At 39.5% G+C, this 288,358-nt stretch overlaps 1 protein-coding gene and 1 pseudogene across 3 annotated transcripts; one reads left to right on the top strand and one right to left on the bottom strand.

Moving 5' to 3' along the window:
- Window positions 1-29,480: 29,480 nt before the first annotated feature.
- Window positions 29,481-31,025, bottom strand: LOC308615576 (ras-related protein Rab-5A-like; annotated as a pseudogene). The gene has a single exon. The product of its transcript is annotated as a ras-related protein Rab-5A-like (transcript).
- Window positions 31,026-63,646: 32,621 nt separating this feature from the next.
- Window positions 63,647-241,596, top strand: STIM2 (stromal interaction molecule 2). Of its 2 annotated transcripts, XM_081244656.1 has the most exons (13): window positions 63,647-64,309; window positions 127,897-128,027; window positions 177,748-177,862; window positions 207,593-207,704; window positions 211,680-211,795; window positions 214,676-214,853; window positions 215,376-215,553; window positions 220,646-220,813; window positions 221,068-221,091; window positions 221,498-221,598; window positions 221,839-222,077; window positions 235,004-235,277; window positions 239,926-241,596. In XM_081244656.1, exons 1-13 carry the CDS (start codon window positions 63,904-63,906, stop codon window positions 240,401-240,403), a joined length of 2,520 nt encoding a protein of 839 aa, XP_081100782.1. In that variant the 5' UTR covers window positions 63,647-63,903; the 3' UTR covers window positions 240,404-241,596. The 2 variants fall into 2 exon arrangements, with proteins under 2 accessions (XP_081100782.1, XP_081100783.1); XM_081244657.1 differs by lacking the exon at window positions 221,068-221,091 and having other exon boundaries at window positions 63,649-64,309.
- Window positions 241,597-288,358: the final 46,762 nt, after the last annotated feature.

Genomic DNA, 288,358 nt, shown 5'->3' with positions numbered 1-288,358 from the left:
AATTAAATGAAAAAATTAAAAAAAAAACTAATGTGTTCTTTCTTTGGGCAATAAGCACTTGAAAAACAAAATGGGGAAAAATGTTTCATTCACAATAAAGTCAAAACTTTTCTAGAAATAAATTTAATAACAAGGACACAACCATAAATCAAAGTATCTAAGCCAAAATCTTAACAAACAGAAAAATATTTCATAGTCTTGGTTGAGAGAGGACAACGTAATTTAAAAATCCACTCTCCCACAGGAATAAATTTGCAGACGTAGAGAATGGACTTGAGGACACGGGGAGGGGGAAGGGTAAGCTGGGACGAAGTGAGAGAGTGGCATGGACATAATATATACACTACCAAACGTAAAATAGATAGCTAGTGGGAAGCAGCCGCATAGCGAAGGGAGATCAGCTCGGTGCTTTGTGACCACCTAGAGGGGTGGGATAGGGAGGGTGGGAGGGAGACACAAGAGGGAAGAGATATGGGGATATATGTATATGTATAGTTGATTCACTTTGTTATACAGCAGAAACTAACACACCATTGTAAAGCAATTATACTCCAATAAAGATGTAAAATAAGTAAATAAAATTCTTTTAAAAAAAAAGAAGAAAGAAACATCTATATAAACCCAGCCCAGCCAGGCCCACAGCCGTCAATCAGCAGTGCAGGAATCAGCCTTAATCTGTCTAAGAGCACACATTTTTATCGCCATAAATTTCCATTAGTAAAAATAGAAAAATCAACCCTCCTTTTCTTCTAAAGGACTGATAAATTTGGAGGAAGGAATTATATGTCTGGTGAAACACTGTATTAAACATAAAAATCCAGTCTCCCAAAATTAAGATATGTCTAATGTGATTACAGTTGGAATGCATGCAGTGTTAGGAAGGTGAGGAATGGCTAAAATTATCTTAAAATTTGTATGGAAGGATAAGTGCCTGAGAATAGCTCACAGAAAATTTTGAATAGGCAAAAATATTAATTAAAGTTAAGGGAAAAATTATACAGTGAAAACTTTTTTCCATCCTTGTCCCACATTTGCCCAGGTCCCTCTCACCCCCCCACAATATCCTTCCAGAATTTCTTTGTATAGGTATAAGCAGATACAAATACAGAATCTTGTTTTTTCCACACTTTTTACATAAAGCGTTGCATATTATCAATTCTGAATCTTGTTTTTTTGTTTACTAAGTCTCCAAGGTATTTGTAGAATAAAAAGAGCTTTTCTGTCCTTTACTATATAGCTCTTCATGTTCTATTGCATAAATATACCATAATTATTTAACTATTCCTCTGCTATTGAAGGTTGAGGTTGTTTCTAATATTTTGTTACTACAAACAATGTTGCAACTGTGTGTGTCACACCTTTTCTCCTTAATGAAAATGTATCTGTAGAATAATTTCCCAAAAGCACAGTTGCGGGGAAGATGTATTTGACATATCGCCCGATTGCCTTACCTAGGGGTTATGCTCTTATCAGAAATGAGTAAGAATATGTTTGCCCATAGCCTCACCAACACAGCAAACTTTTGGATTATTGCCAATTTAAGGGGTAAAAATGGTATATTGGCACAGTACGTTAGGAGTGAGATTGAGCATCTTTTAAAAGATATTTGTATTTTCTTTTCAAAAACTCTTCGTATCCTTTGCTCATATTTCTACTGGGTTGAATGATAGACAAATAAATCAGTGGAACAAAGCAGGGTCCTGAATGGATCTAACCACATACTTATAGTTTCTGGTAGGACCAAAGTGAGTTTTCACCTATAGAAAAGGCACATTTATAAACACAGAAAGCAGATCTGTGGTTGCCTAGGCTGGAGGGTAAACAGGCATTAAGAAAACTTGTTGGGGTGATGGAAATGTTCTGAAACTAGATTGTGATGATGGTTGCCAAACTCTCTAAACTTACTAAAAATCACTTAATGATGGGTGAATTTTATATGGTGTGTAAATTATACCTCAGTAAAGCTGTTCTTAAAAGTCATTTTTCAATCCAGTAGGGAAGGATTAGATATTAAATAAGGTTGCTAAAACAACTGAATATCCAGCCAGAAGAAAATAAAAATGAACTCCTCTTTTATCCCATATGCAAAAATAAATTCTGGTTGGATTAAAGACCTAAATGTAAAAAAATAAATAGGATAAATAATACTAGAACATCACATGTAAAATCAAGGATGGGTGAAAGCTTTTTAATCAAGACTGGAAACTCGGAAGCTATACAAGGACATATATACATATTTGGTAAAATGAAAATCAGAAATATTTGGAAAAGATACCATGAACTAAGTCAACAGATAAACACTAGATTGGGGAGCAGGGGAGGACTGGCAACCCAGAGATCAGACAGAGGGTAAATGGCTATAATATACAAAGAATTCTTACAAAACAAATAAGTAAGACAGGGATAAACACCACAACAGATAATTGAGCTAAGGATATGAATAGGCAATTCACAAAAAAGCAGTTCCAGGTAGCCAACAAATACGTGAAAAGAGACTCAAACTCACACGCAATCAAGGAGATGTGAATAAAGCCACAATGAGACATCAGTTTGCACGGGTCAGATGGAAAAATTAGACAGCAACAATCCTTATTGCTAAAGGGGATATGGGGACTTTCGTAGTACATTTCTGGTTGGAAATATGTATTAATGCAGTCTTTTTGGAAAGCAATATGGCAACATCTGTTATGATTAAAAATGCATTCATCTTTGACCAGAAATCCCACTCCTGAGAATCTGTCTCTTAGGAATGAAAGCTTCCAAACCGAAGGACATATTTACATGGAAGTGGACTGCATATGATAGAAACAAACAAACAAAAACCAAAAACTGGAAACAAAGTGAGTATCGTCCATATGGGAATGGTTGAATAAATTATAGTTCTGTCACCCCATAAAGTTATATGTGGTCATTAAAAAGAATAAGTTGGAGCTAAATTGAGTGAATTAAGAGAGATTCCATGAGGTGTTAGAGATTTTTTAAAAAGCAAGATACAGAAAAATATAAAAATAATAAAACAATGGTAAACAACTTAAACTGTATAGATGTACATGGATGTTTACAGATGATTATATGAACATGGAGAAAAAATAATGGAAGGATAAGGTCTTATTCAGCCTAGGGCTGCTGTAACAAAATACCATAGCTTCATTATCAGACATTTACTTCTTACAGTCCTAAAGGCTAAAGTGCAAGATCAAGAAATTCAATTCTTGGTAATTGCCCTCATCTCACCCTAATTACCTCCCAGAGACTCCACCTCCTAATACCATCGCATTCGGAGTTAGGACTTCAACATATGGATTTGGAAGGACAGACACATCCAGTCCATAACAGATATGTCCTAAGTTGTCTATACAGGTTGCCTGGGGTACCAACAATGCACTGGGGGTGCTACAGTACAACTAAAAAAAAGAAGAATGGAAAAAGAAGAAAATAAATCACAAGATTTACCTGTTAAAATAAGGATTTATCTTGTTCCAACAGATTTCAGGGCACCTGACTAATAGTTGCAGCCCGTAAGGTTTCTCCCTGTTTTCAACATGGAGAAAGGCTGGCTCAGAGAGGATTATTTCCTGAGCCAGGGCCTCACAGCAGGGCAATTACTGAACCATAAATACCACCCAAGCCTCTTGACTTTCCCATGGCTTGAATCGGAACTATTCCCAGATAAATATAACCAAGTCATTAGCATGAAATCGATGAACACAAACATATAAATGACAAAGGCTTGGCTTCACAGCCTGGGGGTTTGGAATTGGCCCTGTGACTTCAGAGAGTATCCAGTGTCGCTTTGCGGGGTGGAGGTGAAAGTGGCTGCCTCTCTGTGTGTTTCCGAAAGAAACAGAACAAATGTGGTTGTGGCTGGAGCCGCGCGAGTCAGCTCTGTGGTCCGGCTCCCAGTTGTCTCCAGCGCATTTGTGGCAAACGGTGCATCTGGAGGGATTAACAGGGAGTAGGAGTGGGTGAACAGATGCAACAGATCAGAGGAAATCTGTTCCTGGGTGGCTCTTGGCAAGCTGGAGGGGGTTCTGGCAGAACAGCAGGGAGAGAGAGAGAGGCTGGGGAAAGGAGGAGATGGAAATGTCTCTTTCATTTTTGATTTTGCAGGGCCCTCTGAACAAGAATTTTTACTGCTTGCATGCCCTCTGTAAACTGCAGCTACATTATAAATAAAGGGGAAGGGGGGAGTTGATTTAGGAAGGGTGAATTTTCCGGAATTCAATGGATTCAAATGAATTCAGATGGAATTCAACGGGCAGCCTCAATCTCTCTTTCAGTGGACTTGTCTCAGAGGGCCCAGGGATCTAACTCCTACAAAAAAAAAAAAAAAAGCAAGTAGCTAGCTGCCTTTTTCTGGGTTATTAAAAAGTTGACAACTGGTTATCTCTGCCAGCAGATCATGGGCATTTACCCTGGCATCTGAAAGTCTACCTGGGACGTGACTCCCTCCCCAGCCTTTCACTTGGGTCGGGGTGGGGGGCAGTTGGCGGACCTCAGCTAAACAAGAGCACCCTGAAAGAGCAGGGAAGCAACCTCGTCCCACTAAAAGGGGGGCTGGTTCTGATGGGCCAAGACGACCAGGCACGGCCACAGGACTGAGCCGGCTTTGCCTGAGCAGCTGCAGGAGAGGCCAGCCCAGGCTTGAGGGCCCCTCTCCCCTTCCATGCGTGCAGCCATCCACTTCACTAGCACTTGCGACGTGTGCGGTAAATGGAGCTCTTAAACGGGAAGCAGCAGACACAGTCCAGAGGGCAAGGTTTATTTTTATTTAGAAACGTTGAAGAGGAAAAATTTAAACCTGATTTATATATTTACTCAGAGAGGCGGACAGCTGAAGCATTCTAACCTAGACTCTGGATGAGAAGTTGAAGATTGCCTTTCTGCAGTCAGCCACCGGCCACAGAGAAACCCCCTGCATGAAAGAAAGAGGGCGCGAAGATTCAGGAGAGTCGGGAAATCAGTTTACAGTTTGAGGTCACGTGGCCCAGCCCCTCATCGCACAGATGCTTGATTGGACTTGCCATGAGACTCTGGGCGAATTACTTAGCTGCGCTCAGCCCTGGTGTTTGCGTCTGTTACAGTTGGAGGGGAAAATACCTAGCTCATAAAGCTCTTATGAGATTAAAAAAAAAGGGAATGTAAAGTGCTGGCACATAGGAAGTGCTTAATAAAAGTGAGCTATTATTCCCTAACTCTACGTTAGGCCTAGGAAACTACAGTTTCCTGGGCCCTCTTATATGAAGATTCAGTGGGTCTGAGAAAAGGCCCAGGGATCTGTATTTTGAATATGCTCTCCAAGGGTTTCTACTGGGCAACCAGGTTTGGAGACCAGCGTCTCACGACCTCATGCAGAAGTGTCCCCAGCCCCTACAGTGGATGCCAGTAAGATTCTCAATCCAGAGGTCCTCATTAGGATTCGGATGAGGTGCATAACAGACCAATGGATGCCTAACAGAAGTACAGAGCTGAGTACTTCCCCCCGACTGCTCCTACCTCGCCCACACCTCCCAGATCGCAGCCTTAGCCACACAGTCGCTCAGGTCTCGAGCTTGAGCTTTCTCTCCCCTTCCCCGTCTCCTACCCCAACAAGTCCTGTCACAGCCTCTCCTCCTGACCTCCCCCTTACCTGATCTGTCTCCCGTCTTTCCCTTGTGCTCCACTGCTAACGCCCATGCACAGGCAGAGAGAGCTCTATAAAGATTAAATCAGGCCCCCGGGCCCCCTGCTCCCAAGGCCTGCATCTCTCCTCTCTCCTTGCTGCCCCACTCTAGACTTCAGCCACAGCCTCCCCTCTCTCCTGTGCACATGCTAAACTTGTGCCTCACTCCCGGCCTTGGCACTGGCTCTTGCCTGTGCCTGGAACACCTGTGCTCCCCCCCACTCACCCCCCGGCCTTCCCGCTGCTGCTGCTTTCTCCTCATCCAAGTCTCTGCTTGCAGGCCACCTCTTCAGAGAGGTTTGCTCTGACTGTCACAGCCAAAGGGACTAACTCTGTGAGGTTTGGCAGGTCACTCAGCTTTTCCAGAATTCAGTTTCCTCATCTGTAAAATGGGGATAATATTAGCACCTGCCCCTTAGGGTCGCTATGAAGATTCTATGAGTTTAAATGTAAAATTAATTAAATTTTTTTCCTGTTTTATTAAGATATAGTTGACATATAACATGGTATTAGTTTAAGGTGTACAACATAATGATCTGATATATGTATATATTGCAAAATGTTTACCACAGTAAGTTTAGTTCACATCCATCACCTCACATTGTTACAATTTTTTGCTTGTGATAAGAACTTTTACAGTGTACTCTCTCAGCAACTTTCAAATGTACAGTACAGTGTTGTTAACTATAGTCACCGTGCTGTATATTCCCTCCCCAGAACTTATTTATCTTTTAACTGTAATTTTATACCTTTTGACCACCTTTACCCATTCCCTCCACTCCCGCACACCCCACTGCTGGCAACCACCAATCTGTTCTCTGTAGTTATTTATTTATTTATTTATATTGATGTATATAGTTGATTTACAATATTGTGTTAGTTTCAGGTGTACAGCGGAATGATCCAGTTATACATATACATGTACATGTCTATACTGTACATATCTATATTCTTTTTAAAAATTCTTTTCCATTATACTTTATTACAAGATATTGAATACAGTTCCCTGTGCTATACATAATAGATAAATCCTTGTTTATTTTATATTTATTTTATATATAGTAGTGTGCATCTGTCAATCCCATACTCCCAATTTATCCCTCCCCCTGCTTCGCCTTTGGTAACCATAATTATTTTCTATGTCTGTGAACCTCTTTCTGTTTTGTAAATAAGTTCATTTGTACTATTTTTTAGATTCCACATATAAGTGAGATCATACAGTATCTGTCTGTCTCTGTCTGATTTATTTCATTTAGCATAATGCCTTCAAGTTCCATCCATGTTGTCACAAATGACAGAATTCTCCTCTTTTTTATGGCTCAATATTATATATAATAATATAATATTTTATATAAATAAATAAAATAATATATAATAATATTTTATAGAAATATGTTATATAAATAAATAAATATTATATATCTTACATTTTCTTTATCTATTCATCCATCTATGGAAAATGTACATTGTTTAAAACAGTGCCAGGCACTTAGTGCTCAAGATGTTAGATCATATTTGTCTCATTGAATTACAATAATTTACTTATGTGCCTACTTCATCTGCAGATTGTGAGAATATGGGGGATCTTACTCATCTTAATATTCAGGCCAACTGGCAGGGTGTCTGGCATAAAGAAGACATCTCTACTGGGGTGAATAATAGACCCCAAAATTCATGTCCACACAGAACCTCAGAACGTGACCTTATTTGGAAACAGTCTTTGCAGGTGCAATTAGGTGAGGTCATACTGGATTAGGGCAGGCCCTAAAGCCAATGACTTATAAGTTCACATGGTCCTTATAAGAGGCCATGTGAAGATACATACAGGCACAGACACAGACACAGAGGGAAGAAAGCCACGTGATGACAGAGGCAGAGGTTGTACTGATGCAACTTGAAGCCAAGGATCATCAGAGATTGCCAGCAAGTTCCAGAAACCAGGAGGAGGCAAGGAAGGATCGTCCCCCAGAGCCGTTGGAGAGAGCGTGGCCCTGCTGACACCTGGATTTCGGACTTCTATCTTCCAGAATTGTGAGAGAAATTTCTGTTGTTTTAAGCCACCCAATTTGTACTTTGTTATGGCAAAGTACAAATGAATACAACAGCCAGTACCTGCTGTCAGAGAGAGAGAATAATTCAAAGAGCACACTGTTCAGATTCTCCCAGCACACTGACTTCCAAGAGAAGGCAAACACTACTCTTCTCCTTTTCCCTCTAACATTACCAGGGAGCTCTTCGGGGTGCTGGCAGACAGGGTCCCCTCGGGATATACAGTTGGGGACCCAGAGTCCTTCCCACCTTCGATTTGGAGGTGGGGAGACCAGTAACGGGCTTGCATCAGCCAAGGTCAGCCCAACATAAACCAAGCCGCCATCTGTCATCAAGACAATGGCCTCTGTTAAAGGTGGGAGGAAGGTTTTCCACAGCAAAAGCAGCTAAAACCCATCCATTGGTTTGGTGACACCTAGTGAGTACCCACCCACCGACGCGTGCCAGGTACTGAGCCTGACTCTGGGCTCCCACAATCACTGCTCTGCCCTCTCTTGGGAAACCTCTCACTTCCTCTCTGAATCTTGGCTATTTATATACACTGAGCTGCCTCATTTTTCCCAAGGGGGTCATTTGGCAAAGATAAAAATGGCTCGGCAAAACCACAGACCAAAATACGTTTCTGATGAGAACCGCCCACCCATCAATGTGCCACTTGCGGGTTGAGTTCATTCTCTCCCATCCACGGGGAGCATTATCAGTTCGCCCAGGACACAAGAGAACGTATTCCCGGTCAGCTTCTCTCTCTCTGGATCTTTGGCCTTTTAAGGTCAATCCCTATATTCTCTAGGCCAGGTCATAGGTTGAGACATAATTACAGACTATATCAGGCTGACAGGACAATGGAGACTAATTAAAATAATGACAACTGGTCCTACTGAGGGCTTACTCTGTACCAGGCACCGTGAACTCTATGTAATGTTTATCACACCCCACAGGGGTAAGGGACTACTATTAACCCTGCTTTGGTGATGGGGAAATTGAGGCATGAGGAGGTTGAATAACTTATCCAGAGTTACACAGTGAATAAGGGACAAGTGACAAGCCAGAGTGTGATGATGGTGGTCTGGCCCCAGAGCCCAGGCTCCCAGCCACTGCTGATAGCAGAGCTGAAGGACCCATTTTTGCAAGAAGCATATTATGCTATCATTGAGGACCCAAAAATGATTTCTCTGAGGACTTACCTTGTTTGTGTTTCTAAACGTAACCAGTATCGACTTTCTTAGCAATAATCCACTAGAAACCTTTATTGAAGCATAGAAGAATGTCGAATTTGGAGTCAGTGAGACATAGACTTCATTCCTGGCTCTGGCCTCACTAGATATGTAACCTTGAGCAAGTCACTCAGTCTCTCTGGATCCTGGTTTCTCCACCTGTAAAGTGGTGGCATTTACAGGTTGCCTGGCACATGGTAGGTATTCAGCATTTTAGGTCTGCCAGCTCCCTCTGCCTAAGTGGATTTTACATGAAATTCCACAGTTAAGGAGGTATGATATACCCACTGTCTTAGTTCTTTCCAGCCTCTATAACAGAATACCATAGACTGAGTGGCTTAATAACAGCAGAAATTTATTTCTCACAGGAGGCTGGGAAGTTCATGATCAAGGTGCTGGCAGATTGGGTGTCTAGTGTGAGGCTGCTTCCTGGCCCTGTATGCTCACACGGCAGAAAGGAGAACCCCAGTCTCTTCAGACCCTTATAAGGGCACTATTCCCATTCTTGAGGGCTCTGCCCTCATGACCTCATCACCTCCCAGAAGCCCCACCTCCTAACACCATCTCCTTAAGGGTTAGAATTTCAGCACATGAATTTGGTGGGGGGAGGCAAACATCCCATCTATAGAACTACCTTAGGTCACATCTAATCTAAGCGAGATCATTATTAAACTAAGATATTTGAAGCTAAAAGGGACCTCCAGGAATCAAGAAGTTTGGTTACTGATTCTAAGCACCAACCAAACAATTATAGAAGTGTTTAGTAAACACTCAGAATATGGTCATTGCAGAGCAACAATAACCTTATTTTCTGGGAGGACATAGTGTACTGGGGTGAATGCTGGACTCTGAAGCAAAAGAGAAGATTTAGATTCCTGGCTCAATAGGGAATGAGTGTTGATACCTGCTCTGCCTAGCTGACCCAGTTATTTTGAGACAAAAGGAATCTGGGGTCAGTGTAAGGTAACTGTAACCATAAAGAGCTCACAAATATAAGGCATTGCTGGGTAAAGCTGTGTTTGTCATGAAATGGTGAGTTTTCCAGCAGCATGGACGCTTTCTGAACAGTGCAGGTTACATGCTACATCCTGGTGGGATACAGGTGTGCTGGATGTTCTCTATTTGCCCCGCACCCGGACTGTGCCCTCCTCTTTTCTCCTTGCTCTGTGCTCCTGGAGACCCTTCCTCTGGGACCTACCACATCACTGGGGCTTCCTTGTCCTCTGGCTGGAGGACTGGGCAAGAGAGGGGCCACGGAGCTTCGGCCTTCAGCTCCCTGCCTAGCAAGCAGGGCAGGGCTGCAATTCTCTACGGAAGACCACACTCCCCTTGGACAACCACTTTTCCCTGGGCTCTAGCTCTCCATGTCTCCCACCAAGAAGATTCTTGGGTTAAGAAGGACTGTTTAGGGGAGTAGGGAGATGCGCCAGGAAAGGGAAGGCGGCGATACGGGGAGCATTACTGAGCTGCTCGGCTCAGACCTCGGCGAAACAGTGTCTACGCACTCCGCGTTGTCCGCCTGAAGGGTGGGGAGGCCAGGGTCCCCCTTCCGGTCCCGGAGCGCTAACCGGCTGCCCACGGACGCTGGCCTCGCCCGCCCACACCTCCGCCCCCATCGTCCCTCCATGCAGTTCTCTTCGCTTACCCCCTGGGCGTGCCTTCTCTTCCCTGCCTGACTCCAAAACTCACCATGTTTTTCCAAATCGTTCTATCTGAATAACCAGAGGGCGCGGATGCTCGGGTCCCGCCCCCAACCTATCCCTCAGGTTCCGAGGACAGCTTCTTCGCACGCCTGCGGCTCTGCCTGCGGGCTTCTCAGGCTGCAGGCTCCGCTGGCGCTCGTGCCGGGAGCCACAGTGTCGCGAGCCAAAGCCCCTGGGAGCTGCCCTCCAGCAATGACGCGGGAGCCCATGGACAGTCCCCCCCCCCGCCCCGCACCGGCGTCCTCGCCCCTGGAGTGGAATAACTCCGAAGCACGCTCCGCAGTTTTCCAGGGGTCTGAGCCGGGCTGATCAGGGCAGTAACTGCTCATCGGGGCCGCCTTCCCTTTCCCGACCCACTTTCCCAACCTTTAACAGTCTTTCTTGGGATCGTCGCCCAGCGAAGCCGCTGGCACTTGAACCTTTGCCTCAGAGTCTGCTTCTGTGAGAACTCAGCCTAGGACCCCAGGTAATCAGGCGTCCTGATTAATCCTGACCTCTGGCATCATCGAGAGCCTTCTCTATCCAGGTCACTTACCAGCCACTATGGACCGAACTGTCTAAATTCCATAGGGAGGTTGATAAGATCCTCTACGATCAGGCCCCTGCTGGCTGTCCAGCTTCACCTTTCCCCAATCCCTTCTCCACCCCACCCTCCTCCCACATACCAGCTACCGTCAGTTATGTGTGGCTCTTGGAATATATTCCAATCCTCAAGCCTCTGGCCCGGTGCCATGCTGGTCTCTCTGCCAGGGATGTCCTTCGCTACCGTTCATTTGTCTCCCTCCCACTTGGCTGCGAGGTTGCCGGCTTCCTTGGCCACCCTGACAAGCAAGCACCTAAGCTGGGTGACCTGTCCCTCTTCTGTGCTCCCAGACCACTCCGTCCTCATACTGCCTGTTTTTTTTTTTCACTAGACTGTAAGCTCCAGCACGCAGGAACTCTATCTTATGTATCTCCAAATTCTCAAGCCTAGCACCATACCTAGGCAGAATAGGTTTTGAAAAAATGCTTGATGACTTAATGGGGGAAAAAAAGTACTAAATGAACAAAGCTTTTAATTTTGAAAAGGGAATAAGACAATTCTTCCAATACAAGGTGGGATATGGTGAGAATCATGAGGAAAGTCTAAACCACTTTGTGGGCAGCCAGTGTAGAGGCAAGGCAGCCATGACTTCCTTGTAAAAGAGATGCACTTTGGCTTTGAAAGTCATCAAGGATGGTTATAGTTGGGCAGAGGAGGTGTTCTAGAGAGAGAGAACCGTGAGCACAAATGTCCTGAGGAATGATCCAGGCCAGCAGAGTGCAGAGCATCCAGGAGGGCTTTTGGGGGGAGGCAGTGAGGAAGGGGCCGATGGGGGTGCTTCCTCTGACCATGTAGACACCATCGCAAAACGTGTGACTTTACTTATTGTTTTATATACAGACCCTCCCCCAGCACTGCCATCTTTCCTTCCTTCCTTAGCTTCCTCTGTCAGTGGGTGAGGCTTCCTGTTAAGTTGTTCTGAGAACTGTGGTTTTCAGAGCTTCAGAGACCAGGAATGCCTGCCAGCAAAATTACCACTAAGGATCCCCACTGAATTCCAAGAAATGATTCCTCACCCTGCTAACCTGGGCACTTCAGGGTGTGCCAGCCATCCAGGGGGATAAGCTGTCCTCCTCACTGTGGGGTCCCATCCTTGACAGAGGATTCAAGGCCACTCAGGAAGAGTCCTGCACCACCCCACTTCTTGCCACAAAGCCAATTTGTAATGACCAGGATTCTTGCTATGTAAAGGAATCCTGCTGTGAATCATTTCCAGGACAGAGACTCTCTTGTGAAGTGGATCACCATTCTCTTCTATTTTTTAATTAATAATTTGAAAAACCTATATAAGGTAAATTTCCATTTTTCTAGAGTCCAGACAATATATGTATATATAAATAACTACACAGTAAAAGAAAGACTATAAAGGACAACCGATCAGCATTCATAATAATGACAAGAAAATGCTACCAACACCTAGGCTGACTTCTGAAAATTTAACTACTGGTTAATAATTTCTTACCGACAGTTCCAAAAATCATTTGATAGCAAAAATGGACCTGAACTAATGAGAAGTTATTTATATTCATTTATCTCACTTAAAGTAAATATTCATGCCTTTTGCTTCAGACACACGAATATATTTTATTACAGGGTGCTGCCCTAGACCCTGCTGGGGGCTTTATATAATATATAGTTCATGAGAGTAAAAATATTCTCAATTCCGGAACACCTCTGGCCCAAAGGGTTTCAGATAAGGGATTATGAGCCTGAGCTCATGTAAATTGTATTCATCTTTATTTTAGTGTTAGTGAGAAATGGAATATTTCCTGCCATATCAGTAAACAAAGGATGTAACAGTCATCAGCAATTGCAGCCAGTGGTGAGCTGGTGAGCCCTGAGGGAACTCAGGAAGGAAAGAATACCTGCCATCTAGCAGCCATCAGACTGCAGCCACTCCCTACAGTGAGGCCTAAGGAAACTCAGGATATGAAAACACAGGATACTGGCCCCAGATAGGTGAGATGCATATCAAAGAAATGATTTCAGTGAGCCCAGACTCTTTCATCTTCCCATACATAGAAAAGCACTAAATTCCTTAACTTGGGATATCTGGTTTTCTTTAATTAACAATACTCCTTTGACATTCAGAATACCTGCCCTTTGTTGCAAAACTTCTATATAACCTGGCTTCCTCCCTCACCTCCTCTGAGCAGATGTCCTAGGGTTACTTGACATGCTGCCTCCCGGGCTTGAAGTCCTAAAAACTCCTGCCAAATAAAACATAATTCTCAACTGTTAGGTTGTGAGTATGTTTTTATTTGACATTAGACACTTTTTAGGGTATTTCAACTTCGTGACGTTGAAGCGCTGGCTATTCCCTTTTCATTGCCTGCCGCCCTCCTGTCGCCTCCTGGATCCATACTTCACGCCCGGCTCTCTGTCCCAGGTGGCCACCCACATGGACGGCCTCATTCTGGCTGACCCTCTGGGTGGCCAGTGTCAGGGGCTGGCTGGAGAACCAGATGAGAGGGAAGTTGGGGTGTCTCCTCCCTACTGGACCCCGCTTCAGTGCCCGTTGCTGGCACTACCTGCCTCCTTCCCCATGTCAGCTCCCGCCAGGCAGCCCAATTCACATTCACAGCTCCAACCACTAAATCCCTCCCTCCTTCAACTCTTAAGGGTAGTATCTGCTCCCCAATCTTGCAGGAGGTGGATGTACCCACCTCCATGTTTGTTCTCTGTATCCTGCCCACACCGCGTAAGCGGCTCATTTGTTAGAGTCTCTCCATTTGAACCATCTGGAGTGAACGCTGTTCCCTGCTGTACCCCAACCAATACGCTGACAAATCAGAGTCCCTGTAATGCCCTGTAAAATGCACTGAGCTTGAATCAAGAGGCTTGAGTTTCAGGATTGGCTGATTTTGGGCAAGTCACTTCACTCTTCTCCTCCTTAGTTTTCCTACCTTAAAAGGGAACTGATATGCCTATTTCAGAGTGTGCCTTGATAATAAAACAAAGCAATGTATGTAGAAATATCCAGGAAACTACAGAAATACTAAGAATTTGAGAACACTTAGAAAACTAGAATATTCAATTATTCCGAATAGCCTATACTCCCAAATCTTCTGGAGAAGAATATTTGCTTTGTGCCTTAGTCAGTTCAGGCTGCTATAACAAAAACAACATGGTTGTCTTAACCAGCAAACATCTTGGGACGTCCAAGATCAAGTCTCAGGCAGACTTAGTGTCTGGTGAGGAGGCCCTTCCTGGTTTGCAGATGGAGATGGCTGTCTTCTCCTTGTATCCCCACCTGGTGGAAGAGAGATCCCGTATCTCCTCCTCTTTCCATAAAGGCACTAATCCCATCATGAGGGCCCCTCCCTCATGATCTCATCTTACTCCAAGTATCCTCCAAGGCCCCACCACCTACCACCATCCCATTGGGGTTAGGGTTTCAAAATATAAATTCTGGGGGGACTCAAACATTTAATTCATGACACTTTGTTAAAGCAAAGTATACCGATGCTGAGACCAGAGGTGACTAGAAAAAGGAAAGCCCCCAGCCTTCCCTCTCTCTTCCCTAGGTGTCCACATTCTTTGCTGCCTGAACTTAATTTCTGTCATCCAACTTCAGTGAGTGTCTTAGCCAGAAGCTTGTGTGTTTTAACCTGACCGGGCTCAATCTATGTTTTCTTTTCCATCTTCTGCCATTTTGTAATTGTCTGGGCTCCATTTTTATGATCTTCAATATTCTGTCCTGTTTTCAGGGCTTCTCTATCTGCTTTAAAGTCACATATTTCCATAGAGTGTAAAGTAATAATTTTTAGTAAGGACTCTATCATTCACTGAAATTCTCTTCACCGCCTCAAGCTAACACTATCTCAGAAAAGAATCTCCTGTGGATGGTTTTTATCAATAAGAAATTGTTGCTTTGGCTTTAGAAAAATCTAGATCAGTTTTCTTGTGTGGCCAAAATTCAACAGAAAGTTATTCTACTCTCTATTTTACTTTAATCATATAGACGTGGCCTAAAAATTTGATCTTTTCCAGTAGCTGGTCATTCCAACACTACATGGGTGTTCCCCATAAAAGGGAACAATCAACAAGATTAAGTTACTTTGAGTTCTTAATTGGTTTGCCGGAACTTCCTCTTCCTATCACAAAATGCAGCCTGAGCAGCACATTTAATTTTGCCTAATTCTGCCTGGAGCTTTAGCAAACAAGATGCATTCTGGAAATAAAAGAAACTTCACATGTAAATGACCAGTTGATACTTTTAACCTCCCAATAACCCTTATTATTTATCTTTACCAAATCTACTGCCAAAACAGCTTTGAGAATTGTTCAAATTCGTTTGATCCCTGGAGTTTTGTTGTACCAAATATTTGCTAGAAATAAAGAGGACATTCTTACAGGACTTGGCAATACTTTGAGATGCAAAGATTTTGATCATGCTAATTATGATAATCGTATTTAATTGCTGTGACTTGGTATAATTTTCCTTCTTGATAATTTATAGTTATACTCAAAAAACAAACAAATGAAAAACCAGAATTACTCTCTTTTAGGTAAGACATTGCATGACACCTCTATAGTGTGTGTTGTAGCCCAAATGGGGAAGCCCTACACATTCCTAGGTTCTGGGGCAGGAATGCATGTGACTTGCTGTACCCTGATCCCCCCACACCTGCTGTACCCCTCAGGGCCTACAGAGTAGATGAATGTTGCCTATGTATGACTTAAACAGAAGTCCAGTTCAGCAGAGCTCTCCCCATGGGCCTTTTTATCAAGGGTCAGCAAACTTTTTCTATAAAGGCAGGGTAGCAAATATGGTAGGCTTTGAGGGCTATGCAGTCTCTGCTGCATCTTCTCAATTCTGCCATTATAGTGTGAAAATAGTCAGAAATAATAGGCAAGCAAATAAGTATAGCTGTTTTATTTACAAAAATAGGTGTTCAGCTAGATTTGACCCAGGGGCTTGTAGCTTGCCATCTCCTGCTTTACTTTACCTCAGAGTATTTGCTATATTATACTGTAATTTCCTGAAACTTGTCTGTCTCCTCCATAAACCCATGCACTTCTAATGCAGATCCTCCCCTGTTAAACATTTTCAAAAATAAAGACTAATTATTGCGCAACCCATCATAAAAATAATTGATTCAGGCAAGAATCATCAGTGGGTACTAAAATGAGTGAGAGAGTTTAATGAGAAACAAGATATTTACATAGTCTTTAAGTAGCTCTCCACAACATACTTATTAATTACAAAGGAGAAAATAATAATTTTACAGTGGAGAAACTGGGCAAAAACCCCCTCAATCAAGTGATAAAAGTTAAGGTACCTTGTCATGGGGTAAATCAACACCATACGTCTCAGTTCTGTGGGATTCCTGCCAAAAATAAATAATCCAAGTCCAGTTGTGTGAAAACATCAAAGAAACCCATACTGAGGGACATTCTGCACAATATTTGGACTATACTCTTCTAAATATCAGTGCCACGAAAGACAAAGACTGAGGAACTTGTCCAGATTGAAGAATCGAAAAGAAACATGACAAGTGAAGGCACCATATGATCCAGGATTTTCTTTTTATAAAGAAAAATTGGGCATTATTGGGAAGATTGACAAAATCTGAAAAAGGTCTGCAGATTGAATAGTATTTTGCATCAAAATTGATTTCCAGATTTTGATAATTGTACAGTGGTTATGTCTTTGATTTTCATAAATACACACTGAAGTATTTACAGGTAAAAGGGCATCACAGCTGTAACTAGAGTGACCAGTTGTCCCAGTTTGCCTGGTACTGAAGGAGCTCTCAGATGTAGGGCTTTTAATATTAAAATCAGCAAAGGCCCAGGCAAGCTGGGAGGATTTGGTCACCCCAGCTGCAATTGACTCTCAAAAGGTTCAGAACAAAAATGTGTATGTGTGTGTGTCTTGGTGTCTGGTTGTGTCTATGTGTATGTGTCTGTGTGTATGTACATATGTAAGACAAATGTGGTAAATGTTAACATTTGGGGGATGTGAGTGAAGAATCTTTGTACTATTCTTGCCACTTTTCTATGTCTGAAATTATAGCAAAATAAAAAAGTTGAAAGGAAATAAAGTCCAACTCAGTTTGAAGAAATGTCCCCCTAGGAAGATTCAAATGTGTCTTTGGTGTCATAGTAATAAGTACAGTGGCCCAACGTAGGAACCACAGTGATCTGAGTCTCTGGGTTGTAGGGTGTTACTCAAAGAGCGGCCCCCTTGACTTCAGGTGAGGGGAAGCCCTGCAGCACCCCAGCTGGATCACTGGAAGCCCGTGTTAGACACCATGCTTTTAGACCCAAGAGTTAGAGGCGAGTCGGAAAATAACTGAAAGTCAGTTATTGTTTCATCATCGATTCTATGCTGAGCACGACGTTACGGACTTTCTTTCAGGTACACTCTCTCAGTCCGCAGAACAACCTTGGGGGAGACTGTTAGAAACCTCATTCTACAGGCGAAGGGAACTTGATTAATGGAACACAGCTACAAGTGGCCAAGGAGGGATCCAAAATCAGGTCCAAATAATGGAAGACAACACAAATGCCTAACAGTGGGGGTGGGAGAATGGGGGTGGCAGTTAAACACTGTATGCTGATCCCTACTGGGGAATAGGAGGTGAGTGTTTAAAAATATGGGTTATTGGGCTTCCCTGGTGGCGCAGTGGTTGAGAGTCCGCCTGCCGATGCAGGGGACGCAGGTTCGTGCCCCGGTCCGGGAGGATCCCGCATGCCATGGAATGGCTGGGCCCGTGAGCCGTGGCCGCTGGGCCTGCGCCTCCGGGGCCTGTGCTCCGCAATGGGAGAGGCCGCAGCAGTGAGAGGCCCGCGTACCGCAAAAAAATATATATATATATATGGGTTATTGCTGCATATACTGATACATGTGTTATTGAGTCAGATTAGCCCAGCCACATTCAGTTTGTGTTATATGAATCCCTTTGTGCAGGCAGGTATGTGTTTAATCTGCGTGTGTGTGTGTGTGTGTGTGTGCTTGTGTAAAACTATATGTACACATGCACATTTTGTGTTAATAGAAAGGTCAAGGACAATTGACTTCTCAAATTTTAGAGCCGCTAAGAACCGCCTGATGAACTTGTTAAAATGTATGTAGCAGCACGTTCTGCTTCTACTAAAGAGGTGGGGACCCACGAATCTGCATTTCCAACAAGCTTCTAGAATCTGGAAGGCCTCCAATCTAGCTGTTTCCAATGGTTTCACCTAGAGAGTAAGAATTTTTATTTTTTACTTTTAAAAATATTGTATTGTGTGAATATCTTTAAACAGGCATATACCACTTTTATAATTTTAAAATTTATTTTTCACCCCTGCCTGGATCCCAGTCCACTTATCAAACTCCACAGCCACCTGACAGCTACTGGACTCAAGACCAGCCCGTTACTGGCAGCTGAGACCCAGGCCCCAGGGGAAGCAGAGAGCTGTGAGGCCATCCTGTAAAAGTGAGTCTGTCCAGATGCCAGGCTTAAAGTAAGCCCAGAGGCTAGCTCATATATAGAAAACTCATCTGAGCTTCTGCAAACAGCAGCTGTGCATCTCCAAAGAAATGGATGCCAGGGAGGCCAACGCCCAACAAAGGCAGGCTGTGACGTCCCAGGGCAGCTGCTGGGAACAAGGATAAAAGAAATTCCCAGCGACTAACTGGTTCCTAGAAGAAAAGAGTAACTAGATTTTTTTTCTTTAGTGTTTGTGAGCAACTTGTTCTATACTTGGGCATCTGTTTTCTCTCCCAGTGTAGCCGCCCGCAGAGGTTCTAGGAACCAGAGATGGTGCATGGAGATCGAGGTGCCTGGGATGGAATCTCTGTCACTGAGAATGACTGGGATGGAAGGGGTGTTGGGTCTTCTGGGTCACCTATTCCTGCTCTGTTTTGCTTCTGCTTCCCCTGAACAGAGTGGGGGATGCTGGAGAGAGGAGGGAAACACCCACACAGAGAAAAAGGAAAAATATAAAGTCTAAATGGATCCAGCATCTTATCATTTCTCATAATTTCCATCACACTCACACTGGTCCAAGCCGCCCACATCTCTCATCTAGATGACTGTGAGAACCATAGACTTGGCCATAGCAACAGCAAACCTCATGATCGTCCTGCTTCTGCTTTAGTCACTTTCAGTCTGTGCTCAACGCTGCAGCCATGGTCATCTTGTCAATACTATGTAAATCAGATTGTGGCACACTGTTGCCTCCAGTGGCTTCCCATCTCACTCAGAATAAAGTCTAAACTCCTTACGATGACTCATGAGGCCCTTCCCAGTCTGGTACTCAGATGCCTCTCTGACCTTATCAACTACTAGTCCCTGCCTTGATTACTTCTCTGTAACTGTGCTGACCGCCCGCTCTTCCTCAAGCTACCCAAACATTTCATGCCTCTGGGCATCTGTGCTTGCCCCTCCCTCAGCCTGGAATGCTTTTCCTTCAGATATCTGCCTGACTTTCTTCTTCACCAGTTTCAGCTCTTTGCTCAGATAACCCCTTCTCAATGAGGCCTTCCCTTGCCACTATGTCTATCTAGAACTGCAACCTTCAGTGCACTTCCTCTGCTTTACTTTCTCCTTAGCACTTACTGCCACCTAACATATTATACCTTTAACTTATGTGGTGATAGTCTTTGGCCCCATTAGACTGAAAGTTCCATCAGTACAGGGACTTGTTCTCATGGCTGTATTCTGAGAGCCCAGAATATCTCCTGGAATATAGTAGAATATAGCACATAAACGTCTGTTGACTGGTTACTAAACGGACAGGAATCACTCTACTCAGGTTTTCATATGCCCTGATCCTTGTGCTGAATTTGGTGTAGGGATGCATAGGTCCTAATGTGATGCATGGAAGAGAGGACCTTTGGACTTAAGCATGCACGTGAGTAAATACTCAGTAGCTTCAGACTGTTCGAAAGGTCTTCCAGTCCTAGTCTCCCTTTCTCTTGAAGATCCCACATCTTGGAAAATCCTTACATCTTAGAAAATCTATTTAAACGCACCTACCTTTCACATTAAACATAATTTTAGCTTAAATTTTTTTAAAGGACTGTTATGATTTTGCTTTTGAAATCATTTGGCAATGAGTGACAAAGTTAATTTACAACTGGCTCTGACTTTCAGCAGTCATGCTCTTGGGATTTCTTTTGAAGTGAAATCAAATCTAACTTTCAAATGGTCTCCAAATGTAATGAAATTTTTCTGAATAATCAATTCAACAGTTAATGAAATGGGGATAATGCTGTGCTTTGTGAGCACTTATGTAAGCCCCTGTGAATTCGGGTTTTGCAATGCTCCTTGTGTCTATGAGAACCGATCATTGTTTTCTTACTCAGGGACTCAGCCATGTTCATGGGCCCCTGGAATCTCATTGCACCAGGTCTGGGACCTAGAAAATCCAATGGATAAAATAGTCATGGCAGAAGTCAGAGATTAGTAAATGGAAGTGTCCCTTTACTGCCTGATAATGTAGGTCCTTGGCAATGAGAGATGTTCCATGGGTGTGGTGGGGAGGCCGGAACTGTGGCGGGCCTCACTGTGGTTGGGCTATGAGTATCTGTCCTAGGCTGCTGGCATGTATGAGCCGGGTACCCATTCTTGATGTGTGGTAGACCTCTGGTGGTCAGGCAGACCACTTCCCTTCGTGACCTTCATCATCTCGTAGATCCTAGTGAAAGAACTGTTTTCACTGACATTTTATGACACTTTTGCAGAATTCCGTTGACTCATGCGAGACAAGATGGGGGATTTTTCTGCAGCAGTTGCCACCTGGGAAAACAGATCCGTTAGTAACATCATACGCCAAGCCCGGCTGCTGTCTATGCAGAGCATTTTTAATCACGTAACTTTCAAAGCTGTCCCTCAGCTACAATGACATTAGCCTGGGTGAATTTCTTCCCCAACTTAAGCTGTCAGTGGCTGAGCTTTTCTTGCTGCTCTCTCTGGCAGAGGCACATTTATTTATCACAGAAGAGCCTCGCTCTGAAAGGACCCATGCAAGCTTCCTTCTGGAGCCGAAAAGAAAACCTCTCATCCCTAGCCTGTGCCATCCACTGAAAACCTTTCCAAACCAAAAGCTAGTGATTGTCCTAGGGGACAGATGTCATCCAAAGCAGGCATGGATCATTTTGCTTGTTTTTCTTGCTAACCCTGCACAACTTTGAACCCACTCTGTAAATAAAAGAGACAGGAGCACAAAACTCCTTACACTTCCTGCTTTCCTCCCAGTGTGCTGACATTTCAAAGCCCCATATGTTTCCCTAAACAAAGTTTCATGAAAATATGTATTCAATAATAATACAATGGTTTTTAGGTTATTACAACCCAAGAGGAGTGATGCTGCCTGCCTGTGGCTGTGTAGGGCAGTTTACAGGGTGCTCTGATCGCTTCTACCTCTCTTGTTAAACAGGAGGCATGTTGGAAAGGCTTAAAATGGAGATATGGTTGAAGACCTGTGATATGTGTATGCTTCTTCATTTAGCCATGTAAGTTAGCAATATTCTGCAACGAAGCCGCAGGCAAGATATAGTCTTAATAAATATTTCCTGTTTAGAAATGGACATCTAGACAGTGTTTAAACACATCAGACTCCTAAAGAGTTGTTATAGACATTTGCTAGTCACCCCTCCAGCATGAACTCTTCCCTTTCCCGTGTTGACATTCCTTGGGAATACACACCTCTTCCACCTTCACTGGTGGTCCAGATGGGATTGACCTTGGCCCCAGCTTCAGGAATGAACTATAATTGGCTCAATCATTGTATCCCATCCCTCAGGCCATATGAATTGGTCGGGGATGAGTTCATGATTCAATTTAAGCCAATGATTCATAGCAATAAACACCTACATTAAGAAAAAAGAAAGAGCGCAAATAAACATCCAAACTTTACAACGCAAGGTACTAGAGAAAGGAGAACAAACTAAGCTCAAGTTAGTAGGAAAAAGGAAATAACAAAGATCAGAGCAGAAATTTTCAATGAAATAGAGACTATAAAGGCAACAGAAAAAAAGGACAATGAAAACATCAATGAAACTAAGAGCTGTTTTTTGGAAAAGATAAACAAAATAGACAAACCTTTAACTAGATTACCAAGAAAAAAAGAGGGAGGACTCAAATAAATAAAAATAGACGTGAAAGAGGATTCCAATAAAAATTTTAAATTTTTAAATTAAAAAAATGTGAAAGAGGAAACATTACAAGTAATACCACAGAAATACAAAGGATTATAACAGACTACTGTGAATAATCATATGCCAACAAATTGGACAACCTAGAAGAAATGGATAAATTCCTTAAGCATAAAACCCACCAAAGGTGAATCATGAAGTAATAGAAAATCTGAGCAGACTGATTACTAGTAAGGAGCTTGAATCAGTAATCAAAAACTCCACAACAAAAAAATGTCCAGGACCAAATGACTTCATTGGTGAATTCTACCAAACATTTAAAGAAGAATGAATACTAATCCTTCTCAAACTCTTTCCATTTGGGCCAGTGAGAGAGGTGACAATCACAGGCCTTGCTTGAAAAATACTAAAAGAGATTCTCTGTCCCTAGGTCACACCTGGTGGGTGGTGAGGATGAGTAATTCGCTACCCTGGAGAGAGAGCCCAGAGTTGCCAGGAGCCTTTGTATAGAATCTGGAGCTGAAACTGTCACCACTGGAGAGACTGAAAGAGCCAGATCCTTGGGTAGCTTAGCCTTACTGAAGCCAGCCCAGATTTTTCAGTTATGTAAACCAATAAATTCTCTTTGTTGTTTAATCCAAATCTAAGTGGATTCTCTGTCACTTGCAACCACAAGAAATCTAAATGATTCAAGGCTGCTAATGCTACTCCTAGCCATGCCTAACCAGCCTCTAAAGAAACTGCAATCTTGTGGTGAATGTGTCTTTGTTTTTGTGGCTTTTACCTCACCACGTATTCCACTCTTCTTTTTTCACATGGAACCAACCCCACTGTCTCTTAGGGAAAACACCTTCCCCATCTCTCACTCCAGCCATCCTAGCTAACCACACCTCCTGGCTCCAGCACTGGGCATGTGACCCAGACATAACCAATCACGGCATTCCATTCACAGAACTGATAGGATCACAGATGGGTACACTATCCTCAGATGGCCAATGAAAATAAGATTCAGGACTTTTAAGTCTTATTGAAAAGGCAATTGGTAGATTTGCTGAGAGAGGAGGATATAAATAGATTTGTGAACACGTGTACCACCACATGGAGAGAACATTCCTAAAAACGAAGCAATAGAAAGAAAAGAAAGGCAAGAGATAAAGAGATGGTGAGAGGTCTGAGACCTGGTCCAACCATGCCTGACGCATGTTCAGGAATAACTTCCTTCTTGTTAAGACAGTTTGAACTGGGTTTTCTGTCGCTCAAAGTTTAGCATATTGATTAATATAGACCTGAAATTTTTTCCACATTAAAATAAATATTTTTATTTATTATAATATGCTTATTTTCCCCTAGTACAAAAGTAATACGTGATTAATGAAGAAAATCTGGAAAACACAAAGAAAATATAGCAAAATTTACTTTTAGTACTACAACTCTGCTGTTATGACTGCTAACCTCTTAGTGTATGTTCTTTGAGTCTTTTTCATACGCATATTTATGGACTTCTACAACATAATTTCCAAATTATGCAGGTGCATTGTAATTTCTTTAATTTCTCCTTTTTAACAAATGAAGTCATTTTCTTTCCTTCTTTCTTTTCTTTTTCTTTCCTTTTCCTATTATTTACTATTTACTATCATGAACATCTGTTTTGGTAAATCTTTGCTCACATCCATGTCCATTTCCTTAGAAAAAAATTGAATTGCCATATGCATAATAAATTTCTCATGAGGTTGCTCCCAAGTTTTTATTATAAATAATGTTTAAATAAACACATTTATGCATTCTTTTGTATAGAATTAATTCCTAAAAGTGGAATGGCCAGGTAGAGGGCATGCTTGTTGAAGGTTTTTTCAAATTTTTTTAAATTTATTTAATTTATTTCTTTTGGCTATGTTGGGTGTTCGTTACTGCGCAGGCTTTCTCTAGTTGTGGAGAGCGGGGGCTAATCTTCGTTGCAGTGTGTGTGCTTCTCATTGCAGTGGCTTCTCTTTCTGCGGAGCATGGGCTATAGGAGTGCGGGCTTCAGTAGTTGTGGCACGCAGGCTCAGTGGTTGTGGCGCATGGGCTTAGTTGCTCCAGAGCGTGTGGGATCTTCCTGGACCAGGGATCGAACCCATGTTCCCTGCGTTGGCAGGCAGATTCTTAACCACTGCGCCACCAGGGAAGTCCCCTTGTTGAAGGTTTTTGATACTCTGTCAAGCTGCCCTGTGAAAGGTTATTTGACCCTGAACCTCTGCTGCTCCTCCCCATGACCACATACACTGCGTGTTACTATTACCATATTACTATCAAGATGAACATTTTCTTCATATGTCATTTGGCTGTTTGTATTGATTTTTTTTAACTTTTTATTTTATATTGGAGTATAGTTGATTAACAATGTTGTGTTAGTTTTGGATGTACAGCAAAGTGATTCATGTATAACTGAGCAGAGTTTCCTGTGCTATACAGTAGGTCCTTGTTGGTTATCCATTTTAAATATAACAGTGTGTACATGTCAATCCCAAGCTCCCAATCTATTCCTCCCCTCCGACCCTTCCCACCCTGGTAATTATAAGTTCACTCTCTAAGTCTGTGAGTCTATTTGTTTTGTAAATAAGTTCATGTATTGATGTTCATGTATTGACTTGCCTCTTCAAGACCAAAAATTTGGAATTCTTTTACTTTTCTTTCAGGAGTGATGGGTAGATAAGGCAACACCTCATTTTCAGTTATTTTAGTTATTTTTCCAAAGACATTTTCTGTAGGTGAGAGAAACAAAAACAAAAAAACAAAAAACAAAAAACCCTCTAGGCTCTAATGGATGTATTTTGGTTAGAAACACCCATTGCCCATGGCTTCAAATTTTTGCTGACAATTTTCCGTATCATTGACCTGCCATGAGTTAAGTACAATGACTTGAGAATTACTTTTTTTTTTTTTTTTTTTTTTGTGGTACGTGGGCCTCTCACTGTTGTGGCCTCTCCCGTTGTGGAGCACAGGCTCTGGATGCGCAGGCTCAGCAGCCATGGCTCAAGGGCCCAGCCGCTCCGTGGCATATGGGATCTACCCGGACCAAGGCACGAACCCATGTCCCCTGCATTGGCAGGCGGACTCTCAATCACTGCGCCACCAGGGAAGCCCGAGAATTACTAATGTCTAGTCACACTACTTACGTAAAAGAGATTTGGATCCAGACTTTCTGGGTTCAAATCCTAGCCCTCTCACTTAGTGATTTTGTGACATTGGAAACATTGCTCAAAATCTTTGTGCCACATTTTCCTTATCTATAAAACTACCTACTTCATAAGATTGTTATATCATTAAGGTAAGATGAGTAAAATATTTGTAACAAAGCTTCCTGGTACAAGTTCAGCCGTCAATAAGCATTAACTATTAGTAATGGAATATAAAATAGCTAAACCATATTGAATGTTCACTGAGATACAAAAGACAAAAACATCTCACTTGATCTTCATCAACTCTCTGAATCAGCTTCTTTTGTTACATTCATTTTATAAATGAACCAAGATACAGAGGGGTTAACTAACTTAGCCAAAATCTCCTTGTTAATATGTGGGACTGGGACTAAAGTCCAACTATATTGCCTCTGGAAGAATATAGAGGACAGATTGTTCACATTTAAAAATTGTTTTGGGGGGCTTCCCTGGTGGCGCAGTGGTTGGGAGTCTGCCTGCCGATGCAGGGGACACGGGTTCGTGCCCCAGTCCGGGAGGATCCCACATGCCGCAGAGCGTCTGGGCCCGTGAGCCACGGCCGCTGAGCCTGCGCGTCCGGAGCCTATGCTCCGCAACGGGAGAGGCCACAACAGTGAGAGGCCCGCGTAATGCAAAAAAAAACAAAAACAAAAACAAACAAAAAAAATTGTTTTGGTTTTTTTTTTAACATCTTTACTGGAGTATAACTGCTTTACAATGTTGTATTAGTTTCTGTTGTATAACAAAGTGAATCAGCTATATGTATACATATATCCCCATATCCCCTCCCTCCTGCATCTCCCTCCCACCCTCCCTATCCCACCCCTCTAGGTGGTCACAAAGCACCTAGCTGACCTCCCTGTGCTATGCAGCTGCTTCTCACCAGCTATCTATTTTACATTTGTTAGTGTATATATGTCAATGCTACTCTCTCACTTCGTCCCAGCTTACCCTTCCCCCTCCCCGTGTCCTCAAGTCCATTCTCTACGTCTGTGTCTTTATTCCTGTCCTGTCCCTAGGTTCATGAGAACCATTTTTGTTTTAGATTCCATATATATGTGTTAGCATATGGTATTTGTTTTTCTCTTTCTGACTTACTTTACTCTGCATGACAGACTCTCGGTCCATCCACCTCACTACAAATAACTCAGTTTCATTTCTTTTTATGGCTGAGTAATATTCCATTGTACATATGTGCCACGTCTTCTTTATCCATTCATCTGTCAATGGACACTTAGGTTGCTTCCATGTCCTGGCTATTGTAAATAGTGCTGTAATGAACATTGTGGTACATGACTCTTTTTGAATTATGGTTTTCTCTGGGTATATGCCCAGTAGGGGGATTGCTGGGTCATATGGTAGTTCTATTTTTAGTTTTTTAAGGAACCTCCATACTGTTCTCCATTGTGGCTGTATTAATTTATATTCCCACCAACAGTGCAAGAGGTTTCCCTTTTCTCCACACCCTCTCCAGCATTTACTGTTTGTAGATCTTTTGATGATGGCCATTCTGACCAGCGTGTGGTGATACCTCATTGTGGTTTTGATTTGCATTTCTCTAATGATTAGTGATGTTGAGCATCTTTTCATGTATTTGAAGGCCATAATTTTGTTTAAAAAGTTTAATTGAATTCCCACTGTAGGTAGAACTTCACATTCTGTCTCCTACCACAAATCTAGCACTAGAGCATTTTTACCCAGCAACCTAATACATATTTAATGATGACAAGTATCACAAAATGCAGAATATTTTTAAACAATTTAAAGTTGATATATATATCAGCTCCCTTACTGTCTGGTTATAGTAGATGAACATTTTTCAGAAAAAAAATATATGAATGACATTACTACTAACCATGTATAAATGCTTAACAGACTCTCCTTATTAAGGTAGCAGGGCTGTTACAATCCTAAACACTTCTTGTGGCTCTTCAATATACCTTTGAGTGTCATTGTTTTAATTGATGTCCACATGTATTTTGTTAGTTTGGGTTTAAATAGATATTCAAGCACCCTAACCACAAGTCCAATAAAGCTTGGCCCAATGACAGTTCAAGGATTATAACCCTGTTGGTAGGCAGAAAAGACGGTGCTGCTTTTACTTAATAAAGATTAGTACTCTGATGTTGGGTAGATGTTTATATTGGTTCAGGGTGTGGGTGGTGACGTAGATTGAGAGGACAGAGCAGAGAAAGTGGAGAGTAAAGTGTTATTAGCAATAAAAGATAAACACTTCCGGAGAAATAATAATAGTTTTGAAATAGGAATGAACCTCCCAGTCAGGCAGTTCAACCCCCTACTGTGAGGTGGAGTCAGGCAAGTCTCTCCCCTAAACTGGTTACATAATATTTTTTTTTCCCCTTAGGAGGTTTCACAACCTCTTTTATAAACTGTTAATGTGCTTATTCAATCGTATCATGGGGAAAGGTAACTAATTTTTAACTTTAACCAGGATGGCTTGACCTTCCCATGCTAAGTCTGGTGAACAAATGCAGGCTGCTGTTCCATAACCTTTCTTTGACTCCTCATCACAAATTCCTCACAATAAATGATAAATACAAAGATTGAAAACGCTTTGTTTTCTCTTTCACTTGATTGAAATACTCAGCTTTAAATGTATTGCTATTTAAATGATCTCTCATCTTGGTCACCAAATCCATCATTTGGATCAAAAACATTAGGCTGGCACCCACCTACCCAGCCCTAAATCCAAGCAAATGTTTTCGAGAAAGGGACCATTTCACTGGGCTTTGAGATGGATAGAGGCCATCCAACAAATCCATATCGAAGGTTCTTAAAACAAAGAACTTTGAAATGGTTCCTCCAAGAACGAGTTTGGCAGATGTTTTTTTCTTTCTTTTTTTTTTTTGGTACGCGGGCCTCTCACTGCTGTGGCCTCTCCCGCTGTGGAGCACAGGCTCCGGACGCGCAGGCCCAGCGGCCATGGCTCACGGGCCCAGCCGCTCTGCAGCATGTGGCATCTTCCCGGACCAGGGCATGAACCCGCAACCAGGCATCGGCAGGCAGACTCCCAACCACTGCGCCACCAGGGACGTCCTGGCAGATGTTTTGGTGCCTATATGTTTAAAGGGTGGGATGGAAATTGCCCAGCGCTGCAAGTCCGAATACCTCAGCTCTGGCTCTCATTGTGTGCTGTCCCAGGAGAAATGTCAAGTACTCTGAGCCTCAGTCTCCTCTTCTCTAAAATAAGTTTGTCAGAGGATCCATGGGCTACATGTGTGAACACAAGGGATGCCTGTTATGATTATTACTTCCAGGTAGACCTAACATACGTCACCTGGGGAAATTAACTTCAGCCTCCAAGACTGTAGCTTCAACTGCCTTAAATGGAAGGACCTGACCTGTGAACCCTAACTTCGTTTATTTTTTCTAATTAAAAAAATTTTGTTTTGTTTTTTATACTACTGTATTCCAACCTGAGCACCTCAATATAAAACTAAACCCTGGTGAAATGTTTTCCTTACTAATTTTGAATTACTGTGAATGTACAAGTTCTGCTAGCGGTTCAACACTTAAATAGATTAAATCATCTCTGACACATGGTAGATTTCATATAATGAAAATACCTAAAACAATTAGTGCAATATACTGACCTGATCAAAATAAAATGAACTTTGGACAACAAGGCTTCAAGATTGTTACTAACATATCCAATACTTATGTTACAAATTACTGGTACATTATTATGGTTCTAGCCAGGTAGGAACAATTGAAGTCCCTTCCTTTCAAAGGGGGAGAGATGGAAAAAAGTAGCTGTTTTAGTAACTGTACATTTGGTATACTTTTAAGCAACTCTTAAATATTATAGAAAAGTAATAAACATATATGGAGACTGCAATGCAGTACCCTATTTACAGTACAGCTGAAGATCAAATTTAAAATAATCAAGTTTGAAAGTACACAATTGTTAGTGCATTGACTACGTTTATGTCCAAAGGGCACAAAAGCCCCCTCCCTACTCCTAAACAACAAAAGCTATGTAATGGCCAGCAGTGATTAAACAGAAATCACAGACACCTGGTTTGTTTCATTTTTGTTGAAGAACTTACATGTTTGAAGGGAACACTATCCTTTAAGGTGCATTTTATTAGTTTTCATACTCCTAAAATAAGACGGGGTTACATTTGATTTTTTTTTTACCCCATTTAAAAAATAACAGGACTAGCTATAATCTAGATGCCACTAATGTTCATTTTCTTCCCCCTGAAGATGTGGGACTGTTTCCTTGTGGCTAATTTGTTAAAATGTGGAATGTATACTTTAAATAAGGATACTAAGAGAAATTACAGGTTGCCTGAATATGGTAGCTAAGCATAAATATCTTTAGAACCTCCTTCCAAAGAAAGAATTTTTTTGGAAAAGTCCAAATGAGTAAGTTCCAAATCTTTTTCACAGAACTGGCTGGTTAACTGTGGGTTCAGAGTCATTTGTTTATATCACTGGTGAAGAGAAATGAGTCCCGCTAACCTTCCAAGGAAACAAGTGTACACACAGCTTTCATTTCCCCCTTCCACTGCTAAAACATTAGTCAGAGGGTGACATGCATGTTATTAAAAATTAAGTTCAAAATACTTAAAATAATTCTGTATTAGAAACTTGGCTATTGTAAGTCTCTTCTTTTTGGAAGTCATACTGGGCTGGTTAAATGCTCCAATTCCACTGTTATTAACAATTAGAAAGCAGAAGAACATTCCAGTTAGTTTAAACAGGAGGTTTAGTTACTACAGCACTGACTCTTGGTTGGCTGCGTGGGTTCAGTAAGGTCTACTCCTCTTCCTCTGGCAGAATGTGCTCCTGGATTCTGCGGTTCATTCTTTGGCAACTTTTGAGCTATTGCCGTGAATATTTCATTTACATTCATTGATGTTTTAGCTGATGTCTCCATAAATAATAAACTGTTGTCATCTGCATAGGACTGTGCTTCCTGGAAATTGACAGCTGTTTTATGGCGAGGTCAGCCTTGTTTCCTGATAAAGCTATTACAATGTTAGGATTGGCTTGCCTCCGAAGTTCTGTAACCCAGTTTTTGGCTCTGACAAAGGACTCCTCGTTTGTGACATCATATACAACTATGGCTGCTTGAGCTCCTCTGTAGTACATTGGTGCTGGGCTATGGTATTGTTCTTCACCAGCTGTCTCCCATATTTCAAACTTTACTGTTGTGTCATCCAGACACACAGTTTGGGCTAGAAAAGCAGCCCCCATGGTACTCTCTTGAAATTCATGAAAGTGGCCCTTCACAAGACGAAGCACTAGGCTCGAATTGCCAAAAGCAGACTCTCCCAGAAGTACTAGTTTGAACTGGCATATTTTATTTCCAGTATTTGGCCTGTTGGGTCTTGTTGCTCCTCGATTAGCCATGTCCAAATTTGAAAGAAGTCTCTAATTTCAGTCTCTTAAATGAACCTCCAGGATGCAAGGTGTCAGTTGTTTTCTTTCTGGAGGTAAAGAAACCTGAGACCGCAGCGCCTGGGGCCGCGGCTCTGAAGCTTCCGGCTGCAGGTCCCGGATGGAGCCTGAGAGGCTAAGGCTGAGGCTCCCTAACTTGGTTTAAAATAGACTCCTTCTGGCAGCTTTTTCAGAAATTCACTATGGGAGCAGAGATAAAAAGAAAGTACTGAAACATCTTTGGCTGTTCCATAAAATCTTGGAGCTGTTGCTTTTATGCTGATTATTATCAGCATAAAAGATTACTCAGTGGAAAGATTATTAGATGGAAATCATTTTGTCATTCCAAATCATCTCTAGATTAGCCTTTGCTTGGATAATAAAATACTAGATGAAATGACATTTAAAAAACTTCTGTTATAAAACATTGCTTTCTGAATTCATGCATGCCTGAGTATAATGCACTATGGTAAAGTAGTTGAGAGTCTGGAGCCCTACCACCTTCAAATTTTGCTTTTGCCACTTACTAGCTGTGTGACCTTGGACAAGTTACTTAAGCTGTCGGTGCCTTAGTTTCCTCATTGTTAAATAGGGATAATAAAAGTACCTACCTTATAGGACTATAGGGAGAACTTGCTAAATTAACAAATGTAAGACTTGGAATATTGTGAGTGCTATGCTTAGTGTTAGCCCTTAGAACAGTGTTTGGCAATTAGGCACTGGGTAAATGTTACCTTTTACATTACTGTTTTAAATGATAGAGGCTGTGATGCAGGAGAGTGGGAAGAACTCAGGAAGGGAGATTAGGACAAAATCCATTTAGTTTATATGCTTTAGTCATTGTATCTACAGTGTTTATCAAACCAATTATCTTTCTTTCTTTCAGCTACAATTTCCTGGGCATCTGCAGATGCCCAGAACTCAAGATTGGAAGGAAAGATGAAGCTCTAATAGCTGGTAATTAGAAGGAGTTCACTCTAAAAAGTATGTTTGTTTTTTAAATAAATTTATTTATGTATTTATTTATTTTTGTATTTCTGTATTTATTTATGGCTATGTTGGGTCTTCCTTGCTGCGTGCGAGCTTTCTCTAGTTGCGGTGAGTGGAGGGCTACCCTTCCTTGCAGTGCGTGGGTTTCTCATTGCGGTGGCTTCTTGCGGAGCACGGGATCTAGGCGCACAAGCTTCAGTAGTTGTGGCACGCAGGCTCAGTAGTTGTGGCTCACAGGCTCAGTAGTTGTGGCACGCAAGCTCAGTAGTTGTGGTTCGCAGGCTTCAGTAGTTATGGCACGTAGGCTCAGTAGTTGCGACTCGCGGGCTCTAGAACGCAGGCTCAGTAGTTGTGGCACACGGGCTTAGTTGTTCCGTGGCACGTGGGATCTTCCTGGACCAGGGCTCGAACCCACGTCCCCTGCACTGACAGGTGGATTCTCAACCACTGCACTACCAGGGAAGTCCGAAAATATGTTTTTTTTTTTTTTTTTTTTTTTTTCTGTACGCGGGCCTCTCACTACTGTGGCCTCTCCCGTTGCGGAGCACAGGCTCCGGACACACAGGCTCCGTGGCCATGGCTCGCGGGCCCAGCCGCTGCGCGGCATGTGGGATCTTCCGGGATAGGGGCACGAACCCGTGTCCCCTGCATCGGCAGGCGGACTCTCAACCACTGCGCCACCAGGGAAGCCCATATGTTTGTTTTTTAATGGCGCTTTAAATGAGTTCCTGGGAAGTTTATTATAAAATGCTTGCCTGCACCAAATGCCTTAATGGGAGAAGCCTTATTGAAATTCCATTGTTTAAATAATATACAGGCCATGTCCCTCCTGGAACTCTGTTCCCTCTGTGGGATTCAAAGATTCTTTGAATGTCCCAAGGTATTCCAAAGCAATCACAAAATCACATTTCAGAGCTAGAAGGGGATTTAGAAACAATCTCCTCCTAAGCTCTCTTTTTACAGCTGAAGAAACAAACCCCATAGGGTTAAAGGATTTGCCTGAGGCAACTCAGCAACCTTGAAGCTAAAGTCGACCCCCAGTTTCTTTAACTCTTAGTCCAGCCCCTTGCTACTAACCTGTCCCCAATCTTAGAGAGAGAGGGAGAGGGAGGGCCAGAGGGGAAAGGACCCTGCTACGTGCAGACTTGCAGATGGGGAGTGCCCCAGTTTTTTCCCTTTCGCACTGAAAAAAGAATAAACTGATCACATACTTGTAGAAACAGTTATAATTTAGCAGAGAAAATATCAAGGCTAAGCAATGAATCACCAAGCATTCAAGGCGAAAGTTTATTACCTTTCTTGTTTATTTTTACTTCATCAGGACTAAAACCTGTTGCTGTGTTGGGTCTGGGCAGCATTTTGTGATGCCTGCAGACAAACAGAGTGGCTAACTATCCAGGTGGTGAGGCTTTGCTCTCCCGGAATATTCTAGCAAACAATGTAACCTGACACGGGTGTGACAGGGCTCTCCGGGTGGTTATAGTTTATCTTTGGCAATTCCTTCTGCACCGCTTCCACACCCATAAACCATACAGGAACCATCCAGGACCTGGGCTCGGGGAACAGGTACTCTGTGATGTGGGCCATTCCATCCCAAGGAAGTTATGGCTCCCCAGTCTAGGGTGCCCACTGTCCACAAAATAGATTTCTGTAAGAAGTGGACCCTACCAGAGGAGCACCCAATCGCACATATTGAATTTGGAGGGAAGAACACATAACTGTTTACTCAACTTAGCAGGTACTTGCAAATCACCAGCTCTCTTCCGCTGGTGAATAAACAAAGCTTATATGCAAATGATGAACACCAGTTTTAGTGAGGACTCCTGAGCAGTGTGGGTTGGCATGCCAGTGGAGACTTCACCGGAGGGTTCCTGTCTCCCATCTTTAACTTGGTGGGTTATCATTTAGTTATCCAGTTACTTTTTTAAAATTTTTATTTATTTTTTATTTTTTAAATTTTTGGCCGTGTTGGATCTCTGTTGCTGCACGCAGGCCTTCTCTAGTTGCGGCGAGTGGGGGCTACTCTTGGTTGCGGTGCACGAGCTTCTCATCGTGGTGGCTTCTCTCGTTGTGGAGCATGGGCTCTAGGCGCATGGGCTTCAATAGTTGTGGCACGAGGGCTCAGTAGTCGTAGCTCACGGGCTCTAGAGCACAGGCTCAGTAGTCGTGGCACACGGGCTTAGTTGCTCCATGGCATGTGGGATCTTCCTGGACTAGGGCTCGAACCCATGTCCCCTGAATTGGCAGGCGGATTCTTAACCACTGAGCCACAAGGGAAGCCCCTATTCCAGTTGCTGTAAATGTATGTGACATCCTACCTCTGCAGAGATATTTCTGCAAACCTGACTTGCACTGTATACTAATGGGTAGAAAAAACTGAAAGAGGTAAGAGGTAAGTCCTTGCAATTAAGTGTGGGGCCCATACAGAACTCTCAGAGCTGTGCAGTGTTTGCATATTTCTGGGACATTTATCACCTGGCCTCTGCAGTTGCCTTCTATTACCGGAGATTCCCTAACCACCAGATTGCAGCTTCTGCAATTCAGAGGCTCACAAAGGTTTTTGTTTGTACCTCAGATCATGTAGAGCCAGCATCCAAACACTAGTGTCTGCAGCCTAAATACCCTTTAAGGCTTTACTTTTATAAAACAAAGAGGCTGCCTCTGAGGTGTGATTTTCCATGGATGCTGGGACTGCCCAGCATCCGTGGATGCTGGGACCCTCCGCATCCCCCTCCTCGGACCAGCTCGTGCCTGGAGAGACTCATCGGTCAGTAAAAGAGTAATTTACCTGGACTGTACAGGTAGGCTTCAGACCTCTGTGAACGCTTGAAATTATGCATAGAGTTTGAGTGCATTTGCCCATTTTTAGCCCTAAGGGAGACTCTTTAGGCCTTTGCTGGTAACCAAAAGAGTCGGTAACCACCAAAAGTTTAAGAATGATTGCTTTTTCTCATAAGATGTTTTAAGTTATTTGCTATTGAATGTGCCTGAAAACACATAAACACATGACCATAAATTTTATGTCACAAAGAGGACCAGATGGAAACTTTGCCTAAGATATTTTCTAGGAAAACAAACAATTTTATTAGCTTTCTTCCTATTCTTTATTCAAAACAAAATATCTGTACTCTTGAGAGAGATGTTCACAACACAGATGCTACCTTTTCATTCTTCACTTCAAAAGTAAGGCCCGAGTGCAGGACTAATGGGGATTCTGAAACTGACTATGGAAGATGTTACCTCTTAGAGGAGAGATGGTCAAACTTCTGTAAACAGTCAGTAGTAAATATTTTCAGCTTTTTGGGCCATGTGGTCTCTGCTGCGACTTCACAGTTCTGCTGTTGTGTGGAAAGCAGTCATAGACAATATGTAAACAAATGGAAGTGGTGATGTTTCAATAAAACTTTATTTACAAAAACAAGTGGCAGGCCAGATTGTCCCATAACAGCAGTTTTTCACCCCTGTCTTAAAGGTTTAAAGATGCTATTGAATGAAAATAACAAGGCTCACATATTTGCCAGGTTTATGATGTATACCAAATTCAATCTACTTTGCAAAATATGAAATGCCAGATTATATTATTCTATTGATTGTTGTGTTGGAATGAAAACATTGAATAATTTCAGCAAGTTATTCTACAGGCTGGGCAAGCTATGGGTGACATTAAACACCTGACAATTAAAATCAATAACTCCACATGCCACCATCAACAAAACGAAAAGAAAACCTACTGAATGGGAGAAAATATTTGCAAATGATCTGACCAATAATGGGTTAATATCCAAAATATATAAACAATTCATACAGCTCAATATAAAAAAAAAAGATTAAAAAATTGGCAAAATGGGCTTCTCTGGTAGCACAGTGGTTAAGAATCCACTTGCCAGTGCAGGGGACACGGGTTCAAGCCCTGGTCCAGGAAGATCCCACATGCCATAGAGCAACTAAGCCTGTGTGCCACAGCTACTGAGACTGTGAGCCACAACTACCAAGCCCACATGCCACAACTACTGAAGCCCATGTGCCTAAAGCCCATGCTCTGCAACAAGAGAAGCCACTGCATCACAACCAAGAGTAGCCCCTGCTTGCCGCAACTAGAGAAAGCCTGCACGCAGCAACGAAGACCCAACACAGCCAAAAATTTAAATTAAAAAATCAATAAATTTTTTTAAAAAGATCAAAAGACCTGAATAGACATTTTTCCAAAGAAGAAATGCAGATGGCACAGGCACATGAAAAGATGCTCAACATCATTAATCATCAGAGAAATGCAAATCAGAACCACAATGAGATATCACCTCACACCTGCCAGAATGGCTATCATCAAAAAGAACAAGAATAACAAGTGTTGGTGAGGATGTAGAGAAAAGGGAACCCTCATACACTGTTGGTGGGAATGTAAACTGGTGCAGCCACCGTGGAAAACAGTATGGAAGTCCCTCAAAAAACTAAAAATAGAACTACAATATGACCCAACAATCCCACTCCTGGGTATATATCCAAAGAAAACAAAAACATTAATTCAAAAAGATACTTGCACCCCAATGTTCATAGCATTATTTACAATTGCTAAGATAAAGAGGATATACATACATACACACACAATGGAATATTACTCAGAAAGAAAAAAGAATGAAATTTTGCCATTTGCAACAACGCAGATGGACCTGGAGGGTACTATGCTAAGTGAAATAAGTCAGACAGAGAAAGACAAATACTGTATGATATCACCTATGTGTGGAGTCTAACAAATAAAAGAAATGAATGAATATAACAATAGAGAAACAGACTTCCAGATATAGAAAACAAACTAATGGTTACCAGTGAGTGGGCAGTGGGAAGGGGGAAGGGGCAAGATAGCAGTAGGGGATTAAAAGGTACAAACTACTGTGTATAAAATAAATAAGCTACAAGGATATATGTGTGGTAGAGGGAATAGAGCCAATATTTTATTAAAATTTTAAATGGGACTTCCCTGGTGGCGCAGTGGTTAAGAATCTGCCTGCCAGAGCAGGGGACACGAGTTCAAGCCCTGCTCTGGGAAGATCCCACATGCCGGGGAGCAACTAAGCCCGTGTGCCACAACTACTGAGCCTGTGCTCTAGAGCCCACGTGCCACAACTACTGAGCCCACGTGCCTAGAGCCCGTGCTCCACAACAAAGACAAGGCACCAAAATGAGAAGCCCGCACACCTCAACGAAGACCAAAAGCAGCCAAAAATAAATAAATAAATTTATATTAAAAAAAACTTTAAATGGAGTAGAATCTATAAAACTATTGAATCACCATGTTGGACACCTGAAACTAATATAATATTGTACCTCAACTATACTTCAGTAAAAAAATTAAATAAGTAAAAGACATAGCTTTAAAAAAGAACTCCACATGTCAGATTTTTCCAGGGCATAAGACAAAAATAAAACCAGATTCTTTAAACTGATTTGTCTCCATGCAACTCAAGGAAATCATATTTTTGGCAAATGACAATGGTAAAATAATCCTTTTACCCTCAAGCCTCACTCCGGGTGGGAAATCCCTCCCCGATCCTCCACAGGTAGACTTCTGTTTTTTCTAGAAACCTGATATGCTTTAGAATCACAGGCTTTTGGCAGCGCAAACACAAGCAGGCAGCACCTGCCAGGCTTCAGGCTGCTGCTTGTCCAACTGGGGAGAAAAAGTCATCTTTGTGATGCTCCCAAAGTCTGCAGTTTCCTTCATTTCCAAGGAAGAATAGAGAAACTCTGGTCTTCTTTTTACTTTCTGCATTCAAAATAAGAGTCATTTTATCTTCCTGTTTAATATTTAGTTTTGCATGCTGTCTGGTTAGAACCTTCATATCCGCACAGTATCGAGGTTTGAACAAATGAACTAAGAGGAAAAGGGAAAGGGCTGGAATCGGCACCCTATGAACCAGAGGTAAGTCAATCAAAAGATGATCAAAGAGCCCATCAAAATTGAAATCACTCCTCTGGAAAATAGACACCCTCAGAATGAGTGAGTGCTGAGTGCTGACTTACCGACAGGAAAAACAATCAAAATGTGTGTAAGCTCTGCCCACTGTCCACAGGAGCAAACAGCAGTTGCAAAAACACAGAGAGACAAACCAGGAAAGATTTTACACTGCCGGTAACAGATTTAAGTCGACACGAGTAGCCAGACTTCATACATGCCAAGGTAGGAGGTGGTACAAGAGAGGAATCAGGGGTGCAATGCAGGTGCAAGAGTCAGTAGGATGGAAAGATTTTTTTTTTAAGTTAAGCTTACTGAAGCATAATTTACAAGCAGTTAAATCACCCTCTTGAGTGTATAGTTCTATGAGTTTTGACAAACACATACAATCATGAAAAAATATTTCCATCACCACAAAAAATTCCCTTGTCCCCCTTTGTAGTCAACCCCTCTGGCAAATCCCAGCCCCTCCCAACCACTGATTTGATTTGTGTCCCCACATATGTATTTCTGTCTTTGCCTTTTCCAGAATATCAGATAAATGAAATTATACAGTGGGTAGCAGAAAAAGTGGGATTTTAATCTCAAGCAAAGAGGAGTGTTTTAGAGATCAAATGTCTCTAAAGCATCTTAAGACAGATGAGGCAGTTGGTAAAGGTGGCCTGTGCTATAAAAACTGCCATGGATAGTGGAACTTCTGCAGGTATGTTATTTCCACACAAACTTCCTAAAATGAATACCTGATCGTGCCACCTCCCTACTGGAAACCTTCAATGGGTTCCCATTTTCTTTAGGATAAAATCCAAACTGTTTCATGTTGGCTCGCCAGGCCTTTCTTTTTTGTTTTTAAAGAAGATGTTAGGGGTTGGAGTTTATTAATTTATTTATTTATTTTTGCTGTGTTGGTCTTCGTTTCTGTGCGAGGGCTTTCTCTAGTTGCCACAAGCGGGGGCCACTCTTCATCGCGGTGTGCGGGCCTCTCCTTATCGCGGCCTCTCTTGTTGCGGAGCACAGGCTCCAGACACGCAGGCTCAGTAGTTGTGGCTCACGGGCCCAGCTGCTCCGCGGCATGTGGGATCCTCCCAGACCAGGGCTCGAACCCACGTCCCCTGCATTAGCTGGCAGATTCTCAACCACTGCACCAGGGGAGCCCAGGCCTTTCTTGATATGATGTCTTTTGCCTCCTCCAGCCCCATCTCTCCTCATTCTCCTCTTTTCCATTCTCCACTTCAGAATTTCTGTGCCTGCCACTCCGCCCACACCTGGTTTTTCCTCCTGAAGTGCATTCTCTTTCACCTCTGGGCCTTTGTATGTGGGTTTCTCTCTATCAAGTGCATTTTCCCATGACCGCTACCTCTTTGGCTTCAGACTTTAGCTTCCTCTAGAAGCACTTCCTGACCCTCCCAGTTTACTTTAAACACCATTCTTGTGTGGGCTCCCACACATGTACTTCCCCTATCTTAGTGCTCATCAAGCTACATTGTAATTGCAGGTTTAACGGTGTGTTTCCCCAACGAGACTTTAAATTCCATGAAGCTCCAAGGGAACAGAAGCCTAGCCTGTCCTACTCATAGTTGTATTTTCAGCACCTAGCATGGTGCCTGGAACCAAGCGGATTCTCAATAAATATACTTTAAATTGAGTCAAACAGACAAACAAAATTTAGACAAAATTCAGAAGAGGGAGCGTTTCTTTTAGCTAGGGGTGGTGGAGGGGCCGGGAGGTAAGGAATCAAGAACTCCTTTAGGAAATGCATGCTATTTGAATGGGGCTCTTGTCGAGTTAATGCCTGTTGTCTCACAGCCCCACCTGCCATTCTGTGCTATGCCTCGAAGAGGTAAGGCTGAGTGTCTGAAAACTACATTTCCTAGACTCTCTTATGTGCTGGGCCCAGAAGGGAATCCAAAGGCAGCAGAGAGAGGAGTCCTGCTCTGGCTCTGAGAGTTAGGTGGCTGCTGGAGCTGCAGCAGGGGTGGGGATCCAGACTGTAGCCGCCCAGGCCGTGGCAGCATCATTTCAGAAGTTCCAGCCTGGTCCAGGCAGCACCCCTTTGGCACATCCAGAACTGACAAGCAGTACAGTAGCAGGCGTGGACTGAGAGGCTTTAGACCAAGGGTGCTTAGCTGTGCCTTCTCTTTTACTCCTTCAGCTCCCCCCGCCTCACCTTTTGCTATTCCAACACTTCCAGCATCTTTACAACCAATTCCCTGTATTAAATTCCCTGTGTTTGAAACGCCAAGAGTGGTTTCCATTCTCCTGCCTGGACCCAGACCAATACTGCCTTGAAGTCAGGATGGGGGTAAAGACAGAAAGGGAGAGACCGCCATGAGCAAAAGTCCAGAGTTGGAAGAGTTTGCAGGGACTTTTGGAGAGCAGAAAATAGTCCAGTTTGGCTGGGGTGTAGTGATTGAATAGGGGAGTGGCAGAAAGAAAAGCCACAGAGGCATAATAGGCTAGCTTTCCCACTATACTGCTTGTTGACCTTGGTCTACAACTTGACAAAGATGTTAGGTTTATGTGACATGATTTGGTAGTCATCGGCACAGAAGTGAGAATCAAAAACATAATGCTGGATGACATCACTAAGGGCGAGAGTAGAGAAGCCAGTCCCACAAGGATGCACGTGGGAGGTGGGTGGGAGGATGAAGTGTTGGAGGTGAGAGAAAGGATATGGAGAAGTAGTGGGAACATAGGTAGCAGGAGGACCAAGGCTGTTCTGCGCCACAGAAGTCAAGGAAGAAGAAGACTTGATGAAAGGTGGGACTTGCCAAGACTGTCACTTCCTGCAAAGCGTTAAAAAGAATAAAAGTTGAAGAAAAATCCATGGGGTTTGCACATGTCAGTCTTAGTGATGTAGCAGGCACAGAATTAAGATTTCTAATGGCTAGAGTGGTTGGATAATGAGGAAGTAAGACAGTGAGAATGGCCTCTTGGCCCCTTCTGCACCCATTTTCTCTGCCTACCACAAAGCCCTTCCCTCCCCACACCCTCAGCCCCTTACCCACAGCTCCCCACACCGCCTTCATCCAAGTCTAGGATGGGTCAACTGTTGGGATTATGTATACAAAGCCAGCTTGCTGACTTGCAACTTTGGACTTCAGGTAGAGAGTATCAGCTTATTGTGGAGGCCAAAGCTATTCAATAGCATCAAAGAATGGTGCTCAAAGTTGCAGACTAAATGCCCTTAACATTATGCTTTCAGTTTTCCTTAAAGATGTCTAGCAATTTATTGAATAAAGGCTGGTTGCTATCTACAACTTCATTAAAAACAAACATATAAGAATTATACAGTTCTCCCCTCCCCTCCTTTTTTTAAATAAAGTGTAGCTTGTCTCATGTACTTGACATCCGCTCAAAGTCACAAAATCTCATCGACACACATCATTGTGTTGAAAGCTGCATATCTTACAAGACCCTGGTGAACTCTGCAGACCACACTCTAAACAGTTGGTGAGGGGAGGCCACAGAGGGAGTGAGCAGGCTTCCTGTATTTTGATAGACTAGCGGAAACCAAGGTTAAAATCTGATTACTTTGCAAGGATTCCAAAACTTGACCTGAATCACCTCGCAGAAGTCCGTTAACAAATCAGAGCATCTCCAGTAGCACCGAGCAAGAGGCATTCAATCCTCACAATTCTGGTAAGTTCCACTTTGGGGGTAGGGTATACTTGCCCAAGTCAGACCTTTAATAAAATGTAGAACCTACTAAATCCAGAGCTAACTAGTTCATGATCAAATATCAGCCTCTAAATCACATTCTGTATGGAAAAACAAGCCTGCAAAACATCCAAACAATGGTGCAGTAGGTGGAAACAGATGTCACCATTTATTTTAAGATTAGTTTATTCAACAATTGAAAGGGAGAATGTTGCTTATTCTACACAGCTTAGGATTTGAGTCGTTTACCTGTTATTTTTTAAAAATACAGGGCTATCAGATAGTTTTCTAGATGTTTTAAGCAGAGCCTAAATGTTTAACTCTGTGTTGTGCTGCTATATTAAAAGAAAAAAACAAACAAAAAAACAGGTTAAATATTTTAAAGTAACCTTAAAAAAAAAAACCTCTGAATTAGTCTCAAATGGCGTAATTTTATTTTTTCTAACTGCCAATAAGAAGCAATAAATACTCATGATTGGTATCTTTGAGGATGACACTTTAACAGGGAGCAGTAAAATCTCAGTTAATTTCCACTTCTGGTCTTGAACTAATTTTTTTTTCCCAAAGTGTAAAATTTCGAGCAGAGATGTTGCTTTATGTCATCTTGCTTTCTTTCTTTATTTAGTTATAGAGAGTGTGTGGGAAGGAGAAAGAGGGAGGAATAGGGATAGCTGGGTGGGTTCAAACTACTTTTCCATCACCCTCCTTTATGACAAAAAAAAGAAAAATGCATGAAAAATGAGTCTTTACCTTTGCTGCCTCAACTTCATCACCTCCCATTCACTTCACAGCCCACTGCCATCTGGCTCCCATCCCATTTGCTCCATTCAGACTGTTCTAACGAAGATGTCAACAGTGTTTTCCTACTTGCCGAATCCAATGACCTATTTTTAGGCCCTCTTCTACTTGACCTTCCTGCAGCATTGGACAGGCTGTGGGACCCAAGTTTCTGATCTCGGCACCCACGGTAATCGGCCTGGGGGAAGCGGGGCCCGGGTGGCCGCACAGGCAGAGCCCAGTGAGTCCTGGGAGGCTAGTCCAGCAGCAGCGATGCGGCCCTTGCGGGGGTTGATTTTTGCCATCGCAGAGTGTAGACACGGTGTTGTTAAATCTCTTAATTTTTTTAAAGAAAAGCTTGTTTTATGAGAATGTTTCTCATTTCTAAATATTGGCTCAAAGTTTTAAAATGCTTGTGGAACAAGTAACCATATCTGTAGAGCTCCCAGGAGAAGCCTTGGCTGGAGGTGGTTCCCCCCTTCTCTTGGCTTCTGCACTTACCTCTCTCTCCCTGTTCATCTCTGCCTTATTTTTTTTTAAACATCTTTATTGGAGTATAATTGCTTTACAATGGTGTGTTAGTTCCTGCTTTATAGCAAAGTGAATCAGCTATACATATACATACATCCCCATATCTCCTCCCTCTTGCGTCTCCCTCCCTCCCACCCTCCCTATCCCACCCCTCTAGGTGGTCACAAAGCACTGAGCTGATCTCCCCGTGCTATGCGGCTGCTTCCCACTAGCTATCTATTTTACATTTGGTAGTGTATATGAGTCCATGCCACTCTCTGACTTCGTCCCACCTTATACTTCCCCCTCCCCGTGTCCTCAAATCTGCCTTATTATTTTTTTAATTTATTAATTTATTATATTTATTTTTGGCTTCATTTGGTCTTTGTTGCTGCACGCAGGCTTTCTCTAGTTTCAGTGAGCGCGGGGCTACTCTTTGTTGCAGAACACAGGCTCTAGGCGCACGGGCTTCAGTGGTTGCGGCACGTGGGCTCAGTAGTTGTGGCTTGCGGGCTCTAGAGCATAGGCTTAGTAGTTGTGGTGCACAGGCTTAGTTGCTCCGTGGCATGTGGGGTCTTCCTGGACCAGGGCTTGAACCCATGTCCCCTGCATTGGCAGGCAGATTCTTAACCACTGCGCCACCAGGGAAGTCCCAAGTCTGCCTTATTTTTGTTCTTGCTTTTTTTTTTTCTTCCATCTACCTCTCTCATGTTGGAGCTCCCCAGTCTTCCTTCTTGGCCCTCATCTATTTTCTTATCCTCTTGGGCAATTTCACAGGCCTAGGGCTGGTTGCATGTGTTTGCGATTAGTACAGTCGCAAAGAGTCCCACGCTTGGGGTTTCATGCTGCTGTCCTGAGATTCTTATGCTGTCCTTGAATTTGTGTTTGGGAGTGAAGGCTGATGGTCAGTGGGAGCATGTGCTGAGGGCTTGGCATCTCAGTGTACGTGCTATCTTTCCTCCTGTGCCTCCCTGGGAAGTGTTCTTGGCCACCAGCTCTCTGACTCTTGTCCCCTGGGTCCTGCCTGCTCTCCCTTACTCCCCCTTTCCCCAAACTGCTGCCGCCCTCTGCCCTGGCAGGGATCTGAGTGCAGGTGTGAGGAAGTTTGGGGTCACAACCAGTGGTATATCAAGGGCAAGGCCCGGCAGTGGTGGCTGTCCCCACCCTAGGCTGGCAACACTGCAGCTCCTTCAGTGGGCGATTGGCTGGGGCCAGCCACTCCTTGATCCAAATACCCGGCACATCCTGGCACAGAGGTTGTGGTACTCTTGGGGTCGCCTATCTGCTGTGGATTGGGACAGATGGAAATGGGAGATGCCTGACTTGACTTCCCAGATCCCTCTTGAGGCATGGCACATTGGTCTGGGGGATGGTGGGAGGGGAACACAGCATCTATCAGGTCCAAGTGCATGCAGATCTTGCCAGTCCCAAGGTGGAATCCCCAGCACCTTCAAGGCTCTGAACTTACCCTGCAAGTATCCCCAGATCCTTTGGGCTCACACCGTGCCTGGGGAAACCTTTTCTTCCTCCTAACTTCTCTGAATCTGGCTAGTATTCTTTTCGTCGGAGCAGCTTTGAGGCACCTTCCAGAGTCCAGCCGGAAATATGAATTGCATAATTTGAGTGATTCCATCTACACAGAACAGTTGAGCATTCTGATATCTACATTTAGAAGTGGCATTGCACAATATAAAGATGAATGGTAAAATTCATGCCAATAATTTAAAATTTTTATTTACTTAGAAGAACATTAAACAGCAAATAAAAACCACCATGACATGCTGAGAGACTGTGGAAGAAAGGAAAATGCTTTGTATTTTAGTACAAGTTTATTTAATAGCTTTAATGGCACCCTATTCCTGCTTTGTGAACAAGGGGGACGACATTTTCTTTTTCGCCAGGCCCCACAAATTGTGTGTCTGGTCCTGTCCAGGCCATCATTTGCTGATGGCTCTCACCCTTCTTCAGTCGGGACCTCCCTCCTCCTCTCAGACCCACATTTCTGAGGGCACACTGGGCCAGTGTACCTGGAGACTTTGCAGGCAACTCAAATTCAACATATTCTCGTCTCATCTCACCCCTCTAAACTGCTTCTACCCTTATATTTCCTTTTTCTGTCATTGGAATGTCATCCACTCACTCTCTTGTAGCAGAGTAGGTAATAAAATTGTTGAATGAGTAAAATCTTGGAAACGTTTTCAATTCTCTCCTTTCTCTCAATTTCCAACATCCAATTGGTCATCAGGTTCTATCAGTTCTACCAAATATTCCATGCCCTCTCCTATCTCTATGCCTATATATGATACATGCTGCCTGCAATACCCCTTTAATGCCCACTCAAAACCCAGATCACATACTACCTTGTCTAAGAAGCCTTTTCATAATTGCCCAGGAAGAATTAGTCATCCCTTTTTCTGTGATCCTATAGCCTGCTTTTACATTTATTATGCTGTATTGTGATTATTCATTTATATGTCTGTCTCCCTTACTAGCCTGGGAGCAAATCAAAGGCAGGGTATATTTATTTATCTCTATATTTTTTGTGTCTGGCATAGTATACTGGAGACTCTCAGTAAATGATTAGATGGTACAGGGAAAATAAGACAGAATTTACGGGCACCAGAAAAAGCAGACTCTTATACAGAATAAACCTATTTTCTAGGAATACCTGGGACCAGGGGGACTGAAAATGGAGGCAGACCCCACATCTGTGTAGCTAAAGGTTCATTTCAAGCACAGACATATCATGAAAAAGAAACACAGAAAGAGAAGAAGCAGGAAAAAAAAATTTTTTGCCACTTGCAAAAACATTATATAATGCAAATTAATGAGTAATGAAATAATTCCTCTATTATTTTTTTTGGAAAGCATTAACATGACATTTTTTATTTTAAAAAACGTTTTGACATGGGCTTCCCAGGTGGCGCAGTGGTTGAGAGTCTGCCTGCCGATGCAGGGGACACGGTTTCGTGCCCCGGTCTGGGAAGATCCCACATGCCGCGGAGCGGCTGGGCCCGTGAGCCATGGCCGCTGAGCCTGCGCATCCGGAGCCTGTGCTCCGCAATGGGAGAGGCCACAACAGTGAGAGGCTCGCGTACCACAAAAAAAAAAAAAAAAAAAAAAAAAAAAAAAAGTTTTGACATACAAAAAGCTATACATAATTAATGTATACAACTTGATGAGTTTGTAGATAAGTATATATCTGTGAAACCATCACTGTGACCTGTGCCATAAACTTGTCCATTACCTCCGAAAGTTTTCTCCCAACCTCATATTTATTATTATTGTTGTTGTTATTATTGCTATTATTATGTGATAAGAACACTTCACATAAGATCTATCTTCTCAGCAAAATTTTAAGTATTCAATATAGTACTGTCAACCACAGGTGCTGTGCTTTACAGCAGATCTCTAGGACTTATTCATCTTGTATAACTAAACTTTATACCCTTTGGCTAATACCTCCCTGTTTCTCTGGCAACCTTCATTCTACTCTTTATTTCCAAGAGTCTGACTATTTTATAATTACCTTGTAACTAGTATCATGACACTTAAAGCTTCACGCTTATTTGAAGTCCACCCAAGGAAAAACTATCAAGGCCGTGTCCAAGTAAATTCATGTCTCCCCAAACTTTTTAGTCATAGCATACATTTGATCAAGAATTCTCTATGTTCATTACATGTTTTTCCCCAGTGTCTTACAAATCCAGATACCAGATGTTAGGATTAAACATCTTAAGGAATCAGAGAAAGTCGATATGGTGCCAAAGCACTCTGGTGAAAGCACTATGATAAAATGTTCTACTGATCCCAAAGACCATTAATAACATATATTACATTTTTATCAACATTAACTAAGAACTTCAGGACAAGGTCTATTGTAACCCAAAGTTTAAACTTTAGTAATAGCAGAGACAGAGAGTTCTTTAAAGTTAAAAAGAGAGCTTCCCTCATGGCGCAGTGGTTAAGAACTGCCGGCCAATGCAGGGGACACGGGGTCGAGCCCTGGTCCGGGAAGATCCCACATGCCGCAGAGCAACTAAGCCCGTGCGCCACAACTGCTGAGCCTGCACTCTAGAGCCTGTGAGCCACAACTACTGAAGCCTGCGCACCTATAGCCCGTGCTCCACAAGAGAAGCCACCGCAATGAGAAACCTGCGCACTGCAATGAAGAGTAGCCCCTGCTCGCTGCAACTAGAGAAAACCCACGCACGGCAACGAAGACCCAATGATGCCAAAAATAAATAAATAAAATAAATAAATTTATTTTAAAAATAAATAAATAAATAAAGTTAAAAAGAAAATCATATGCTCAACATCCCTAATCATCAGGGAAATGCAAATCAAAACCACAATGAGATATTACCTCACACCTGTCAGAGTGGCTATCACCAAAAAGAACACAAATAACAAATTTTGGCGAGGTTGTGGAGAAAAGGGAACCCTCTCACACTGTTCATGGGAATGTAAATTGGTGCAGCCATTGTGGAAAGTAGTATGGAGGTTTCTCAAAAAAACAAAAATAGAACTACCGTTTGACCCAGCAATTCCACTCCTGGGTATATATTTGAAAAAAAAACAAAAACATTAATTCAAAAAGATACATGTACATTAATGTTCACAGCAGCATTATTTACAATGGTCAAGATAGGAAGCAACCTTAGTGTCCATCAATTGATGAATGGCTAAAGAAGATGTGGTATATATATATATAATGGAATACTACTTGGCCATAAAAAAGAAGGAAATTTTGCCATTTGCAGCAACATGCATGAACTTGGAAGGTGTTATCCTAAGTGAAATAAGTCAGAGAAAGACAAATACTATGTGACATCACATATGTAGAATCTAAAAAATACAACAAACTAGAGAATAAAACAAAAAAGAAGCAGACTCACAGATATAGAGAACAAATTAGTAGTTACCAGTGGGGAGAGGAGAGGGGGGAAGGGCAATATAGGGTAGGGGATTAAGAAGTACAAACTATCATGTATAAAATAAGCTACAAGAATATTTTGTACAACACGGGAATATAGCTAATATTTTACAAATGGAGTATAACCTTTAAAAATTATGAATCACCATATGGTACACTTGTAACTTATATAATATTGTACATCAACTACATCAACTATACTTCAATTAAAAAAAAAACAGAATTGGGGTTTCCCTGGCAGCCCAGTCATTAAGACTTCGCCTTCCAATGCAGGGGGTGTGGGTTTGATCCCTGGTTGGGGAGCTAAGATTACACATGCCTCACAGCCAAAAAACCTAAACATAGAACAGGAGCAATGTTGTAACAAATTCAGTAAAGACTTTAAAAATATTCCACATCAAAAGAACCCAAAAAACAAAAAAACAGAATCATAAAACCTTAACTAAAGTCAGTACAGGTGTGATCCTCAACTGCCTTAAAAATGCAGCAGGTTATTTTGGGTAGGTTAGTATTGATACTTTCTTTTAATCTAACAAGTGAGGCTATCTACCTCTTCTTGTGCAGAGTAGCAAGCATTAATATGTTCTGAGTTGGAGACCTGATAAAGCAGAGAACTCACTAGTAATTCCTAAATTATGTCTCCATAGCTTGCTCCCACTGTTTCAGAATATCCAGAACACATCATCTGGGGTGTCTGTTAAAAATGCCAGTACTGAAGCGCCATCCCAGACCCACTAAATTAGGATCTTTTGAGGAAGGACTGAGGACACTGCATTTTTAATAAGCCCTCCACCCTATCCCAAGTGATCAGTAGGCACTCCAGATTTTAGGAAAACCCGATTTCCAACATAAACACAAGAATTTTAGATTGTCAAATAAAATAACTTTTAATTTCTCTTTAACAATATTGGGAAAATGAGGAGTTCTAGCTAAGTGAGTTTCCCAGAAGCATTTAATTTCAGTTTACCCCCGGAAGTCCTGGAACTTCTCAGTGTTTTAAACATTTTAATGAAAATCCTTCTAAACTGTGTTATATAATGCACCACCTTCTCAAATAGAATATATTACACACATTGGGCATCGTTATAGGTGACTCAGGCTCATTATTACAAATATCCATTATTATAAGAGTAGCTTAAAAAGTTATGAAGTCTATAAAACTGTATGATCCTACCCTAAATTCTACAGCCAGCTGTGTTTTTATGGTACTACAGCTGCTTTTTTGTGTTTTGTTTAGATTATTTTCCTGTTTTCTCCCTTGCTGGTAGGTAACTTTTATTAATGGAACCATTACTTTTTCTACTTTCCACATTTCTCTTTAATAAGCTCTGGGAAAGCATGAGGAATTCTAGATGAGAAAGTTCTTGTGTGGGTGTAAGGATCTGTTGGAATGCTTTCAGGTGTCATAAAGAGCCCCAAGTCAGACTGGCTTAAATAATAAAGGATTTCATAATCTCACATAACAAGAATCCTTGTTTTTGCATAGTAGTCGAAATCAAATTGTATATACAAGTTTTATTCTGCTTTTTTCACTTATTATATCAAACTATTTCTTATTTCATTAAAATCCTTAATAAATATTCTTATACGTAACATTTCATCATACTAATTAATTCAGTGGAGCTGTGTTGGGTAGCTTCTAGGTGCCAAGCACAGGAAGGGGGGTGGAGATGAAGAGCAGTAGCAGACATGGTTCCCACTGTTCTGCACTTCCACTTTGCTAGGAATGTGCCATTATTTACTTTACCATTATTTTGTTTCCAAAGAATTGTTTTACAATTATAAATAACATTCTGATAAACATTTTGCTTAAATTTGAGTTTATTTCTGCATGAGTAATTTCTAAAAGTGAAATCACTGGGTCATTTTAAGGCTCAATATATATACACACATGTATATATATATATATATATATACATGTGTGTATATATACGTTTTAAGTTTGTTTGTGGTAAAATACATATAAGTAAAACTTACAATTTTAACTATTTTTTAAATTAATTAATTAATTTATTTATTTTTGCCTGAGTTGGGTCTTCATTGCTGTGCACGGCTTTCTCAAGTTGTGGCGAGCGGGGACTACTCTTTGCTGTGGTGCGCAGGCTTCTCATTGTGGTGGATTCTCTCGTTGCGGAGCCCAGGCCCTAGGCATGCAGGCTTCAGTAGTTGTGGCTCACGGGCTCTAGAGCTCAGGCTCAGTAGTTGTGGCACATGGGCTCAGCTGCTCCGTGGCATGTGGCATCTTCCCAGACCAGGGCTCGAACCCATGTCCCCTTCATTGACAGGCGGATTCTTAACCACTGCGCCACCAGGGAAGCCCCCATTTTAACTATTTTTAAATGTGCAATTCAGTGGCATTAGATATACTCACAATGTTGTACAATCATCATCAATAACCATCTCCAGATCTTTTCAACATCCCAAATTGAAACTCCACCCATGAAACGACAACCTTCCACTCCTCCCTCCCCAGACCCTGGTAACCTCCATTCTGCTTTCTTCCTCTATGGATGTGATCATTCTAGGTACCTCATACAAGTGGAATCACACAATATTTACCCTTTCGTGTCTAGCTTATTTCACTTCACATAATGTTTTCAAAGTTCATTCACAATGCAGCATGTATCAAATTTCATTCCTTTTTAAGGCTAAATAATATTTTATTGTGTATATATACCATATTTTGTTTATTCCTTCATCTGTTGATGGACATTTGGATTGTTTCCACCTTTTGGCTATTGTGCATATCTCATTCTATTTTTAAATTTCTTTCTGAAATAAATTGTACCCGCTTAGGTCTCCTGACAGTATATAAGTATTTTTTTTCATAGTTTGTTTCCCATAAAATTTTTAAACTTTGTTAATTAATAGAAGAAAAATATCTTAGCATTGTTTTAATTGATATTTCTCCACATGTTAGTCAAGTAGATCATTTTCAACTGTTTATATTTCCACTTTTGTGAAATGTCTATTCATGTTTCTCATCCCTATATATATTAGAGTCTTAAGATTTTTCTTATTGTAAGAGTTTTTTCAATTTAAAAATATTTCCCCATTGTCAAATTTACTGCACATGTTTTCCCAGTTTATCTTAGCCTTTAGTTTTGATTAGGCTTCTTCTCGATGCAGAGAATATTTTTCATTTTAATGGAGTCAAATTTATCATTTAGTGCATTTGTAAATTATATAATTTATTTTAAGCTTAGAAAAGTCTTTCCCATCAAGAGCATATTTCTTCACTGATTCTTTTCACTCAACACTTTATCCATCTGGAATTGGATATATTGGCGTAAGATGATCTAAGCAATTTTTATGGACACTTTTTATTGCCAGTCTTAATCTTTCTGCTGCATTGGCTCCTAACCACTCTTTCTGGAAGTATGTCTACAATTTTGCTGCTCACTCTTCCCTGGTTCTTCCATATTCTTGCTATTGGTTTTCAGGCTCTTTTCTTGCACCTATTTTTCTACTTGTTCCTAAAATTGATTTCAATCATTTATTCTTCTCATGTTGTACATACTCGCTGACTAATCAGCCCCTTGGACCCATATGTGACTGACACCCTCCCCCCTTCTTTTAATCTTTGGCAGAAAATCCTACCTGGACCTATATGTTCAGTCATTAATTCATTTAATATTCACCAAATATTACTTGAACATTTACTCTACCAGGCACTTTTTTAGGCTCAGGAGATAAAATGCCTACTCTCATGGAACTTACATGGGGGAGACTGACAATATTCTAAATACATACAATATTTAGTATTTAAGGGCTATAGAGAAGTAATGCAGGCAAGGAAGTTAAAAAGTATCTATGGGTGGAAATGAGGGTGCGATTTTAAATTGAGTGGTCCAGGAAGGACTGCTGAGAAGGGGACATTTATGCAAAGAGCTGAAGGAGATAGATGAGGGAACAACCATTGTGAACATCTGTTAGAAGAACATTCCAGGCAGAAGGAAAACCAAAAGCAAAAGCCTGAGGCAATGTTGTACCTAGTTTCTTTCAGAAGGAGTAAGGGAACTGAAAGGCTTATGCAGATTGAATCAGGAGGAGAGCAATAGGAAATGTGGTCAGAGGTGCAACTGCGGCCAGATCAGCCATTTATTGCTTTTACCCCAAGCAAAATGGGCTGTTCGAGAGTTTTAAGGAGGGAAATAAAATGATCTCTGGCAGATGTGCCAAGAATAGCCTTTGGGAGAGCATGGGCAAAACAGGGAAACCAGTTAAGAGGTGCTTGCAATAATCCAGGCAAGAGGTGATGGTTGCTTGGACCAAAGTGCTAGCTGTAGAGTCGATGAGAAATGGGTGGAGTCAACAGGATTTGCTGAGCGATTACATGTGGGAGCGTGAGGAAGGATCTCAGTCACTGACTGAGTTCACTGAGAGAGAAGCAGGTTTGGGGAGAATATCAGGAATATGGGTTTTGAACATGTGAACTGGAGATGCTAATTAGATATCCAAGTGGAGATGTCAGTGTGAGTCTGGAGTTCACAAGACAGCTCTGAGCTGGAGAAATTAATTTGGGAGTCATTAAACTATGATGGCATCTAAAGCTATGAGATTGGCTGAAATTATCAAAGAATGAGTGTAGCCAGAGAAGAGTTCTACACACTGAGCTCTGGGCACTCTGTATATGTATAAAACCACCATTTTGATAGGACAGAGGAATAAAAACTGAGAGGAAAGAGTAAGTTCTTATATAGGTTTAAGCTCTTATATGATTATTAAAATCTCAGAGCAAATTTAGCTTTGAGCTTCCTGGAAGCCAAAGAACAACTACTGCTCATCAAATTCTCAGAAGCCTTATTACCATTATTACTTCTTTCTTTACTTTGCAATGATAAGCCACTAGCTTTTCTAAAGATCTTCTCCCACCCATTTCTGCTCCAGTGGGTGTACACGACTGTGGTTTTCTTCCATCTGTCCCACCATATTGTTTATTAGGTAGAAATAAGCTTTTTGGTTTAGATCTTTCAACTCATAATGTAGTATTCTAAGAACTTCCCAAAAGGTTCAATGTTGAAATGTGCACGCACACCCACACACAAACACACATACACCATCATGAATTTGAGGCCTCATGATGTCAAGATCTATTATTCAATTATCTACATGCTAATGTTGAGTGAAATATGGTTCTCCAAAGAGTGCATATTTACTTTTTTATAAGAAAGTTGGTTTTTTTAAAAAAATTATTTATTTATTTACTTTTGGCTGCTTTGGTTCTTCATTGGTGTGCGCAGGCTTTCTCTAGTTACGGTAAGAGGGGGCTACTTTTGTTGTGGTGTGCGGGCTTCTCATTGCAGTGGCTTCTCTTGTTATGGAGCACGGGCTCTAGGCACACGGGCTTCAGTAGTTGTGGCATGCGGGCTCTAGAGCACAGGCTCAGCAGTTGTGGCGCACGGGCTTAGTTGCTCCGCAACATGTGGGATCTTCCCAGACCAGGGCTTGAATCCGTGTCCCCTGCATTGGCAGGCGGATTCTTAACCACTGTGCCACCAGAGAAGCCCTATAAGACAGTTTTTACTTTCTTTTTTCAGCTGCTAGTACTTCCAACTAGACTATCTTCCCCTTTCTCTTTGTCTTGTTACCCTTTAACTGGTAACAGCTTCTTAACCTTCAAAGCCATCTTAATTATTATCTTCTCTAAGACAGTGGTCTCCTCTATTGTCTTCCCCAGCGCCCAAGTAGGACTGTGATTATACAGCGTTCTCTTTTTACCCTTACTACTATATTTTTACCCCATTATGACATTTTTACTGTAAATCCTTATTCATATGTCTCCATCACTAGGTAGAGTTTCTTGGGAGCAGGCAATCTGTCTTTTTAACTTCTGATGCTCAGCAAGTAGCACAGTGACTGGCATTAGTAATCAATTGATACATATATGGTGAAAAAATTAATGCCCTTTGCAAATGAAAGAGCTTTAATGAACACAGAAAATTAAGGTTCTCTTGTTGTTGGGTGGGCTTCTAATCCACATCACATTAACTTTAATTTCTAAATTATTTTCCAAGTTTTAGAATAACCCAATACACTATTATATGCAACTTTTGGTTGGCTCTGAGGGAGAGTGTAATTTTCATTATTTTTACAGCCAGCTCATGTCTAGTACCATGTTAATAGAAGGTTTTTTTAAGGGATTATACTTAGATCACTATTGTTTGCCAAACCGTATTTTCTGTTACCCTACAAAATCTGATTGCCTACTATATGCCAGGTACTGTATTAGATACTGGATTTATTTAAGCTTCAGGATAGTCTTGAAACCTAGGTTTATTATTTTCATAGGCACTGCATTGGGTTGAATTGTGTCCTCTTCCTAATTCATATGTTGAAGCCCTAACCCCTAGTACCTGAGAATGTGACCCAATTTGGAGATAAAGTCTTTGCAGAGGTCATCAAGTTAAAGTGAGGTCATTAGGGTGGGCTCTAATCCAATATGATTAGTCCTCATAAAATGAGAAAATTTGGAGACAGACGTGCGTAGACAGATGGGAATATGAAGAAACACAGGGAGAAGATGTCCATCTACAAGCCAAGGAGAGAAGCCTAGGCAGATCTTTCTCTCACAGCCCTCAGAATGAACCAGCCCTGCTGACACCTTGGTTTTGGACTTCTAGCATCCAGAACTGTGAGAAAATATGTTTCTGTTGTTTAAGCCAGTTTGTGGTACTTTGTCATGGTAGCCCAAGCAAATGAAAACGGACATGTATTAATTTTCTCAATGACAAACAGAGTAGGCTGATCCCAGGGTTGATTGGTGTCAAAGACTTTTTGTTGTATTGTGAAATACACTCCTTGACATTTCAAACTTTGGGTGAGGGGTACAAGAATATAAACCTAAGCTACAGAATTTACTTTAATAAACTCACTTTGGATCATTTGGCCATTAATTTAACAAAGACTTTGCAGTTATTTAAATACTTATTTTATTCTACTTCTAAGGTTAGTACAGTCTATAAATGAGTTCCTTGCTGTAATAAGTACTTTTTCTTTTTTTGCACCTGTTTAGTGCACAAAGGACAAGATAGGATGGGTATATTTTGGTAAAGTGTGGATAATCTCATGGTTTTATAGTCAATCTATATGCTGATGACTTCTACATGTATACCTCCAGCCTGGGCTTTTCCTCTGAACTCTAGACCTGTATATCCAACTACTCATTGATGTTTCCACTGAGATGGCTAATAGCATCTCAGATTGAACCTATCCAAAACAGGCTTTTAATCTGCTCCACCATCCACCCCTACCCCTGCCCTGCTCTTCTCATAGTCTTTGCCATCTTAGTTGCTGACAACTTCACTCTTACAGTCGCTTAAGGCAAAAATGTCAGTGCTATCCTTGACTTTGTTCTCACACATTGTTTTCAGTTGGCTCAATAAAGCCAGTTTGTTCTACTTTCAAAATTCACCAAGAATTTTACTATTTTTACCATCACTTCTGCCTCTATTCTGGTCCAAACTGCCATCACCTCTTGTCTTGGTTTTTACAGGAGACTCCAAACTATTGTCCCTGCTCCTGCCCTGAAGCAACTGGAGTGATCCTATAAAAACTTACATCAGATCTCATCGTGCTATTCAAAACCTTCCACTGCTTTTTTTTTTCTTTTTTTTCAGATTTTTTTTATGTGGCCCATTTTTAAAGTCTTTATTGAATTTGTTACAACACTGATCTTGTTCTATGTTTTGGTTTTCTGGCCACGAGGCATGTGGGATCTTAGCTCCCCGACCAGGGATCGAACCTGCACCTGCTGCATCGGAAGGCAAAGTCATAACCACTGGACTTCCAGGGAAGTCCTCTTCCACTAGTTTCTGACCTCATTCAAAAGAAAAAGCTAAAATTCTTACTATGACCTGGGAGACCCTGCACTTTCTGGCTCCTATTTCTAGACTCCTATTGCATCTACTATTCTCTCCCTATGTCGACTCTAGCCATACTTACCCCCTTGTCATTCCTGGAACAGGCCATACGTATTGATTCACCCAAATCTTCCTGCTTCTGGGATCCTCTCTCCCCAGATATCTGCGTGATCATCTCACCCTGTTCAAGTCTTTACTCAAAAATCACCTTCCTTCACCTTGCTTTTTTTCCTCCTTTATTACTTATCAGCATCTGACACTTGACACATATTTATCTTACATATTGTCAGCTTCCCCAGCTAGAATGTAATTCCCATGAGGTGTGTTTTTCTTTTCTTTTTATATTTCCCCATAGTCAAGGGCCCAATAAATTTTGGACAAATAGCACTAATTTGTTGTGCTTAGAGAGAGAACACTGAACTGTCATCTTCTTCCTTCTGGATTTGCAGTAATGCTACAAGAATGTGCTCCTCCATAATCTGAACCTCCACGTCTCCAGGCTGTTTTCCTTCTTTTCCATGTCAGAAGTCTTGTTCCCAAACAAGCCTTTAATCATTCCACTCCTCCAAACACATTCTGGAACACCTTTGTGTAAATATTAAAACATTCAGACAAATGCCTAATTTTCCAGTTCCTGGCAGCTGCATTATGTGAAGTATGAGATCATTCATAAACTCAGTTGATATTAATTTTTTGAGGGAAGAACTTGAAAAATGAACTGTTTTCTTGGAAGTTTTAACCACACCAGAGATTGTAGAACCATCATTTAATGATAGCAGATATTATTAAACAAAGCACAAACAAATGAATGAAATATCTATTTTTTTTATTGCTGTTATGTGACTGTGAGCTCCTGAAGTCCTGAACGTAAGGATTGTTTTTTTTCATCTTTGATCCTAGCACCTAATATATTACCTGACACTTAAATTCAATGTCTGATGCATGAATCATGAAGGGCTTCTCTTAGTTCATAATGCCTTTTATGCCTTGGTCCTCCTATATCTCTGCCATTACTGTTAGGTCGAACCCAAGTTATGTGTCTCCCTGAGTTTGCTTGGTCATAGTCTTCTGTTTGATGCTACATTTGCCATCCAGGAACGTTACTGCACTGCAACAGCACCCTTCTAGGTTGCAAAAAGGATGCTTCAATCTTCCTTGGAAGGAGGCTTGTTGAAATCTGTGGCTGCCTTGGTGATAGTGGCCAAGACATTGTGATGCTCTGCTTGCTCAGGTCCCTCATGCTGCTTTGGGGACTGACTCAGTAATGTTTTGCTTAATACCTTGAATCCCCAGCCTTTTTTTCCTGGAGCCTCTCTGTTGCTACAGAGGTGGTAGGCACTGCTGGAAGCTGCAGGCTGCGGGTGGACAGTTGGGGAGTGCTGTTGGCTCCCATTCACTTGCCGGCTCAGCTCATGCATGGATAATGCCACTGCTGCTGAGAGTGTGGCTTCCCTGGCAGCTGCCTGAGGAGGCAGGAGCCATGATTCAGAAGTATGGCGGGCTCACAGCTGCTGCAGGAACCTTTGCCTGAAGGGAGCCCGGAGCTCCATTGTTCTACCTTCCTCTGTTCCAAAACACTGTGGTCTCCCAAGCCTGCTACGGAGAAATCACACGAGACCCAGCAGCCAGTTCAGGAGTTCATCCCCTTGATTTTTTTCTACTTCCTTCCTTGCCTCATTTCCCCTTTCCCCTGACTCTTGGCATTGCACTCCCCAAAGAATTGTTGTTATATAAGCCTTTACCTCAGATTCTGTTTTCTAGAGAACTGGGATTCAAATACTATCATTGATCATCCCCTCAGGCATAGGCCCTGTAAAGATTTTTATGTGCTTACTTTTGTGGTATGTGCTCTTATGTTTTTCTTGTGTTCTTTCTTTCCATGTTCCTCTTTTGCACAACTTAAGTGAGAACAAGCTCTTGTCCTTAACACCCTTATGAACTTAGATACTAACAGCTATTTATGCACCAGGTACCTTTACAACCATTTTTACCTCACAACAACCCTGTCTATGTACTATTATTATGAACTTTTTACAGAAGAAACTGAAGTTAAAATGTCTAGTGACTTGGCCAAAGTTACACAGTTAGTAAATGGCTATGTGAACTCCAGAATCCATATTCTTTTTTTTTTTTAATTTATTTTATTTTTATTTATTTTTGGTTGCATTGGGTCTTCGTTGCTGTGCGCGGGCTTTCTCTAGTTGCGGTGAGCGGGGGCTACTCTTCGTTGTGGTGCGCGGGCTTCTCACTGCGGTGGCTTCTCTTGTTGCGGAGCACGGGCTCTAGGTGCGCCGCCTTCAGTAGTTGTGGCACACGGGCTCAGTAGTTGTGGCTCGCGGGCTCTAGAGCGCAGGCTCAGTAGTTGTGGTGCACGGGATTAGTTGCTCCGTGGCATGTGGGATCTCCTGGACCAGGGCTCGAACCCGTGTCCCCTGCGCTGGCAGGCGGATTCTTAACAACTGTACTACCAGGGAAGCCCACCCCCCTTTTTAAATAAATTTACTTATTTATTTATTTTTGGCGGCGTTGGGTCTTCGTTGCTGTGTGTGGGCTTTCCTAGTTGCGGTGAGCGTGGGCTACTCTTTATTGCAGTGCACAGGCTCCTCATTGCAGTGGCTTCTCTTGTTGCGGAGCACGGGCTCTAGGCGGGTGGGTTTCAGTAGTTGTGGCAGGCAGGCTCAGTAATTTTGGCTCGTGGGCTCTAGAGCGCAGGCTCAGTAGTGTGGCGCACGTGCTTAGTTGCTCTGCATCATGTGGGATCTTCCCAGACCAGGGCGCAAACCCGTGTCCCCTGCACTGGCAGGCAGATTCTCAACCACTGCGCCACCAGGGAAGCCCCAGAATCCATATTCTTAAAGACATCATTGCTCAAATAAGCCTCCAGCAAGGACCTGGCTTTCCTGGAACCAAGATACAGGAGCGTCTCTCCTTACAAAGCGTTTAGATTCCAAATGGCTGTACTCATGGCCATGTTTTTATTCATTCAAACTTAATGAGAAGGGGTTTAAATTTGCAGTCTCCAGATGAATTTTCCACAAAAGGAAAGGGAGATGGGTAACCCTTTGAAACTTTAAAACTTTAAAACCCTTTGAAACTTTGAAATGTCCTTGCTCATATATGTTGTATGGCATCTTTTCCTAAAATAGACATGTTTTGTATATAGTAAGTCCCCTTCATATGAGCGAGTTCCATTCTGAGAGCACGTTCATAAGCCCAATTTGTAAGTCCAACAAAATTAGCCTAGGTACCCAATTAACACAATCAACTATATAGTACTGTACTGTAATAGGTTTATAATACTTTTCACACAAATAATACATAAAAAACAAACACAAAAATAAAGAAAACATTTAAAATCCTACAGTACCTTGAAAAGTACGGTAGTACAGTACAACTGATGGCATACAGGGGCTGGCATCGAGTGAACAGGAAAGAAGAGTTACTGACTGGTGGAAGGAGAGGAGGTGGGAGATGGTAGAGCTGAAGGATCATCAGCAATAGGAGACGGAGGGCAAGCTGCAATTTCACTCACGCCTGACGTTGATGGAACGTGAGTTCGCATCATCGAAAGTTCGCAACTTGAAGGCTCGTATGTAGGGGACTTACTGTACTTTGAAATTGAGGGTAGATAATTTCCTCCTAGATAATCTCTTCAAGTATTGAAAGGAACACTTTAGCATATTTGTGCCCTGTAACTCACAGGTGTTATGAACATTTGATTAGTGCTTTGAGCCCATGGAACCCCACTTTGCTGGAAAACAAAAAATTTACCATCCTAAGCTTTAGTTCTAGAACAAATACTTGGTCTTAACTGACTTCAGATTAGGTTAGTAGGCATCTGACTTAGAAGCTTATCTCTTGCATCAAATTCCAAGGTTTTTCCATTCCATCAATCACTTTTCCAGTCTCTTGCTGTCAAGAGCATAGGTGTATCATGTTTTACCTGTTGCATAATTTGCCTTTTTATCTTCAGAATTGTCAGTACTATCCAAGGAAGTCATCTGTGTGCAAATGAAGCAATTCTCATTCTCTCATCATTTTCAGTTATGAATATCTCTTCTTTTATCTCCAACAAAATTCCACTCTTTTTTTTTTTACAGGAACTGTCAACTCCTACTGCTTTTGCACTTAGCAGATACTACATGATCATTATTATTCATGTAACACCTCAGATTAAGCAGTACCAGAGCCAACATGTTTAATAATAGAAATGACCCCAGAGTCTGCTGACTCCCATAGCTTTGGTGGGCAGAGTTGACTTGCTTTTGCTCTGATGGGTGGCTTTTTAAAAAAGTTATGTTAATACATTAAAAATTCTTAGTTTTTTATTTCCTACTCTGGATGCACGACACCTTTTAGGATACTTCCTTTCTCCACTCAAGCAGAAAGATGGTATGAGGTTTACCACCTTCCCTGGATTAGGTGAGTAATATTCCATGCCTTATTGGCTTTAGGAAGAAGGAATCTTGCTAATGAGTTACTCCCAATGTGTCACTTTTTTTTTAGTGCTTTAATTTATTCAACAATTTGAGGGCCATATTTATACGCGGAGGCTTCACTGATCAGATACTGGAACCATCATATAAGCAGTATCACTTTGGACGTGTTTCCAAAGTTCTCGGGGCCTCGATTCCCTTGCAAGCTAGTGTGGGGAGTCAGTGGGAAAACATAGAAGGGCTGGTACGCAACGGTGCTTCCACCAAAGGGAGCTCTTTGCATTTCTCCAAGGGGCTTAACCAGGATGAGCAAATGAAGCGGGCTCTCGGATGGATGATGTTCAGTCAGCCCCCGATATTCCAGGAATACGAAGTCTAAGGTGAGAAATCCTACTCGCTACCGCCCTCCAGGTCACAAGCGGACCGGAGAAATTCCGTGGGTGGTGCGAGTCGCAAGACAAAGCCTCTCTCGGTTAACCACAGGCTGGAGCTCCCCACTTCTCCACCCCCATCCCTGCTCTCGCTCCACGCCCACCCACGGCCCGCCCGCATCACAACGTCATCGCCTGGCTGCCGGGTGCAAGGACGCGCCGCCCACGGAGGGGGAGCCGGAAGCCGGGAGGGCAGCCGCGCGCGGCGTCCCGGAACCGCGGGAGTCTGAGAGCTCGCGCACCTGGGGAAAGCGGCAGGAGACAGCGGGCATGCGCGAGGCTGCCGGGCGGCGCAGGCGCGCTGCTGGCCTCACTCGAGGGACCAGATCCGGTTCTCCGGGTTGGAGCGGGTGGGGTGTTGCGGGTTGTGCTTGCTGCCGGGGAGAAGAGGGGGAAAAAGATGATGCGGAAGGAGGCAGACTCTTCAGAAGGGCGGATTTGCCTCTGGGATGGAGAGGGCCCGGGTGGACGGATCCTAGTGTGCGTCTGTGCTGGGCGCCCCACAGAGTTAGGGATTTCTCGGAAGATGAAATCAATCCACCGCGCAAAGTGCGATGCAATTTTCCTAAGCCAGGAACACGCTTAGAATACACGCCCAGAGCCTGGGACCAGTTCTCCCTTGGGATGACTACGTATCTGTGTGCCGGGCATCGCTCAATGGCTGACCTGTTATTTCAGTCTCCCGCCGCCACCAACAACCCTGTGAGGCGGGTTTATTACGTGGTCCCCAGTTTCTCCTTTGGAAACCTAGGACAGATTAGCTTGTCTACAGGTCGCGCAGCTGAAATATCGTGGAGTTGCTCTTGCCACCAGGTTTGTCTGATTCCAAAACTCACTGCTGCCTATCAGACGCTTGAAGTCATGAATGGGTGAAAATTAGACAAAGACATTCTGTAAACAAATGGTAAATCGTGAGGTTTAGACGTTAAAAGGTATAAATCAGGCTATAGGAGTAGATAGGTGTCAGGGAAAAGGGGTCAAAGTGGATTTTGAATAGGATTTGGCTGGAGGTAAGAAAAGGGAAAGCAAAAGCTTGGAGGTGGAACAGGAAACCTGAGAAGAAAAGGAAGCGATTGCTTCAACTGGAACCTTGTCTTTACGTTTGGCTTGCAAATTGTAGCATCTGTAATTCTAGAGATAGGCTTGTATTCCAAAGCAAGGGACTTTCTCTTTTCTGCACCTAGATTTCTGCTCGATGCACAGTGATAACTATTCCTCTGTTCAGCAAGAAGATGCATTCTGGCCACCCATTTAACAGCCGGAAACTTTGGTACCCGTGACAAAGATGATAGGAGATGGAGGATGTCTTGCTGAACCCTGGCCTGCCTGAGAGAGGTCTCTTTAGTGCTTGCAGGTTCTTCTACCTCTGTAACTCCTTTGTGGCTCCAGTAGTGAGAAGAATAAACAATCATAAGCCCCAATCCAGTACCATCTCAGTGCCAATATCTATCTTTAAAAGAAAGAAAGAAAAAAAGCCCATATCATCTTTGTTTAAAGAAGCTTGGACCCAGTGATTTGTTAATTTGTTCGTGGTTTCATACTGCTATTGAAACAGCAGTAACAGCTTGCTCTGCCCAATTTAACAACTGATTAACTACTACCTTGTATTAGCCTCTAATTGTTTAATGGGTGTAACTTTTATCTGCTAAGCAAGATTGTAAGATTCCCCAGGCAGGGATGGTGTTCTCTGTCTTATATCTCTGAACTGACTTGACTTTTGCAAGTGTCTCTCTTATACCCCCTTGAATCCCCACTGCTAAGTACTCTTCCTGGCACATGCTAGGCACTCAGTTAATGTTGAATGAAATGTTGCCTTCTGGAGAGAGCAGAAAACAAGCCTGCTATTTCTTTATATTTTTCTGGCCCTCTAGCACAATTATCTCCTTTTGGAGGACATTCAGCAAATATATGACTTGATTGCTGTGCCTTTCAGCAGGGGAAATATAATCTCCCTGATGCCTTATAAAGAATTGCCACCTAAACACCGTGTCCCCAAGAAGTCTGTCAAGAAATCATTGTTGATAGATTGATTAGCCTCAAAGAAATTCTTAGTTCTTTTCTGAAGTGTGCATCTGTCCTTCCACAGTCAGTGACATTCATGGTTATGTTGGTCAGACTGCCTAAGAACTTATTTGGGAGATTGTGTAATTTGAGTATCTTCTTGACTTGAGAAAACAAACCAATAAAAAACCAAATCAAAACCCTAACCCAACAACAGAAACCCAATAACAAACAGGACCTTTGTGCTTAACCCTATCTGCAAAACAACTTTGTGCCTCTGGAGAGAGTGTGTGTGTGTGTGTGTGTGTGTGTGTGTGTGTGTGTGGAGTGCTTCTTCTGAGGTACGTGAAGCCAAATGAAATCTGAAACACCGTTTTTCTGTCAACCTATTCAGCTGACAGCAAAGACTCCTTGGGGTGGGGTGTGGTTAGGGAGGTGATGAGTTCAGGTAATGTTTGAACAAAGGAGAGTAGAGGCTAGACCAAATCCTTTTCAATATTTACGTTCAGTGGCGCTAAATCTGGCACCGTCTCCCATTTTTTAGCTGTGGAAACTGGGGGCAAATAACAACGTTTCTCAGCCTTAGTTTCCTCTTTTGTAAAATGGGGATGAAAACGATATCACCACCTAACTTTTAGAGTTACAATATGTAAATCTGTAAAGCGCTTAGGACATTGCCTGGCACACTGGCACTTAGCAAGAGCTTTAAGTCTTTGGTAAGTAAGTAAAACGCTATGACCTCCACTTCCAAACTGCTAGCCTCTTGTAAGCCCCACCTATACCGAAATTCTGGAGACGCCGCTGTTTCCGATTACAAGGTTTGACCCATGCAATTATTTTTGCTGCCATCTGCACGGTTAAAAGTCGCCCAAACGATTTCGGATGTCCGTACTCTTCTCCCCGTCCCCTTGGTTCCGGTTCCCGCTCCCCCTCCCCCACCGCCTCAATCGCGGTGGGGGCGTGAATGGGGGAGGGGGATGTGAATGGGGGAAGGGGGCACGTCCGCCTTCCTCCCCACCCCCTATCTTCGCCGCTCAGCGAAAGCCTTGGAAACCACCCCACGGCTCTCGTCCTACCCGGAACGCCCCCGGGGGCGGGGCTCGGGTGCCGCGCAGGCCCAATGCAGCCCCGTCGCGCCTGCGCAGTGGAGGGGCTGAAGGAGGCGGGGGATTGGTATGCGAGCGAATGTGTGAGGGGAGGAGGCGTCCGGGCCGAGCGTGGTACTACGACGGGCGCGGGCCGGAGGGGGCGGGGGGATGCGCCGCGGCGGCGGCGGCGGCGGCGGCGGCGGCGGCGGCGCGGGCGCTGGGACTGGTGTTTGGAGGCGCCAGAGCAGCGGATCCCAGTCTTGCTGCCGCAGCAGCGCGAGTGTCGCGCGCGGCCTGAAGACGACGTACCTTTTTGCTCCTCACCTTTTTTTTTTTTTAAATAACCGAAACCAATGAACGCAGCCGGGACCCGAGCTCCAGAGGCCGCCGGTGCCGACGGGACCAGGCTGGAGCCCGACAGGAGCTCGCGTCTGAGGCGGCGGGGGCGGCCCGAGGAGTCACAGGAGGCGGCGGCGCCTCGCGAAGCGGGCGAGTGGCTGGCGGCCGGGGCGCCGCCGCGCTTTCCCCCTGCTCCTCCTCCGCGTCCTCATCCCGCCACGACGCCCGGCCCGGCCTCGGGCTGGCTGCGGCGGCGGCGCTGGGCTGCGCTGCTGGTCCTCGGGCTGCTGGTGGCAGGCGCGGCGGACGGATGCGAGCTGGTGCCCAGGCACCTCCGCGGACGGCGGGCGGCGGGCTCTGCCGCGGCGGCCGCCTCCTCTCCCGCCGCGGCGGGGGGCGACAGCCCGGCGCTCATGACAGGTGAGGGCCGGGAGGGCGGCGGGCGGGGCTCGGCCGGGCGCTGCGGGACCCCCATCCCCGGGAGGGACCCGCGCCCCCTGCCCGGCGCCTGCTATTCGACGGCCCTCGTCAGTGCGTGATGCCCAGCCGGGTGCCCAGACGCCAGCGCCCTGGCAGCTGCTTGGGCGCTGCACTCCGGACGCCTTCCCTCTCCCCCTTGATACCCCGCCCTCGTCAAAGCCTCTCGACGGCAGTCGCTTCCCCGCCCTTAAATCTGCTCTCCGGTGTTCCACGCTTAGCAATGCGGTGGTTTCTCTTCCGTGCTGCAGAAGAGCCAGCAGGGTCTGCAGGGTACTGGACTGATTTTTTTTTTTTTTTTTGAAGCTGCTAGAAGAAGTCAGCAGCAGCAATGCGGTATTGAGTCCGCCTTCGGTGCTGCTGTTGCAAAGGCAGCTGGCAGCGAGTCTCACAGGTTCAGAGACCCGCTAGCGAGCACAGTGTCCCAGGGGAGGCTGCTGGAGAGGATTCTTTGAGAGTCATAATACCTAGTGGTATTTAGTGGTTCCTTATTAGTATGCGGAAACCTCTAAGTCTAATGTGGACTTTTTGAGGAGTGGGGAGAAGACCGTTTTAAAGGATGGATAGATAGTATTTGCTGGTGGGAGCATCACTGGGTGCAAAGGGTGCAGAAAGCTGAGCAGGTTACCAGGAATATACCGAAAATTTACCAAGTGCAGGATATTCGGTGCTCGTATTTGAGCAGCACAGTTCTGATAGACTGCAACAGCACTTTTAAAAAATATGGAACGTTCTTGAAATTATTGAAAACTGGCGAACATATGTGGTAAGGTGAGGTAGAAAATTGAATCCTTTTAAAGCTTTCCATTGTCATGTACTACTGATAGGTTTTGGTTTAAGTAATGATGTAAGGATCTTGAAATGATTTCTTTTGGAAAAGTAGTGGAGTTTAAAGTAAGCTTTTTTTTGGTACTTTATTTTTAAAAGTACTTTGTAGATTTTCTGCATAATTGCAAGACTAAAAAGGGAAGAGTAAAGTGGAACAAGATGACCCATCATTAATTTAACCAAAGTGATAGTCCAACAGGCGTTTCAAAGTTGCTAACAGCTGCTGTGAGTGGAGCTCAGGAGGTCTGTTCTTTAGAGCAAAGCAACTATTCACTGGGTTCTATGACAGGATGTTTACTATTGTAGAGAGGAGGGTGTTGGTAAACTTAACCAAGTTCTTTGGAAGTTGTAGTGTATGGAATATTTAACTTGCTTTACCCTGAAGTATATTAAGCCCTTTAAGTGGAAATTGAAACATCAGACTTAGCACTGGGTAATTTTGATAAAACGATTACAGAATGATCAGTATTAGGAGTGTAATAGAGTTTGAGTGAGAGGATAGATTGGATAGCTTTATGCTTGAATAGTCTTACAGTGATTATTGGAAAAGTAGCAAGATAAAACTATAATGTGAAGGTTTAATGCCTCATGCACGAAGGGAAGGAGCAGAATTACTTGGGTTTCTAGAAGCTGTAGGAGTGTGGCTCTTGGTTTCTTGAGCAGAAAAGTTTGGTTAATAAATAATTGGCTAGTGTTTTATCAATATGTAGTTGCTAAAAGGGCACATGATTCGAGAAATGTAGTATTCATCACTAACAGTATGTTGTATATCATGTAGATTAGGTCAAGAAAATTACTTAAGATAGAATTTTATTTTAATAAACTGTTTATAATCCTTCCTTTTGAAGATTTAAATTCCTCTGAGTTATTTATGGTATTGTGAAAAAGGAAAGGTGATTCTTACTGGATGAAAAGTCTGATATATCACACAAAATTAGTTTGTGCTGTAGTGCTTTAAAGTAAGTTTACTAAAATAATATTGACCCTGGAATTTATTTTTAATATTCTTTCCCTTTGTTAGAATCTTGATTTTTTAAAATAAATTTATTTATTTTTATTTTTGGCTGCGTTGGGTCTTCTTTGTGCTCACGGGCTTTTCTTTAGTTGCGGTGAGTTGCCGTGCGCGGGCTTCTCATTGTGGTGGCTTCTCTTGTTGTGGAGCACGGGCTCTAGGTGCATGGGCTTCAGTAGTTGTGGCTCGCGGGCTCTAGAGCACAGGCTCAGTAGTTGTGGCGCATGGGCTTAGTTGCTCCGTGGCATGTGGGATCTTCCCGGACCAGGGCTCGCACCCATGTCCCTTGCTTTGGCAGGCGGATTCTTAACCACTGTGCCACCAGGGAAGCCTGAATATTGATTTTTTGAATTATGTAAATCACTTGAAATTTAAGATAATCAGATTACACAGTATACAAGTTAAATTGGGTCATTTAAATAAGTTTATGTAAATACAGTCAACAGTTAGAGCATACTGAAAATTTCTTTGAATTATATGGTCAGTATGGGGCTCCTTCCTATTCTGATTGTATGAATAGTACTTTCTTTTGTGGTTTCCATTTGTAAATGTTGTGCTAAACCCAGAACGTAATTAATTATTGCTGTTGTACACTTCAGGAAGTAGAACCATAGACTGAACTTAAAAAATACTGTGTTATCATAATCTAGGCAGTGTTAATGGATAGAAATGGAATAGAGAGTTTCAGTAATGAAACTGAGCTTCATGTGAATGTTGAAAATGGAAAATTCTTGTAAGAATTTTGAGAGAATTGTTCTCTCTGGCTCTGTATTAAAGATGTCATTTAACTGTGAATTCTTAATAGCTCTGAAAATGGCAACCAGAGTCATTTTATCTTCTCTTTTTCTCTTCAGATTAGTATTTTAAATACTTACCTTTAGGAACTTCATAAGAGTTTGCCTCTTACTAGTAAAATCTAGAAAACAGTCTTTTCCACTGAAGTTTGCCTCTCAAGAGTTTTACTTTAGAGGTTTAGTGTATTTTAAGAATAAATTGCCTTTAAATCATCTATTACATGCTTAGTTTTGAGCAAGCAGGTGTTCTTTTAAAGAGAGAGACTATGTCACATCAAAATAAACAGGCCCATTGTCATAAGAATATTGGTTTATATTTCCTTTTCTTTTTTTATATTACCTTTTCAGGATTCAGTGTGTGCAAATGTTTTGATAAGGTGAAACCATTAACTATTTACAATGCTGTGTAGTAAGGGCTTAAGTTATATATATATGTGTGTGTATATATTGATATATAAAATTTTAATAATAATTTAATAATTTAATTTAATAATAACAATACATTTATATTTAGGGTTCTTACTTTCAAAGTGATTGAAATTTAAAGCAAGTTAGGGATTGGTGATTGAGTACTTGTTGATTATAATCTAAAGCAGTGTTTGAATAATTCAAAACATCACTTTTTTTTTCTTTTTTGCCTAACAGATTCAGAGTCAATGAATTGATCCCAGTAGGCAGTGATTGATCTCATCCAGATATGGTCCCTGAGAAATAGCTTATGAAAGGGCACACATATATGCAATAGACATACACACATACATAAATATATCGCATGTTTGTAGAACACAATTATTTATTCTGACAAAATATGTATATTTTGTCATATATATGTTATATATATACATATATATGTTACTTTGAGTAATATTTTGTGAATTTGCACGTGTTAATGTTTTCATTGTGACAATAGTTAAATTCATAGTGTACTTCACATAGTGTTAGAAAATGTTTTTCCACCTTTTGTGAAGTTACTCTTTTGAATTTAGCTTAGGATTTCCTGAAGCTGCCTTTTGATGGCTAGGTCTTCTGCTGTATTCCTTTTTTTCCCTTTCCCATAGTTATCATTTACCAGTCCCTTTCTTTTAAAAAAAAAAAAAAATTTTTTTTTTTTGATGTGGACCATTTTGAAAGTCTTTATTGAATTTGTTACAACATTGCTTCTGTTTTAGTTTTTTGGCCGTGAGGCATGTGGGATTTTAGCTCCCTGACCAGGGATCGAACCTGCACCCCCTGTACTGGAAAGCAAAGTCTTAACCACTAGACTGACAGGGAAGTCCCATACCAGTCCCTTTCTTTACTAGTCTTTGGTCATTGCTCTAGGTTGTTTTTTCTTTTTCCTGTTGCTGACTACAGAATTAAAGAATATACTCGTATCCCTTTTGATCTAGTCTATTCTGACCATTTAAGAATTGGTAGTAGTCTTATTGGTCTGGAAACATTGCATCCCTTGGTCCTCTTTTTGAGAATGCTATGGCAGAACTGAGTGGTCTCTGTTGGGAATCTCCTGACACAGGAAAAACTCAGAGGGCCAACTGGAAGACTGGGTTCAGGATTTAGTTTAATTTTAACAATAGGATCCACACAGGAATTCTTTAATTTGCTAAAGGCTTGCTTTGTGATTGGATACATGCTAATGTTTTTAGATTAATTTAGACTTTTGAGTAACTGTATCAAGTATTTTGGATATTGCCCTACTCATTGATAATAATGCAGTGTGGAACATTTTCGGAATGATGCATGGAGATCTATGTTTGTGTATAAGGTAGCTAAAGTTTGAACTCATTAAGCTAATGTTAAAATTAACAGCTAATAATATGATTAGCAAGCCATTTTTTGATATTCGCCAGAATTTGGACCTTACCTTATTAAGACCTACCTAGGAGATTACTTCTGAATTGATCAGATTTCATCAACCAAGCAATTATTAAGCATATGCCGAATACCATGTAGTACAAATGGGAAAAAATACAAAAGAGACTAAGACATGGGTCTGCCTATTGGGAATAATAGGTATATTTATTAAACTATTACTGGCAGTCAGTATTGTGCTAAGTGCTTTATATACATCACTGTTTTTGATTGTGAGATTAATTCTGTTAGATAGTTGCTTTTTTCATGTAAGAGATGAGGAAACTGATGCAGGATGATCTTAAGTAACTTGTCCAAGGTTACATTTAGTAAGTAGCAGAGTCGGATATTGACCTGTGTTTCTCTGATTCCAAAGCTTTGATTCTTAGCTGGTATGTTGTATGCTTCCTTATACACACAACTAGACATAATAATGAGATAGACTGTGATTAACAATAACAGACCTAAAAATGTTGGAGAAAGAAAGGCTACTAGAGACTATTACTTGGAGGAGGGTTGGGTTTGAGCTGGACCTTGATGTATAGATAGGACTTGTTGTGGAGATGAGTGAAAAGGCTTTCAAGGAGGAAGCATATGCAAGAATAAGGAATAAGTTAATAATTTTCTTTAGAGTTAAGCATAGGTTGTATGTAGAGTGGCAGAAATGCAAGGAGAAAGAAGGTTTGGCCAAATTATCAAAAGCTTTAATATTCCCTAGTTTATTCCCTGTGTATCAAAATGTCAGCACATCTAAAACTGGGGTACTCGGACATGTGCTGGGGAGTATGGAAAGCCACAGGAAAGTTGTGATACATTTTCTTGGCATATTCATTTTACTAGATTATTTTGAAAGCAAACATTAAATATTTAATAGATAGTAATTTAAAACATTTAACAATACTAAACATGCACAAGTTATGGAAAATGTAAGTTTACTTTAAATTTTAAGGTCAAATGAAAGGCTTAAAAAGGTATTTTGACCTTTCAGAATGTTTTGTTCATGAACTTAGAGTTCTAAATCTATTATCCTGTCAGGGGTTGAGAAGCCCTGTGGTTTTTAAACATGGGAGTGACTGTGACCTCAGTGTTTGAAAAGCTAAGTCTAGGTGGGTGGAAGTGAGGAGATAAGAGAGATAAATAAAGAGGCCAATTAGTAAGCTGTATAGAAGTGGAGGTCTTGAAAGTTTAAAAGATACATTGGCTATGAAAATGTTTAGAGGAAATTTTATAAAATTTCCTTTATGGTTAGATTAGAAAGGAATCTCTTTATATAAAGTCTAAGAAATAAAAATTGCCTTTAAACCTTTAAACTCCTAGAGTTTGTAAAATGACTTAAATTGGTACAAGTCCTTGAAAATAGGCAAGAAGGAATACTTTGTTGTAGAGCGTCTTTATTTCAAATGTGCTTATTTAATTAAAAATTACTATTTTTTATATGATTGGACTTATGTGATGATTTACAAACTGTTTATATGAAACTTTTTAGTATTCCATATTTAAAAATGCATGTTTATTCCTTAACAAAGGATAACTGTTTCCAGATTGAACTAACATTACAATGTCTCAGGGTTGAACTCCCCCCCCAGCCGCCATTTGAATAACGGTGTCTCAGAGTACTGATGTATTATTTGTTTCAAAATTAACTTTTGAATTTCATTGTGTGAATTTCACACTTGATCTGTAGATGATTTCAAATGCCAAATCTAAATGATTTGTTCCTTTCCTTATCCTTCTAGATCTTTATATTAGTAGATATTAGATATTCAGTCCATCTTGACACTTTCTAATCCTACCATCAGTAACTATTCTCCTTGACTGGTTTCATTGTTGCAGATTTAAGGTTGATTCTCCCCTAAGCCTGTGTCCTCAGTCTGTGTTCCTCTAGTCTACCTGAACATTTCCTCCTCAGAGAACTTCATTACTAGGAAAGTTCTGAATTGGGGGTGGGGAACCCCAAGCCAAAGATTGATTTGACTTTTGGCTTTATTTCATTTGGCCCTTGAGGTGATACTGCACAACCATCATGGCTGCAGTCCTGAGAGTAATTTCCTTTCTGTTAGGCTTTATCAGCCATCTCGTCTAAAGTGAAACAACTTTAGGATTAAGGCTAAGATTAGCTTTAGAATGTTTAATAGTGACTTTTCAGTGTTTTCTTAAGATAGTGCTAACCACCCCCACCCCCCACCCCAGGACCAGGGAACCAGAGTATGACAAACACAGTTTACTTGGACTAGTTCATTTCAGAACTCAAGTGCCTGTATCTGTCCCAGTGTTCTTGCAAATGAATTTATCTTTTTGTGTGCCTGGATCTTGGCCTCTGTAACTTACTATTTTTCCTCTAGTCATTTTCACTTTCTCTACCTCTCTTTGATTTTCCTAAACTTGACATTATATGGAACTGAAAATGTCAAAGAAGATTTTACTGAATTAAGTAAAAACTGGTTTTTAAATTTCGAAAATATTTGAAGTGAGTATCTTATTTAGGTAATTAAAAAATAGTAAGAAACCTCATCACAAACCCCCAGAGTAATGAAAGTGATTCATAATTGTTTAAGTGATTCTCAATAAGTGAAAAAGTTTTTAAAATCCTTACTTGAAATTTTTTCCTGCTGTTCAGCACAGTGTACGGGTCCATGTTATTGCACTCACGTTTTCTTTGCACTATTGTTTTTCTTTCCTTTCAAAAATATATGATGTTGAGTAATAGATAATCTTAGTTCCCCTTCTTCTTTATTCCCAGTCTCCAGCAATAAATCTTTTAATTTTTCCATTAATGACAAGTATGTAATTTTTCCTCTTTTCCTGCTCTGTCATCTTCATCTGTTCTTTCTACTTTGTCACAAACATTCAGACTGTGTTAATCCTTGATATTTCTTTCTTCTGTATTTCTGTGTACCAAATTTAAAAAAAAGCTACTCCAGATCTTTGTCCAGCTGTGGTACAGGTATCCTTTGCTGTTTCTTGAATTTGCTTTTTTAAGTATACCTTGCAGTGTGCATCCAGTATTTGGTTCTAGGTCGGTCGAAATGGATCCTAAAAACCCCAGAGGCTAAAAGTGAGAAAGTCAGAGTTCAGTGAATGTGTGTGTATGCATATAGTTTTGAACATTTTTTAATGACTGTTTTGTGTCAGAATGATGCAAAGAACTGCGAATATAAAAATTGACCATTTTTACTGTAGCAAGAACAATATAAACTTGAAAATTGCTAGAGAGTGGATTACATAATTTTAAAAATGTATAAATATCATTGAAAAAAATTGAGGTATAGATGATATACAATATTATATATGTTTCAGGTGTACAACAGTGATTCACAATTTTCAAAGGTTATACTCCATTTATAGTTATTATAAAATAGTGGCTGTATTCCCTGTGTATCCTTGTAGCTTATTTTATACATAATAGTTTGTACCTCTTAATTACCCACCCCTATCTTGCCCCTTCCCCCTTCCATCTCCCCACTGGTAACCACTAGTTCTCTATCTGTGAGTCTTTCTTGTTTTGTTATATTCACTAATTTTGTTTTTTAAAATTCCACATATAAGTGATATCATACAGTATTTGTCCTTCTCTGACTTACTTCACTTAGCATAATACCCTCCAAGTCCATTCATGTTGTTACAAATGGCAAAATTTCATTCTTTTTTTATGGCTGAGTGGTATTCCATTGCATGTGTGTTTGTGTGTGTGTGTGTGTACACACGCATACATACACACCACATCTTCTTTATCCATTCATCTGTTGATGGACACTTAGATTCCTTCCATATCTTTCTTGGCAATTGTAAATAATGCTGCTGTGAACATTGGGGCACATGTACCTTTTCAAATTAGTGTTCTCCTTTTTTGGGGATATATACCCAGGAGTGGAATTTCTGGGTCATACGGTAGTTCTGTTTTCAGTTTTTTTGAGAAATCTCCATACTGTTTTCCACAGTGGCTGCATCAGTTTGCATTCCTACCAACAGTGTGCGAGGGTTCCCTTTTCTCTATGTCCTCACCAACATTTGTTATTTGTGTTCTTCTTGATGATAGCCTTTTTTTTTTAACATCTTTATTGAAATATAATTGCTTTACAATGCTGTGTTAGTTTCTGCTTTATAACAAAGTGAATCAGTTATACATATACATATGTTGCTATATCTCTTACCTCTTGCATCTCCCTCCTTCCCACCCTCTGTATCCCACCCGTCTAGGTGGTCACAAAGCACCGAGCTGATCTCCCTGTGCTATGTGGCTGCTTCCCACTAGCTATCTATGTTACGTTTGGTAGTGTATATATGTCCATGCCACTCTCTCACTTTGTCACAGCTTACCCTTCCCCCTCCCCATATCCTCAAGTCCATTCTCTAGTAGGTCTGTGTCTTTATTCCTGTCTTACCCCTAGGTTTTTCATGACATTTTTTTCCCCTAGATTCCATATTTATGTGTTAGCATACGGTATTTGTCTTTCTCTTTCTGACTTACTTCACTCTGTGTGACAGACTCTAGGTCCATCCACCTCACTACAAATAACTCAATTTTGTTTCTTTTTATGGCTGAGTAATATTCCATTGTATATATGTGCCACATCTTCTTTATCCATTCATCCGATGATGGACACTTAGGTTGTTTCCATCTCCTGGCTATTGTAAATAGAGCTGCAGTGAACATTTTGGTACATGACACTTTTTTTTTTTTTTTTTTTTTTGGTACGCGGGCCTCTCACCGTTGTGGTCTCTCCCGTTGTGGAACACAGGCTCCGGACGCGCAGGCTCAGCAGCCGTGGCTCACGGGCCCAGCCGCTCCACGGCATGTGGGATCTTCCCGGACTGGGGCACGAACCCGTGTCCCCTGCATCGGCAGGCGGACTCTCAACCACTGCACCACCAGAGAAGCCCCATGACTCTTTCTGAATTATGGTTTTCTCAGGGTATATGCCCAGTAGTGGGATTGCTGGGTCATATGGTAGTTCTATTTGTAGTTTTTTAAGGAACCTCCATACTCTTCTCCATAGTGGCTGTACCAATTCACATTCCCACTAGCAGTGCAAGGGTGTTCCCTTTTCTTCGCACCCTCTCCAGCATTTATTGTTTCTAGATTTTTTGATGATGGCCATTCTGACCAGTGTGAGATGATATCTCATTGTAGCTTTGATTTGCATTTCTCTAATGATTAATGATGTTGAGCATTCTTTCATGTGTTTGTTGGCAGTCTGTCCATCTTCTTTGGATAAATGTCTATTTAGGTCTCCTGCCCATTTTTGGATTGAGTTGTTTGATTTTTTGTTATTGAGCAGCTACATGAGCTGCTTGTAAACTTTGGAGATTAATCCTTTGTCAGTTGCTTCATATGCAAATATTTTCTCCCATTCTGAGGGTTGTCTTTTTGTCTTGTTTATGGTTTCCTTTGCTGTGAAAAAGCTTTGAAGTTTCATTAGGTCCCATGTGTTTATTTTTGTCTTTATTTCCATTTCTCTAGGAGGTGGGTCAAAAAGGATCTTGCTGTGATTTATGTCATAGAGTGTTCTGCCTATGTTTTTCTCTAAGAGTTTGATAGTTTCTGGCCTTACATTTAGGTCTTTAATCCATTTTGAGCTTATTTTTGTGTATGGTGTTAGGGAGTGTTCTAATCTCATACTTTTACATGTACCTGTCCAGTTTGCCCAGCACCACTTATTGAAGAGGCTGTCCTTTCTCCACTGTACATTCCTGCCTCCTTTATCAAAGATAAGGTGACCATATGTGCATGGGTTTATCTCTGGGCTTTCTATCCTGTTCCATTGATCTATCTTTCTGTTTTTGTGCCAGTACCATACTGTCTTGATTACTGTAGCTTTGTAGTATAATCTGAAGTCAGGGAGCCTGATTCCTCCAGCTCCGTTTTTCTTCCTCAAGATTGCTTTGTCTATTCAGGGTCTTTTGTGTTTCCATACAAATTGTGAAATTTTTTGTTCTAGTTCTGTGAAAAATGCCAGTGGTAGTTTGATAGGGATTGCATTGTATCTGTAGACTGCTTTGGGTAGTATATTCATTTTCACAATGTTGATTCTTCCTATCCAAGAACATGGTATATCTCTCCATCTATTTGTATCATCTTTAATTTCTTTCATCAGTGTCTTACAATTTTCTGCATACAGGTCTTTTGTCTCCTTAGGTAGGTTTATTCCTAGATATTTTATTCTTTTTGTTGCAATGGAAATGGGAGTGCTTTCTTGATTTCACTTTCAGATTTTTCATCATTAGTGTATAGGAATGCTAGAGATTTTTGTGCATTAATTTTGTATCCTGGTACTTTACCAAATTCATTGATTAGCTCTAGTAGTTTTCTGGTAGCATCTTTAGGATTCTCTGTGTAGAGTATCTTGTCATCTGCAAACAGTGGCAGCTTTACTTCTTCTTTCCTGATTTGGATTCATTTTATTTCCTTTTCTTCTCTGATTGCTGTGGCTAAATCTTCCAAAACTATGTTGAATAAGAGTGGTGAGAGTGGGCAACCTTGTCTTGTTCCTGATCTTAGTGGAAATGCTTTCAGTTTTTCACCATTGAGGACGATATTGGCTGTGGGTTTGACATATATGGCCTTTATTATGTTGAGGAAATTTCCCTCTATGCCTACTTTCTGGAGGGTTTTTATCATAAATGGGTGTTGAATTTTGTCAAAAGCTTTCTATACATCTATTGAGATGACCATATGGTTTTTCTCCTTCAGTTTGTTAATATGGTGTATCACACTGATTGATTTGCGTATCTTGAGGAATCCTTGCATTCCTGGAATAAACCCCACTTGATCATGGTGTATGATCCTTTTAATACGCTGTTGGATTCTGTTTGCTAGTATTTTGTTGAGGATTTTTGCATCTATGTTCATCAGTGATATTGGCCTGTAGTTTTCTTTCTTTGTGACATCCTTGTCTGGTTTTGGTATCAAGGTGATGGTGGCCTCGTAGAATGAGTTTGGGAGTCTTCCTCCCTCTGCTATATTTTGGAAGAGTTTCAGAAGGATAGGTGTTAGCTCTTCTCTAAATGCTTGATAGAATTCCCCTGTGAAGCCATCTGGTCCTGGGCTTTTGTTTGTTGGAAGATTTTTTATCACAGTTTCAATTTCAGTGCTTGTGATTGGTCTGTTCATATTTTCTATTTCTTCCTGATTCAGTCTTGGCAGGTTGTGCATTTCTAAGAATTTGTCCATTTCTTCCAGGTTGTCCATTTTATTGGCATAGAGTTGCTTATAGTAATCTCTCATGATCTTTTGTATTTCTGCAGTGTCAGTTGTTACTTCTCCTTTTTCATTTCTAATTCTGCTGATTTGAGTCTTCTCCCTTTTTTTCTTGAGGCGTCTGGCTAATGGTTTATCAATTTTGTTTATCTTCTTAAAGAACCATCTTTTAGTTTTATTGAACTTTGCTATCGTTTCCTTCATTTCTTTTTCATTTATTTCTGATCTGATCTTTATGATTTCTTTCCTTCTGCTAACTTTGGGGTTTTTTTGTTTTTCTTTCTCTAATTGCTTTAGGTGCAAGGTTAGGTTGTTTATTCAAGATGTTTCCTGTTTCTTAAGGTAGGATTGTATTGCTATAAACTTCCCTCTTAGAACTGCTTTTGCTGCATCCCACAGGTTTTGGGTCGTCGTGTCTCCATTGTCATTTGTTTCTAGGTATTTTTTGATTTCCTCTTTGATTTCTTCAGTGATCACTTAGTTTTTAGGTCGTGTATTGTTTAGCCTCCATGTGTTTGTATTTTTTACAGATCTTTTCCTGTAATTTATATCTAGTCTCATAGCGTTGTGGTTGGAAAAGATACTTGATACAACTTCAATTTTCTTAAATTTACCAAGGCTTGATTTGTGACTCAAGATAGGATCTATCCTGGAGAATGTTCCATGAGCACTTGAGAAAAATGTGTATTCTGTTGTTTTTGGAAGGAATGTCCTATAAATATCAATTAAGTCCATCTTGTTTAATGTATCATTTAAAGCTTGTGTTTCCTTATTTATTTTCGTTTTGGATGATCTGTCCATTGGTGAAAGTGGGGTGTTAAAGTCCCCTACTATGAGTGTGTTACTGTCGATTTCTCCTTTTATGGCTGTTAGTATTTGCCTTATGTATTGAGGTGCTCCTTTGTTGGGTGCATAAATATTTACAATATTTACAATTGTTATATCTTCTTCTTGGATGGATCCCTTCATCATTATGTAGTGTCCTCCTTTGTCTCTTCTAATAGTCTTTATTTTAAAGTCTATTTTGTCTGATATGAGAATTGCTACTCCAGCTTTCTTTTGGTTTCCATTTGCATGGAATATCTTTTTCCATCCCCTCACTTTCAGTGTGTATGTTTCTCTGGGTCTGAAGTGGGTCTCTTGTAGACAGCATATCTATGCATCTTGTTTTTGTATCCATTCAGCCAGTCTGTGTCTTTTGGTGGGAGCATTTAGTCCATTTACATTTAAGGTAATTATCGGTATGTATGTTCCTATTCCCATTTTCTTAATTGTTTTGGGTTTGTTATTGTACGTCTTTTCCTTCTCTTGTGTTTCTTGCCTAGAGAAGATCCTTTAGCATTTGTTGTAAAGCTGGTTTGGTGGTGCTGAACTCTCTCAGCTTTTGCTTGTCTGTAAACGTTTTAATTTCTCCATCAAATCTGAATGAGATCCTTGCTGGGTAGAATAATCTTGGTTGTAGGTTTTTCTCCTTCATCTCTTTAAATATGTTCTGCCACTCCCTTCTGGCTTTCAGAGTTTCTCCTGAAAGATCAGCTGTTAACCTTATGGGGATTCCCTTGTGTGTTATTTGTTGTTTTTCCCTTGCTGCTTTTAACATGTTTTCTTTGTATTTAATTTTTGACAGTTTGATTAATATGTGTCTTGGCGTGTTTCCCCTTGGATTTATCCTGTATGGGAGTCTCTGTGCTTCCTGGACTTGATTAACTATTTCCTTTCCTATATTAGGGAAGTTTTCAACTATAATCTCTTCAAATATTTTCTCAGTCCCTTTCTTTTTCTCGTCTTCTTCTGGAACCCCTATAATTCGAGTGTTGGTGCATTTCATGTTGTCCCAGAGGTCTCTGAGACTGTTGTCAGTTCTTTTCATTGTTTCTTCTTTATTCTGCTCTGCAGTAGTTATTTCCACTATTTTATCTTCCAGGTCACTTATGCGTTCTTCTGCCTTAGTTATTCTGCTATTGATCCCTTCTAGAGTATTTTTAATTTCATTTATTGTGTTGTTCATTGTTGCTTGTTTCATCTTTATTTCTTCTAGGTCCTTGTTAACTGTTTCTTGCATTTTATCTATTCTATTTCCAAGATTTTGGATCATCTTTACTATCATTATTCTGAATTCTTTTTCAGGTAGATTGCCTATTTCCTCTTCATTTGTAAGGTCTGGTGGGTTTTTATCTTGCTCCTTCATCTGCTGTGTGTTTTTCTGTCTTCTCATTTTGCTTATCCTACTGTGTTTGGGGTCTCCTTTTTGCAGGCTGCAGGTTCGTAGTTCCCGTTATTTTTGGTGTGTGTCCCCAGTGGCTAAAGTTGGTTCAGTGGGTTGTGTAGGCTTCCTGGTGGAGGGGACTAGTGCCTGTGTTCTGGTGCGTGAGGCTGGATCTTGTCTTTCTGGTGGGCAGGTCCATGTCTGGTGGTGTGTTTTGGGGTGTTTATGGACTTATTATGATTTTAGGCAGCTTCTCTGCTAATGGGTGGGGTTGTGTTCCTGTCTTGCTAGTTGCTTGGCAAAGGGTGTCCAGCACTGTAGCTTGCTGGTTGTTGAGTGAAGCTGGGTGTTGGTGTTGAGATGGAGATCTCTGGGAGATTTTTGTTGTTTGACATTACGTGGAGCTGGGAGTTCTCTTGTGAACCAGTGTCCTGAAGTTGGCTCTCCCACCTCACAGGCACAACACTGACTCCTGGCTGCAGCACCAAGAGCCTTTCAGCCACGTGGCTCAGAATAAAAGGGAGAAAAAGAAGAAAGAAAGAAAGACAGAAAGAGAGAAAGAGAGAAAGAAAGAGAGAAAGGAAGGAAGGAAGGGGAAAATAAAGTTATTAAAATACAAAATAATTATTAAGAAAAAAATTTTTTTTAAGTAAAAACAAACAAACAAACAAACAAAAAATCCTGGACGTGTAGAACCCTAGGACAAATGGTGAAAGCAAAGCTATTATAGAGACAAAATCTCACACAGAAGCATATACATACACACTCACAAAAAGAGGAAAAGGGAAAAAATAATAAATCTTGCTCTCAAAGTCCACCTCCTCAATTTGGGATGATTCGTTCTCTATTCAGGTATTCCACAGATGCAGGTATATCAAGCTGATTGTGGAGATTTAATCCGCTGCTCCTGAGGCTGCTAGGAGAGATTTCCCTTTCTCTTCTTTGTTCGCATAGCTCCCGGGGCTCAGCTTTGGATTTGGACCCGCCTCTGCGTGTAGGTCGCCTTAGGGCGTCTGTTCTTTGCTCAGACAGGACGGGGTTAAAGGAGCCGCTGATCCAGGGGCTCTGGCTCACTCAGGCCGGGGGCGGGGAGGCAGGGTTACGGCGGGTGGGGTGAGCCTGCGGCGGCAGAGACCAGCGTGACATTGCACCAGCCTGAGGCGTGCCGTGCATTCTCCCGGGGAAGTTGTCCCTGGATCCCGGGACCCTGGCAGTGGTGGGCTGCACAGGCTCCCGGGAGGGGCGGTGTGGATAGTGACCTGTGCTCGCACACAGGCTTCTTGGTGGCGGCAGCAGCAGCCTTAGCATCTCATGCCTGTCTCTCGAGTCCACGCTGTTAGCCGCGGATGGATAGCCATTCTTAATAGATACCTCATTTACAATGAGGTGATATCTCATTATAGTTTTAATTTGTATTTCTCTGATGATTCATGATGTTGAGCATCTTTTCATATGCCTGTTGGCCATCTGCATGTCTTCTCTGGAAAAATGTCTGTTCAGGTCTTCTGCACATTTTTTAATTCGGTTGTTTGCTTTTTTCATGTTGAATTGTATGAGCTGTTAATATATGTTGGGTATTAACCACTTATTGGTCATATCTTTTGCAAATATTTTCTCCCATTCAGTAGGTTATCTGTTTGTTTTGTCAGTGCTTTCCTTTGCTGGGCAAAAGCTTTTTAGTTTGATTTGGTCCCATTTGATTATTTTTGGTTTTATTTCCTTTGCTTTAGGATACAGAGCCAAAAATTATTGCTACGATTTATGTCCAAGAGTTTTCTACCTATGTTTTCTTGTAGAATTTTTGTGGTTTCTGGTCTTACACTTAGGTATTTAATCCATTTTGAGCTTATTTTTGTATATGGATTTAGAGAATGTTCTAATTTCATTTTTTACATGTAGCTGTCTAGTTTTCCCAGCACTACTTATTGGAGAGACTGTCTTTTCTTCATTGCATGTTCTTGCCTCCTTTGTCGTAGATTAATTGACCATAAGTGCATGGATTTATTTCCAGGCTTTCTGTTCCGTTGATCTATGTGTCTGTTCTTATGTCAGTACCATACTGTCTTAATTACTGTGGCTTTGTAGTAGAGTCTGAAGTCAGGTAGCATGATTCCTCCAGCTCTGTTCTTTCTCAAGATTGTTTTGGCTCTGTGTGTTTCCATACACATATAAAAAAATATATATTTTTTTAAAATTTATTTTGCCATGTTGGGTCTTAGTTGCGGCACATGGGATCTTTCATTGTGGCGCGTCGGCTCTTCGTGGTGGTGCACGGGCTTGTCTCTAGTTGTGGTGCACGGGCTCTCTAGTTGTGGCGTGCAGGCTCTAGAGCGCATGGGCTCAGTAGTTGCAGTACATGGGCTTAGTTGCCTCGCGGCATGTGGGATCATAGTTCCCTGACCAGGGATCAAACCTGTGTCCCCTGCATTGGAAGGTGGATTTCTAACCTCTGGACCACCAGGGAAGTCCCTCCATACACATATTAAAACTATTTGTTCTAATTCTGTGAAAAATGCCCATGGTTTTTTTTTGTTTGTTTGTTTTGTTTTTAAAGTTGGGGGTAGGAGTTTTAGTAATTTATTTATTTATTTTTGCTGTGTTGGGTGTTCGTTTCTGTGCGAGAGCTTTCTCTAATTGTGGCAAGTGGGGGCCACTCTTCATTGCGGTGCGCGGGCTTCTCACTATCGCGGCCTCTCTTGTTGTGGAGCACAGGCTCCAGACGCGCAGGCTCAGTAGTTGTGGCTCACGGGCCTAGTTACTCCGCTGCATGTGGGATCCTCCCAGACCAGGGCTCGGACCCGTGTCCCCTGCATTAGCAGGCAGATTCTCAACCACTGCACCACCAGGGAAGCCCTGCCCTTGGTTTTGATAGAGATTGCAATGAATCTGTAGATTGCCTTGGGTAGTATGGTCATTTTAACAATGTTAATTCTTTCAGTCCATGAACACAGTATACCTTTCCATCTGTTTTTATTGTCTTCAGTTTCTTTCATCAGTGTCTTACAGTTTTTCGAGTACAAATCTTTTACCTTCTTAGGTAGATTTATTCCTAGGTATTTTATTCTTTTTGATGCAATTGTAAATGGGAATGGTTCCTTAATTTTTCTTTCTGATAGTTTGTTGTTAGTCTGTAGAACTGCCTCAGATTTCTGTGTATTTTTTTTTAAATGGAAATGACTATGGTAGCTTATCTAGGAGCGTTCCTGCATTTACTAAAAATATCTTTTAGAATTTTTATTACAAGTGCTTGTTATACATTTGCAGTATTGAAAATAAGTCTCCTTTTCCCTTTCTTTGGAAAAAGGTATAATGTAAACAAACATTCTTTTTTGTTCACCCCTTTGTATTACTTTTATTCTTCATTTACAAACAAACCAAAAACTACAAGCAAACAAACCAAAACCTTCAGTGACTTTTATATGCCAGTCACCAAATCAGGTGTTTGGAATTCCAGGATTAATAAGCTATTGACTGTGCTTTGTTTTCCAGGAGGAGATATAACCACTTAAAGGGTGATGATACATTGTGATGAGGGTATATGGACATTAGGACATGTGCTGTATTTAGTAAAATTAAATACAAAGTTGGGAGTCCCTAACTCTGATGTGAGGAGGTGGGTTATTAATGAAGATGTCCCCCCTTCCTCACAGTAGGGGTATTCACTGAGACTATATAAGAGTTTGTCAGATAGGGAAAATTATAATGGTATCAGTGAAGTAAGCTGAATGGGAACTGACATTGATCATACACACTGGCATTTGAGAATGCTGGATGGTGATTGTGAATTACCAAATACCCAGATGGCAGAGTCAGTGGTCAGCCTGCTTGTCGTGTACGAACATTTGCGTGTGGGATTCAAATTTACGCCTGGCATTTGTATGTTTTATCTCATTTAGTCCTTACAGAAGCCTTGTGAAATTATCATCTCCATGATAAATTATTCCGTATAATGGAGATTTAGGATTGCTTTCAAATAGTTTATGCCTTAAAAATCCTCCAGTGCCAAGGAGTGTTACGACAAAGCCCAGGGTGTGATTAGAAGTAAATTAGGAAATGAGGCTGGAGAAGTAGCAGAATTAAACTTTTTGATTAATGTTAAATTCTGTATCTTTATTGTCCAAGGAACTTTATGAGTTCTTTCTTCATTTATCTTTGGTAAATAAACAGTTTTTCATTTTTTAAAATTTTGCTATTAAATATTCTGAACTCTTAAAAAATACATATTTAAAATGTATGATTTCTGGGGCTTAAGACAAAGGACTTTTTAAAAAAAAATTGGTATTCTCAATAAGTGGGTAATTCCTATTTGTGCTTTGTTTTCATGAATATTCCTTAAGGATGGAATGTAATTTTTAAGAAACATAGCATTTTATGTCTTGAATTTTTATTTGGGCCATAAGTCTGTTCCAACTAGTGTGGTTAAGAGCATCACCTCTCAACTAGAGCATGATTTCCTGGGCTTGAGGCCCAGTCTGACAGTGCTTTTGTAATTTAGGGTAGGTAATTTAACCTATTAGTACCTAAACTTCCTTATCTCTAAAATGGGTTTAAAGTAAAAATGAGTTAATCTATGTATATTGCTTAGAGTGTGGCAAGTGTAAGTGTTCAATTACCGTTGACTTTTTTTTAAATCTGTAGATATAGATGTAGGAAAGTTGTAGAAATGTGCTGTGATATATTGAGTATTATTAAAATGTTTTATATGCATTTAGAAAAGTAAGTAGGCATAGTTTGAGTCACTTCTGTGATCTAAACAACCATTAATGGTCTGATATTAGTTAAAACTTTGTAGAAATACAAAACTTAAGTATAGGCAGAGATTGAGGAGTACTGTGGTGTTTTTAAGAAGTTGGTTGTATCATTATCTTGTTTTGTACCTTTATTATTTTATATAATTAAAAGATCTGAAGCATTTAGAAGTTGAAATATCAGTCTAAAAATCTTTAATTTCTGACTATAAAGATTTATTATAGGAAAGTTAGAGCATATCGAAAAGTATAAAGTCAACATGTCTACCTCAATAACTAGAAATAATAGTTGTCACATCAGTCTTTTAAAGATCTGTATGTATATTTATATATATTTAATAACAGGCTTATAGAATGGTTTTTTCTTAATGTGAAATTACTCAATAAATATTTGAATGTTAAGTATATAACAGGCATTTGATAAGTATTCGGGACATAATGATGAACAGATTGATGAGGTTCTTGTCCCTGTGGAGCTTGCATTTTGTTTGGGAAGATAGGGGAAAAAAATAGTATTTTAATTTGTGAGAAATGCTACCAAGGAACAGAAGAGACATAATATAGAAAAGAATGTGGATGGTTTGGGGACACCTGTTAGTTTAGGTAGCCTGGTTAGGGAAGGCTTCTGAGAAGGTCACATTTAAGGTGATATGTGAAGGATAATAAAGGGCCAAGTCTGTGAAGAATTAGGGAGGAGCATTCCACACAGGGGTGATGGAATGGACAGAGACCTTGAGGCAGGAAAGAATTTGAATTGTTTGAGGAAGTGAGAGAGTATCATTTTGACTGAGCATCTTGAAGGAGGAGAGTAGCATGTGATCTGGCTATACAGGCAGGAAGGACCAGATGGTTCAGAGCCTCATGGACCTTGTTTGGAGTTTATCAGTGGGTGATAGGAAGCAGCTGAAGAATTTTAAGGAGGGGAGTGAAGTGATATGATTTACTTTTTTTTTTTTTTCCTTTGGCCTGCTGTGTATGTATGTTATGAAAAAAACATAACATAAAATTTATCATCTTAACCATTTTTAAGTGTACAGTTCAGTAGTGTTAAGTATATCACTACTATCTACTTTCTGTTTCTATGAATTTGACTATTTTAGATACCTCATATAAGTGGAATTATTCAGTATTTACTTACTGTGACTAGCTTATGTCACTTAGCATAAGGTCCTCAAAGTTCATCCTTGTTGTATATGACAGGATTTCCTTCTATCTTAAGGCTGAATAATATTCCATTGTATGTTTATACCGCATTTTTTTAATATCCATTCATCTGTCGAAGGACACTTGCGTTGCTTTTACCTCGGCTGTAGCGAATAGTGCTGCTATGAACGTGGGTGTGCAAATATCTCTTTGAGACTCTGCTTTCAATTTTTTGGTGTATATATACTCAGTGGTGGGGTTGCTGGAGCATATGGTTGCTTTTTTTTAAAAAAATTAAAAAAAAAAACTGTACTGTTTTCCATGGTGGTCGTACCATTTTACAGTCCCACCAACAGAACACATGGGTTCTAGTTGCTCCATGATTTATATTTTAAAGATTTCTTTGGCTGCTGTTTGGGGAATGAATTGTTGGGAGCAAGAGTGACCACAGGGAGATTGCCTAGGAGAGTAATTGTTAAGAGTCCAGTTGAGAGTTAAATAATGGCTTGGATTAGGATGATAGGAGAAAAGGAAGGGTTAACAAGATGTTTTGGAATTATTGAACAGAATCAATTTGACTTGCTGATGGATTGGGAAACAAGAGTGAAGGAAAGGGAGGAATCAAGGGTAATTCTTAGATTGGTGGTTTCAAGGTTCCTAATGACATCCATGATACTAATGCAGGTAAGAAAGTTTCCCAGAGCCCTCAACATATTTCTTCTCATGTCTCATAGGTCAGGCCTGGGTTATTGGATAATGGAAATAGGATTTCCCTTGTTTAGAACAATCAAGTTTCATTGTCCCAGGCCTAGGGGAGTGGTCCACCTTCCTGAGCACATTGCTGGCCCATATTTGAACAAAATGGAGGTTCCCTTAGGAAGAAAGAATAGAGGGAGTGACACATAACTAATTAACTTTGTGAGCTTTGGGGAAGCATCTTGACTTCTTTGCTTCATTTGTAAAATGGGAGTATAACTACCTCACAGAGTTGTTGTGAAGACTAAATAAAACAGTGTATTTGAAATGCTTAGGAAGGAATAAACGCTCAACAAATGTCATTTTCTTTACATCATTCTCCCTCCACCCCATCTTTTTTTTGACTTTGTATTTCTTTTAATTATGCCACTGTTTTCTGATCAACCAAACTCACAGTCTTGGAATTATATTTGACCTTTTCCCCACTCTTTTCATTCTTATTGCTGCCATATTTGTTCTGAACTAAATCATTTGTGTTAGAGGAGGCAATAATCTTATAACTCATCTTGCATTCTCTTATATTCTAGTTTCATTAATAAAGCTTTTATTATTTTCCACTTATACCAAATTAAATTTAAATGTGTTATGAAGTTCATAGTGGACACAAACTCCTGCTGATCTTCTGCATGTCATAAATATACTCCAGCAAAATTAGGCTACTCCGTGTTCTTTGAACACACCTTATTTCCTCCTTTATTCTTTTCGTTACGTGTTTCCCTCATGCTAGAGTGTCCTCTCAATCTCTCAGGGTCCATTCTAAACGTTTGTTTATTCAGTCAGTAAATATTGATAATATTCTGTGTTCAGCGCACTGTTGTAAGAGTTGGAGATGTCATAGTTGGCAAAAATTGAGATGGCTCCTGCTCTTCCGTGTTTCTGTTGTCATAAAGTCTTTCCAGAGTCATCTTTAATTTGAGGGTATGACTTCTTCCACCTTGGAACTTTCTTAACGGATTTTTTATACCCTTACTTACTGCAATTCTGTCTACTTATGTTGTATTATAGTGGTTCTTCTTTATTTTTTACTCAATTGAAGTTCTTTCTCTTAAAAGTTGTACCATAGTCTTGTAGATACTTTTTGACTTGAAGCTTTGTCTTTGATTGTAATCTGTTATAGTTGATGATACCTTACATTTATACAGTGATTAATCATTTACAAATATCACTTTGATTCAGTGTGTCCAGCACTTTAAAATAAGTTAGTCTGGAATATTGCATGATTTAATCATTGACATCTGTTCTGATCTAATATGTCTTTGTTGGTATTGAAAAATTTTGTGTGTTAGGTATTTTTGAGAAGAACTGTAGCACATCTTCATCTGTGACTGCTAACTTCTAATGGAAAAATGTTACAGGATTAACTTTGCTTTTCACTTTTATAGACTGAGCAGTTATAATTAATATGTTACTCAGTTGGCTTAAGTCATGAACTCTTCTTTAATTGATAATTTCACATCTTTTTGAAAGAGTTTAGGGAAATTTAAAATGATGTGATTATTAAAAAGGATGGAATTTTATTCAACCTGTAATCTTACAGACTTTAAAAACATTTAAAAAGTGCTGATTAATGTGAAATTAAGAGTAGTAGAATCAGTAAGTATTAGGCAGGGACTGTGAGATTACAGTGTGTTATTTAGTTGGGGAGTATATTCAACAGATGTTTGAATGCCTACTTCAAACTACTAGACACTTTTTAGGTGCTGGAGAAATATAGAAAACTAAACAAATGAAGTCTCTGCTCTCATTTCACTTTTAATGCTCTGGTTACTTGTCATGCAGTTGTAGTTTTGCCGTATACAGTATCTCATCTTTGAACAAATTGACAACTTCCTCATTTTATGGTTGCCACTGATCCCAGTGTTCACTAGTTCCCAGACTCCTTTGTAGTTGAAGCTAAGTGGCACATTGATTTTATTTATCAATCTTTTTACTCATTTATAATATCAGTTATACAAGTCACGATAAATCTCTGAGTTTTATACAATGCATATACAAATACATGTTTTCTAAAATCAACTTTAGTACAATATGGTAGACCTAGAACTAGAATCCAGAATCTATTAACTCCTGGTCCTGTGTTGTTTTTGCCATATGCTATATAATATTTCTTTGTGGGACCTATTTTTTTCTCACTGTCCCTCCCCCCATCCCTCCATCCCTCCCCTGTCCCCCACTGCTTCCTCCTCCCACAGTCCACCCATAGCTTGATGCAGCTGCCTCTGCCTGACATGCCCCCATCTGCTCTCCTCTTGTGTGTGCTTCTGCCCTCAGCTAGCTTCTGCCTTGTTAAAGGTGTGTGGTTAGCTTCACGTTTGATGTCTCCTTGGAAGCCTCTTTCTGGGTAGTGTGGCTGTGTGCAAGCATTAGGGTATCCATTTTTCTGAGCCTGTATCTTTGTCAATTTTTATACTTTTATTTGCAGCTCTTGTAGTTTACTTATGTATCTTCTTTTTTTTAGCTTTTATTCAAAATTTTTTTCTATAGTCATATGTTTGTTACCATTTGTAGAATCTTAAAAAGAAACCAAAGTTCATATTTTGTGTCTTAACATATATATATATATTTTTGTGGTACGTGGGCCTCCCACTGCTGTGGCCTCTCTGGTTGTGGAGCACAGGCTCCGGATGTGCAGGCTCAGTGGCCATGGCTCACAGGCCCAGCCGCTCCGCGGCATGTGGGATCCTCCCGGACCAGGGCATGAACCCATGTCCCCCTGCATTGGCAGGCAGACTCTCAACCACTGCGCCACCAGGGAAGCCCTTAACATATATTTTAAAAATTTTACTGTTTTTACCTTTTGACTTTTTGGGGGTCTATTTTAAAATGTCATAGAAACATACAGATATGTTGGCCCTCTGAATTTAGTCAAAACACATATGAAAATCTCTGATAAATTGTTTAAACTTGTTTATAAAATTATCAACTAGTTTTTATGGTGTACTGAAAATTTAGGTTTACATTTTGAAGTCTTTAAAAATTTGTTTTCAGGTACATGGTGATAGTCATGACATATTCATTATAAGCCTTGAATACTGAACTGTTAATAATTAGGACTGTTTTTTTCATATTCTAGGTTAGTTAAAGGAGTAAAAAATTGCTACGATATTGTAGGACCTCTAATTTATAATGAAACAACATGGGAATAGACTCTGCTTAGGAAATAAAAGATAATAAGATAAGTCTTTTTTTGTATTCAGTCATTTTTTCCACATTTCTAGATAAACAGCAGCTGTACTTGTTAAATAGAAATTCCAAAGTAAGACATGGTATGTTTATAGATAATTCCTTTCTAATCATGCTGAAGATGTTTCTGAAAAATCTTAACCCTACCACAATTTGAAATTGAAGAACTAAGATCCTGTGGGAAAAATGGGCTTTGAAGTGAGAATCAACAGACACATGAAAGTCTATTTTTTTAAAATAAATAAATAAATTTATTTATTTATTTATTTATGGCTGTGTTGGGTCTTTATGGCTGCGCGCGGGCTTTCTCTAGTTGCAGAGAGGGGGGGCTACTCTTTGTTGCGGTGCGCGGGCTTCTCATTGTGATGGCTTCTCTTGTTGCGGAGCATGGGCTTTAGGCACACGGGCTTCAGTATTTGTGGCACGTGGGCTCAGTAGTTGTGGCTCGCAGGCTGTAGAGAGCAGGCTCAGTAGTTGTGGCACACGGGCTTAGTTGCTCTGCGGCATGTGGGATCTTCCCTGGCCAGGGCTTGAACCTGTGTCCCCTGCATTGGCAGGAGGATTCTTAACCACTGTGCCACCAGGGAAGTCCTCTAGTTCATTTTTATGTGGAGATAGTAAATAATATGTCGTATTTTTATGGGTAATAGAAAATATTTTTACAATATCTGCTAAATACATACTCCTCAGTAGCTTATTATTTCAAGCTATATCTTTATTGAAACCTTTTAAACTTGCTTGATATAAAATAATGATAACTTCACAATTTTAAGAGTTTTCTGACCTCCTTGGGTCTGTGATTTATTGTCTTTAGTTAATTTTGGAAAATGTCAACTGTTATCTTTTGAGATAATTCTGTTCTATTTTTCTTCATTGGGACTCCAATTAAGTGTATGTTAGACCATTTGATATTGTCCCACAATCATTGGGTGCTTCCTTCTGGTTTCTTTTTTTTTTTTTAAACACCCTTGTTTTCTCTCTATGTTTCACCTATAGTTTCCATGTCTCTGCTGAAATCCCCCATCTGTTCATACATATTATCCAGATCCTTTTACATACTAATCTTTTCCTCTAGGTCTTTTAACATGTTAATCATAGTTATTCTGGCATTCCTGTCTGACAGTTCTAACATCAGGGTCATCTCTGTGTTTGGTCCTGTTGTTTGCTTTATCTCTTGACAGTGAATTTGTTTTTCCTTTTTTATGTGTCTCATAATTTTTGATTGGATGACAGAACAGTTGAGACTGAGGACATAACTGTTGCATATGTCCAGAAAGGGGTATGTTTCTTCTATTAGACAGTTAGTATGGTAGTTTGAGTTAGTTTTGTCACTAGTTGAGCTGGGTATGGCTCTGTTGTTACTGTTGTCATGTTCAGTGCACCACAGACCTGAAATTTCCCCAGTGGAGTATTGCTTTTACTTGGTGTTTTGTGTGGCCTGAGTATTGTTCCTGCTCCACTGGCAACTATCCACAGCATGGCTGTGCTACAGAGGGGCCCTCTTTGTGTGTGCTACTGTGGGAGTGGCGGAGTCCTTGGTTCTCCTGATTTGCCTTCAGCTTTAGGTAGAGCTTTTGAGCTTGGACCTTGGCAGTGGGGCAGCTAAACTCTGCCTTGTATCTGAGGGAGGACTTAGGCTTGAGAGAGTTTCCTGTCTTTTGCCCAGGGGTAGCTAACTGCTTAGCTGCGGTATGGGATCCTGGGCCAAGTGGGTTTCTTGTCTTTCTCCGGAGGCAGTGGGATTTTACTTCTGCCTCTCCTTTAGGAGCAGTGGATCTTTGCCTGGGCCCTGGGGATAGGAGAATTTCTCAACTTTATCCCAGAGGTAAATACCTGCTTCTTCTGGTCTGTGCTTCTCTCTCAGACTCTAATACTGGTTTTTGGTATATGTCTCTTTGCTAATGCTTTCCTTCCAGGTTTGGATTCTGTTCTCTTATCCTGGTACTCACTTGTATTCCCTGTCTAGGTCTTGACTTCCTGTTGATAATTCTTTGCTGCCCAGACCCCCATGGTCTAACTAAATTCCTAGTCTTGTGCTCCCTCTGCATTCTGTTCCGGTTGAGTCATCAACATTACTGAAGTAGGGTACTTACTGAAAAGACAGTAATGTTTTCAGTTAATTCTGTGATTCAGAAATTGCCAATTATTCTAGTTAATCTACTTGACTGTGTATTATTACTTAACCCTCTGGACCTTGGATTGTTGTGTAATTTGTACCAAAAAGTTTCTAGTGAGGATTCCATCTTCTCCTTGGTTGATTTCACAATCTAACGGTTGTTACAGTTTTTATTCTTCATTGTTCACCTGTGGTGTAGAGTGTATGGTTTTGTAGAGATTGAGTCAGATGACCTGGGTTTAAATTCCTGTTTCACCATTTCTTTTATCTGCCTGTCTAATAATCCATAAAATATTTATTGACTAACTTTTCTATTCTGGTTGCAGAGTCATTACTATGACTTCTGGCAGATTTAATTTATTGAGCACAGTCATTATGTTAAATAAGTGTTTTTCATAGGTTCACATTTAATTCTTCCAACAGCTCTGTAAGAGCAGTAGGTGTTTTTGTTTTTGTTTTGTTTTGTAGTAATTATATGAGGAAATATTGAGTAATTATTTTAGGAAACTGAAGACCTGATCAGTTAAGAATCATGTCCACTGCCTCCAGATAGTAAGAGAAGCAAACCTTCCACAAGCATTAGTAACGTTTATCTGATGGATACTTCAGAATATACTTAACTCCTCCTCTGTTAGAAACACACTTTAAGTTTTGTAAGTAATGATTCAGCCAGACTCCTAGGAGCTATACTTGATTGTTCTGAGTTCTCATTTCCCACATCCTGACCATCTGTCAGTAAATACTATGGGTTCTAACTACCCACATATGTTTTGAGTTTCTCTACTTTTCTCTATTCCCATTGCCATCACTCCTAGTCCAGGCCACCGTTACCCCCAACTGAGATTCCTGCAGTAGCTTCCTAACTTCTTGTTATTGCTTTTGACGTTTGACAGTCTGTCCTCTCAGAAGCCTCTAAAAATGCACATAAGATCATTTTCTTCCCCATTCAGTGGCTTTACTTTGTAAGTATAATAAAATAGCAACTTTTTACCTTGGTCTGCGAATCCCTGCTTGTTCTGGCCCCTACCTACCTCTCCACATCTCTTTTTGCCACTTTATCCCACACTGAGTTCCTTTCTGCTGCTAGAATATGCCAAACTCTTTCCCTGTTTCTAAGTCTTAGCACTTGAGGTTTTCTGTGTTTACTGTTCCTCTGTTCCTCATCAGCTTTTTTTCATGGCTGACTTCAGTGTTTGGTTTTGCATCTTTTTCAGAAAGATGTTTTTTGGTGATCACCTATAGGGGCAGTCTCCTTCCTATCTTCAATAAATTTACAAATCACTTTTAATACTTAGATACACTTATAAACTAGAAATTATATTTTGATATATTTATTAACTTGCTATCTGTACTTGCCCATAGAAATGTAAGCTCCTAAAAATTGGACCCCTGTCTGTCTTGCTTGTATATTACCTAAATAGTGTCTAATATGTCATAGGTAATCCATGAAACTTTTTGGATGATGAATGTCTTGATTCATGCTTTTTGTGCATAAGCCTTTTTCTGTATTTTGATCTTTTCTCCCCTGAAGCTAGAAAGCCAAAGTAGAATTAAGCTAAAGGAAATGTTTACTGTATTTTTAACCATATGTGGTAATTTAAACTTTTCAGAAATGATTTCCTCTCTTTTTATTTAGATCTTATGATACTTAAAATGAGTGCTGGGCCATCTCAATTTTCATTCTTCTTTTATATAGTTTTTTTAATTATGAACTTGGAAAATACAGACAAGTGTAGCAAAGAGAATAAAACAAATTTCACCCTCAGAACCACTTTGGTATTGTTCTTTTTTATATACAGTATTATTGTATGTATATAGTTGCAGTCCTCTTAGATGCAGTTTTGCACCTTGCTTTTAAAAATCTAACATTCTGAGCTTTTTCCTAACTGTTAAATGGAATAAAAAACATATTTACTTGTTCTTATTGTTGGATAGATTCCCATTGTTAAATAGATTGTCTTCAGTTTTTCCACTAAAAATATTGTTTTTTAGTGGAATTTATGTGCAGAAACCTTTCTGGCATTTTGGATTTTAAGGGTACCTTCCCAAAAGCATACTATTAGATTAAAGGGTATGAATATTTTTTTGTTTGTTTTTTGTTTTGTTTTGTTTTGTGGTACACGGGCCTCTCACTGCTGTGGCCTCTCCCATTACGGAGCACAGGCTCCGGACGTGCAGGCCCAGCGGCCATGGCTCACGGGCCCAGCTGCTCCGCGGCATGTGGGATCCTCCCGGACCGGGGCACAAACCTGTGTCTCCTGCATCAGCAGGCAGACTCTCAGCCACTGCGCCACCAGGGAAGCCCCAAGGGTATGAATATTTTAAGATTTAAATAATACGTATTACTGGCAGTGTATGTATATTTTGCCTAATTCATATATTACTGCCAAATTGCTTTCTGGAAGGATTGTGTTTTTGAGTGCCCATTGGTGTTTTCATTGAAAAAGAATCTTTGTTATTTTGGGTGAAATATCATGTTTCATTTCTTTAATTATTATAGTTGGAATGTTTTCTCCTTTGTGTATTGTTAAATACATTGTCCCTTGTGATCAGTGGTCCTGACAACAGATCTCTTAAACTAATGAGAGGATGAAGCCTGATTCTTTCCTGACATTCCATTATTGTGACTCTTGTAGAAGTGTGATATTAAAAGGGTTGCACTTTCTGATCGATTATTTATGCTTCCATTTTTTTCCAATTTTGTTACAGTTTTAGCTATTGATAGTTTCCCCCCCTCCTTTTAATTCTGATTTAATCCAGAACCTAGTTTCTTGAATTTCTTGAATTGAGCAACTCAAATTTCTGACCAGTAAGTTACCATGAATATTACAAATGTTGGTTGCCTTTATTTTCTGTTGTAAGTTCCTCTTGACTATTCACTACTCTCTATGGTGATGTCCATGACACCTAATTGCATAGTTAGTCTGAAGTTTGTGTTATTCATCTCTTTTTATGACTTGAACTATAATATGTAAGTCTAGGAACTAACTGTGTGTCTCTTCCACCATGGGGACTGGTGATCAGAGAAAACTGCAGAGTGAGAAAAAAGAAGGGTAGGGAGTAAAGACAGGCTTGGAATAAAGGAAAAACTAGGCTTTAGAGTGGAAAAACTAGCCTTTAGAGTAATGTAAACCTGCATTTTAATTGTGTATCATTTACTAACTTAAAGTTTCTGTGCCTCAGTTTCTTTCTTGGGGAAAAAAGGAGATGATAATTCCTATCTTTCAAGGTCACAGTAAGGATCAAATTATACACACACATAGTATGTATATACCTGTGCTGTGTAATATATTATATGGTGTTCAGTAAATAGCTGTTTTTTCCCTTTGGAAATAGAGGGATTGTCACGATGTCTGGGAGGACCATATTGTATAAACACAGGTGTGAGTTGTACGAGCATATGTTAGGACATTGTCTGAGATGCCAGACATATACAGTAAGTTACGTTGTGGTGAGCAAAACACTTCAACAGATTTGTTCTCTGTAACCAAGCTGTAGTGGAAATAGAATTGTATAATTAAAATAAAGTATGAAAAAACTCTTTGAAGTTTAATTAAAAATGAAAACTTCCTGCTACATTTATTAATTTTTTGGAAGGAGACTTAATGCTATATCAAATAATGCTGCTTTGGTAATTGAAGGGAAAAAAGCAACATGTAGGATACTGGAGCACTGTTGCTGTACTGTGAGGCATGTAAATCTGCAAGATTGTGTCCTTTGATAGGATGTTGATAACTTAATTTCACATTAGATGCCCATCCAATGGATCCTCAGCATTTATCATATTCTCTGAAAAGTACTGATGAAATATCCCCTGGATTAACACCTGGCAAATGGATAACCTCTCAGCAAACCAAGCAAGTTACCTCAAATGGGACTGGAATAATGGGATTAGATGCTTGAGTTCTTTACGTTCCTCTTCTGGAAGTTAGAAGATGCTTGCTCTAGAATTCACTCAAACGCAGCTGGGCTTAGTTACAACTTTTTTTTTTTCTTAATATTTATTTATTTGGCTGTGCTGGGTTTTAGTTGCGGCACGCAGGATCTTCGTTGCGGCAGTGTGCAGGATCTTTTAGTTGCAGCATGCGGGATCTAGTTCCCTGACCAGGGGTCGAACTCAGGCCCCCTGCATTGGGAGCGCAGAGTCTTAACCACTGGACCACCAGGGAAGTCCCAAGAGTTACAACTTTTTAATGAGCCAGTTCCTGGAGAACATTCCTGAGTCCCTTCTTTGTGCTGTACTCTGTGCCAGTTCTGGGAAAGGGGAGTTGAGGTATTTATAACCTAGGGAGGAAGAGCAGGTATAACTACAAAACACTGTGATAACTGAGATGTATATAAAGACTGAGAGAAAAAAATTGTGAGAGAATAAGGTGAAGGAGATAAAAAGTGGGCTCTGAAGTAAAATGGACTTACGCCATTTTAGTTAGGGTGAACAATATATAATACCTATTTAATAGGGTTGTTGTGAATAAATAAGATCAGTAGAGGAAAAATGTTTGGCACAATGTTTGCCACATAGTAACTCTTACAAAGTGTTAAATACTAGTATTACTTTAAATTCTTACAGTTTCTTTCTGTGATGATGCAGTGCTCTAAGCAGTTATTTATTTAATTCTTAAAGCTATTTGGAGTAAAGGATTAAAAAATACCCAGAATGGGACTGGAGTATGATTTGTTGCTACTATCCCAACTTCTTTAGGTAATTCAAATATAAGGAAAGCTAATAGTTAATGATCCTGTTTGATAGAAAGAGTGTGGTACATGTTATTTTAAGAAGGAGCTTTTTGTTGCATTCTGGTGCCCATCTGTCAGTTGGCTATGGTGGAAACACCCCACCGTGTTTATTTAGCATCATTGGGAGATAAAGTATGTTACGTGAGTGAAAAGCCAGCACTTATCTGAATACTTACTTTGTGTCAGATGCAGTTCTAAATGCTGTACACAGAGTAATTCATTTAGTCCTCACCACAGGCTTATGCGGTAGATCTCCATTTCACAGGTGAGGTAATGGTGGCCCAGAGAAGTTAAGGACACATTCACAGGGCTGGCAAGTGGTAGAGGCGGGATTCTACCAACAGCTCTCGTATCCTTAACCAGTACTCTTTTGATTCTTGAATAATTGCAGCTTAACTCTTTTGAATTATAAACTTCTTTTATTTTAAACATTTTGGAATCAAATTATTTCTAAAATTTGTTACTTACTTCCCTGCCTGGTACTGAGTGCAAGTTAACAGGCACATTGTTACTGCTGGTGCTCATGCAAAAGCACAGGTATTTTTCAGGACTGTTGATTCATGTAGAGTTGTTCAACCTTATCTCTCATGGCCTTGAACAGCTGGAGTATTTATTTCTTCATAAACTTTTTACTTAAGTAGAACAGTACAGAAAATGGCATGAAATCTTTAGACAGCTCAGCTGTTTTTCACAAAGTGAATGCTCACATATTACTAGCACCCAGCTCAAGAAACATAATATTGCCCTCACCCCTGATGTCCCTCATGCCCCCTTATCATCACTGCCTGCCTCTGCCCAGGGTTAACCGCCACTGTCCTTACTTCAAATACTGTAGGATCACTTTCCTGTTTTTGAATGTAATATAAATGTAGAATCATCAACATACGATTACATCACAGTTTATTCATCAGACAGCTGTATTTTAAAAAAAATTTTTGGTATCTGCTAAGGCTGGAAGATGGGTGTCAAGGCTTGAGTTGTCATACCTATTGGTAGTGTAAGGGGTCCTCCTTTGAGTAAAGCATGTAGAGTTTTTATGTGTGATATTTGTGATATCTTTTTCATTTCTGAGGATGTATTTGTAGTTTTTCAGGTTTATCTGTGTTCTGCCTAGGTGAATTCAGAAGGAGCTTTCAGATAAATGAAGTTTATCTGAGTTTAACTCTGATTATCAGACAAGGAGTTTAGGAGCAGAGAAACTCAAAGTGTGAGGTTTAGTGTTACTTGCGTTTTAATTAATTATTTTAAATTTAAATATTAAAAAATAATTATAGGGGCTTCCCTGGTGGCGCAGTGGTTGAGAGTCTGCCTGCCGATGCAGGGGACACGGGTTCGTGCCCCGGTCCGGGAAGATCCCACATGCCGCGGAGCGGCTGGGCGCGTGAGCCATGGCTGCTGAGCCTGCGTGTCCGGAGCCTGTGCTCTGCAACGGGAGAGGCCACAGCAGTGAGAGGCCCGCGTACCGCAAAAAAAACCCACAAAAAAACCCACAAAAAAACTATATACATATTGAAATAGATTAATTTCAGGGAACTACTTGTAACAATTCCAGTTTTTCTGTAACTGGTCACATGGTCGTAGTTGGTATTTCTGCTACCTTCTTCTACTACCCATTCCATATTCTGTTTGTTCTCAGCACCTTAGCTGGTTGTGGTTCTTTGCTTGGTGAGGTGACCCAAAACTTTATTCCTGAAGGATCTGGGCCATTAGTAGTCCTGCCTGGATTGGGTTGTTGTAGTTTTCTATTGACTTCAATAACAGGGCATGGTAGTACTACTATGAGTTACCTTAAGGGATTGCCTGTATTTCAGACTTATTCTTTCTTACCATCCTTGTTTAATACCAATCCAGTCTCCTCTTGGTAATCAGGATTCCTCACACCAGTCAGTAAAGTAGCTCTCTTCTTTGCCTGTTGATGTAGAGGGAGGAAGCGCCTAAAGTGGCCGGTGGCAATTTTAACTTCCAGTTCAGTGTAATCGTTGTGTCTCCCAGTGGCAGCATCTTCCCTTTGGAACTAAGACCTCTAGACAATCAGAACATAAAGTCTTGGGGACAGGGAGCAAAAATTTTGCTAGTGGATCTCTAGGGGCAGCAGTGAGTGGTGTCACTCTCATTTCTGCTCTTAGATTCTAGGATCTGTGAATCCTAGCTGTCAGAGAAAGGACACTATATATTGGATGCTGATTTAGAACATATACAACCTCCTGGAGGACATTGCCCCAACCCTGCAAGATATTGCCGCCTAAGTAGCACCGTAACTGAGTCTTCAAAAGGCCATTCTGTTGTTCTGTCAGCCAGCTGCTTAGGATGATGGGGAACATGGTAAGACAAGTGCTCTTACCAAGTGAATTCCATGAGCATGAGCCCATTGCTGCACTTCTTCTGCTGTGAACTGAGTTCTTTGATCAGAGGTAATTTTGTGTCTAATATCGTGATGGTGGATAAGCCTTCTGTAAGTCCATGGATGGTAGGTTTAGCAGAAACATTAGATGCAGTGAAGGCAAATCTGTATCCAGAATGTCTGTTTCAGTAAGGACAAAACTTCCCCTTCTGTGATGGAAGCAGTCCGGTGTAATCAACATGCCACCAGCTAGCTGGCTGATCACCCTGGGGAATGGTGCCATATTGGGGACTCAGTGTTGATCTCTGCTGTTGGCATATTGGGCATTCAGCAGTGGCTCTAGCCAGGTCAGTCATCATGGGTTGAAACTCATGTTGCTGAGCCCATGCCTAACCTTCCTTCCTCCCATGACTACTTGGTTCATGAGTCCATTGGGCAGTGATAGTAGTGGCTGGGAAGAGAGGCTGACTTGTATATACAGAACAGGTCATCTTATCCACTTGATTATTAAAATCATCCTCTGCTGAAGTGACCCTTTGGTGAATAATCACATGGACACAGATATTTTCATGTTTTTTGTCCATTCAGAGAGGTTTATCCTTATGTCTCCTCTCCAGACCACCTTGTCACCAGTTTCCCAATCATGTCCTTCCAGGTCCCTGATCATCTAGATAAACCATTTGCTACATCCTATGAACTGGTATGCAGTGGCACCTCTGACCATTTCTGCTAAGCAAAATGATCAACCACATGCACTGCTTGAAGTTCTGTCCACTGGGAGGATTTCCTTAACCACTATCCTTTAGGGATGTCCTGGAAAGGGGCTGCAGTGCTGCAGCCATCCACTTTTGGGTGGTGCCTGCATATTTTGCAGAATGATTTGTAAATGAGGCCCAAGTTTTCTCTTCTTCATTCAACTGATGGTAGGAAATGTTGCATGAGGTCATAAATGTAGGCTGGGAGAGAGAAAATAATGTAGCAGGAATGGAGACCATGGGCATTTGGGTCACCTCTTCATATCTTACTTGTGTATGTGTAATCTCCATCTTGTATATACTATTTACTTCCATTTGATGCTGGAGTACTGATGTGCATGCTTAATCTTATGGCTTGATGGGTCAGATAATACCCAGTTCATGATGGGCAGCTCAGTTCGCATGGTAACTTAGTGGCCCATTGTTAAGCATCAGTCTCTGCTGAAGGCCCAGTAGCATGCCAGAATCTGTTTCTTAAAAGAGAGTAGTCGTTTTCAGAGGGTGGCAGGGCTTTGGTCCAAAATCCTAAGGGTCTGTACTGTGTTTAACCTATATAGGCCTGTCAGAGGCTCTAAACAGCATCTCTGTCTGCTCTCACACTTCAGGCATCATTAGGTGTGTTGGATCACATGGGCCAGAAGCTTGCAGGGCAGCCTGAATTGTCTCAGAGCCTTCTTTTCTTCTGGGCAATACTCAAAACTAGTAGCTTTTTAGGTTACTTGGTATGATGGATAAGTTTTATGTTTCAGCTTGGCTAGGCTGTGGTGCCCAGTTGTTTCATCAAACACTGCTGTAGATGTTGCTGTGAAGGTAATGTGTACATGTGATTAACATTTACAATCAGTTGACTCCCTAAGTAAAGGAGATTCTTTGATAATGTGGGTGGGCCTCATTCAATCAGTTGAAGGCCTTAAGAGCAAAAACTGAGATTTCCCAGAAAAGAAGAAATTGCACCTCTAGATTGTATCTAGAAATCTTGCCTGAGTTTCTGGTCTGCTGGCCTGCTCTACAGATTTTGGACTCAAGACTGTAACATTGACTCCTGTCTGAGTTTCTTGCCAAATGGTCCATACTACAGACTTCAAGTTTGCCAGACCCCACAATCGTGTGAGCCCATTCCTTAAAATAAGCATATATTCTCAGTGTGTATTCTCTCTCTTTCTCACTGTGGATGTGTGTGTGTGTGTTTGTGTGTGTGTGTGTGTGCATGCATGAGTATATACATGTTTATATCTCCCATTACTTCTGTATATTTGGAAAACCCTGACTGATGCACTTGGTTAATGGGCTGGAGTAGTACACCCAAATGAGGAGTATGTTGCCTCTCAAATCCAAAGAGGCCCGCTAGGTGTTCTCTTTGTGTTTGTAGGAGGGATCAGATGCAACTTACCCTTTACCTTAGAAGGGATATCTTGACATGCCCCATACCACTAGACTTCTAGAAATTTTACTTAGGTGGAAGGCCCCTGAATATTTGTCCAATTTATTTCCCACCCTCTGACATGCAGTTGTCTTTACCAATAAGTCTAGAGTAGTTGCAACTTCTTCCTCACTAGGTCCAATTTGTAGACTATCATGAATGTAATGGACGTGATATCTTGTGTAAGAGAAAGTCTGTCAAGATCCCTGAGAACTAAGTTATGACCCCCATCAAAGGGCTGGAGAGTCAGTATACCCCTGAGTGAAGATGTAGTGTTGGCCTTGCCAGCTGAAAACAAACTGCTTCTGGTAGTCTTTATTTTTTTTATTTTTTTTGCATTTCAATATTTTATTTTAGTTTTTATTTTATTTTTTTAACACCTTTATTGGAGTATAATTGCTTTACATTGTTGTGTTAGTTTCTAGTATATAACAAAGTAAATCAGCTATATGTATACTTATATCCCCATATCCCCTCCCTCTTGCGTCTGCCTCCCACCCTCCCTATCCCACCCCTCTACGTGGACACAAGGCACCGAGCTGATCTCCCTTATGCAGCTGCTTCCCGCTAGCTATCTCTTTTACATTTGGTAGTGTGTATATGTCAATGCCACTCTCTCACTTCATCTCAGCTTACCCTTCCCCCTTCCATGTCCTCAAGTCCATTCTTTATGTCTGTGTCTTTATTCCTGTCCTACCCCTAGGTTCTTCAGAACCCTTTTTTTTTTTTTTTTTTTTTAGATTTCATATATATGTGTTAGCATATGGTATTTGTTTTTCTTTTTCTGACTTACTTCACTCTGTATGATAGACTCTAGGTCCATCCACCTCACTACAGATAACTCAATTTCATTTCTTTTTATGGCTGAGTAATACTCCATTGTATATATGTGCCACATCTTTATCCATTCATCTGCTGATGGACACTTAGGTTGCTTCCATGTCCTGGCTATTGTAAATAGTGCTGCAGTGAATATTGTGGTACATTACTCTTGTTGAGTTGTGGTTTTCTCAGGGTATATGCCCAGTAGTGGGATTGCTGGGTCATATGGTAGTTCTAGTTTTAGTTTTCTAAGGAACCTCCATACTGTTCTCCATAGTGGCTGTATCAATTTACATTCCCACCAACAGTGATAAAAGAAACTGAAGAAGACATAAACAGATGATCTATTTTTCTGTTTTTGTGCCAGTATCTGGTAGTCTTTATTAGTAAGTATTGTGAAGAAAGCATTTGCCAATCTATATCTGTATACTGGGTACCAAGAGATCTGTTAATTTCCTCTCACAGTGAAACCACATCTGGAATAGCAGCTACTGTTGGAGTCACCACCTGGTTAAGTTTATGATAATCCACTGTCATTCTCCATCTGTTTTCTGCATAGGCCAAATAGGTGAGTTGAATGGCGATGTGTTGAGAATCACCAGCCCTACCTTTAAGTTGGTGGTGTCACAAATCTGTGTAGTCCCTCCATGAATGCAGTATTGCTTTTGGCTTAATATTTTCCTAGATAGAGGCAGTTCTAGTGGCCTCCACATGCCCTTTCCTATCCTAATAGCCCTTACTCCACAAGTCTGGGAACCAGTGTGGGGATTCTGCTAGTTGCTGAGTATGTCTTTTTTAGTTACGAATTTTGGAACTGGGGAAATAACCACAGGAGAATTCAGGGGACCTAATGGATCTATTGTAATATGGACCTGAGCTAAAGCTCCATCAATTACCTGGCCTCCATAGTCGCCTACTGTGACACATGAACACAGTGACATTTTGGGTCTCTTGGAATTAGTGTCAGTTCAGATCCAGTGTCCAATTGTCCCTGAAAAGTCTAATTATTTATTTTTCCCAGTACATAGTCACCTTGGTAAAAGGCTGTAGATCCACTTGGGAAAGGCTGGGACAAAGATTAACAAAATGAAATTTTTGCTGTGTAGGAGGGTCTTTCCTCAAGGGGGCCTATTCCCCCCTTCACCCAAGGAGTTCTGAGTCTGTAAACTGGCTTAAGTTTGGGAGGGCCTTGACTGTGTTTTGGTTTTTCAAGTTAGTCTTGTGTTCACCTGACCTAGAACTCTTTTGCCCATATAGATCAAATAAGAATTTAGTAGACAGCCCATCTGTTTCTTTTAGAGGCACCATGATCAACTAGAGAATGCCACACACAGGTCTCTGAGTCAGACTTTTCTGATATCCGTTTTTGCCCTGCTGTCCATTGTGGTAACAAAGTCCACCTTGTATTTGGTGATTAAATACTGCCACTTGGCCCCTACCTCCCAGGATGCAGTTTTCCCCATTGCATTTAAGGATCCCAGTTCACTGGTATCAGTTCCCACTGTAATTTCTGATCTGCAGAGAAGAGCAACCATGGAGTTCTTCAGCGATGCACACGTTTATTTCTGACAGTTGTGGTGAAAGGTAGGTCTTCTGGACCATTCTGGCGTGGGTGAGCAGGTTATACATGATAAAACCGTTTTTTACATTTCATTTTCTCAAAGCCTTTGGATACCACCTTCTACATTATACCAAGGCAGTCCTGGTATTTCAAGTTCATTTAATGTAGGCCACCTTTTGGGGCATGTTTTATGCAACTCACCAAACTGCTAGAGCCTTTTCTAACCCCTTGAGCTACAACATTGACTCTAGAATATCTGTTTAATTAGTCTCATAACAATAAATTCGGCCTCATCCAACTTTATGTTTTGTCCATATTATCCCACATCCATAATATTAAATCCCATACATCTTCCTCAGGTTTCTATCTATATAAATTGGAAAAATCATGCTGCTCTTTTGAGTTGTAGTACATCTCTTAGAGGTCACACTTTGTATCACACCTTTCGGGGCCAGTGGGACTTGAGTCTAGTTGTAGGTCTAGAAGCAAAGGGTCAGTGTAGGTCCCGAGGATAATCAGCTGTGTCTGGCAAGGCAGCTACCTAAGGGGAGGTCATTATAGATTCTTCATGCATAGCATAGTTCACCTCTGTCAAGGGTAGAAGGTCTGCTTCTCCTAGCAAAGAAGACCCAGCAAAATGTAAGGCTTCAGTGTCCCCAGCTTCATTGAGATCTGCCCACATGTGCCCATTCCAGTTTGCAGGATCCCATTTCTTCCTAATCAGTGCCCTTACTTTAACAGAGTATCCTGTGAGGTCGCAAATTCAATGTGTGTTGGAATTTAGCCACTCACAGGATGACACTCTGGGTTTGGTTTTCAGAAATCTCAGCTCTGAGGCTTCAGTAGATAAGGGTTTCTCTCAGGGAAGACAAAAGCTTTCAGGTCATTTGCATAGCATATGAGCTAGGCATATGAAGGTGCTGAGCTTATACTTTTACTTCCCCACTTTACCCAGCACAGTTAGGAGTCACCAGCTAATGTTATTGTAATTAATAATTTGACAGATGTTTGACAGATGTTCTAAGGTGTCAATTGCATGTTCAACTAGAGCCTTGGTTTTTGTAAGTATTTGATTAGGAGTATCCAGTGGTTATATTTTGTATATCCCTTTTGCTGTATCATGCCATGGATCACCAGTGCCTACTTTGCCTCTTTAGTGGAAATGGAGTCATTAGTGCCTTTAAATCTACTCACAGTAGAGAACCAATTTCATAAACCCCAGAACCAATTCAGAAAACTCATCCATAAGTTTCTGTTCCTCTAGAACTACTCTTAGCACCCAAGTCAGTAGTCAGTATCAGTCAGGGTTCTTCAGAGAAACAGAACAAGTATATATGTGCACACAGATGTACACATTACTTCTGTGGTAATAATTTTCTTTTGTTTTTTACTTTTACCATTTGTATATGTATACCTAAACAATATTGCTTAGTTTTGTCTTGAAGAATATATTAATAGAATCCTTGTATGTACTTTTCTTTCTCACTTATGCTCAAGAAAAGTATGAGTTTTGTTCATTTTATTGTATGTAACTTCATTTTATTGCTGTATTATATTCCAGTTTTGAATACTCCACAGTTTAATACATTTTTTTTATTGTTTCTAGTTTTGGCCTTTTGTGAATAATGCTTCTGTGAATATCCTCTTATTGTACATCTATGTGAGTTTATCAAGGAGATGTAATCAAGGAGGTTGCTGGGTCAGATGATATCATCTTTACTTAGTAATGCCTAATTTTTTGCCAAAAGAGGTGTATCAGTTTATTTTCCAGTATCACCAATATTGGTATTATACACTAAAAAAAATTTCTGTGGTGGATGTGAAAACGGTATTTTTTTGTGCATTTAATTTGCTCTTTACTATTGAAATTGAGCATTATTTCATATTGGTTATTTGGATTTCTTCTTTTGGAGATTGTCTTTCAGGGCTTCTGTCCATTTTTCTATTGGGTTAGTTCTTTTTTTTTTTTCCTTATAGTGTTTTTGGAATTCTTTATATTTCTATTCTTTGTTACAAAGTATTTTTGGAATTCTTTATATTTCTATCCTTTGGTTACAGTTGCCATATCTTTATTCAATTTATGGCTTCTCTCTATTTACTTTATGGTGTGTTAATGTTAGTATTATCAAATTAACTGGGCTTTTTATCGTTAAATGCTTTTGGTGTCTTAGTTAAGAAATTCTTTCATACCCTGATGATATTATCGTACATTATCTTAAAGCGGTATAATTTGTATTTCAAATTTAGGTTTTTAGGGCTTCGCTGGTGGCACAGTGGTTGAGAGTCTGCCTGCCAATGCAGGGGACACGGGTTCATGCCCCGGTCCGGGAAGATCCCACATGCCGTGGAGCAGCTGGGCCCATGAGCCATGGCTGCTGAGCCTGCGCATCCGGAGCCTGTGCTCCGCAACGGGGAGAGGCCACAACAGTGAGAGGCCCGCGTACCGCAAAAAGAAAAAAAGAAAAAAAAATTTAGGTTTCTAATTTGCTAGTAATTGATTTTTGTGTGTTTTGTGAGAATTGGGTCTGATTTCCTTTTTTTTTTTCTATATGTGGATGCTCAGCCAGTTCCAGAACCATTTATTTTATAAGTGAATTTTCCTTACCGATTTGCATTGCTCCTTCTGTCATATATCAAGTGCCTGTATATGTGTGGATCTGCTTTTGAGTTCTTTATTTCTTCCACTGATTTGTCTGTTACTTTGACAATACTCACAATTTTTAAAGTTACTGTTGTCTTATAAGTCTTAGTATTTGGTATAGAAGGTTTTCTTGTTTTTTTCAAAACTGTCTGGCTGTTCTTTGCCCTTTGCATATTCATGTATATTTTATAATCAGTTTGTCCAGCTCTAGGGGAAAAAGAAACCTATTGGGTTTTGACTGGAATTGCATTGATTCTTTCAAATTGATTTGGAGACAGTTGACATCTTTATAACATTGAATCTTTCAGTCTAAAAATTTGGTGTATATCTCTATTGATTTGAATTTATTTTAGTGGTTCTCATAAAGTTTTATAATTTCTTTCCTTAGAGGTCTTGCACATGGTTGTATTTATTCCTAGGTACTTTATGTTTCGATCTCCCCTTCTGTCTGAAAAAATAGTATCTTTATTTTAAAAATGGAATTGTCAGTTCTCATGCTTTAGGATAACAAGTATTATAGATTCATGATTGTCTTGATTGTCTTTGTACTTCAAGAAACATGAACTTGTAAATATTCTCTTTTCCTGAAATTTTTTAGCATGGGTAGGGAAAGGCAGGAGTTGGGGCTTAAGGTGGGTTTTGGAAACCCTCTATGGATGAGAAATGTGAAAAAGAGGAATTTGGGTCTAACCAAATTTCATCAGTTTTAAGTCTCCGTCTTGCTCTGTTGTTTATGAGTTGTAATCCCAACCATGGAACTCTTTGGATAGTTTGTTCATATGAAACTTTCAGCCAGAACATGAGGGCCTAAGGTTCAGACAAATTTTGAATTAGTTTGAGAAAGTAAATGAATCTATTTTTGGCTTTATCCACTCCTCAAAGTCATAGTCTTTGCATGTTTGAGGAATAATTGTCAGACTCAGTGTATTAGTTATCTGTATTGCTGCATAATACATTACCACAAACTCAGCTGCTTAAAACAACATGAATGTATTTTATCTTGGAGTTTCTGTTGATCAGGTGTCTTGGCGTGGCTTAACTGGGGTCTCTGCTCGGAGTCTCTCAAGGCTGAAGTCAAGGTATTGGTTGGGCCACATTCTCATCTGGAGCGTAGTGTCCTCTTCCAAGCTCGTTCAGAGTGTTAGCAGAATTCAGTTCCTTGTGGTTATAGTACCAAGGACCTTGATCTCTTGAAGTCTTTTGGCCAGTTGCTTTCTTCACAGCATGATGGTTTGCTACTTCTAGGCCAGCAGGTGAATCTCTCTTACATGTTGTGTCTTTTTGACCTTTTTTATTGGCCTTTTTAATGGATGAGGTAGGTATTCCCACCCAGGATAAATTCTCTTTTGAAGTGAAGTCAGAGTCAACTGATTGACGTAACCTTAATGACATCTACAAAGTCTTTTCTGCCATGTAATATAACATAATCACAATAGTGATATCCTATTCACAACTCCTCACATTCAAGAGAAGTGGATTGTACAGGATGTATACACCAGGGAGCAGGAATCTTGGGAGACATCTTAGAATTCTGCCTATCACACTCTGATCCATACGTGAATATTCCAGTTTCTCATATCAAATGATACCTTGATTCTTCTTCACACCTGGATTGCTTTTATTTTGAACTAATTGTAGACTCAAGAAGTTGCAAAACTTTTACAGAGAGGTTCTTTATATCCACCCTGATACTGAATCTTCCAATCTAAAAATTGGAAGTTTTCCCCAATGGTGACATCGTACATAAATGTAGTACATTATCAAAACCAGGAAATTGATATCAGCATACTATGATTAAGTAGACTACACACTTTACTCCAGTTTCACCAGTTTTGTATCATTAATTTTTAAATTTTGGTATGTCTATGTGTATAATTCTATGTATAGATTCATATAACCTCCACATTTAAGACACAGAACTGCTCTGTCATCACAAAGAAATTTCCTTATGCTCCCCCCATATAGTAACACCCTACTTCTGAATCCCTGGCAGCCACTGTTCTATTCTCCACTTCTATACTTTTGTCATTACAAGAATGTTATATAAATGGAATTTTAGATTATGTAACTTTCTGAGATTGACCCTTTTCACTCAGCATAATGCCCTTAAAATTCATTCAAATTGCTGAATGTATCAGTAGTTGGTTTCTTTTTATTGCTGAGTAGTATTCCATTGTATGGATGTACCACAGTTTGTTTAGCCATTCACCCATTGAAGGAAATTTGGGTTGTCTCCAGTTTGGGCCTGTTAACAAAGTTCCTGCAAGTATTTCTGTTCAGGATTTTGTGTGAATGTGTCTCTCTTTTTCTAGAATAAGTGTCCAGGAATGTAATTGATGGGCCATATGGCAAGTGTATGTTTAACTTTTTAAGAAACTGCCAGACTGATTTCCAGAGTGGGTGTACAATTTTACATTCTCATCAGCAAAGGATGAGTGATACAGTTTCTCTGCATCCTTGCCAGCATTTGGTTCTATTGGTACTTTTTATTTTGACCATCCTAATAGATGTGTGGTAGTATCTCATTATGATTTCAATTTGAATTTTTCTAATTGCTAGTAGTATTCAGCATCTTTTTATGTGTTTATCTGCCACCTCTATATCTTCTGTTCATGCCTTTGCCCATTTTCTAACTGGATTTTGATTAGTTTTTACTGTGGCCATTTTCAAATAAATATTGAAGTTGAGACAGTGGTATAATGAACCCCTATTATCAAGTTTCAGCAGTTACATTTTACCCTTTTGTTTGCTTTGAATATTTTAAAGCAAATCAGATACATAGACTTCATGACATTTCACTTGTAACTACTTAATTTAATGATAATTCCTTAATATCTAATACTAATACCTAATGGTATTAGTATATGCTTAGTATATATTAGTACTAGTATATGTTAGTAGCTAGTATATCCTTAGGATATGTCACTAATAGATAATAGATACCTAATAGCTAATACTTAGTTCATGTATAGATTTTTCTGTTTTAAACATGTATTTTTAAAAGCGGTTGGTCTGAATCAGAATTCAGATAAGACCACTTAGTTATGTATTCTTTTTTCATAGCACTCCCTCCTTTTTTTTCCCCCTCAGACAATTGATTTCGTTGGAGAAGTTGGGTCATTGGTCTTCTAGACAAATTTGGATTTGGCTGATTCCTTTCTCTTTGTGTCAGTTAACTTGTTCTATGCCCTGTTTCCTCTAAACTAATAGAAAGATTTAGTGGCTCAGTTAGATATGGGTTCAAATTTTTAGACAGGAGTACTTCACAGGGGTACTGTGTACTCCCTGTTGCATCACATCATGAGACACATGATGTTTGATTGTTCTGCTTTTTGGACTACTAAGTTCAATCAGTTGGTTCAGGTATTGTCAGCCCCATCCCTACATTTAAGCATTTTTCATTTATCTTTCACCTAATGGTTATGGCTTCTATTGATGATTGTTGCCTAGGTCCAGTATTTCATTTGGGGTTGCAGAATGATGATTTTCCAATTTAGTTATTTCTGCGTTTATTTGCGGGACTGTTGAGAACTTTCATCAACTTTTTGGTTTTCATTAAATACACTCATACAGGAAAGGTAGGAAAAAATGCTCAATTCCCCCCACTCCCCTTTAATTATCAGTTCTCAGAGTAATGACTTGCTGCCCAGGTCATCTACAGAAGACACCAGTGAGGTGTTTTTCCCCCATCATTTTCTCCGTGTATTATTTTGCATTTGTAGATTTTTTAAAAAGGTATTTGATGCTTTTCAATGACAACATTTTTAAAAGTATTGGATGCTTTTAAAATGTCACTTTCTAACCATAGGTGTTTAGAAGTACAATTGATTTTTGTACATTGATCTTTTTAATCCATCAACCGTTAAATTCTTGTTCATTTAAATTTATTTTTAGATTTTTATCATTGCAGATAGCAGTTTTTTATTCTGCTTTTCAAGTCTTTATACCTTTCATTCTTTCTTTGTTCCTTACTGTGGTAGTACAGTACTCGAGTACTATTTGAATAGAAATGGATAATGCAACCCCTTTGTTATTCCTTACCTCAGGGGCAACACTGTCAATATTTCACTATTAATAATGTGTTTTACTCTAGGTTCTCTATCTGATTAAGGATGTTCCCTTATATACCTATATATTTTATCAAGTATTAATGTCTAATTTTATGAAATGCTTTTCTGTATCTGTTTCTATGATTATATGAGTTCTCTGCCTTTAATCTGTTAATGTGAATTATGTTAATTGATTTTCTAATGTTAAACCAATCTTTCATCCCTGGGATAAACTCAGCTTTATCATGACGTATTATTATCCTTTTTGTAGTTTGTTAAATTTAATTTGCTAATATTTTCAGATTTTTACATTTATGTTCACAAGTGAGGCTGGATTTGTAATTTTCATTTTTAGTACTTCTTTCTTGGTTTTGGTACTACTGTTAAGCTATCCTCATAAAATGAGTTAAGGAAGTTTCTATTCTCTTTGTGTTAAAGGTAGAATTCCCTTTTCCTTGATTATTGTTAGAACTCACAAATGAAAACATCTGGGCTTGGAATTTTCTTTGTGGGAAAAATTTCCAGGTGGTTTAGTTTTTAGTTCTTTGAAGAATATAAGGTAAAAGTAGTATCTTCCTGTGGTGACAAACTAGTAGTTATAAGTGAAAAATTCATTTTTTTTTTAGGATCCTGTAAACTGTTTTAAAAAAATTAAAAAAAAAAGTTCACAGGAGTTCTTAGTTTTCAATTTATGTATGTATGTATTTATTTAAATTGAAGTATAGTTGATTTATAGTGTTTGTTAGTTTCAGGTGTAGAGCAAAGTGATTCAGTTATATATATATAGTTAGTTATATATATATGTACTTTTCCAGATTCTTTGCCCTTATAGATTATTACAAAATATTGATTATAGTTCCCTGTGCTATACAGTAGGTCCTTGATGGTTATCTATTTTTTTTTTTTTTTTGCGGTACGCGGGCCTCTCACTGTTGCGGCCTCTCCCGTTGCGGAGCACAGGCTCCGGACGCGCCGGCTCAGCGGCCACGGCTCACGGGCCCAGCCGCTCCGCAGCATGTGGGATCTTCCCGGACCGGGGCACAAACCCGTGTCCCCTGCCTCGGCAGGCGGACTCTCAACCACTGCGCCACCAGGGAAGCCCAGATGGTTATCTATTTTATGTATAGTAATGTGTATATGTTAATCTCAGACTCCTAATTTATTCCTCCCTGCTTTCCCCTTTGTTACCCATAAGTTTGTTTTCTATATTTGTGGGTCTATTTGTTTTGCAAATAAGTTCATTTGTTTCTTTTTTTTAAGATTTTTTAAAGGTTTTTTTTTTTTTAGATTCCACATTCTTTGATTAATAATTTTTACTGAATGGTTTGAGTTGAGCTATTTTGTCTCCGTTTGTTGAGGTATTGCCTACGTGCTTTTTGTCTGTAAGTAACTCTTATATTAAATACAGTTACATTAAAAAATAGGTTATCTACTATATTGCTTTACTACCATTTAGATTTGTGTTTTAAGCTTCTTAAGTTTGTTAAGATTTCTAAATAACGAATCTTTAAGGAATCTTTAGAGGACTTTGATCTAGATACCTAAGTTCAGCTTCTTGCTCTGCCAGTTACTATCATGAGTATGTCCCTTACTTTTGGGGCTTCAAATTCCTCATTTGTAAAGCACATATCTACTTCACATAGTTTTCATGAGGATAAACTGTGAAGTGCTTTATAACCGTAAACTATACATAAATGAAAGGTTTTAAAGGTAGTGAATATAGATAAAATGTTCCAAGAAAGAAAGAGGTTAGAAGGAAACAATATTATATGTTATAGGTATGCAGCATAGTGATTCACAATTTTTAAAGGTTCTAGTCCATTTATAGTTATTATAAAATATTGTCTATATTCCCTGTGTTGTACAGTATATCCTTATAGCTTATTTATTTTATACATAATACTTTGTACTTCTTAATCCCCTACCCCTATTGTGCCCTTACCCCCTTCCTCTCCCCAGTGGTAACCACTAGTTTGTTGTTTATGTCTGTGAGTTTGTTTCTTTTTTGTTATATTTAGTAGTTTGTTGTATTTTTTAGATTCCACATATAAGTGATATCATACAGTATTTGTCTTTCTCTATCCAACTTAAGTTCACTCAGCTTAATACTCTCCAAGTCCATCCATGTTGTTGCAAATGGCAAAATTTCATTATTTTTTATAGCTGAGTAGTATTCCATTGAATATATATATCATAATCTTCATCCGTTGATGGACACTTAGGTTACTTCCATATCTTGGCAATTGTAAATAATGCTGCTACGAATATTGGGGTGCATGTATCTTTTTGAATTAGTGTTCTCATTTTTTTTGTTGTTTGTTTGTGGATATATACACAAGAGTGGAATTGCTGGGTCAAATGGTAGTTCTATTTTTAGTTTTTTGAGAAACCTCCATACTGTTTTCCACAGTGGCTGCTCCAATTTACTTTCCCACCAACAGCGTAGGAGGGTTCCCTTTTCTCCACATCCTCATCAATGTTTGTTATTTTGTTTGTTCTTTTTAATGATAGCTATTCTGACAGGTGCGAGGTGGTACCTCATGATTTTAATTTGTATTTCTCTGATGGTTAATGATGGTGAACATCTTTTCATGTGCTTGTTGGCCATCTTCATTTCCTCTTTGGAAAAATGTCTATTCAGTTCTTCTGCCCATTTTTCAATTGGGTTGTTTGTTTTTTTGATGTTGAGTTGTATGAGCTGTTTATACATTTTGACTATTAACCACTTATTGGTAATATCATTTGCAAATATTTTCTCCCGTTCACTAGGTTGTCTTTTTGTTTTGTCAATGCTTTCCCTTGCTGGGCAAAAGCTTTTAAGTTTAATTAGGTCCCATTTGATTATTTTTGGTTCTATTTCTTTTGCTTTAGGAGACAGAGCCAAAAATTATCGCTATGATTTGTGTCAAGAGTGTTCCTCCTGTGTTTTCTTCTAGGAGTTTTATGGTTTCTGGTCTTACACTTAGGTCTTTAATCCATTTTGAACTTATTTTTGTATATGGTGTTAGAGAATGTTCTAATTTCATTCTTTTACATGTAGCTGTCTAGTTTTCCTAGCACCACTTACTGGAGAAACTGTCTTTTCTCCATTGTATATTCTTGCCTCCTTTGTTGTAGATTAATTGACCATAAGTGTGTGGGTTCTGGGCTCGCTATTCTGTTCCACTGATCGTCTATGTGTCTGTTTTTCAGCCATTACCATACTGTTTTGATTATTGTAGCTTTGTAGTATAGTCTGATTAAGGGAGCATGATTTCTCCAGGTCTCTTCTTTCTCAAGATTGTTTTGGCTATTTGGGGTCTTTTGTCTGTCCACATAGATTTTAAAATTATTTGTTCTAGTTCTGTGAAAAACGCCCATGTTATTTTTAAATTTTTATTTATTTTTAAAATTTAATTAATTAATTTATTCTTGGCTGTATTGGGTCTTCGTTGCTGCATGTGGGCTTTCTCTAGTTGAGGTGAACAGGGGCTACTCTTTGTTGTGGTGCGTGGGCTTCTCATTGTGGTGGCTTCTCGTTGTGGAGCACAGGCTCTAGGCGTGTGGGCTTCAGTAGTTGTGGCTCGCGGTCTCTAGAGCACAGGCTCAGTAGTTCTGGCACACAGTCTTAGTGACTCCGCGGCACGTGGGATCTTCCCGGACCAGGGCTTGAACCTTTGTCCCCTGCATTGACAGGCGGATTCTTTTTTTTTTTTTTTTTTTTTTTTGCTGTACGCGGGCCTCTCACTGCTGTGGCCTCTCCCGTTGCGGAGCACAGGCTCCGGACACACAGGCTCCGCGGCCATGGCTCGCGGGCCCAGCCGCTGCGCGGCATGTGGGATCTTCCGGGATAGGGGCACGAACCCGTGTCCCCTGCATCGGCAGGCGGACTCTCAACCACTGCGCCACCAGGGAAGCCCGACAGGCGGATTCTTAACCACTGCGCCACCAGGGAAGTCCGCCTTTGTTATTTTGATAGGGATTACATCGAATCTGTAGATTACCTTGGATAGTATTGTCATTTCAACAACATTAATTCTTTCAGTCCATGAACACGATATATTTTTCCTTCTGTTTGTGTTGTTTTCAATTTCTTTCATCAGTGTCTTACAGTTTTCTGAGTACAAGTCTTTTACAAACTCCTTAGGTAGGTTTATTTGTAGATATTTTATTTTTTTTGATGTGATGGTAAATGGAATTGTTTCCTTAATTTCTCTTTCTGATACTGTTTTGTGAGTGTTTTGAAATGTAACAGATTTCTGTGTATTAATTTTGTACCCTGCCACTTTACTGAATTCATTGAAGAGCTGTGGTAGTTTCTGGTGGCATCTTAAGGATTTTCTCTTTGTAGTATCATGTCATCTGCACACAGTGACAATTTTACTTCTTTCTAATTTGGATTCCTTTTATTTCTTTTTCTTGTCTGACTGCTGTGGCTAGGACTTCCAATATTATGTTGAATAAAAGTGATGAGCATGGGCATCCTTGTCTTTTTCCCAGTCTTAGAGGAAATGTTTTCAGCTTTTCACCATTGAGTATGATGTTAGCTGCGAGTTTGTCATATATGGCTTTGATTATGGTGAGGTATGTTCCTTCTGTGCCTACTTCCTGGACAGTTTCTGTGTAAATGAATGTTGAATTTTGTCAAAAGCCTTTTCTGTGTCTATTGAGATGATCATGTGGTTTTTATTCTTCAGTTTGTTAATGTGGTGTATCACATTGATTATTTGCAAATATTGAAAAATCCTTGCATCTCTGGGATAAATCCCACTTGATAACAGTGTATGATCCTTTTAATGTGCTGTTGGATTCAGTTTGCGAGCATTCTGTTGAGGATTTTTGCATCTATGTTCATCAGTGATATTGGCCTGTAATTTTCTTTTTTTGTGGTATCTTTGTGTGGTTTTGCTTAGAAGTAACCTATGAGATCTGGTTGAGTCCCTCTGGTTTATAGGAAATAGAAGCTACTACTGTATGTATAGAGCTGTCTGCACAACCCAGGCTTCCTGTTTTCTAAATCATTGGTTTTTCCTAGTTTGTCTTCCTTCAAATTAAACACTGGATGCTTGAGAGAAACTTTGACTTCTTTAGGCACATAGTTGAGTGTGTCATTCCCAAGAGGTTAGGTAGAAAAGTACATGTGATATTAGGGAGAAAAAGGAATTTTAAGACTTTAGTTTCTTAAGTTACCAGTAATTAAAACTGCTGTCAAAGTAGTTATTGATTTTTTTTTTCCCCACCAGAGTTTAAACAAAGAGAACCTTGTTATACTTTTCAGGGATTAAAATTCATGTAATGCAGTAAGAAGTAAGGCTCTGTGTGGTTGCTGCATAACTTTATACTTGAAATTCAGTTGAAATTTTACTTAAAAAAATTACTTCAGTATAATTTTAGTAAAATTTTACCTTATATTTAACATGAAAACTTTCAAACCAATTGTGTTTGTAAGAGTTAGTTCCTTGAAATCTAATTTGTCTGCTTAATTCCTTATTGTCACTAAATATAGTCTTGAAGAAAATTGTTTCCTTCAGATTTAAGTTCATACTCATAGTGGGAAGGGTTGTTTTTATTTGAGCTTTGAAGATTCAGTATACAGTAAGTCCCCTACATACGAATGAGTTCTGTCCGAGAGTTCTGTTCGTAAGTCCAACAAAGTTAACCTAGGTACCCAACTAACACAATCGGCTATATAGTACTGTACTGTACTGTAATAGGTTTAAATATATTGTCTTGTATTTGTGGTGTCTTATCCCCGGGACGGGCTTTTTCCTCCCTCTCTCTCACTGCTGCAGTAACTGGAGACCCCAGACTGCTGCTCTCCTTCCCTCCAGCTTAGCCTTCTCTCCGCCTTCTTCTTCATTAGAACAGCACATACTTCAATTGCTAATCCCTATCTCCAGTTCCTGTTGTCTGCTCTCATTTAAGAATTTCCTCTTTCCTTCCTTTCTTACCCTTTCTTTCCCAGGAAGTTTATTCCTTATGAACTGATGAGACACACAGGGACATATTAAAAGGGAGGAGGCCAGGTTTGCTGAGGCAACTTTAAAATACCAAATGTCTTTGTAGAAAATATGTGTCCCATATTTTAAATTAATCTTTAAAAATTTTACTTAAGTCATTTTCATCATGCTTGCATATTTTTTAAAGGTAATACCGTTACATGCTAGATTTGTGAATAGTTATTTTGAATAAAAAGTTTCTAGGAACTGAGTCTGTGTTGTTTTTGTTTGAATACTAATTTCTCTGAAGATTTAATAAGCATTTATATAAAGCTAATTGTAATTTTGTTGATTTAAAGTTGAAGGTCACATTTAACGTGGCTTGTTACTTCTTTGCTCTGAAAAGCAGGACATTTTACTTAAATAAAACTCATTACATATATCCTCGTCACAAAAGTAGGGCATAATTATACCTTCCATGGAGAAGGTTTAGTTCCTTTGTATAATACATGTTAGTTTCTTTTTAGGTTTTATGGGTGTTGTTAGCTGCACTATAGTTCTCTAGGTTTACCAAAAGCATGTATTATTTTTTACTTATACTTTTCAGTGCTACTCATAAGAAGTTATGAGGGTGAATATTTTGCAGGTGAGGAAGTTAAGAACCAAAGATGTTAAGAGGTTTGCTGAAGGTTACATGGTTACTGCAGTGAAATTGAGATTAGAGCTCATGTCTGTTGCCAGAGTTGATGGTATTATGATTATTTAGGGAATATATGAGCTGATAGGTAGACAGTTACATGTGATTATAATAGTTATGCATAAAAGTGCTGTGAAAGTGGAGAATAGGAAATATCTGTTAAGCAGTCAGGAAGGCTTTATAGAGGGGGTTAATCACTGGTGAAGTGATTCTTCAGGGATCAGAATGTGCTTTGTATTTCATGCTGGGGTGATTGGGCTTTATTCTTTAGGGGATTGGGAAGTACTGAAGGATTTCAGCAGGAGGGGTGATGTGACCATCTTCATATTCTAAAGATATGGTGGCCGTAAAAGGGGATACATTTGTAGCGTGGTGGTACTAGAGATGGGGAGAACATTACAGGAAAGCTGTGGGGGAAGTGATGAGGTTATCTCTGATGGCAGTGGTGGAGAGGAGGAGAGGAGGGAACTGGATTTGAGCTTTTTTTGTGTGTGTGGTATGTGGGCCTCTCACTGTTGTGGCCTCTCCCGTTGCGGAGCACAGGCTCCAGACGCGCAGGCTCAATGGCCATGGCTCACGGGCCCAGCCGCTCCGCGGCATGTGGGATCTTCCCGGACTGGGGCACGAACCTGTGTCCCCTGCATCGGCAGGCGGACTCTCAGCCACTGCGCCACCAGGGAAGCCCTGAGCTTTTAATAGTCAGACAACATACAGATGTTGTTCTCACTTCTTCCATCCCCCACCCACCCCGCCCCCATCAGAAAAAGAGCTAAAAGTTTGCGTTTAGAAAACTGACCCAGTTCTGATCATCTTCAGATTGCTGATCTGCAAAGAGCTTTGCTCTTAATTGTTAAGGGTATAGCTACATTTAGGATAGAAATCATGTCTTTTAGCAACAAAGCTCTTTCTCTGGATGGAAGCTAAATTTATGCCTGGATTATGGTAATAGTGTAAATAAGACTTTTCAATATAGGATCTACACAGTCACATCATTTCAGGAAGCAAAGCTAACATTACTTAAAATGATCAGTACTATTTTATGAATGACTTCTTTCATTCCATTCTAGATCATTCTAAACCATTTCTTAGAAATTTCTGATTGAGTTCTGTAGGCAGGAAGAATGCTGTAATTATCAGTCTCTTTGATATCATGTCCTTCTAGGCCAGATTCTACCTATTTGATGCCACCCTGTATCTTGTCCTTTCCTCATATCCTGAAATGGAAGGGACCTGTTGCAATGTTCCCATCTGTCATGTGGTAGGTGGAGTGTTCTTGGATTGTCTGTAAGAACAGTCTTCCTATTGCTAATTGGGCCAAAAAAGAAAAACAGGGTTATAATAATATGAGTTTAGTTTTTAGTATCTAATCATTCAGAGATTTAGTTTATATATATTTCTCTAAAATTATGAAATACAAAGGAAAATGATGCATATCTATCTATCTATCTATATATATATATATATTTTTGGCCGTACTCGGGCCTCTCACTGCTGTGGCCTCTCCTGTTGTGGAGCATAGGCTCCGGACGCACAGGCTCAGCGGCCTTGGCTCACGGGCCCAGCTGCTCCACGGCATGTGGGATCTTCCCAGACCAGGACACGAATCCGTGTCCCCTGCATTGGCAGGCGGACTCTCAACCACTGCGCCACCAGGGAAGCCTGGCAGGTAGATTCTTAAACACTGCTTCACAAGGGAGGTCCCTGGAGTGTATTTTAACAAAGAAAAGGAGGAGGGAAATTCAAGATGTTAAGTTAGCAATGTTTTCGAGGAGATTTTCTGCAAAGGGGAGTAGTAAAGTGGAATTGAGAGTGTTTTGCCTTTTTTTTTTTTAAAGGATGGGAGAAAAGCCTGTTTATATTCTGATGCCAGTGATCCACTGAGAACAAAATGTTAAGGATGAATACATGGAGTAGTGCTTTTGAGGAGCTTCATTGGATAAGATTTAGTTCACGAGTGTAGGGATGGGCATTATATAGAAACTTGGATAATTCCTCTGTGTTAATAGGCCAGACACACAGTATGGGTGTAGACACTGGGAGGTAGTTTGATGGGTCATGAGAGTTTGTGGAACATCTCTTCTAATTGCTTCATTAAATTTTTTTTTTTCTTTCAGTGAAGCATAGGAAGCAGTCATTGCCATGAGTAAGGGTGGGGAGAAGACATTGAGGGTTGAGGATCAGGAAGATGTGAAATAGAGTGGGAGAGTGAATAGACCAGGGAGTTGCAGTATGATTGCCTGGCAACATTAAGGGTGCCGTTGAAGTCTGTGGCTATGGATTTAAGGCATCATGATGAGCTGTGTTTAGATGCATGGGTATAGATGCACAGTAGGTGGAGAATTAGGTTTTTATCTAATTGTTGTGGCTTTGCTAACCAAGAATGATGAAGTGAGAGAATGGCAAGGGAGTTGAGGGTGTTTGCAGAGGAGTGATTATTATGGGTGGCCATGGATTTAGCTATAAAAGGAAGGGAGAGAAATCATTAAAGATGAGGGACAGTAATCCATGCGAGAGATGATGACTCTGAATAGTGTCTAGGTAATAGGTCTTCATAATGTTTCACAGGTAGAACCAACAGGTTTCCTGAGGTTGGATGTGATGTGTGTGAGTGTCGTCAAGAATGACCTTAGAGTTTTTGACCCTTAGCACTTATAAGAATGGAGTTGTTGTCAGCTAAAGTGCTTGGTACTTTATCACATTTGGTGGTTTGGTTATATTTTGTTGATTTGATTGTTCCATATAAACAGAGAACGTTTTCTAGTGTAATTAAAGGTAGGCAAATATAAATATAAACCAGCTTTAACCCATGACCACTGATCAAGTTTCTATATTGATTCACTCATTCGGTTCATACTTATTGAGTACTTGTTATGTTTCAGGTGATGTTCTAGGTGATGGGAATATAGCACAAAATATTCTTTTTGGGTATTTTTAAAACTAAGAAGTCTTTTTCTTTTGACAGATTGTGGGATATAGGGAAAAATAAAGTTCTTTGGATTTGGACAGACATAGGTTGAATTTCAACAAAATGATTAAAGCCTTTCACTGTGGGTAAATTACTTTACATATGAGAATCTTGGCTAATTCATTGTGAGAAGCGGTAGCATGATTCCAACTTGGTAAGGTTGTTGAGAGAAGTAGAATTAGATAACCAAGTAAAGCACCTGGCATATAAGTTACCCAACAAATACTCTGCTCCCTCTTTATCTTCTCTCTTTGTATTTTAGGGTGTATTTGATTTTGGGATCGACCAAAAGATATTTAGAGTTAAGTCTAATTAAAAACTAATGTTTTTGATATCTGTTAAGGTAATAGTAATATTGATATTATAGGAAGAGTACACTTGGATTGCAGGAGACTTTGCATTGAATTCCTACTGTGCTGTTTAATTTCAATAGGCACCTTACCTTTCTGGATAATAATAAAAAGTATCTATTGAGTGTTGTCTATGAAGTTCCAAGTATGTGCTGCACACTGTGTTAGGTGTTTTATATATAGACGTCTCATTTAATTCTAACAGCAACCTTGCAAATTTACTATTATTCCCATTTTACAGATGAAGAAGTTAAGGCAAATAAGTTAAATAAGTTTCCTGAGGTTATATAATAAGAGGCAGAATGAGAATGAATTAAAAGTTTTTACCTCCTACAGAGTGCTCAACATTTCTCATCTGAAAAATTGGGATACTGATTTTATTTTTGACTGTTGTTAAGTTCTCTCACTAAGAGAGAAGTGAAACAGAGAAGTGAAACAGTTGGATCAATGCCTGGCAGTAACAACAACATTCTCTTTATTTCCTGAGGTGTTGATATAGGTAGAATGGTTTTAATGGTCTTTGTTCTCCATAGCTTATGTTTTGCTTATAGCTTTTTAAAAAATTGTGGTAAAATATATATAACATAAAATTTACCATTTAAACCATTTTAAGTATATAATTCAGTGCCATTAAGTACATGCACAGTGTTCTGGTTGTAACTTTGAATTATCATTTTCTTCCCTCCAAAACAAATAAAAATAAGCAAAGCTATTTCACTACTCTGTGCACATAATGTTGCGAATCAAAATGTTAGTGTTTAGGGCTTCCCTGGTGGCGCGGTGGTTAAGAATCCACCTGCCAATGAGGGGACATGGGTTCGAGCCCTGGGCTGGGAAGATCCCACATGCCGTGGAGCAACTAAGCCCTCATGCCACAACTGCTGAGCGTGTGCTCTAGAGCTTGCAAGCCGCAACTACTGAGCCCACGTGCCACAATTACTGAAGCCCACGCGCCTAGAGCCCGTGCTGTGCAACAAGAGAAACCACCGCAATAAGCCTGCGCACCGCAACAGAGTAGCCCCCGCTCACTGCTACTAGAGGAAGCCCGTGCACAACAATGAAGACCCAATGCAGCCATAAATAAATAAATAAATAGATAGATAGATAAATAAATAAACTTAGTGTTTATAGCATCCTGGGAAATTAGGAGTCAGTAAATAAGTGTATGCATGCATCTGTTTTGTTTTTTGCACCTAGTCAGCAGTATTTTCCTGCCTATGACAGATACAGCAAAGTTATACTCAGATATAGTATTGCTTTCTAGGAGGTTATAGTATAAAACACAGTGGGAAAAATTAGGCAGCTGTCAATGAATCTAGAGATAAATACAGCTGCATAAATACTTCTCATTTATTTACATACATTAAAGGAACATATTGGTTAACCACAAATGTAAGTGTAGATATTTTTGGGTTGAGGAATGTGTTGGTAAATGAATTGCATATTAAGATAGTTTTGAGGCAGAGGCATCACCTTGTCTCCTACCTTTAGAGAGGCTCTTTGAGAAGATTAGCAGGAACTTTTCGAGGTGGCAAGGACAAGATGCTTTGTGAGGGTGGGGGAATAAGTGGGAGTGAAATAATCAGAAGATGGTAAGTTGAAAAATATCCCTGGAAAGTGGGAAAGGACCTAAGTAACTGAGTTTGTATCAGATAGTCTGTTTAAAACATTTGGAAGGTATAATTGCACTTAGCAATTTTTAAGGGAAATTTTTAGCTAACAGATGAGGGGAAAGTTCTTTCTTTTTACAAGAGTCAGACTAATTAATGAGGACTTTGTAAACAAAGTCAGTGATTCAGAGCTCCAAGAGGCAGTCATCAATCAGAAAGGGTTTCAAAATAAAGGCTCTTTATTCTCTTTTCAGTATAATACTTAAGCCATAATTTGATATATCAGCAGTGGTTTCTCAGCCCTGTTGTTGGTGAGGTCTGTTTCCTTTGTTGAACTTTTCAAAAATCTGAGTTAAACATTTGAGATTCAGAATCCACCTGCATTTTTATAGCCTCCTGGTATAGCGTTGTGTATACGAGTTACAATTTTCCTTTTCTCATTTGTTGTTCTGGCATGTAATATACTTTCAGTAAGTATTAGCATAGTTCGAATATCTATGAAATTATACTTCCTGGTACCGTATATCGGGAAATATAATAGATTACGGATTGAAACTTCTCTTTAAAAAAGTATTTGGCAGCCTTTATTATTTATTTATTAGACTTTTTGAGAAACATCCATTAATCCTCCTGTATGCCAGGTGTTGGTGATGTGCTAGACATTGGGATAATAAGAGAAATAAGGCAGACTCTGCCTTAAAGAGGATATCAAAAAAGAAAGAAGACATTATTCACTTTCTTTTTGAGTTTGAATCAGATTGTTGGTTTATTGAAAAATGACACCAGACGGTTATTTCTGAAGATTTTAGAGAAAATTTGCTCTCAAAATATTCAGATTGAAGTGTTTGATTTGATAAATGCTTGGACTATTAATGGAAGTACTAAGTATGAACAATATTTATTTAAAATTTTCTCTCAGTGGTAGTAATTAAGAAAATTCTAGTCATGAGACTCATAAATAGTTGCCAGCGTGGTAAGCCACGTTCTTGGCAGTATATGATGTTGCACATTGTTAATGGGCTACAGTCCTTGGTTTGTGATGAAAAGTCGACTGGCTCTCCTTCTTAGTTCTCTTCTGCATGAAATTTGCTGACCTTGAAGGTATTATAGGAGGGAAACTAGCTTTAAAGGCTGGATTTACTTTTTCAGTTTCATTTATTTCTTAAGCTCTTATTTTCTTACATTGCTGAACTGTATTCCTTGCCTATATCAATTGACTGGGACAACAAAATATAGAATATGGCATAAATATTTATGCCTCTAGTAAAGGCTTAATGGAATCACATTTGGTGCATTTTGTAACTATGTTGTTTGGTTTCACTCAGCCAAATAGAAGTGTACCTTTGTTTTACCTAGACTTTATTAGTTCATTCTAAAAATGTCAGTCATATTTGTCTCCTTTCTCTCAGTACACTCAGTTGTCACTTCAGTCTGACCTCTTCCATCTATCCTCACTGCTGTGGTTGTAGTTTATGTTGTTACTTCCTGCCTGTACTGTTGGAATAGGCATTCACTGGTAACAAGCATGTAAACTGAGACTATAGTTTTTTCTCTAGATTAAAATAAAACTGACTATATGGGAAAGCATTTTTTGAACTTGAAAGCACTACACAAAATATAAGTTGTGATTTCTGTTATATTTGCCATCAAGTCACAGTTCACTTAAAAATGATCAGTGGCTTCTTTTAGTCTCTTCTTTCTTGGTTCATTGTCATTCACTGACTGATAACCCCAAGCCATCTTTCCAGATTCACATCCTACTGCTCCTCCACCCATGCTTGCTAGTGCCCATCCTCCCTCTGGGTAGTACTGTTAGCTAGCAGAGGACAGTTCCTTGTTACGTGGGACTGGCCTCCCCACCCCTCCGCTGAAGGCCTGCAGCAGCAGCTGGAGGAGAGGTGAGCAGCGAGGAGCCCTGAGTAGCACTCTCAGTAGAGAGCCAGTCTGCTAGCCAGACTGCTCTTTGTGGGTCCCAGATGTCATCTTATTTCCTCTTTGGGTTTGTTCTTGTTTTCTCTTTTTCTAACCCCACTTATTAAAATCCAACTTCTCTTTCCTAATACCACGAAAAATGCAATTGCTTGCATGTAAAAGCCAGTCAGCCATAATTATTTATTAGGAATAGTACTGTATAATAATAATGTACATGTATTCTAACATATATAATAATAGTAATAATATATAGTAATGAATAAGACAAGCTTAGTCCTTGCCTTCATGAAATTTTATGTTTGCTGCTAAACTATAAGGGCCTTGAATCTTAAATATTTTAAAGTTCCCCTCCATTATTTTTTTATAATGTGTTGTATATTTTGTTCATTAAGTATTTGACAGCAGTATTTGACAGTGAAAAAATAGACTTTATACTTTAGGCTCTTGGGGGCCACTGAATAGTTTTAATTGGAGCAGGAGTAATAGTAGTAGATTTCTACTAACACTTAGAGTTAACTTTAGTACTATTAAGAGGTGAGGGGTTTTACTGTCACTTTCTGCATCTTAGTTTTCTAATCAGCCAAGTAATTTCGTGAAAAGTTTTTCTCTTCCAAACATTTATATTGGAAACCAGTTAGGTAAGTACTGTAGTAAACATATTTTTTGAGCGCTTACTATGTGCCAGACACTGTTCTAGGCACTCAGAAAAGAGCAACAATCAAAACAAAGCCTTTCATCTCATGATTGCATTATAGTGGAGGATTGGACAGTAAGAAAATAAATACATAATATGCACACTGTGATTAAGTGCTGTGAAGAAAAATATAACAAATAGAAAAGGGGAAGGCTATTTTAGATAGAGAAATATGTTTCTGAGGAGAAACATTTGTGCTGGAATGAACCAACAGTGGGTGTACTTGGGAGAAAGAGCTTTGCAGGTCAAGGAAACTGCAAGTAGAGGGAGGGTTTCAGTGAATAATTTATTAACATTTTCCCCCTTTATTGTCACTTTAGAATAATCTGTAGATCCCTCCATAATCTGACCCTCAATAATATTGTCAGTCTTTGCTCTTAATTACCTAGTCAAATGGTAATAATAATGCCTATTTTATAAACAAAGTGAAATATATAATTTATATATACATTTATGTAATGTTATAGACACTCTGTAATTGATAGTTATTGTCATCATTATTTTGTTAGTATAATAACTATTAGCAGCTTATGTTCTTGCCTATTCATGTCTTCCTAGAGAACACTTGCTCATCTTTCAAGAATCAATGTGTAAATATCACTTTCTCCTCAAATCTTCTTCTTGCTATACAGGACTACTCCCTTAGTTTTACTGCCATTATATACTTATTGCACGTCTGTCATTGTACTTGCCATATTTAAGTTTATTTGTTTTTACCCTTTGTATACCTGGCTTCTAACTTGAAGTCTGACATTTATGTATTTTGCTAGATAAGTAACAAATTCAGAAGTTTATTTAGTTGGCTTCTAATATTTATATATGTTTAAACTTTCGACATATGTCTGTTACTGTGGTAATATACTTATTGTAAAGGTTTGTTCAAGGGGAGTGTGAATTAAAGGTACGTTATTATCAAAAGGAGAAGTAATCTAAGTATAGGTCTGTATTTTAGATTATGTCTGTCATTTATGAGGTATCTAGTGATCCCCTTCCTTGGGACACATTTATTCTTCTTGGTTCTCTCTGCTTCTCAGCCAGGTTCTGGAAGTATCTATGATAGCAATCCTTTATTCTTCTCTGACACTGGTGACACTGATGCATTTATGTTCATTATACTGACACTCGAACATGAATTGGAGTCTTGAAGACTGTTGTGAATCCCAGGTCTGTCATTTCTAGGGGTGTGATCTTAAGAAAGTAACTCATTAGTCTCATTTCCTCATCTGAAAAATGGAGATAATATATTCCTCACACAGGATTGTAGGGATTACATTATGTACATAAAAGAGCATTGGCTTCTAGAATATAGCAGATGTTTCTTATTAGGTGAAATCATTTTAATTTGGTAACTCTGTTTCTGCAGAATCAGATTGAGCGTTTGTTTGGCTTTGGGTAGAGGAAAACAAGGTGGAATTTAACAACAGTGTTGATTACTGACTTTGGTCAAGTCTTACTCTGTTTCAGCTGATTCCTTTTTTTCTCAGTGGAATGTGCTGGTCTTGATCCAGAGAAAAGAAAGGAATGCTCAGCATAATAATGCTAGAAAGATACATCACACCATGTTCCATTTAACACAAGGTGAGGGCACCAAGGGGAGGAAATTTGTCTTAGTTGGGTGTCCAGCACCAAGTACAGGGCCTGGCACATGACAGGCACTCCATATCATGTTTAAATGAACAAGTGAATTCTGTTTAGATGAGAAACCTGTTCTGGCTGTGGAGTACATAGTGCATTTTGGGTAGCTAAGGTAGATGTCTTTAAGATGTCGGCAAAGGAGACTGATTTTGGTATTTTATCAGGTGTCTTTGAAACCATCATACCTGATTCATTATATGTACAGTTCTTTTATATCATTTTGTATATTTTAAAAGAAATTTAGGTCAGTTAAAAATGATGACTTGTGCTAAAGTAACCTAGAACGGAAACAACTGAGAAAAAGTGAAAAAGACCTTAGAACAGGTAATGGAGTTCAGAATTCACAACTATTCTAAGTTAGACTTCTAGGCCTTAAGTCACTGTACCAAAAGGAAATAAAATTTTATGTGGAGAAATGGATCACTCTTGCCGTATCCTCAACCCCTGTCTTTCCTTTCCTTCTGCTGTTCCAACTTGGCAAAACACCAAGCCTTAGAGCAGCCTTCATCATTTACCTCCTCCATTCCTTGGTGGCATGGACTGTTGAATGTGGCCAGGATTCCTGAGGCACTTCCCGACAGCTGTGGCTCCCAGTCTTGCTTCCATCTTGTCTATTTTCCACTGTCACCAGAATGGTCTTTGTATAATGAATCTGGTTGTGTTGGTTCTCTCCTTGAAATCCCTTATGGGCTTCTCAGTTTTCAGGATAAAAATCCAAATTCCTTAGTATGGAAAACCACTTTTAGAGATTTGACCCCTTCTTACCAATCTCCTCTTTTTTTTTTTTTCCACCCACATATTATCTGTACCAGACATATTAACCAGTTGCATTTCTCTGAGTGTTTCATGTTCTTTTCATGCCACTGAACGTATGATGTTTCTTTTTCCAGGCATGCTTTTCTCTCCTTCCCAAGGTCATCAACTACAGGTCCTTTAAAACTCCCCACGGTTACCTCTAGAAAACTTCTGACTTTTCCTTTCTCAATCTGGATTAGGTGCCCTTTCTTCATGCTCTCATAACGCCCTACAATTAAGGTTCTCAGTGGTACCTAACTCAATAACATGCCTTCTTCCTCCCTAGACTGTGAGCTTTTTCGAGTACAGGATACTCTTTTATCTCTTTAATTTCTAATGCCTGTCACTGGTTAGCACAGTATAGAAGCCTAGAGCTTTGTGATTTAGTTAATGTATGAAGTAACAAGAATTTATCAGAGGTCCAGATTGTGCCCAGCTAAGTCCTAGGTATTATGAGCATGTGAGAAATGGAATAACATGGTCCCTGCCCTTTTCATAAGCTTAGTTGTATGGACAAAATGACATTAAGCAATTAAAGGTTAATTAAAAGTACAACATTAAAAGATGATTTGAGAATAAAGATACAGTTGAAAAGTTCAAATCCCTTGGCACTTCATTGTCTGCCTTTTGCTCTGTTTTTCCTTAATATTTACCACTACTAATATGCTATGCCTTTTATTTATCTTATTATGCTCATCTCCTCCACTAGAATGTAAGTTTTATGAGGAATTCTTATCTCTTTTGTTTATTATGGTATTTATAATGCCTGACACATGGTAGGTGCTCAGTAGATATTTGTTGAATGGATGGAATGGTGTTCGGAGAAACATGTACTCACTAGGAGTTAGTATTTATGAAATACTTCATGGAGAAGTTACATCCAGAAGTAGACCCTAAAAGATAGTGTTTTATTAACTAAGTTAATTTAAGTAAAAAACTACCCATTTTGTTTATATATGAGTTTTTTCCAGATCATATGTTCCTCCTAATTTTCTCTTAAGCTTTTTAATGTTTCTGCTGTCCTCACTGTTGACTTTGCTTAGAGAAGTTGACAACAAAGCCTATTTAATCAGAGTAAGCCTTTCCTTATTGTACTAGTTGTAATAACTTTCACTTCATATGTTTGTTAGCAAAATAAATATGTGTTAAAAATATGTCTGCTGGAGGCAGTAACATGTTGTATACACATCTTCTTCATACCATGTGTTGTTGTGATACCTGAGAGCTTATATTTTATTTTGCATCCATTCAGAATAACTTGTGGGCATATCAAGGTTCTAGATGTCTTGTGAATTAGGGACCATAATTGACCATTATGCCTGTAAGTTCTTAGATTTTAGCAAATCTTAATCAGAGTTTTGAATATTTATACACATATTTATGCCACATAGCTTATATTTCATTTTTAGAGTTTCCTTTTCTGTTTCCTTCCCTTCTAAGATTAAAGGAATCAAAATTAAGTTTCAGATTAAAAATTTAAAACTATTAGAAATGTTAAATTGCCAAAATGGTCTATAAGTAGAACATGCAGGTAATATAGGCTTAAATTTTTTTTTTTTTAGAAAATTATTAGTTGGTCTCCAGGACTGGCTTCTTTTCTTGTAATTTTTTTTCCTAAGTGCAGAATTAGATATTCTTAGGCCATTATGGCTGCAATAGAGCTTAGTAAACATCTAGTCTACTTGCTTTACTTTAGAGAGGTAACTAAGATACAAGGACAAGTGATTTGTCCACAGTCAGTTAATTCATAACAGGACCAGATGATAAACTAGATTTTTAACTATTGTTGAGGAGGTAGCCAAACTGTGGCTAACCCTTCTGTTATGCTAATAACCACTTTAAACTTTAAGACCATACTGTTCCTAGAAATACATGTGGATCTGATGGTGTTTTAAAAGGCTATTATTTTAGTGACCTGGTAGAAGTCAGTTCCTGGAATTTGTCAGTCCAGCAGTCAGCCAGATTGGGTGTGAGTGAAGTTTTGGCAGTACTTTTCCATTTTGGTATGTAGACTGTTTACTAATTGAGTCAACAGGAGGTAATTTTTATTAATCTCATTTTAAGCCATGAAAAACCCCACATTCTCTTTGAATTGTTAGTTTTTGACAACCTAAATGTGAGGATTCACTCATTTTCCATAGGAAAAGGTTTAGCCAATAAATGTATATTAAGAAAAACATGAAGAACAAGATTTTTAACAATTCAGTTTTTCCTTGTTGAATCTAAGAAGTTATACATTTTATTTTAAAAAGTCATATGATGGACTCTTAGATTCTGTTAGATAGAAAAATGATTAAAAAATGTCGAAGGATCATGTGAATACTCTGCATTTCTTTTTCTTGTATTCTTTGTGATGTTTCCCTAGAACTTACATTTTAAACTGGACTATACAAAAATAGCACCTTGTGCTCTGTGATTTTTAGTTTTTTTTTTTTTTTTTAAGGAGGGAGTTTATCTGTTTTGGGGGAGGAATAATTTATAAATATAATGAGCTGGATAAGAAGAAAATGGTTAAAGATGTGGAAGAATGTAGACAACCTGAACTTAGTACTGGTTTTAGTTGACTAATATCAATTAAATTGAATTATTTATTTTTAGTCAGTGTGTTCATATATTATACTTTTGATGTGAAGAATACCCTGCTAGACTTCTTAAAGCCTCTTAGTTTGACTTAGTCTGAAATTTAATTTGTTGGTTTTGTTTTAAATTACATTCTCTTGACTATAGCTTGTGTTTGGGGATTGCAAGTTAGTAATTGCCCTTTGTTCTATTTCAGATCCCTGCATGTCATTGAGTCCACCGTGCTTCACAGAAGAAGATAGATTTAGTCTGGAAGCTCTTCAAACAATACATAAACAAATGGATGATGACAAAGATGGTGGAATTGAAGTAGATGAAAGTGATGAAGTAGGTGGAAACCCTTTTTCCCTGGTATTCTCTTAAAACAGAATGACCAAGTTTTTAGTCTTAAATTTTCCCATTATTCCTTGTATGACTCAACTCCTTCATCTTCATCATCTTTAGTTTTTCTCTTTACATTTTAACTTTACCCTTTGTATTTACATGGTTTTTCTTTTTTCTTTTTTTTCACATCTATACACGTCTTCTCAGTTTTATAAGAATTCCCAGTCTTGTGTACTTGGGTTTCTCAAACATATATCCTATTCTGACTATGTCAGTTATCTATTGCTGCTTTACAAACCACCACAAAATTTAGTGGCCTAAAACAACAACATTTTGTTATTTCTCCTGATCCTCTGGGTTGACTGGGCTTTGCTGAGCACTTTTTCTGTTCCTGTAGTTATGGCCCGAGGTCACTGTGGCAGTTGCATTCAGTTGCCAGCTCTGCTGGGCTGGAATATCTCAGATGACCTCTTTTCCATCAGAGTCTCTCTCCATCCAGTCTCTCATCATTCAGGAGTCTAGCTCAAGCTTCCTTACAGCATGGCAGCCAGCTTCCAGGTAGCAGTGTTCTAAGAAAACAAGTTCCCATGTGAAAGTGCTTATCATGCCCCTGCTTGCCAATGCCTGTTAATATCAAATTGGCTTAAAGCAAGTTATTTGGCTGAGCTCAGAGTCTGTGTGGGAAGGGATTATACAAAGATATGAATACCTGGAGATGTGGTTTACTGGGGGTCACCAATGTCCTAATCTACTGTACTCACCGTACAAATAAATAGTACTTTATTTCTTAAGCATTCTCATCTTACCCCTGTCTCTAGTGTCCCTTTTAGTTTTCTTCTTAGAGGTTGTTTTCTTTATTTGACTATGGTCTCATTCTAACCAAATTCCCCAGTCATTTTTTAGTTCTTTTCACCCTTTTTGTTGTATTTGTCACTGTTGAGATGCTTCTCTTTTAGTTTACATAATACTAAATTACACTATTTTCTACATTATTATCTAATGTTGTATAACAGTGACATCCTCTTATCCCATTTTTATCTAATCACATTGTTATGTAATAAAAACATTCTCTAAAGATCGATTTTTGACCTGCTGTATAAAACATTTACCTTGAGAATGCTCATCCATTTTTAGGTTACTCCTGATTCCTCCATCTCTAAGCCAGTCCAGATTCTGACCTACATATATTGCTTTCTGCCTGACATCTTTTTTTTTTTTTTTTTTTTTTCCCGTATGCGGGCCTCTCACTGTTGTGGCCTCTTCCATTGCGGAGCACAGGTTCCGGACGCGCAGGCTCAGCGGCCATGGCTCACGGGCCCAGCCGCTCCGTGGCATGTGGGATCCTCCCGGACCGGGGCATGAACCCGTGTCCCCTGCATCGGCAGGTGGACTCTCAACCACTGCGCCACCAGGGAAGCCCTCTGCCTGACATCTTCTGAGGGCTCTTTTGTTTTCAGCTTAGTTTATCTAGAGCAAAATCCCAGATCTTCTCTTTGAAATCCCTCACTGTTCAATGGCAATTTTGGACCTACTTCTCCTCAGTTTTTACTCTTTTATCTAATTTTTTTAAAGTTTATTTATTTATTTTTAATTTTTGGCTGCGTTGGGTCTTTGTTGCTATGTGCAGGCTTTCTCTAGTTGTGGCGAGCGGGGCTACTCTTCATTGCAGTGCGCGGGCTTCTCATTGCAGTGGCTTCTGTTGTTGCGGAGCACGGACTCTAGGTGCACGGGCTTCAGTAGTTGTGGCACATGGGCTCAGTAATTGTGGCTCGTGGCTCACGGGCTCTAGAGCGCAGGCTTAGTAGTTGTGGTGCATGGACTTCGTTGCTGTGTGGCATGTGGTATCTTCCTGGACCAGGGCTTGAACTGTGTCCCCTGCGTTGGCAGGTGGATTCTTAACTGCTGTGCCACTAAGGATGTACCAGTTCTTACTCTTTTAAATTAGGAGTTGGCAGACTTTTTCTCTAAGGGGCCAAATTATGGGTTGAAATATGTTCCCCCCCAAAAAAAATACTTTGAAGTCCTAACCCCCAGTACCTCGTAATGTGACCTTATTTGGAAATAGGTTCATTTCAGATGTAGTTATTTAAGAGGAGTGTATATTGGAGTAACATGGGCTCTTAATCCAATATGACTGGTGTCCTTGTAAGAGAGGAGAACACCATGTGGACAGACAGACACAGGGGAGAAGATGATCATGTGACAGTGGATGCAGAGATTGGAGTTATGCAGCTACAAGTCAAGGAATGACAAGGATTGCTGGTGACACCAAAAGCCAAGAGAAAGGCATGAAATAGATTCTCCCTTAGAGCCTTTCAGAGAGCATGGCCCTGCTGACACTTTATTTAGATTTATAGCCTCCAGACCTGTGAAAGAATAAATTTCTGTTATTTTAAGCCACTCAGTTTATGGTACTTTGTTACAGCAGCCATAGGAAATGAATATAGGCCAGCTAGTAAATAGTTTAGATTTGTGTGAGCTGCATGATCTCTGTTGGATCTACTTAACTCTCCCATTGTAGTGCCAAGCAGCCATAGACAGTATATGAACTAATGGTCATGGCTGTGTTCCAATAAAACTTTGTTTGCAAAGACAGGCATCAGACTGTAGTGTGCCAAGCCCTGCTATAAATAAAATTTTGTGTTCTTAGAATTTATTCCTTTTTTTTCCTTTTTCATTTACCTGTTTTAGTTATTTACTTATTCCATTTTAATCTAGGTATTTATTATCTTATGCCTAGATTATTCTAAATTTTTCCTCTCTAATCATCATGCATATCACTTTGAGAGTGTCTTTCTCTAGCTAAGAATTTTTTTTTTTTTTAAAGAAGATGTTGGGGGTAGGAGTTTATTAATTTATTTTTGCTGTGTTGGGTCTTTGTTTCTGTGTGAGGGCTTTCTCTAGTTGTGGCAAGTGGGGGCCACTCTTCATCACGGTGCGCGGGCCTCTCACTATCGCGGCCTCTCTTGTTGCGGAGCACAGGCTCCAGACGCGCAGGCTCAGTAGTTGTGGCTCACGGGCCTAGTTGCTCCGCGCCATGTGGGATCCTCCCAGACCAGGGCTCGAACCCGTGTTCCCTGCATTAGCAGGCAGATTCTCAACCACTGTGCCACCAGGGAAGCCCTAGATAAGAAATTTAACAGTGATTTCTTAGTACTTATTAGATCAGATATTAACTCTTTAGTCTTTTTTTTTTTTTTACTATCTCTGCATCAGCTGATTCATGCTTACTGAGATAATCTCTTCTCATTGTGGTTAAATCATTTTAATTAGAGTTCAGTTCTATTAATACCAAAATCATGGCTTTCAGTTCAAAGTAGTCAAATTTATTTCTTGCATTTTTGGAGCTGCAGATGACAGGATAGTCCTATTTTATATTGTTTCCAACTTAAAAAGTATTTGAAGTATGTAAATGTATTCTGTTGGTCGTAAAGTAGAGTAAATGAAATGAAGTTGATGATTATTAGGAGTTTTACTTACTGGAATATAACAAAGTAGTTGTCATTTATTGAGGGTCAGTTTATTATACTGAGTAATTCATTCTCTCAACATCATCACCCATTCCTTCTCTTTCTTCCAGTACAGACACACACATACACACAACAAAATAAAGCTCTAAAACTACTTTTTAGAAGTAATACTCTGAATTATTAGTGATGAATTGTTCTTTCTAATCCTTCCAAGATTGTCTAAATTGTTTACTTAGTTGCTAATATAGTTGCTTAAGATTTTGATTATCAAATATTCTAACATAAATTCCATTTACTCCATAAATTATTACTATCCATATGAATTATGGAGTCAGTAGAATTTTATGTTCATATATTTGATACTCTTTGTAGAGGAAATTATTTTCTAGACTAAATAGATTTCCTGAAATTGCTGTACATTTTCTTAGTCATTTACAGTATTAGTTTGATCAAATTTCATTTCAACTCGGAGTGTAGTCTTTAGTAGATGAGTACTCTGTGCAGTTTCATAATTCTGTCCATCAATCCAATTGGAGATAATTTACAACACTAATTCTTGTACTGTGTTGAAAGGTTATAATTTTAAGTTATTACACTGATGGTGCTAAGTTTTCCTTTGATTTTGGATTTCTGAGGAACTAATCATTGCTTAGCATTGTTTTAGGTTAAGAAATAAATTAATTCAGAGGGATTATTTTTTTTATATAATTCAATTTATTTTTTTTGGCTGTGGTGGGTCTTTGTTGCTGAACGCAGGCTTTCTCTAGTTGTGGCGAGTGGGGACTACTCTTTGTTGCAGCGTGGGGGCTTCTCATTGCTGTGGCTTCTCTTGTTGTGGAGCACGGGCTCTAGGCACACAGGCTTCAGTAGTTGTGGCTTGTGGGCTCTAGAGCGCAGGCTCAGTAGTTGTGGTGCACGGGTTTAGTTGCTCCGCCACATGTGGGATCTTCCTGGACCAGGGCTCGAACCCGTGTCCCCTGCATTGGCAGGCGGATATTGTTAATTTGAAGAGTTTTAGTATTATAAAATGTTTGAAAAGATCGGTGTGCACTTTCACTTTTTAAAGCTGGAATAGTTTTACGTAGCCACATTTCAGAAGTTACAAATTAACTTATTAAGATTGGTTAATTCTGAGCCTAGAATAAGGCTAGATTCTGTATATTAAAAATCTACATAATAAAATTACTTTTGTTATTAATTGATATATCAAATTATAAATATTACTACTCTGGGGTGTTTTTTGACACCAACCAGTTCTTCAGTTTTCCAGCACCAACTGCACTTCCAACAATTCAATTCAATTCTGATGCTCTCTCCCTGATCCCACAAGTTAAAGGGCTCAGTCTCATAATACTGCCCTCACCTCAGATCCCAGTCACAAGTCTCTGGTTATGTTTTTGAATTTCTGACTGACTGGCGATAAATCTGGGCTTCCCATAGCTCCTTCCTCAGGTTTGAACATTTGCTGGGTGTGTATCTGAAAAAAACAAAAAAACACGAATTCAAAAAGGTACATGCACCCCAGTGTTCATAGCAGCATTGTTTACAATTGCCAAGATATGGAAGCAACCTAAGCATCCATCAGCAGATGAGTGGGTAAAGAAGATGTGGTACATAAATACAGTGGAATACTACTCAGCCATAAAAAGAATGAAATTTTGCAATTTGCAGCAACATGGATAGACTTGGAGGGGTCTTAGGCTAAGTGAAATAAGCCAGACAGAGAAAGAAAAATACTGTTTGGTAGCACTTATATGTGGAATCTAAAAAATAAACTAGTGAATGATACAAAAAAGAAGCAGACTCACAGATATAGAGAAAACACTAGTGGTTACCAGTGGGGAGAGGGAAGAGGGGAGGGGCAATATAGGGGTAGGAGATTAAGAGGTACAAGCTATTATATATAAAATAAATAAGCTACTGTACAACACAGGGAATATAGCCAATATTTCATACTAACTATAAATAGAGTATAACCTTTACAAATTGCAAATCACCATATTGTACACCTGTAACTTATATAATATTGTACATCAACTGTACTTCAGTAAAAAAAAAAGAAAATTTGCTGGAATGGCTCACAGAACTCAGGAGAACACTTTACTTATGTTTACTGGTTTATTAAAAAGGATATAACTCTGGAACAGCCAAGTGCTGTATATGTATAGGACAAGGTATGGTAGAAGGTGCATGGAGCTTCCATGCCCTCTCTGGGCATGCTGCCCTCCCAGCACCTCCCACACCTTGATATATTCACCAACCTAGAAGCTCTCTGAATCTCTAAGTTCAAGAGTTTTTACAGAACTCAGTTTTCCCAGAGGTCAGGTAGCTGGGACTGAAATTTCCAATTCTCTGATCACTTGGTCTTTCTGGTGATCAGCCCCATCCTGAGGCTATCTAGGCGCCCCACCCTTAGTCATCTCATTAGCATGAACTCAGGGGTGATTAAAGGAGGAAAGGACACTCTATCACTGAGGAAATTCCAAGACTTTTAAGAGCTCTGTGCTAGGAACCAGGGATAAAGACCAAATATATTTCTTATTATATCACAATTTAAAAAAATATTTAAATATGGAAAAAATAGCAAAAATTCATTTTTTTTTTTTTTTTCTTTTTGCGGTATGCGGGCCTCTCACTGTTGTGGCCTCTCCCGTTGCGGAGCACAGGCTCCGGACGCGCAGGCCCAGCGGCCATGGCTCACGGGCCCAGCCGCTCCGCGGCATATGGGATCCTCCCAGACCGGGGCACGAACCCGTATCCCCTGCATCGGCAGGCGGACTCTCAACCACTGCGCCACCAGGGAGGCCCTATATTTTTTAATTATTAAAAATACCTTCAAGAGAAGGATCTGTTGCAATTGTGTATAATATATAGACAGAGAGGTATAAGTAAGCTTATGCAGATATTTGACAGCCTATTTGGATGTATTTGATTGCATAATAATTCCTAGAATTACAAGTTATTTTAATCTTTTTACCTCATCATCAGATAGTAAATGTTCAAATGTGTGAAATATTATCATTATCACTGTGCCAAACAAAGTAAGCACGCATGGCTGTATAATTTATACTTCAATGGAATTCTTATTGAGTCTTTTAAATTTTAGTGGAATTCCAAATATTTTGTAATAAAAAAATAATAACTTTATGTTAAAAAGTAAAACTTATGTTAAAAGAACTTAGAATTCTATCAGTATAATAGGTGAACTTTAATGTTTAAAAACAGAAGATATCTTTCTCTCTGTATTTCTTTTTATATGAATATTTACAAGCAAATATAGTATGCTTCTATATTTTATTAGTACCCCCCAAAATCTAGAAATCCATTGTACAGTATGGTAGCTACTAGCTATATTTGTCTGTTGAGCACTTAAAATTGAGGTGTGTTATATGTGTAAAATGCACTTCAAATTTTGAAGATATACATAAATATTGAAATATTGATTACATGTTGGAAATGATTATATTATGGGCATACTGGGTTACATGAAATATAATATAAAATTAATTTCACTTGTTTCTTTTTACTTTTTAATGTGACTCCTAGGAAATTTTTAATCACATATGTAGATCACTATTTATATTGGACAGGACTGATCTTAGAGACTATAGTGTGTTGCAGGCTTTAAGAGAGTGGGTTTTTAATTCTGTAGTTCTTGGACCAGTTTGGTGCCTTCAGTTCATTATTGCTACATCTTGATTTGTATTTCTTGTTAAAGTGTCTCTTTTTTAAAGAAGTGAATATTAATACTGTTATAGGTCTCTAGTAGCCATCATTAGGAAACTTCATGAATTTAATAGGAAACCTTAGAAATTTAAAAATACTTAATTTCTTGTGATTTTTGAATGGAAATATTGCTTTTTAAAAAATTTAGCAAAATATTTAGCATTTGAAAATGCTGGTTGGAAGCTTAAGTTTTTTCTCTTTAGTACCTATTGTTTTTGGTCATATGAGAAAACATTTACTTTTCTAGTTTATTCATTCATTTGATATTGAGCTAATATTTGAGGATCTATTCCATGCCAGATACTCAAATAGATCTTGAAACATATCAGGAAAAAAACAGACAAAATCTCATATAAATCTTCAAGCCCTTAGGCTGACATTCCCATGGGGCTTGTGACTAAACAAAACAAAACTAAACAAGACTAAACAAAACAAGACTAAACAAAACAAGACTAGACAAAAAACTAAATAAGCAGGGGATCAGGACAGGTAGATAATGGATGGCTGTAATTTTAAATAGGATGGTCATGGTAGGCCTCATTAAGAAGGTAGCAAAGTGTGTACTGTTTGCAGTGCTTGGACAAGTAAGAGAATAAATATCTGGCAATTTTCCAGAGCTATTCTACAATTGAAATTGGAGGACTAGGGGTGTTTCAGATTAGGAACAGGATATGCAGCTTTTGCTCTCTAGGTCATTGTCTTCTGACGCAAGATCTATAAGATTAGATGTCAATGTATGCTGAATTTGTGACCTGCTTAGATTGAGTTGTGGATTACAGTTAAGTTTGCCTGTTCTGTCAATATTGAAGATATTTTGGACAGTGTAGGTACTTGATTAGCAAATAATTTAAATGAGAGTATTGAATGGTTTTGTGGCCCTGAGCACAGCAGTAGGAGGCAGTGAGAATTGACATTGTTATTGCCTACTTCGTGACTGGAAGTTTTATTATAGTTCCTAGTGTGTATGAACTTTGTTTTCTGTTTTTATTTTTCCCCCTTTTTCTTTTATATTTTAAAAGGTTTCTTCTCCTTTTTCTCCTTTTTCTTCCTTTTTATCCATTCTTCCTGTTCATTTATGTGATTCCAAATAGTTTTAGAGCTTTTGTTATCAGTTGGTTTTGTATACATATGTATATAAAACCAACTTTAAGGCCAACTTATGTGAAAAATCTGGTTGTACCTGGTATTTATTTTTCTTATATTAGCTATTCTGCCTGAAAAACACCTTTGTCATCATTTCTCTGTACACTTCTCAGAAAACTTAGTTTTAACCACACAGATAAATCTGTCTGAAACAAGGAGAGTCACTTAAGAAAATAGACAAAAGTAGGGTTAGAAAAAAATAGTAGAAAATACTTTTTTTTTTTTTTTTTTTGGTGGTACGCGGGCCTCTCACTGTTGTGGCCTCTCCTGTTGCGGAGCACAGGCTCCGGATGCGCAGGCTCAGCGGCCATGGCTCACGGGCCCAGCCGCTCCGCGGCATGTGGGATCTTCCCGGACCTGGGCAAGAACCCGTGTCCCCTGCATCGGCAGGCAGACTCTCAACCACTGCGCCACCAGGGAAGCCCCCAGAAAATACATTTTAAAAAAGGATCACTGAGTTTTGAATTACATGGAGTATTGTTTCTAAAGGAATAACTGCATCTGTTCTTTACTGAAGTTTTCTAAGTTAAAATTTCAACTTAGGTATTAGTTATCTATTATTGTGTAACAAATTCTTCCCAACTTAGTGTTTTACTAAGCCACTCACGGTTTTATCATCTCATGGTTTCCGTGGGTTCGAAATCCAGGAGCAGCTTAGTGGGTTCTTCTGGTTCTGGGCCTCTCAGTAGCTGCGGTTAAGATGTCAGCTGGTATTGCAGTCATCTCAAGGCCTGATTTGGGGAGGATCCACTTGAAGGCCTACTCATGTGGTTGTTGGCTTCACAGGTCCTCACTGGTTGCTGCTTGCAGATGTCGGTCCCCTGCCATATGCCCCTGTCCATAGGGCAGTGTTCTTCCCTGAGTGAGAGGGGCTGAAGGGGGTGGGGGGAGCATGGGGGGAGGGGGAGAGAGAGAGAGAGGGAAAGGACAACATGGAAGTCAAAGTCTTTTTGTAACCTCATCTTGGCAGTGATGTTTCATCACTTTTTGCCATATTCTGTTTGTTGGAAGTGAGTTGCTAGGTCCAGCTGATACTCAAGGGGAGGCAGTTACACAGGAGCACAAATAAGAGGATGTGGGGATCATTATGAGCCATTTCATTTTATTTTATTTATTTATTTATTTCTGTCTTGTTATCTCATTTTATTTACCTTTTAGAACTCTTCCAATGAGCCATTTTAAAGGCTGCTTACCATGGTTTGTTTTTGTACTCTGCTAGAGAGATTTGATGGGAACTTTTCAAGCCATGGAATTATAAAGTATAAAAGCAGTAAAGTTATATAACTTCCTTCAAAAGGCTTTGCTTTGGAAGTGACCCACAATAAGACTTTTCATGTTTATCTTTGTATTAGGATATGTCTAACATTTTAAAGCAAGTTAAATTTGATTAAAATTATCTACTGAGTAGTACTTTACATGCACAAATGTACCAGTACAACTTATTTGACTGAAGGATCACTTGGCATTCACCTGAAAGGACAGGCAGGGCAAAGGTAAGGTGAAGAGAGTAGGTGCTAAAGAATTCTTGCTGTTAAATTATAATTATTGAGGTATTTTCCTGTATACTGAAATTTTCATAGTTTCATAGTTCAATTAGTTAAAAACTTGATGCCATAAAAACAGGCTTTAATTCTTTCTGGAAAATAATACCAATAAGCATACAACTAGAATAGCAGAGAATGTTAATAGTTATTCCATAGAAAAAAGGGTTAGATGGCCAAAACTGGGAAATGCTGAATTAATTTAGTTTTGTTACTGGAGGACTTCTCAAACTTGTATTTATGGATTTATATACTAAAATAACAGAAAATATTTATTTAGCATTTACCGTTTGTTCCACACTGTAAGCACTTTGCATACACTGTGGAATGGACTCCTCATAGCAACCCTGTGAACTAAGAATATACCATAATTATCTATTTGCTGATAAGGAATAGGCTTAGAGAGATGAGGCAAATGCCCAGGGTCACCAGCTTATAAATGATAGAACAGACTGAACCCATGTTCTTGATTTCTAGTCTGTGTTGCTTTTCTATGTTAATATATATCATTAGGCCAGTACATTTATAAAAGTATGACCTAACACAATTATTCAGGGAAGTTTAAATAAAGCAACACTGAAATGCTGATTTTAATCACTTGGATATTAAAATATTAATTACAGAAAATAAATGTTACTGTATTATTAATAATATAATAAAGTGGAACAGCCCATTTAGTGAACAATTTAGCAGTATTTAGCAAATTTAATATGTTGAAATACATTGACCTAGAAATTCTATTTCTAGGTATCCTATAAAATTTCTGTTCTCTATGTAAAACTACATAGAGCAAAATTTTAAGTCTTGAGACATGTGAAAATAACTGTAAAGGAGCTATATTTCCATCATCAGTATGTGGTTAAATAAATTATAGTGCACCTATACAATAGCAGAACAAGATTGACCTCTATGTACTGACCTGGAATGAAGTCCAAGGTATATTGATGAGAAAGACAGCAAATAAAAGAACAATATGTAAGACATATATTCATTTATGTTAAATAAAACAAACTTAAAAACAAACAAACAAAAAATATATATCATTAATCTCCATCATTATGCCCTCCCTGATACAATTTATAAATAAATAGCTGTATGTAAGTAGTATGTGTATATAAAAATATTTTTATTATATATACATTCTGTTATACCAGTGCTATATCTTTTTTAAATGTTCATGAAAATATAAATTAAAAATGAGATAAAATTAAATATAAATGGAAGTTCTAATGTTTTCTCCCTCTAAAGTGAGTTAGATTGTACATCCCTATGGGGTCTGGGCAACCGAATTTGGAGACCACTGCTGTAATGAATTGTAAAGCAAGGTCTATTATTAGACACATAGGCTTCATTCCATTTTTATAAGAACAAACAACTGTGACAATTTTTCAAAAAAGCAATTTCCAGAAACACTGATCATGTTAATATTCTTCTCTAATTTCCACATTCATTGTATACAGGTCTCTACTATACAGCACATCAATTACTGATATTCTTATGATGACCACTGCCTTTCATGACTGAAATTAGCTCTGATACTGTGATATCTAGAAGAAATGATATTGTAAGAATGGAGGAAAGGTCACACTCATTTATACTAATTTAGAAAAAAAGGTAGGGAATGACTGAGGCAGAAAATTTAGATATCATTTTGATGAGAGAAGAAATGATTAAAATCTACACTTTATTTCCTTTGTTTGAAAAATACCTTTTTCTGTACATTTGCCTATGATTTTTTATTTTAGCTGCAAATTCTAAATTTAAAAATATACTTTTTAAATTATTTTTTATTTGGAATGTGTCTAATTATTGATCTGTAGAGCTCATAAAAGAAGTAATGATTTTGAACACCTTTAAATAGGAGTCTGTTCAAGAAACATCCTTCTCAGGCTTCCCCGGTGGTGCAGTGGTTAAGAATCCACCTGCCAGTGCGCAGGGGACACAGGTTCGAGCCCTGGTCTGGGAAGATCCCACAGGCCGCGGAGCAACTAAGCCCGTGTACCACAACTACTGAGCCTGCGCTGTAGAGCCTACAAGCCACAACTACTGAAACCTGCGTGCCTAGAGCCTGTGCTCTGTAACAAGATAAGCCACTGCAATGAGAAACCTGCGCACGAAGAGTAGCCCCCACTCACCGCAGCTAGAGAAAGCCCGCGCATAGCAACGAAGACCCAACGCAGCCAAAGTTAAAAAAAAAAAAAAAGAAAAGAAACATCCTTCTCTTACCTAGGAGGAAGTCATCTCCTGGGGTTTGCGTACAGTATTTTGATACTCTACAGCACATCAAAATCTGTTAAGAACCTAATATCTGTTAGTCACTTTGCTTATTACCTCTTCTCTGTTTGCATCTTCTTAACTATGGCTGGAGCTATTCAAAATAATGTGGAGGCTGTATACATGTTTTGGAAGTAGGGCAGAAATAAGGTTGGGGCACTCTTCCATTCAATACTTTGTTTGCATTTAGCTTACAGAATGAGGAAAGAAAGGCAGTAAACCCGTAAGACAGAGTGGATTACTGCAGCCAAATCTTTGGGCCTCAAGGGAGAGAAGTGGATGAAAAAGAAGTTGGTATAGTTTTGAAAGATTGCTCTAAGGAATAAATCAAAGTGTGCTTCTGGGACAAGCAGCAACTTGTTAGAACTGCAAATTTTCAGGCCCCCTCCCAGCCCTACTGAATCAGAAACTTGGGGGTGGGGCCCAGAAATCTGTCTTAACAAGTCCTTCCATGATTCTGATGCCTGCTTCATACTTTAATAAATTTTAACAGCTGTTTTTGCACTATACTTTTGTAACAGTTTTTATAATCTCAGGCATTATATTTGGCTACTGTGATGGTCTTGCAAAAGACATTTTTTCCTGCCCCTGTACTTTGCGATTTCACATTGGCCAAGTTCCACCTTAAAGAGGTCATGGACTTGCAGTTACTATAAAGCAGGGCTATATGTGTATTTTTCTGGGTAGAAGATTCTTTGCTTTTGTTAAAGTAAGATGGTTCTGTAGCCTAGAATGTTAAGAACCACTGTATAAATTAATGGGATGTATCTTAAGAAAATATCTCATTTTATAGTTATATAAGCATAACTAGAATATTTCTTAAGTTCTAAATTTTCTATTCTGCCTCAGCATTTATTTAATTGAGTACCTGGGCTCTTATGTCTTCCCTTGACAATTATAGTACCTATTTACTAGACTTCCTCCTCTATCTCTTTCTTTTCCAATTCATTTACCACCTGCTGTTGTTATCTTTCTCTTTATAGATATTTGATAGGAACTAATTCTCCTAGAGTATTTCAATTCATATACCTCCGTCTCCTTCAAAGCAACCACCGTAGTAACCAGAAGACTTCCTCTTTTCTTACCATCCAGACTGTCTCACTTCTACCTCTTCAATCTCTTCTTGATGATTCCTTAGTCATGGGTCATTCGAGAGTACCATTGGTACTATATAGTTCAGTTATATATAGATTAAATATTAGGCTTTTGTTGTAGGAACTTAAATACCACAACAGTTTTTGTAGAAAGATGTGTTTCAAATGGCAAATAAATGTTCTTAAACGCAACTGGCTTAACTGGGAATGAATAGTCTATGGTTATGAGTTCTGTCTATAAAGAGCCAAAAACTTCTGAGTTATTTTATGGCCATGAAACATTCAACCCAGGACCTTTTGCCTCTTTCTGGGAATTACCACAACCCCTGCTTCAACTGGTACATATTTTAGCCCCTTCTTCCAAATTATATCTGCTTTTCTTAGTCATACCAAATAATAATCATTAAAAAATACCATTTCCCATTCCTGTTCCATTAATCTTTAATTTATCTTACAAAGAGTTTCGTATTAAATAGTGTTACAGGCTGGAGGGGGGCAGAGGCGTGGGAGTGTGCATCAGGACCTGCATGTGTACTCCTTCAGTTCCAGCCCGACTGGACTGCCAGTCCTGCTGTTTCCTCCCCCTCCTTTCCTGGGCATTTTTAGGATCACAGTATGGCATTGCATTTATGTAATTCTTTTTTTTTTTTTTGAGAGCTTAGCACGCTTCACATATTGTTTCATATTGTAAAAGGTCTCTCAGTTCGGGTGGGTACAGAACCTATTTATTCCCATTTCACAAATGAATTAAATAAAATGGTATCTTTACTATAACATTAACTCCATCTGCCTTATATTGTTATTATAAATAAGATGACCATATAGTTCATCATCCAAACTGGAATACTTTTGAGAGTGAAAGAGGGTGCTATTAGTAATTATACCAGGGCAACAGATGTAAATGAGGAGTAACCCTGGCAAGTGGAGCTGTATAATTACCTTGCTATGTGTCTATCACAGTCTGCTTTCTATTGTACTGCTTATTATCTTTATCCTTGTTTTGCTGCTTTACTAAGTTGTTATTAAATTGATCTAAGTTTATGCCAAGATTTGTTCTGTTAGTAAAGCTTGGCTGGATCTATTTCACTTTAGTTTATCGTCTTAGTCTTTTTACATGGTATAGTTTGTTTTCTAGTAACATGACAGAGATTCGGGCATTTTTCTATTCCTTTTTCTTAGAGTTAAGTGATTTTGTCCTGTCTCTCTTTTCTTTAGAAATACTATAACTTAACAATATTTCTTTATTAACTTAAAATAATACTCATTGACCCTTTCATTGATTTTTACAATTACTTTTTTTTAGTAGTAAGTTTTCTGGCTTTCCCTAATTTTCGTATCTGAAGAATTTAGTCTGACTTTTCCTGTGGACCTATTCAGTGTTCATACTGCTAGGCAGAAGGGAGCAGAAGAAAGAAGCAGATTGGTTGTGTCAAAGGTAACCTTCCTTTAGGGGACAGTTGTGGGTCTGTGGGGCAGCTTACCTCAGTAGTGCTGACCAAGTGATTTCTGATTGACTGGTTTAAGGTTCCATTCTTGGGAGAGGCCAAAACTGTAATTAAATTAAGTATTGTCTTGGTTTGGTGATGTGGGGCTTACTGTAAGTGACTCCATTATGGGCCTGTTGTCCTGTTTTTAACAGTTCCCCCCTTTTGATCATGACTCTCAGCCTGAGAGGTATGATCAAAATTTAAGGCATTAGTGCCACTGCCAGCTACTGCTCTGAAGTTCTTGCAGTTTTTACTGATCCTTTGTGTGGTATTCACAGGTCATGACTTCAGGTTCACGTTTTTTAAGCTGGTCATTCTCTTCATTCCGTTTTGATGTTCCAGTCTTAGGGAGATCATTTGTTTGGTGGTTAGGGGCTGCAAACATGCACTTAAAGCTTTTGAGAGAATACAGCATACCAGGGAGACTATTGTGGTTATTATAAGCAGGAAAATTCTTAATATCTGGAGTGCATTTTGGAGCCATGGTCCCCAAGACCAAAACCACTCAAATTCAAATAAGTCAAAGAAAGACCCTGTTGAAGGAGTCACTTTCTTAAGCCAAGTGGCTTGTTCAGTGATCTTACATAACTGAGTTTTAGCTTCCTCAGAAGTGTTAATCCAGGTGCAGCAGGTGGTGTTGGCCACAGCACAGGCACCTTCTTGCTCAGCTAAAAGATAATCAAGGGCTATCCCATTACCAAGAACAAGTTTGGCCAGAGAGTTGAGGACTTTTGTTGGACAACTATTGCTTTTGCAGCAGATTCTGTAATATCTTCAAGAATTAAGGAGAGGTTCCTGATCATAACCTCATTTGTACTCACTCCTAACCAGGGAAGTAGGGACCTGCCAAAGGAAGCAAATCCTGAATCATGAATGCCTCCTGTTAGGTCCCTTCTAACTTGTTGATATAAATTCAGGAGAGTTGACCAATGAGGTGTCTCACTTTGTGGACAGTTAGGAATGCAGTTAGATCACCTAAGAGGCATTGCTCAGTTATGTGCCAGCCATCTAGGCATAAATAGGTCCAAGGAGAATGATAACCACCATAGACAAAGATAAATCCTGTCAGGGCACAATCTATTCCCACTAAGCTGGTACTGTTAATGGGTTCATTCCCAGGGATGGTTGGATTTGCCTCTTCCAAGCCATGGGTCAGTTAGGTTTTCAGTGCATTTGGAAAGTAAATCTCCTAGCCTGAAATTTAAAAAAAAAAAAAAAAAGTCCTAAATTCCTTGCAAAGATGGGTGCTGCTGGTGAGATCTTTTCATGATTGGGGGCAGATCCAATTTAGATATAATCATAAGAATGTGGGGTACAAATGTACCATGATTTATGTAGGCATTTGTGTCTAATTGGGAAAGTACAGTTATAATTGGAGAAAGGTTAAAACAAGGCAATGGATGTTCTGGCTGTAAAAGCCGGGGGACTCTGTAAGTGACTTCCAACGGAGTTTGAATGTAGTTCATTTGTTCGTTTGTTCTTCCCTCCCTCCCTTCCTTCCTCTTTTATAGTTTATGGTGACATCGGGAATAGAAGAACAGTTGGTCACAGGGAGGACCAGGGGGTCTCTAGCATCATGGATAAATTGGAGTATTTGATAAGAAATCCTGCAGTTTGAAAGGTTACCTCTCTTAGCAGTGGCTTGGGAGATACAGATGAGGCATTATCTTCCCAGGCCAATGCCAGAGTAAAGGAAAGAAAGAGAAGAAGAAAGTGTTTCATGTTTAGCTAAAGCATGAAGTGTTGACCCAGCATCTTGGGTGGAAGCAGTCTACTTGGATGTTGGCTACTTCTCTTCCTAGTCAGTTTGATTTGGAGGTTTCTAGTGTTCGTACAGGACCAGATGTCAGATGGAGCCTTCTTCAGCTGTGAAATGTGTACCCAAGTTTTAATGCCTTCTAGTTTCATAGTAGTGTCTGTGGTCAGAAGCACTTGGTAAGATCCATTCCAATGGGGCTCAAGGGTTGATGACATTTCCAGAATACCCGATCACCAGGCTTCAGACTGTGACCAACAGGATCCTTTGAATTGGGATCTGGGAAAGCTTTTTTAACCTATTGATAATAGGCTTTAGCATAAGACATTAAAGACTTACAGTAGGTAGTCATATTAGCATGTGATAACAAGGGATCAAAAAGTTGTATACCAGTAGCTCATGTGGAGTGAGTTTGTTTCCTAAAAGGAGTACTGCAAACAGTCAGCAAGACCAAGAGGCAGTACCTTAGGCCAAGGGAGACCAGTAGTTTCAGCAAGTTTTGCAATGTTTTTGTTAAGGCTTGTATGATTTACCCAGTGAAGTGGGTTCCCTAATTACTGGAGGTTGTGGAAGGTATACCCAAATGGGAGACATGTTTTCTAACAGTTTCTTTGCCACTGTGAGGGCATTAGCCGTGTGGCAAAGGAAGACTTCAAGCCAGCCAGAAAACATACATAAAATAACAAGAACGTATTGATAACTCATTCGAGGTGCAATTGAATGAAGTCCAGTTGCAGGTGCTCAAAGGGTCCAGAGGGATGAGGTTTGAAGCCTCTGGAAACAAAAATAGTTTTCCCAGGATGCAGACCTGACAGGTCAGACCTTTGTGGTAAACTGTTTTCATAGTTTTACAGAATTGTCCTCACTCATGTTTATTCATAATGAGTCATCTTTTTTTTTTTTTTTTTTTTTGGGTTTAAGTCTTTTTTTTTTTAAATTTTTTGCTTTATAACAAATTTAATCAGTTATACATATACATATGTTTCCATATACCCTCCCTTTTGCGTCTCCCTCCCACCCTCCCTATCCCACCCCTCCAGGTGGTCACAAAGCACCGAGCTGATCTCCCTGTGCTATGCGGATGCTTCCCACTAGCTATCTACCTTACGTTTGGTAGTGTATATATGTCCATGCCGCTCTTTCACTTTGTCACAGCTTACCCTCCCCCCTCCCCATATCCTCAAGTCCATTCTCTAGTAGGTCTGTGTCTTTATTCCTGTCTTACCCCTAGGTTCTTCATGACATTTTTTTTCTTAAATTCCATATATATGTGTTAGCATACAGTATTTGTCTTTCTCTTTCTGACTTACTTCACTCTGTATGACAGACTCTAGGTCTATCCACCTCATTACAAATAGCTCAATTTCATTTCTTTTTATGGCTGAGTAATATTCCATTGTATATATGTGCCACATCTTCTTTATCCATTCATCTGATGATGGACACTTAGGTTGTTTCCATCTCTGGGCTATTGTAAATAGGGCTGCTATGAACATTTTGGTACATGTCTCTTTTTGAATTATGGTTTTCTCAGGGTATATGCCCAGTAGTGGGATTGCTGGGTCATATGGTAGTTCTATTTGTAGTTTTTTAAGGAACCTCCATACCGTTCTCCATAGAGGCTGTACCAATTCACATTCCCACCAGCAGTGCAAGAGTGTTCCCTTTTTTCCACACCCTCTCCAGCATTTATTGTTTCTAGATTTTTTGATGATGGCCATTCTGACTGGTGTGAGATGATATCTCATTGTAGTTTTGATTTGCATTTCTCTAATGAGTAAAGATGTTGAGCATCCTTTCATGTGTTTGTTGGCAGTCTGTATATCTTCTGTGGAGAAATGTCTATTTAGGTCTTCTGCCCATTTTTGGATTGGGTTGTTTGTTTTTTTGTTATTGAGCTCCATGAGCTGCTTATAAATTTTGGAGATTAATCCTTTGTCAGTTGCTTCATTGGCAAATATTTTCTCCCATTCTGAGGGTTGTCTTTTGGTCTTGTTTATGGTTTCCTTTGCTGTGCAAAAGCTTTTAAGTTTCATTAGGTCCCATGTGTTTATTTTTGTCTTTATTTCCATTTCTCTAGGAGGTGGGTCCAAAAGGATCTTGCTGTGATTTATGTCATAGAGTGTTCTGCCTATGTTTTCCTCTAAGAGTTTGATAGTGTCTGGCCTTACATTTAGGTCTTTAATCCATTTTGAGCTTATTTTTGTGTATGGTGTTAGGGAGTGATCTAATCTCATACTTTTACATGTCCCTATCCAGTTTTCCCAGCACCACTTATTGAAGAGACTGTCCTTTCTCCACTGTACATTCCTGCCTCCTTTATCAAAGATAAGGTGACCATATGTCCGTGCGTTTAACTCTGGGCTTTCTATCCTGTTCCATTGATCTATCTTTCTGTTTTTGTGCCAGTACCATACTGTCTTGATTACTGTAGCTTTGTAGTATAGTCTGAAGTCAGGGAGCCTGATTCCTCCAGCTCCATTTTTCGTTCTCAAGATTGCTTTGGCTATTCGGGGTCTTTTGTGTTTCCATACAAATTGTGAAATTTTTTGCTCTAGTTCTGTGAAAAATGCCAGTGGTAGTTTGATAGGGATTGCATTGAATCTGTAGATTGCTTTGGGTAGTAGAGTCATTTTCACAATGTTGATTCTTCCAATCCAAGAACATGGTACATCTCTCCATCTATTTGTATCATCTTTAATTTCTTTCATCAGTGTCTTATAATTTTCTGCATACAGGTCTTTTGTCTCCTTAGGTAGGTTTATTCCTAGATATTTTATTCTTTTTGTTGCAATGGTAAATGGGAGTGTTTCCTTGATTTCACTTTCAGATTTTTCATCATTAGTATATAGGAATGCCAGAGATTTCTGTGCATTAATTTTGTATCCTGCAACTTTACCAAATTCATTGATTAACTCTAGTAGTTTTCTGGTAGCATCTTTAGGATTCTCTATGTATAGTATCATGTCATCTGGAAACAGTGACAGCTTTACTTCTTCTTTTCCAATTTGGATTCCTTTTATTTCCTTTTCTTCTCTGATTGCTGTGGCTAAAACTTCCAAAACTAGGTTGAATTAGAGTGGTGAGAGTGGGCAACCTTGTCTTGTTCCTGATCTTAGTGGAAATGGTTTCAGTTTTTCACCATTGAGGACGATGCTGGCTGTGGGTTTGTCATATATGGCCTTTATTATGTTGAGGAAAGTTCCCTCTATGCCTACTTTCTGCAGGGTTTTTATCATAAATGGGTGTTGAATTTTGTCGAAAGCTTTCTCTGCATCTATTGAGATGATCATATGGTTTTTCTCCTTCAATTTGTTAATATGGTGTATCACGTTGATTGATTTGCGTATATTGAAGAATCCTTGCATTCCTGGAATAAACCCCACTTGATCATGGTGTATGATCCTTTGAATGTGCTGTTGGATTCTGTTTGCTAGTATTTTGTTGAGGATTTTTGCATCTATGTTCATCAGTGATATTGGCCTGTAGTTTTCTTTCTTTGTGACATCCTTGTCTGGTTTTGGTATCAAGGTGATGGTGGCCTCGTAGAATGAGTTTGGGAGTGTTCCTCCCTCTGCTATATTTTGGAAGAGTTTCAGAAGGATAGGTGTTAGCTCTTCTCTAAATGCTTGATAGAATTCCCCTGTGAAGCCATCTGGTCCTGGGCTTTTGTTTGTTGGAAGATTTTTTATCACAGTTTCAATTTCAGTGCTTGTGATTGGTCTGTTCATATTTTCTATTTCTTCCTGATTCAGTCTTGGCAGGTTGTGCATTTCTAAGAATTTGTCCATTTCTTCCAGGTTGTCCATTTTATTGGCATAGAGTTGCTTATAGTAATCTCTCATGATCTTTTGTATTTCTGCAGTGTCAGTTGTTACTTCTCCTTTTTCATTTCTAATTCTATTGATTTGAGTCTTCTCCCTTTTTTTCTTGATGAGTCTGGCTAATGGTTTATCAATTTTGTTTATCTTCTCAAAGAACCAGCTTTTAGTTTTCTTGATCTTTGCTATCGTTTCCTTCATTTCTTTTTCATTTATTTCTGATCTGATTTTTATGATTTCTTTCCTTCTGCTAACTTTGGGATGTTTTTGTTCTTCTTTCTCTAATTGCTTTAGGTGCAAGGTTAGGTTGTTTATTCGAGATGTTTCCTGTTTCTTAAGGTGGGATTGTATTGCTATAAACTTCCCTCTTAGAACTGCTTTTGCTGCATCCCATAGGTTTTGGGTCGTCGTGTCTCCATTGTCATTTGTTTCTAGGTATTTTTTAATTTCCTCTTTGATTTCTTCAGTGATCACTTCGTTATTAAGTAGTGTATTGTTTAGCCTCCATGTGTTTGTATTTTTTACAGCTCTTTTCCTGTAATTGATATCTAGTCTCATAGCATTGTGGTCGGAAAAGATACTTGATACAATTTCAATTTTCTTAAATTTACCAAGGCTTGATTTGTGACCCAAGATATGATCTATCCTGGAGAATGTTCCATGAGCACTTGAGAAAAATGTGTATTCTGTTGTTTTTGGATGGAATGTCCTATAAATATCAATTAAGTCCATCTTGTTTAATGTGTCATTTAAAGCTTGTGTTTCCTTATTTATTTTCATTTTGGATGATCTGTCCATTGGTGAAAGTGGGGTGTTAAAGTCCCCTACTATGATTGTGTTACTGTCGATTTCTCCTTTTATGGCTGTTAGTATTTGCCTTATGTATTGAGGTGCTCCTATGTTTGGTGCATAAATATTTACAATTGTTATATCTTCTTCTTGGATCGATCCCTTGATCATTATGTAGTGTCCTTCTTTGTCTCTTCTAGTAGTCTTTATTTTACAGTCTATTTTGTCTGATATGAGAATTGCTACTCCAGCTTTCTTTTGGTTTCCATTTGCATGGAATATCTTTTTCCATCCCCTTACTTTCAGTCTGTATGTGTCTCTAGGTCTGAAGTGGGTCTCTTGTAGACAGCATATATATGGGTCTTGTTTTTGTATCCATTCAGCCAATCTGTATCTTTTGGTGGGAGCATTTAGTCCATTTACATTTAAGGTAATTATCGATATGTATGTTCCTGTTCCCATTTTCTTAATTATTTTGTGTTCGTTATTGTAGGTCTTTTCCTTCTGTTGTGTTTCTTGCCTAGAGAAGTTCCTTTAGCATTTGTTGTAAAGCTGGTTTGGTGGTGCTGAACTCTCTCAGCTTTTGCTTGTCTGTAAACGTTTTAATTTCTCCATCAAATCTGAATGAGATCCTTGCTGGGTAGAGTAATCTTGGTTGCAGGTTTTTCTCCTTCATAACTTTAATTATGTCCTGCCACTCCCTTCTGGCTTGTAGAGTTTCTGCTGAGAGATCAGCTGTTATCCTGATGGGGATTCCCTTGTGTGTTATTTGTTGTTTTTGCCTTGCTGCTTTTAATATGATTTCTTTGTGTTTAATTTTTGACAGTTTGATTAATATGTGTCTTGGTGTATTTCTCCTTGGATTTATTCTGTATGGGACTCTCTGTGCCTCCTGGACTTGATTAACTATTTCCTTTCCCATATTAGGGAAGTTTTCAACTATAATCTCTTCAAATATTTTCTCAGTCCCTTTCTTTTTCTCTTCTTCTTCTGGAACCCCTATAATTCGAATGTTGGTGCGTTTAATGTTGTCCCAGAGGTCTCTGAGACTGTCCTCTGTTCTTTTCATTCTTTTTTCTTTATTTTGCTCTGCAGCAGTTATTTCCACTATTTTATCTTCCACCTCACTTATCCGTTCTTCTGCCTCAGTTATTCTGCTATTGATCCCATCTAGAGTATTTTTTATTTCATTTATTGTGTTTTTAATCGATGCTTGATTCATCTTTAGTTCTTCTAGGTCCTTGTTAACTGTTTCTTGCATTTTGTCTATTCTATTTCCAAGATTTTGGATCTGGGAAATAGAATCTTGGATCATCTTTACCATCATTATTCTGAATTCTTTTTCAGGTAGACTGCCTATTACCTCTTCATTTGTTAGGTCTGGTGGGTTTTTATCTTGCTCCTTCTCCTGCTGTGTGTTTTTCTGTCTTCTCATTTTGCTTATGTTACTGTGTTTGGGGTCTCCTTTTTGCAGGCTGCAGGTTCATAGTTCCCGTTGTTTTTGGTGTCTGTCCCCAGTGGCTAAGGTTGGTTTAGTGGGTTGTGTAAGCTTCCTGGTGGAGGGGACTAGTGCCTGTGTTCTGGTGGATGAGGCTGGATGTTGTCTTTCTGGTGGGCAGGTCCACGTCTGGTGGTGTGTTTTGGGGTGTCTGCGGACTTTTTATGATTTTAGGCCACCTCTCTGCTAATGGGTGGCGTTGTGTTCCTGTCTTGCTAGTTGTTTGGCATAGGGTGTCCAGCACTGTAGCTTGCTGGTCGTTGAGTGAAGCTGGGTGCTGGTGTTGAGATGGAGATCTCTGGAAGATTTTCGCCGTTTGATATTATGTGGAGCTGGGAGGTCTCTTGTGGACCAGTGTCCTGAAGTTGGCTCTCCCACCTCAGAGGCACAGCACTGACTCCGGGCTCCTCAATTTGGGATGATGTGTTGTCTATTCATGTATTCCACAGATGCAGGGTACATCAAGTTGATTGTGGAGCTTTAATCCGCTGCTTCTGAGGCTGCTGGGAGAGGTTTCCCTTTCTCTTCTTTGTTCTCACAGCTCCTGGGTCTCAGCTTTGGATTTGGCCCCGCCTCTGCGTGTAGGTCGCCGGAGGGCGTCTGTTCTTCGGTCAGACAGGACAGGGTTAAAGGAGCAGCCGCTTCGGGGACTCTGGCTCACTCAGGCCGGGCGGGAGGGAGGGGCACGGAGTGCGGGGCGAGCCTTTTGGGAGTTCTGGGGTCTTCTGCCAGCGTTCAGTAGGTGTTCTGTAGGAGTTGTTCCACGTGTAGCTGTATTTCTGGTGTATCCGTGGGGAGGACGGTGATCTCCTCGTCTTACTCTTCCGCCATCTTACCCGGAAGTCCCATAATGAGTCATCTTAATTGCACCGTGGTGGGTAAAGGAATGTGAAAACTGAAAGATGGGGTTTGCCAGGGAGCCGGAAAAACCAAGCGGCCATCTTGGGTTTCCATAGCCCCAACTAGTCATTTAATTTGCAACCATTATCTGCCCATTTTGGTTTCTCTGATTCAGGAGCAGATGGTTGCCATGTTGCAACGACATCATGATGGCAAAATGTGGCAGCAAGCGGTCAGCTTTTGCAGAAGCAGAATGGACTTTATCCACATGTGCTGCAGGCTAGATTCCGTTGCTGCTGTCTGTGCAGGAAGGTCAGCCAGGGCATTTCCCTGATAGCCAGGTTCAGTCCGTTTGGTGTGAGCCTCAGTTCTGATACAGTTTCAGAAAGTAAGAGAATGGTAGTAAGAAGGTCATTTACGTGTTGCCCTTTTTAAAAAACTTTATTTATTTATTTATTTATTTTTGGCTGAGTTAGGTCTTCGCTGCTGCGCGTGGGCTTTCTCTAGTTGCCGTGAGCGGGGGGTTACTCTTCGTTGTGGTGCGCGGGCTTCTCATTGCGGTCGGTGGCTTCTCTTGTTGTGGAGCACGGGCTCTAGGCACACGGGCTTCAGTAGTTGTGGCACAGGGGCTTTGTTGCTCCGCGGCAGGTGGGATCTTCCCGGAGCAGGGCTCGAACCCGTGTCCCCTGCATTGGCAGGCGGATTCTTAACCACTGCGCCACCAGGGAAGTACATGTGTTGTCCATTTTTGATTGGAGTCTCGGTGGATGTAAGAAAGCCCCTTTATTTCCATGACATCCCCAAATCATAGATGACCCCAAAGGCACATCAGCTGTCAGTATAAATATTAACAATTTGTCCTTCTGATAATTGGCATTCTCTGGTAAGGGCATGGAGCTCTGCTTGTTGGGCTGATTTAGCTTGTGGGAGGTTTCCCCTCTCAAGTAGTTCATGTCGAGTAGTAACACCAGAGCCAGCTGGGAGATTTCCATTTTCATTTTTGCAGCATGACCTATCAACAAACAAAATTAGATGAGGATTAGTCAAAGGGGCATCTCATAAATTGGTGTCATGAGATGGGATGTTATTATCTCACAGTCATGGGATTCACTCTGATCAGGCAGGGTAGTAATGAAGCAGAATTAAGAACACTGCAACGTTTAAGAAACACATTAGGTGATGAAAGCAGAAGGCTCTCATAAGAGGTTAGACTGCTTGCAGAGAAATGCTTAGTCAATTCAGAATTAAGAAGACTTTGGACAGCATGTGGAGTTTGTAAGTAAATATCATTTCCTAGGCTTCTGAGGCTTCTGTTAACTTTGCAGCTGTAGCCTGTAGCCTAAGGCAGTTGGGCTAGGCACAAACAGCTGAATTGAGTTCTATGCTATAATAGGCAATAGGCCTGTGTTTATTGCTGTGGTCTCCCATGAGCATTCCCAGGGCTTGGTTATCTTGTTCATGCACAAATAAGGTGAAAGGCTTTGAACAGTTTGATAGCCATAGGGCAGGTAGCTCTTGCAGCCCTTATTTAAGTCTTAGGACGGCCTGCTCTTCTTATCTTCCCAAAGAAGGGGTTCAGGGGCTGAATTTTTAGTAAGTTCATAGAGTGGGGAAGCTGATAGTGAAGAATTAGGAACCCATAGCCTACATTAGCCAGGCAGACCTTGGAATCCACGAAGCTGTCGCTTAGCTGTGGGCCTAGGAAATTCTTGGATTAATTTAATTCTTTTTGGAGATAGCTAGATTCCTTTAGTGCTTAGATTATGACCTAGGTGATGAACAGTGTCTAAAGATAATTGTAATTTTTCCTCAGAGACTTTCTGTTTTCAGCTAACTGTTGCAGCAAATTAATGGAATCCTTTGTGGATGCCTCTTTGGTGACTGAACATAAAAAGAGGTCATCTACATGCTGTAGAAGGATTGATTTCCTGATGAACTGCAGGGTACTTAAATTTTGGTGGAGCACTTGGGAGAAATGAGAAGGGACCTTAGTGAATCCTTGAGGTATGACTGTCCAGGTATATTGTTGATTGTTCCAAGTGAAGGCAAATAGTTATTGACTGTTAGAGTGGAGTCTACAAGGGTGCTGAAGAAGGGTGAACATAGGTCCGCAACAGTCAACCATTTTGAGTCAGGTGGAACTTGTGACAAAAAGGTGTTTGAGTTTGGAACAACTGGGAAATGGGGAATAGCTTTCTTATTAATAGCTGTCAAGTCGTGGGCTTATAACCATCCCTGCCTGTTAGTTTTACAGACCAGCAAGATCTGTGTGTTACGGGGCCTGGTTCAGGGAATGATTAGCCCTGGAGCGATTGGGTCTTCTATTATTGCTGTGAGGCCTTGTATGGCCTTGGGCTTTAATGGATATTGAGGCCATTTGGAAAGAGGTTTAGATATATGTGTATCTGAATTTTTATAGGTTCCACACTTTTATTCTAGTGTCAATATTAGAGGTAGCCCACAGATTTTTTTGTTAACCTTGATTAACTTAGGGCTTTTTTGCTGGAATTCTTTCTCTTCTGTATCAAGGACAGATAGTAACGAACGTAAAAGATCAGGTTCAGATTGGTCAGGAAATTCTAAGGTGAGGTCTCCATTGGAGGCAAAACATATTAGCCCTTTTAATTTAGAAAGGGAGTTTTTACTGAATAGGTTAATTGGAGCTGTATCACATAGCAAAAAAGGAATGTTTTTCAGGGAAAGGTCCCAGAGGCATCTGTACTGATTGAGATAGTAACTCTCTTTGGGTTTTATTAGATACACCCACTGTAGAAACTTCTTTTTCACTCTGAGTTATTTGTTGTTCTATGAGACTAGGGTTTAAAGTAGAGAGTGTAGCTCCAGTATCTACCAGACTTTGGCAAGGTTTTCCATCTACTTTAATTTTAGTTCTTTCTCAGCTGTCTACAGGAATTACTGGTAGCAGTTTACTGGAGAATTCCAGAGTCTTGTCAGTTCTAGGAGGGGTCCATATGGGGGCCTTCCTTCTGGAGTACGCATGGGGGCATTGAAGCTGGTGATGAAGAATTTACATAAAACCTTTGAGGACGATCTTTTTTCTGGTGTACCAGTTGGTTACAAATGAAACACTGATTCCTGGGCATGCATTTTGACGATGAACCCCTAGGAGGGTACAGTGGGGGTGGCCCAGGTATTGTTTCTGGTTTCTGGCCTTGGAACTGTTGTAGCTCTAAGGCTCATAGCTTGGCGGACTTTTGTTTACAGTCTTATCCCAAAGTTCTTTTCAAGTGCTCAGCTGTGGTCATGAGTTCAGTCAGATCAGAACTGTGGCTTCCCATCCAATTTTCTGCCTTTTTATTAATCCACTAATCTCAGGAGATAATCCATTTACAAATAGCGCAGCTAGAGCAGGTTAGGTGACATCATTTTTTGTATGGAACCTAGAATGCTGTAAGAAGAGAGGTTCCAGATGGGCTTTAAGTCTGCCACAGATTCATCTTTCTTTTGTAAATGACCAATCAGTGCAGGCAGGGAAGACTAGGAATAGCTTTGAAAAGATTGGTTGCTATTTTGTGAGCTTTTCCTGTTCCCTAAGGGAGAAGACCAAGTTGAAGATTGAGGATCTCAAATGTCACACTCGGGGTTATGCCATTCTCCTTTTTTTTTTTTTTTTTTTGTGGTACGCGGGCCTCTCACTGTTGTGGTCTCTCCTGTTGCGGAGCACAGGCTCCGGACGTGCAGGCTCAGCGGCCATGGCTCACGGACCCAGCCGCTCCGCGGCATGTGGGATCTTCCCAGACCGGGGCACGAACCTGTGTCCCCTGCATTGGCAGGCGGACCCTCAACCACTGTGCCAACAGGGAAGCCCCATTCTCCTTCTTGCGTGCATTTTTGGACTTCACCAAGTCCTATCAGCATGTGCACAAGCTGCCAAAGATCTGGCAGCACAAGGTCATAGACCCCATAAGAACTCTAAATTCTTCAGAAAACTTTTGGGGATTCCCCCCTGGGTTTAGAAAATTCTTTAACACTGGCCCTTAATATGGTCTTTGACCGAGGAGTGAAAGATACCTGAAGAGGATTGCCTGCAGTCTTGGGTGGTCTTATTTTAAATGGTAACCGTTTATAAGTCTCCTCAGAGTGGAAAGGCAATTCAGATAGAGAATTAGAATGTGAGTAGTCAGGAAAAGGAGACCAGAGGGCAGCAGTAGGAGTCATGTCAGTCTTTTTGCCTTTTGTTTTAGGTACCTCTTGTGTATTTAATTTTTCATTAGCCTTTTGCAACAGATCTTTCAGTGAAGCCGTTTTGGAATCTTTAAGCCTTTTGAAGCCTTTTGCATACCAATTAAAATAGGTATCCTATCTCTATTGTTTGATTTGGGAACCCTTGCTTTCAAGTGTACTTCTTACATGAATGATCTTGTCTAATTGGAACGTTCCACATAATGGCCGCTGTAATTCTGGGTTGTCTGCAGCTTCTGGGACTACAGTTCTTAGAAATAAAATGATCAGGTGTGCTGGAAGGTGGCACACTCAACTCTTTGGAACTTAAGGATCGTATTTCTCTAGCTAAGCTTTGGGTCTCATGGAGTCAAATTAATACCTAGGAGGGATGCGCTATTGGATTGGGGGTTGTGTGGTATTTTAGATACACCTCCTTGCATGGAAATTTGCTTGAGGTTGGCTAGTGATGCAATCTAACCTGTTCTGTGACCAACTTAAAATTTTAACACAGGAGTCTAGACTTAAGTGGTGAGTGCTCAAACAGCTTTTAAGTGCTCCACTCATGACCACCAATTTTGTGGCTTTGGCTTCTGAGATTACCATTAACATCAGCCTTTACCTCATGTTCACATTAACAGAGACCAACAGTAACCTGGCCAAGAGAAGGCCTTGTGGGCACCACCAGCAATTCCCATTGTGGAACTGGGGAAAGGACAGAAACAGCAGACCCCAGCAAATGGGGAATGTGGACTGGGATTCCACTCAAATGGGGAACTATGGACTGAACCCCCTGCAGTTCCCAATGTTGAATCTGAGGACTGAACCAAGGGCTAGGGATTTTAGTTTCCAAGTGGAACTGTCTGCTAGCTCAAGCTGACCTTCGCTGAACTGGAAAGCCAGTTAGATCAGGAGTTTGATGCAAAGAGAGCAGAGCTTGGAACTGAGAGGAACTTAGCCACAGCTCTCGGAAACAGCAAGAAAGAGAACTCATAGGGTTCACAGTTACTAGTGCCTGTGTTTCTCATTGTACCCAAAGCCATCAGAAGTTTCCTTTGGATCCCACTGCTGCCACCAATACTGTTAAAAAACAAAATTCAGGAAATTACCTGGGGGTCCAGGGGTTAGGACTGGGTGCTTTCGCTCAGGGGCCTGGGTTCGATCCTTGGTCGGGGAACAAAGATCCTGCAGGCTGCTCAGTGTGGCCAAAAAACACAAAACAAAACAAAAACAAAATTCAACTGAGTAAATTTAAAAGATCTTATTGGCTTTATTCAATGCTTCATGACTCGGGCAGCGTCCCATCTAGCAGATAGAAAGGAGCTCGGAGGAGCTGTACAAAATGAAAGGCTTTCCTAGACAGAAGGGAGTGGAACAGGAAGTTATACTAGCAACAAGCAGATTGGTTGTGCTGTGGCAAGGTCACTTTCCTTTAGGGGATGGCTGGAATCTATCAGGCAGATGATCTCACTAGTGTTGACCAGGTAATTCCTGATTTACTGGTTTAAGATTCCATTTCTGGGAGATGCCAAAACTGTAATTAAGTCTTAAGTCTTGGTTTGGCGATGTGGAGCTTAGCAAAAGTGACTCCATTTGGGGCCTGTGGTCTCATTTTTATCACAGTTCAGGTTTTCCTACTCCTGCACTGGTTCCCTCAGCGGTTTCTGCTCCTAAGTCTCTCTTCCAGTAAGGGTAAGCAGAGACTCCCGGTATTCGCTTGTCAGCTATCCAGCCTTAGGGGCAGTGGTTCGTTGTGTCTTCCCCACTCTTATAGATCTAAGAAGAGTATTTATTTTTTAGTCTGTTCAGCTTTTTTTTTTTTTTTTTTGCGGTATGTGGGCCTCTCACTGTTGTGGCCTCTCCCGTTGCGGAGCACAGGCCCCGGACGCGCAGGCTCAGCGGCCATGGCTCACGGGCCCAGCCGCTCCGTGGCATGCAGGATCCTCCCGGACCAGGGCACGAACCCGTGTCCCCTGCATCGGCAGGCGGACTCTCAACCACTGCGCCACCAGGGAAGCCCTGTTCAGCTTTTTATAGTGCTTTTTTGTTAGGATGGAGTGGCACCTTCCAAACTCCTTACATATATAACCGGAAACCAGAAGTCTCTTCCATAAAATTTTGGGCCTCTTTCCTTTCTTTCACTTTCTAGGAAGCTTTATTCAGGCACATAGCTTTAATTATCTGTGTATGTTCAGTTCTGACTTTGTCCTGAATTCCATTCTCACATTTTGTCTGTTAGCATCTCCAACTCAATGTCCTAAATTCTAACAAAATACATTGCTTTCTCTCCTGGTTTCCTTTCTACATAGTCTCATGCTGAACCAATTACTGCCTTCCCTTAAAAAAGTTTCCTGTTTCCCCTTAAATTTGTTATTTTTTGATGATATCACTCTTTTACCTGCAACTCAGGCTTAATGCTCCAGACTCATCTTTGTCCCTGAGTTGTTCTCTACTTATTATTTGGTTTCTAACTTGTCTTGCCATTGCTAGTCTTTTCCTCCTTTAAAATCCATTTTGACCATTATTACTTGATTAAAATATATTAGAACATGATATTTTGTTATTTTCTCATCCTACTCAAAAACTTGTATTGGATCTTCATAGACCAGTGGTCTCAAACTTCAGTGTGCATCAGAATCACTTGGAGGACTTGTTAAAACACAGATGTCCAAGCCCATCTTCAGAGTTTCTGATTCAGTAGGTCTGGGATGAGACCCAAGAATTTGCCTTTCTAACATGTTCCTAGGTGACGCTGACATTGCTGGTTCAGTGACCACACTTTAAGAATCACTACCAAAGTCTGCCAAATATAGTCTAGACTTCTTAATTTGGTATTCAAGGTCTTTTGCAGTCTGTTTATAATCTACCCTGTTAGCCATTATCAATTGCTATGCAGCTTCTTTACACACTCTTTATTCTTGCTAAAGTGAACTGTTGATAGACAGCTCTCTGTACATATCCTGTATTCTTGTGCCTACAGAGGCACTTCATTCATGATTTCTCAGTCTCTTCCTGTTCCATTTTGCATGTCAAATTATATCCATTTTTAAGGTTAATTTTAAGATTTAGCTAAAATAAGACTTCGGGGCTTCCCTGGTGGTGCAGTGGTTGAGAATCCGCCTGCCAATGCAGGGGACACGGGTTTGAGCCCTGGTCTGGGAAGATCCCACATGCTGCAGAACAACTAAGCTCATGCGCCACAACTACTGAGCCTGCACTCTAGAGCCCACGAGCCACAACTACTGAAGGCGGCGCACCTAGAGCCTGTGCTCCACAACAAGAGAAACCACCTCAGTGAGAAGCTCGTGCACCGCAATGAAGAGCAGCCCCCGTTGGACACAACTAGAGAAGAGCCCGTGTGCAGCAACAAAGACCCAACACAGCCAAAAATGAATAAATATATAAATAGATAGATAGATAGATAGATAGATAAATAAATAAAATAGGATTTCATCCATATAAGTCTTCCCTGTTTTTTTTAATATTTTTTTTCTATCCCTTTAAGCCAGAGTAATCCCTTACATTGCACTGTGTTTTTCCCTTCTGGTATTTGTTGACTTATAGTTTAGCTTGACCCTTATTTCATTTTATTTCCTTCTTTCAGCCAACTCTTTATGTTTTCCCTATCCCACATTAGCATATGTGTGTTGACTGAAGGGAATTAAGCTCTTTCTGTAGGCTATAACAAGGAGGCCTAACAAGCCAATATTCCTTGAGTACCAGTATAGGATTGTCTTATTCAAAGAAATGGATTACAGTTACTACCCTGAGTCTCACTGATGGAAGTATTTTAAGCTCCTCTTCTATTCTCTTTTCTACAACTAAAAATCAACAAATGATAGAAAAAGACATTTAAAAATTACAGTATATGGCAAATTAATGGGATCTCTTAAAGGTTGGCTTTCTTAATGATCCTGAGATATGAGCAGTACGTTTAAGGTAAGTATATTTTTAGTGAATAAAATTGTGCCTATAAAAGACAATGAGTTTTCTAATATTCTTGTTGGTTTAAATATTTGAGGTATGTTTTACATTCATTTCAGTGCAGAGATTTTAGCTGTCAGTTTGATGGATTTTGACAAATGTGTACACCCATGTATTTACCACCCCATTTGAGATACAGAACATTTTGCTTCTCAGATTTTGAAACTCTCACTTTCTTTTGTAGAATACAATGATGGGAAATCTTTGTGCTGCTTTAAATCTACTGTGTCATTGGTCAGTAATTTTCCTTTAACTCCCCATTGCTAGTTTATTTCCCATACTTTGTGATATGTTTAAAATCTTATTCCAGTGATTGAATAACTAACCAAAGATATTAGGATTGGGTTAGGGAAGTTTTTTTCCTCTCTCATTGTCAGAGCCACATAACATCTGGGGGCTCATCCACCTGTATTCGTGTGCATAAGCTCTATATCTTTCCTATTACTGTGGGTTGACTGTTTGTGCTCTTTGCAGAAATTGAATTCCTCCACCTGTGCACTCAATCTCATCTTCTCTTGGCCACTCTTTAGCAATTTTCCTCTCTTCTTCAACAACCATATTTTCCACTTTTCTACTGGATTTTTCTCATCTGACTCAAACCTTCAGTTACTTTCCCACCTTATAAACACAAGAGAATAAAAACTTCTCTTGATTCTACTTTTCCCTTTGGTTATTGCCCAATTCCTTTCTCCTTCCTTTACAACAAGATCCCACAAAAGGACTTGTGAACTATTTCTCTCATCTTGTTCTTTCTTCAACTCACTTAAGCTTTTGCCTCTTACCCACCAGAGATGTTCATGTTGCTATGCAGTGGTCAGTTATCAAGCTTTATATCACTTATCAGTATCATGATAAAGTTAAACATGCCTTATTTTTAAACATGATGTTTTTCGGTTGCTTCCAGGAAACCACACTTTCTTTCTTTCTTTCTTTTCTCCCCACACTTTCTTTATTTCCTTCTGTATTAGTTGCTTCTTTTCACTTTCTTTGCTGATTTCCTCTTCATCTCCCTGCCCTCCTAATGTTGAAGTGCTCCTGAGCTTAGTCTTTACACCTTTTGCCTATTTATACTGAACCGCCTTAGTGATCTCATCTAATCTCTAACTGCCTTAGTGATCTCACCTAATCTTAAGGCTTTCAAATATCTTCTTCTGATTGGAGTCCTGAGCTCTGGTTTTATATATCCAACTGCATCAGCATCTTTTTTTTTTTTTTTTTTAGCTGTACGCGGGCCTCTCACTGCTGTGGCCTCTCCCGTTGCGGAGCACAGGCTCCGGACACACAGGCTCCGCGGCCATGGCTCGCGGGCCCAGCCGCTCCGCGGCATGTGGGATCCTCCGGGATTGGGGCACGAACCCGTGTCCCCTGCATCGGCAGGCGGACTCTCAACCACTGCGCCACCAGGGAAGCCCAGCATCAGCATCTTTTAAACTTAGATTTAAGTTGTTCAAAATTTAGCCCTAATTTTCTGCTTGACTCAAAATCTCTTCTCAGTTATCTTCATTTCTAGCAATGAAATTACTGTTTAAACAGTATATTTAACAAACCTTGAGTGCCCCCCCCAAAATTTGCATCATCTCTAATGTTTTGTGATTTTATCCACTGTTGCTAATCATATCCGAGATCCATTAATCTATCAGAGCTGCAAAATGCTGATATTTTAATGCCATTCTTCTTTCTTACTAATTGGAATACTTCTTTAGTGAAAAATTTCAGTATATCTGTTATTGGGTTTCCTGTTTCTATGGGAAAGGCAGGATAAATCCTTGATTCTTTCCCCTTATTTATAGGTTTTCAAAATAATTAGGAGGTTTCCAAGGATTCACCAAAGGAGATAGAAGAATATATGTATGTGTGTGTGTGTGTCTGTGTGTGTGTTTGTATGTGTGTAGTATCATGAACTTATGCATCTAAATGAATTTCAAGCTATTATTGTTGTTGTTGTTTTTAATCTATTTTGTTGTTCAAATTGTCCCATATTTGGCCAGTGGAAGCTTATTTAAGCTTTCATTGGATCCTTTTGACTCAACTTGAGTAGTCTTTGATAGGTTTCTTGCTTTCTACTGTAATAAGATGTACCAGGCTCTGTTTGTACATAGCTGGCCCCAGAGTTCCATTTTCTTTAGCCATTTCTTTTAGAAGACTTGATTGCTTTTATTGGAAAACAGTATCTGACAGACCATAATCAAGATGCTAGCAGTGCTGAGTTAGTCATTGTTTCTATGTCTTTTCAGTGGACAGAGCCAAGAAACATTTTATTGTTACTGTTTTTTTTTTCCTAAAGATGATACTCACTATGAATTCAGCTTGATACTTAAGATTCAAATTTAGTACTACAGGGTTTTTATTTATTTTATTGATCTTACCCCTACAGTCACATTGAAACTCTTGGTGCTTAACAATACCAGCATAATTACTCATTAGAATTATCCCACAGTATGTACTCAACAGTCTCAGGATAACAATACTAATATTAAGTCCAAGGTATGGTCACTAAAAATAGTTTAAGCCTTTTTTCTTTTAGTTCTTGTTTTTGTTCACAGGGTATATCCTACTAGGGATATATGATTAAAATCATTGGAAGGTGGTTCCTAATTATGTTGTTATACTACTAACTGGATATATAGTTAGGTTCATTTGTTTTATTTTACTTGTGATTCTTAGGGGTTACATTTAAAAATTCATTTTTTCAATAATTATAAAAGACATTTATATGATTCCACAATTCTATCTGTAAAACAAAGTATATGCAAAAAGTATAGCTTCTGTCTCTGTGTCACAGGTCATATTTCTTCCATCATTTCCTTTAAAGGAAACCTCACACACACACACACACACACACACCCTGCCGCTGACTTTATGGTTTACCTATCCTTTAATTTTTAAAAAATAATAAGCAAATATTTACATAGTTTTATTCTTAAAAAATCAAGCTTGTTTCAAGTAACAATATACTTTTAATTTTACTTATTAATTTCTGGGTTCCTCATGCTAGGAAGTATATTCTTTGAGGGTAGGGATCTTTGTTTGTTTGTTTTTTAAATAAATAAATTTGTTTATTTATTTTTGGCTGCATTGGGTGTTCATTGCTGCGTGCGGGCTTTCTCTAGTTTCGGCGAGTGAGGGCTATGTTTGTTGCAGTGCATTGGCTTCTCATTGCGGTGGCTTCTCTTGTTGCAGAGCACAGGCTGTAAGCATGGGCTTCAGTAGTTGTGGCATGTGGGCTCAGTAGTTGTGGCGCACGGGCTTAGCTGCTCCGTGGCATGTGGGATCTTCCCGGACCAGGGCTCGAACTCGTGTCCCCTGCATTGGCAGGTGGATTCTTAACCACTGTGCCACCAGGGAAGTCCCTTGTTTGTTTCATACTGTATATTCTCACAACTCAGAACAAAGTCCAGTTCATAATAGATACTCATTAAATATTTATATGAATAATTGATGCATTGTGCTTTCATGGTGTTTTATTTTAATGCAATTTAAAATTTCTGTGTTTATTAAAATATAATGCATTAGGATTCTTCAGTATACGCAAATCAAGCAGTGTGATACACCATATTAACAAATTGAAGGATAAAAACCATATGATAATCTCAATAGATGCAGAAAAAGCTTTTGACAAAATTCAACACCCATTTATGATAAAAACTCTCCAGAAAGTAGGCATAGAAGAAACTTACCTCAACATAATATATTAAGGCCATATATGACAAACCCACAGCCAACATCATTCTCAGTGGGAAAAACTGAAACCATTTCCTCTAAGATCAGGAAGAAGACAAGGATGTCCACTCTCACCACTGTTATTCAACATACTTTTGGAAGTTTAGCCACGGCAATCAGAGAAGAAAAAGAAATAAAGGAATCCAAACTGGTAAAGAAGAAGTACAACTGTCACTGTTTGCAGATGACATGATACTATACATAGAGCATCCTAAAGATGCTACCAGTAAACTACTAGAGCCAATCAGTGAATTTGGTAAAGTAGCAGGATACAAAATGAATGCACAGAAATCTCTTGCATTCCTATAGACTAATGATGAAACATCTGAAAGAGAAATTAAGGAAACAGTCCCATTTACCATTGCAACAAATAGAATAAAATACCTAGGAATAAACCTACCTAAGGAGACAAAAGACCTGTATGCAGAAAACTATAAGACACTGATGAAAGAAATTAAAGATTATACAAACGGATGGAGAGATGTACCATGTTCTTAGATTGGAAGAATCAACATTGTGAAAATGACTATACTACCCAAAGCAATCTACAGATTCAGTGCAATCCCGGTCAAACTACCAAGGGCATTTTTCACTGAACTAGAACAAAAAAGTTCACAATTTGTGTGGAAAAACAAAAGACCCTGAATAGCCAAAGCAATCTTGAGAAAGAAAAACAGAGCTGGAGGAATCAGGACCCCTGACTTCAGACTATACTACAAAGCTACAGTAATCAAGACAATATGGTACTGGCACAAAAACAAAAATATAGATCAATGGAACAGGCTAGAAAGCCCAGAGATAAACCCACGCACATATGGTCACCTTATCTTTGATAAAGGATGCAAGAATATACAATGGAGAAAACACAGCCTCTTCAATAAGTGGTGCTGGGAAAACTGGACAGCTCCATGTAAAAGAATGAAATTAGAACACTCCCTAACACCATATACAAAAATAAACTCAAAGTGGATTAAAGACCTAAATGTAAGTCCAGACACTATAAAACTCTTGGAGGAAAACATAGGCAGAACATTCTATGACATAAATCACAGCAAGATCCTTTTTATTTTTTTTATTTTATTTTAATTTTTTTTTTGTGGTACGTGAGCCTCTCACTATGGTGGCCTCTCCCGTTGTGGAGCGCAGGCTCGGCAGCCATGGCTCATGGGCCTAGCTGCTCCGTGGCAGGTGGGATCTTCCCAGACTGGGGCACGAACCCGTGTCCCCTGCATCGACAGGCGGACTCTCAACCACTGCGCCACCAGGGAAGCCCCGCAAGATCCTTTTTGATCCACCTCCTAGAGAAATGGAAATAAAATCAAAAACAAATGGGACCTAATGAAACTTAAAAGCTTTTGCACAGCAAAGGAAACCATAAACAAGATGAAAAGACAACCCTCAGAATGGGAGAAAATATTTGCAAACAAAGCAACCGACACAGGGTTAATCTCCAAAGTACACAAGCAGGTCATGCAGCTCAATATCAAAAAAGCAAACAACCCAATCCAAAAATGGGCAGAAGACTTAAATAGGCATTTCTCCAAAGAAGATATACAGATTGCCAACAAACACATGAAGGGATGGTCAACATCACTAATCATTAGAGAAATGCAAATCAAAACTACAATGAGGTATCATCTCACACCGGTCAGAATGGCCATCAAAAAATCTACAAACAGTAAACGCTGGAGAGGGTGTGGAGAAAAGGGAACCCTCTTGCACTGTTGGTGGGAATGTAAATTGATACAGCCACTATGGAGAACAGTATGGAGGTTCCTTAGAAAACTAAAACTAGAACTACCATATGACCCAGCAATCCCACTACTGGGCATATACCCCGAGAAAACCATAATTCAAAAGGAATCATGTACCACACTGTCCATTGCACCACTATTTACAATAGCCAGGACATTGAAGCAGCCTAAGTGACCATTGACAGATGAATGGATAAAGAAGATGTGGCACATATATACAGATGGAATATTAATCAGCCATAAAAAGAAACGAAATTGAATTATTTGTAGTGAGGTGGATGGACCTAGAGTCTGTCATACAGAGTGAAGTAAGTCAGAAAGAGAAAAACAAATACTGTATGCTAACACATATATATGGAATCTAAAAAAAAAAAAATGGTTCTGACGAACCTATGGGCAGGACAAGAATAAAGACGCAGAGGTAGAGAATGGACTTGAGGACATGGGGAGGGGGAAGGGTAACCTGGGACGAAGTGAGAGAGTAGCATTTACATATATACACTACCAAATGTAAAATAGATAGCTAGTGGGAAGCAGCTTCATCACACTGGGAGATCAGCTCAGTGCTTTGTGACCACCTAGAGGGGCTGGATAGGGAGTGTTGGAGGGAGATGCGAGAGGGAGGGAATATGGGGATATATGTATACATATAGCTGATTCAGTTTGTTATACAGCAGAAACTAACACAACATTGTAAAGCAATTATACTCCAAAAAAGATGTTAAAAAAATAGAATGCGTTACTTTATACTTCATTTAAGAGTGATAATATGCTGAAGAACTCAAATTAGTATTCTAAAGTTTATTTTTACTGTTGTGTAATAATCTTTCCCAGTAACTAGTGAAAACAGTTTCTTAATGAAAGTAACAGGACATTCTTTGTAAGTTAACAATCACTGAATGTGTTTTTCTCATTGATTACCCAAATAATATTTCCCCAAACTCTGTGTCTGTTAAGTCTGTGCATATGTGTACATATGCACTGGTTTGTGAATATGGCTCAGTATAGATTTTAAATCTAACAGTGTATGGAGAATGTTTAAATGAAAAAAAGCATGTACTGTGGGGGCAGAGGATATATGGGAACTCTACTTTTCTGCTAAATTTGCCTGTGAACCTAAAACTGTTCCAAAAAATAAAGTCTAAAAAAAATCATGTACTATTTTAGTACTATTAGTACTACTAATACTATTTGAATTGGAATCCATGGCAGATTTACAAAGTTACAGTGATATCATTTAGTTTTGTGCCAGGAGCCATGTATAAAATTGTTGTATTTGTCTGTGATGTCATTACTTTAAGTTGCACATGCAAAAATCATTTTTCTAATATTAGTGTTAAAGTGAAACAAGTAAATGCATTTAATAGAATGAGTATCCCATAAATAGAACTGTCTATGTGTATGATTGGGTTGAACAGTGTAAAAATACTAATATTTGACCATGTTTAATTATATAAAGGTAGTAGTGTAGATATTGGAGATTTTAAAGTTATTTCAATAAATAATACTTGGATAACTAAGATTTGGAGAAAAATAAAATTAGATTCTAACCTTTCACCTTACATCAAAAATAAATCAGATTAAAAAATTTAATAAAAGTGAAACCATTCAGAAGTTAAAAGAAAATGTAGGTAAATACTTATTAAAAATTACTAGAGCTTATGACTAAGAACCTGTCAGTTCCCTTAATTAGTCTGATTAAAACTTGGTTCTTAATATTGGCAAGGGAAAAAGAATATCAGATGGAAGGAACTGTTCAATTATAGCTCTGGCTTTTATCTCTAGATATTTTTTCTCTCCTTAGGAAGGTCTCTCACTGTTTACTGCTGTGATTGCCTGGCACACTTGTGTGTATGTGTGTGTGTGTGTGTATGCACACTTCTGTGTATTTGCACTTCTCTGCACTCTTTTTCCTTTATCTAACTCTAGTATGGAAGTATGCCTTTCCTTCAGTTCCCCCAAAGCTGAAACAAATTTTGGATGGCTTCATATCCTTTAGTTTCGATTAAAAGAATATATAGACAATAATAACGCAGTTGGATAATTAGTTTATAAAGTCAGTTTACCAGTTTGATTTTGTGGTTCCTTATATTTCTAATTCCCTATTTGTCTCTTGCTTTATTTCCGTGTCAAGAGTCATCTTTGCTTATTATTGGTCATTAAATGAGTGTAGACTTTGGGTAATGAGTGCCGGATGGGGACTGGCAAGCTACAGAAGTTTTGTTACTTGAGGACTGTATATTTTAGGATGATTTTGGCTGCAAGTTATATAATATCTGAATTAAAGTAGCTTTAAAGGTAGGAGTTTAGCATTTGAAATTACCATAAGTCTGTGACCAAATGGTTTCAAGGTTAGTTCAGAAGCTCAGTGATGTGTAGGACTCTGTGTTAGCTTTTTTTCATTTTCCTGGCTTTCTGCTCATGCTACAAAGCTCCAAGTTTTGTATATCCTCGCATGATAACATCAAGAGTGAGGAGATTGGAGGGCTGTTGTTTTGCATTTATCTCAGTCTCTCTTTGTTTTATCAGAGAGGAGTCCCAACACATATTCCCAGATGTAAATTAAGTATGTAATATTTCATAAAAGAAATACAAATGGTTAGTAAACATATATGAGAATTTTAATCTCATTAAGACTCTGGGAATGCCTGATTTAATTCTGTTGTTTTTGGAAATTATCAGAGAGTGCCTTGATGAATCTAGCTAACACCTTCCTGCATTAGGATAGGAGTTTACAGATAGTATGAAAATGTACATCAGAAGCTCTGATTGATTTGTTATAATTTTGTTTTTTAATGTATTAGGCATATAACAGAGGTTTTAGTCAGCATGAAAAAATATACAAGGTAATCATACTCAGTGAACATAATTTTATTAAGCATCAGATTTATTAAATGTAAGCTTCTCTTTTTTTAAGGATAAATAGACCTTATTTTAAATTTTACCATGGTAGTACCATAATTTAATAATTCTCCTAATTGTTGGCAGTTTGGGTGTTTTCAAATTTTTATTGTTGGTTAACAGTATTGCAATGAAAGTTCTTGACCTTTTTTATGGTTTTGGGAGTGTTGCTGTACGATGAATTCTGAAAAGTGGAAATTCTGAGGTAAAAGCAATGAGCATTTAACATTTTAATTGATTTGCTAAAATTATCCTCCAAAAATGTTGTGCTAGTTTGTACTCCCACAGATGTATGAATGTGCCATTTCCTACACATCCTGTACAGGCTTTGTGTTTTTTTCCACCAGCTTTATTGAGGTATAATTGATTTACAATAAATTACATATATTTTTCCCATGTAGTTACATTTCCAGCAATCTTTCTTCTGCTTATAGGGCTTTAAAAACATTTCTAGTGGTACAGGACTTCTTGTCTGAACAAACTCTCTGGTGTTTGTATATATGAAAAAGTTTTTATTTTGCCTTCATTTTTGAAAGGTGCTTTTGCTAGGTAAGAATTGTAGGTTAACAAGTTGTTTGGTTTTTTCCATACTTTAAATATGCTGCTGAAGTATTCCTTGGGTTGTATTGTATATGATGAAAAGTCTGCTGTCCTCCTTTTCTTTCCCCTGTACTTAATGTGCCTTTTTTCCCCTCTTCTAGATGCTTTTAAGATACTCTGTTTATCCCTCATTTAAAGCTATTTGACTGTCATGTGGATTGGTGTAGTTTGTGTCTCTTGTCTTGAGGTTTGTTGATCTTATGGAATCTATAGGGTTAATAGTTTTAATAAAATTTGGAAAAATTATAGCCATCATTTCTTCCAATAAGTTTTTTTGTCACTCTTTCTTGGCTCCTCAGGGATTCCAATTACACCCGTGTTAGCCTGCTTGAAGTAGACCCACGGCTCATTATCCAATTTGGATAGTTTTTTTTTTTTTTTTTAAATAGAGTTTTGTCTTTGTTTTTTTAAATTTATTTTTGGCTGCGTTGGGTCTTCGTTGCTGCGCGCAGGCTTTCTCTCGTTGTGGCGAGCAGGGGCTACTCTTCGTTACGGTGTGTGGGCTTCTCATCATGGTGGCTTCTCTTGTTGCAGAGGACAGGCTCAGACATGCGGGCTTCAGTAGTTGTGGCATGTGGGCTCAGTAGTTGTGGCTCGCTGGCTCTGGAGCGCAGGCTCAATAGTTGTGGTGCACAGGCTTAGTTGCTCCGTGGCATGTGGGATCTTCCTGGACCAGGGCTTGAACCCGTGTCCCCTGCATTGGCAGGCTGATTCTTAACCACTGTGCCACCAGGGAAGTCCCTGGATAGTTTCTAATGCTTATTGTTTTTAAGTTTGCTAATATTAGCCTGCCATGTTTAATCTGTCATTAATCTCATTTAGTGTAATTTTCGTCTCATTCATTGTAGTTTTCATGTTTAGAATTTTGATTTGGGTCTTTAGAAAAGAACTTTAAACATGTCTCAATTAACATGCTTAATATTTACCCTAACTTAAATATCTAGAATATAATTGCAATAGTTATTTTAATATGTTTGTTTACTAATTCTCTCATCTGTGCCATTTTTGGACTGGTTTTAATTGATTTTTATCCTAATTTGAGGTTGTATTTTTCTGTATCTTTGCATGCCTGGTAATTTTTCAGTGTATGCCAGACATTGTAGATTTTACCTTGTTGGGTGTGGGTATTCCTAGTTATTCCTATAAATGTTCTTAGGCTTTGTTCTAGGACAGGTTTAAATTACTTGGGAACAGTTTAATCCCTTTGGCTGGTACTTATAAGCTTTTTAGGCAAGACCAATGTGGAGCTTAGTCTAGGGTTAATATTCCCTAGTACTGAGGCAAAACCCTTTTTAGTATTCTACCTGGTGATCCACAAATTATGGTTTTCTACTCTGTCTTGTAGGAATAAGCACCATTCCCTGCCCTGTGAAATCTTCAGGGATTGTCTTCAATAATTCTTTTGCATGTCTTTTTTCTTTGGCTTGCTGTAGCTTCCTTGCATGCATGAGCTGATCAGTAGTCAGCTAAAGACTCAAGGCACTCTTTCTAGATATCCAGGCTTCTCCCTCTGTGCAGCTCACTCTTCTCTGGTACTTAGTCCTGTATTCTCTACCCTCCCTTAGTCTCCTCAGCCTTTCAGTTCCATCTCTTCAACTCAGGACTGCCAGTCTCTGCCTGGGTTCTCTCTTCCTGCACCTTGTTCTGGAAGTTCTCTCCAGGAACTAATTTAGGGCAGCCATAGGGCATACTTTGTTTGTTTCTTGTCTCTCAGAGATCACTGTAATTTGTTGCCTAGTGTTCAATGTCTTGAAAGCTGGTGTTCCTTACATTTTGTATGGGTTTTTAGTTGTTTTGGGGGAGGATGGTACATCTGGTCTCTATAATTTCATTTGTGGCTGGAAATGTAAGTTCTGACTTACTAAATTTTAGCCAAAAAAAACAGAAGGAGATTTTTTGTTTGTTATGTCTTGAATGCTTATCACTACTTAAAGTGAAATTCACATACTTATGTTAAATTTGAATGACTTACTTTATATATATTACTGATGTTATGCTGATTGGATATAAATTGAATTTATGTGATCTTATGAGTATTGATCACACACAAATTCATGGATGGCAGAAAGACATGTATGTATGTATTTGGGTGTTCAGAGTTCTGGAATCTGAGACCAAATCCTAATGGTAGGTTTTGGCAGAGGAAACTAAGGCCAAAACTTGACTTTGGTCTATCTCTAGTTGGCACAGTACCTACCTGTTTTAACTCCAGTATATATTTTCACCATATATTTGTAAAGCTATGCTTTTTTTTTTTTTTGCATCTTTATTTTTTATTTTTATTTTTTGCTTTATAACAAATTTAATCAGTTATACATATACATATGTTCCCATATCCCCTCCCTTTTGCGTCTCCCTCCCACCCTCCCTATCCCACCCCTCCAGGCGGTCACAAAGCACCGGGCTGATCTCCCTGTGCTATGCGGCTGCTTCCCACTAGCTATCTACCTTACGTTTGGTAGTGTATATATGTCCATTATGCTCTCTTTTTTATCATTATAACTTTGTGAGATATCTTTTACCTTTTATTTTCCAAATGAGAACACAGAAGGTAAGTCATTTTGACTCTTACTTTCGTGTTCTTGTTAATGACAGTACAGTGCTCTTTTTCTTTTTTAAACTAGTGGACAGACTGATGGAATCATGGGTAATTTTGTTAGAGATTTTTGGATTGTGATCAATAATAATCTTGAAGAATAACCATGATATAGGTCATGCATTGGTTTCTGTAAAACAAATGGCAGGCCGACTTCAGTTGATAAAAACATTGTATTTTACAAGTTTCTTTGTAAATTAGTTGTTTGACTCTGACCATGGGTCATCTCTATTAACTGATCCGTCAATTGCACCAGTGTCATAAATAATGGTTAAGTTCTACAATTAGCTTAAAAAAGGCTATGGTCTAGCTTAAATGGTGTTGACAGTAATCGTGGAACCAGTTGAACCCTGAGCTGTTCAGAGAACAGGATCCTAAGGAGGTCATCATTGGATTTATTGTTGCAGGTAAACTGGGGATTGACTGGTGGATTTTTGATGTTGGAAGCTCAGGGAATGGGATTAAGGGCTGAAATGGTACTATGGCAAGACTGCAAGGAGTTACCGTGGTGGGAGGTGGAGCAGAAATGTAAAGTTATGCTTGTATTAAAATGGAGAAACTATCCAAATCAGCCTGAAGTTTTCATTAGCATATAATTTAAATGTTTGAATTTAGGATCTGAAGAAAATGTTTTCAGATGTTAAATAATTATACTGTTTTTTTCATTCTTAACTTTCATGAAAACATATACCAGTTTGCCTGTGTTCTCTTGTGTTTTTGTCATCATCCATCTTAGATGATAAGATCAAAGTTATTAAAACAAGGAATGTCTTAGTATACTAGAAATAGCTCACACTTTTGAGTGTTTACTATATACTGGGCACTGTTCTTTACACATCATATGAAATAAATTAATTTTCACAACCCTTTGACGTGTGACTTTTATTACCGTTTTGCTGATGAGAAAACAGGAGCACAGAGCATAAAGTAACTTACTAAGATCATATGACAAATAGTAGATTTGGGATATCTGTGTGGTCTGGAAACTGAGTCTGTGCTCTCAGTCACTGTGCTGTTTGTTTTAACAATTTGGGGATGAAGAGAGAAACATAGGCAGCTCATGCTTAATTGTTATGTTATCATTTCTGAGAGTTTGGGAATCAATGAATTTTTACAGAATAGCCAGGTTAGGATGGTGGTGAAGAATGTAAATTTTAGAATTATTTAGAATTTACTTTCACTATTAGGTCTTCTAAATAGCTATATACAAAATAGAATAAATTGTTAACCCTCTCATTGCCTTAGCTTTTTCATTTTTAAAAGTTGAGGTTAACAGTAGTTACCTTTCTTGTTATGCATTCTTTCCCCTCTGAAGCATTATGCTAAGCTATTTTAGTATTATTTTCAAGACAGGAAGACCCTGGAACTTTTTTCAAGGAACGCATCTGCTTTGACTGACTCACATATCAGACCTTGGATGATATGTGTTGTTTTGATGACAGGTGTCCTTTGGGAAAGTCTCTGCTTACATTGTCAGTGAAAAGACTGTGGTTTTCCTCTCCATCTCTGTGTTACGTATTTTGTTTCAGAATATATGAAATGGTACTTACGAGTATTGGGCAATCTTTTCTTCATAAATGTCTAAATTCCCCAAAATGTGTATTAATCCTACCAATATAGTTGGGGTGAAACTCATTTATTTAGGCTTTAAACTTCAACAGTAATAACATTAATATGTAAAAAACAATTATTTTGGTTTGAAATATTTTTATTGTCTAATACTTCTGTGCACTATGAACACATTTTTAATTTAATCTTTTTCATAACCATATGTAATGGGCAATTTTATTTTCTTCACTGTACAGAGGAGAAATATGAGGCTATAGAGAATGTAAGTAGTGAAGTCAGATTTTGAATACAGTCTGTCACTTCCAGAGTCTGAGTGCTTAACTATGATGATAAATCATCTCTCCTGGGTTCTGAGGTCTTAAAATTGTGTATTTAAAAATAAAAGAGGAAAGACAGATTTATCATTGTTACATCATGGAAATCAGGACAAGAATTGTATAGCCCGGGCCTCCGGAGTAACTGAGACTGGAAAGTCATTGGGAACTGAGGCAGTTCTGGTGCTGTATCTTTCTGTGTGCTCACTTCTATCTTTTTTATTATTTTCTCTCTCTGCATTTTGGCTTCCTCCATTCTCCTCACCACCTGGCCCACCTTGACTGCTCATAAAATGGTACCTTCAACACAAGTGTCTTTACTACCTTAAAAATCCAGAACCTTGGCCAAATGACCCAACTTTTCATGATCTGATTTGTAGTTTCTTGTGAGATAGAATTCTGTCATCCTGGTCAGGCTCTGGATTATTTTCTTCTGGGTCTGTCCTTTGATCACATAGCTGTGGCGGGGGTGATAGGTTGAGGGAGGGGACACATTCAGGGATCTACACTAATTTTGGTAGGTAGTTCTCAGGGAAAGAGGTAGAGGCTGAATAGTGTTCCAAAATATGTTTATGTTAATATGTATCAGATTTTATTAAGCAGTATCATAAAAATACACAATACAAATATCAATACAAATGCAATAAATAGCATAAAAATAAAACAATAAAAGTAAATACAACAAAAATATGCACAAATACAAAATACAAATATAAAATGCAAAATAATATATATGTTACAGGTACAAGGAACTGAAATCAGTCTTTCAAAAGGTGACTTCCTGTAAGGTTGTGACAGTCAAGGAAAGACTGATGAACTGTTCTCAATTGAAGGAGACTAAAGGGACATATGGACTAAATTTAACACATGGTCCTAGATTGAATCCTTTTGCTACAAAGAATATCGTTGGGGCAACTGCACATATGGAATGTGTTCTGTGGATTAAATAGTAGGGAATATAGAGTATCAGTGTTAATTTCCTAATTTTTGTGGTCATACCATCACTATATAGGATGACATCATGTTTATAGGAAAACGTGCTGAATTATTCAGTGATAATGGGACAACATGCCTGCAACTTATTCCCAAGTGATTCAGTTGGGGGAAAAAAAGCTTTTTGTTTATTCTGCACCCTTTGAAAATATTTCAAAATAAAAAGTAAAAAAGAAAAAAACCCGTAACTTCTTGAAACTAGATATGTAATTTCTTTAATGGTACCAGAATAATTTATATAAAAGAATCATCTGGGTAAATGTTTTTGAAAAGAATATTCAATAGTCATTTATTTATTGAGCATTCCTTTATTTGTATTGTCAGTGCAGACTTTCCTGCAGTGGGTTTGCATAATTGGATATGTTTACTAAGGAACTCTACATTGTTTGCTGTACGTTATTTGAAGATTTACTTCATAGGATTTCAGGTTCTATTTTCAGATTTCTTAAGTCACAGATTTTAATGAATAAGAAGTATTTATAATTTGCTCATGCATTTTCAGTTATTGGTGACTCTTTTTAAAATTTCTTTACTAGCCTCCCCCATTTCTAAAATCTGCAGTTTCCTGTGAAGTTTTAAAAAAGTGTGAACAGTCAGAATTGTCTGCTCCTTTGTAGGATATTGGGAAAATGGTTTAATGGAAGCTAATGGTTTGTATTGTATTTGGTTTAAGTATTTTCCAACTTAGTGTTAAGATAAAGTAATTCTAATTATGGTGCTTTCTAGTCATATTTTATGATCAAAATGTTGAAGATATATTAGATATAGATTATACTTTTGTAATATGAATATACTTCTGTTTTATTTCGAGGGTCATATTTTATTTTATTTTATTTATTTATTTTTGTTTTATGTGGGCCTTTCACTGTTGTGGCCTCTCCCGTTGCAGAGCACAGGCTCTGGACGCGCAGGCTCAGCGGCCATGGCTCACGGGCCCAGCCGCTCCGCGGCATGTGGGATCTTCCCGGACCGGGGCACGAACCTGTGTCCCCTGCATCGGCAGGCAGACTCTCAACCACTGCGCCACCAGGGAAGCCCTCGAGGGTCATATTTTAAAACAGAAGTATGTATTAATTTTTGAATGATAATTCCAGAGAAAACATAATTCAGTGTATTTATTCAGTTTACGCTGAACTTTCTTAGGAGTCAGACAGTTCTTTTACAGCAGATGTACTATAGATATCTTTATAAGCTTTATTTTATTGTCTTTTTTTATATCAATTATTTTATTTTGTTAAGCACATATTTTGATAGATATCTATATACTCATTCTAGGCTTTCTAGAGTAATTCAGTAGCTAGAATGCCACACCTAGTTTATATATGGTAATTAGCTTTATTTTCTGAAATATGTTGATCCTAAAGCCACAGAACTCTACTTCTGGGCTCTCACGTGGTAAAAAGAATTTCCTAGGACATTGTTTTTTTAATGTGTCACATAAATGAAACAGTTGCCATTTGTTCCAACTGACTGGACCATTTCCAAGACAGGCTTCCTCTGTGCTCTGTCAATCATCATGTTTTTCATTCTAGAATTTCTCTCTAACTCTTGGATCTCTTCCAAGATAGGGGCAGTTTCTGAGCATCTCAATGGCAGATACTTTCCAGGTATATCTACAGGTTTCTAAAAATGTCAGTCAGAAGAGGAAGAGAGATGGGCAGAAATAGAAAATGGGAAATAGAAATAGACAGGAGGAGTGGAGGCAGTGAGGCAGGTCCCTTTAAAAATAACTTTATAAAAGGGCATTTAGGGGCTTCCCTGGTGGTGCAGTGGTTGAGAATCTGCCTGCCAGTACAGGGGACACGGGTTCGAGCGCTGGTCCAGGAAGATCCCACATGCTATGGAGCAACTAAGCCCGTGCGCCACAACTGCTGAGCCTGCGCTCTAGAGCTCACGAGCAACAACTACTGAAGCCCGCACGCCTAGAGCCAGTGCTTCACAACAAGAGAAGGACCGAAATGAGAAGCCTGTGCACCGCAGCGAAGAGTAGCCCCTGCTCGCCGCAACTAGAGAAAGCCAGCACACAGCAACAAAGACCCAACACAGCCAAAAATAAACAAATTTAAAAAAAGGGGGGGGCATTTAGGAAAAAAAAGAGTAAGACATTATTTAGAACAATATAATATACAAGTGCTAAAGTGCACCTTCTACATTAGTGCTTTCCAGATTACCTCTATGGTGAAGAACCAGATATTTTGTTACCAGTTCATTATGGATAGGACCTACATGGCAAGTAAATTTACCTCATGCTTGGGGTCAAATTCTTTGAAAGCATTGTCTAATTGCTATAAAGTTTTCTAAATTCTGAAATTTCTTCATTTTTGTGTATATTCTACACCAGTGTCAGTTTGCTGATTGACACTAGTCTGCTGACCACATGCTGAGTAGTGGTTTTTCCTAAAACTTTGTATCTTCATTTGTACCCAAGGTTATTTAGCTTAGAAAAGTGAAATGCTTTTCTCTATATTTCTCTACAGTTATTAAATTTTTCTTTTTTAGTTTCAGTAGAGAACAACTCTACTCAAAAGTAAAATTTGGTCTTTTGTTTGAGGGTGATGTTCATTGTCAGTATATAAAAGTCAGAAAAATATGCCTCTAGGGTTTGGAGCTCTAAGAGATTTCTACTTTCTGCATTATGGATTTCTGAAATAAGCTTTTGTATGATCTTATAATTTTGGAATCAGAAAAAAAATTAATAAAGATACCAAGTAGAACAGTACCAAAGCAAGAAAGATCAGAAATATTGAGGTAGAAAAAGCATAATAATTTATGAAAACTATTAGTTTTATATAATTAGAGTATTGGGTTGATATGGGGAAAGTGTCAAGAGTTAAAGCCTAAAAGATTGTCAGGGACAAGATTGGGAAATGGTATGTAATTCATAAAAAGTTTGCTTTTTATTTGCTAGACAGTGAAGGGCAGTTGGAGAATTTTATATAATGGAGCAATACGGAGTAGGTTGGTTTTTAGCAAAGAAAATTTTTAGTGTTTTCTCTCTGTATATACTTTAAAGTAAGATTAATAGAGGATCTACTTCAGTTTTGTAAAATACTTTAGTTCTAAACACTGTAATCATGTCTTTCAACTATAAGTAATGACTTAAAAGCTAGAACAGAAATACGATGCAGTAATTGAGGTTAGTATTTAGTGTGTTCTGAAATACCCCTGTCACTAAGTATTTGGTAAAAATGTATAATAATTGAGGCAGTACATTATGCTGTTGAGCGTAACCAAACTGCTTGGGTTGGAATCTCAGCTCTGAAATTCATTATTTTTTCAACCTTAGGCAAATTAGTTAACCTCTTTGGGCCTTGGTTTTCTTATCTATAAAATGACAATACATAATACTTTCCTTATAGAACTGTCATGAAGTTAAATGACTGTGTGTGTGTGTAGATATGACATATTTATTATGTAATGTGCAATAGGACCTGATAAATAATGAGCTAAATAAGTACTTTTATTGCTGCTGTTGTTGTTATGATTAGAAGACATCTCATTAAATAAATTTTATAAACATATAAGAATAATGTGAGTATAAAATACCAAACATGCATCAGTTATGATCAGAAAATTACCAGCTGCTGTATTTCACATTTTACTTTTTTCTGTTTATAGAGAATAAAATAATGAATTCAAGAATACTTAACTTAGTGTTTTCTCTTTTATAGTTTATCAGAGAAGATATGAAATATAAAGATGCTACTAATAAACACAGCCATCTGCACAGAGAAGACAAGCATATAACTGTTGAGGATTTATGGAAACGATGGAAAACATCAGAAGGTAAGACTGTTTTAGTGATCTGAATCCCTGAGCTGCTTTTCTGAGCTCACTAATTGCATATGATTTACAAACAAATCAAAATAACATTTCTATGAGGATATTTATATTTTAGTAAATAATTGTTCCATTTTTTATTTTGAAATATGATTTAAATTTTTCTTAGGATTTATTAAAGGTCATCCTGTTTTCAGATATTTTGATACCTTATACTAGAATAAATAAGGTAACGCATGTCTGAGAGCTTAAAGTCATAGAGCATTGTTTCATCTGTTAAATGGCATTATTATAAAAAGGTTTGTCAAATAAACATGTGGATCCCAAAGTTTAATTTTTTTTAGATTTATTAATTTATTTTTGGCTGTGTTGGGTCTTCGTTGCTGCGTGTGGGCTTTTTCTAGTTGCGGCAAGCAGTCTACTCTTCATTGTGGTGTGCGGGCTTCTCACTGCGGTGGTTTCTCTTGTTGTGGAGCACGGGCTCTAGGCGCACGGGCTTCAGTAGTTGTGGCACGCGGGCTCAGTAGTTGTGGTGCACGGCTTAGTTGGTCTGTGGCATGTGGGATCTTCCCAGACCAGGGCTCAAACCCGTGTCCTCTCCATTGGCAGGCGGATTCTTAACCATTGTGCCACCAAGGAGGCCCCACCAAAGTTTTTTTTTTAATTATGGAGAACAGTTCCTAAAGTCTTTAGAAGGCAAAGTCTGTTGATGATAAAGACTGCATGATACAGTTGTGTAATTTATATTTTATTCCTTTTTCTACCCTTAAGTCCTCAAGCTGTCTTACGGATAGTAATTTTTTAGGGCAGGAAAAGTGTATGGCCTAAAACCTCAACTTGATCCCCAATTGTAGAAAGCTACATTAAAAAAAAAGTCTGTTAAGTTTTTTTTTCTTTTTCTTTTTTTAGTAACAGTGTCAAACAAAATGTCTTTTTCCTAATGTTTCTATTCTTTTGTCAAAGTCAAGCAATTATATTGTAGCATATATTTTTCTCTGCCAGTTTGAATAGTGAAATGAAATTAAAAAGAATCTGGGACAGGTTACCAAGTAGGAGTATGAAAAAATTACAAAGTTTACTAGACTGTCAGTGGTAACATTTGGAAATGAGAAAATACAGGAAACTATTCCATCAACTCAGTATTTTTATTAATATAGAAGAAGGTTTGCTTGGGAGGAGAGGGATAAATTGGGAGATAGGGATCGATATATACACACTACTATGTATAAAATAGACAACTAATAAGGACCTACTGTGTAGCACAGGGAACTCTACTCAGTACTCTGTAATGACCTATATGGGAAAAGAATCTAAAAAAGAGTGGATATGTGTATATGAAAACAGATTCACTTTGCTCTACACGTGAAACTAACAACATTGTAAATCAACTATACTTCAATAAAAAAATTTTTTTAAAAAGGTGTTCTTATGTTTTTGTTTTCACTTTCTAAAAGAGGCATCTGATGAAATACTCTGGGAAGAAGAAAAAGAAAGAAGGAAAAAAATACCACTGACTTTAATGAAAGATACATAGACTTAAAAAAAACCTCTCCATTTCCCTTCCCCATATTATTTTAAAGTAATATGAACTTGGGTAGGAATAGAAATAAATGAGTATAAGTTTCATGGGAGAAAGTGCTAGAATGGTCAAAAACTCAGACTATTTATATGAAATATCTCAGCGATATGTAGATATTAGTAAAGGACTTGGAGATCCAGTGGAGTCTATTGCCACTAGTATATTTTAGATTTGGAGTTTGTGGTAAGCTGAATGGAGCCCACAAAACTAACTACATTTGAATGAAGGAAAAAAAAGATTTGACCACTTCTCACCACCTGTTGTGCTACCACCCTGGTTCAGCCCTCATCCCTTTCCTGGATAATTGTGGTAGCTGCCTGAGGGTCTCCTTCTGTATACTTGTGCTCTTTTGAAATTTGTTCTTCACTTAGCAGAGTAATCTATTTAAGATATAAATCAAATTTGCTCAATACCCTGTAATGGCTCAGAGTAAAAGTTAAAATCTTTACAAAGATCTGTAAGGCTCTACATGATCTGTCCTCTCCCGCACCCTCCTCTCTTCCGTTTTCTGTCTTTTCCATTTCTCTCACTCAGTGTGCTCTGCCCAGATGGAATCCTTGCTGCAGGAATGCAGATGTCCTCCTGGCTAGCTCGTTATCTCTTTTTTGGACTCTTCTTTCCTTGAGGCCTACCCTGACACCTCTATTTAAAATTGCAAATTGCAAACCGTGTCCCCCCGACCCCCTCTTGGTTGTTTGGCACCCTTGTTGATCCCTCTTACTTAGCTTCACACTTTCTTTTCCTCATGTCAGGAATCAGCTTCTAAGTTATAATATAATTGACTTATTTGTTATGTTTGTCTCCCTTCTGTCCCCTACCCCTGAAAATGTTAGCCTCAGAAGGCGGGGTGGGGGGAGGTCTTTGTCTATTTTGTTTATTACTGTGTCCCAAATTCAAGGGGATTCTGTCCTTAAACCCCATTTTGATTTCCCACCCTGGTGAGTTTTGTGGGATCTTTTGTGATTTATGAGAATGTTTGTTTGTTTTCTGCTTAGGGTCTTTTCAAGTTGAATAGCTTCTTAAATCTCTTTTTTCCTAGGCTTTCACCTTAATTTCCACCCCCTAAGATTTTACCATTATGGTGGTGAGAAGATTTCCTCCTAAGTCTTCGAAGAGTTGGCCTAAATTATCTGCTTTATGCTTCCTTTTCTCCAAACCCCAGTCTCTCACATACCCTTCTTAGGGGATTAGGGCTTGGGCGGAAGTATCTTAGTAGGGCTCCTACTAAAACCGCTGCATGGGAGGGAAGAGAGAGGAGTTGAGTGAAATTAACCTCTACTAGAAGCTTTATGGTGACCTGATTTATTTTCTCAGTGTCATTTTTCTCAATTGATTTTACCATGTCATACTCTTTTTATTTATTACAGGCTTCATGTAAAAAGGCAGAGCATTGTTAGATCAGTGGTTTTTAAATCATAGCCTGACAAGCCCCAGGTTTCCTGGAGGTATCTCAGGGACAGGGATAAATGTGTAGAGTTCTGCTTTTATCTGGTGTATTCTGTTTCTGTTTAAGATTTCTCTTGGGAAACAAAAAGTAATTCTTCTGAAAAGGTTTCGAAATTGTTGATAAAGAGATTAGAATGCAATAATATGTAATTTAAGGTTGTTTAGTTGTATATGAATATAGGTACATACACACATATATGCACACACATGCATACACACACAACCATACAGTCATACTTTGCCCGTCATTGTTGTGTCTTCAGTGCCTGGAGCAGTGCCTTATTTACTTTGATCTTCAGTAAAGATTTGTCTAATGAATTGAATGAATGAGTGCATAGTGCCCCATGAGCATTGGATTCTCAGTAATTCAGTTCATACTTTGAGTACAGGCATTTCTGCCATAATGAAATATATGCATTCCTGGAAAACTTATGCTTTGCAAAATTATGAACTTAAAAATTAGAATTTATGGGAAAAATCGGGGTGGGAGCAGACTACTGAAAACCTATGCAATGTTGTAATCAGAGCACTAACAGTACTAATAAAAATACAGGTAAAAAAGACGTGTTAAATTCCTAATCAGTAAATACTGTAGTAGATATAGGACTTTACCTTAAAAAATAATTAAAGATAACTTATTAAAAGGAGGTATTAGGTAGGGTTGAAGTTGCTAAATTATGAAGACAAGGGCAATGTGCACAAAGATGAGAACTGAGCAACAAGCATTTCTAAGAGCCTGTGGCCAGATTGAGCTAAAAGGAAGAAGGAATGGCAAGCAGGCATCATGTTCATAGCTTTGTTGTTCTGGTGTTCTTCATACTTTGTATCCATTTGCTGTTACTTGGTGGTGTTAAATGATAACGTGTAAAATTATGTGACTTTTACATTATATTAACATGATTCCTTTTTACCAGTTACAGGTAAGCTAATTCATGTTACAGTAGCAATGAAGCATAATTGGTTGTATCTGTTATGTGCTAAGCAGGCATTGGATCCTGGGTACTAAAGATGAATTAAATGTGTCTCTGGGCTATAAGGAGTAAGTAGCTGAGTGGGAAAAACAGAGTAAACAAATAATTACAACATGTGGTAAAATGTGTAATACTAGAAGTAAGTGTAAGATATGAGGTAGCTCCCTGGAAGGACTAATGAACTCTCTGATAGGATTATACACAGAAGGTGGTGTTTTCGGTAGGCTGTGAGGGTTGACCAGGAGTCCTGGAAGGGGATAAGGAGGTAGACCATAAATGGTAGCCCCCATATAGCTCCTCCTTCAGTTACCTGAAAATTTGCTAGAAATGGAAGTGTAGGTAGCATACTAAAGGAGGCATGTGGGCTTTCAAGCTGTACAAATTTAAATCCTGGCCCTTCTGTTTATGAACATTAAGACTTTTGGCACATTTAATAATTCACTTGTAAAATGCAATTCTTGTGTGATTTAAATGAGTAGTGTAGTAAAAGTGCCTGGCATAATTCCTGGCAACACCTGATAGGCACTAAGTAAGTGTTGACTTACTTACCTTTGTAATAATGCTGAACGAACTAAAATGTTCAGCTCTATTTAAAGTTTTGTAAGGTTTTTGATTCAGTCTCTTAATATTCATCAATAAAATGAATAGATATATTAGACTACATACTCACCATTGTAGTGTGCAATTCTCTGGTTGGTAAAATGTACTTGAGATCTTTATGGAATATTGTCAGTGGGGAAAAAGTAAAGTTGTGTTCCTCAGAAATTGATACTGATCTCATATAGAAAAATTTCAGCGTGACCTGAATGTACTTTTTGTGTGTGTGTGTAGAGAATGCTTGGTTAGTTTGCACATGGCAACAGTTCAATACAAATGAAAGCTATTTAAAAAACTAGTATTAGACTTCAGACAGATTTTGATAAACTGTATCAGTTGTTAAAATTAATGAATGAGCAGTTAAATAGTAGCCAGCTACCTAATGAAGGAAAATATAGATAGAAAATTATTGGTTATGTATAAGATCTAGGGACCATAGTAGATAAAAAAACTGATTAGGTAATGTACTGTTTTTAAAAATGATAACTCATTGGGTTAAATAGTTACTTTAACATGTGACACTCATGAGGTAATCTTTCCATCCTGTTCAGCACAGGTCTTATCTTACCTAAGGTCATTGTGTAATTTTGGGCTTTACAGATTGAATAGACATCTGGAAACCTTGCTGAAGGTTTATTATTATTATTATTGTTTTTTGATTAGAAATTTAAAGGAACTGAAATTGTCTGAGAGAATGAAAGATGTCGGCCTTTAATGATGGATGTTTTGAAGTGTATATAAAGCCTAGCTAGAGATAAATGACTAAGAGTGTTTTCTTTCTGTTTAGGAAAGCAAAAATGTAAATGTTACATAAAGGAAATATAAAGGAAAAGAATTCCTGAATATGGGTGTTAAATTTCTAAAAGTAAGGAGGATTATAACTATTTCCTTTGTATAGATCCTTGATATTCATAAGGATTTTCTTTTGGGTGTGAAAGTATAAATGGATCTCTAAATGTTGATAAAATCTACCAGCTTTTTCATGTGTATGCTGTTGGTTACAATGAGACTGGAATGAAAAAAAATGTAAAAGGATCAGTGCACATTGCTTGACTTTATCAGCAGAGTAACTCAAAATGTAGACCTTATAGATAATAAGGTAGCCATTATCTTTGTGGCGTCCATCAACACAATATTGTATGTTTACAGTAGTAGGCATGGCAGTCACTATGGTGACTGATATTCACTTATACAAGTAAGTATAAGATAAGGCCTTGTTTTCCCAGGAGTTTATGATATTGTTACATGTGCACAGATGAAATGTTAAATAACAGTACAGGAAGGTTTGATTAAATACTAGGTCAGTGGTTCTATTGTGGGAGTTTAAGAGAATGAATAGATTTATTATGAGGAAGTCTTCATTAGGGAGATGACTCTTCAGCAAGATTTTTAAAGAGAGAAAATTTTCTTAGAAGTGAGAAAGAGAGGGATATACATACAGGTTAGCACATTAAAATGAGTAAATGAATAGGTGTAATTCCAGACTTTAGTCCTAAATCCCTCAAATAAGCACAGTTTACAAGTCAGAAATGTAATTATTATTATTATTTATTTATTTATTTTTTGCGGTACACGGGCCTCTCACTGTTGTGGCCTCTCCCGTTGCGGAGCACAGGCTCCGGACGCGCAGGCTCAGCGGCCATGGCTCACGGGCCCAACTGCTCCGCGGCATGTGAGATCTTCCCGGACCGGGGCACGAACCCGTGTCCCCTGCATCGGCGGGCAGACTCTCAACCACTGTGCCACCAGGGAAGCCCAGAAATGTAATTTTTTAGTGTACGAGAGAAGAATAAATCATTGTTTTAATATTTATCTTTTGCTATTAACATGTAGTGCTTAACCTTTCTGTGTCTTGGTTTTGTCATCTGTTAGGGGTAAAGGTTATCTATTACATCAAAGTTTGAGGATGAAATGAATTTGTACATGTGAAGTGCTTAGACTAGTGCCTACTACATAGCAAGTGCTCAATGACTATCTGTTGTTACTATTTTTGTAAGGCAAGTGTGAAGGTGGCACATGGGGGGGATGTTGGAGACTAATATTTCTGAGTTGGGGAATAGTAGAAAATAGGGTTAGTTAGACAGGGAGACCAGACTATTGAGCCTTGATGTTTAAGTCTGATGAACTGCTTTAAGAATGACAAGTAAGATTCCACTGATACACCAGTGCTTACCAAACGATAGTGATTGCCTGGAGGACTGTATTAAGGATGCTTGATCTGTGCCTGGTCTCAATAGCAAAGAAGGATATTACTGTAGAAATTACTGGTTGGCCATATTTACTACGTATGTGGGAGGTGGTGTAGTGTATTTTAACATTTTTATCATCCTTGGACTAAACATTAGGAGCTATTATGGCTTTTTGTTTTAGAAAGTCATATAATATGGAAGAGTTATAGGATGATGAATTCACTATAGGCAGGAAAATCAGCTGTGAGTTTAATGTAATGTGGATTTGAGTGGGAAGAATGAAAATACACAGATACTGAAGACACACAGCTGAAAAATATGTTTTCTGTCCTCCACCTGCCTGTAGTCTATCATTGGAGAAAGTTCTGTTGACAAGTAATTAAAGGATGTGATACTATCTGTAATCAAGATAGGTAGTAGGCACTGTGGGTTAATAGAAAAAGAAGTATGTTAGTCTGCCTGCAGAAGTCAGGTAAGGCCAGAGGAGTTAGTTGTGTATAAAGGGACATTTACTTTTTTTATCTTTTGTCACCCTTCCCTGGGAAGGACTCTACTGGATTAATAGCTTTCGGGATATTTGTAATTAATATAGCACATTTTAAAAACACAAGGCACTTAATATGCTTCAAATGCTTATGCTGTTTTATTAGCCCAGATGTTTAACACTTTTCAACTTTTATACAATACTTTTAGTTCTAGGAGAAGCAGTTGTTAGCCATCTATAGAGGTACTGGGTTTTCATTGGCCACAGAAAGTGGTTTATACAAGGGAAGGCCTGTCCTTGAGGTAAAGTCTGATTTCAGAATGACAGATGTCATTATTTGCACCACTAACAAAAGTCTTTTGTTGTCAAAGTTTCTTTTATGTAGAGAGTAGGTGACACGAACATATTGTTCATTTATTCTATCAACCAACATTTAAGTGTGTTAACATGGGTTTTTTTCTATAACAGTAGCATAAATATTACTTGATCAGTTGGTAAATTGATCATTTTGCAAACACTGCTTTATATTGATCAGGATTGATTTTTGTACTTTGTATAAAGTGTGTTTTTATTCCTTTTAATCAAATAGCTTTCTTTGTATTATATAATTATCCAAATGAATTCAGAGCACTCACAATAAATTGCTAATCTTTCTTCATCTTATTCTATGTTAGTATTTCAGTCTTTCTGTACCCTTAATTTCAGATCTCTTCATCAGGACTGTTTTGGTTTTTATTAGTTTAGTTGTTTTCTTTTCTCTCTCTTTCTCTTTCTCTTTTATTGTAGGCACTCTTCCTCTTTTACTTCAGGATACTTGACTTTTGGAGACTTAGGGTCATTGCATGTACTGATTTTCTGGGATTAGTTATGACTTTTTAATCTATAGAAGATACTTGACTTTGAGATAGCTCTGTCTTCCTTTATAGTTCTTTCTTGGTTTTGTTCTGAAATAGAGACCACCTCTCAGAATAGGATGCAGAGACTGACTGCCTATTACATCTCTCTGTACTTTGGGCTTTAGAAAACTTGACAGTTTCTATTCTGTGTGGACACATGAATTAGATACATTGTGAGCCTTCATTTTTTCTCAAATAACAAAAACCCAACTTTTATATATTCATCATATCATGACGCTTTTCTTATAATTTAAGGAAGTACTATTCTAAAATTGTTTGTGAATTTGCCGTATGGTTTTCTATATTACCTGAATTATTCTACATTTCTCCTCTGCTGTGTTCACAGACTCAAGGGATACCTCAAGTTTGGAGTACAGTAACAGAACCTTCTGCAGAAGGTAAAAATGAGGGCTGTCCACTTTTCACTGTGATGGACTATCTAGAAAACAATAGGCTTTCTTGAACATCTTATTCTTTCCTCCCTTACCCCACCAACTGGGAACCAGTTCCACGTGGATGTGTGTTAAATTTTGCTTTAGTAATCCTTGGTTTGGCAAGGGGTGGGTAGGAGGACTCTGGTTCAAGTTCTGGTTGTTAAAATATATGTTATTGTGGGAGATTCACTATATCAAATTCTGCTTTAGGTGGAACAAATATTTTGTTCCTGCTCTTTTGGATGAAGAACTTGTTCGTTGGTAATAATATTTTCCTCTTCAAAGATGGTCAGTTTTACAAAAATCTTTTCTCAAACAAATTTGATGCTTACCTGGGGCTTTTTTTCAATTCCACTGAATATTACTTAATTTAGAAGCAACTGTAATAGAAATAATGCAAATTACAATGAAAATAAAGATTTCACAGATACTAGATAACCATTTTGATTTGAATATGACTTATTTCTAAATATTCATTTCTATAATTCTGAAACATATACACATAATCTCTTATATTACATATATAAATATGTCTCAGGGAATGTATGATTAAAACATAGGATAAATCACATAGTGTTTATATTATGTCTTAAAAATCTTTTCACTCTGTGGATGGTTATGTATTCAGATAGGGTACAAAGTACAAATAATGTTTATTGTCTAACTTTCTCATCTGGTTAAGGTGCTCTTAAATAAGAGGTCCTTAATAAGCATTCCTCTAATGTTTGGCCAGTCTTCTGTTTCTCTTTCGCTCTGCATCAGTGTGAGTTCTTCCGAGGTGTTGAAAATGGTGGACATTTGGATACTTTTGATTCAAAGTGTTTAAAATCAGCTGCTTACTTACGTTATTAGTTTAAAACTAAGAGTCTAGATCAGTCTAACAAAATGAAACAGCAAATGGCAGTTGCATTGAAGGAAATTAAGTTTTTATTTCCATCATCAATTTTCTTTCCTTACCAGGTAATAGCTAAAAAAAAAAAAAAAAGTATAAAACAGGTGTTTATCACTAGGAGCTTATGGCTGCTTAAGGGCTATGTTCTAAAACAGAAATAACAATATAGAGTTGTGATTCCCTCATATAAAGGTAACATAGTTAGAGTTATATGAATTAAGAGTTCACTAAGAGAAGGAAAAGGAAAGAGAATAGCCCCTTGGGAATACTGCTAATAAGACAAAAGCAAAGGATTAGCTAATGAAGCAAATAATGACCATCAGAGACACGGGAGATGAATCAGGAAGGTGCACTTTCTTGAAAGTCTGTAGAGGAGAGTTTTCAGGAAGTGATGGATGGTTGTATAGTTGAGGGCATAGTCCACCATATTGCAAAGTATCTGCTGAGAGCCCTCATGAAGAATCTTTTTTTAGTTCTCTGTAATAAGAATAGTTGTATTCCTGAGGGGATGATTTGTGCTTATCTTGTGAACCCTGTGACTGATTTTATTTCCTTCTTTGTCTACTTTTTGTAGCTTTTATTAAGGACCGCATTTATATTTGTGTATGCTTTTAGTTTGATTTTATTTCTCTGGTCCATTGACATCCTTCGTGTTTTACTCTCTTTATATTACATGAATCTTTGTAAGTCATTTCTTCTCTCTCTCTGTCTCTCTCACTGGGGGATAGAGAGAGGAGAGATAAAAAGTGGCCAGTAGTGCTAAATAGAGAAATACAATATATTGGAAAAAAGCCATTAGATATGACAAGAAGAAAATCATTAACCTACAGGATATCACTTTAAACATTGGTATGGGGAATTGACTCACATATACACACGGAATAAATCTTAAAAAAGATTTAAGTGGAAGCAACCCACATGTCCATCAGCAGATAAATGGATAAACAAAATGTGGTATACAGTGGATTATTATTCAATCTTAAAAAGTAAGGAAATTCTGACATATGTTACGACATGGATGAACCTTGAAGACATTATGCTAAGTGAAATAAGTCAGTCACAGAAAGGCAAATACAGTATGATTCTGCTTATATGAGATACCTAGAGTAGTCAAAATTATAGAGACAGTAGAATAGTGGTTGCCGGGGGCTAGGGGGAGGGGAATGGGGAGTTATTGGTTAATTGGTACAGAGTTTCCATTTTGCAAGATGAAGGGAGTTGTAGAGTTGGATGGTGGTGATGGTTATACAACAGTATGAATACGTAATACCATTGAACTATACACTTAAAAATGGTTAAGATGGTAAATTTTATGTTATGTGTATTTTGTCAAAATAAAAAATGATTTAAGAGAATGAGTAGATAGGAAGCAGATATATGGGTAACCCCCTATTTAAGGGGTAGGCAAGAAAATGGAGGAAATTGAATGGTAGTTACAAATAGGTAGTATGCTCAAGTAAAGGGTTTTCTTAAGAACTGGTAGATCTGATTATGCTTAAAGAAAAAGGGAAGTACTCTACTGACATTTTACAAAGTTGAACATTTAAAAAAATTTTCATTTCAGCAAGGATTTTGTTCAAAAAGCACTACCACTATGTATAAGAGTTGGAAGTTGGGATTACATCTTAATGTAATAAATGTCAGTATTTATTTTCTTTATGGATAATTATGTTGGTTATGGATTGAAAAGATATTGTTAGGTTAATAAAAAATGAATTAAGCTAAGACAGGCAAGAAACTAGTTGACAGGATAATTCTTCATTGCTAGATGGCACTATCACTAGCCATTTTCAAATCCTTTGCAGAATTTACTTCTCGTGAAGAATTTGAGTGACAGTTCTTTTAAAACAATGTCTTGAACTTTTTTGGAAGGGGATAGAGGTGGCCTAGGAAAAGGGGAAATGGGAGGGTGAGTAACTAGAAAGGGGAGGCCCAAGAAATTCTTTACCCTTTACATATGCTTATTTGTTTGTTTGGTTTCTGAATTATATATTGTAAGAATATAGAATTCTAACATCCTTATTTTCCATGTTTTGACCAGTACCAAATATTTTGTGGCAGAATTTTAATGATAGTGCTACAGCTCTACTACAATGAATAATAATAGGTTTCTGTGTGCTAGCTGCATACCCACTGATCCAGAGCCTGTGACCTTAGCAAAGGTAAGCATATCCCAGATTGCAGTGTGAGATAGTTGAAGATTAATCTGCTTTGGTAGTTGTTTAAATTTCTCTCATCTGTTATTAATGAGCATGCTCAATTGCATGAATCTGACCATGACTTTAGACTGCATTCTTTTTTAGATGTGTTATTGGAAGCTTTTGAAAAAGGGAAGGTTAAGTTTTAAGTTAGTGGATACATGTTTTAGGACTGTGTCTAGATTCTTTGAGTGTTTTTCAGTAATGCCCCAAAAGTAATCACTCTAGTTTCTAATGGAACCTGCACTATATTAAGTACTGGAGGCTGAATTTATCACAAAACTAAACACTTAATAAGTTACTGTGCATAACTGATTGTTCAACATGCTTTGTTGATTGGCTTGAGATTACAGTATACTATGTCTTTTTTTTTTTTTTTTTTTTTTTTTTTTTTTTACTACAGAGCTTTATTTTAAAGTTTGAGCAGTTTGTATGTCTTAATAAGTCTTTTTTTTAGTGGCAGAAGATAAAGAGAGAGACTCAAATTACTTCAAGTAATGGGAAATTTGTTGTAAGGATACTCTGTCATCAATGATTTTATTAATTGCAAGTGACTCACTGGCATTATTCTGGGTTTTGGGGTTAGAGCATTGAGCAAAATAGATATCTTACCTTCATGAAATTAGAACTCTTTTAGGAAGACAGATAATGAACAAGTCTGCATGTGTGTGTGTGTGTGTGTAGATATATACACACTCACAGGACTGCTGGAACAGATTAGTGTTATGATACAAGTAAAGCAGGGTAATACATGGTCGGTGACTAGGTAGGGTGGGGGCTATTTAAGTAACGTAGTCAAGGAGGAACTTCCCAAAGAAGTGATATTTGATTATAGACCTGAGTGATAAGAGAGAGTGAGTCACAGGAAGGTTTGGATGAAGTATATTCCAGGTTTAGAGATCAGCCAGGCTAAGACTCTGAGGCTGAAATGACCTCAAAGTATTTAGGGGACTATAGAAGGCTGGTGTAGCTAGATGGTCATAAGGAATGGGGAGAGTGGTAGGAGACAAGTAAGATCACTGGGATAAACAGGGGCCAGATCTCATAAGGCCTTGAAGGGCCTAATAAAGAATGTGGGATTTATTTTAAGTATAATGTCAGTATACTTACTGAAAGTCTAGCTCCATTTAGGAGTTTTGAGCTAAGTAAGGATGTGTGGTCTGTCTTTTGAAAAGATTATGTAGTTACTGCGTGGATATTAGACTCTGCAGAAAAGAGGCAGGAGTAGAAGTAAAAGGCCTGTTGAGGGTCTTGCGGTGAGCTGGTAGAGGGAGGTAGCAGAGAGGTCTGATTTGAGATATAGTTTGAAGGAATATCATACTGGCAGGATTTGCTGTTGGATTAGATATAGGAAGCTGATCGGGGTGGGGACAGGAATTAAGGACGGTGTCTAGGTTTTATGTATCTGTGGTATTAAAATTTCTTGGAGATGGAGGCAATTAGGGGAAAAAGAAGTTGAAACAGGCTCAGTTGGGCCTGATCAATAATGGGAAAAAAACAAAACAAAACGTTGAGAAACATGGAGATCACGGTGCAAAGAAGTGAAGGACTGAATGCTGAGAGGAGAAGGATCCTGGAAAGAAGAAAGAGACGACGTGACCAGTGAGGTATGAGGGGAACTGGGGGAATCTAGAGTGCTGAAGTATATGAAGGAAATATTTTAAGAAAGGAGGCATAGTCAGTGTCAGATGCTCCAGAGTTGGCAAAGGAGAGGCTGAGGTTGCTGGTGATCTCGACAAAGCAGTTGCACTGTAGTGGTAGAAGTGAACGTCGGATCGGAGTGAATAAAAGAGGAAGTGCAGACAGTAAATATTGTTGACTTTTCAAAAGGAGGAGAAGAGAAGTGGGGCTGTGATAACCTGAAGATAAGTATGATATGAAGGCAGTTTTTTTTATTTTTTAAAAGGTGGAAATATATAAAATTGTGTTTATTAATGGAATGACTCAGTTGAGAAAAAATTGATGTAGGAGAAAGTCAATCTATATTAATTAAAAACTATCTTTATTTAACTTAAGGAAAGTGTAGGTATGTAGTCAGGGGCTTAATCCACCCTTGTTATCTGCATTTCTCTGTTTCTTTCTGGATTTTGCTTTTATTTTCTCCTACTGAATTTCCTAGAGGCTAAACTCTGTGGCTGTGGGCAGTTGTAAACTTACCTTTTCCCAGGATCTTGACCAAAGAGAAAGGAGTCTTTCCTGCCTGCTCTAGTTCGAAAAAGTTCAGGAAGTAACTGGCTTAGGTCATGTGGCAGTGTCCTCTGATTACTTCCTTTTCTGACCCCCTTTCCCTGGTGACCATGAGTCTTGTCTCAGAAGACGACAGAGAGAAAAGGGGTACCTAGTTGACAAACAGCTATAACAGATTGATGAGCAAGAGAAACTAGACTTTGACAAGAGTAGGTAGAAGAAAAGCTTAAAAGGTTATTCTGGATCCAGAAGTAGGTGTGTGGGGTCTGGCAGCGTGGGTCACAAGATGTAAAATATAGCCACTCCTTCAGAAAATCTGATATGTTCTTGACATTTTCAGGCCAAAATTTTGGGGCTATAAATGGATTTTCTCATATACCTCTTTTTTACCCCACTCTGAATTTTATGATGAATATATTATTTCCCAAATATACATGCTTTATTAAATCCCATTTTGGTATTTTAATTAAATGAGCTAATATAACTCTCATCACTGGACACTATATCAGTAAATTTTGCTCTACTTCTACCCTTTCCAAAATCTTCCTCGCTGTTACAGATTTTCACCTCTGCACAGCTCTTTTTACTTTGACAAGGTGAAACCCTGACTTTGTTCACCTAGATCACCAGACATGTCTATACTGTGCAAGAGGAAACATAGATGTTTTTAAAAGCATCGTTTGAGGATCAAAGAAGTGAATTCGAGGAGGCAAAACCTAGGTGCTATCATTCTGAGTTAGTTTGGAAATCTTGAGAAAGTGATGCCCTCCAGATACATGTTAAGTTTTAGGGAATATATGATTCTTGGCACATGACCTTTAGGTGTTTACACCCCCAAAAGCCAAATAGTATTCATCACAGTTAAGTAATATCTAAGAATACCAACTACCGTTCACAACTACTGGTAACTTTACTGTAAAGAGCCTAAGAATGTAGAAGGTTTTTGCAGTGCTGTGTCTTCATGATGTCCTAGAGTTCTTATCTTTTGAGTTACTCATGAATTTTTGCCAAGTGAGGTCTTCTCAGTAGGGAAAAGAACAAATATGACATTAGAGAGTCAATGAATATAAAGTTTATAAAGGCATCCAGAGAATTGTCTAGGAAGATATGCTTTTATGAAATTATAAAAAGTTATTAAATTATAAGTAGTTATAGGCAGTACTTTGCTGTTATCAATTCTAGGAAAAGCAATACTTTTATGAGATTTAGACTACTATAAGAAATGGAAGTTTTATTTAGTTTACAGTGGTGTCTTCATTTTCTATGTGTATATATATATATATATATTTATTAATTTAAATATTTATTTATTTATTTGGCTACCCTGGGTCTTAGTTGCAGCTAATAGGACCTTTTAGTTGCAGCATGCATGCGGGATCCAGTTCCCCGACCAGGGATCGAATCTGGGGCCCCCCCGCACTGGGAGCGCAGAGTCTTAACCACTGGACCACCAGGGAAGTACCTTCTATATTTTTTAATGAAAAATTTGGATAATATTTTTTCAGAAATTAATTTGATGTCATTGTAATTGTCTTTCATTTTTCTTAATAGGAAGCAAGGAGTAGAATTCTCTGAAATACCAAATTGGTGTAATATTTTTATTAGTAGCATTTGTGTAGACCGAAGACATGGATAAATTACGAATAGATATGGTATTTGTCTTCTGCAATGTAAGAATTTGTTTATTTTGCAAGTAAATTGGTTAGGCAGGACTTAGAGGTCACTTCTGTGGTTTTTGGTTTGTCAGCACTTCCATTAAAATAGATAATCAGGGCTTCCCTGGTGGCGCAGTGGTTGAGAGTCCGCCTGCCGATGCAGGGGACACGGGTTCGTGCCCTGGTCCAGGAAGATCCCACATGCCGCAGAGCGGCTAGGCCTGTGAGCCATGGCCGCTGGACCTGCGTGTCCGGAGCCTGTGCTCCGAAACGGGAGAGGCCACAACAGTGTGAGAGACCCACGTACCGCAAAAAAAAAAAAAAAAAAAAAAAAAAACCAAAGAAAACCAACAATAAAATAGATAATCATTACTCACTAGAAATAAGAGGGCAATTTATAATTTAAGAAGAACTCTGAATTTAATTATTTGGAAATAACTTGTTGTTTTGTCTCCAACACTGTTTCACCAAAGTAAGCAGAATTACTTTCTTCCCCATTGACACAGCTGGGGCCTGAAAAAAAAAGTTAAAGCAGGAAAGTGCTTCTGGATCTGGGAAATAAGTCAATTCAAGAGAACAAAGAAATATAACTGGGAATTATTGAATAGACAATTAGAAAAGGCAAAAGAAAAAAAAGGTTATTTCAACTCCAGCTCTACTTTTACAGTAGCAAAATAGTAAAGTTTAAATGTTTTAGTGTTTTAAACCAATGTAGTCACAATGTTCCTAAAAAAAAACTACTTAAATTTCAGGTTATTCCTGAATGCAACCAAAGTTAAGAGAAGAATTGGTCTTCTTTAAAGTCTAGTTTTCAAAAGTATCATAAATATTTTTTGTTTTGTTTTGTTTTTGCGGTACGTGGGCCTCTCACTGTTGTGGCCTCTCCCGTTGTGGAGCACAGGCTCCGGACACGCAGGCCCAGTGGCCATGGCTCACGGGCCCAGCTGCTCCGCTGCATGTGGGATCTTCCCGGACCGGGGCATGAACCCGTGTCCCCTGCATCGGCAGGTGGACTCTCAACTACTGCACCACCAGGGAAGCCCATAAGTATCATAAATATTTTTGTAGTAGTTTATTATTAGTTTTTTGCTAAATAAACATAATAAATCTGTACTAGAAATTTCCAATATTATGAATTTAGGATCTTACATCTTTTCAACTTGCTACTAAATGAATGTTGAACAACAAGAAAACTTTTAATGGATTCTGAGGCTTTATAATCACTGAGGTCTCTCATCTTTTAGTTACTGGTATCTTGCGAAACTCCAATGTACCGCTGTCCTTTCCTAGAGAGACAGTATTCCATAGAAAGTGTGGAGCTTGGCTTCCTAGATTCAACTCTTTGTGTAACACTTAGTATATTTTTTCCCCCTTGGGCAAGTACCTTAATCTTTCTGTCTTTAACCTTCCCCATCTGTAAAATGTAGGTAGTAATAGTACCCACCTTAGAGGATTGTGTTGAGGATTAAGTGAGTTAATCAATATATAGAGCTTAGAACAATACTTGACAGCTAATAAGGGCCTAATATTTGCTATTCTCATTGTTAGTGTTAAAAGATTACCATACTTTCTTGAAGAAAACCATAAACTACAAAAGTAATGAAGTTAGCAATTATTAGAACTCTCTGCCTGCATAATTGAAAAAGATTATTAATACAGTTTTTTTTAATTGAAAGCAATTTCAAGTTTAGTGAAAAGTTGCAGGACCAGAACAAAGAACTCATACACACTTTGTCCAGAGACCCTTATTCCAATTTTGCCTTTTATCCTCATAATGACCTTTATAGCCAAAGGATCCAAGAGTATTCATTATACCCAGTTGTCCTAAATTTGTAGTCTTCTTTAATCTGGAACAATTCCATAGTATTTCCTTGCCTTGCATGTCTTTGGCCAGTAATTGTCAAAAGTGTCATTTTGTAGATTGTATCTAAATTAGGATTTGTTTGATGTTTTCATATGATTAGATCCCTGTTAGACATTTTGGGCTGGACTGTCACAGAAATGATTCTTTTCATTAAATCCTTTTGAGTGGCACATGGTGTCAGTTTGTCTTAGGTGGTGTTACCTTTGATCACTTGATCAAGATAGTGTCTACTCCATTTTTGTAACTGTAAAGTTACTTTTTTCCCCCTTTGTAATTAATATTTTGTGTGTGTGTGTGGAGAGAAACTTGGAGACTTTGTAACATCACATTCCTCATAGCACTTTCACCCACTAGTTTCAGCATCTGTGAATGTTTCTTGCCTGAATTATTTATTACACTGATGGTTGCCAAATTGTAATTTTTCAAATTCCATCATTCCTTCTATTTATTAGTTGCATTTTACTATAAGGAAGAAATTTAAACAGCTTATTGTCAACATCTTGTCCTGTGAAAATGGTGGGAGATAACAGACATATCTTGAAAATAGAAATTGGGGAAATAGTGAATCTCAAAATCTGTGACTGTTCTGAAGATTGATCTTCTGCATTTATTCATTTATATCAGCATGGACTCCTGGATTTGTTGCTCTCATTATTTTAATGCTTAAATTGTCCCAACTATGGCTAGTGGGAAGCCTTTCAAGCTGGCCTTTCTAGTCTTTCATGTGTATGTCTCTATCATTTTTTGAGCTTTCCTTATATTCTGGCACAAAAAGATGTTCCAGGCTTATTTTGTTATTTCTCAGCCCTACCCCTGGAAACAACCATTTCTCCAAGGAGTTCTGGTTACTTTTAGTTGAGGTGGTATTTAGAAACCAAGATTTGCACACTAGGTGTTCTCATTGCTACTGAGGTATTATTCCCAGGCCTTCTCAGTGGACAGAGTTAAGAAACACACACACACATCTCTATTTACTTCTCTCTCTATATTAAAAGTCACGAGTTCTCACTGATACCTGATACCAGTTCACACTGATACCAGTCTAACACTACTGGATTAATTCTAGCTGGTTAATTCTAGTTAACTTCTTTCCCTATTTGTATCTCATTTCACTGACTGTGAAACACCTAGCTCTGTTATCTTCAATATATTTTCTAATTTGCTGAGTCCCCCTGTACATATTCAGTCTCTTGACACCATTGGGCTGCTCCCTCACTCAGGAGCCTGCCTTGTAGGGACCTAGTGTTCCCATTGTCCTCATTATGCAGACTCTGCCCCCCACTAGCCTATCTTCCCATCCTCACATGGAACCCAGCTACTGCTGGGCAATTTGAGAATTAAAAAAGACTTTGGAGAGAAGTCGAGTGAGCACTATACAGTGACATTGTATTAAGGAGTTCGTCTTTATGAATTTATTTATTTATTTATTTATTTATTTATTTATTTATTTTTTTTTTTTTTTGCTGTACGCGGGCCTCTCACTGCCGTGGTCTCTCCCGTTGCGGAGCACAGGCTCCGGACACACAGGCTCCGCGGCCATGGCTCGCGGGCCCAGCCGCTGCGCGGCATGTGGGATCTTCCGGGATAGGGGCACGAACCCGTGTCCCCTGCATCGGCAGGCGGACTCTCAACCACTGCGCCACCAGGGAAGCCCATGAATTTATTTTTATCACTGAAGCACATTATTCATATTTTTCCTTCATCACATAGCTCTAGCTATTGACAAAGGTCCGCTATGAATGGGGAGGCTATTTAGTATTTTAGTGTTTCAATCATTTTGTCAGTAGTACTCAGAAAACAAGTGAACTTTTCCTAAATTGTTTTGGCATTAATAGTAATGAGTTAAACCACTACTCTATATAGTAGTTGAAACCTAAATTGGAAAATGCTATATACCAAGTAAATGCAGCTAATAGCATTTGTGAACTGTTAGAATTTTAAATGCTACATGTACTAGAAAAAGTCATATCAAAGTTCCTAGGTAATATTATCTTGAAAATGCTTTTACCATTGGAATTGGTGAATTTTTCTATTTTAGGAGAAATAAGGATTAACACATTTTGCATGTGATGTCTCTTCTTACCTGGAGATGTGTGACAAGAAGCTGTGAAAGCTCCATTTTTAGCTGGCCTTTGATTTAATACCCTTTAGAAATAAGGTATTTATTAACTGGGCTTTGTGTTCATTTTTGTTGAACTTCCTCTTAAAGTCAATACATTTTCTTAAGTTGAGCTTTATGTTAGCCTTGGTAATAATTCCTTGACTCTGATGTTTTACGTTTATTTTATTTAGTGCCCAGGAGTAATTACTGTGCACTCAGTAAATATTTGTTGAATATAAGAATCCCAGGTCACCTGTGCAGATAGTCTTTTGAAGAAACTCCCAAATTCCAAGAGAAAAAAAATTGAGCATTTTTGAAATCTTAATAGCAGAAAATTAATGCAGACATTTGTAAATATAATAATTATAATTATAGAATTGTTGTTCAACATATTCTTTGAAAAGAAGCGTCCTTTCCTTTTTATGAAGCTTAGCTGTACTTTTGAAAAAGTTTGTTGCTTTATCTAGAAATGCCACTCTTTTTTTTTCTTTGCGGTTCGCGGGCCTCTCGCTGTTGTGGCCGCTCCCTTTGTGGAGCACAGGCTCTGGACGTGCAGGCTCAGGGACCATGGCTCGCGTGCCCAGCCGCTCCGCGGCATGTGGGATCCTCCCAGACCAGGGCACGAACCCGTGTCCCCTGCATCGGCAGGCGGACTCTCAACCACTGCGCCACCAGGGAAGCCCCCACTCTTTTTAAAGTGAATGCAAAGGTGACATTTTCCTGGCAGCCTTGGTTAATAAATCATTTTGTAATTCACTCACTCATCTAGCAAGTATTACGTTCCTAAGAAACATCTGCCATTCCACATTTGTTTAGTGCCTGCTGTATTTTTGGCATTGTATATAACATGTTGGGAATATAGAAATGAATAAGAGATATTGTCTGCCCTTAAAGAACTTATTTTCATTTGATGTGAACTACTCTTTGTAGTCTCAGTTCAGTGTTTTTAACAAAAAAATGGTTGAGGGCTGAGTGTAAAATGGAAGATGCATAACCAGAGATTCAGCCACTCAGTCCCTAACGTCTTCGCTGACATTGTAATGAGATGTTTAGGAAAACTTAAACATTTAATTCCCTTATAGCTGTTGAATCCACTGATTTTGTGGACTTACTTATAAAGAAAGCAAATTCCTTGAATTTACTTATTTATTGTAAGTAACAATATTTATTATATTATAATAATTTATATTTGTGGGACAATTTTACCATTCCTAAGAGTTATTTCCACATACATTTTGTTAGTTAATCTTCAGAACAGTCATACAACTTTGAGACTCAGTGTTTCTCCAGTTTCTGTTTTTTTTTTTTTTTTTTTTTTTTTTTTTTTTTTTTTTTCTTATTTTTTTGTGGTACGCGGGCCTCTCACTGTTGTGGCCTCTCCCGTTGCGGAGCACAGGCTCCGGACACGCAGGCTCAGTGGCCATGGCTCACGGGCCCAGCTGCTCCGCGGCATGTGGGATCTTCCCGGACCGGGGCACGAACCTGTGTCCCCTGCATCGGCAGGCAGACTCTCAACCACTGCGCCACCAGGGAAGCCCAGTTTCTGTTTTTTAGATATGTCTTTGTTATCTTTCATCATCTTCACGAAACTAGGTGTTGATGGTATACTCCGTTTAAATGATAAGATTGCAATTTACAACAAAAAATATTAAAGCCTTCCCTTAGTGTCCATTGTACCACTGTTGGAGAGAGAACACCTGGTAATTTTTGAGTTCGGAACATTCAGACATTTACCAATATTTATCTAGAGTGTCTAAAAATTACATGTAATTCTTGCATGGTAAAAGGTAAGGAGCTCATGAGTGAAAGTGTCTACTTATTTCTCTTTGATACACCTACTAATATCTACTAATATCTAGACTTCCCAAGTTCAGGGTGTGGCTTTTAGGTATCCAAATATAGCATGGTGCAGGAATTTAGTCCTGTTAACAGAGACATGCCCCACTGACCACTGTGCAGATGAGGCAGTCACGTGCTGGTTCTGTTCTAAAGATACGCCTCTCTTGACTATGCTGAGCAGCTGATCATCTGAAGTCTCACTCAGAACAGATACCACAAAGTCTATAAACAGCCTGAGTTGAGATTAAGTGTGGAAAGCTTTAAACATTTTCATTTTTTATATTTTAAAGTTATTTTTTTAATGTTTATATTACATTTAATTAAAATTGCTTTTCATCAAAGTCCTGCTACGTTGAACCTTTGGTTAGTTGCATTTTCCCCAGATAAATTGTCTGTCACTGTAAGAACTTCTGACGCTTTCGTAACTTAAAATTCTTAGTTGAAATTGAATTTGGAGAAGCTGTGAATACTGGTCTGCACCTATATTTTAGAAATTATAACGTCACATAAACATGCCAGTAGGGCTTCCCTGGTGGCGCAGTGGTTGAGAGTCCACCTGCCAATGCAGGGGACACACGGGTTCATGCCCCGGTCTGGGAAGATCCCACATGCCGCGGAGCAGCTGGGCCCGTGAGCCATGGCCGCTGGACCTGCGTGTCCAGAGCCTGTGCTCCGCAACGGGAGAGGCCACAACAGTGAGAGGCCCGCGTACCACAAAACAAAACAAAACAAAACAAAAACATGCCAGTAATTCAAATATTTTTCAAACGACAAATAATTTTTAGCTTGTGTATCAGAGTAGCTTCAAAATATAGAACTTGTTTTACTAACCATTTCATATGGCCAACTTTAAGTATAGTTACTTTTGTTAACAATGTTTCTTCTTTCTCCTTCCTGACCCCCTTACCACACCTTTTGTTACTTATAAAGAAGTTTTCGTACTTTAATAGAAAGTAGTAAGTGTGTAGTAACTGTACTGTATGTAGCTATATGGTACTGTATTAAAATATCACAAGTTGATTTCTTTGAAATACGTTAGTTTCCCAAAAGAAACTGTTAAAGCAATGTTAGTTGCTTTCCTAACATTAAGAACATTACAAATGTTTTTATCACAAATTTAGAAGATAGCAGTTTTTAAAAAGTAGTAGGAGATATTAAGAAATTAAATGCAGAGTAAATGTAAATGGTGTGTCTGTTATATGCAAGGTGTGACACAGCTGATGGTGGCTTTGAAATTTTCTCAGTATGCAGAGGAGGGGAGGAGGAAGTGCGTAATTGTTAAGAGTTGGGGCTTTGAAGTCGATGTAGTTTTGAATCCTATCTCCACTGCTTACTTGGTGTTTGAATTTAGACAAGTTACTCATACTCTCTGAGACTCAGCTTCCTGATCTGTAAACCAAGATTATAATATTACTCCTTAAACCTAGTTCATAGGGTTATTGAAAGGATTTCATGAGATCATTCATGTAAAGCATTTAGCACAGTTCCTGGAACTTGCCAAGTGCTCACAAAATGTTAGGTACTGCTTTATTAACATGTCTCTACATGCACACTAATGCTTTATAATTAGAAATTAGTTTTCTCCCTCACAGTATTTAGGTGATTTCACAAATCATCTTTGAAGGCTTTTAGGACAGCATGTACTTAATATTAAATACAACAGATGAAAACTTACATCGTGGTACTTCACTAGGCTGTTTTGTATTTTTAGGCCTGTAACTTAATACAGGTATATGACTAAGTGCACTGGGTGCATTGGTTTTATAAGATTGCCTTCTGCAGATGAAATGAGCAAGTAAATCATATATTTAAATCTCCTGAAGTTTCTCTTTTACACTGTTCATGTCTGTCACATTTGTTTAAGGCAGAGATGGACTGGAAGCACACAAATTCTCATTTCGTCCAACTGTCAAACACATGGCTATAAAACTAGCACCTTAACCTCCATTATAAGTCTCTGTGATCCTCTTTTGGAGTCAGGGATTCTCTCTTTGAAACGGGATATCATGAAAACAATATTGTTTGTCTTTCATTCCACTATGGGATAGCAAGTAGACACAAAAACAAAACAAAACAGGTTCTTTAAGGAAGAAAAAAGTCAGTTATATATTCAGCTAATACTTAAATGGCAACTTTATGCTGGGCTGCTGGAAGCTTACAGTATGGTAGGAACATAAGATGTAATTAAGCAAACTGTTACAAAATAAGGCAGCACATATGATATGCCATTTGGTAGAAATAGTAAGTACTATAGAAATTCAGGGGAGGGAGAGATCACTTTCAGTTGGAGTGTTTCTTCTACTTATAACCTAGTTTGTACAACTGAGCATGTACCTATGCATGACTCATGAGTCTTTTTTAGAAGGCTGCTTTTGCTGGGTGGCCACAGGAATGCTTGATTCTTTACCTCTCTGTTGCTGGGTATTTCTAGCCCTTACTATCTCTCTCTTTTTTTTTTTTTTTTTTTTTGCGGTACGCGGGCCTCTCACCGTTGCGGAGCACAGGCTCAGCGGCCATGGCTCACTGGCCCAGCCGCTCCGCGGCATGTGGGATCCTCCCGGACCAGGGCACGAACCCATGTCCCCTGCATCGGCAGGCGGACTCTCAACCACTGCGCCACCAGGGAAGCCCCCTTACCACCTCTTCATTTTCCCCATTACTATAGCTTCTACTGCTGTCTCCCCTGAGGCCCAGTTATTGTTTTTCATCTTTTCAAAGTGTTGGTCCAAACTAATTATATGGAGGTGGCATTGACAATAGCAAGTAGGAAGGGCAAGAAAGAGGAACTGTTTTGGTGTAGAATCAGGAATCTCATTCCCTATTACAGAGAACCCGTAGATAGCAGCAAAGGGAGCACGGAAAGGAGAGTCCTTATAGTGCCTCTGTTCCTGTGAAAAATCCATAAATGTGTTCTCCCACACCCCCTCGTCTCCTGGAGATTTGGTTCTAGTCACCATCCTCTCCCCACTACTTCCTTGGCTCCAGAGCCCTGCTCCAGCTCTCAGTCCCCTGACTCTTTGAAATCATACCCTTCAGGCTGTTAGAGCCCCCTTTTCAAGTCCTAGGAGTCAGTCCCATGATGAAGAACTGGTGTAGCTCCACTGGGCTATTGTGTTACTACCTCCAGGGCTTCAGTAGGCCATGATGCTTACTTAATGCCTTTAGTGGAATCCTGAATCCGTTAACGCAATTACCCACAGCAGATTGCTCATATGTAATGTTTAACTCTTGAATTACTATTAGTACTGTACGTCTGGAAGCTTTTTTTCTATGAGAAAATGTGTTTTGAATTTTAATGTTAAATAGTGAGCTGCTTTTTTTAAATCAGGAGCCACCTATATTGGCAGTGAACTTGGAGTCAGAAGATTCGAGTTCAGATGCTAGCTGTGTAACTACATTGTAATTACGTGGCCTCTCTTGGCTAAGGTTCTCTCTATAGACTGTAGAGGTAACAGCTGTCTCTCAGATGTGGTTTGGAGGTGTTAAATGGGAATGTATGTGAAAGTGTGTAGTAAAATGTAAAATCCTATATCAAAGGAATGTGGCATTATGGTGTTAATAATCACTGTGTTAGGTAAAAGAACAAGTTCCTGCCCTCTGGGAACTCATCATCCAGAGAGTAACACAAGCACGGACAATTACATTAGAGTATATGATAAATCCTTTGGCAGATATAGGTACATGTGATCAGGGGTGCAAGGAAGAGCAACTATAATCTGGAAATGGATAGATGGGGAAAACATCGTGGGGGAGTGACTTCCTGATCCGAAGGCTAAGGAAGAGCAAGCCTGGCAAAGAAGGAAGAAGGGAAAGCCATTCCAGGTTGAAGGAGTGGCATGGGGGAATATGGCAGATTTAGAAAGCCGCATGTATGGTTTCAAGTATGGAGCATAAACCGTCTACTTGTGCCTAATTTGATTATGAGGACCACTTATCTAACTCTAAAGAGGTAACGTTATTGTACAATGGTAGACAATTCTAGAAATGGACTTGGTCTGAAACCTGGTTTGACCATTTAGTAATCTGTTTTATCTAATTTAAAACTTCACCTTCATAAACTTATAGGTTCAGTATGATGATGAAAGTACCTACTTCAAAACGGTTGTTGCAATGGTGGTTTGAAATAAGTTTTGCAAATCTCCTGGTGTTTAATAAACATGTAGTAAATGTTAGGAACGGTTTTGTTGCTGTCCTAAAAGTTCTTAGTTACTTTTTCCCTCTCAGTTTTCTATAATCTACTGTTCTAGGTTAACAGTTTAGCAATATTTTAAACGTTATCTCTTGTTCATTATAACGAAATCATAAAAACAGAAATTGAATGAATTTTAAAGATAGTCTAGCTCAATTTCATTATTTTGTGTGTGTGTTGAGAAACTGAGTCACAGTTAAATAATCTGGCTATGATATCACAATGAGTTAGTGACACAGCTGGGACTAGAATCAGGTCTGTTTGAATTCCAGAGTTCTTTCTGTTGGTCTTGGAATAAATTGCCAAAAATCACTCAAAGACACCAACCTATGGCACTGGCCACAATTTCTAGCAGAAACAATATAAGTTAACAATGTAGAAACTGACATTTCTGTAGCTTTACAGATAGATTTAAAAAATCTGTATTTTTAAAGGAGTATCATATCCTTCTCTGCCTGCCCTCTGGTGGGAATGGTATTTAGCAACAGCACATGTGAAAGAGCAGTGAGAGACAGATAATAAGGAACTAGATAATTCTCTTTTTTAAATTTACTTTTTTTAATTGAAGTATAGTTGATTTATGGATAATTCTTAAATGAATAATTCCTTTGCCATCAAAAATTTGTCATACAGACAGATTCCTATTTCTGTTTGAATCTCCTTTCTAAAATATGAAAATAGATTTTCATAATACTTCTCAATTAAACACGCTCTACTTTGTTTATTCAAGAGGATCCAATAGATAATTTGTTTAGTGCCTTTTGTGTACCAAGTGCTAGGGCTAGAATGGTGAGCAAGAAACTTATGCTTTAGTGGTATAAACAGATGTTGAAACAATAATCATACAAATAAATAATTATAATTAGTTAAATGCTATGCCTAAAAGTACAGAGTGATATATGATCATATAGTAATGTTTGAGGAGGCTCCCCTGAGGAATTAAAGTTTTAACTGCGATATGAAGGCTCCATAAAGTAAATAGGCAAAGATGAGTCAGAAGGATAGAGAAAAGGAAAGAGGAAACAGCATGTGCAAAGGCCCTGAGGAAGGACATAGTATTATCTGTCCTAAGAATTGAAAGACAATTTACTGTAATTGGAGCAGAGAAAGCTAATATAAAATACAACTCCTGCTCATGAGAAGTGAAGGTATTTACTAGGCATCACCAAAGAAACCAAATAGCACAAGAAGAAGAAATAAACCTCCCCCCCACCAAAGTAAAATGTGTGCTCTATGTTAGAATTTTGCAGTTTTACAGATTCATTGAAAAGAAAATTACTTTAGAACCACTATAATATTCTATTTATTAGATGGAGTAATACTAGGATTTGTGTACTTTAAACATGTATTATTTTTCATTTGATGTTTCTTCTTTTCTATCTTGGTTCATTGGGAATTGAGGGACTATTTTGATGTACTGGAGTGTTTAGATCAGGGACTTTTGCTTTTGATCAGCTGAACAGCCATAGAAATGACAGAGAGAATCTTACCCTGTTTTCTTGGCTGAGGTTTTTGTGTGGGTGTGTGAGGTGCAGCTGCACCGTCGGTTTCTTGGCAGTCAAGGCAAGGCAATTCTCAATGCAGTTCATCTTGGATAGGAAGAAACTTAAGATAAAAAGGCTACTTTGCATATATTAAATTCAGTGGAAAGCGCCCAGGGCCTGAACCTTTGGCTGATATTTATTCTAAGTTATTTGGCTAAATGGATACAGCAGCCTCAGGCACATGCCCAAGCTTATGGCAGGAACACATGAAAGAGAGATCATTAAAATAATAGTCAAAGCTTTGTCTCAGTATAAAATTATCAAATACCATATGTAATTTAAAAATTAATTTTTGTTAATTTTTTGTTTATGATTTAGTTAAGCTTTTCCTCTAAAGAACACTTAATGAAAAAGGCAGATTGCTAACACCCAGCTTTGCTTGCAAAAGTTAATTCATAATCAGAAAGATCTTATCTCAGATTTATCACAGATGGATTCCCATCTCTGCTTTTATTGCTAATTTGTTTTCTTCATTCTCCTTTGGCCTTTTCTGTGATCTATAAGCATTTTGTTTCTCCACACCCTCAGATGAAATGCACACGAATATGGGGCTCTTTTTTCAAGCACATTTGCATCCTTTCCTTTGGATAAACTTATCATTGTTCTTCCTACTCTTCAAGTATCAACAGAAATGTCTGAGTTGCTTCCAGTGTTTAACTGCTTGCTTATATCTCTACTATATTTAATATTATTGCTCTTAGAGTAGTGTAGAATCAGGTCCTGAGGTCAGTTGGCCTGGGTTCAGATGCAGTTCAGCTACTACTATCTTGGTCCCATTAACTTCTCAGTTTCTCATCTCCTAAATGGAGATAATCATGTTAGTGCCTCATAATTTTTTTTTTTTTTAAGGTTTAAAGGGAAAAATGCATATAAAGGGCTTAACTCAAAATAAGTGTCTAGGGCTTCCCTGGTGGCGCAGTGGTTGAGAATCTGCCTGCTAATGCAGGGGACATGGGTTCGAGCCCTGGTCTGGGAGGATCCCACATGCCGCGGAGCAACTAGGCCCGTGAGCCACAACTACTGAGCCTGCGCGTCTGGAGCCTGTGCTCCGCAACGAGAGAGGCCGCGATAGTGAGAGGCCCGTGCATCGCGATGAAGAGTGGCCCCCGCTTGCCACAGCTAGAGAAAGCCCTCGCACAGAAATGAAGACCCAACACAGCAAAAATAGATTAATAAATTAATAAACTCCTACCCCCCCCAACATCTTCTTTAAAAAAAAAAAAGTGTCTAGGAGAAGAGACATTAGCTATTCTTTTCTTCATGATTTAGAACCAATCTCCTAGAATCCACTAACAGCTATCTTCAACTCTTCTGGGTGATTTCATTTAGTCTGAGGACCATCTGTATGCTCATGACTTCTAGTTTATATCTCTGTTCCTTACCTCACTCTTCCCCAAGCTTGAGATTTGTATGTCTGACTGCTACGTATTTCTGCACTTAAATATCTAATACATACTTCAAACATAACATGTCTAAAAATAGAACTTTCGATCTCTATCACCTGCCCGTGCTTGCCTCCCCAGTTTGTTCCTCCTCATTCTTTCCTTTCTCAGTTAGTGGCAGCACTCTCCGTACTTTTTTTGACTTTCCTCTAGCTATCAGACCCCATCCATTTCATCAGAACATCTGAAAGCATTTTCCCCAGAATATGTCCTGAATCTGACCACTTGTCACCATATCCTCTACTAGCACCTTAGTCCAAGGGAATATAACCCCTTTTGCTTGGACAGTTGTGGAAGGAATGGTCTCCTTATTCCTCTCTGTTTTCAGTCTTGTCTCTCACAATTCATTCTCCACATTGGATAGTGATATTTTAAAAACATAGATCATTTACCTCTCCTTCTTCTTATTGAAATTAGAAAAATATCCAGAATTTTTGAAAGTATTTTTTGACCTGGCCCCTCTGACTACTTTCTTTCCCTCAAACACAGCTAGTTCATTCCTTATCTTAAGGTTTTTACACCAGCTTTCTCCTGTGTTTGGATTATTTTTTCTCCTAGATCATCACAATGTTGACTCCTTGCAATTTTTAGGTCTTAATTCAGGTAACAGCTCCTCAGAGAGACTTTACCCTGACATCTTTTCTTTCTTAATAGCTGATCACTATCTGAAATTTCGTCCTCTTTTCTTCCTCCTTCTGTTAATTGCCCCTCCCCACTCCCAAAAGAATTTGTTTTATGAGAGCAAGGACTTTATCCATCTTCTTTATTGCCATATTTCCAGTGCTTAGAATGGAACCTGATACTCAGGTTTACAGTATTATATGGATGGATGGCTAAATGAAGGAATGAATAAATATATATCTGGTAAGTTTACAACCAGGGAAACAGTGGATCATTTCGTCCTGTTCAAACTTTGCATAGATGCTTGTTTTAGAATTAACCATGCTAATATTTTATCTTTTCCTTTATGTGTCTTCTCTGTTCTAGATTGTAAGCCCTTAAGGGTAGGAGGTATGTCTCCATTGTATTTAGCTTTTCATAGAATGCTACATATTATTATACTTATTATTGATTGAATTGAATTGAAAATTCAGTCTAACATCTTTATTTCCTCTGAAGTTATAGTATTGTTATACATATGTGTATGTATATAAATATATATATATAATTTATATAAACTCTGAAAGCAGATGTGTTTAAAATATTCCTTCTCTTTTCATCTTTTGCAGTTCATAATTGGACCCTTGAGGACACGCTTCAGTGGTTGATAGAATTTGTTGAACTACCCCAATATGAGAAGAATTTTAGAGACAATAACGTCAAAGGAACAACGCTTCCCAGGTGGGTCTTTATTATTCAAATGTATTTTTTGTATTCCTGGAGAATAATGTTACTTTTCAAAGCAAAATCTACAAGTTACTTCTGTGGCTAAGTGCTCAAAGAAAATATTATAAATATATCCATTCTTTGATATCTGTACAGTGTGAATTTGCAAGCTTTAACCGATTTTTCTTGCCTAAATAATCTGGCCTTTTAAAAAATTTATTCCTAAGGAAGTAATTTTGAAAATTAGAAGGTAGGTCAACTACATCTTTTTTAGATAACATCAAAGGACCAACCTCTGTGGAGCAGCTAAGCCTGTGAGCCAGCATGCTGCAACTACTGAAGCCAACACACCTAGAGCCTGTGTTCCACAACAAGAGAAGTCACCGCGATGAGAAGCCCGTGCACTGCAAGGAAGAGTAGCCCCCACTCGCTGCAACTAGAGAAAGCCTGTGCACAGCAATGAAGACCCAATGCAACCAACAAAAAAACAAAAAAACCCCAAAAAACAAAGGGCCAACCTCTGACCCCGTTGTAAATGTAACAAAAGCTTATTCATTTGATATGGATCCACCTTTATGAAAAGACCTATTTGAATGGATTAATGTACAGATCCTTAGTCTTAATTGGTATTCTTTTAATAACAACACTTAATTTTAGTGACCATATGTTAAACCTCACAAAAATGAAGTTTAATAAATAAATTGTAAATAATAACAACCATTTTTGAATGTATATTACATAGAGGTACTGTATATTATCTCATATAAGCTTCATGGTTAAAATGAAGTACAGTGTATTATTATTGAAAAATCCAAGTCAGAGAGAAGTTAAATATTTTGCCCAAGGTAGCATTTGAACACAGATAGATCTGATACCAAAGTATGGGATGCCAATTTATTCCTTAGATGTCTGGAATTAATTGTCATTACTTTTCTAAATTATGTTTTAAAAATTCCATTAGTTAACCTAATAATCGTTAAAGATTTAAATGTTAAAATTTGCATAATTCCATTGGAACTTGACTCTTATGAGATTCTTATGTTCCATTCCAACCTAGATTGTTTCTTGTACCAAAAAAGTCTCTAATAGTGCTATCTAATTATTATATGCATATTATATTTCAAATCAATTTACTTATACATCCTATTTAAATAAGAGGCATTTGTTGCTTTGAAGTTTGTATTTTGGATCAAGTTGAAAGTTTTCATATCTTCTTAAATGTATTCTGAAAATCAACATCAGTATTTCTGATTTTACTGTGCACATGACTATAATGATGAAATTACGGAGTTAAGAGTCAAATCAGCAAGTGCATATTAAGCGTCTTTTTTGTTCATGGTGCAACTAGATGCTGAAAAGAAGGAAAGAAATAAAGTTCTTTTAAATAAGACAAGTTTCTAAGTTAAAACAGGATAGTAGAGCATTGATGGGATTAGGGTTTTTCAAGTTGTTTTTGTTACTCTGGAACTTATAGAATTTTTCTTATCCTGTCTTTGGGAAGTTTCTTTATATAACAACAACATGAAATAAAATAGGCTGCTTGATTTTGTTTGTTTTTTTGAGCTGCATTGGGTCTTCATTGCTGCACGCGGGCTTTCTCCAGTTGTGGCGAGCGGGGGCTACTTTTCGTTGAGGTGCACGGGCTTCTCATTGTGGTGGCCTCTCTTGTTACGGAGCACAGGCTCTAGGTGCGTGGGCTTTAGCAGTTGTGGCTCGTGGGCTTTAGCAGTTGTGGCTCGCGGGCTCTAGAGTGCAGGCTCAGTAGTTGTGGCGCATGGGCTTAGTTGCTCCGTGGCATGTGGGATCTTCCCGGACCAGGAATAGAACCCATGTCGCCTGCATTGGCAGGCAGATTCTTAACCACTGTGCCACCAGGGAAGTCCCAGGCTGCTTGATGTTTTGACCATAAATTTTATCGCCACTTTTTTCTTTTGGTTAAGTAAAGGTTATCAGAGATAACCTCAAATTCTGGTAGAATTGTTGAGATAACATCACACACTTAATCAAAAGATCAGTTTTTTAAAAATAGTGAACATGTTACTACAGAAGAAAAGCTTATAAATGTGGAAGTTCAGCTTTCAGGTCAGCCCACTGGAGGCTTTTCGAATGGAGGGGAAAGGAAAACTGGAATAGCCTTCATCAAGCCCCTTTTATATGGTAATAGAAATTAGATGAGTCCATTTAAAAGCTTAACTTTTATATGGTAATAGAAATTAGATGAGTCCATTTAAAAGCTTAACTTTTATATGGTAATAGAAATTAACTTCACAACTTTTAAACTTAAACTTTTTTGTAGGGTAACTGTAGATATAAGAGCTATTTATAAGAATGTATAAGAAAATGTATTACACATTCCAGATGTACACATACCTACAATAATTCATGATTTTGTTTCCTTTCTGTGGCATTAAAATATTGTTACATCTGCAGTACGTAGGTAAAATTATGTTAGTTTTATGTCATGGTTATCTTTAAGCCTTTTATTGTATTTTCTATATTCTGTAATTCTTGTTACCAGAGCTTATATTAAGGCTCTCTTCACCTGACACATGCCTCCTCATTCCTTTCAGACCTGTGTGAACTTTCCTGACATCCTCACCCACTCAGGTAGAATTGCTTCCACCTCTGGGCTCATACAGAACTTTGCATAAAATTCTGTTTTATAGTTTCCTTTTTACTACATCTCATTGTCTGTTTTAAATTTAGTCTACTGATAGTATTGCTATTCATTCATGCATCCATCCATGCATTCATTCATCTGTTATATAAACATTTATCAAGCATCTACTTTTGCCAAGCACCATGCTAGGTTTGGGGATAAAGAGATGAGGCATAGTTTGCCTTCAAGCACTTTGTTAAGTGTCATATTGAAGATGTAACAGGAGCATACACAAAAGGTTACCTGCAGAGATGATGAGGGAAGGCATTTTCTATAGGGCAGGTTAGAGTTCTTTACTCTCTAGTTTTGTAGAAACCTCATAGGATTTCGGTAACCTGAAATCTTCCCAAATAAAATGTAGTGGTCCAGAGTACAGTCATTGGGATCATACACATTTGGGTTTGAATCCCTGCCTTACTTCTTACTAATTAGTAACCATGGGCAAGTTACTCAGCCTCGCAGTACCTTAGTTTTCTCATCTATAAAATGGCAATTTTACGCATATTATAGGTTCTTGGAATTCTAAACACCCTTGGCACAGTACCCAGCACGTAGTACATGCTTGTTTTAATCGTCATTGTTATTAACAATTTTATTATTATTATTACACTTTGTATCCTAAGATCCTTCTTGGCATCATAGTTGGTTGATAAGAAATCTTGACTACTGGGATACTTGGATTTGAAGTCCAAAACAGAGTGATTTTATTTCCTTATTTCACCTGTGCCTTTTGGCACCCTGCATACTTTCTTCATTGCTAATGAAATGGTTCAATACTTCTTACTGCATCAGTCCCTCAGTTTACTCCCCCAGCCAGCGATGACTTTTTACTTTCCATTTATGACTTCAGTGAACTTTAATGTTTAAATAGTTTAAATATTAGAATGTAAAGGTATAGGTGTTTTAAAAGATATTTATAAAGAAAAGCAATATGATCTAAATTGAGGATGATTTTTGAAAGTCTGCTATGTTCAGTAAATTACTTACAATTTTCTTGTTTATGAAATGATAGTAAAATGCCAGAGATAATTAATGATTATAAAATATTTTGAATTTGATAAATTTCTAAATCATATTAAGTTATAGAGTAAAGTAACCATAGAAAACAAAAACATCAATATAGCAACTAAATTATTAACATACAGGAGTGTTTGCACTGCTGAGTTTTCACTGAAAAGGTTTTCGATACATGTAATAAAGTGTTAAATTGCACATGGATGAGCTCTTAAAGTAATCATCACTAATATGTAAAGTGTTAAATACGTTGCTGAAATATTTAAATTTACATACTAGTAATATTTTTAATATATATGTATTTTTTAAATGAACAGGATAGCAGTGCACGAACCTTCATTTATGATCTCTCAGTTGAAAATCAGTGATCGGAGTCACAGACAGAAACTTCAGCTCAAGGCGCTGGATGTGGTTTTGTTCGGACCTCTAACGCGTTAGTATTCTCTCTCACAAAATATGGTGCGAAAGAATAATCAGATCATCCATTGTTGTTTAAAGAAGGAAAAAGTAAGAAATGTGGTAGGCCAAGAAGAATCCTCTGTTTGCTATGAAAGAAATGTCATACTATCTTAAAAGATTTATAGGGTGAGATTTTCTGTCATTGAAATACGGAGTGTGGAATTTTCAAAGCTGGTTACTGATGTAGAAAGTTGTAAAAACTATATGTTAGTTGATGATTTAGAATTAAATTTCTAGATTTAAAGCTCTTTACAGCAGTTTTAATGTTGATGTTATTATAGCTGGATATTCACTGAAGAGTCCTTAAAAAAAAGGTGCAATCTAACCATCTTGATAACAAGAAGTAATAAATCCTAACTTGACTTTATTAATTACCAGGAAAAGGATTTTTAAGATACAGATCAAAAACAGAGGCCCTAGAGGCCTGCTTGAAACTATACAAAGTAACAGACTATTCTGGCAGAAGTACAAGGTGGAGAATGTTATTTGATTGTTCTAAAGAAGAACATTTAAGAAATCGCCTTGTCATATTTGTAAGGAAAGTGAACGTAGTTCTTCTTTACCTTGAGAGGAATACTGTCTTCCCAGAAGGGAAGTTTAATATGTTTACTTCATTTAATTTCAAATTTCAGAAAGCTTTGGGGGAAAAATGTTTGAAGAGTACACATTTTAGAGGAATTATATTTTATTTTTCAGAAGCTAAAAAGGGATAACAAAATTAATCCAAGAAAAATGGTTTTCACAAATTATAAATTAAGAAACTAATGTTAATTTTACCTCAGTTCTTGAAGTTAAGAGACTTGCAGATTTCTATAATACCATGTTGGGGGTGCCCCTGCTAGTAAAGGGTTACTGGAGTGGTTGGATGGATTCCATGACTTTACTGGTGGTTCTTTTTTGGCTCAGGCTAAAAGGGCAGCTGGTGAAACAGCTGGAACTCCCCTTTGTGAGAGTTGGTGGAAATTACAAACCCTATGAAATAGAACACTATTGAAATGCCAAGCATTCCATAAAGATGATACCCTTTCTAACCTTTTCCTTATCCTGAATCTGTTGGGGGTTGTCTTCTGTGAGATTCGATCTAGTTTTTTCATGTGAATGATTGGTGAAAATACGAATTAGACTATAGAATTTGTCTCTATATACAAACTGGTCAGGAATATTTATATTTTATTAATGCAAGAACAAACCACTCTCTAAGCCAAACAGTATTATCATTTGAAAAGAAACCAAACTAGTCTCAAAGAATGTTGAAAACAAATGTTTTAATAACAAACCAGTTTAGAAGTTAATGATGTGTTACCTTTTTAATGTGTTTGTCTTAGAATTATTATTTGAGTGAATGAGCCCTACAGTTGGAACACCCACATTAGATTTATAAAAAATTAGCAGTGTCAAGTGAACAGAAATACATTTTAAAGGAGTTTTCACTGAAATCTTTTCCAGTTTGTGGTACTTACTGTACAGTTTGAGACTTGTCCATCTGTTTATTGTTATTCCTGGTGATTATAGTTCAGCCTAAACAAGGCTTATATTTGGACTAGAGCCTGAGCTGAACCTCTCAGTCTGAGGCAGAATAAAAACAAATCCTTTTGAGAGTTTAGCCTTCTGCCAAAGAGTGAATAGTGAATCTCTTTCACTATAAGTGAGGGCGTGCACTCTAGAAATATGAAACACTGAGGGTCTCTGGCGTAGAACATGCTGTTTATCACACTATGTAAACATATACGAACGCTAGACTTGTAAGCATGAAAACTTTTCATTTCTATAGAGTTCTTCATCTCATCAAACATGCAGAATATATCCTTGCTTCTGGAGGTGTGGGCAGTTAGGCAGTTTTTCACTGAAAAACTGTATTTCTTTTCAACAGATAACACACTGTATTGTATTAGTTATCATGTCTTCCCCCACTGAACCTCCACACTCAGAGATCAACTAGGAAATTATTTGACTAGCAGTCGCTGTGGTTTGTATTACTGAGGACAGTAGGCCTGGCTCCTGACTCCTGACTTTAGAAAAAATGTCGGGAGTTACTGTCACGCTTGGTGTGCCACAGGGTAAGGCAATCCCAATGTTTCCCTCTAGTAACCCAGATCTCTCTGGCAGATAACCACCTAAAACGTTACTAGTTATGAACCCATGGTTTCTCAACCTTGCTGCTATTGACATTCCGGGCTGGATAATTCCTAGATGATTCTTTGTTATTGCCAGACTGGGGGCAGTAAAGAGACTGTGTTATGCATTATTGGATGTTTGGGAACATCCCTGGCCTCCACCTACTAGATACCCATAACAGACACCCTTACTTCCACCTTCCAAATTATGACAAGCAAAAATTGTCAAATATTTGCTGGAGGGAATATCACTCTTGGTTGAGAATCACTAATTAATCTCGTTACATGGCTGTGTGCTTGGGAAATTGCTTTTTGGTGAATGATTAGGATTTCAGTTTGTGTATCAAAGCATGACCGCTGCCTAACTTGTCTGAAGGAGGGGAGCTGGTAATGGTGATACTCTTCATGACTCCTTTCACCCCACAGAGGACCATCCTCTCTATGTGATTGGAGATACTGTTGCTTCTTGAGAGCTCCCCAGGAATTCTGTCACTAGCTCCTGTAGCAGCAGGGGGCATGGTGCATCCATGTGGGTTTATCACTGCCCTCCTGTAGGTCTAGTATATCAGGTAGTTATAATAAGCACATTGATTATTTGAGGAGAACTTGTATATGGGAGAGACATCTTCATATTTTGTTTTGGTTTTAGATACCTACTATTTTTTAAAATAAGTGGCTCTGTGTACTGAGATTCTATGATACTCAAAGATTAACTTAACCATCTGTAATTGTCTTCGTAGGCCCTCCTCATAACTGGATGAAGGACTTTATCCTCACAGTTTCTATAGTAATTGGTGTTGGTGGGTGCTGGTTTGCTTACACGCAGAATAGGACATCAAAAGAACATGTTGCAAAAATGATGAAAGACTTAGAGAGTTTACAGACTGCAGAGCAAAGTCTCATGGACTTACAAGAGAGGTGAGTAGGTAAAAAAGACTATAAAACTGTGGGAAGATACAGTTTGTGAATATGTAATATGGGCATGTGCTTACCATTTATATTTAGGTTGGTACATATATCAGGAGTTCATTTCATGTTTTTAGAAAAGTATCATATTGTCATAATTAAAAATATATTATAAAGGTATGCACTAGGGAATAAATGGGCAGAAGACCAGTGGAAATAAATCAAATATAGGTAGAATTATAAGTGAAGTTAAATTTTATTTTTAACATGATTTAAATAATTATGAATTTCTTAAAAGCTTCTTCCTGAAGAACGTTTCCCTTCTATATCCTGTATTTTTAGCTCAATATAAATCAAAATAGCTATATAGTAGGTTACCTGATGTTTTTGTTGTCCAAATTTAAGATTAATAGAAAATGCTGTGAATTCTGATTGAAACATGTATCCTATTGCTTGATACGCATTTATTCTTCATTAAGATAATGAAATTTTGGAAACTTTTATGAGGAATTTTCATTTTTATTGTTCTGTAAGGCTTGAAAAGGCACAGGAAGAAAACAGAAATGTTGCTGTAGAAAAGCAAAATCTAGAGCGCAAAATGATGGATGAAATCAATTACGCAAAGGAAGAGGCTTGTCGGCTGAGAGAGCTAAGGGAGGGAGCTGAATGTGAATTGAGTAGACGTCAGTATGCAGAGCAGGAATTGGAACAGGTATTTATGTTTTAAAAAAGTATTTGTGAGGATATTTGTATTGCTACCCTGAGGAGTTTTTTGGGTTTCATTCAATCTCCTACATTTAGTTCCATCATATACTCTTCCTTAGTTAATAAAAGAGTCATCTGTCTATATTGTTAGCATTGGTCAAAGTTCATATAGCAAAAAACAAAGTACCAACTAAGAAAAAGTTACCCTCATGTTCACTCATTCATGAAGTCCTATCCCATGCCATGTTAATAGTCTTGAGTGAATCTAAGTTGTTTATTTAACAACTGTAGTATATTTCAGTTTCTGACTGTAACCTAGTAAAGTATATCTACTGTTAAAGTTCTCTGCAAATGTTAAGAATCTCTATTAAACATCCATTTGAATCCTGTTAAATGGTTTTAGAACATAATCTGCTACAAATTGTGAAGTTGTTCAAAAGGTGTCCTTTTCACTATCTGCTTCTACTATGCATTTACTCAGGATGGAGTTCAGGCATTGCACAATCCTTCAGAAAAGGTGGGGAGGTCCTGGGAGAATTTAATTATAGGCAGAAGTATTAGTTTTATAATTCTGCTGTTAAAAATTACCACAAACTTAGGGGCTTAAAACAACACACATTTATTATCTTAGAGTTCCTGAAGTCAGAGTCTAAAATAGGTCTGCAGGGCTGCATTCCTTCTGGAGGCTCTAGGGGAGGATCTGTTTCCTTGCCTTTTCCAACTGCTAGAGGCTGCCTACATTTCTTGGCTCATGGCCCCTTCCTTCATCTTCAAAGCATGTCACTCCAGCCTCTGCTTCCATGGTCTCATCTCCTTCTTCTGACTTTGACCCTTTCTTTACTGATAAAGAAGTTGAGGAACAAAATGAGGACGAGAAAACTTGTTCAAGTTTAGAGAGTGACTAGGTTGTAAAGCAGGGCCAGGAACCTAGGTATTCTGCCTCCCACTTTGCTTTATGCACTGTTGTCTTCTCAATCAAGTGCTAAGTAAGAATTATGTAATGGATGAGTTTCAGTTTCAACTCATGAGGAAATGTTCAGGGTACATTACTAATTCCTTCAAGATTGTCTTTTGGTAGGAGTTGTCTGACTGAATGCAGCTATCTCTTTTGTTAACAGTTAACTGTTCTTTCTCTCATACCCCAGATATCTGTCTTTTGGGTCTTTTTACCTGTAAGGGGTTTGTTCTCTTAAGCTGACTCCTAGACCTATTTTGCAGTCTGGTCCTATTTACCTGACAGACCTTGTCTATATAGAATGTAGTAAAGAACCAGGGAGTTAACAAAAAAGGTGTAGCCAATTACCAAAAAAGGCATAGCCAAATTATACTGTGTCCAAGATTTAGATATTATGTCCTTCTCTCCTGTGAGAACTCTGTGCCTGTTCCCACCGAGACTTCAACTCTTGGTTGTTCCCAGTACTAAATAAACTAAAAAGCTTGTTAGCTGTTTTTCTGAACTTTGTAGATGAGAAAGAACAAATCAGAAAGCAATAGTGGGGATTCTTCTATAGAGACATAAACTGGTAGCAGTATTTTACAGGAAACTGCCTCACAGTGCGGGAAAAAGACACAATATAAAGAAGGACCCCAAAGTCAGAAATATTCTAGTCTTGGGTTTGGGGCATAGAGACCTTGCATACCTTAGTAGACCCTAAGATTACTATGATACTACGTCCCAGCACAAACGTAATAATCCTAATTAGATCCTGAGTCAGTAAGAGGTGGTTTAAAGGAGAGAACTGGGTATTTAAAAAAATTCTGTCCAACGTGATTACAGCAATAAGAAACACAGTTTTATGAGTGCTTACTCTGTGCCAGAACTTTATGCTGTGCACATCATTGCAAAATTTTAATCCTCACTATACATAGACATTATTCTCATTTACAGATGAGATGTGTACAGGATAAATAACTTGCCTTAGGTCACACAGCTATTATGTGGCAAAGGCAAGATTATGTGTGTTTTATTCCAAAGTCCATGTTTTCCCATACTGCTATTAAAAGCTTTGTTTATAAAAGTAAGTTTAACTGGGAAATTAATTTACATATAATGTCACATAATCCACAGTTCCACACAGTTTGAAGCATTACTGTATCTTGTCGAGTGGGTAATCATCTTCTCAAAGTTAGAAGGCAGGAAGATCTGGTACATATTTTGTATAATGTTATTTTCTGTTAAACAAAAGCTTTTGGGTGAATAATAGTACTGCTTTATATTTTGTGTGGTTTAAATACTTTTCACATAAATTATTTTGTTCTTAAAGTCTCAAGAAGCCTAAAGTTAGGGCAAGTCACAGTACCTCTGTTGTACATGCAGCAGTATGTCTGCAAAAGTAAAGAACTTGCTGAAGGAAACAGAGGTAATAAATCATAAAGTTGGTCCAGAAACCAGGTTTTCAGATATTTAGACTTTCTTCTGTGATGTCATGTTTTTACTTGTTGCTGTTTTATTCCTAAGACACAAAAATTATATAAATAATTATTGTATTTTTAAACAACTTAATAATTCATCATTTGTAAAACCTATTAATTACTCAATTTTCACTGCATCTATTTCCCTGTAAATAACAATGTTAATTTAGACTGAGGGTTGGAATTCAGATCAAGTGATAAACTTAAGAATAATGGCAGAGAAAATAGTTGCTTGTTATTGGAAGGTCAGAATTTCCAAAATTTTGAGACATTATTTGACAGTCAATCAAAGCATTGGTCAGCCTCAGTTTATACTAGAACTATATCAATTCTGTGTTAAATGTGTTTATTGCGCTTGTTTTGGGGAAATAAATTTATGGATATAAGGAAAATCTTTATGGTTAAAGAGAAAAACACAAGTGAATTTGTTCAGATTCTCTGTATACATCTTTGGCAATGAAAACTGTATAGAAATTTTAGCTTTAAAATCTTGTGAGGGCTTCCCTGGTGGCACAGTGGTTGAGAGTCCACCTGCCGATGCAGGGGACACGGGTTCGTGTCCCGGTCCGGGAAGATCCCACATGCCATGGAGCGGCTGGCCCCGTGAGCCATGGCCACTGAGCCTGCGTGTCCGGAGCCTGTGCTCCGCAACGGGAGAAGCCACAACAGTGAGAGGCCCACATACCGCAAAAAAAAAAAAAAAATCTTGTGAGAAGAAGGGCCTGTGACCTACACTTTGTAGTGTTATATACAACTCCATGTCACAGGACCTGAGCTCAAATTCTCTCTTGAGAGATAAGCAGGGACACCACACAGCTCTACCCACTGTCTTATTAAGCGCAGTATTGTCCTAAGCACATTGCACAGGGAGTCATGTCAGGCAAGTGTTGCTTACGATTTGTCTTAAGTGAGTAAGTCCTGTTTTACCCTTCCTGTTAATACCTGTATTTTTAATTGTTTACTTCCTGTCTGATGGTTTTAGGGTTTTAAAAAAAGTTTTTAGAAAACTTTTTAAAAGTTTTAGAGTTTAAAAAAATACCTTTCTACATTTTTTTTCCTGTAGTATCTGGCAGCTGTTCCTCTTTATCAGAAATTTGTGTCTAGTACTCTAATTTAGTTTATTCTGGCACATGATAAGGTTTATTTAAATAAATTGGGTTTGATCAGATCAAACGTTCTTCTGCACATTAGTTTAGGAATGAAGTTTTAGTTACTTTACTTAACTGTGGGGAAAATTAATTTGCGGTTATGGTACTCCAGAAGCAGGATGCTCCATAGTTCATTTGTCACTTTGTCTGAAGGTCTTGAGTGTGTGTATGTAATTTCATAAATTCCATCATGTATCTTTTTTTTTAAAGAAGATATTGGGGGTAGGAGTTTATTAATTAATTAATTTATTTTTGCTGTGTTGCTTATTCGTTTCTGTGTGAGGGCTTTCTCTAGTTGTGGCAAGCAGGGGCCACTCTTCATCGCAGTGCGCTGGCCTCTCACTGTTGCGGCCTCTCTTATCGTGGAGCACAGGCTCCAGACGTGCAGGCTCAGTAGTTGTGGCTCACGGGCCTAGTTGCTCCGCAGCATGTGGGATCCTCCCAGACCAAGGCTCGAACCCGTGTCCCCTTCATTAGCAGGCAGATTCTCAACCACTGCACCACCAGAGAAGCCCCATCATGTATCTTTATACATCCTTAACTTGAGCTCTTGCTAGTTTTTAAGTGAATCATTCCTACAGTGGATTGTCTCTTTATTCTGTGTCATTTTCTTAGTGAGACTTTCCTTAAGAGTTTTTTCCTTAGCATGTAATACTGCCTCATACACTAAGCATTTTAGTTTTCTGTTTATTGTCTGGCTCCCCTAAAGGGCGGCTAGAAGAAAAACTTCCACATTCTGACACTGAAGCTACTCATAGTTTCCCATGGAAAAATCAAGAAGACTCTCACTCAGAATCTGTTTTCTCGAAATTTACACTTGGTCTGCAAATGCTAATTTATCAACTTTTTGGTATGTGAGAAGTAGGAAAAAATTAAATAGAGGTGATAAAACAGACTATAATAATAGGCAGATATGCTCAAAACAATGAGAAATAACTGGCCATAAAGATGTCTGAAAAACTTTTTAAAAATGATATAATTACTTTAAAAAAATGAGTGTATAGTTAGGTAGCTACAGCAAGGTCTTTGGGGAACATTAGAAGGGGTAGTAGAACAGGTATTCACCCTATTTTGGATACTTCTTCATATCCTGTCCATAAACAAAAAAATACAAAAAATGTAATCCATTTCAGTTTGTACATGCCCTGGGTTTTTGTCTCTCAGTGAGTCTGGCTATTATAAAATATAAAAATGCAATATTGCAACCTAAGATATATGGAAGTTCCCTTTCACCCTCTGGCTTTACAAACTTGCTTAGTGAGTTTAAGAGGTACTTAAAAGCTTCAGCTTTAGTTTTAATGTTAGAAATATTGATTTAGACTGTGGTTTAAAAAGATGTTTACAAAGAGCATAATTCAAATTGCCTTTTCTCTTAATTTTGGTACTAAAAAATCTTAGTTTAAATATCTTAAAAAGAGAAGTTTCTCTTCCTCTCTCTAACCTCTACCACCTTCCTCTACCCCTCTTTCTCCCTCCCTCCCTCCCTCCCTCTCTCTCCTTCTCTCCCACTCCTCCTTTTCTTTCCTCCCTGCCTCCCAGGTTCGAATGGCTCTAAAAAAGGCTGAAAAAGAATTTGAACTCAGAAGCAGCTGGTCTGTTCCAGATGCACTTCAAAAATGGCTTCAACTGACACATGAAGTAGAAGTACAGTACTACAATATTAAAAGACAGAATGCTGAAATGCAGTTAGCTATTGCTAAGGATGAGGTACTCTATTATATTGCAAAACGTACTATGTCTCTAAAGGGATTAACCAGTTGGTATACAAAGATCTGAATAAAATTTTTAGTATCACAGATTATTTTCATGAATTGGAACTTATTGCATAGATTGACTCTCATAAAAGTGAAATTACTTTATTTAAGAGAAGTACATACCTTTCAGAATGACCTTAGTATCATTTAAAAATCATCCCTACTATCATTATCATAAATGTTTTATACAGAGCTTTTCTCCTCTAGGTTGCTGCTTCATATCTGATACAGGTTAGTAGTTACTAGAAATTAATGTCTGACTCTTAATAATTGTGTGAAATTATTGAGTCTTAATCTGATTTCTAGTGAAACAACAATAACAAAAAACTCAGTGCACTCACTAACACCTCCATGGCAGTAGGATATAGTTTATGTTATTCTCCTAGTTTGAAATAGAAGATTCAGGTCTTTCTGATCCATAGAAATAGGGGAAAAAATTCTCCAGAACAAAGTTTGGCTTAGGAAAGCATGCTTTCTCCCTCATTTGTTTTCTTTTTTGGAAAATAGGGCTATATCTTGGCTAATAAGTCCCCATTGATTTTATAATTATTAATATATTCAAAACAAAATAAACCTTATTAGTATATGTGTATTTTATCTGAAACCTAGCCTTATTTTTCTCTCTTTGGGTTTCTAGGCAGAGAAAATTAAAAAGAAGAGAAGCACAGTCTTTGGGACTCTGCACGTCGCACATAGCTCCTCCCTAGATGAGGTAGACCACAAAATTCTGGAAGCAAAGTAAGAATGTTACTGTCACTATCTATTTTTATTGCGTTGAAATGTGTAATTTATAGGCAATTTATGTTTTAACTTGTCATTTAATTAGGTACTATTATATCATTTATACTAATTCTGAAAAGGGGTAATTTCTTCTTGAAATTGGTTAATTGCCTTGGTCTGTTCATGTAGTTGACTTTTCTCAGTGCTGTATTAAAGACTCTTTGATGAAACAAGTAATTCCTATATTGGCTTTTCCAGGAAAGCTCTCTCTGAGTTGACAACTTGTTTACGAGAACGACTTTTTCGCTGGCAACAGATAGAGAAGATCTGTGGCTTTCAGATAGCCCATAACTCAGGACTCCCCAGCCTCACCTCTTCCCTTTATTCTGATCACAGCTGGGTGGTGATGCCCAGAGTCTCCATTCCACCCTATCCTATTGCTGGAGGAGTTGATGATTTAGATGAAGATACACCCCCAATAGTGTCACAGTTTCCCGGTAAGTGGTGAGTTCAAAAAAGAGAGTTGGTACAGTTTTAAAAGTAACTTTCTGCCATGCCTTTTATGAATCATTTGCTTTGAAATCTATGATAAAAATTGTGTTAATTCTTCCTTTTCTCTTTTTTCTTTTTGTTGATCATTGTGTTTACTGTTTGACATACTATATGAGCTGTGTGTGTTACATACATATATATATGTACACATATATAATAGCACATCATACATGCTAAGTCATTGTCTGAATGAAGTGCTGAGCTTTGAGGGAAAACATCCTTTCATATGGCAGCTTAATCTATAGTAGAAATTAAAAATTAGAGGAAGACCTTGGAAACCTGAGTTGCATTCCTAGCTCTGCCACTAACTAACCAACTGTGTGACTTTGAGCCAGTCGATTTATTTTAAATTGAGTTGCCTTCCCAGTAGGCATGTTTCATAGTATTTTGTTTTGCTTTTCCAATTCTGTCCTTTTATTGAAAGAGTATTATCCAGCTGTATTTAACTCATAAAGCACTAAATCCACTCACCTTGACACAAAATTAAATTGCGTTTATATTTAGAAAACATATTTTTTTGTTGCTAGAAAGTGGAGCTTCTCCCAAAGGTGTTTTTTTTTTTTTTTGGCGGTACTCGGGCCTCTCACTGTTGTGGCCTCTCCCGTTGCGGAGCACAGGCTCTGAACGCGCAGGCTCAGCGGCCATGGCTCATGGGCCCAGCCGCTCCATGGCATGTGGGATCTTCCCGGACCGGGGCATGAACCCGCGTCCCCTGCATCGGCAGGCAGACTCTCAACCACTGCGCCACCAGGGAAGCCCCCAAAGGTGGTTTTAACATGTACAGTTTTCATTATAATTGCTTTGTTATGCTGTATTATTTGAAGATGTTTACAGTGTAAAGAATACATTTTGGTAAGAAGGTGAAATTTTACTCTTTTAGATTTTATTAATAAATTGTAGAATTTATTAATAAATATTTGGAATTTTTGCAGTTATAGAGAGTTTAAATTTAAAGTGGTGTATTTCTTTTATTAGAAATCATTTGAAAAACTATTTATCCTTATCACTGCTTGCCTGATTCATTTCCCCAATCTTTGTAACCTTTTTGAAACAGTATAGCTAGAACAAGATTCCAAAGAATAGAGAGCAAAATTTAATCGTTAATCAGTTAAAAACTTACACAGAAATTTGAGTCCTTGAGACACAAATCATGATAAATGAGCATTTTGCAGTTTGAAATTTCTGTCCAATTGTTACAGCTTTCCTAAAGTTATAATTTAGAAAGGGTTCTAATGTTAAAACAGTTTTATGAAATAAAGCCCTAAGTTTACAAATAATTAATCAGTGACTATGTGCTTCTGTTCATTTCTGTGATTTTAATTATCTGGTTTAACGGCAGACAGATAATGCAAGCAGATTGGGGAGACACTAAACTCTTACAAGAGGAAGGGGGAGAGGACAGATTGTAAATGCAATGAATACTGGGAAGTATGTGACCTCAATCATTTCACTTGCCCCATGCTGCAAGATAGTGATGGTTGCAAAGTTTTATCTAGATATGGGCTAGCTCTGCTGTTTGGATACTGTCAACTTGCGTTTATTTGAATTATGTGCCCTTAAGCTTACCATATATGCAACACTGATTCATAAGTGTATGATTTTGTTTGAAAATGATAGCTTTTTAAAGTTGCAGTTCCTCCTTAGAAACCATAATTATTCGATATCAGAAGTGTGTGTATATGTATTCCCTAAAATTAACTAGTTTTTTCTTTACTTTTTTAAAGTACTTTTTGATTAGCAAGATATCCACATGTGCATTAAAACACTTATAACTAAATGTGGATAATTTTTTAGTGATTGTGATACACAGAGAAATTTGAACTTTTTAAAATTCAGTATGATGTTTTAGAAATGCTGAAGTTTATTATCTCTAAAAAATAACTTAAAAAAAAAAAAAATTTGGGCTTCCCTGGTGGCGCAGTGGTTGAGAGTCCGCCTGCCGATGCAGGGGACACGGGTTCGTGCCCCTATCCCGGAGGATCCCACATGCCGCGGAGCGGCTGGGCCCGCGAGCCATGGCCGCGGAGCCTGTGTGTCCGGAGCCTGTGCTCCGCAACGGGAGAGGCCACAGCAGTGAGAGGCCCGCGTACAGCAAAAAAAAAAAAACAAAAAAAAACAAAAAAAAACTTATGCCAAAGATTACACTTTGAGAGCTCTGTCTCCACCCAGTGGCACAAAAGTAATACTCCACTCTGTTTAGTTATAAAAGCATAATTTCTGGACCTGACAAATAAACTCTTGGCAGTAGTACTAGGGTCTAGGGTAGGATGAGGGCTTTTCATTATATACCCTTTTAAGCAGTTTTAAATCTGCACCATGGATATGTGTAAATTGTCTAAGAGTGAAGGAATGACAAGGAAGCCTGCCTGTGGTATGTTAAGAGTGAAGTAAAAGATTATAAAACCATATACAGAATAATATTGTCTATGTTTAATTATGTGTAAATAAAAAAGAGAAAATATTATCAAAGGTTAGCTCTATATGGGTTTTCCCAGTACCTTTATAGTATCTACTAAATATTCATAGTGGGATTGTGGTAGCAATTTATTTAAAATTTCTTATCTTAAAGCTCTTCAGATATGCTTAAAAATACTGAAAATAAATTGCTCATTTACTACAAAGATAAACAGATTTTAACGTTTTGCTTTATTCATCTTTCTTTTTCTCTGAAAAAGAAAAACACATCTCTTCCCCTTCCTACTAAAGTTGTATATCTTCTAAAGCCTGTTTTACTTGTATTACATGCAGCTATATCTATAAACAATAGATACAATTGTTGTTTGTTTAAAAATGTGCATAAATGTTATCAAACTGTGGGTATCATTTTGCAACTCTTTTTGGTCAAAAGTATGTTTTAGAAAATTTCCATGTTTATATACAGATAAATTCACTAAAACTGTTTAATATGAGTCAACCACAGTATATCTATTTATCTTTTGTAATAATAAACCACAGTTTATCCATTTTTCTACTGAGATAGGTTCTTTCTACTTTTTTGCCCTTGCAAACAATACTGAAATGAGCATCCTTATCTCTATCTCCTTGTTCCTAACTTTGAGAGTTTCTCTGGGTGGACACCTAGAAATGGATTGCTAAGTCATTGGGAAGGCACCTCTTATTAGTCATTGCCAAGTTGCTTTCAAAGTGGTTCTATCTGTTTACATACCCACTGTTTATAAGAATGTCTGTCTGCCTGTATCCTCACCATACTGGGAATGATCTGATTTATTTGTTTTGTAACTTGAATGCGTGTGATATGATACCTTAGTGTTATTAAAATTGTAATTTCTTTAAAGACTACTGAGGTTGAGTACCATTTCATATTTATTGGTGTTTGTCATTCAGATTTTTTCCTCTCTGAGTTGCTTGTTCCTGCTGTGGAATCTCTCTCCAAGATTCCTTACTTATCTGGAAGAATTTTTATTATTATTATTATTTTCTGGTTACTTGAGGGTTACAGATGTCTTTTCCTAGGCCTTGGCTTTTCTTTTTTACTGTGCTATGTTACTTATTTTCTTTTTTAATCAAATGGTTTTTTTTCAAAAAGAACATTTTTAATGACAACTTTACAAATCTGGTTTGTGTTTTTATGTCTTTTTCATAAGGCGATAGATGGTTGTTTGCTCTACTAAAAGTTTTTAACTTTCACTTTAATCCTTTAGTCTTTTAATCTACCTGGAAGTTATTTTTGTTCCTATTGTGAGGTTGGAATCTAAAGATATCTCTTGATGTATGGATAAACAGTTGTCCTAGTCTCATTCCTGCTCTATCCTTGCTGTTTTGTAATACAACTTCTCTCCATAGATACATAAATGCTTCCAGGCTCTCTATTTTTGTTCCATTGATCCCATTTTGCTTTAGTTGCTATATGTAGCTTTATAGTAAGTATTAATGTTTGATGGGTTTAAATCTTCCTCTATTAAATTCAGAATTGCTACTCTTGGCAAGTTACTCTTATGAATTTTAGGATCAGCTTACGAAACGCCATGAAAAGTTCCATGGGGCTTTTATTGGAATTTCTTTGAATTTAAAGATTAATTTTTAGCTTGTTTTTTTTTTTTTTTTTTTGTGGTATGCAGGCCTCTCACTGTTGTGGCCTCTCCCGTTGCGGAGCGCAGGCTCCGGATGTGCAGGCACAGCAGCCATGGCTCACGGGCCCAGCCGCTCCATGGCATGTGGGATCTTCCTGGACCGGGGCACGAACCTGTGTCCCCTTCATTGGCAGGCGGACTGTCAACCACTGCGCCACCAGGGAAGCCCTAGCTTGTTTTTTTTATAGTTACATGTGTTACCTTTCTTTAAAAAGTTATACTTCAAATTGCTTGTTGCTGATATGTAGGGAAAAGCTGTTGATTTTGGTATGCTGATTTTGTATATAGAAACATTGAATTTTTCTGTAAGAGTGTTTTGGATTTTTTTGTGTGGACAATAATAATGACTTCTTTCCCCCCTTTCCATTCCTTGTGCTTTTTTCCCAAGGCAATCTAAGACCTCCAGTAAAATGTTGAATAAAAGTGCGAAAGTGTTTGTGGACAAATAGTGATCTCCATTTCTAACTTTAAAGAGAATGCTTATTTCATCATGAAGTGTGTTTTTTTGTTTATTTGTTTTGTTTTTTGCTCTGTGTTTGATGGGTTACAGTTTTTTTTGGCCGAGCCACGAGACACGTAGGATCTTAGTTCTCCGACCAGGGATTGAACCCGCGCCCCCCTGTGTTGGGAGCACGGAGTCTTAACCGCTGGGCCGCCAGGGAAGTCCCTGATGGATTTTTTTTTTTTTTTTTTTTTTTTTTGCGGTACACGGGCCTCTCACTGTTGTGGCCTCTTCCGTTGCGGAGCACAGGCGCAGGCTCAGCGGCCATGGCTCACGGGCCCAGCCACTCCGCGGCATGTGGGATCTTCCCGGACCAGGGCACGAACCTGTGTCCCCTGCATCGGCAGGAGGACTCTTAACCCCTGCGCCACCAGGGAAACCCAAGACATTATTTTTTGTGTGTGTAGCTTTGTGGGAGGTACTCTCTCTGACTCTGAGCTTCCTTGTCTGTAAAATGTAACCTACCCTATGAGATTATTTTGTAATTTAAACTAAATAATATTTGTAAAACAATTAGAACATACCCTGGCCCATAATAATCCTCAATAAATGTTTTGAATTTTATTCTGTATTCTGAAATATTATAAGATACAGATGATTCTATGGAGATTTTGAAGAAATTGCCTATAGGCAGTTTGAGTTTGGTGTGTGTGTATGTTGGCAGGAGAGAAGGAGACAGATTTTTAAATTATTGATTCAGTTTCTTATAATGGTCATAAGTCTAGATTTGTTAAATTATATATTTCTAAAATATTGTTTGTTTTATCTGAGTTACAAAATTTGTGGCTTAAAGTTGTCCATAGTATTTTATATGATTTTAAAAATCTCACATCTTTAAATTTTCTTTTCATTTCTCCTCCTTGATTAATCTGGCATGATTTGTCTATTTTATTTCACTCCGTCATTCTTCAAAGAGCTAACTGTTGGTTTTGTTGATATTCTCCATTTAGTTCCGCTCTTATCTTTTATTTCCTTTATTGGAATTTGCTTCATTTGTTTGTTTTTAATATTTAGACACCTAGCTCATGAATTTTCAGTCCTCCTGTTTTCCTTAATATATGATTTTTATGGCTGTGAACTTCTCTCTAAGAATGACTTTAACTGAATCTACCTAAAATTTGGATACGTATAGTTTGATTATCATCTAGTTTTAAAATGTTTCCAACTTTTAATATGTCTCTTCCTTGAAATATGAATTATCTGGAAGTATATGTTTAAGTTTCCAAATGTAGTATGTTTGTTTTGTTGTTTATTTGGCCATTAGTTTTTAAAGAATATCTTTACTTATCAATTTCTAATTGTATTATGCTTAGAGAATAGCATCTATATAACATTTATTCTTTGGTATCTTCTGAGACTTGCTTCATGACCTAGTATTTATTTGATCGAATATTTAAAATTTTCCACACATATCTGAAAAGTACATTTTCTTAATTGTTAGTTATAGGATACTATATTGTTTGTTAAATCATGTATTAGTTATGAAAAATCTCTATATACCTACATTTTGGTCTACTTTTCTGTCAGTTGCAGAAAGAAGTTTGTTCAGATCTCTCACATTTATCAATTTCTTCTTATAATTCTGCTCATTTCTATTTTATATAGTTTAAACCAAGTTATTCGGTGAATACAAGTCCAGATGTATCTTTTTAAAAGACTAACTATTCTTCTATGATTATGCGGAGACTGCTTTACAGCTAACCGTACTTTTTGCCTTTAAGTTTGTATTATCTGATATTAAAATAGCTATAGGAGCTTTCTTTCGATTAATATTTGCCAATGTAACTTTTTCTTTAGTTAAATTTTTTTCCATCATCAGGCTCTAGATATGTCTGTATAAGAAATAGCAATAACTGTTACTAGTTTGCTTTCTATTTGAGGATCTCTGTTGCCAGCGAAGGCCAATTTAATCCAATTACATTTAATCTGCTTGCTGATCCGTTTGGATTTCTCTCTGGCATATTATTTTGTGGTTTCTCTTTTCTATACCTCTTTTCAGCTTCTCTGTCATTCTCCTAAAGGATCTTCAGATGCTTTAATTTTAGACACTACCCTCCACATCTTATATATTAACGTTGTCTAGTATTTTGTTTTGAATACCCTGCAAAAGTCATTTTTTATTGTTTTATTCAGTCATTGTTCAGAAAGACTTATGCGTTTCTCTGTTCATCATTGTATTTTGTTTTTTACTCTTTCCTTTTTTTTTTCTTCCTTTGAAAATATGTTCTTTGGTAAAAATTCTTTCAGCTAGCAACTGGGAGTGACAAATTCTCTGTCTTTGCCTGAAAATGTCTTTATTTTCACTCTCACTTGAGAATAATAGTTTAACTGGATATCAGATTCTAGATGAACAATTACTTTTCCCATAGTATTTTGAAAACATTTGTTGTTATTTTCAGGCCTCTTATTGTTACTGTTGAGAAGTTTTAGTAAGGCAGATTGTTCCAGTTTCCTTTTAGGTAACTTCTTGTTTCTCTCATCGCTTAGAAAATGTTTTCATTTTCTTTTGTTACACGTTTTTACTATAATATAATTAGGTGTACAATTTTTTCCCTGATACTTGGTATGCTTTTGAATCTGAAGATGATTATCTTTTTTCAATTACAGAAAAACTATTAGTTTTCTCTTTTAATATTGTTTTTCTTTTCTCTGTTCACTCCTGGAATCTTAGTTGTATAGAAATATAAGACTAATATTAGCCTATAATTATATGTTTGATCTTATTTTATCTTCCACATCTCTTAACCTTTCTTTTTATCTAATTGTGCTGCATTCGGAAAAATGTCCTTAGATCCGTCTTCGAGATTACTTGCTCTTTCTTCAGCTCCAATTTTGTTTAACCCATTCTTTGAATTTTTAATTTCAGTGACTGTTTTCATTTCTCTTAGTTCTCCTTGATTCTTCATAAAATCTACTTGTTTTTTAATGCCTTGTCCTTTTTTCAGTTTTCATTTTTATTTTATAATTTAATGCCCTTAAATATCTTATTTTTTAGTTTTATTTGATAATTGTATTATTTGATGTTCTTGATTGGTTATTGCAGCTGTTTCTTGAGTTTGCAGAGCAGATTGCCTTCTCCTGTTTTATAATGTTTTACTGAACTATCTTAAAGGAACTTCTTTTTTTCTTTCCTCCAGGGAAACACTTTGTGAGGAGTAGGAGTGCTCCTCAATATGATTTCTTTTGCTTCTGGCAGTAGTTTCAAGGGCTTCACCTACTCAGGACCATCTTTTTTTGTTGTTGTTAACCTTTTGGATTTGGGTTTCACAGACCCTTCTGGTAGTATAAACTTGAACTCCACGGTAATATGAGTTAGTTTATATTGAGTTTGAGTATTGAACACCCAGCATATTGAGTTTTTCATAAGAACCTTTTTAAATTCCTGTATCCAGAGAACATGCATTGAAGGAAGTTCCCTTGTTCATTGGTCAGATTTCTTTTCAGTACACCCTCCCACTGAGGAATGCAGCCATCTAGGCCCAGGCTTTTATCCAGAACACTCACAATTCCTATTCCTCACCTTCTGTGGGCTTAAGATGTCATTTATATCCCCAAATTAAAGGGCAAACCCTTAAATTACTGAGACCGAGAACCTCCCACAGCAGTTCCAACATCACTCATAGGCCTACTAGCTCTGACTTTTAGTCTTTGTATTTTGGCATCCGAGAATTTTCTCTTCTTCCTTGCAAACTCAGCTATGCATTTAAAACTATTGTTATATTTTATTCAACATATTGAAGTACTTGAGGCTATTTAAAGTGTGTGGTTGGAGGTTGGGAATGGTGGTCAGGTTATCTTTGACTGCCATATTGCTAGAACCAGAAGTCCCTATATTACTTATTATTTTTGGTTGTTGGTGGCGGGGGGACCCCCTTATTCAAAACCAAATTATATCTTCTTTGCCATAAGAAAATACAGTTTGCAAAATAGTGTCTTATTAAACTGTTATGCTTCTGTATGTAATTATTGATATTAGAATGAAAAAATCACCTCAAATAAATTTCTGTACAGTGAACTTCAGTGTTTTATTTAACTATTCTTATAAATCACAGGTAGGGATGGCTGTCGGCTTTCACTGAGAATTAATAATAGCCTGGAGATTTTATTAAACATGTTCACCTTTTGTATAGGAGAGATTGTTACAAGGTCAGAGTGAACTGCTTTTTAATCCTACATGAGTTTTATGGTGTTGGCAATATGTAAGAAGAAAATTTTTTGAAAGGATTGTAGAGTTGTAAACATTTTCTAGATGTGACCCATTTATAAGTCTCATCTTTATGTTATATTCTTCATTGGATTACTTAGAATTTTCCTCATATAAACTATTTACTTTGTTTTTAAACCTTCTTCATGCAGTATCTTTCCATCTTTGTGAGTAATACTCATTTTTCCAAGCAGGGAATCCTGATTCTTCTCAGCCCTTCTCATCACACCTAGTCATGGCTGAATGTGGCTACGTTTTACTGTGTATACCAAGTAACCAGTGATTGATGAGAAGGGCTGCATTATATGCTAAGAGTTGTAGAACTTAATCATCTGTGTCAGTCTGGACACATTCTTTTAGTATTTGTAGGATATTGTTTCTTCTTTCACAAAGTGAGAACATCAGACTAAAGATTTCCAGGGTTTCTTCCAGTTCTGTAATCTATGAATCATTATAACTAAGTAAGGGAAAATTCTAATGTTTGTCTACTAAATTATAAATAGTTTCATATTACATAGTTTGTGTTTGGAAGAAGCCTTGTACGGTATTTATGGAGGTAGTCAAATATTCTGAAAATATTCCCTTTAATTTTACCCATTTTCTTTTTTTTTTTTCCAGTCCATCAGGTTATTTCAGTGGCTGTTTCTGTTTGAATTGTTTGTTAATTCACTCAGTAAATACGTACTGTACATCTTTTTTTTAAATAAATTTATGTATTTTATTTTTGGCTGCATTGGGTCTTAGTTGCTGCGTGTGGGCTTTCTCTAGTTGTGGTGAGCGGGGGCTACTCTTTGTTGTGGTGCAGAGGCTTCTCATTACAGTGGCTTCTCTTATTGCAGAGCACGGGCTCTAGGTGCGCCGGCTTCAGTAGTTGTGGCTTGCGGGCTCTAGAGTGCAGGCTCAGTAGTTGTGGCACATGGGCTTAGTTGTTCCGCAGCTTGTGGGATCTTCCTGGGCCAGGGCTCGAACTTGTATCCCCTGCATTGGCAGGTGGATTCTTAACCACTGCGCCACCAGGGAAGTCCCTGTACATCTTCTTTTTGTCTGGCATTGTGCTAGTTGTGATGCAGTGTTGAACATGGTACACAGTTATTTCCTTCATGAAACATGCAGTCTAATGGAGGACAGACAAGAGCAATGCACTAAGTTATGTCATAGGGAAATACACTTTGGTGTTGCCATGTGAGCACAAGAGGGCAAACACTGACCTTAAATTTGGAGGGGTTGGGAAACTTCCTGGAGGAGCTGCTCTTTAAGTGAAATAGGAGGTCAAGGGAGAGATGAGATGAGGAAAGAAGGTGTGGAGCCAAGAGATACTCTGATACTTCTGGGAGCTGAGTGAGGTATATTGTTCCTAGTATTCCTATAACAGAGAAGAAGGACACTAGTTCCAAATTAGAGGCTAGATAAATAGGGCATTCTAAGCCATGTTAAGGAGTTTGACTTTATCCTAGTCCTAGAAGTAATGGGAGCAACTTAAGGGTTTTAACCAATAAAATGTCATATTCCTTTTCCATTTTAAAATGATCATGCAGGTTGCAGTATGGAGAATAAGTTAGAGGAGAAAGACCAGTTATTATTCTGGTGCAGTAGTCCAGCATAATACAGCAGTGGTTTGTTTAGGGGGAAGTGGAGAGATGTGAGAGATACCCAGGAGGTAGTACTGGAAACACTTTATGATCAATTAGATGTGGTTTATGATGGAGGAAGAAGAGTCAAGACTGTCTGCGTTTCCAATTCAGATAACTAGGTGAGTGGTGGTGTGTTTTTTTTTAACCAAGGTGTAAGGAACATAGAAGAAGGAGTGGGTTTGGGAGGAAAATGTTGAATTCAGTGTGGGTATCTGTGGAATACCCAAATGTCCAGTAGGCAGTTGATTGTGACGTTCTAAAGTTTAGGAAAAAGATTAAAAGCTGGAGTCGCAGATTTGGACTTCTATAGACTGCAAAGGGTAATTGAAGTAATGGGAGTGGATGAAATTTCTTGAGAAGAATAAGTGGAACAAGAATAACAAGGCCTAGAACAGAACTTCGGAGACAGACAATTAAGGGACAGTAAAGGAAGAGGTGAGAATGTGGTTGGAGAGGTCAAGGAAAGGATAAACTAATAATGTCATGTGCTGGTCCAATGTCAAGGAAGGATGGAGATACTCACTGAGTTTAGCAATGAGGAAGTTTATCATAACTTCGTTAATGATAGTTGCAGGGAAATTGTATGGAAGCACTTTACCATTTCTTTGATGAATGAGTGAAGATAAAGTAGTGTGGAAAGCAACTAGGTCATTTACATAAAAGGGAAGAGAGATGTCAGCTGAAAACAGTCTGAGGGTAGAGGAGGTTTTCTTGTTGCTCTTGTTTATCTGTTTGTTTTTCAGGTTTTTTCAATTTTTTTTTAATAAATTTATTTTATTTTATTTTTATTTTTGGCTGTGTTGGGTCTTCGTTGCTGCACGCGGGCTTTCTCTAGTTGCGGCGAGCAGGGGCTACTCTTCCTTGCGGTGCGTGTGCTTCTCATTGGGGTGGCTTCTCTCATTGTGGAGCACAGGCTCTAGGTATACAGGCTTCAGTATTTGCGGCACGCAGCCTCAGTAGTTGTGGCTCGCAGGCTGTAGAGCACAGGCTCAGTAGTTGTGGTGCACGGGCTTAGTTGCTCCGCAGCATGTGGGATCTTCCCGGACCAGGGCTCGAACCCGTGTCCCCTGCATTGGCAGGCAGATTCTTAACCACTGCACCACCAGGGAAGCCCCCTGTTCTTTCAACTTTTATTTTTAAGTGCTGATGGGAAATAGAAGGGGAGAAGATGAAAATAAAGGCAGCAAAAGGGATAAACAGTAGATAAGGTCCTTGAGTTTAGGGTAGAGAATGGGACAGATAGTGGAAGGAACAGAATGTGTGAACTAGAAAGGTAGGAATGTCAGAATCTAAATTATCCGATGTCTTAAGCTTATTATTTCAAAAATGAAGCAGTTCTGAACGATGGCAAGACCAAGGCATGAGAGTAGGTGGTGGAGTAGAGTAGAGGTGAATGTCTGGTGAGAAGAGATGAAAACCATGATTGGTTAAGGTGTTGATCTTACAGATGAGATGGCTCAAGCTGGTGAGAGGTTGGATGGACTGGTAAGAGAGAGACTAAGCAGGAAGTGACTAGTGAAGTGGAGATGAGAGGTTCACGTGGCGTAATAGTGTGAGTGTCAAAGGAACATGTTTTTATAAAGGGAGTGAGGGTTTACAACAATATTGGGGAGTGAGAAGGCCATCAGTCTGTTGTTCTGATGCTGCAGCATGTGAGGTATGAAGAGTGAACGGCTTCAGCTTGAGAACGGTATTCTTAGGAGAGCTATGTTTCCATTAAGGCAAAGAAATGAAGTGCCCATTCAATGAAGATTTAAGCACATAGGGGAAGTTTGTCTACTGTCTGCGTGGGTCTAGACTGAGACTGGGAGCAGAAACAAGGTAATCTAAGACTTCTGGTTAGTTCCACAATAGTCAGTGTTCAAAAAACAAGTTTTTATCTGACCTTTGCCTAAAAAATAGTGAGACTATATATACAGTATTTAAATGATCCTTGATTTAAAATTTCTCAAAGTTCAAACAAGTTGTGCTATATCAAGAGATATTTGTTGAAAAATCCAACCTGTTTTACTGAATAGTTTTCTCGTCTTTCAATGTTAAAATTCATTAAAATATTTGCAATAAAGTACAGATTCCTTATAAATATGCTTTATTGATTTTTAAATATAAAAATTTGTTATCTTGGGTAAATGTTTAAGCCTTTATGGTTAGTAATGTCAGATTTTATATTTAAAACCTCATGTGTTTATATGTTCACTTCTGTTTATTTTTTAGACCTGTTTTTATTTTTGTTACATTTTTTTTTACTTCTTAACTTTCCTGAGATGCAGCTTTATAGGTGATAGAGGATGGTAATAATTGTACAGTTACTTCAATAAAGGTAGATTCAATGGTGACAAAGGTAGATTAATCACATCAGTTCTCTTTGGTGTGTCTCTGTAGTGTGCATGAAAGGAGCATTGGATTTTATGAACGTTTTCATTTATTTCCACTTGGCTTTCAGGGACCATGGCTAAACCTGCTGGATCACTGGCCAGAAGCAGCAGCTTGTGTCGCTCCCGCCGCAGCATCGTTCCGTCCTCGCCGCAGTCTCAGCGAGCTCAGCTTCCTGCACATGCTCCTCACCCGTCACACCCTCGGCACCCCCACCATCCCCAGCACACACAGCACTCCTTGCCTTCCCCTGATCCAGATATCCTCTCAGTGTCAAGTTGCCCTGCTCTTTATCGAAATGAAGAGGAGGAGGAGGCCATTTACTTCTCTGCTGAAAAGCAATGGTATTGGCAATGAATGAAATACAGTATGTGTTGGGCTGGGTGGGTAGGAGTGGTATGTTGTGTTAATTTTCTACTGCTGCATAACAGGTTACAACAAACTTTAGTGGCTTCTAACAACACCCGTTTATTAGCTCTCAGTTCTGTATGCCAAAGTCCAAGCTTGGTGTGGCTAGGTTTTCTGCTCAGGGTCTCACAAATCTAAAATCAAAGTGTTGGCTGGGCTTTATTCTTATCTGGGGCTTGGGGACCTCATCAAAGCTCACTTGGTTGTGGCAGAATTCAATTCCTCGTGGTTACAGTACCAAGGTCCTGGTTTCCGTGCTTGCTCTCAGCTGGGGGCTGCTCTCAGATTCTAGAGGCTGCCCGCTCTCCCTTGCCATGTGTGGCCTCTATCTTCAAAGCCAGCAACAGAGAATTTCCCTTCTTTCAAATCCCTCCTTTGCTTTGAATCTCTGCCTTCCTTTATCTCTGATCTCTATACCCAAATTTAAAAGGCTTACCTGGATAATAATCTCTCTATATACTAAGATCGACTAGTTTGGGCCTTAATTACACCTGCAAAATCCCTTCATAGCAGCACCTATGTTAGTGTTTGATTAAATAACTAACTGGGAGAAGATGTGCGTACACCAGGGCTGGGAATTGGGGGACCATCTTAGAATTCTGAACTCCACAGACATAGGATATTTTGAGATATAACTGCTTAGAGGCTATTGCACACAATTGACTCAAGTCTCAGAATATATACTTGTCTAACGAACAGTTTCATATGTAAAATATAAAGGCAAGAGCTTAAATATACTTGAGCACAAGGAAACATTAAATATGACTGACTGAGATTTTAAAGTATTTGTTGCCAATTAATGATTTGTTCTGTTATGTGCTAGCAAGCAAGCAGTATCAGATGCAAAAGATTTAAGAAAATGTCAGGAACTTAAAGGAGGAAATTATATTATAACACTTTTTTTTTTTTTTCTATAAAGTAGTTATAGCAGCAGTGTATTCTAGTCCAATGAGACCGGTTGCTGTTGGGGATCTCTCTAAACCATATTCCTCTTTTGGAGCAGTACGGTATTAAGTGACAGAAAAACTGGTATTGGTTTCTGAGTTTGCCACTTAGTAGCCATGTGGCCATGAAGTCTTTACTGTTCTTGTAAGAAAAACAAAACCAGAAGGAATGGGCTGGACACTCGCCATAAGCCCTGGTGGCTCTCTGTCATGTGATTCTTCATACATAATTGTTTCATCTGCTAGTGAAAGTAAATTTTATGATTAGCAAGTGATCATTATAGCATATTCCTAAGGAGATAGGACAAGTTTTGTGTTGTCATTGCAACTGGAGAATCTGATGCAGCTTTGCTTGGTTAGTACTTTATGACCAGCTTTTTTGTCTAACCTTTGCAGTATATACTACAGTATAACTGTAGTCACCAGTAAGATGGCTTTACTGACAAAACTAATTTTGTGTTGCTTACGGAAATTAGTAGGAAAACTCCAGAGCTCTGCTGTCCAGTAGAATTTTTTGCACTGATGGAAATGTTCAGCCCTCATTTCAAAGAGCACTGTCAGAAATTCACAGCTAGCTCATAAATTTGAGAAGAATTTGGATTCAGACAACTTCCTTCTCTCCATTTTAGTCTTTTAAGTGTTGAACCACCAGAATCCTTACAAAATAATAATAATACAAACATTTACTATTTACCAATCTTTTATGTTCTATGCATCATTGCACGTACACTCTCATTTAGACCTTACCTTGAGTTAAGTCTTGTTATACGTGCATTAAACTTACATAAATTCAACTACACGTCACTGTGGGAAAAAAATAAAAGAAAAATGACATAAATGGTACATACAATTAAATTCAATATTCTGAAGAATATATGCTCCGGAAAAAATGGGAGATTTTAAGGTGTACTAGACCTGTATTCCAAGTCTGACTAGTTATGCAGAAGAAGCAACACTTCAGATTATTATTTGTTTTGGAATTAGGATATTAGAACTAGAAGTAGTATTAGAGATTAATCAAATACTCTTACCTAGACAAGAAAATTGAGATCTGGTTAAATTAAGTGATTTGCCCAAGATTGTACAGCTAATTAATGACAGGACCAGGATAGGAATCTAGGTCTCCTAAATTAGGTCAGTATTCTTTTCATGCATTATTTAGATTTTAGAAGTTAGTTTTTAAAATATTTTTAACCTAGTTTAGAATTTCACACACAAAGCAGCCAAACCACATAACAGAATAGAAAGTAAATTCATAAAATTTTGACTAGATCAGCTTCTGGCTCTGGAAGCTGAAGGAACAGTGAACAGCTCCAGGGAACAGTGATATATGCTGCTTGATTAATGGGCATCTACTCCAAAAAGAAGCCTTGCAGAAAAGTCCCTACCAGTGATTGATTTCTGAGTCATTTCTTCCTATCTGAACTGCCTCTTGCCCTCTGTTAGCACTATCCATTATCAATTGTAAGAGCATTTGAGGAATTATGCAGTACATGTAACTGTATAAAATGAAAGCATTATTTAAGTCTTTATTTGCCCAGGAGATTTTGTACCTTCTGAAAGCGTGTAGCATAATAAAGACAGTCTTCACATACATGTGTGAGTAAAGTTCATAGTAAAGACTAAATACATTTAGCAGTCTAATATATAACTGAAGTATGGTATTAACAAAATACATGTCAAAATCAATAAACATGCATATCATAATATGAATAATGATAGTAATCATAGGTCATCCAAGGTGAGAGAGCATTCAATTCATTTACTCTATAAATATGAATTTAGTCCTTGCTGTGTGCCGTGTACTTGCTAATAACTTGAGCTGCCAAGACAGATGAGACAAGGTCCTGGCCTAGTTCCAGCTGGTAGATTATGATCATATGTGTTCCTGCCTTTCTGTCTTCAGCTGTCTTCCTTCTCTCACCTTATTTCTTTCGCCAGTTACTTTTTACCTTGACTCTACTTTTCATTTCATAATCATTCCGTTCATAGAGTGAACACTGTTCATCTCAGGTATGGTACATTCAAAAATGAATAAATTGTTATCCCTATTCTTCAAAATTTTCCTCCCTCCCTCCCTTGCTTCCCCTCTTTCTTCTCTTATCTTTTCTTCCTTCTTTTTTTCCTTCCTCCCTCCATCCCTTTCTTTTCCCTCGCTCCCTCCCTCCTTCCTTTCTTCCTTCCCTCCCTCTTTCCGTTCCTCCTTCCCTCCCTCCCTCCCTCCCTTCCATACTTACTAAATATCCACTATGAGCTTGTCACTATTCCAGAGAATACAAAAGTTAATAAGACTTCCTGTCCTCATTGTCTCCTTTCTTCTGGGGAAACTGACTATAAATACGTTAATATAAAATATTTTAGGTAGTGATAAGTTCTGGGATGCTAAACAAAGACAGGTAAAAGGAAAGAGAATGCTGCTTTGGATAGGGTAGTTAGGAGAAGCATCTCTGGAGAGAGAGCATTTGAGTCATGTGGAGATGGAGGGGAAAAAAGATGAGGCAGAGGGAACAGCAAGTGCAACAGCCCTGAGGGAGTCGCAAGATTGGCATGTGGCAGGAACAAGGAAGAGGCAGAAAATGGTACATCGTGCAGCTGGAGGGATAGCCATGGACCTGACCATGCAGGGCTTTGTGGCCTTTGGCAAGGACTTTGGAGTTTAGCTAAGTGTGTGAGGAAGCGTTGGAAAGTTTTGAGCAAGAGATTATTGTGCTCTGATTGAGTTTTTACAAACCACTTTAAGGGCTGTGCAGAGAAGTAACTCAGAGGGAAGAACAAGAATGGAAGCAGGGAGACGAATTAGGAAGCTATTGCAATCATTGAGGTAACTGGTAGGGCAGGAAGAAGGAAGGTAGCAGTGGGACAGGAAGAAAAGGGTGGGTTTGAGGTATATTTTGAAGGAATAGCTGATAGCATTTACTGTATGTTGGCTTTGGGGTTGTAAACTTTATTTTTTCCAGTCCTCTTTATTTCTCTTGCCACTGTGGAAAAGAGGGAAAAATCACAAAGGAATAAACTTGTGATAATTTATTGAATGTCTACTTTAAAAAAATAGCTCAATATCATTACCTTTCACCTGCCATCCACTCCCCACCCTAGTGTATCTCACCTCTCTTCCCTTCTGTTTTAAACTTGGGAGAGCTTATATTTTAGCTAAGTATATTCTTTTCTTCCTTCCTTAGGAAGCTATATTTAATCAATTTAATGACTAAACAATAAAGGGAGAAGGTGGTGACTAAAATCCATCTTCTCAACTATATGTCAACTATGTGCTTTAGAAAGAAAAATTTTCAGTGTTGAAACAAAACAAGTAGCTGAAATGATAAAAACCTGTAAAATTTAAACATTTTCATTTCTCTGACAATTGAAGAAGGTGTAACTTTAAGTTATAATATTTTCTAGATTGGAAGGTATCATTATCATAGTTTATGTTAAAAATTAAACATTTTGATAAGTTATATTATTTAAAGTAGTAATTTTCTAATTTTGTTGAAATGTGTATAGAATCTTAACATCTCTCCCTTTAATATTTCGATAACTTAAACACTGGAAGATGTTTTGGTTAGAATTAGTTAGAATGTCTGCCAGTACCCTTAAGAAACATATTGATTTAAAATTTTACCTTTGCCTCTATCTCATCCAGGGAAGTGCCAGACACAGCTTCAGAATGTGACTCCTTAAATTCTTCCATTGGAAGGAAACAGTCTCCTCCTTCAAGCCTTGAGATATACCAAACATTGTCTCCTCGAAAAATATCAAGAGATGAGCTCTCTCTAGAGGATTCATCCAGAGGAGATTCGCCCATAGCTGCAGATATCTCCCGGGGTTCTCCTGATTGTGTAGGTCTGACAGAAACTAAGAGCATGATCTTCAGTCCTGCAAGCAAAGTGTACAATGGCATCTTGGAGAAATCCTGTAGCATGAACCAGCTTTCCAGTGGCATCCCGGTACCTAAACCTCGCCACACATCATGTTCCTCAGCTGGCAACGACAGCAAACCAGTTCAGGAAGCCCCAGGTGTTGCCAGGATAAGCAGCATCCCACATGACCTTTGCCATAATGGAGAGAAAAGCAAAAAGCCATCAAAAATTAAAAGCCTTTTTAAGAAGAAATCTAAGTGAACTGGCTGACTTGGTGGAATTTCATTCAAGTGGCATCTTTAAACTTTTATCTCCCATCCTTCACTCCTCTTTTTTTGTTTTAATTTTAGAAATGTAACTCCATTGGGGCTTTCCAGAGTGGATGCCATAATGGAATGTCCTTAAGAGCAACTGTCTACTGTCTGCTTATTTAAATGACTATATAATCAATTTGTCAAGCCAGTTATCACTGAAAAATCATTAAGAGATGAGACAGTTTACAGACATTTTTGCCTATTTATTTCTGCTTTGTTATTAGTGATATATATACAACATTTTGTTGAGAGCCACTATGGACTTAACAAGCTTTAATGGACTAGTAAGCCAGCATGGGCTTGCAAAAATTTCTTGTTTACCAGAGCATCTTCTTATCTTTCCACAGAGCTATTTACATCCTGGACTAAAATAACTTAAAAGGAGTAAAACTAATTGCACTACTGTTTCTCAGACTGGAAAAATCTCTCTGCAAGTGAAACTGTATAGAGTTTATAAAATGACTATGGATAGGGGACTGTTTTCACTTTTAGATCAAAATGGGTTTTTAAGTAGAACCTAGAGTTTCTAATTAACTTGATTTCTGGAAATGAAAACCCACGCTTTTATTATGGGAAGCTTCTTTAAATGCATTTAACATTATAAAGTTTCAAGTCCTGCTGTAAAGACCATGTTGTTTTGTTTTTCCCAGGGCTTTCACTGTGATTTTCTGCATTGCAGGCTGTATGATAAAATATAAATAATTTAAAGAGAGAGGCTCTTGATTCCTTACACAAAGTGGAAGAGTTAAAACTTGATTGAAGGACTTAAAACATTCACAAGCATATACTAAACTAGGGGGATGTGGGGATTCAGGCACTTGTTTACAGACTCAATAACTGCAAAGATTTATGGTTTGTGAAAAACTTGTACTGTGGAAAAGATAATAAATCGAAGACATTATTGTGTGGGACTGTGCTGATTTTTGTTGATAACACTCCACTAAGAACACTATATGTTTTTTGGAGAGCTGTGTAAGCTGTCTTCTTGCTTAACTGCAATGTAAGAAATAGTGATGTTTTGGAAGTAAGTTGTCAACAAATTTCTTTCTACTTTATATTGTTTGTCATATTTTTATGTAGTTTGAAATGTTTAAATGTTCTAATATCAAGATTAACAAATATAAATTTATGGTGCATTTAGATTGTATTGTATTTATAAAGGTTGGGGTTTGTTAAACTGATAGCTTATTATAAAGGTAACTTTTACTGTGAAGATTGTCACATGAGTAACAAAGTACATTAACATCTGGGGAGTTTCTGCTTAAACTGCTTCTTTTAAAAATTCAGTCAAAATGATCTGGTTAATGCAATGTGGATGGACATTTAGGTGAACAACTGATGCATATTAGCTAGAATGTTTTTTCAGCTTTGTGGCTGAAATATATAATGTCCAACTCAGTCCTGTTTAGATGAAAATGCTGATTGATAAACAATCAGCATTCAAGATTTGCTCCAAAGAAATACTTTACTAAGAATATGAACAGTTTCCCAAAGTTTCCTGTAAATTTTGTATACTTTAGTGCCGTTGTTAAAAACTGTTAAGGTCTTGAATATTTATATACGCAGATATTTATATATTTAATAGACAGTGCTTTGAGGTCAAAAATTGTTTGACTGAAATAAACATAGTGTTTTGGACTAATTATAAGGTAAGTTAACCTGAAAGGTCAAGAGTTGAGGAATACAGACCCTAAAGCTGTTTAGAAAGGGGAAAAATTGTGCATGAAGAATTGAAAAGCCCCCTGGAAAGTTTCTTCAGAGTGAAGGGAATACCTAATCTTCTTTCTCCTTCTTACAGTCAGCCAGGAGTTCTCCCCATTGAAAATTGCAAAAGGGATGAGAACCTTTTAGTTTGATGAATAGAGAAGGTAAAAGCCACAGAGCATGAAGGGCTGGGAGAAGGAGGATCTCTAGGAGTGCCCAGCAAGGCTTCCACTTGTTCAGGGTTAGAAGGGATCCTGGATCAGAACCACGTGGATGCTAGAACTTGTGGCTGGGAGTGGGAGAGGCTGGCCTAAGTAAAATGTGGGCTGTCTTAAGTCGGGGGATGCATTGTTTGTTCTAAATTTCACACAGTTATAAACAAATTCAACCAAGGGATACTTGCTGCCTTATGTTGCTTGTAATATTTACTTGCATTAGTACAATGCTCTGTATTTGTAAATTCAACAGAAAATAATTGAGTTTTGGAAAGCCACAATAATTTCTGTATCACATCATTTACACACGAAGAGTTGGATGTTAATATAAATTTTTTAAATTACCCATTTCTTACCTTATTTTAACCTTATGAAACTATGGTATTTTCCTGATTTTCAAAGTAATACCTTCCTTATTGTAAAAAACGATTCATGATAGAAAAGTATGAAGAAGAGAAACAGCAGCAATCAAATTCTACTACCCACAGTAATCACTTTTAATATTTTGGTATGTTTTCTGCTAGATCATTTTCTATTTACTGATATATATTTTACATAATTGAAATCATACTATATAGCTTTATATTATGCTTTTTCACTTAATATAGTATAAGCATTTCTCCAATATTAAAAACTCTTCATGAACAACATTTTAATGATTCTATGATATACCATTGTATTGATTAACCATAATCTTTTTAATCATTCTTTTATTATTAAACATTAGGCTGTTCACAAATTTCTAATATGAGGAATAATAGCATTTAACATTTATTGAGCACCCTATATACCAGGCACTGTTCTAAACTCTATATATATTCTCATTTAACCTTGTAGGTGTATTTTTTTTCTTCTTTTAAAATCACCATTTTACTGATGAGAAAACTGAGCCCAGGAAGTTAATAATTTGCTGAAGATCACATAGCTAATTGGTAGAACCATGCTAACTTTGAAGTCATACTGCATAAAGTATGTGAACATTCTCATTCCTTAGAATATATATTTTTAGAAAAGCATCAAGATTTTTATTTTATGTATATGCACATATGTTTGTATGTATACACACAAAGTCTCACATATATACCTTGAGGGTGACTGTTTTTAAAGTTCTTTCTCCATGTAGCTATGTTTGTATTCCAAACCTCAATACTTGAGGGTACAAGTGACTTTCTGCCTCAGACCATCATTTCTGAATTACCATTTGGTTAAAACTTTGCTATTTCAATAAGTATTTTTTAATTGGTAAATAATGTCTGGTATGGATGGAAAGTTTTTTTTTATGCCATGTATTTTTCATTTCTGTGAATTGTCTCTTCATGTCCTTTGCCTGTTAAGTTCTTAAGGTCCTAGTGTTATTTTTCAGTCTTTCACACAGTCTTTCAAATGTAGCTCTTCTTGTATTCTTCATTTACTAACTAAAACTGATTTTTTAATCAAATAGTATTTTTCATGTTTATTTTTTAAAGTAAGCCGAAGAAAACCTACATTTAAATTTTAGTCTTATTGCTCTCCTGTTTTTAGGTCTTCAGTGAGAGAGTAGATTCCCCCGCCCCCCAATTACAGGTTAGAGACAATCAGAATCTGCTTAATTCATTCAACAAATATTAAATAGCTTACCACGTACCAAGCATCACGATAAGCTCTGGAGGTATAGAGACTAATGTGACAGGTACCTGCCCTAAAGGAACTTGGTATCTAATAGAGCAGACAGGTCATAAACCCTTAAAATAAGTGCAGTAATAGAAATGTAAACCAAATGTGGGAGAGAGATTATGTAACTCAAAAGTATCTATTAAATCAAGGATAATTTAATGATGCTAATTTCCTGAGGATGTGCAGAGCACTTGGTGTGGCTGAAACATACAGGTCCAAGGGCAACTTGCACCGAACTAGTAGTCTAGTTCCAGCAGGTGAGCTTGCAGTTACTGAGTTCCAGCAAAACACTTTGTTACAGCTGTGAGCGTGCTCATTCGGGGGTAAATTGTTTACCAGAGAGAAACAGTGTTTGAGCAACCCCACATAAGCCCTGATAGTACTGATAAAAGACTCTCCCTCCCCACGTCTCCAGCCCTGAAACAGGATGGTCTGTTGAAAGACACTCTCCTTCAGATATACTCAGGTAAGCCTGATCTGATCTTGTGGCAACTCTAGTTTTTTGAGGAACCTCCATACTGTTCTCTGTAGCAGCTGTACCAATTTACCTTCCCACCAACAGTATACGAGGGTTCCCTTTTCTCCACACCCTCTCCAGCATTTGTTATTTGTAGACTTTTTGATGATGGCCATTCTGGCTGGTGTGAGGAGATACCTCATTGTAGTTTTGATTTGCATTTCTCAGTTGGTGTCAAGTGGGCTTCAGGCCAATTTTCAGATATTGCCTCAGTTCCATGATTGGGCTTTTCTGAGGTTATCTACAGGTCTCTGGAGTGGCCCTCAAAGGGTCCTCTCCATGGCGATGTTTGTTGTAGGCCCAGATAGGACATTGTAGGGAGGCCTCAGTCCAGATCTTGATTTCCTATCAACGAGAAAGGATTGAGGCAATGCCCAGGATCCCTTCATGAGCTAGAGTTTTGATTGCCAGGGTCTCCATTATCCTGATGATCTAGTGTTTACTGCTTATGTTGCAGTGTCTTCATCAGCCTCCAGAAGTGAGAGAGCAAGCGGGGAGCTCCAGGTAAGCCTGGCAGTTGGCCTCTACTGGGTGAGAGCAGTTCTGCAGTGTGTGGAGTGGGGGGAATGGAGGAGTGGGGGTCATAGTGGCTCAGCCACTCCAAATCCCCAGTCCTTAAAGCAGAGGCAGAGCTGCTGCTTCCCCTTCCCCCATCCTGCCCAGTTGGCCCTGGCAGGTTCTGGTTCCCTGTAAAGCAGACCTCTAAGAAGTCTTACCTGGGTCAAACTTGTTCTTCATCTCTTGCTTCAGACTGCCACATTTTAGTTTCAAATAGTTGTGTAATATAGCAGCCATCCCAGTATTGTGGTTCTGTTAAGAATACCTTGTGTCTATTCCTTAAGTACTGCCTCTTTAATTGCAGCATCTTAGTTCTAAAATATCCACATGAGCTAATTTCCCACATGTGAGAATGTTAACTTCTGAGATACTCTCACAGACCTCCGGTCCCTGGGATATGATGGCATCAGATCAGAGGGAGATTGAAGGGCAACGCCACTTAGGAACTGGAAAAGGTTTCTAGAAGAGGAATGTGGCTTTTTTATTTTGTTTTTGAAATACCGGCTATTCAAGTTCGGTGCTTCTCCTTTAAAAAGCTTTCTATTAACACTTGAGGTGTGCATCTGTAGTCAAAGAGTACAATGACAAGAAATTAAAAGAAAGGGGGGCTGGATGGTGGTGGGGGTGATGAAGCCTGGGTGTAACAGTGAACCAGAGGTTGCCTTTGATGTGTAATGTAAAGGTAAGAAAATGAACCTGGAAATAGGACTGGGGCATGGGACCTTGGGAAAGGAGAGGAGGTAGGGAGGGAAAAGGTGCATTTGTTGTCACGTCACCAAATCTTGTCCATTTAATCCCTGAACATCTCAGCTAATGCCTCTACTGACGTGGGGCCTTGCCTTCTCCATTTCTCATTAACTTTAAAGAGCTAACTGAACCCAGCCTTACCATCTTTCATCTACTTGTTGGTGGGCTTTCTAAGCCATAAGATGGATTTTCTCTGATTAAAATCTTTCTTTGCCTTTCCATTGCCTGTAGGATAAAATATAAACTTAAACTAGCAAAAGACCTTGGTGTTCTGGGCCTGCTTACTTCTCTAGCCTCATGGCTTCACGTGGACGTAACCTAACAGGTTGCACAGAACTTCATACAGGTTTCTGAAGAAGTCAGGCTGCTCCTTTTGCCTGGAATGTCTTCTCAAGTCTTGGGCCACAAACTCTAAACCTTTAACTCAGCTCAGGTATCTCCAGGAAGCCTTCCATATAGGCCCCCGATCTGAGTGAGAAACCACTTCGGTGAATGTCCAGAACTTGGTGTTTATTACAGCACTTGTCACATCATATTACAAGGACCTGTTTACTTGTTGGCCCAATAAACTGAACTGCTTAAGAGCAGGGACTCTGCCTTATCTCGCTTTGAGGTCCCGAGGACTGGAACTTCAGGCACTGAATACATTACATGCCTGCTGAATGAATAAATGAATAACATGTTATTGCTGCCTTCAAGTTTCAGACTGTTAAGGGCGTTCACAAGTTTAATGATTAGAAGACAGTTCAAGACTATTACCCAATACAAATGAGCATTGTACAGCTGTGTTTCTGTTGTCTTATAATGTAGATTCCAAGGAAGGAAGAGATCAAGATGGCATGAAGTAACTAGTCCGTTTTCTTTGTGAAACGTATTTTTAGAGCTGGACTCTGAATGGTGAGTGCTGTCTGAATAGGCCTAACAGAAATGACGTCAGAATGATTGGATTCTTTCCTTTCAGACTCTGTTGAGGTGTTTGCTCTGTGCAGTTGCTTAGCCTATCCAGTCCTGCTGCTCTATCCCGTCTCCTGACCTGAGCTTTTAATGACTATTCTACATATCTGGTAATTAATGAGATTTCTTGTCTTATCAGGTCTTATTCTTTTAATAAGAATATGCTATAATATGCTGAGTGCTGGGCACAGAACCATAACTAAGATAAACATTGTCCTTATCTTACTTGTTGAACAAGTCCGTAAATAATTGTTTAAATCACCATGCCTGTTATTAGTGCTATGAAGAAAAAGGTCACGGGGCGGCTCTGCGAGTGCTTAATGGAGATCTAACTCCAAGGGCGGAAAGGGCCTTGCCGAGGAAGTGACATTTGTGCTTAACCCTGCAGAGTTGGTAGGAAACAGACGAGGAGGAGAGCAGGTTTCTGAGTGGCCCAGGCAGTGGTAACAGCATGTGTAGAAAGAGTCCAGGAGGAAAAGGATCCGGTGGGTTCAGGAAACTGAAAGAAGCCTGGATTGTAGGGAGGGAGTGAGAAAAGGGGGCCCAGTGGTGTAGGGCCTTGCAGGCCATCTCGGTCCTGAGATCAGTGGGAAATCACTGAAAGGGTTAAACGTGAGGAAAATCATTCTTTTTTAAATTTATTGAAGTATAGTTGATTTACAATGTTGTGTGAATCTCTGCTGTACAGCCAAGTGACTCAGTTACACATATAGATACATTCTTTTTTTTATATATTCTTTTCCATTATGGTTTTTCCCAGGAGATTGGACATAGTTCCCTGTGCTGTGCAGTAGGACCTCGTTGTTCATCCAGTTTAAATGTAATAGTTTGCATCTACCAACCCCAAACTCCCAGTCCATCCTTCTCCCTCGGCTCCCCACCCCTGTGGCAACCACAAGTCTGATCTCTATGTCTGTGAGTCTGTTTCTGTTTTGTAGATAGGAAAATGATTCTTCTTAAATTTATTTTACAGTTCTGTTGCTTCCAGGTAGCTCGAGGGGTAAACGCGTTTGTTTATATATCCTTACATTCCCTCTTAGCACCTGCCACTAAATCAGAGACTCAGTAAATATTTAGCAACTTGTTTTCCAAATGGAGGGAGACAAGTATAAGGGTGAGAATGAGTAGGGTACTTCGGGAGACTAGTAAGGACCCTAGAGAGAACATGGGGAAGTAGGGTGGTCACCTCCTTCGGTTACAGGCTTGTATTAGCTGGGGCTGCTGTGGCAGAATACCGTAGATGGGGGGCTTCAACTCAGAAGCTTATTTTCTCACAGTTTGGGAGGCTGGAAGTTCGAGATCAAGGTGCCAGCAATGGTCGGATTCTAGTGAGAGCCCTCTTCCTGACTTGCAGACAGCTAGCCATCTTCTTGCTGTGTCGTCACATGGCAGAGAGCCGGAGGGGAAGACGGGGAATGCTTAGGTCCTATCGGATGAGGAACCCACTGTGTGATTTCATTGAACCTTAATTACCTCCTTGTAGGCTCTGTCTCCAAATGCAGTCACATTGGGGGTTAGACCTTCAACATATGAATTTCAAGGGGACACAGTTCAATCCATAACAGGTTTGATAGTGTGAAACCACTGGAGCAGTCATTCTCAACCAGCATGTAAATCAGTAGCACTAGGGGAGCTCTCTCAAAATGGATGTTTAGGAGACCTATCTTGGGTGTTTCTATTTCATTTAATTGTAGGCTAGGGACTCAATCTACATTTTAAAAATATCTGCTGGGGATGATCCTGATTGTATCAGGGAATATTGACTATATCTCTGCATTTTATTCTTAGCCTGTAAATGAAGGGACTTCTCCATGTTTAGGAAACATTTCATCCTCTCTTCCACTTTCTCTAGATTTTTTTTCCTGATTAGAGAAATTTGAGAGAACCCAACATTTGCTAGGTCTGCACAGGAAAAGCAGCCAGCCTTTCACTCTCTTGTGCTCAATATTATTTGTCCTGCCACAATGGACTGGACTGTTAAACAAGCCATAATCTCCATCTAGCTGGCTGAGTGGGTGCCAATCACACCTAGCTTTCCCACACATGGATCGCAAGGCCTAGATTTGAAGGAGGGGAAAGTGGGAAGCACAATTCTGACCCTGGGGGTTTACACAGGATTGCATTCAGCTGCAAGTCACAGAAAACACAGCTAAGCAATGGCTCAAAAAATTAGGGCTTTATTTTCCCTCATAGGACTGGATATCCAGAGGAAGGTGGTCAAGGGTAGGGTAGTGGCTCCTCCCCTCTTTCCGCTTTATCCATCCTGAGCTGCCTGATGGCCCAGGATAACTGTGCTGCCTCTGGCATCACATGCACATGCCAGACAAGAAGGGCAAAAGCAAAATGGTGTGTGCAGGCTGATGCCACTGCCTTGTAAAGAGCTTTTCAGGAAGCCTCGCCCGGGAACCTCCTTTTCCAGCTCATCAGCCAGGATGATGCCTCACAGCCATCATCAGCTAGAGAAGCTGGGAAATAGAATGGTTTATTTAGCATTTATTTATTTATTTTTGGTATGCTGCTGCTGCCCTCAAACTCAATTCTACTGATAAGAAAGAAGGGGGATTTTAAGTAAAGAATTAGGAAGGTCTGCCACAGGTCATTGGGCACTTGCCTGGCCTTGAGATAAATTTTACAATATTTGAGCTTCTACCGTGTGCCAGGAACCATTCTAGATGCTGGGAATGCAATAGTAAAAACAAACAAACAAAAAAAAATGAAAAAAGCAAAAAGACAAAGTCCCCCTCTCATGGTGTTTACGTTCTAGTGGAGGATACAATAAACAAATGAAATATGTAATATCTTAGATGAACGGAGTGTCCAAGTAGTGAGGGTTGAGGTTGTGGGTTGTAATTTTCAGCTGGATCCTTAGGAAGACCAGTGTTATGAAGCTGGTTATGAGTAATGACGTGAAGGAAGTGAGGTTCGTAAATTCCTTGGTATGTAAATACCTTGAAAGGAGCCTCTGAGGCAGAGCAACCAGGAACAAAGATACAAAGTCCCTGGGTTCTTCTCTGTACTTCCAGTATATGTTTGTTTTATGGATTCTCAATATTTTTTATCTTAGTTGCTCCATATGGACAGTAATAGGTACAGTTGTGCTGTATAGGGCAATTCTAGGGATACCTAGTGCTTCCTCCCCCTTTGGGAAAAAACAAGGTGCCTGAATGTACATCTTGAGAAATTATTAAGTACCTTTTCCCACTTCTCTCCCCTTCCTGAATCCTGTTCCCTTATTTCCTTACTTTCCTGGAGACTATGCTGTAGTAATTATGAAAATGGACTTTGGCCTCTTGATAGTTCTGGGTATGAGCCCTGACATTTCCTACCTGCGATACTGGGCAAATAGCTTATCCTCCCAGAGCCTATTAGCTCACCTAAGAAGTTGGGATGCTAATATGCCTCCTTCACTATTACTGTATTGAATGAGATGGTGTGTGTGAAGGGCCCGCTGCAGTGCTGGGTACCCAATGGGTATCTCTACTCTACTCTTCTCCCCTTCCTTGTGGTCTTCAGGCTCTGGGTCACACAGAATATCTGGAAGAGGTCAAGCGTTGCCCTATGAAAAAAGAACTTCTTACTCTTTACCAGTGTGCGAGAGCTTAGTGTCACCTATATATTTTTCAGTGAAGTCATATGTACCAGCCTGTCCCTACACCCTACCCCAATGTCTTCTGAAAGGTTGACCCGAGACCCATACTTAACGTGAATATCAGATGCCAGTGCTGCTCACACTGAAACCTCGTCATCATCTGGAACCGTCCACCTGCAGCCTCCATCCCCAGCCTCACCCTGTGCCTCTTTGCTGCTGACTCCTTTGCTCCATTGTGCCTCACCAACCTTGTCATGGGGCCCAGTCTCTGGATACCATCCACCTCCTCCACATCCATCAGCCACATCTTGGCTTTCTCTCTTGTGTTCTCCTCCCTGAATTCCACAATACATCACTGCAATTGTCTGGAACTTCCTCCAACACATCCCTGATTCTCACCAAAAATCCCACATTGATTAGTACAGCCAACACATTCCCTTATCACCTCAGCAAGGTTGTTTCAAATTGGCTCCTTTCTCATTTCTACCAGTGACCATTCAAACCCTTACCATGCCTTCCCATTACCTACCACACCACCAAACCCTCAGTCTCAGCAACAGACAGCTTATGTGGTATGAACATCTTCAATTTCTTGCTTCTTAACTTACAAAGTTATCTATATATGCAACTATACTTCCTTTCTTCACCATCAGAAGAAAGGTTGGTCATTTTTCTAATCAAGAGTCATCCAGCCATTCACGTTTTGAATTTTGTGCTCCTTTTCTGGGATTTGACTCATTAATTGTCTCCTCTTGACTGAATCTTTAATAGTCCTCTTTTCATGGCTTCCTTTTTTACATTGGGAAACAGACAAATATTTATTATCTTAAAAAATATCCTTAACTCTCTCTAGCTTTCATATTTTACCCAAGCATTTAGGAAGGTAGTCAATGATTATATATCTAAATTTTTTAAAAGTGAGGCTGTGTCAAGAATTTATTAAACTCATTAATGAAGGACTCAGCAGAATAGTGAAGCTGGTTCAAAGAAAATTTGAGAGACTTAGGTATATAAAGTCATTGAAAGGATGCTGGAATCAGATTGCTAAGTAATATATAAAATAAGCCATTACTTTTGGGTTATAATATTTCCATTTGCATCTCTCCAGAGATAAATTTCATTTTCATTCCTATTGGACAATAATAATTTACATCTCTGTTTTCTATGAGTTAACATCTACCCTTACAGAGTCGAAAAATATCCTGAATAGTAAATAGCAAGTCATATGGAGGCACACACTCCTAGAGAATCAAAATAACTCTGGGCGGGTTGTTAGACTACACCCAACACAACACTGAAACACAGGCAGAAACCCCTTTGTCTTTTTCCAGATTTTGGACACTTTTTCTAAAAGCCATCCCTATGATCATAATTCCTAAAGATTATTTTTGATCACAAAAGCTAGTTTTATTTTATCTTGTTCTGATTCATTAACACTGGTGCAGCAAAAAGTGTTAGTTAAATATAAATTTCTTTGAAGTATGGTCAGCAAATCCAGCACCACGTGGTCTTAAGCAATGACTAAGGCCAAAATATTAACCTCTGTCTGGAGAAATTACGTGGAATCTACTAGTGTCTTTTCAATAGGCCAGAAGAGTTTTTGTTGCTGTTATTTGCATTCATGATTTGAAGCTAGAAAACCAAACCTAAGAAATTCATTTCTATCAGTTTTTCCTGGAGTGCCTGTAAATATGAATGAATTTCTCTCTCACTGTGAAATTCTCCAAATCAGTACTAAGGTACCTGGTCTGCCAGGAAATGATCTAAAATTCCAGGATCCAGAAATCCACAAAACAGGTGTTAGGTCTCCTGGGAGGGCTTTGTGAGCCTTTGTTCCACATATGAAGCACAACTCCTGTTCCTCAATGGGAGGCATATCATACCTGATTAAATGAGATTTATTCTCATTTGATACTTCATGCATAGCTTTGGTTACACAATTGATTTTTCTAACTATATCCTGCTTAAACAAACAAACAAAACTTACTGATCCTTTGAAAACTGCCTCATTTTTTGTTTAAATAAATTTATTTATTTATTTTTGGCTGCCTTGGGTCTTCGTTGCTGTGTGCGGGCTCTCTCTAGTTGCAGCAAGCGGTGGATTATCTTGTTGCGGAGCATGGGCTTTAGGCGCACGGACTTCAGTAGTTGTGACTTGCGGGCTCTAGAGCGCAGGCTCAGTAGTTGTGGCACATGGGCTTAGTTGCCCCGTGGCACGTGGGATGTTCCTGGACCAGGGATCGAACCCATGACCCCTGCATTGGCAGGCGGATTCTTAACCACTGTGCCACCAGGAAAGTCCACTACCTCGGTTTTAAAATCAAAAGACTTAGTAAAAAACATTTGTCTCTGAATTTGACAGTGTTGTAAACAATAGTTCATTTCAGTTTGCAAAGGCATAGTCTAAAACAAGGATCAGCAAACTTTTTCTATAAAGGACGAGATAGTAAATGTTTTCAGTTTTGCGGGCCATGGGTCTACTGTAAGATTTGTGGTCAAATCTGCCAATGCAGCATAAAAGAAGCCATAGACGACATGTAAACAATGGGCTCATAGATTAGATTTGACCTGTGATGAGCTAGATTTGGTCCATGGACCATCGTTTTCTAATCCCTAGTTTAAAATAAAGGTTAGGCCTTGATCAAGAAGAAGGAGAAAGGGCTTCATCATGTGTCCATAAGAAAACAGAACATTAAAAATAATACCAGTACGCAATAAGAAGATAAATAATATCCTAATACAAATAACCACAATTGTATTCACCTTATCAGTTCATTCACTTCCACGTAACTAATACTTGTTGCACTGGATGTTGGGTCTGCAATCTGCTTTTACAAAGTGGCTGCTTCTGGACTAAAAGAAAAAAGTCCTGGAGATCCTGACTCAGTCTCCTGCTGCAATCTGCAGTTGTCTAAGTGGTGTCAGCTTGGCAGTTTGTACTCATGAGTCTATTACTTAAAGTATCAATAGGTAAGAGTGCCTTGTCCTTTTCATTGAGGCTCTGAGGATGTCTGTCTTGGTTAAACACTGACTTTTTAACCTGAAGCTTATAGCAGAATCTTTAGGTAAGCATGAGAAGGAAGCCAGAAGTTGATGACAAGTCCGAATGGTAGTGATTTTTTTTTTACAGTAATCAACGATACTAGAATGAGGAGAGCAAAATCATCTGTAAGGATGATGTCATGAGTAACTATTTATCTATTTTATAGGATTTGGATCAGTGTTTCCCCTGAGGGTAAGAACATATCACAGACAGTGAGGACATGGACAGCTCTTTAGGCTATTCCTAAAATGTACAGCCTCAGAGAGAAAATTAACCCAGGCAAGACAGAGCTGCTTCTTCCCCTGCACAGCTCTTTCCATTTAGCACCTTTTGGACCTCAGTGTGTTGTGGAGCTTAGAGGTTTCTTCTGGGTCTTTAGCCGAGAGCTTGGATGTACCTCCACAGGGTGAGGCTTCATGAGGCTTAGGAGAGAGTGACTGCAATGAGCTAGCTGGTGTACATTGAAGTTTGGCCAATCCCGAGTGGAATGTCTTCAGTAAACACTGCAGGGGTTCAGCTGAGAACTCATAAAGGCTACATGCTAGGATTACGGACCATGCTCTAGAGCAGGGGTCAGGAAACGAAGGCCAAATCTCACTTGTGGCATGTTTTTGTGTGGCCTGTGAGCTAAGAATGATTATTACATTTTTAAAAAGTATTGTTCAAAAGCAGCAGAGCAGCAGCAGCAGCAGGAACTGGAGGAAGAGGAGGAGGAAAAGGAGATAGAGACCAAATACTGCTCACAAAAGCGAAAATATTTACTGGCTTTTACAGGCAACATTTGCCAACCCCTGCAACAGACGTAAAAGCCATGTCTTGGGACTAAGAATAAATATGAAACAGAACCACCCTAACAAGAATAAAATTAAGCCAGAGAAAGGAAATTTGCCAATAATTAGCTCCTTTGCAGAACAAAATCAACCTTCCTTAGAGAAAATAACATAATCCAGACTCCTTAAACATCACCCACAATGTCCAACATACAATAAAATTTGTTAGACATGTGAGCAATTAGACTGTGTTACCTATGATCAAGGGAACAAACACCAGTCAATGGAAATAGACTTTGATAGGTCCCAATTATTGTACTTAGCAGACTAGGACTTTAAAACTGCCATTATAGGGCTTCCCTGGTGGCGCAGTGTTTGGGAGTCTGCCTGCCGATGCAGGGGACGCGGGTTCGTGCCCCGGTCCGGGAGGATCCCACATGCCGCGGAGCGACTGGGCCCGTGAACCATGGCCACTGAGCCTGCACGTCTGGAGCCTGTGCTCTGCAACGGGAGAGGCCACAACAGTGAGAGGCCCATGTACTGCAAAACACACACACACACACACACACACACACACACAAAACTGCCATTATAAAAATGTTCAAAGACTTAAAAAAAAAATGGACACAAGTCAGCAGATGGGAGACTTCAGTGGAGAACTGGGTACTCTAAAAAAGAACCAAATGGAAATTCTACAACTGAAATCTGATTAATTCAAAAGAGAATAAGCCAGGAGAAATAGAGGAACAATAAGAACAAACAAGAAAGGTTGAAAAAATAGAAAGCACATAGCAAGGTAGTAGAATTAAACCCAATCATATTAATTACTTAAAATGAATTGACTAAACTCTTCATTTAAGAGGCAGAGACTGCCTGCATAAAAATGCACACTCTACAAGATGCTACCTATAAATGAAGCAATTTAAGTATAAGTATACATGTAGTTAGAATGTGAAAAACGGAGGGGAAATGCTATACCATGGAATAGTAAGCACAAGAAAGCTGCTGTGCTTATATCGATTTCACACAAAGCAGACTTCCAGACAGAGGTTCTTGTTACATATAGAGACATTTCATAATGATATTTTAATTCACCAGGAAGGCACAGAAATCCTAAATATATAGGGGATGCACATATGATACAGTTTTAAAATACATGAAGGAAAAACTCACAGAACAAATCCACAGTTATAATTGGAGATTTTAACACCTTGTTTTCATAAATTGATGCAACAAGACCAAAAAAAAAAAATCAGTAAAGAGAGAGAAGGGAAAGCTGAAGAGGAGATGCACCACCTTCACCCACACTGACCACTGTGCCCCTGGCGTCCCTGCTTCCTCCTGAGTTCTTGTGAACACACTTCTGAAATGTCCTTCCTTCCTCCTCTTTTTAGCAAAAGTGTGTGGAATCAGCTAAATATTAACAAATTATGAAACATACATCATGATTCTCTTTGTCCTGTGACAGTATAAACCTGCGATTATTTTATCCAGAGGGAAAACACAGAACACACAGAGCACCTCAGTACAGGATAACTGAAGAGTGCAAATCAGTTGCAACATCCCAGCTTGCCTGATGTTTCACTCTCTACCTGCCGACGTTTATTTGCTCCATAGAGACATATGCAGAGCTTGGCATCACTTTGTATACCATTTTTGTTTTACTCTCTTTGAGTTATTTGATACTGTGGCCATAGTTAGTTATGACTTTTAACTTGTTCATTGCAATGATTGAAAACAATATCAAAACGAAAGCCCCATGTTTTTCTTCTTTGGCAGTTTCTCTCTGCCTTTGGCATTTTTTTGGTAAGCTTTCTTCTCCTTCCTTTCTTTGCCATGGTGTCTCCCATTTCCTGGGTCACAATTCTTGCAGCGAGCTTTCTCACCTGTAACCCGGGTTCGGAGAAAGGACTGGCCCAACACAGGAATGATTCAGCGTTATGGACGATTTTCCCCTGTGTGATGAGGTGGGGAAAGAGCTTACGGCGTTTGCACTTGGAAGATTGTGCACATTTCCTTAAGTCCTTTTCACAGAAGTCCATGAGTTACAGTTGGAGAGCTACGGCTACTGTTATGTTAGACTCTTGTCTTCCCATGTGACTGGGCTAGAGTTTCTAGGTGTGGCCCCCAATCTCTCTTTATACATTTCCAAGCTGGCAACAACTTCCTAGGTTCTCTCTTCCTTTCTCCTTGGGTCAGGATTCACCAGTAATATTTTTTCTTTCATTCCAAGCGTCACAAACCGGTTGCCGTTGAGCCAAAGTTGTCCCGCAGGCATGTTTCATTCTCACTGCACAGTTAAATTTTTTTTTAAGTTGCCAAATTAAAACATCCGGAGATTTCACATACAAACTTTCAGATTTACCTAAACAAATGCAAAAACAAAAAAGGAAGAGCAGGCATTACTAAGCCTGGCCCCACTCATGTATTCAGTTTCCTGGCAGGCCTGGTCGCGGCCCTCTCTGCCAAATCAGCAACCCTGCCCTCCTTTTCAGCCTCCCAAACACCCCAGGGTCCAAAGAAGTGAAAAAAGTTTGGAGAGCTCCGCTTTAAGCCATGTCAGAATAATAAGAATCTAGTTTTTAGAATTCCAAGTCTCCTTTTCCTATCCTTATCGGATATACCAGCAAACCTTTTTATTTTGCTTATTTTACATCTCTGGAATAAAGCAATCTGAAAAAAAAAAAATGTTTTAAGCTGTAGCTTCCCATAGTTGCCTCTAGATGGCAGTATTGTACTGGTATTCTCTCAGCTATTCCCCATTCCGGCTGCCTTCAAAATGTTAATTATCTAATTTTTCAGTGGGAATAATTTTTGTTTCTAAATTTATTTCATTATTTTTTCAATAATGTCAAATTTATCAGTAAGCAGGTAGAGTCCACAAGCTGCAATATTTAAAAGAACAAAACGACAATCTTTTTTTCCCCCTCTTTGGAGCTTCCTGAGTTGATTAGCAGAAACGGAACATATTGCAACATATAATTGTCATGATTATGCAGGCTGTTCACTTAGAGTTTGTGTGTGCACATGCATTCAGCTGCCACATCTGCAATGCATGTTGAAAAAATAGCCCCTTCTCTGTGCACTTTGAAACATCAAATATTTCTCATTTGGAGCAATTTCTTTATTTTGTTTTGTGGATAATGAATGTTACCCACAAATATGGGAGGCAAGGGAGCAGGAAATAGTCTACTACAAGGAGGAGGCTCTTAGAGATATACATATACATAAGTAGACAAATGTGAGCTGTGTGCCGGCCTCATACATAAACGAGGCAAGTGCTGCGAAAGGGAAGTTGTGAGTGCTAATTAGATTAATGGTTTGAGAACAAATTCATTTCAGAGCAGCTAATTAAATATTTCACTATGAGTTACTTTGTGTAATTTGCTTTGGTATGCAACAGACAAATATTAAGTATTTAATTTTATCTTCAAGTACAACCCACTAATATTTCACTGATTTAATTCTTTGGTTTTGGTGCTTTGGGTTTTCAAAGTGCCATCTTTTTAGTCCTGGTTAATCCACTTGACAGCTGAGTGTGACACAGGAACCTGGCAGTTCCCTTTTGTAAAAGCTTGGTCAATTACACCTTGGACCAACCTGTTTGGTCATCACCTTGATTACATCCTAAAAGGTTAGAGTTGGAAGAACTCCATGAGGGCTTCTCTCATCCAGTGTTCAAGGGTTACAATTTCCCTGACGGACAGGTCCTCCAGTCCCTGAGGAGCTCCCTCAGGAGTGGGAATGTCTCAGGCAGCATTGTGTCAATATTGGCCCCACTGAGGGACAGAGGTGACTCTGGGGACGTTTTTCCTCACAATGAGCCAAGGGGAGGGCAGAGGCAAGAAGGAAATGCAGGTAGACAGGTGAACAGGGCTGCCGCCGGGAGAGTTCTGCAGGCTACAGTGAGGAGTGTGGGTCCTTGGCAACACAGCCCTCCAGGCAGTTGCTATGATTTCGTCAGAAGTGGCACATGGGATGGAACCCGTCTGACTTCCCAGGCTTGTTCTACATGTAGCATGCAGAAGCCGCTGTGACCTCTCTCTGTTATAAGAGAGACTCCTTTACTTCTACGGCTCCAGACTCCTCCTCGCCCCTGAGCTGAATGCCTTGAACCTTAGATCCAAGTGCTGGATTTCACCTTTGTTCCACTACTTGGCATACCCCTCTTCCCACATCCTGCTTGGAGTCTGGCTTTTAGGTCAGACTTGGTGGCACCCAACTAAGATGCCTAGAAAAAAGGTCATCAGTAGCCTTTGCTTTCAGGAAAAGCACCCTTGTTAGCATGAGCTGGGTCCTACCCTGCAAAGTCTGAGCAGCAGCCCCACCTCCTCACGTACAGCTCCTACCCTGCCTGACCACTGATCCATCCTGACTTAGTCTATTCCTGCCCCTCCCAGACACCCTTCCTGACCCCTCTCTGCCTCTCTCTCCCTTTTCTGTCCTTTGGGAGCTAAGTTAAGACAGTACGGTCTTTCACTAAGCCTTCCTGGACACATCTGTCTCCACAATAGAATTTTCCCTCCCTCTGAATACCTCCAGATCCTTAATCCACCCTGTTAGAGGGAGTTTGAAAGAGTCCTCAGAGAGGTATGCAGCCTGACTATCTTTTTGTCCAGGTTTTCAGTGGCTCTAATCCCTGGGTAAGTGGAATCTGAATTAGAGCACATAAAATCCACCTTCTCTGGAGCATTTATGACAACCTTTCTAGTTCCAAGAAAAATTTCAAGGCAAGTTACTCTTTATACGCAGCATGTATTTTCAACACCATAGCCTTTGGCTGATGGGATCTTGTTACAGGAAGCATGAGGTCTGCATTTCCACCTTGGGACAATCTCATCTTGCCCCCAGGTCTGGAAGTCCTATGTTCAACCCAGCTCTCTGTCAAAATGCTCACCGCGTAACTGATGGAATTTGCAAAGACTAAATGACTTGAGGGAACAGGAAGGAAAGAGGTGGGCTGAGAGAGGTGGGGCTGGTGGGAAGATGCCCTGACTTTAGACTTCGGGATTCTTCAAGGAAAAATAGTGTTTTCAGAGAAGATGAGATGACGGGTGAGTTCCAGGTAGAGGGAATAGTAGATGCAGAGAAGTGGAAGTAGGAAACAGTTATCTACCTGCTCCCTTTGCTTCAAGGCTCAGCTAAATTCCTGCCTTCTTCAGAAATCTTTCTCCGATAATCTCAGACCACAGAGATGTTCACTGTGGTTGCCTGTCTCATTCTTACAGAGTGAGACCGGAAGCCCCTGGAGACCAGAAGCCTCAGGAGACTGACAGCCTCTGGAGACTGGAAGACCTGTTTCAGCCTTTTCTGTAGTCGACCCAGTCCCCAGGACTGTGCTCCCTAACTGCTCAGACACTGCCATCCTGTAGGGGGAGTGCAGGATGAATGCAATACACATTTCCAGGTTGCCAGTTTCTTACTGATTCTGTAACAAAGGAAAAGATCTTCTCTCATCCAATGTAAAAGATGAAAAAAAAAAAAAAAGCTTGAGTTTCTCTTGGTGGAAAACAAAGGGAAGTTTGCTTAACTATGACTCTGTCTCTCCAACAGGCGAAGTGTTGTTTTTCTGCAAAATAGGGTTTTTGGGTTTTTTTTAGATGTTGGGGGTAGGAGTTTATTAATTAATTAAAATTTTTGCTGTGTTGGGTCTTCGTTTCTGTGCGAGGGCTTTCTCTAGTTGCAGCAAGCAGGGGCCACTCTTCATCGCGGTGCGCGGGCCTCTCACTATCACAGCCTCTCTTGTCGTGGAGCACAGGCTCCAGACGTGCAGGCTCAGTAGTTGTGGCTCAGGGGCGCAGTTGCTCCGCGGCATGTGGGATCCTCCCAGACCAGGGCTCGAACCCGTGTCCCCTGCATTAGCAGGCAGATTCTCAACCACTGCGCCACCAGGGAAGCCCCCAAAATAGGGTTTTTAATATTTGGTAAGTTTTTGAGAACACTGCACGGTATCAGCTCTGAATGGTTGGGCTCAAAGACTTGTATAAATATCGCTAAAGAAGAGCCATATTAAAGCGTCCAGTCTCCCTGATTTACGCTTTAACTTTACCTACACATAAATCTTCAGAAGAGTTCCTTTTCTCAACTTCACATGCCTCCAGACTCTAACACTGGCCTTTTTATGGACTAGAAATCTGGCCACTTTGTATTCCTTCAGTAGCTACAACAATAAAGCCACCCTCGTTATGGAATAAAATTGAAAACTGTCTCCCAACTGTGCAGTTGATTTGAATGAAATCTGTTCTGTTTGTCTTACTACATTGTAGTCAGTGATAGATGAAGAGGGGAGTTTGGGGGCTTCTGTGGATCCTGGCACTGGGCCTGATAACTAGAGCTGTAACCACGCCACCATCTCTCATTCTGGGAAGCTTGAAGGTGGTCTCACCAGAAGCTGGCGCGCACCTCTTAGTGGGACGGGGTGGGCTTGCTCTGATTTGTCAAACGATGTCTTTAATGCAGAAGGTTAGAAAGGTTTGAATTTGCTGAGAAAAATCATAGTTTTTCATTTGTGGACTTTGCTTTAAAGAAAATATTTTCTGATGAGTGTGTGTGTGTGTCTTTGTGTGTCTTTGTGTCCCAATCATCACACCACAAAGGACATCCCATTTTGGTTCCCACTGCCTACCTAGTGTATTGCTTGTGTGCATACATTTGTAATCTGCGTGGCCCTGACTCCTTGGTCAAACACGAACACAGCTCTGTGGACCAATGGCTGCTGCCTCATGCTTTTTCTTCCTCTTTTTAAAATTGGAGAGGAGTCACCTTCCCCCTGGTGTGGTGACCTTCAGTTGGGCTTGCTCTCAGTTTTTCCTGATTCCTGCCTGATGAGGGAACGTGCTAGGCTGGGACTGGCTTAGAATTCGAACATGTTTTCTGTCCCCAGAGTCATTACTGTCTTAATTAAGCCATAAGACGTTGCTGAGGGACAGGGGGGAGCAGTGAATACTCATCTCTTTTTGATTTGCCCAAAGGGTATTTGGCTCAAAATAAAATGCAGGTGAATATAATTTCTTTCCCTAAGAGCATGGAATTATGGGAATATTGTTGTGCTGAGCAGGGCTCAAAGCTGGAGGATATTTGAAGATTTGCTTCTGGTTTTACTCCAGCTGGTCCCAGGGAAGGGGTGATGGACAATTTAGGGGCTGGCTAGTCCTTCTCTGGGGCTTTTGTGGCTTAGGTGCCTGGTGGTGATATAGACTATTCTGGTAAAGAGCTAGAATTTTTCTTTGCTTCTTATAGGATCTTCTTCTGTATGCTTCATTTACAAATAGGTCAAAAAAATGGGGTTTTCTCCAGAGCATGTGTTAACTTATTATCCACTAGCTGCTATTTCACAGATGTCTGCCAAACTTTGCACTTTATATGGTACATATTTTATTGGTTTGCACATAGATGGATGTTGGCAGTTACTCAAGGATCTACTCAAAGCAAGCAAATCCTTTACCAACATCACATGTTTATTCTCTTGGGTTCTTTTGTATCACATTTGTATCCCCTTTTGGTAGCAACTTGTTTTATCATCATCTGTTATTTCCTTTTGTCTCCTTAAATATAGAGTGACTTTCTTGCTTGGTAATTTCTGGAAGATTACCTTCTAAAATATGGTTGTGTTGATTTGATCAATGTTTTGTAAGTATTTTTATAAAACAAATTTTATAAATTATAGAGTTTGATAATAAATAATGATGGTTTCTGACTTCCTGGTGACTGTGCATATGCAGATCAGTTATGATTCCTGTCTTATCCCCACTTCCCTGGCCCCCCAAGGCTGTGCCTCTTGTTTATGTCTTTGTTAGTCAATGTTGAGTCTACTTCCCTTTTCTTTAAATTATGCATCATCAGTTTAAAGGGCTAGTTGTCACTAACTTTTTTTTTTTTTTTTTTTTTTTTGTGGTACGCAGGCCTCTCACTGTTGTGGCCTCTCCCGTTGCGGAGCACAGGTTCCGGATGCGCAGGCTCAGCGGCCACGGCCCTCGGGCCCAGCCACTCCGCAGCATGTGGGATCTTCCCGGACCGAGGCACAAACCCATGTCCCCGCATCGGCAGGCAGACCCTCAACCACTGCGCCACCAGGGAAGCCCGGTCCCCTTCCTTTGAGACCTGGAGAATTTGGGTCTTCCTGGAAGCCTTATTCAGTTGTTTCCTCAGACAGAGTTCTGCTTTATGTCCTAATCTGCCAGGAAAGGGACTCACACCCAGGCAGAGCAAAAGGGCACACAGGCCTGAAGGGGGAGAAGTGGGAGGGAATTCAAGAAAATTAGGTCATTGAATGTTCTACTGAGACTGCTGGCTTTGGGTACATCCCTCCAGAGTCCTAGGACAGGGCTTTCAACAAAGGAAATGCTCAACAAACATTTGATGTAGGAAGGAAGGAGGGAGGCAGGGAGGGAGGAAGGAAGGAGTTCCATCAGTTGGCCTAACTTTGGCTGTATCCTGTCCAAAGAGTATTCCTCAAAGTTCCAGACATTACAATGCTTTCTTCCATTGAACTGACCCTGGAAGTCACCATGCTTAATTACTCCTTCGTGGCCCCTGGGATTTTATGTCACCCAAGCTGTCTATTCTCATGTGCCAGCAATGACTACAGCTGGTCTTAGAAGGCTCAGAAGGCTGGCCATGGCTTTCGTGGCCTCAACATTGGGGTGTTTGGCTCACAGTTTCTGAGTTTTTAACGTACAGTGTAGCTCTTCTTTAGATGTGACTGGTTCTTGCTTCCCTGTACAAAAACAAACCCACTCTGGCTGGTTTTGTTTGTATGTGTGGAAAAACATATTCAGGTAACAGATCTGTTTGAAAATAAACTGCAAAGGATGTCTAAAAGTAAACTCAAAGACTCTTCTGTAGCTTGTAGCTTTTTCTGTGGATGTGTTCATCTGCTAATGGAAGTGGACTCTAGTTTTCTGAGAGTTGGTGTAAGTGCAGTCTGTTTAGAAAAGCAAATCTGCATTTATCTCCTAACTGCACGTTGCTGCGAAACTACGAGGCTCTGGTAGAGGCAACGCTCACTTCCCCCCTCTTCTCTCAGGCCTCCTTTCACACTCTGTGAGCTGTTATGCTTCCTCTTTCAGTTGGGAGAATGCACGCTCTCCCTGCATAAGTGACATGTCTGAACAAAATGCAAAAGTAATGCACTTAGAACCAACTCTTCCTGGACACCTAAATGGTAGGCCTAAAACTGTGCCCATTAACACCAAAACCAAAAACAGAACAGTAAAAAAATGGAACCTCCCCCTCCCCCCAAAACATACAAAATGGAACAGCAAAATCCTCACATTTGATCTGAAAAACTCAGACTTTTCTGAAATGGCTGGAAACAGCCCTGAGGAATTCCAGTGCTTCTGTGGGAGAGGCTTGCAGAATGAATGGTGAGGCTGGCGGAGCTGTGATGGTGTCCAGTGAGTCTGACAATGCAGTGACCTTGGGCAGAAGTTTAGTGTCACTTGGTCTCCCTCTGGCCACTTCACACATCTGTCAGAGACACATAATAACCCATCCTCATCTCGTGGGGGCTGAGGATTAATTAATAAGTGATTGTAAATTACTTGGTACTCCTCAGAGGAAATGCATTCTATAAGTGCAAAGAATCATTATTATCCAGCAATTCAGCTGGCTCTGAAGCACTAATGACTTCAGGGAGGCTGCTGGAACACACACTGTGGTCTTTCCAGTTTAGAAACCAAAAGTTGAGGGACTATATGGGGCTTTATTTCCCCTATTAACCCTACTATAAAACAAGACATTCTTCCCCACAAAAATGTCTGCCCTATTATTGCATTTTTTCCTCTAAACTATGAAAACAGATACCTTCCTGGATTCTGGCTGGGAATTCACAGCGGGAGAGTGGTGTTTCCCAAGGTCGATTCTCAGCACACCAAGCCCACGTGACACACAAAACCAAAAGGGCTTTGTCAGGATACCATACATAATGCACTTTAGTGCATTAGTGACCTGCAAGGGGTTTATGAGAACGTGTTGAACTTTATTTACCTCACTCCCAAAATTATTGGATAAAGTCCTGGAGATGTTTGCAAAAATTGCACATTCCACTCTGTGTGCATCCCTGATTTCAATGTGACTTTAAGGTTTCTCTCATGAGTGGATGGGGCTGTTTCCATACCTTTGAGGGTGGGCAGGCTTAGTGACGTGTTGTGGTCAATAGGATGTGGCCGAAATGACGTTGTATCAGTTCTGAGTCTGAGCATCAAGACGTCTTGCAACTTCTATTCTCACTGGTGGAGCCCTGACAGTCTCCATAGGAATGAGCCCAGGCCAGTCTGCTGAAGGATGAGAGAGATGTGGCCCCAGACAACCACCAGCCAACAACCAGAGCCATCCGACTTATTGGAAGGAGGCTGACCACAGACACGTGAGAGCGACCAGCTGCACACAGCCCAGCTTGTTGACCCAGAGACTTGTGAGCCAGATAAATGGTTGTTGTTTTAAACCACTAAGTTTTGGGTGGTTTGTATGCAGCAATAGATTCATAGTACAATAATGACATCCGTTAAAAAACTCTTTTAATTGTCCCAGGGGTATAAATTGGAGTTACAAAGTGGTGATGCCTAGACGATTTAGCATTTGGCTGGATTGGCTGTGATCAGCTCAGTATCCTTGCTGCTTCTTTGTCCATTTTCGTCTGTGCTTTGGGGAAGAATCAGGGACTTACCTCACAGTTCCTGTCCTCATATTGTTCTGGGTTCTATTCAGCCAATTAGAGTCACTTGAGTGAGAACTGGAAAGTGAAAGAGAAGACAAAGCTATCATCCTTGGGTAATTGTGGATAGAAGCGTGGGCAGATGCTGGTGTGAAGTTTGTAACAGCTTCTGGGTGAGCTCCTAGGAATCACCCCCATGGCCCTGGAACTTCTGGGTTTATGAACTCAGTCAGTTGCTTCCCCAGACCTTCCAAGGGTGTGGAAACCTCTGATGGGGGAGAGTTCCAATTACATTAGAAATTAGAATGTGATGACTGTTATAAGGGAATTTCTAGGGTATAGCACATGACTGATGGCCATGAAGAACCAGGCTCCAGTTGAAAGCTTTACTCTGCTACCTTTTAAAACTAAATGTTTACTAATGTATTATAAAGGATTCCACTCAGGAATGGCCAGGGGGGAGAGGTGTATATGGGAAGAGGGTGTCTCCAGGAGCTCCCTGGGCATGCCACCCTCCCAGCACCAGGATGTGTTTACCAACCTGGAAGCTCTGTTTTTCCTTTTTACCTCAGTGACTGAGGGACCTTCCTGTACATTTTGCCTCATTTTACTCAAGTGTAAAATGGGAATGACAGTTTTTACCCCAAAGAATTGTTGTGAGGAATAGATGTGGTCCACATGCATAGATTTGTGGCACATAGTCGTTCTCTGAATGGCAGTTGTCTATTAGTTCAGGCTAGGTCCAAATTTTCAATGAATGGAACCTAATTACTGAGTTGTGCTCTTCCAAATGGCCCCATGTTGCTCCCTTCAGTTTTCTCTTAAAATAAGACACATTAGTACATCTCAAGGGAAGTACATCAGTAACTTCCCGGGCATCTCTATATGGCCCCTCGGCTCCCTGATCTCTACGCCTTTTGCACGGCTTGCTCCTGTTGCAAAGATTGTTTTCTAATAAGTCAAAACATTGACTCAGGTGAATTAGAACACAATTGCTGTGGTATTTCCCAGGGATTTGCCTTTGAAATCAGCAAACAAATCAAAACATCTCATTCCCCTGTAAGGATCTCAAAAGGATTGTATCAGAACTCAAAGGCAAGGTGGGGCAGAACAGAAATGAGAAAAACAACCGTCCATTTTCACTGGTACAGTAGTTGCTGTGTTGAGAGAGTCCCACAAGGAATCAAGACTGTATTGAAAACAAAAAAATCCAAAAAACTTTATCTGATGTCTTGCTGTGCTTAGCTTTTTTTTTTTTAATATTTTTTTACATCTTTATTGGAGTATAATTGCTTTACAATAGTGTGTTAGTTTCTGCTTTATAACAAAGTGAATCAGTTATACATATACATATGTTCCCATATCCCTTCCCTCTTTTTTTTTTTTAATTTTTTAATTAGTTTCTGCTTTATAACAAAGTGAATCAGTCATACATATACATCTGTTCCCACATCCCTTCCCTCATGCATCTCCCTCCCTCCCACCCTCCCCATCCCTTCCCTCTTGCGTCTCCCTCCCTCCCACCCTCCCTATCCCACCCCTCCAGGTGGTCATGTGCTTAGCTTTTTGTTTGCTTACTTGTAGGGAGGCAGGGGTGAGTGCTGGGCTTCTTGAACTTTCTTATGGAGGAAACTTCAAGTGCAACTAAGAGGAAACCCATCTCCCCAGAGATCTCCACGTGTGGTCCAAACCCACAGACCAAAAAGTATGGCATTTATTTGATCTTTACAATGCATATTAATTTTTCCTATATGTAATAATTTATTTTAATATGAAAATTATATTCCCCCTAAATCTCTGTAGGTAACGGATGCTCCAGGAAGATGTGTGTACTGGGTTTACTCCTTGAATGGTAATACTGTAAAGAGAATGCACTCAGACTCAGACAGATATGGGTTTGAATTCTGGACTCCCCATTTTATAGCTGTGTGACCTGTGGAAAATGAGTTAATTTTTCTGAGCCATTTATCTCATCCGAAAAAAAAAAGATAACAATATTTCTTTGGCAGGGTTGTTGTGAGGATAAGAATTAAATGAGATAATGCATGTAAAGTGTCTAACAAAGTAAGTGATAACATGTGCACAGGAAACAGAATTACAGTATTGTGTTAGTTTCAGGTGTACAGCAAAGTGATTCGGTCATATATATAGATTTTTTTTCATATCTTTTCCATTATAGTTTATTAAAAGATATTGAATATAGTTCCTTGTGCTCTACAGTAAATCCTTGTTGTTTACCTATTTTACATATAGTAGTGTGCATCTGTTAATCCCATACTCCCAATTCATCCTCCCCCCACTTCCCCTTTGGTAACCATAAGTTTGTTTTCTATGTCTGTGAGTCTGTTTCTGTTTTGTAAATAAATTCATTTGTACTATTTTTTACATTTCATGTATAAGTGATATTGTATAATATTTGTTTTTCTCTGTCTGACTTACTTCACTTAGTATGATAATCCCTAGGTCCATCCATGTTGCTGCAAATGGCATTATTTCATTCCTTTTTATGGCTGAGTAACATTCCATCATATATATATATATATATATATATATATATATACCACATCTTCTTTGTCCATTTATCTGTTGATGGGCACTTAGGTTGTTTCCATGTCTTGGCTATTGTAAATAGTGCCGCTGTGATCATTGGGGTGCATGTATCTTTTCAAATTAGAACTTCATCTTTTCTGGATATATGCTCAGGAGTGGGATTGTTGGATTATATGGTAACTCTATTTTTCATTTTTTAAGGGACCTCCATACAATTGTTACTTACTCTTAGAAGGAGGAAAATGAAGAAATTTTTCTCATCTTCTTGATTGCTGGAAGATCACTTAACTTTAGTCTTCATTAAGGCTGAGATCTCACAGTGGACATTGTGAAACTTTTGCAGATGTGGGATTAAGGAGCCTGGACCAGCCAGAGAGAAGGAAGTACACATAGGTAAAGAATGGATTCTATTTGAACAGTGACTTTGATTTCCTTCAGCTGGTGGTTGCCAACGATCTGTTCCTGAAAGACTTGCTTAATTTATGTGGATCTAAATGTTTATTCACATAGTCATGTGGTCGGGACCTTGGAGTATTTATGGCACATTGAGCTGCCTATCCCCATTCATTTGGTTCCTCTTATTTGCTTGATTTCTTTGCCTGAACAGATGGATTTCAGACATTCAAAATGCCTTGTCAAGTAAATATCGTAGGACAAAATCGGAAGATAAAAACCGAGGTTTTGCCTCCTGGTTTCTTTTCTGGTTTTCACTATTTTCTTTCTTTCTTTTTTTTCCTCTCTGTTTTGGTCACAAAGTATTTATTGCCTCCAGGGGAGGAGTGAGATGAAGGGGAGCATTAAGGCATCTCTGAATGGCTTTCAAACAAGTATCTGAATGGAATTTGAGGGATAGTGGTGGAAACAATTGTCTCGATAGCCCAGGCTATCAAGAGCTTTGTTTTTTGGTTTTATTTTTAACAAAGGTATTTTGCAGCCAGAGTTTGTCGTAAGCCTTAGAGTGATGTGGTAGGTTTAAGGCCACATCTTTAAATGGAATACAGCACATTAGATTGAATAGAATAGAATATGGCAGAAGTGATGAGATGTCACTTCGAGAACAGTGGCTTTCATCTTGGGAGCTGTCCCTCACTCTCTCAGTGTGCTGGCTCTGTGGGAAGCCAGCTGCCACGTTGTGAGGCAGCCTTGTGGAGGTGCCCACGTAAGTAAGCTGGAAGCAGGATTTTTGAGGCCTGCCACATCACATGAGGGAGCTTGGAAGCAAATCCTCCCCCAGTCCAGCCTTGAGATGACTGCAGCCAGGCCAATGACAGATTGACTGCAATCTTAGGAGAGACCTTGAGGCAGAGACACTCATTTTAATCACGTCCAGTTTCCTGACCCATAGAAACCGTGAGATCATCAATGTTTGTTCTGCTGAGCTGTTAAGTTTTGGGATCATTTGTTATACAGCAGTAGATAACTAATATATGTGGCCAATGCATGATGGTATAAAATCAGTTTTTCTTCCAAAGAGGTAATAAAGATCTGATGGCTTGTTGGTGGGAAAGGGTGATGAGAGAGAATGTCACCAGGGTTAAGACAATGATGGATTTCCATCTGGGGACATGGACAAATGCCCTGTCTTCCTAGAGGGGTGGATGGAAACCCTGGGTAAGTTTGAGGGGTTCTGCAAAGTAGAGAGGAATTAAGCCTTGCTTCCTGGGGAGGCAGCAAACTTACTACAGGAGAAAAGAATATCTGCTGCATTGAAATAACAGAAAGTAGAAGTAACAGCCAGTGTGTCTAGGCCAGGGGTTGGCAAACTTTTTCTGTAAAGAGTCAGATAATAAGTATTTTTGGTTGTGGGCTGTTCATTCTCTGTCACAAAGTCTTAACTCTGTCCTTTAGAGTGAAAGCAGGCAGCCTCCTCCTGGACCTGGAAGGGCTTCTCTGCAAGCATGAAGAGATGCAGAAGGAGCTGTGTGGGCGGGAGGGTGGAGAGCGCCCCGCATTTCAGCTACATCTCTAGGTGAGTGAGGACCGAAAGGGAAAGATCAAAGGGAACTGTACCTCTCAGTCCGCGTGGATGACTGCTAGTAAGGAGCCAGGAATTTCTTCCCAGATTTTAATCCCTCCCTGGGGAGGGGTGTGTGTGTGTGTGTGTGTGTGTGTGTGTGTGTGTGTGTGTGAGTTTACAGGGACAGTATCCTGAATTGACTGAATTCAAACCCCAAAGTCACTGAGTTTCCTTGAATTGACAACTCTTTTTTCCTCCATCAGTGGTAAATGGAGTCTCAAGAACTAAGTTTGCATCAGTTATGGAGAAATGAAAAAGGTGATGTTTTTGCACACCCAAACACTATGATTATGTAAAATCTGTGTGTGCTATGTGCATATAAATCGCTATAAGAAATAATGTCAGAGAGATCCAGATTTTGGAGTTGGGGAAAAGCCAAAAGTTCAGAGCACCTGAGTAGAAATATCATTGCCTGCCGTTCCTGGCTAATTCTAGAATTGGGCCAGCTACGTCATTTTCAGGGCCCAGTGAAAAATGAAAATGCAGGTCCTTTTGTTCAAAAGGCAGGAAAAAAGTGCTGTTAAAAGTGGTACAATATAAAACTTTTTCCTTTCTTCTATGGTCTCTTTTTCAACTTGTGATGGTGTTTTACATTTGCTCTTTAGTGTTGTTCTAAGTAAAGAAAAATTAAAAATTTAATTATTAATAGCACTTTTACTGTTCCTCTTTATATTTTGCAATGCCTCTTTTAAATGTAAACATAAGAGTATTTAACTAATATAGTCACCCAAATTACATAACTCAAAAAACCCCAAAATTACATAACTCATATTTTGCAGCTTATACGTGCATATATATATATACACATATATATATATATGTATATATATATATATATATATATATATATATATATACACATATATGTATATATGTATATATATATATATATATATATATATATATACATATATATATTTTTTCTTACTGGGACAGTAGAAGTGCTGCACAAAATGAACCCAGCTGTTTTAAAGCTGTTTTAAATTTCACTTCTTGCTACATGCACATTCCACCAACACTCTCTATCTTTGGCTGACAATCAGTCAGGAAGGACGGAAAGGAAAAGGGATTATGAGTTGCCTCTCTTTCCCTTTCCTTCTGTGTCATCATTTTCAGCATCTGTGGTGACTAACAAAGGGAAGTAGTATGAGGAAGAGAGGATATAGCAGGGTTCTGATTTACTTTGCTAGGGCTGCTGTAACAAAGTACCACAAACAGAGGGTCTTAAACAACGGAAATTTATTGTCTCACAGCTCTGGAAGGAGAAGTCTGAGATCAAGGTGTTGGCAGGGCCATCTCCCTCTGAAGGCTCTAGACAAGGCTTTTCCAGATTCCTCTCCAGCTTCTGGTGGTCCCTTGGCTTGCGGCAGCATAACTCCAATCTTCACGTGCTGTCCTCCCTGTGTACATGTCAGTGTCCAAATTTCCTCTTTATATAAAGATACCAGTCATATTGGATTAGAGCCCACCCTACACCAGTAGGACCCCATTGTAGCTAATTACATCTGCCATGACCCTACTTCCCAATAAGGTCACATTCTGAGGTACAGGGGGTTAGGACTCCAGCACATGAATTTGGGGGGCAGGTACACAGTTCAGCCCATAGCAGTTTACTTGGTTGTTCATGTTTCTTAGAGCTCATTGCCTCATTTGGAGCAAGTTCTAGTTCGAACAGAAAGCATGAGCTCTTGGGGCTGGCAGTGACCCCCCAATCAGTCATAGATGTGAGTCTTGCTAAAGTCCCCTCATCATGGACCACTGGCTTTCTGTGCTTGTGGGGAGCCATGAGCACTGTCTGGGGATGTGGCAACAAGGGACAGAGGCTGACACACATAGTGTGCCTATCTCCTCTGCTCATGTGCATGTTCCACTGTCCCATCCTCCTTCACTTACAGAACCCAGGTTCAAAGAGAAAATTATTAAGCATCTAAAGATGGCGACAGTTGAGCATTAAACCAAGCCTAGGGCTTTTTGAACCTAGGGCCCTGTGGACCATATAGATTGCACCCCTACAAAGCCAGCTCTCTCCGAACTGTGACCCAGATCTCTTACCTGAGCTTCATCCCCTGTTCTCCAGATCATTAGCAACTTGTTGATGATCATATCCAGCCACTGAATTCCTGGAGTGCAAGGAGGTAAGTGCTTACCCATGATTCCCAATGAGAACAGGCAGGGCTGGAGGCCCATTGCCAGGCCCCTGGACCATTGTTTACTGTTTTCCATCCATCAACTGGCTACCTGCTTCTCAGCTACCTGTTTGCTAAGAGTTAGCTCAGTGTGAATGCCTGGAGCACAGAGAGTTCCCTAGGGTTCATTTATCCCCAAGATGTGGCAGGACACTCCTTAGATGTGTGTAGATAGGGGACTGACTCGCTTTACCTTCTTAGATGGCAATGGAGGCAAGTGGTGAAATGGCAGCTATTTCCCATCTAAACAGAGTTCAGGGCAATGGGACAGTGAGCAAAGCTGAGATGTTAGAAGGATCTGAATTTTCCTGTTCACTGCTCAGTGAAAAGCTTTGAATTTTGAGCGGAGGGGCTGGGGAGTGAGGAAGCCAGAAGGTGGGCTTATCATACAGCAGGGGCACAATACTTAGATCTGGCCTAAGGCAAAATGCTCCAATGACGGAATTGATTTTTAGGGTTCCCTGGACATTTCCTGGTCTCCTTCTTGTCTCAGTTAACTTTTCCTCAGTAACAAACCACCCCAAACTTAGGGCCTTAACATAACACTATTCATTTGGCTCAGGATTCTGCAGGGAATTTGGATTGGGCCTGGTGGGACAGTTCTGGTCCAGCCCAACTTGTTCAGGCATTTGTGATCTGCAGCTGGGGCTTGCTGGCTTGTGAAGGGTTAGAGTAGCTTTTGACCTGTCATGCCACATTCTAGACACATTCTAGAATGAATCTACCTCATTTTGTTGATCGAAGCAGGTCACAGGCCAGCTCAGATTCAAGAAGTGGAGAAGAAATAGTTTCTACCTCTCTGTGGAAGGAGCTATAAAGTATTGTGGCCATTTTGCAATTTACCCCATTCCCCCCGGACCCCTCTCAGCATCTCATGCCTTCCACCCAGGCCTGCTAAACTTCACTTATCCTTGGTCTCACTCCTTTTTTTATCTTCTCCCTTGTTATTCCAGGGCTCTTTATTCGAGATCTTTTATGGGAAAGAGCCAGTTCATTTTAGAATAATTTGTGCCAGATAATAGGTAACAGAAGTGGGAACACTAGTGGGTTACTCTGAGACCTTTCTTGTGGTAGAAGTTCTGGGCTTTTTGGAAAACCAGGCCTTAAGTCAAGTCTGTCTTAAACTTTCATGATCATAAGAAATACCTGGGGAACTTGTTGAAAAATGCAGATTCCTTGATCCCATCAGAGACGTACTAATTCCGTATTTTCTTAGGAGGAGCCCAGGAGTCTGTATATTTTCAAGCCTCCTGAGTGTTTTTGTCTGTTTTTTTTCTTTTTGAATAACTGGGTTTTGGAAACACCACCTTATTTCACTGTCCACACAGCGTCCGGCGCCTCTGAGGTATTTGAGAGTCTTTCCATGTGTAACTGAATTGAGTGGAGCCATGGTTCTCATGTGTGGTTCCTGTTCCAGAAGCATCACTTTCTTGGGAACACATTAGGAATGAAAATTCCCGGGCCCCACCCCAAGCCCACTGAACCAGGGACTCTGGGGTCGGGGCCACAATCTGCTTTAATGAGTTGCACTGGAAGTGTGGAGCCTTAACCTCTGGACCACCAGGGAATTCCCCCAGGTGGTTCTCATGCTCCCTCAAGTGTGAGAGCTGCCAGGGCAGAGCCTGTGAGTAGGGCCTCCTGGGCACATGTGAGTGAGAAAGGCCCACCCAGGCCTTGGTCCCAATCAGGCCTGACCCTCTTGCCCTCCTGCAGAGTCTTCCTGCAGCTTCCAAGTTCCTTGAGCCAGTCCTTTGGCCCGTCTTCACCTGTGCTAAGAAACTCACAATTTGCTGAGATTCCTTCTTCTGCCATCTGGACAGGGCCTCTGCCCCTGCTTGTTAGGCAAAGTCTCTGTGCTGATAGAAAAATGATGGTTCTTGCTGAGTGAATAGAGCTTTTAAGATGGTGTCAAGATTTTTTCTCCCTTTTCCTGAGCAGCTTTTAAAACTCTGTACCTTAGGGAGAGTGCTGAGGGTTTAGGCATTAAAAAGGAATTGGCACGACGGGGCCACCATTCCTGCAGAGTTTCAGATGCACACTTTATTAAAGTGGGTATACACAGCACACACACACACACATACACACACACACACAGCCTGGGTATCAAGTTCCTTGAAGCCAGGTTCTGCTTCATTGTGGTTTCCTGGAAAGCCCTTAGCAAGTAAGTCCTCATCAGCCCAATTGGCCACTGGAGATTTTGTTCTGTGAACCAGAAGTTCCCCGGGAGAGGTGGGGAGACTGAAGAAGAGAAGGATGTTGGCGTGGACATTAGGAGTATGACTTCTAGCCCAGATACACCACAAATTCTTGAACACATTGCTTCATCTCCCTGAGGTGCAATTCCTCTGTAAAATAGGACATATATTTAGATTTCACCTTTCCCTAAAACATCTTTGAAGGTTCTTACAAATATAAATGCACCTAGAAATACATAAACAAAAATTAGGAATTCCATAGGAGATTTGAACGGAGATCAGTGGTGGGAAACTGGAAAGAGAAAAACTGAATATTCAATTCGATTCTGAGAGTTTGGACAGCCCAGGAGGCCTGGAAGAGGTAGAATTAAAAGTTCTTTCTCACCCTGTCAGGTGGAAGAAGGAGGTGGGTGTGCGTGGGTAGGGAGTGCAAGTGGGCTTGGGGGTGGTCTATGAAGAGAGGAGGAGGAAACAGAAGTCAGGTTAAAACACCTGTATTCCAAGCCCCGGCCCTTCTGGCTGTTTCTCTGACATCAGCTTTCCCGGAGCCCATGCACACTGGCTTTCCTTGGCTCTGATGTGGCTGACACTTTCCCCAGGGGGTGTGTGCAGCAGTCAAGCAGACCAGCCCTTCCTTTTCCTCCCTTGTGCTCACTAACGTGGTCAGGCAGTGTTTAGTTATGACAGTGGAATTGTCCTCCAAATGCAAGTCTACTAATGGGGTGTCTGTCTTCAGATGTGGCTTCAAATGGGAAGCGAGTCTTTCCGTTCGAAGGAGTACAAAACATCCCACCCATAGCTGAATGTGCAAACTGAAAGGGAAGAGAGGCTATTAGTGGGTTACGGAGTCAAGCAAGAAGCCAGTGTTGCGTAGACGGGCTGGAGGGAGCTGGATGGGAATGGAACGCCCCACATGTCACCTCTGAGAGGGAAGAACAAGGTGGGGGACTCTCCCTGCCAGCTCTCGAGACAGATCACGAAGCTGTGGTGAGGACAGTGTGGTATTGACACAGGCAAGTAGATCACTGGCAAAGGATGGAGAGCCCAGACACACTCCATGCATAACTGGCTGGCACTGCAGCTCAATGAAAAAAATGACACTATTCAATCAACATTATTTATTTATTGGCAATTGGTTATTACTATTGAGAAAAATACAGTGACATCCCTAGCATCGTATAGGTTAAAACTCTATTTGTAGAAAGACTGAAATATAAAAGTCTAAAAGCTTTTACAAGAAAATAAAACATCTTTATGAACTTGATGGAAAAAAGAACTTCATAATGTTCCAAACTCACAAACCATAGCAAAAAGTGAAAAATTCAATTGGCATTAAAACAAAAAATTGTTTTGTCCATCAAAAGATACCTTTAAGGGCTTCCCTGGTGGCACAGTGGTTGGGAGTCTGCCTGCTAATGCAGGGGACACGGGTTCGAGCCCTGGTCTGGGAGGATCCCACATGCCGCGGAGCAACTGGGCCCGTGAGCCACGGCTACTGAGCCTGCGCGTCTGGAGCCTGTGCTCTGCAATGAGAGAGGCTGCAATAGTGAGGGGCCCACGCACCACGATGAAGAGTGGTCCCCGCTTGCCACAACTGGAGAAAGCCATCGCACAGAAACGAAGACCCAACACAGCAAAAATAAATAAATTAATTAATAAACTCCTACCCCCAACATCTTGTTAAAAAAAAAAAAAAAAAGATACCTTTAAAAAAAGTTTGGAAGAAATAAAGAATAGCCAGAATACATAAAGAACTTCTCTATATCAAAGAGAAAAAGACAAACAGATTAGTAAAAACAGGCAAAAGAGTTAAGATATAATTTACTAAAGTGGAAACATCAATTGCTAATAAACACATGAAAAGATGCTTAACTTAATTATTAATAAGGGAGATGCAAATTAAAACTAAAATTAGGTGCTGTTTCACACCATCAGATTGGCAAAAATGAAAAGTCTGACAGGACCGAGTTCTGTGAGGGTGTGGAGTGATGGGACTTCTTATCTACTGCTGTTGGAAATCGGCAACAGTAAAGTTGAAGATACGTATACACTATTACTCAGAAATATACTGCTAGATATATATCCTAGATGAATTACTATATACGCACATACATGCATACACACATATGTATACATATATATGCACACACATATATGCAGGCATGTATGTGCACATATACATATGTATACCTATGTATGCACACACACATATATGTTAGGAGACATGAAAAATAATAATCATAGAAGTATTGTTTATAATAGTAAAATATTGGCAACTTCCCAGCATCCATCCAGAGGAGAAATAAATTGTCATATCTCTAATGGAATTCACATAGCAGTGAAAAGGAATGAACTAGAGCTACATGAATCAATATGGATTAATTCCACAAACATAATATTGATCAAAAGAAAGCAATTTGCAAACGAATTTTTGCAGTATGATATCTACAAGAAAGTTCAATACAGACAACAATTTTATTAATTGAACAGGGAGAAATATATATGGAAAGGAAAAAAGAAATGCAAATAAATGAAAAACCTCCAAAATCTGCACAGTTTCATCCTGAGTAGAAAGAAGAAAGAGAAGGAACCTTGGAAGACACTATGTTGACAATGAGTTATTTTTTAAAGCTAGGTGATGAGTGGTTATTCTTTACGCTGGTCTTTTTTGTGTCTCAAGCATTAATAATAAAAAGGTGTAGCCCTGTTAGTTACTGACCCGACCATGTGTCCTTCCTCAGAGGTGAATCCGGATTGATCTAATCCTGGCATGGCCATTCCATTTTCCTTTACCAGAGACTTTTTCCTAAATCCTCAGATTCTCCCTTAGGTATGGGATTGGGCACATAACCTCTTTTCAGAGCTAAGACGAAGTGAGCTGGGGGGTTTGGTTCTGGAAAGTTTTATTTTCTGATAAAAGAATCCTTTTGGCTCCTGCCTCTTCTTTCCTTCTTGGGACACCAGATGAGGATGTGATGTTTGCTACTGTGGCAGCCACCATCGTGGGGTGACAAGCACTACGGCGGAAGGCCAGTGCTCTGAGGATGGGAGAAGGGAAGAATGGTCAGAGCTGGAGTATCTGATGTTGTAACCAAGCTGTGGAATGACCCCTGGAACCATCCAGAACCCATAGATTTTTGTGAAGTAAACAATAATTGTCTTCATGGCTCAAGCTACTGGTGGTCTGGCTTTCTGTTACTTGTGGAAAAATCTTCCTGATACAAAACCCAACAAATCATTTTCCTTTTAACCTTAGTGTTGGGCTTGCCATTCTATGAAAACACTAAGCACTTTCTCTCTTTCAAATCTCTACTCTTTTTCCATGTACAAGACCCCTTATGTCCTGGTGAACTCCTCAGCTCTAAAAGCTCTTCTGAAACACGTTGTCTGTAATGCTTTCCCAGCGAGCCCAAGTCAATAGCACCCTTCCTTCTCGGTCGGCACCCACATCCCCTCGCTCTGTTTTACAGCCCTTACCTTGTGTGGCCGTGCATTCCACCACGAGTCCCTTTAAGGCAGGACCATGGCATCTTCATCACTATGTCTCCAGTGGTTGACACAGTTCCGGGTACAGCATAGGGACACAGTAGAAGCTGGGTAGGATGAATGATTCTGCCTGTATCTATATCTTAGAGGGAAAACAAATCAAGTACTGAATTGGGTAACTGAGGAGGAGAGGTGTGGGGAAAGAGGAGTTTAAACGGCTTTCCCAGAAGTGAACACTGCCAAGCGAGCCCTTTTCTTAACAGCTCTTGATGCAATATTCCATCAGTCACATTCACATCTGCTAATGATTTTGTGTGTTCGATAGAATCACATTTAAGCTCACCAGGCTATTAAAATCCTGGTTTCCTTTCATCTCCCCATCCTAATCAGGTTTAAGTGACAATTGCTAGGGACTTATTTTCTAGGAGGTAAATGAATGCACAGGGGATGCTGGGCACTTACGAAGGGATTGCTATACCAGGACTTGAACTACAAAAGCGTGGGCAACCTTTTTGAGAGACCCCTGTGTGCTAGGCAATACAGAGACACAGGCAATGCATTATTTAATTTTAATGGGTTTAAACATTTGCTCCAGTACACTTCTCTGTATCAGTAATCATGAGACTAGAACAGGGATTACATTAAATATTTCTTACTGTCTTCTGAAAGCCTTTTTCTTTTTTAAGTAGCTGGTGTGTATGTGTGAATGTGGAGGGAAGTCAGAGAGAAATGAAAGACAAGGAGCATCAATATGCAGAATAAACTTGAGACGTCAATGCACTGAAAGGTTGGCATTAGCTCTTTATGTAGCCAAGGCGCTGGGACCATTAATTGGTACCTGTGTAGAGGAGAGCAGGCTTGGCTGAAAGAAGATTCTAGTTGCAACAGGAGTCGACTGAGACAAAGACTTTTTATGCAGATCTTCATTCTGCAGAGCGTCATTTGAAAAATGTTATTTTTGCAAGTGTGGGTGAATGATAATGATAGCAACGTTTAACATAATACTTTTTTTTTTTTTGCGGTACGTGGGCCTCTCACTGTTGTGGCCTCTCCCCTTGCAGAGCACAGGCTTGGGATGCGCAGGTTCAGCGGCCATGGCTCATGGGCCCAGCCGCTCCGTGGCATGTGGGATCTTCCCGGACCGGGGCACAAACCCGTGTCCCCTGCACCGGCAGGTGGACTCTCAACCACTGTGCCACCAGGGAAGCCCAACATAATACTTATTTATCTAGCATGTGCATGCTTAGTGCTTTACATGCATTATCTTATTTAAATTAATAAAAATTATATGAGTTTGATACTATTATTATTTTCATTTTGCAGAAAAGAGATTTAGAAAACTTGTCTGGGAAATCACAGAACCAGTAAAACAAGGAGCTTCCCATTTTCCTGGGAAGAGTGTATAACTATTGTTTGGTGGCTTTGGCAATGTTGCCTCTCTCTTTGAGTTCTAAAGGGAGGGGACCAGTATGAATAGGGACCCAGGATCATTCAGGGCATGAAAGAACCCACACCTCAACCTCTGAGACACAGAAGTTGACATTAGGACAGGGCAATTCCAACCAAGGCTGGGGCGGTGAGGGCCAACAGAGTCCTTGAAAGATTTACCATCAGACTGGAGATCTGGGACAAATGGGCTGGGCTGGCCGGGCGCACGGTCAGAAAGAAAGAGGCTGGCCTCGTGGTCCTGGATTGTGGCTGCTGGAACTTGGTCTAGAGTTTTATGGAACTTAGAAGCATCTCCTGTCTTCTTATTGTGGATGGCAAGAAAGTGAAAGTGCCTCTCCCTGTCAAAACAGGACCTTGAGCACCTGGAATCAATGAGATTGCAAACTATAAAGCTCTTCTGATACTATTTTCAGTCTCTAAAGTGGGGCTAACAGTAGCCCTCTCACTAGATTGCAGGAAAAAACAGACTGAGGGAATGTATGGAAATCACCAAGCACAGTTGGCTTCTGCCATGGTTCCCTGTCACCGAGGCTGTGGAGAGTCAGAGGTTTCTAGTAATTCTCATATTGTATGTATTTCTTCTGCTGGGGCTGGTCCTTCCAGGGTTACCAGATGTGATCAACACTGCATAGAAGAGGACTCCTGGCACCCACACTCTTCCATCTGCCTTGGGTGGACTCATGACATCACCCCCTCAGCCCTGTCTTCTCCCACTCTTCGTGGGCTCACCCTCCAGTGACTGCTGGCTTCCTTTCTCTGGCCCTTTTTCTCTTTGCCCATCAAGATACAGCTGTTTTCCCTCGGGGTCCTCTGTCTTTCAGTGTTAAGAACTTTTCTACTATGCTTCAGTGCTTTAATTAAAAGAAGTTGTCAGTGGGATGGGACCCAGGAAGTTAGGAGCAAATTATCAGAGTGAGAGGGCTCTTTCCAGGGCGCCTGACAAAACGCTGACTGCAACTTCCTCTTTTGTGCGCTTAAAGCCCAACTGTGCTAAATGTCTGTGCACAATGAGACAGGACAGGGCTCAATGGTGTGATCCTCCTTGACGTCGCCACACTTGCAGACTTGGTCCCCAGACATGCAAAATGTGGTGATTGGGCACGAGAGCTTAGCTTGTATCCTGTTTAGGTTTTGGAGAGAAACTGATTTTCTGATATTCTACCCACACCAAGCTTCCCCCAGTGGAAGTTAATTGGAAGAGAAGTGAAGGAAGGTTGGTTAGAGGACAGTGGAATTTGTGTGAACCAAAAGGATTTAGTTGACATTTCTTTTCATTGGCAAAAAAGGATATACAGTCTCTTAGTATCCAGTGGGGGCATTGGTTCCAGGCCACAAACCTCCTCCCACTGATAATAAAATCTTTGGACACTCAAGACCCTTCAATAAAAAGGTGTAGTACTGTTGCCCCACGTCCCCACCCTTTATCCATAGGTTCCCCATCTGCTGGTCAGACCATGCAGATACAGAGGGTGACTATATTAAATTTCATGGACATATTTTCTAGTTCATGTCTAGCTCTGGCCAGTTGAGCTCATCAGTTAGCTCACCTTGACTGAACAACCCATGATTCCAGTGGCACCAACCAGCTGGAAGAGGCTTGGGGATTTTTCTCTATTTTAATTCAGCTAAAGTGGAACAGCTGTCCCTCTGCACTGCTGACCCTGCCGAAACTTCTCTGGGAAGGTCACCACAGTTCTATCCCCAATTCCAATGTGTGCTTTTTTCTTTCTTTCTTTCTTTTTTTGATCAAGCAATTCTCAGATACCAGCTGGGTGTCCTACAATTCAACTAAATTCTAACACTATGCAGAGATCACATCAGATCCCACAGGTTAAGGGCTCAGTCCCACAAGACTGCATGCCCCCCCTTCAGATGCCAATGTCACCTATCCTTCTGATGTCCAGATATAGATGGAGGTTCTCATGACCCCCTCCTTGGGTTAATTAATTTTCTAGAGCAGCTCAGAGACCTCAGAGAAACATCTTACTTGCTAGACCACCATTTTGTTATAAAAGGAACTTGAGAACAGCCAGTTGGAATAGATGTCCAGGGCAAGGCATGAGGAGAGGGTGCTGAGGTTTCATGCCCTCTCCAGGTATGCCACTCTCCCCAGATCGTCACGCGTTCACCAACCCAGGAGCTCTCTGAACCCCATCCATTTGGGCTTTTATGGAGGATTCATTACATAGGCATGACTGTTTAAATTATTGGCCACTGGTGATTGAACTCATTCTCCAGCCCCTCTGCCTGCCCCAGAGGTCTGGGTGGGACTGAAATTTCCAACCCTCTAATTAGTGGTTGGTCCTTCTGACAGCCAGCCCCCAGTCTCGGTGATTTCCAGTCACCTCATTTAAATAATATGATACCTTTATTTCTCTCATTGTAGGAAATTCCAAGGGCTTTGGGTGCTCTGTGCCAGGAACAAGGTAATAGGCCAAATACATATTTCTCATTAAAAAAAAAAATCACAATATCATAGTCACCAAAATTCAAGTTTCAGGGTCTGGGGAGGAAGACTCAGGAACTCCTCTCCCCAGGCCCCTCAGGGCCTGCATGTTAAAGACTGGAGATCTTGGCAAAGAGATCATAAACTTCCCACGAGTAATTTTCCTAAATCACTATGGATTCCAGAACTGTATGGGGATTAGGAATAAAAACCTCACCTCTCACCCCATCAAGAGTTGGTTAATCTTCGTCTTCATACACAAAAGAACACAACTGTTTTGTGAAAGAAGCAATGAGAAAATAACCTTATGGGATATTCTTGTAACTGGCTATTGTCCTTTCAAGAGAGACTTTATTGTTTGTAAATGATGAGCTTGGCTGCGTACCCGCAATTAACAATTGGTTAACTACGATTCACTGAGCGCTTACTATATCCCAGGCTGGTTTCAGAGACAATAGTGGTGTTATTCCTTCACTACAACATTCGGATTTGCTTAGTTGAGTCTGTTTGCCTTTTCCTTTGCTTCTGTCTTTTCTTTTCCCTGACCTGCTTTAATTACGCCCTCTCTTGGCTTTACTTACTGTTGCAGGAGGAGACAATAGTGGCGCTGACCAGGGACTTGGGAGAGCTAATTCTAACCAGGGCTTTCTCTCTGGCTAATAGTGAGACGGAGGCAAGCCCCTTCTCCCCTGGAGGCTGGTTCACCATCAGTCAAGTGAGCCCATTAAATTAGACGACTGATACTTCGCCTTTCAGTGCTGACATTCCTGGCCTTCCTCTACCAACTGGAGCTTTTTATCGGCAGAAGTTCCTTCAAGAGGACAATTATTTGTTGTAATTTAATGCAGCTTCATTATGATAAGTGCCTCTAAGTAGTTTTGTTCTTATTGTGGGATTTTTTTTTTAATGTGGTTTTTCCCTGTGGTATAATCATATCAGCGAGAGCCTGAGTCTCTGGCATGTACTCATGGGACTGACTACACTCTTAGTACTTTTCAAGGGGAACACATATAAATCTGGGTGCATTAGGACTGAGCAGGGCAAACCTTCAAAGCCCACCCTCGTACACTGACTGGCTGTCCATTCACAAGGCTGGCAGCCCGTGAGGATGTGGTGGCTCCAGAGATGCTGGGTCACTCAGGTGCTTTAGACAGTGTAGGACAAGCTCAGGGTGGCTGTAGGGGGTACCTCCTGGGTTAGCTGCTCAGCCCTCTGCTTTAAGAACTGCAAAAGTAGGTGATTCTTTACAGCCATTTTTGCCCCCTGCCTCTGACTGACAAAGGTGGGCATTTGATTCAAGGTTGGCTCATCAGAGAGCCTTCCCTGAGAATATAGAGTTAGGGTGGAGAAAGAGATCACTCTTTAAGGTAGCTGGACCACCCTACAGGAGATGTGGGCTGGGTGGATTTCTCCAGGCAGAAACAGAGAAAACTGTGCTACAGAGAGAAGGAGGAGGGGCTTCCCTGGTGGCACAGTGGTTGAGAGTCTGCCTGCCGATGCAGGGGACACGGGTTCATGCCCCGGTCCGGGAGGATCCCACATGCCGTGGAGCGGCTGGGCCCGTGAGCTGTGGCTGCTGAGCCTGCGCGTCCGGAGCCTGTGCTCCGCAACGGGAGACGCCACAACAGTGAGAGGCCCGCGTACAGCAAAAAAAAAGAGAGAAGGGGGAAGCAGCTGTGTGGATGGGGCTGTGGTGAGAAATGGTGATGACAATTTCCCAGTTCCTCCTCCTGCATCCTCTGGGGCCTGGCCACATTTCTGTCCTTCAGATATGGCCACATGGCTTCGGTTAGTCTCCATCACTAACAAAGGAGCCCTTTCCAATAGGGTACTTAGATAGGTATAAGCTGGAGGCTCATATTGAAGAAAAACATTTCTTCCTATACTATCATGCCCTTCATCACTTGTCCATTAATTCATTCATTCACTCATTGATTCATTGATTCAATCATTTAATAAGCATATTTTAAAACTTTTATTTATTTATTTTTGACTGTGCCGGGTCTTCGTTGCGGCATGCGGGATCTTTTAGTTGCAGCACAGGGACTCTTAGTTGCGGCCTGCAGACTTCTTAGCTGCGGCATGCATGCGGGATGTAGTTCCCGACCAGGGACCCAACCCGGGCGCTCTGCTTTGGGAGCATGGAGTCTTACCCACTGGACCACCAGGGAGGTCCCTAATCAGCATATATTGAGCTCTACCATGTGCTGGGCGCTGTGGTATGCACTCTGGCGGGACTGGTGTGCAGTGCATATAGAGTGCCTGACCTGTAACTTCATGGAACTCACGGGCTGTCCCTGTGGCTGTCGTAACAAATTGCTACAAACAAGGTCACTTAAAACAACAGAAGTTTATCCTTTGACAGTTCCGGAGGCCAGAAGTTCAAAAAAATGTTGTCAGGACCGCAGTCCCTCCAGAGGCCCTAGAGAGGGTCCTTCCCGGCTGTTTCCAGCTTCTGTGGCTCCAGATGTTCCTTGGATTATGGCCGCATCCCTCTGCCTCTGACTGCGCGTGGCCTCTCTTCTTCTCCCTGTGTCTCTCCTCTGGGTGTCTCTTCTAAGGACACTTGCCATTGGGTTTAGGGCCTGTTTGGATAATCCAGGATGACCTTATCTCCAGTTCCTTAACTTAATTAAACCTGCAAAGACCCTCCTTCTAAATAAGGTCACATTCACAGGTCCCAGAGGTTAGGACGTGAACACATCTTTTTTGGGGCCACCATTCAACCCACTACAGATGGTGAAGAAATGCTAGGAGCACGAAGCATGTTACAAAGAAAATGGTGCAATGATTTCTTCTTGGAGGGATCAGGGAAGGCTTTTCAGAGGAAGTTGACATCATCTGAAACTGGAAGGGAGAGCAAGAACATTATAGAGGTGGAGCCTTACAAAGGAAGGAAGGGGGAGAGCTGAGGGAGGAGGCGCTTCCCAGGGAAGAAAGGAGAGGTACTGGGTCGGGGGAGGGGGGCGGTGGGGGACGGATGGGCAGAGAGTGGGCAATAGCCTGGAGAGGCTGGAGGGTTCGGATGGCACAGCCCCAGGGCTGCCTTGTGGTTTTACCTGGAAGGAAGTGATCTGATTTGCATTTTAAAGAGATTTCTTGGTTCCTTCCTTTTTTCTCCCCAGCCTCCAACTCGCTAATTTTCTGCTGATGGCCCACAGCATCATTGGTGGGAAATCCATGACAGTCCCGGTAGGCTTAGGAGAGGGAAGGTACATAGGTTGGAACGCATCAAAAGCCCCTTATCGGCATCTAATTTGCACCCCCCATCCCCATCTGCCTTAATTTTGGTTTTGCAAATTGTAAGTCAGTAAAGTATTACCTCAAGGCCTAAGATACCAAAGGCAGTTTAATATTGTGAAAAATAAGAGGCGTCTTTTCTGTTCTGACATTTATTATTACAGGGCTCGTTATTTTTTCCTAATGAAAGTTTCTTTCTCTCCTTCCACTTATGGGTTTTAACATATGCCATTCACCTGCTAATTAGGGGGCTGGGCCCGGGCTTAATCACTGTCCGGGAAGGAGAGGAAAAATGGCAAAGTAAATGGCAAGAAGTTGACGCGACAGCGAGCAGAAAAATCTGCAGTGCTTAGGAGAACGTGGGACCCAAAAGAAATTCCGCGGCTCCGGGCGGGCGGGCGAGGCACTCGGGCCCCACGTGACTGATTATTCAAATAGGCAGATGATTAACTCGGTTTATATTGATGCAAATAATCCTGCCGGAGCCGGCAACGGCTAATGCATTTTGGAACTGTGGTTTTCCATTGATAGCACAAAATAGTGTAGAGGAAAGCCATTTTCATAATATTAATAATGGAATTACAGAATCAGGTCACTTAAAGGAACGGCGCTGACTCAGCGAAAGCAGCGTCGACTTGAATGTGGAGATTAATACTGAGCAAAATGAAACACAAACCTTCTGCAGCTATCTCATGGCATGAAACACACGTCCTTTACCGTTTTCTTTTTAAAAGAGAATGAGCTTTAAAAATGGCTCGGGCTAAGTACAATTCTCGGATGAATTTATTGCAAAGGAGAGAGCTGTGCAGCGTGCTCAGAGAGCTTCTTCTGAGGTGCTTTCCCCTTTTTTCTTTGATTAAATATTGGGTTTACCTTCCTTGCCCATGCCCTGGTTCAATGCCCATGTCCTAGAACAATGTCTGTAAATGCTTTTTGCACAAATGCTTAAAAGTGCAAATGAAGATCCGTATGTGCTCTCTAAAGATATGTATATATTTGCCAATGAAGATCTAGTCAGGTTGAGGGGAAATTCTGGGGAGATCTCTCAGGATCTTCTGCTGGGTAGAGTGAGCCAAGGTGAGCTCCTGGGAGCCCTGGAGGGCAGAGCTTGGGGACAGAGTGGTGGGGACAAAGGAGGTGGCTCTCTCTGTGAACTCTGAAAAAAAATCTTGAAAATATTTAGAGGAGGACACAGAGGTGTACCTATGATGAGGTTCACTGCAGTGCTTTTATGAAGGTGAACAAGCCAGAAATGGAATATTATGCAGATTCTGAAGATCATACTGAAGGGATAGGAAAAATGTTCATGGTATATTAAAGGAAGAAGCAGGTTACATATATTTTTATTTATTTTTTTGGTAAATTTATTTATTTATTTGTTTTTATCTTTGGCTGTGTTGGGTGTTCATTGCTGCGTGTGGGCTTTCTCTAGTTGCAGCAAGCAGGGGCTACTCTTAGTTGCCGTGCGCGGGCTTCCCATTGTGGTGGCTTCTCTTGTTGTGGAGCACGGGCTCCAGACACGCGGGCTTCTGTAGTTATGGCATTCAGGCTCAGTAGTTGTGGCTCGAGGGCTCTAGAGCGCAGGCTCAGTAGTTGTGCACGGACTTAGATGCTCCGCGGCATGTGGGATCTTCCTGGACCGGGGCTCGAACCCGTGTCCCCTGCATTGGCAGGTGGATTCTTAACCACTGCGCCCACCAGGGAAGCCCTACAAATATTTTTAAAAGAAAGTTGGGGGCTCCTGTAATGATCACTTATCCAGTCCCATTCATCACTCCTTCTAGAGGCTTGATGACTTCTTAGAATAGTGTAGGAGCCACCTGAGTAAGAAGCCAGCTGCTTCTTCAGAAATACCTCTTCTCAGGCAAAGGAGGAGATTGGAGAAGAATTACGGGGCAAAAAGGAACTTGGAAGGGAATCAAAAGCTGTTAGAAGTTAATGCTTGTCATATTTTTTTTAAACAAAGAAAAATTGTGGCAAAATATACATAACAGAAAATTTAGCATTTTAACTAAAGTGTACAATGAGTAGCACTTTTACATTCACGGTGTATAAGCATCAACACTCTTTCCCAGTTTTGCTGTTCCTTGAAAACTGAGAAACTTCCCTTTAATATATGCATCCAAGGAATTGAAACAGGACTGAAGGCCTGTTAAGCACAGGTTAGAGGTTGCCTGCTAGTCTAGGCTCATCTCCATGCATCAGCCAGTAGCTGGGTTATTGCACTGTGAAGCGACCTGCCAGAAATAGCAGAGCCATGCTGTGGCAGGGATCATGGGATGGAGAGCCAGATCAGTGTTCTTGGTTTATCCATCTCTTTTTGTCACTTTCCCGTCTTGTTACCACAGCTGGATCACTTATGGAGTGTTGGAGGAGGTCATCGGGAGAACATAACTGCCAGTTGACCCCATGAGCTGGACCCTTCCTTGGAATGTACTTTCTGCCCACAATTCCCACTGTGGAAGCCCTTTGCAAAGATACAGCCTTGAGAGAGAAAAGTGGTGTTGAGACCACCTTTATGGTACACGTGACTGAACCCTGTTAAGGCCTCTAGATAAACTTTTAAGATTCTGACTGGAGGGCACAAGATCTATTCATCTTGTGGCACCCAAGACAAGTATCGTATATAAGTCCCCTTGCTAATTAAAACTGCCATCTCGGGTTTCCCTGGTGGTGCAGTGGTTGAGAGTCCACCTGCCGATGCAGGGGACACGGGTTCGTGCCCCGGTCCGGGAAGATCCCATATGCCACGGAGCGGCTGGGCCCGTGAGCCATGGCCGCTGATCCTGCACGTCCGGAGCCTGTGCTCCGCAACGGGAGAGGCCACAACAGTGAGAGGCCCGCGTACCGCAAACAAACAAACAAACAAACAAACAAAGATGCCATCAACTAGTCTGAAGTGATTGTCTCTTTCTCTGGTCTCTCCTTGTTCTCCACGAATGGGGCCAGTGATACCCATTCCGGCCAGACTCTGAGCTGGGTGCAATGCTCCTCCGGGACGTGGATGGGGAGAGGAAGTGGTAGTAAGTGCGTCGTTGGAATTCTCTTGTCAAGAAATGTATTGAGCAGAGAAAGTGGAGAATCCTATGCCCATCAGGATTGTGTGGGCAGCAGAGGGAAAGGAGCAGGCAAGGGGAAAATCCAAAGGTTAAAAGAGAAGGTTCAACTTCCTGGAAATATTCCTTTTGTTGTCCTGCACAGAGGAAAATTTTTCCACTAAGGTGCTTTTATTTTTTAAAAACCACCAGTATCTTCCTTCCTCCTTCATTACTGCGATCTATGGTTGTTTTTTTGTTTGTTGTTGTTAAGGTGCCCATTGGGGGGGCACTGTATAAACATTTCACCTGGTGGTGCTCCTGATACACTATTGGGTGCTACCCAGTCCCCTGGCAGCTTTGCTAACACAAGTTTAACCACCTTCAGGATAATGGGAACACTGGGCTTCTTATTTTTAGCAAACAGAATGGAATGCAGCCAGCAAAGTGTGATAAATACTTCTTTATACTAAATGTTTCACAATAATGAAAAAAAGAAAGAAACCTCTGCCTTAAAATTGGGCATTCTTTTCAATGTAATTTTTTTCTTTTTTCTGGGTAGACAGATTGGCTAAGTCGGGGTGGGCAGATGTAGCTCTCATCAGCCCTGGATAGATTTCCTGGTGGCTCGCCCAATGGGGCGTGCAAAATTTCTGCCTGTGGTCCTCTGCGCACATTCACCATTCACCAGGCATGGGGAATGTCGCTGGTGGAAGCAGCCCAGGAGAAAGAACTCACCTTTGTGAGGAAATAATTCCCAGCCCGGGAGCTGCTGGGATGTAAAATCCAAGCCCCCACCAGGGATCTCCACTGACCTGGGTCATTTACACTTGAATATGAGCTTTTAGGGAGGGTAGCAAGCTCACCGCAGTTAAGGAGGGAACCCAGGCTCTC

Source organism: Mesoplodon bidens (genome assembly GCF_964165515.1).
Source record: "Mesoplodon bidens genome assembly, chromosome: 1".
Classification (NCBI taxonomy): Eukaryota; Metazoa; Chordata; class Mammalia; order Artiodactyla; family Ziphiidae; genus Mesoplodon; species Mesoplodon bidens.
Note: the sequence above shows the minus strand (reverse complement) of the source record. Positions and strands in the feature narration are given on the sequence as shown.

Coding starts and splice junctions, on each gene's coding strand:
- STIM2 (XM_081244656.1), top strand. CDS start 63,904: ATGAACGCAGCCGGGACCCGAGCTCCAGAGGCCGCCGGTGCCGACGGG. Junction 64,310..127,896: donor CAGCCCGGCGCTCATGACAG/GTGAGGGCCGGG, acceptor GTTCTATTTCAG/ATCCCTGCATGTCATTGAGT. Junction 221,599..221,838: donor CACAAAATTCTGGAAGCAAA/GTAAGAATGTTA, acceptor TGGCTTTTCCAG/GAAAGCTCTCTCTGAGTTGA.